This window comes from Equus quagga, chromosome 7, assembly GCF_021613505.1.
Source record: "Equus quagga isolate Etosha38 chromosome 7, UCLA_HA_Equagga_1.0, whole genome shotgun sequence".
In the NCBI taxonomy this organism is placed as follows: domain Eukaryota; kingdom Metazoa; phylum Chordata; class Mammalia; order Perissodactyla; family Equidae; genus Equus; species Equus quagga.
Genome location: NC_060273.1, coordinates 107,712,735 through 108,001,092, shown reverse-complemented (window position 1 = coordinate 108,001,092; position 288,358 = coordinate 107,712,735).

The following is a 288,358-nucleotide window of genomic DNA, read 5'->3' as shown; positions in this document are numbered from 1 at the left end:
CTGTTATTTCTCCAGAGTATAATAGGCAAAGGGTATTTTTCACTTGGCTGCTGTGAAAAACTATTGTTTGAAGATTTATTCTCCACATAGCAAAGCAAAAAGACAAGATTACTTGAAGGACTTCCCAATTCTCCTCGTTGCAGTGTTATTGGGCAAGGTGATGTCGCATGCCCCTAAAGAATCATAATCAGCAGTGTTTACAAAATAAATTAAGAAAAGCTGCCACAGCTTTTATTATAACTGAGACGACCGACTTTCTTCTTTTTGAGAAACTAATAAGCTTATTTACTCCATAGAAAAACATAATGGAAATTTTCACACAAGAATATATCTTGTGAAACATACTGTGCTTTTTAGCATATGGTTCAAAAAGCTCAGAGTGAGGACTTGGCCTTCTTCATTTTAAATCATTGCGGTAAAAGTGAGCAGAGAGACACTGGGGCAGAGGGGTGGCAACCAATGCAGTTTAGAAAAAAAGAATTTTAATTCCCTTGTTTCATGCCGATTTTCGGCGACTGGAAGTCAGGGTCCATGAGAGGGTTGTACTGTATAGCACACAGAAGGATCATGGGAGTTAAAGCTTTTTGTAGGAATATCTACAATGTCCTACAAAAAAGCATTTGTTCTTTGTTTTAAAAGACTAGTTCATAATCACCCAGTTTTGAAGTCCGATTGTTCCTGGTCTCCTGCCATGTGAATTTTGATGGGATTACAGACTACCATTCTGAAATTTTAGGAGCTTTAATCTCTTTATCTATAAACACAAAGGCTATTACCAGACGTAAACTAGGGGCACAACGGAAATTAATTTTCTTTCTTCCTTCTCTTATCTGTTCCTCTTTTCTTTGATTGCTTCCTTTTCACCATTTTGGTGGCCAATCAGCTGATTACTAGATCCAAGAAACCTAGATCATCAAATAAAGTTCTCTTGGAAAGATTTTATAATAGAAAGAAAAGTCCCTGCTGGATCTTTAAACTATATTAACATGCTACAGACATGTAGATGGCAACCATAAACAATCCCCCGGCTACGATTGAATGGCCTCTCAAGCTCTTGGATCTGAGTCAATCATGGTTTTCAAGGAGTCTAAGAAATTCCAGTAGTGTTTTAGATCTGACTGACAGGTTAGCTTGTTTATAAAATAATTTGTAAGCAGTTAGAACTTTTTAAACCTTGCACTTTGAAACATTCTTTTTTAAATCAAAATATAGTAGCAGAAAAAGTAATAAAATTTGATATTGAGTGAATAAAAAATGAAACTAAAGTGGCTCCTGATAACAGTTATTTTCACTATATCTTTGGAAGTTCAATATTATTCAGTACACTGGAACAAGGTTTCCAGGTCAGGACTATTGAGCCTGGTGTCTAACAACATGAATCTGTAACTATTGGAAAGCTTATGAAATAAGTACTATAGATTGAATAAAAAAAGGAAACTTTTATTGTGTATCTATCATAGCCACGTGCTTTACATCTGAATTTTTAGATCTTGACATTGAGGCTCAAGAGATGTATGTGTGTATATGTGCGTGCATATGTATATATGTATCTATATCTATCTCAGGTCACATATTCAGGAGGTGGCCAAAATATGTGAGAATATACTCTTATTCCCTCCCTACGTCAAACCTTTTCTTACTTCTAGTCTGATATTTTTCCAATATTGATTTCTTTATGTCAAGAAAGAGAGAGACTGGGAGAAATGGAAACTAAAAAGCAGCAAAGGTAAATCTTCTGTGGTGGTGTAATCGGAATGATAATGATGTCTAGTCAAGGGGTAAACGGAAATGAGAGCAGTGTAGAAAAAAGTGACTTTCTCCCCTCAGCATGACCATAATCACCAAATCAAAGCCATGAAGGAATTTCAAAGTGAAAACTTTTACCTATTGCCAGAGAAAACAACAAAAAAAGGAAAATAATGAAAACGTTGACTTATTTTTTCTTTTGATTTGTTCTTTGGTATTCTTTGTTGATGACTAAGGTTACTGAAAGAAAGAAGATATATTTTATTGTGCTTAAATTCTGTTCAATGTGAAAATTTAAATATTTTAAAATCAGTGACCTAGGGAGAAAAAAAATACTTGTGACCTTTGTCAGTCAATCTTTCTAGTGCAAAGTATGGACACCAATTTCATATATATATTTGCATTTTGTATATTTGAATTTTCATATAAAACATGAATTTTCAAATGTCTAAGTCAGTCTCTGAAGTAAGTAATGGACTGGCTTTCTCAAAGAATTTATTCTTTTAAAGTATTATGGAAGGTGGTATCCTATGGATACTATTCTACAAATTTTTGTTTAGTGCTCACAAAATGAGGTAGATATATAAAATATTTGTATATATTATATATGTATTTATTTATTATATATGTTTAATTATCTGAAGGAGAATTTCATTTGTAATGCAATGCTTCCATTTCAATTTAATTTTAAACTATTTAGTAAAATACTTAAATAAATTGACACACTTTTACATTAAATCACTTAAATATGTTATTGGAATAATTTAATCTTTTCTAGCATAGGGTTGAGAATCAACAGCGAATTAATGTCTACCTGAACTTCGGTTTTGTACAAGCCAAATTTGCCTAGAGCACATAGTCAGTAGATTGGTATTGAAAATTGTTAGAATATTTAATAACACACGGTGCTGAGGTAGCAGGGGAATGTCCCCGAAGACTGAAAAAACTAGTATAATGTGCAGGGAGAAAATAATGTTTCTCAAAGTACAGAGAGATAAAATAATAGAAAGATTGAATGCATACAAGATGAGAGGACAGATAAATTGACAAATGGGTAGGTAAATATATATATGTCATATATATTCTAAAACTACAATTCTTAAAATACTAAATTACTGTATGTAAATATGCAGTAATTTCCAAAGCCAAAATTTTATCGTTATATAGGAGAATACGTATTGGGATTTTTTTATATTTGAAATGAAATAATGACCTTACTTCTAAAGAATAGACAATAGAAATGTGGACTTGTAGTGATATATATTTAAAACTACAATTACAAAATATTTTCATATTAGTCAAAATATTGTTACCTTCTTTTCCCCAAAGTGAGACAATGTCTATGGCAGTCTTTTAATCTTACCAATTGATTAAAATATTCATTAAGACTCGTAATAGAATACATTCACTACAAATGTGTACTTCACTATGTTAGTCTCCAGTGACTATTTAGAAAGTCTCTTGTTTTGTCATCCTCGGGGGCCTCTGTGCAGCAATCCAAATTGCTGCCCATTTTCTCTTCGCAAAATTTCTCCTTCCTTTGTGTGTGATACACCACCCTTGTGTGCTGTTTTTCTTTTATTCTGACCAATCCCCTTAATTAATTTCCTTCCCCTTTTCCTTTCTTACAAACCCTAAAATATAGATTTCATTTAAGTTTCATCCCTAGGCAACTTCGCATGAAAGTTTTTCCTTGCTCCACCCATCTTTTCATCCATCCATCAATGCCTGATTCATTCAGAACCTACACTTAGTTAGATGTTAGAGATATGGATATAATTTAGATGTAATTCCTTCCTCATTCTAGAGAAGGGGAAAAATTATATACATAAAAAAAGCCAATTAAATGTTCATGATACCTGCTTGATATAAAACCGTATATGCAAAGTGCCAGGCACTAAGAGGGAAGTGATTCTACCAGGAAGGTAAAAGGATACATAGATTAAATATATATATATATATATACACACACACACATACATACATATATTTTATATGCGCTGATTACTGAAGGGCAGTTATTTGTTATCCAAGTGGTCAAGAAGGGCTGGAAATTCCAATGAAAATTGAATGAGGAAGAAATGACAGCATTTGGGAATATCTAACAGTTCAATAAAACTGGAGTGACGAGAAAAGAGTCAGGATGCAAGGAATAGTATGGAAAGGTAGGCAGGGTCCAGGAAGGGAATATAAGATCTTACATAGGATTTGAAAGAGGTTAGCTTTTATCCTATAGCAAACAGGGTGCCAATAATTATTTTAATTATGCAAAAATCACTTTGACAGCATTGAGAAAGAGAAGTCTGTGGAGGGGGTGAGAAGGTGGGAAGGATTTGATAAGTAACTTATAAGACAGCAGGGATGTAGATAAAGGGCATAGTTTGATGAAAATCCAAAGATGTAAAATATACAGAAATTGGTCAAGAAAGCCTCGATTTGGAGGTGGGATGGCTAAGGAAAAGGGAGTATTCTAGAATGATTCTTAGGGTATTTTTGTTGTTTGTGTATAATTATTTTAGTAAAAGGATGGTGTTCTTCAGTAAAATTCTCAAAATTGAGAAAGAAACAGAGGAGTGAGGAAAGAAAGAGAGGAAGTTCTGTTTAGGACACATTGTGCTGAAGAAGCTTAAAGACATAAAGGCAGAGAAGTGAAAATAAATGGAAGTACTCAGAGCCTACTTCAGGTAATAGATGTGCTTAGAATAGATGTACTTATCTGCAACTTTTCAGCATGTTGAAACAGAAAGCAGTGGATTTGCCTAAAGTTCATTAATAGAATGGAATTTATATTGAGAAATAATTGGACAAATGCACAAAATATAAATGTATAAAAGAACTTGATTGATGCATTCATATAATAATGAAGAAAGACAATATTGGAATTATTTGCAAAAGTTAAAAAGTATTAATAAGAGAGGATGAGTATAATGTATTAGATGAAAAAAGCAAGTTCATATATTATGTATGGTATAATACCACTTTTGTAAATATGTGTATTAATAGAAAAAAACCTGGAAAATATCATCATCCATTTAATATTATGATCTTGAATCAGTGGAATTATGAATAATTGTAGTGTTTAATTTATATATTTTGCAATTGGTTTAATACTATAATATGTATGTATTAGAATCAACCATATATAATTGCCATCTTTGTAGGTCAAAAATAGTCAAATATCGGCAAGTTCAACCTAATATTGTCTCTATAATAATAATTTAAAAGTGATAAATGCAGTTCAATTTTTGAAGAGAGAGCATGTGAGTAAGAGAACCACCCCAGCTTAGGATAGAATATTAAGTCATATTAATATTTGAACAAGTAGATCATGGAATAAAAACTTGTACAATTGAGAAGTCAGAGTTATAAACGAAATCTAGTGAGCCCAGTATCATGGAAAGCTAGGAAGGAGAGATGTTAATACCTTTAAGCTGTAATAATTTATATATTCCCAGGACAGACTTTTTTTTCTTATTGTAGATCCATGTATCCACCAGCCTACTAGATATCTCCTTGTGGATGTTTTGCGTGTACCTCAAAATCAACATGTCAAAAAAATTCATTAAGTTTTCATCCTCCACCTAATCTTCAAAATTGTTTCCTTTCCTTAATTTTACATTTCCATTGATGACATGACGTGTATTCCTTTAGCAAATTAGAAATCTTAATGATATTGTTTACTTCTCTAGCTCCCAATGTGCACAGCATATTCAGTTGAGCTTAAGTTCTTTTGACTTCACCTCGTTCATATCTCTCCCATCTGTCTCATCCGTTGTCCATATTCTTCCACTGCCCTTGTTCAGGTCATATTTTTCATGCGGACGGTTGGAATAGCCTCTTGACTCTTCTCTTTGCTTTTCAGCTCCTTCCCTATCAGTTAATTTTCTACACTACAACCAATTCTCTTTCTTTCTCTCTTTCTTTTTCAAGTCAAAACTCTGAAGCAAAATTCTGGCCACGCTGAGCTTTATTTTCTATTGCTATTCTCAAAACAACTCCTGCTTCAGGCACCAGCAAACAACTATGAATTTCTCTTAGAATCCCCCTCTTCCTTCTAAAGACTTGACGCAACACTTTATTCCTACCTCCGTTATGGAATCTATCTCTTTCTATGTTATAAAACTGTAGTGAGAAGGAGTTACATCCTAGTCTTCCTTTTTTATGATTCTTAACACAGACCCTTGCACATAGTAAGCATTTGCCAAAGGAACAAATAAGTAAATTATTTACCTACTAAGGTTGGTTTTCAAGACTGACATCTTCGTATCTAAAACTATGAAGGAATAATTTAGTGTAAAAATCATTAGGTTAAAACAGATATAATATTGCAGAATGTGTGCGCTTATTAAGCCGGAAGAAAGTTTTGCTTCCACTTAAAATTTTTGGAATATATTTTATATAGTCACCTAAGTAAAAAAATCTACAATGTATTAATAACTATTTAGGAAATTGAGACAGTGTTCCTGTCATAGGGAAATTTTATTTAAAGGAAAAAATTAGAAAAAAGGATTTCTTAATGTAGTCTCTTACAAGGTCTTAGAATAACCTAAACTGGCATTAATACAATTCTATGGGAAAATGTTGTTGCAATAAAAAAAAAAAGCAAACCTAGTTATTTATACTTTGTAGACTACTCTCACACAAACCAACCTTGAATTTTAAATAGGCCATTAAGCCCTTAAGCTTGCCCAAGATTTGCTAATCCTGTATACAAATATACTACTATCTTTGCCACTCTCCTTAAGTCCTGCATCCTGGGCAAGTTAGACCAGGTTGTTTTTGGAATAAAGAGGATGAGGTTCAAAGTCTGAGAGAAAGCTGGAGAAAATTCTACTGCTTCAAGAAGGAAAATAAATTTGTTAGTTTTAAGAAAGTATTTTTAGATATTTGGACTGATTAAGAAAATCATTTAGTAAATAAACTAAAATCAAGACTCAAGGAGAGGGGTAGGTTTGGAATAGAGAGATTTTTAAAATGCCATTCTTTATATCCAATTTCTATAGTTTAAATTCTTATTATATTATTCCTGGTCTATTACAATAGCCTCTTGGCTGCTACTTGATCCAAGTGTTTGATCTTCCCCATTAACCTTGAAACATTCATTGATTGTCTTTGTAATAATGGTTCTCCAGGACATAAATTCTAGAAACATAAGTTTAGCAATCAAAATTCTTTCTGATATGACAGTGATTAAGCTTTCCAACATTTCCATAACATACCAACTGTATCAGTTAGAGCTAAGTTTTATTTAGGAAAAACGGAGGCTCAAAATATCAGTGACTGAAAGAAAACTGAATTCTATTTATCTTTCACCTGCAATTCTCAAGGCAAGAAATCAGATGATTACATAGCGGCTTTGCTACATAACGTCATCGGGGACCTGACCTCTTTCCAGCTCTATTGTTTGCCATCCCTAAAGTTTGGCCTTCATCTTCATAATCCAAAATGAAGCTCAAGTGTTGATGTCTGTGTTCTAAGTAGAATTGGGGGAAAGGAGAAAAGAAGAAGAAAAGAGGAGATGCTGTTATACAACATTTCTACTTCTGTCCCTGTAGCTATGTATCAGTCATAAGAACATAGCCAATTTAAAAGAAACTTAGAAACTGAGTCTTCATTCTAAGTGTACATGGACAACACTATAAGTCAATGACTATGTATGGAAGGGAAAATGAGTATTGGGGTGAGAAACAGACAATTCCTTTATACTATCCCATCTCTACTCTGTTCTCTTGACTCCACGTCTATACATATTAACTCTTTTAAGTGGAGACAATTTTCCTGGAGGGCATCAAAGATCAAGCCAAATATGTAGGCAACAAATTGCCAATCTTTCTGTAATACAAACCTTCACAAAAACTTACTTTCCTCCTGGTCCAGGATTTCTTCCAAGTATTGTTGTTGCCTGCTAGAATAGATAAGACTAAATAGTTTATGAAAACTTTTTTTAAGCATATCTACAGGAAATAGAACATAGTTATAGGGCCTAGGATGTTCTTAAGAATTCAGTATCTGTTCATCCTTTTATTCACTATGCAATCATTCCTCACATGATTTCATTGATGTCCTCTACTTAAATCCTTTAGAAATTCCACTTGAGAACTCCTGCTCGGTGGAGTTAGCTGAAATGAATATAGCTCTAGTCTATTCCTAATTAGTAGTTATGTCATTTTCCTGTACTTGTTATTAACATAAAAATCAGACTTGAATTCCAAGTGAGATCTTAGTTCATCTCACTTTTCTTCTCCTTTTTGTTTTTTTTTTTTTTGCTGAGGAAGATTTGCTCTGAGTTAACATCTGTTGCCAACCTTCCTCTTTTTGCTGAGGAAGATTCACCCTGAACTAACATCTGTTACCAATCTTCCTCTTTTTGTATGTGAGTTGACACCACAGCATGGCCACTGAGAAATGAGTAGTGTAGGTCTGCTCCTGGGGACCAAACCTGGGCTGCTGAAGTGTAGCATGCTGAACTTAACCACTGGGCCACTTGGGCCAGCCCTCACCTCACTCTTCTGATCATAAGAATAAAAACAGTCCGGAGCTTCTTCCTGTTGATTGTGCTCAGACCTCCAAAAATGTTCCTGAATGGTCTGGAGTACTCTGATTTGGCATACTGTCTTTCTATCAACATAGTGAATAGCATACAGATCCACATTATTATACAGTAGCAAACTTTCTAAAAAAATGTATTTTATGTACTCAATCATTATTGATATACTATAATAATGTATGTTATTATTATAGATTTTCTTTGTGATCATTATTATCAAATACAGTGCAGTCATTTTGTTCCTGCTGAATGCAAGCATGTTCTGCACTTTCTTATTTGTTTTCATTGTACTAGTGAGGTATTAAAGCTCGTGGCTAGGAGTGAGGCAGTGTAGCAAGCCTTCCTGGACTCCCTCATCCTCTGCACAGTTTAGATAGGCTACCAAAACTTCTCTGTGGTGCAGTTTCCTCATCTGTAAAAGAGACTTTAGTAGTATCTATACCATAGCATTGCTAAGTACATTAACTCAGTTTTTAGAACATGAACACTTGATAAATCTTAGCTATTATTATACCCTCTGCCTACAATTATCTTACCCTAACTAACTAATCACATATATCTCCATTTAGAATTAATTTATTCTATGCTAATCTCACATGGTGCTTTGCCAAAGCTCTATTAAGCGACTTATCAGAGTCCACCATTTATCAAGGTTACTGTGCATGTATCTGTGGTCTTGATGAGGTTGTGAGCTCTTATAAAGCAGGCTTTATTTCTCCATCTATGATTTACCTCTAACACTTTGCATTCATAGTAGTGACTTAATATATGTTTGTTTAATTAATTCAACATTTAGAAGAAAGGGATACAAATGTAACACCCAAAGCATTGTTTGGCTTTTCAAAATTCTTTCTTGATTCAGAAATTTAATTTGTAATATAAGAAGTTACATTTCAGACCGTGGACAATTACTTATATTCTTTTTTGGTGTCCTTTGCCTTCTTCACAATAGCAAACTCTTAACAGATATCTGTTGATTGATCAACTTATGGAGATTTCATTTTAAATTATCCTGTGTGCTCTGCAGACTTTGGAGAATAGTCATCATTTTATGGTCAGCCCAAATGTGTCTTCTCTGTGGAGTCTTCTCTCATCAGTCCTCAAATATTTTGTTGCTTTGTTCTTGAGTCTCTCATAATATTTTTTTATTCATTCTCTGTAAGCATTTGTGTCAAAATACTACATTTTTATTATTTCATGTCCTATAATCCTGCATAATATAACTGAAAGTTTGTTGAGAACATGAATAAGTGTGTGTTCAATATCCTATATTTTCTTTCCAGTGTTTATTGAATTACATAATGAGAATTCATTGTCAGCATAATGATCCCAAAATGCTGCATGATTATCAAGGTAGTTAAATAGAATTAAACAGTTCATTGGCTCACTATAGCAGTAAATAAACAAATACTTGAGAAAGACGCTTAATGAGACTGAAAGGCAATGGGATGTTTGTGTTTGGGGGTCCAACCTCTGCAACCAAATTGCCTGCATTCACATCCTGCCTCTTTTGTTGGATATGACCTTGGCTCAGTTATTAATCTCTCTGTGTCTCAGCTTCTTTATCTGCAAAGTAGAGACAATTGTCCTCAACTCTTAGGGTTGTTGGGAGGATCAAATGAGTTAATAAATGTAAAACTTGACAGTTATGTCTGCCACACGGTAAGCACTATTTAAGTATTTTCCATAGCATACTAACAAGACCATTCAGTAAATTATGGCGCCCCATTTCCTGAGTATTTCAGTTAATGAATATTTAACCATACAGAATTGTTCACCTGCGTTTTCTGTGTTGGCATGTATGTATTGCTGGCATTGGAAAGAGAATTGTAATGGATATTGAAGTCACTAGAAAGGAAAGATGAGGACAGTGAGTGCAAGGAGAGAATAGAAAATGTGGGTCAGCAGAAGAACTGGATCTGCAGAACAAAAACTCTCATACACAACTACCCATATCCAGGAAGGAATCGAAGCCAGGTGGCAGCTGATGTGGCATTTGGAATGTGATAGCACAACTCAGTTGCAGTTGACTAGTCTCTTCCTCTTAAATAACATCATGCATTTTAATGGTTTCATACTGAATGTTTAATGGCACATTTTATAAGTTGAAGCTGCCATCTTCTCAATTTCATTTGTCATTTGGATGCCAGAAGCCCAACGCTTCCTTTCACATAATTCCCCTGAGAAAGCAGCCTTATTGGAAAGTACTTGTTTTCCTCTGTTCACATGAATATATATATTAAATTTAAAAGGAATAGTTTTCCTTGCCACCCTATTGGCAAGTTCCACCCTATGATTTCAACAACAGGATTTTATGTTAGTTTTGGTACTTTACTTTTTCTAGATCTGAATTTGAAAGCCTTCTCACAACTCACTTTCGGATCTTTAAGAAATGTTATATTTTTATGGTATTTTTCTCTTTTATTGCTTTCTCCCCTAAGTAATATGTAATTAAACATAGGTTAAAGAAAAGCATTCTGTTTTCTTGTGATTTTTTTTTCTGCTTTAGATTGGCCTTTTGCAGCAAAGAATATCAATTCTAATTTCAGTGTGCTATTTGCCTTCACATTTTTCCTTGCTACATTTCTAGTACTCTCTTTATATTTTTTTCTTTAAAGATTGATATGTAAAAGGACAATTGACAGAATCAAATTGTTAGGTTATTTTTACAAAGCTAGTTACATTACTCAACTAACAACTAAAAACTTGGAGCATTTAGTTATCCATCTTTCCAAAGAGAACTCAAAGAAGACCTGACAATTTCTTTATCATGTATTTTTTTAACTATGATGAAATTGCACTACACAGTCACTTCTCCACTGTTAAATAAGAACTGTGGACTGGAGCCTTACTTGCAACATACATGATTCCCTGGATTCTCCATTAATCACTACTATTATTTGTAGCATCCTTAATTCTAGCAGTTGAAAAATAAGGCATCTCGTATATTGGAGCCTGTGATTGGGCAATAAAGATAAAGTTAATTTTCCTCTATTTTAATTTGCCAGTTGCCCAATCTCAGGCTTTTTCAGTACTCTTTCACATAAAATTTTAAGGAGACCATTGCTCTTGTTTTGCCTCCCGGTTTCCCATCCCTTAGGAAGCAATTCTCTGTCCCCGTGACAATTTTGCAGTTCTTGTCAATACCTACTTAAGCTGAGTCTAGGTGCCCCATGGTCTACTCTGCTAGCTAAAGTAATGGATATCAGCGGCTGAACATGGCTTAAAGAAAAAAGAGATGCATATGTTACATTAGTTTACCTTCGTTACTCCAAGAAATATAGATCTTCTGCTTTCTGTTCTGAAAAATAGAGTATGTTTTCTAGATTGTTTGGAGGATTTTATGAGACTTTGTAAAAGTGCTTCATATACAGTAAATTTATAAAAAATAAAATTTAACTGCTCTATTTCATAATCTGTACTTGATGGGAAACAAGTAATAAACATCAACCCTTTATTTAATTAGCACTGCTATGCCCTCTTTCAAGGAAATTCCTTGAGTTTCCAGCATTCCAAAGAGGCTCTTTTGTGAGCCACACATTTGAGTAGTTTAGAAGTCCTCAGGCACGTTCTGCTGGAGTTCCAAACCCTCTTTGCCTAAAATCTTGCCTGCTCTGTAGCCCTCTTGGCAGGCTAATGGCAAGCCAGTCTTAGGGGTCATCAACAGTATCCACTGGGTCCACAGGAAATTGCATGGCCTTATTGAGCCAAAGATGGAGAGAATAGGCTGCATCACTACAGACCTTCTCAGTTGAAACACTTTTTTTACTTCTCTTTTATTCAATTTCCTCCTGCCCAAATAGGAGCAAAGGGGAGAACAGCAACATCTAAGTATAAAACGAGACAAACAATGCCAGCCTCCTCTTCCAGCAGGTAGCCCCAATTTCTACGAGTGCTTCCTATGGATTTCCCTTTTCCTCAGGTTTTTCCCCTGTCAGGTGCTTAGCTCCACCCTTTTAGATGCTTCTTCCCCAGCAGATCAGTATTTTCTACAGATCTCAAAAGCAAAAAGCACTTAGTCAGGACTTAGTCAGGATCACTGTCCATGAAGGTCCCATTTCTACATGTTTCCCAGATGTTTGCTCATGCAGACCATGGGGTGGGTGTGTTGACGTCAGTACAGTGTGCTAAATCACTTCTTACCAAACCCTGCAGGAGATGTCTTTCTTCCCTTCCTCTTCCAAATGTGGGGATATACTTGGCATCTGATTTCAGCTTCGGAGGCTATAGCTAAAATTCTGAGATATCAGAAAATGTCCTTTCAAAAATCTTGTTGTTACTATTACTGAAGGAATTTCAGGCAAGAATGTAAACTAGGACAGAGGAGTTTGTGGGTATACTTCAAGCAGGCTTCTCAGACAAGTTGCAACTCTGCCCCTGGATGAGGGTGACCCTGGCTGTGATTTATAAGTGCTAAGACAATCATGTGTTGCTTAATGACAGGGATATGGTCTGAGAAATGTGCCAGTAGGCAGTTTCGTCGTTATATGAACATCATAGAGTGCACTTACACAAACCTGGATGGTATAGCCTCTTACACACCTAGGCTATATAGAACTAATCTTATGGGATCACTGTTGCATATGCAGTCCGTCGTTGACCAAAACATCCTTATATGGCTTGTGACCATAATAATAATAGTAATGAAAAGATGATGATAATGTAATATTTATAGAAGTCTTATTCTTTTCCAGGAACTGTTTTAAATGTTTTGAAGGAATTTGTTTAATCTCCACAGTAACTCTCTGAGGAAGCACTATTAAAATTATTTTACACTTGAATAATGTGAGACAGAGAGAAGTTAAGTAACTTCCTCAAAATCTTACAGCTAAGAAACAGTAGAATCAGTCCTTGAATCCAGGAAGTTTGGTTCCGAAACCTCCTATCTTAACCTCTTACCTCTTACTAAGAGGTAATATATTATTACCTCATACTAAGTAAAATATAATTAAAATAATAACACCTTTATATTGGTCAGTATGTTCACTTTTTAATGAAATCATCTATATTATTTATAATTGATAAAAATGTAATTATACTCACACATATATTTTTGCATCAAATATTTAGATAATATTAGCTGGTTATCTTTGAAAATATATATATATCATAAACTTACAAAACTAAACCTTAATAATGAAAGATATTTGTAAAAAAGCTGCAGCATTTTAGACAAAATTTAGTAATCGTTATTGAATGTATTAATTTAGGTATGCAGATTTAAAAATAAAAAGATTATGAGTACAAATCTTATCTTCTTGTGACATCTGGCATCTGTGTTTTACTTAACTATGTTACAAATGTTGTCCCTCTACTCAGCTAAAACATTTCTCTTCTTTCCGTTCAGTAACTGAAAAAGCTCTAGCATATTTTCACATGGCAAATCCTTAACACAAAAACACTTTTTTGATCTATTCCAGTTTTATTTCTTTCTCTCTAATGTTTTAATCCATTTATAAATACAATAGGTGGGCAATCAGTCAGTGTGGTGGCAAACAGAATTAATATTTGGGCAATCGTTTGAAATAAATACTTCACTGAGCACAAATATTCTAAATTAATAAAACTAATCTGATCTCTATGCCCACAACATCCTTAAAGAAACATATACCCATATTGAAATATACCAGATTATCCCTCCCAAAATAGGGATTATCATTAAATTTAGCCTATTCTATTAAAAAATATAGTTCATTATAAAAGATTAAGCTAAAGAAGAGGAAAATTTTATTGACGTCTTTCCTGAGATATAGACACTTTTTTTTGGCTTGTTTTTTAAAAGCCTGAGCAGGTATATGCAGAGTAATTTTCCTAGCTCGTAAAATTCGTTACGCAGGAGTATTTTACTAGCATAAATTATTGCATGGTTTATTTATTGGAAGCCAAACTCTTTGGGTGACTTTGGTTGTCTTGCTACAATTAGTGATTCTTATTAAAAACACCAAAATAATACATCAATCAGGAGGGATAAAGAAAAGAAAAAAAATAACTTTGATACACTGGTTTTCTTTGTAAAAGTTCAAATTTGTGGAAGTCTGAGGTTTCTCTTGCTAACTTCATGTTTTGGTTATCCATTGCTGTGTAACAAGCTACCCTGAAACCACATGGCTTAAAGCAACCATTTCATTTTGCTAATGACTTTTAGGTCAGAAATTTGGGAAGAATTTGGCTGGGTGCTTAGTCTCTGATGGATGTAGCTTAGTTGAGGCGTCTGGTCCTAGAGAATCTACTTCCAAGTGTGACTCCTCCATGGTCTTTGGTCTTTTTCTCTCAGTTTCTAGAAAGATAAATTGTTCTTTAAGTCTCCTCCTGTGGATTAGTATTCCCAGAGCATGGAAACCTTGGGATATTTGGATTTCTTACAGTCTGGCTCCAGACCCTCAGACACCAACGTGAAATGTGCCAGTCCTCTGAATTCCTAAGCCAGAATATGGCATTGTGCCCCTTCTACTACATTCTATTGGTCAAAGCAGTCTCGATCCAGCACAGACTCAAGGAGAGGGGGGAAAAAACAGATCCCCACCTCTTTATGGGAATAGAGTCAATGGATTTGTGGCAATCTTTAATTTGAGATATATGGTTGTTATAAGGACATTTCTGAAATATTTCTGACTTCGTTTTGCTTCCTGTGTTTCAAACCAGTGCTGCATTGTTTAACATATGGCTTGCCTTGCACTTTCTAGTAAGAAAACTTCGAAGAGCTCAATCCCCAAGTGCCAGTACAAACACTAGCCTGGCAAAAAGTCACCTGAATTCCTCTCTGATGCACAGAACCTAAGCTGCATGGACTTGTTTTCCCAACACACAAAACATTATAGTCAATAAGGGATTTGAATTTAGATATTTACCCAGCTTCTCTGAATCCTGGGCTCTTTTTGGCCTCAATCATCTGCCAGGAATTCTGCTATTTTTCTTACACTTTGGTTCCTCACCTCCCCTAAGCTAATATGTGCTTCCTGGCAAATTAGAAGCATTCTGGACTGGAGCAGAGATTGTGGCTTGAGGGTAAAATTAACTCTACCAACTGAATAGGTTCCCCTGTTCATCAAAATGTGCAGTTGGAGGTTTAAAGCATATATATATATATATATATATATATATATAGGCTTGGCTGTGAGTTAAAAAAAGGAAATAGAAGCTAAGTGAAGAGTTTTCAGGTATGAGGGACCCCAAACACTCTATACTTTTATGTACCACTTAAGTCTGTGGTCATTCCTGCATTGTGCCTTTGTAGCATTATTTGAAATGCATACTGTCTACTCTCATTTTTCAGCTCTTATGTATGTTGAATATTCTTACTGAGGGCTATAGTAAGCTATCATTATTCTTTTTGTATTTAAGTATTCACTCCTTTAGTCTTAACTGCTCAAATATCATTCATGGCCCATGATCCATCTAAGGGCAATAGTAAAATAGCGTGTGCTAGTGAATATCATAGCATACCATCCATCAGATGGTTCTTGAAAGCTACATGAGACAGAATGTGTTTATGGATATGGATATATATATATATAATATTCATTATATTTTTATGTATTGCTACTCTACATTACAATATTCCAAAGAAAATTGCATTCTACATGATTTGCTTGGCCAGTGCACGCTTTTCTCTCCTGTGGCATTGGTGTGTTGTGCCTTTTATGGATGTTGTCAACCTGTGCTAATTGAAATGTTTATAAAATGCTGATTCTGAAATATTACAGCTTAGCAGTTCAATAGCTCTTTAATGGGCCCTCTGTTTTATTAATGAAATGATTTATAGAAATATTTAATCTCACTGATTTACCATTAGCATTAATGAGTCTAGTTATTAAGCACTCTATTTCCAAAGGCTATGAAAACAGGCCTGGCAAGTATGTAGTATTTTGCGATGAGTTATTTCTGCTGAGATAGAATCAATGCTGTGGGAAGCTTATTTCTCAAGTGCAACAGCATTATTTATGAACATGCAACTTGATGACTCTTTCTGTAATTTTCATACCATTGCTTTCTTATTTACAAGAAATTTAATACCAATTATGAAAATCATCCCACAGATCTTTTAAAGACATTTAGATGTTATATAAATATATTTTTCATATTAATAAAACTAAACTCTGACAGTAAGCCATTTAAAAACACTTAAACTGATCCTTGCAGAATACACAGGTTTATTCTTTAGAGAAACCACATTTGTAGTTCCTATTGTCTATAGTAAATATTTGAAATGACTATTACTATTTCCACAGAGAGTCGTCTTCAAATAACAAACCGAACCCCACAAAACACATTTGTACCCACTTAAGACAGGTATTTTTTCTTTTTGTGTGTTTAAATATTTCATATTTTATGGGAAGAATTTAGTTAAATATCTTAAATATATTTATGTGACATCTGTTCAATATGTGACATCACATTTTCAGTCTCTAAAATAGATGGATGTTGAGAATTTTTTCCCTTTTGACAATATTAAACAAAACTATTTAATTGCCTGTCATAGATATTAAAAAAAAAGATTTCTTGGATTTCACCTTAAAGCATTGATACTCTTAGAAATGTTAGCGCCTCTTTAAGACTTCAGTGGCTATTTTGGGTTACAAATCTGTTGAAATAAATGAAATTGGGGAGAGGGGGAGTAAGCATATGTCTTTAGTTATAAGCCATCAAGAATGAGGTCCAAAACTATTCAAAAGCTCAAGATGGCATCAAATGGCTTTGCTACTATTACTCTCTCCTTCCAGCTTGTAATGTTGATGTATGATATGTCGTAATAAGGAACCGGTATGATGCAGTGACATAAAATACTAACATTATGTGGTTTAGCCCACTGAAATGGTATATTTCCTCTTTCCCTGTTCTATTTCCTCCTTGGAGCAGAATTTGCCTTTGTATTATTTGGCAGCATGTGGATATGATTTATGTTAGAGAGTTTGGTGATTAACCATAAACTTGGGGATTTTATGAAAATCCCCCTTTTATCAACTAAGCAAAACGTCCTTAACTTTTTTCTACAAGTAAATTAGTGGTAGCCCATGATTTTATGGCAAAATTTAATTTCAAGGTTTTTATTCATATTTAGAAAGGAATTTAGAAGAGAAAGATCTGATTCTTTGGCCACAGTTCAAAGACATGAGATACAATTCAGGTAATTTATGGAGAAGACAATGTACATCTTCAAATTTGATTTTGCTTTTAGTTATTCTAAGCTACTCAAATTAATGGAGCAGTATAGGTTTACAAAATTGATCTCTTGCTAGCATTGTAAAATGAATTCTTCAAAAGAAAGATGGTTGCATATATAGTTTCAAATTTATCTGAAGCAATCAAAAAGGCTCAAGACTTTTAAATTGCCAATAAGTTATTTTGCAAAGCAATCACAATCTACCCAACATTCTTAGGGGCCTTTTGTGATAAAAGAAAAGAATGAACATAATTCCTTTTCGGAAGACATTTATAAACTTTTAGGAGGACTTTTAAGAAAATTTGAAACCTGAAAAAATATGAATTAGCAAAAAGGCTTTGAGAATCCATAGTGAGGGAAAGATCTGTAAAACAGTAGAAGAATTGACAGAAATTAGACAGACTTTGAATAATGTAAAGTCAGAATTTTTAGACAAAATCCAAATTATAGAAAGTAAGACATTTACTGGTGTAATTATTTTTAAGGAAATTCTTGACTTTTACTTCTCTCTTTTTTGCCTACACAGAATGTCGTTAAGAGTGCACACAGCACTGCATACAAAATAAAGCTAAATTTAAAAAAAAATAACATGAAAATAGAATAAGTAGTAGTAATTTAAGATCACATTGTTGGCTTTTTTTTAAATCAAAGAAAGAAAAGAAGTTTAGATCTATGAATTCTTATCTATGATTCTAAAATTTATAGAGCTTTATAAAGGAAAGCTCTTTCATAACTTATTTTGTTATAAATCTTGACCTGAGCCAATACAAGTCTATTTAAAAGCTTTGTTTATTTCACTTAATGTGAATGTTCATAAATTTTGTTGATGAAACATTAAGATGTTATGTAATAAATAGTAAACATACCTTACTAGGTTTCTGAAATTATAATGAATCCAAATTCTGACATATTTGCCCCAAGAATTTCATTCAGGATAATTTCAATATAGTTCAAATTTAATGCCTTATGTTAAGAAAAATCTCTCCTTTAGAATCTCTGTTCTCAACATCGTTTTTTTATTGTCTATAAGGGGCTGTGATTGTGAACCTGGACATCATGACACAGGTTAAAAGCTGGAGAAGACTGATTAGTCAGCCCATGTCTCCTAAGGTACATGCTTTCTTTTAAAGGAAATAAAATGTAGTGTTTTAGAGCATGGGCCTTAGAGGCTGACTGACTTGGGTTTGGCTATCAATGCCTTACTAGCTATGTGACTTTGGGCAAGTCATTTTGACCTTCTAAATCTCTGTTATCCTTTCTGTGAAATAGGAATGGAAATAAAATTGTATATCTTGTAGAACTGATATAAAAGCAATGAAATATTGCATGGAGAGAATTTAGGCCAGTGCCTTATTCTTATATGCATTTAATAAATAGCTATCATCATAATAAATAAATCTAGTTTAAAATCAAAACATGGAAGAGGGATTAAAAAAAGGGTTATTTGAATCCATTCAGGATGAATAGGACTGTAATGCGGGATAACCTCTAAAACTATTTTCTAAGAGATATTTCTATGATGGTATTCCGAAACAAAAATCTGACCTTTCTTCCACCGTTTAACCTGTTCTAATCATGCTTCAAACTTTAAACACATCTTAAATTAACTCATTTTGGGAGGCACAAAGGGTGATATGATGACCGATCTATACCGGTGAATAGGATTGCTAGTTGCAGAGGATTCGGAACACACACTCATAACGGTTTCCAATCCACATCTCCAAAGACCACAAACTCCCCCAAATTCCTGATGGTGTTTAAACTAAGTTACAGTGAAAGTAGTTGATTCTTGTTACAACTTGTCACAATTCTCAGTGAGAAAAGTCAAGTGAAAACTAAAAGAAACAAATCACTTGCTGAGTAATTTATTCATAGATAATTTGAGCCTAGAAAGACCATATAGAATTAGATAATGTAATACAGCCATCATTTTACTTTATAAGTGAGAGAACAAGAGTCGAATAGGCTAGTTCGTTTGCCTAATATGACGCCGGTAATAAGTAGCAGAAATAAGCCTAGAATTAGTTTTCTAAACTAGTTTTCTACCCTTTCCATAGTAAAACTTGGAAGTGTATTATTACAAAAAAAATGTGTAGATTAGAGACTCTTCCACATGAGCAGAAAGACAATGGGTCATTATGAGAATAAAATAAATAGTATTGTCTGATATTTTGGACAATTTTTTATTGTAGCTCTGTAATGGAATATATCTTTGCGTGTAAGTGTATTCATCATGCTAGAACCCACTAGCAGTGCTTCACGTGGAAACACTTTACATTTGGTCTACTGGCTTTGTGTCTCAGCCTGCTTTTATCAATCAAGAGACAAAAAATATTTTATAGTAGAAAATATACTGCATTAACATCAAAATACAGATTCTTATATTGAATGAAATGGGAAATGTGAAATTTTTAAAGTATAAGACTAATAAATATTGCTAGGCTAAGACACGTAGTATTAGGAATTATGAAAAATGTCAAATCTGTATTTGTTTATTTGATAAGAAGATATATTTATTTGTAATTATTTTATAATTTCATTTATTTGCAGTAAATTTGCATACAAATGTTACTTTTAAAATAGATTTGATGTGTTTTTGTTATGAGTGAATTCCAAGGAAGATTTGACGTACACACACACACACATAATTGTGAAAGTAATTTTAGTTGTATACCTATTTTTTCTATGATGTTAATGTTAGATTATTAAATATATTCATATTGTCTTGTTAGTGGTTCAGAGGACTCTAGAGGAAATTGAGGGTCAGAATGTTTGTGTCACATTTATTCCACTTTCTAGCTGTGGGACTTCAACCAAATTAAATAATATTCTTAAACCACAGTTTTCTCCAAAATGAGAATAATATAATACCTATCTCTTAGGATTGCTGTGGGGATCAAATGCGACAGGGCATAAAAAGATAAGTGCTCAATATGTAGTAAATATTATTCCTGTCAATATCAACTGAAATATGTAAATACTCCAAGTTATATCAGCTGGAATTTAAAATGAATTGAATTTTTGTTTGTGAGTGCAAATTTACCATTTCTGGTGGATAATTTGAGAAAATATATCAAATGCCTTAAAATTTTTTTATATTATTTAACTTCAAGGAATTTACTAAGTTTAAGTTTGTTTATATTAAATTATTTGGTACAGGAAAGGATTTTATAAAAGGCTATTATGAAAGCATTGTTTATAAAATTAAAATGACATATAGAATGTACTGTTTTGAAGCAACTAAAAATTTCTCAAAGTACTTGTGAAAGAACAAACAAAATATTCATATTCACTGGATTATGTCTAATTATAGGAATTTACTCCAAATATTTATCAAAGAACTGCACTAATACTTATAAAAATGTTAATTGGAGCACTTTCATAATTAAAAAGGAGGGGTTATAAAAATGTCCCCAAATAGAGAATTGTTCATTATGTTCATACCATATAGTATTATGGAGTCACTGAGAAGTTTCTATAGAAGAATATTTAAAGATATAGGAAATTTTCACATATTGTTAATTGGGGAAAAGCAAATTATAAAACTATCACAATTCTTGTCATAAATATATGTCTACATAACATATTTTCATAAATTTTATGAATGTTTTTTGTTCCTGACAATATTGAGAACTAATGCTATTGAAAACTCCTGACTGCCTTCCTCATAATCATTTTTAAGGAAAATATAGTAATAGAAAACATCAATTTGAAATAATGAACCAAAGCAAAGCAAACCAAACTGTGGGAAACCCCTGGCAAATCTGAATGCTGTCTTGACCCTGTGTGTGTGTGTACGTGTGTGTGTGTGCATGTGTGTATGCAGGGAAGGAGGTGGTGTCTGAAGCCTGGGGTGGAGTTTGACTAGAGGATCTGGTCGCATAAATGATTTTTAAGGTCTGATTTGTCCTGGTGACACTGATCACTTGCTCCTTCACAAGGTCATTAGGACAGCGTAGGCACCTGTTGTGATAAAACCTCGCTGAGGAATTACCGCCCTGGGCACTCTGTCCTCCACCTCAGCCCTCCAAAAATTTACAGTTGGTAGATTACAACCTAGGCAGGCTGCCTTTTCCAATGGAGCTATGTTTTGAAGATCTAAAGATTCTGAAACCCTGTCTGATGCATTTGCCTGGTAGAGTTGCCCCAAAACGAAAAGAGCAAGGGTGATTTTGTCTCACTGGGGTTCTGCACCCTAGGGCACATGACCACCCCTCTCCTAATATTCTTTGGCACTTTTTTATTGCACATGACCAGATAGAATAGGTGATACTCCGAGTAGAAAATGAGCTTACAGCCTAAAATAAATAAAGGGGGAAGTAGAAGAAAGGAGCATTTTCTCCATATTTAAATAGTGCTTTTCCCTGCTTGCTGCATTATGGGTGATTTTTGTTTTCATGATAATTTTTTCAGTATTTTCTACATTTTCAGCAAAAAGCAAAACATGACTGCCTAGTTCATATTATCAGAATAACAAAGACAAATATTATTTTAAGCAAGATTTAATTTCATCATCTAGAGGATTCAGAGAATTCCACATTTGTGGCAACATGCACAAAGTATTACCAATCAGGGAAGCTCCACTTGTCAACTGAGAACGGTGATGTCCAGGTTTTTTACCCAGCATTGGTCAATAATCATGACTGACCACCCACCTGGTTGACCTTAGTTATTCAAATCTCCAGTCCCTCCAGACATCAAATTGATACTGCATGGCCCGAGGCTCCTGTGATAAATCACATTGTTAGTATAAAAGATCCTGGCATGGCCCAAGGTCCCAGGTAAACAAGGACACTCTTAGTATATAGGATATTCCAAGGGCTACAGTTACCTCCCAGGAGCTGGTCAAGGCCCAGACCTTTCTTTTGAATGTACAGGATTTGGACAACCCAGGTTTACTGACTTAATCTTTTCTTGTGCACATGTAAATCTTGCTTTGCTTGACTTGTGTTGCCAGAAAGGGATGGATAAAAGGATGGATGAAGGGATGGATCAAATTACACTCAATGTTAGTTGAATTGTTTGTACCAATAAACAAAATCCAAAAGGTTTAACTTTCAATACTACCTGAGAGGCAATATGGAAGAAAAAGAGGACAGATCTTCGATACAAAGTGCCTAGGTTTATATACGTGTTCTACTACCCTCCCAGCTGTGTGGTATTTTATATACACCGTAACTAGTTGCCTCGATTTTATTGTGTGTATAAATGAGGATATTATTATAGCTAATTCACAGGCTTATTATAAGGATCAATGGAATTAATACACGTACAAAACTTCAAATTGCATTTGGCAAGTAGCAATAATGTGAAAAATGTCAGCTTGTTTTATTATTAACCAAATGCTGATACATGCTTTTGTCATCTGAAAGAGTCCTATACCTGCTGCCACTGATCATTTTATTTATTTATCATCTTATTCAGTTGACAAAGAAGTGATGTGGATGAATATATGGATTTCTACACTTCTGAGAAATTTTTGCTCTCTAATAAAATTCTATACTTTCTTCATTTAGAGAAATCACCACCCTCTTAGCCCAAGTGGAAAGAACTGATATATATTTCTCCATCACTGGCATCCATTTCAGTTCTGATTTTCCATGTTCTGTCAGATAGAAATAATTTGATCAAATATAGATGAAATGAGTTTATCCTAAGTGTAAAGAAAACCCATTGAGTGAAAGAACTAAGGGGTAAGCTCTTCAGTAGATTATTATCTGGATGGGTCAACTGCAGCTATCTTCAGCCTTTGTTATTTTTCTCTTTAAGATTTATTTTCACAAGGGAGAGGGAGTCTGGTTAATATTGGTCATGTGCCCACTCTTTAGCCAGGAGAAGGCAAGAAAACTTGAAGGACAGCCCACCTATTCTCCATCTATCACGGGAGGGTAGATGCCCTTAAAGAAAATTGAGGCACAGTTAACACAAGAGGAGATGGGATGCTATGCTTGTATACAATGCTCTTCACAGCGGTAAATGATATTATCCAAAAGTAAAGGCCATTAAAAATGTGACGTAGTGGCCAGGTACTCAAGTATCCAATGGCCTAGTTTAAGCCATAGTTAGATTTTAGAGAACCAGAGGAGACAATTTCAAGCTCTTTTGATACTATTTCTCTTTCAGTAAGAGTGTGATACCTAGAGTTGAGGCCTTATCTCAATTTTAAGTGTATTAAAGTTGAAAAAATTTTATGCGTGCATAACTCTACTCATTAGTTTTACATTGCAAATCATGTACAAAATATAAATTAAACAGGATGATATAAAAAAATAGAAATAGAAATTTTAATATTTTCTTTCTATCCTACCACGAGTGCCTCTCCTGTGTTGAAGACCGATTTAAGGACTGAATGTACAATACATCAGATATCTTATGTGAATGCTATTTCTTCCCATCAAAATTGGATAGCATCGAACAGTCACAAACTGGAGATGCACCTGAAGAGCAAGTACTTTTCATTGTAGCTTGATGGCAGGTGAATGTTCGGCGGTAAGGGAGCAACAATCGAGCTACTGCATCTTTGCTGTACAAGGGGGATGCTGCTAGGGCATTTGTCTTTAGTCCTGGGAGCTGCTCCTCAGTACCTTTATGATGATCCCTCTAGTGATCCTCTAAAATGTCACTTAAGGGTGAAAGGACACTTTCTTTCCCAGAATGCAGAATCATTTGGTGTAGCTTCTGCCTCCTCTAAATAGCCTCTTCTCTTGCGTTAAGAGATCTGCAAGTTACCACTGTCAACAGAAACAATGTGCTCTTTCCTTCAGACAGGGGAATTGAACAGCCCCGGTGCATCAGGTACAGTCGCTCTAGTTTTGCAGTTAGCATAAGGGTCGTCCTTTTGAAAAGAATGTACAAATTTGGCACAGCTTCAGTTTCCTGAGGTTCTCAGTAATCTGACCTCTGAATAAGTTTTCTTACATAAAATGCGAAATTCTGTCCTTGCTATTAGAGATTAGTGAGGAGTTAAGTGGATAATCTTAGATTTTGCAGGATTTTGAACTGTTGGCAATAGCTTTGATGTGGTAATCCACAATACAGACAAAATACTTTTTGCTATATTTTTAATATGTCCAGAGATATATGATTTTACAGTTTTAGTAGTTCATGAATAAACATCTGGTAATTACTGTTAATAAACCAAACAAATGCCATGAACTCCACCCCCGTTCTTTTTTTAAGATGTCAATAGAATATTTAGATATTAAAATATTTTAAATTATGTAAAGAATATTCCAAAAGATTAAAACAGCATATGTCTTCATGAAATAAATATACAGTAAATGGATATATGCTTTTTAGTATCCAGTGCAAATAATAGATCGTTTCACCAATATATTTTGGAAAAATCTAGTATTTTTGACTGTCTTTTAAATGACAAAACAATGTTGTCACACGGTTCAATCAAATTCATTAGTAAAATTTTGTCAGTAAAGGCTTTCTGCCAGAACTTCTAAATGGACATATTCTATCCTATCAGGTATTATGAAATTATTCAGGGTTCTTAATTTATGTTGACCAAAGTTTTGAAATCAAAAATTCAAAATGTGTTTTGTGCTTAAAATAACTGTTTAACATGTATAAAATAATACAAACTTACTATTTCTTCAAGAATTGTGAAAGGATAAAATTACAATTCAGATTCTACCTAAATTACCATAAATTCTAATCAGTACAGTTAAGTATAATGGGGAAATAGCCCTGTCTGATGTAATAAAAAGGCGGTCATGCTTTTTTTATGCAATGTGTTAAATCAGCTTTAAGGCGATACATAATTCATCGTTTTTACTTTTTTTAAATCTATAAAATAAAGATATTTGTGATAAAAAAAAAGAAATACAAGCCTACTACTCTGCCTCAGTAAGAATATGCAGTAAGCTTTTGAGATCTGTTGTCACATCACTGACTATCCAAAGTGACAATGGATAAGATCAAATAAAATCGATGTACATGATACTATTCTTGTATTTTTCTGTGTACATTTCATAGCTTCTAATACTCTTTCTTTATAATCCTCAGATAAAAGATTGAGTTGTTATTGAAAGGATTGTTGTTACTTTCCTGAGATGAAATAGGTGGCCTACAGATGCATGACAATTATAGCAGCATGAGCATGAGGGACTTAGCAATGTGGAGTGTATTCCAGTGACAATCTTTTAAGGAATTCCCTGGGAGTAGATGCCTCAAGAAAAAAAATTGCAGTAAGAAAAATGAACAAGAATTTTATAGCTTTTATATGTGACCTTTAAAGAGCAAATAGTGAAGATTTTTTAACCAATTGAAAACACAAAATAAATTGTGACGATTTAAAGCTATTCTCCAAAAGCCTTTCTTGAATTAATTAGATGTCTGATTTTATCATATAATTTCTCACAGTGGTCAGTAATCTCTAGCTCATTTGTCTGTCCTCCCTGCTGGAGTATCAGCGTACACAGGGCAGGTTTCATCGCTAATTCAGCATCACATATTCCCAATCACAATCACAGTGCCTGGCACTCATTACATATTTATAGAATGAACTGAATGGGAAATATATTAGTATTACAGTTGAACAAGGGTATATGTGTGTAAATTTGAGTATGAGTACCTTTTTTGTTTTCTCTACAAATGATTCTTTTGGGAAATTATGCTCAGGCTGTTTTGGTGTGGTTTAACGTTCTTTTACTTAAGAACATATGAAAAGTAGGTTTGAAACTGGCAGCAGTAAAAGTCATTCTTACTTTGTATTATAAATGAAAAGGAAGAGTTTTTGAATATTTTTTGTGATGATGATGTGACTGCTTATTCCTAACAGTTGTAGTGAACTGGAAAAACAGAAACAAACAAAAAACGAAGCATGGGACCATTAAAAAAATTTGACAATTTGATAACTTACATTATCTTAATCACCTAGGAAAAGATTTCTGTTATATATTTGGAAATCTACTGGCCTTTTGTACACTGTGGCTTATACTTTAAATATAAATTTTCTTGCTAGAATTTGAAACTATATTCACAAAAATGTCAGCGAATGAATGTATAAGAATGAGGGGACTTATTATGTAGCGATATTAGGGTACAGAGAAAAATTATTTCTGACTATCTTGCTTAAATGATTTCAGAACATTATCTACAATATTTTAACAATCTTTAAAGATTGTTTAATTTTATAAGTATTTACACATTTTCAATGATTCTATACCCCTGTATCAAACTTTAGTATAAAGTATGCGTACTCTAATATTAATTCAGATATCACTTTGAGAGTAAATGACAACATGAAATTAAATCTATAACCAAATGAAATGTATTTAAATCTGCATTCTGTTTGGATTATCTAAGTCTACTTATTATAGCTTGTTAAATATTGTTGTAAGCTCAAGTGATTTGTTCTTTGTTTTTGAACTTTCATAACTATCAGTAATATAATTTTCTTTAATTAGAAAAAGTTCTACGTAACAAGAAAAAAATCTTCCCTTTAGTAGTGAGATGAGGTACAAATTTATCTTTTATTTTAAGAACGTGAAATTTGGCTTAGTTTCTTAGTCCTAATAATTTCGCTGAAAGCAGCTACGTTTTTATAAGACCCTGGACTCATAACAGATAAATTAATGTGAGTGGAATATTTCCCCCAATTTAATATATCAGTACCTCTCCACTTGAAATACTGAAATTCAAATATTTATTTCCCAAAACTTGTTCCAACCATCTTCTTTCTTTTCCTTAATTAAGTTAATTTTGATGCTCCCTCTACAGACTTTGGTTCAACAATAATAATTTAAACTGAATTCGTGACAAAGAGATTAATTTTTTTGAATATTTGATCCCCCAAGCAATAATTTCATAGATATAATTGCCACGAACCACACCTATGCTTTTATTACATTAAAGTTAATTTTATATCATTAGGGCAAGTAAATTGATTCTCTAAATTAAAGAGCTTACAATTCCCATATAATGTAGAATACTGTTCATACATGGCTGTAAAGATCTATGTGGCCATAGAGTTTTAAAGCTGGAAAAGATCTCAGAGATTGTATAGTCTATACTTTTTAGTTGAAAAAAATTGTGGTTCAAGAATTATAAATGGCTAACGGAACCAGAGCAATGTCTCATTTCTAGTACAGTGTTCATTCTTCCATCCTACAAGTGTTTAATATGCTACCATATTTCTGATACTCTATGTTCAGCTAAGCTTTGATTGTCAATCCCCAGTTGTATCTCAGTAGATTCTACTCAGATGCTCCACTCTTAACATAGACTGAGGACATAAAGAATGAAACCTGTCTTCTTACACTTCCATATCGCTGTTAATGGCACTTACTTGAAATATTGAAATAACCTTTTACTCTCCTCTGCTACACAATTGTTCACCAGGTAATATAGCAGCCTGCAATATGCAGCAGGAATAATTTTAGGTACTTTACATGGATCATCTGATTATTTCTCAAATGAATCTATAAAAAAGGAGTAGTATTCTTCCCACTTGAAAAAGGGGAAGTGATATTAGAAAATGGAACTTGCTCATATCGCTTAGTTTTTGTTAGTGCCTTTGAGTCAATTCTGACTCCTAGTGACCCTGTGTACTGCAGAGCAGAACCCTGTTCGGTCTTTTTGTGCCATCCTCTTACCTTCCAGCACTATACTAGACAATGTTCTGCTGCTATTCATTGGGTTTTCACTGCCAATTTTTTCAGACGTGTGCAGCCAGTTCTTTCTTCCTAGTCTGTCTTAGTTTGGAAGCTCCAGTGAAATCTGTCCACCATGGGTGACCCTACTAGTATTTGAAATACCTGTGGCATAGCTTTCAGCCTCACAGCCATATGCAGCCACCACAGTATGACAAAGGACAGATGGGTGGTGTGGGTTTCTGACCAGGAAAGGAACCCAGGCCAGGGTGGTAAGAGCAACAAATCTTAACCACTAGACCACCAGCGTCACATAGTAAGTTACAAGTTTACCCCAGGTTTCAGTGGAGACCATCTGACCACTATAATAATTGCCCCACTAGAGATTTCACTTAAAATTTCTTGCTTTATCTTCCTTTCATTTCATTCTGCTACAATGCCTTGATTCCACATTTGAGTATTATTAGATGCCTATGGAGGAAGATGGCTGGAAAAGGATATTTAGAGTAAAGAGATTGTAGATATAATGGCAGTTTGTTCAGGTGATAGATGAATAGGGAGCAAAGTGGATTGCATTTTTTAAAAGCTGGCAACCTCAAATTTAAAGTAGGAGTGAAATTAAATCAATGTGCATTTTGTACTCTCTTGAAGATGTACTCTTTTCTGGAGTATCCATTTTACAGCCTCTAAGACTTGGCTGGTTTCCTTTATGATTATTTGTTTTCTTTATATACAAAATACTTGTTGACCTTTTTTTTTCCTGAAATAATCTTCTCAACTAAGATAGTTCATTGACTATTTTATTCAATATTTCTAATAGTCAACTAACTGAACTTTTTACACCCAATTGAAATTCTAGATAAAACCGTAGGGCACATACTTATTCAGGGAACTTGTATATAGATTATTTGACAAGTCTAAAAATAGACAAACCAACATGTTGATTTCAACCATCATCTAGTAATGATGTACAATGCAAGCATTAAAATTTATCTTATAAAAAGTCCTGGCATTAGACCAAAGCTAAAATATAAATGTCCCTGGAATGTTAATGCTTTGCTAATATGGGACTATAACTTACTGTAGAAAGTTCCGTGTGGGGAGTTCTTTGTTTAATAAAGGCCAATTATTATTATTATTATTATTATTATTATTATTAAGCAAATCTCAAAATGGCCCACTCTGATAGGTGCCTTAATTCTAGTCCTTCTTGGGTCCTGCCCATAGCAGGAAACTTGAGGAGACTTCAACATGGCTGAGAATGGGAAAGGAAGGCTCCCAGGGGCAATACCTACCACAGAGAGGACTTTGTTTGGGCAAGGGACAAGTTTATCAACTAGAAACACACAGTTGTTTTTCCCCTAGGAGGTGATATTATAGTATCATTATACCATTTTGTGTTCTATATTTTGCTTCCCTTATGAATTAAGTTGGATTTTATGAATAATCTTGGTAGTTCTAAGTGAGTTGTAAGCCATGTTTTGGATCTGTTCCTGGGTGGGAATTTTTTCATTTTTGGAGTATTACTCATGATAACAATAATTTTATATATAAAATTTGGTCCACTCTCAAGGAATTCCTGAAATTACAATCCAAATTTATCATGAAACTAGATAATCTGCATCTAAAAAGGAATTCCATCTAAAATAACTCCAATTTTTCAAATTCAGAATATTTTTAACTAAATCAATTATTTAAAAATATATATAGGCTGAAGATTAATAAATGAGTGGATGTGATTTTATAGTATAGGTAGTAATCAAAAGATTTTCCATATATGGAGGTTTTCAAATATAATACTATATAGTTGTTAGTAGATTTAAAAAATTCTAATGGGCCTATTGTGTCTACTAAGTATAAGTAATCATTTAATATTTACTTTATATCTTTTAAGATTGTTATAACCACATACTGAATAGTCTTATTCTCTTTTTAATTGAAAGATTTAATAAGATCATCTGTCAAGCTTCCATTCGTATATTCAATTTCAATATGCAATCACCATGACAAATATGTAGCTATTTTCCTTTTCTGTTTCACTAAAAATGTTGTTACGCATATATTTTGATACCTGTTCTCCTTCTCTGGATCACTTCGGTTTCTGCATACAGACAGCACCATTTTCAGGTGAAATGCACACAGGAAGCATGCCAACCAATCTAGAACTTGGACGACTCAGTTTCAAAAATCAAAGATCCAACCACTTGACTTGACAAAGACTCTGTGTTGGCTGTCACTCACAATAAGGCTTTTATCCTTCTACTAGACCAATTCTTAAGGGTTTGAAAATATAAGAAAATGTGGTCCTGCTTTTGGTGGCTTATTAATACCTGTACACTAGTGGACCAAAACCATCATTGTAGGTTGCGAGAATTTTTAAGACACTTAAAATGCAAATGTTTCTTTTATTTTGGTGAGCAATATTCCTCCTAAAATAGTATTTAAACTATAAACCTTACAACTAATGAAGATGGCTTTGAAATCAATGTAAAATATTTCCCTTTTAACATAAAGAAATAAATTAATAGGGTGAAAAAGTAAAGTAGCAGTCTTTGGATACATTTTGCTCTTTTCTTCTGACATGTATTCCTGAGATTCCTGAATTAGGTACGGGGACTGCTATAACATTTTTTAATTCAATATTCCTATTAGTAAAATAGAATGTACTTTTCCTCAGGATACCAGTTTCCCTGGGCTGCAGTAACAAAGTACCACAAACTGGTGGTTTACAACAATAGACATTTTTTCTACCATAGTTCAAGAGGCCAGAAGTCAGAAATCAAGATGTCAGCAGGGTTGCTTCCTTCTGGAGCCTCTGAGTAAGAATCTGTTCCATGACTTTCTCCTAGCTTCCAGTGGTTACTGACAATCCTTGACATTAGTTGGCTTATAATTGCATCACTCCAGTCTCTGCCTCTGTTTGTCACATAGCCTTCCTCTCTGTGTGTCTCTGTGTCTGTCCTCTTTTTATAAGGACATTAGTCCTTAGATTTAGGGCCTACCTTAATCCAGTAGGGCTTCATCTTAACTTGACTACATCTGCTAAGATCTTATTTCCAAATAAGATCACATTCTGAGGTTCTAGGTGGACATAAATTTGGGGAGGACACTATTTCACCCACTACACTCAGGCTTTGTACCAGAGAATTTTGTCACTATTGATGGTATAATCCACATAGAACTTGGTGCTCAATGAATTAAATATGTTATTCTGTATCCTGGGTTGTACCAGTAATTCACCTAATTTTGGAGCATCAATGTTCTCTTTATGAATATGGAATATAGAAATTTCCTTATACATTGCAAGTATTAATTAGATCATGCAAAATAGGAATTTATAAATATTTGAATTAAGGAAGTTAATAACTTAATATCAACAGAATAAGAATAATTCTCATATCTGCTAGTAATCTGTTATATGATCTTGGGCAAGTCACTTGCCCATCTAAAAATTACATTTTACCTGCATGAAGTAAAGAAGTTGAACTAGAATCATAGATCAAAAACTAGAGGCTGGCCCAGTGGCATAGTAGTTAAGTTTGCCTGCTCTGCTTTGGCGGCCTGGGGTTCATGGGTTTGAATCCCAGACCTTGACCTACACACTGCTCATCAAGCCATGCTGGGGCAGCATCCCATGTAAAATAAAGGAAGATATGCATGGACGTTAGCTCAGGGACAATCTTCCTTAAGCAAAAAGGGGAAGATTGGCAACAGATGTTAGCTAAGGGCCAATCTTCCTCAGGAAAAACAAAACAAAATAATAGCTTATGGATCAGTTTGATCTATATACATTTTTTTTTTTTTTTTTGGCTAGCAGAATAATTTAAAACAATTAATTTGATTTCCTTTATGCAAGATTTGCATTCTCCAGTTAATCATAGTCCTTATCATTTCTTAAAGTGTTATATTGGCTACTTCATATTTAGAACCTTCATGACCCTTGAATGCATCTGAGTTTGTGGCCCTGAAGTTTTCTAACTGTATAATCGCATGATTCCTAAATCATAGATTACTTTTAAAATTATAAAGTCACATTCTGTGACTAGTTTATCACATTTGAAAGTGTTATAAATTCGTTTGACTCCTTAAAGCACAGCTGTTTAATAGGTATAAAATACTATTATGCTGCAATCTCTTTCTTACTGCTTGAAGTACCACTGTGTATTAAGTGGACATCTGCATTTAGCTTTTCATTATGACTTCTAGATTATTTCTTTGAGAGGTTAAAACTAATTCAGCTCCTATCAGTGGATAGGAGTAGTCACAATTGCCTCTGCCCAAGGACACTCATGTAAATCAAATGTTAATTTCATCTCGGCAAGGTGCCATTAAAACAGCTATAAGCTGTCTGCCCACATTTCAGCTTTGTGAAGACAACATGCATTTAAATACTCTCTTTTATATCCTTGGCCTTCTGCTCACTAGAGAAATTTCTGTACAGGAACATTTTTACTGCCAATGTCTGTCCATCTTCTCTCTCTTCTAGTAATATCCAGTCCTGGGAAAAGTCTTAATTGGTGCTGACATACAGACCGGTACTTTGATATCTATATTCTAAATGCTAATATAATTGACTGCCTTACTTACAAATGGGTTTTACATATAAAATTAATCTAAGATGTAGAATTCTTCTTTAAGCAGGTAATGAATCCTGCATGCCACAAAAGATGCGTGGGGTTTAGCAGAAGAGACAAATGGTTATAAAACTATTTATTAAATTATAGTTGTAGTAAGTGCTATGACAAAAATTATGTTATTCATGAGAAGACCTTTTCCAGCTAGAAGGTTCAAAAGAAGCCTCTATGAAAAAGAACAATAATTGTTTAAAATTTGATTTAAATAGAGTATACCTGCCGAGTGCAGGGATGAAGAATCTGAGAGTCACTCTCGCTATCCCAGACCTCTCTGCTTCACGGAGCCTCTTGATTGCCTATATCCTTGAAAATGTTGGTAAAGCTTGACACTAGATAAGAAATTAGGTAAGATCATACTGATCACGATGTCTGTCTTCTAACTTCCTGATGGAATAAAACCACCTCCTTTCCGGAAGAAAAGATCATAATCCAGAATCTCGACAATATTTTATATACAATGTCCAATGTTCAAACAAAATTATCAGGTATGATAGGAAGCAGAAAGACATGATGGGAAAAAACCAAAGGAGGAAAAAATAAGGAAAATTTGAAACAGATCCAGAGGAAGTATATGTATGCACATTACACAATAATAACATTCAAATAAAGGTGTTGAATATATTCGAGAAAATATATGACAAATGAAATATTTTACAAGAGAACTAGGAAAATAAAATACTGAAATTCGGTGAGCACCACATGGGCTTTACAACAGAAGAGGAAGAAGAGAAGAGATGATTAGTGACTGGAACATGTATCAGTAAGAGTTACCCAGACTGCAGCAAGGAGGACAAAAAGATAGAAACGAGAGGAAAGAACAGAAAAAATGTAGAATTCATCGACAAAAGTACACACACACATATAACAATCTTGGCAAATGTAAATAAAGGAGGAAGAAAACTGGGCACATCATAATAAAGTGGATGAAAACTGAAGATAAAGAGGAAATCATAAAGGCAGCCAAAGAAAAAACAAAGTAACTTTAAAGATGCAATAGAAAATATGACTGGATTTTTTTGCCACAAAGTAAAAGTAGAGGGAAGTGGGATATCTTTCATACTTCTAGAAAAGAAGGTAAACACTAGCATAGAATTCTGCGGTGAGTGAAAAATTCTTTCAAAATTGAGGCAAAAGAGAAACATTTTCTGACAAATTCTGATAGAATTTGTCGCAACCAACTAGTACTAAATGCAATACTAAAGAATATGCCTCAGGTAGAAGGAAGATGTTCCTAAAAAGAAGCATGAAAATGCAGAATGAGATAAACAGCCTTGCAAAAGGTAAACAGGAAGATTAATTAAACAAAAACATTGGTATCATGAAAGAGTAGTGTTAACATTTTATGAAATTTAAAATATATGTGCAATCAAGTCTGTTTATTTCCTGCAAAAGGACAAATAGTGAATAGATGTAAGAAGTTCTGAGATATTTGTATTGTTTTAGAAATGGTGAAGTTCTAATTCAGACTAGATGCTAATATGTCAAGGATGTAGGTTGTGATCTCTTGGCGAACCACTGAAAGAATAATAAACTATAACTAAAATCTAATAGATTGGAAAGATGAAAAAATATTAATCCAAAAGAAGCCAAGATAGAACACTGAACAAAGAACAGCTGGGATAAACAAAAAACAAATAGTAAACGATAGCGGTAAAATCAGTAATTACAACAACATAAGTGCACTAAATATAATAAAAAACCAAATATTATTAGCTCTCTAAAAACTAACATACTACTTAAAATAAAATAAAAAAATTCACTGAATATGAGCACACAGAAAGTCTAGGTGTGTGGAAAATCCACAAATACTTAGATATTAAGCAATACATTTCCAAATAACCTGAGTCAAAGTAGAAATTATCATTTGAATTAAACATATATATGTATGCATAAGTAGCATATATAATACATATACGTATGTATATGTGTAACTTAGTGTTCACATATTATGACACATCCAAATTAATGAAATGAACTAATACCTTACTTCAAGAAAATTTTTATTATTAAGCAGTTTTGTTGGAAACAACAATGCTGAAAATCAATGATCTAAATTTATTTCTTAATAAGTTACAGAAGAGAGCTAATAAATCACCCCACCAAAACAGAAGGAAACATTAAAGATAAATGTGAAAATGAGTGAAATAGAAAACATATGTACGATGTAGAAAATCAACAATACTAAAGCTGTTTTTTTGAAAAAATTAATAAAACAGATAAACCCATAGAAGAATAAAGGAGATGTCGCTATGAGGCCACAGATACCGAAAAGAAAAAAAAAGTTATATTAATTAACTAGAATTTAGATGAAATGGAAAACTCTTAGACAAAACTTCCCAAAACAGACATAAGCAGGAATAGAAATTTATATGGTCATATACTTATTAAAGCTATGGAATACTTAATAGAAAACGTTCACACAAATAAAAACGAATTTTTCAGTGGAGATTTCCCAACATAAAAACCTAAACTCAGATGACTTTTTCAGTGGATTCATATAAGGAAGAAATAATGCTAATTTAGAAAAAAAAAAACAAAAAAGGAAAAAGAGGGAGCATTTTATAAACATTTTATAAGCATTTTAAGATAGAATACTTGCACTGAATTTATAGCCAACATCCTGCTATATAAGATTTCCTCTAAGATGGAGATTGAGACCAGAATGTTCCTAGACTCCAGTACTGTGGAACATGCTCTAGAGAGCTTGGTAACATTACAGAGCAGGACAAGATTCAAGGCTGAGAAGCCAACTAGAAGTCTCTAAAAGTGATCTTTCTAAAAAAAAAAATGCCAGCTTGATTAAATAATTTGCTTATTTAAAACCTTTCAGTGGATAAAAGTTAAGCTCCTTAGCCTGCTCTACAAACCCCTTCATGATCTGGGAATTATTTACCTCTCTTCACCCTCTAATCAAGCCCTCATTGTCTATGACATAGCCATGCATACTGAGGAGGGAGCTAAAGCAGCTGGAGTGTGATCCACTTCTCCTATGATTATCTGGTACATTGCCAGTGAAAAGTAAAGAAGGCAGACAAACCAGTCTAATCTTCTTGTCAACATGATTACTGGACCTCCAGGTAAATGGTCAAATAATATTTATAAAGAGGAGGGCTTTTATTCATGAAATGTTCTTAACAAGATGTCCTTGTTTAAACATTACTTATAGTAATTAAAACCCAGAATCTATGGCTTTATGACTCATGCTCCCTGGAAAAGGTCATATAAGCTGCAGCATAAAATGACGATTTTTCATAAACTAACCTCTCCCCATGATGTGAGTTAAGAACCTAAGTAATTCACGTAGTGACTTTGTCTACACTGGGTCAGAAAGTACATTTCCAGTGCAGGGATGGAGAATTTGGGGAGCTGTCATCAATCTTCCTGACCTCTCTGCTTGATTGAGTCTCTTGATAGCTTATGTCCTTAAAAGTGTTGATAAACCTTGGTAATGACTAAGATCTCTCATTCACGTAAGAACGATTTTACAAACCAATCCATTATGTTAGTTTACAGCCCTTTACTCCTTCTTTGCAGATGAAGTTCCTAACACTTGGGATATATTATGGACACAGAAGATAAGACCTCTGCTATTCTTTTATTGGATCTTTAAGCTAGAGGAGGTGAATGAAGATAAAAAAGTAAACTAGAAAAGAATCATTAAGATGATTTCAAATAGTGTCAAATATTAGAAGACAGAGTGTCCGTGGCAAGGAATACATTAGATAGGGAGGACAGTGAATGGACATTTTAAATGACGATTTCTGAGCAAAGACATCAATAATTTGTATGTGAGATACTTAAAATGATCTGAGTAAGGGATGGGAGAGGCAAGAATTAAAGGAGAGTTGGCAAAGCTCTCTGATGAATTGAATATGGAGGTGAAAGAGAGAACTCAAGACTAATTCTTTCATTTTGGATTAAGTAATTGAGTAAATGGTAAGATTATTAATTGAAATGAGTAGATTTAAAGAGGAACAAGTTTGGGAGGTGAGATTGAAGGAGAATCACAAGTTATTTGACCTTAAGTTTGAGATTCCTAACCATCCATATGAAAGGAGACCTCGAGTAAGAAGTTGGATATATGTGTCTGGAGCTCAAGGGAGAATTCTAATCTGGAGGTTATTAATTTAATAGTAATCAGGATATAGATACTATTTAAAGCAGTGGGGCTGGATAAAATTAACTGGGCAGAATGTTTAGATGAACAAGAGAAAATGACCATAGACTGAGTACTGGGTCACTCAAATATTTAAAATACGGAAGAAAGAAAAAGCTGGAAAAGGAATCCAGGAAGGATTGTTTTTTGAGATAGGAAAAAAAAACAAGAGTTTAGGGTATGCTAGAAGATAGATAAGAAACATGTTTTGAGAGGGAGGGAGATAAAATATGGCAAGTTGCTGAAAATTTAAAATGTGGACAATGAATCGTTGAACTTGGCAAATTGAATACTAGTGACATTGCAGAGTGGTTTTAAGAGAGTCCTGAGGAAAAATGCTTGGAATGTGATCAAGAGAAAATGGGAGGTGAGACTGAGAAGGTATTAAATATTATATATTTCTTTAGCTGTAAAGGGCTGCAGAGAAGTGAGGTAGCAGCTGGGGAGAGCACTTGCATTATGTGTATATGTTAATAGAAATAACACATCCAAATGGGAATATTGTTAGCGGATTAGAGAAGGTGAACATTAGAAGAACAAAGAACCCTCTATTCAGACTAATTGGAGTGAGATCCAGGATACAAGTTAGAGTTTAGACCTGGAGAGAGAAGGGACTGCTTGTCAATTTTAACCAGAGAAAAATTAAATATAAGGAGAACTATAGATGCACACTTGTTGGTAGGAAAATAATGTAGATATCTTCCTATCACCTTCATTTTCTAAGATAATCAGGAAATAAAGTCATCATTTGAGAGGAACAAGTAGATCAGGGGTATTGAAAGCTTAACAGAAGAAAAGACATTAAAAAAAAGTTTCGTTTAGACAGAATATTTCCTGGAAAAGTCAACTAGTATTGCCACGGAAATGGCAGAGAGTCATTTGGAACTAACTTCCCTCCTTAAGCATGCCGTGCTCTCTTTTGCAACCATATCTATTAACTATTATCCTTAAAATATTAAGGACCAAATCTGGCTCTTCTGTGCCTTGTGTAGCACAATGTCTAGCCCCCAGAAATCAGTGAAGGGTATTTTGAATAAATATATAGACTGAACTATTTGCCCTGCTTCAATTGAAGTTTGGCTGCATATCTGCAAATCGTTTTTCATGAATGATTGTATTTTCCTTTCCTAATGAGGAATTAATAACTGTATGATTTCCTTCTAGAATGCTAAAGAGGAGCTCTTTCCTGTCCTTTCAACCAACATAGGCCTCAAAGTATATTAGTCTTAATCCATACAGTGTTTATAATTTTTTTTTGTAAGTTTGAATGCTTTTGGATGAACATACAGTCTCTTTCACAAATTCTGACCAGTCCTTATTTCTTTATAACAGTCCTGCTTCATTCATTTACGTCACCTCTATGGCCCTTGTAGGTGTTTGAGATTCTTGATATAATTTAGTAATTTCAGTTTAGATGATACTTACATTTAGCCTAACTGAAAAGAGTATCTGAAACATAGTGGGCACAAAATAAATATTAATTGTAAATAGCGTCCATTTGATTTTCTTTATTTTTCTTACAGGTAAAGAAAACTCTGATAGAATATACTACTACTTGAATTCCAGATGCGTAGAGATATGTGTTTAAGTTTAAAATATCTTGTGTCATAGTGCACAATGCTTAAATGCTTGGCATGTTTTATTTTTAAACTACAATTTCTAATTTATGTAACTCCCAGTTAAAGACTTTGACATATTAAATATGCATTAGAGATGCGTTATTAATTCTAGTTTGCTTCTAATAAGAACATATTTTTAAATCCTTTGAATGTACTTAAAATTCCATAAGCTAGAATAACTTGCATTTTCAACATTTGTTGTGTTTAGCTTTTCCCAACTTTATTTTACTCAATTAGGCTTTAACCAGGTTCTATCTTGCTGCTTTCTACTCCGAGTCCAAAATATTACATATGTAAAATAGCGTAGTAGAAAAAAAACCTAGTCTATATAGTTCAATATACACTGCTATACAGTTATGTGTCCTGATAGACTTGTTCAACTAATACAGTAATTTTTCAACACCCATCCCAACAATGTTTCACAAAATACATTAGATAAGGTAAAAGGAGGTGAAAGGTGAAAATGCAGACTGAAAGAAGGCAGTAGGTTTTAATTTGACTTCACACTTGTTTTAATTTGAACTCAGTGCTTTCAAGGTATTATTTTAGCTGCCTTTTATATGGTTAAACATTTCTGTTTTCAAGCTAGCTTTTTAATGTGCGAAATCAAAGGTTTTTTGGTCGTAAAATTATTCTCTAATTAATTGATGGAAAAAATGAATGAAATGATTTAAGCCAATATGAAATTTTATGAAATTTCACTAATTATTGCAATAACTTTGGAGTAAAATAAAATTATCCATGCAGTAGGCAATGAATTTATATTTAGTATCACCATGACTTCACAGGTGTTAAATTAGCCACAAAGGAACTCTTGGGAACAATCCAAACAATAAAAATGGACAGGAATGCTATTTTAAAAGGAACATGAAGCCAAATATCTGGTATGTAACCCTGATTCAGTCCACAATAATGTGTCAGTATTTCGCTGCTATTTTTGTAGATAGGAACTATAGTTTTGCCTCTATTCTTAGTTCTCTTTCTCAAAGAAAGCTGAATTTTAGAAGTGGGCTAGGTCTTTTTTTTTCCTTTCTTTCTTTCTCTCTTATAAAAACCAAACTATTTTTAGGCTTCAGGTATTCGTATCATTAAACTCGTGTGACAAAGCATATTTTGAAAGGGAACATGACTGATAAAATGGTTTTCAAACTGTGAGTATGTGAGTTTTTCTTTAATTCTGGAATAATACAACAATCAGGTCTAAAAAACCTTCTCAAAGTGGCTGCCTGCCAGGCTTCAGCTCACAGCCCCTTAAAGATGTCCCTTGATAGTCAGGGCTCGCTGCCTGCCATAACATCGGGGCTCTTGGCAAAAGACTCTCCCAGTTTATGGGGCTTTGGGTGTCACAGCCTTGGGCTCTGTTGGAATAGTAGTTGAGCATCTGCCATGCCAGAAAGCCCAGGATTTTCACTGGCAACAGTATGTCCCTGCCTAGGCAAGCACTATGGGGTTCAGGAGTGCCAGAAGACTCCCACAAGGCTATAGGCAGGGACGTCAGTTGCCAGGCTGACAGTTGTGACTGCCAGCATCAAGCAGTTGATGTTAAGACATGACTGCAAAGATATCTTGTGAAAATCCATGAGAGCATCTGCGTCTGAAACATCTTCGCGCCATCAAGTAAACTTTACATAACCTCTGGGTCGTCAATAGCCTGAGAGGCCCCAGAGAAATCAAAGTACTAGGGATTAAGGTTGAGGATACACTAGTTCTATACCAGAGCACACCTGAATTTCTGTTATATCATTGCTGTAATATTAGCTACTACTACTGAACATACATCAAATGTCAGACACTGTGTTAAATGCTTTACATACATTACATTTCTTATTGTTTTGCTGAGGAAGATTCATCCTGAGCTAACATCCGTGCCAACCTTCCTCTAATTTTTAGTGTATGGGCTGACAGCACAGCATGACCACTAACAGAGTGGTGCAGGTCCACCTGGAACCGAATTCAGGCCACTGAAGCAGAGTGTGCTGAACTTAACCACTAAGCCACCAGCCTGGCCCACATACATTGCATTTTGTGGTCTTCACAACAGGTTCCTATGCAGGGAAATACAATACTCAATTTAAAAGTTGTGAAATTGACACCGACAGGTTAAGACAGTTGCTCAGGGTCAAGCTTAGTAGGGAGGAGGGCTGGAATTTAAATGCAGATTTTTCTGATACCAGAGCCTCTGTGCCATCCTGCTTTCCTAGTGGCTTTGCCGTTTTTATTTTAATTCTCAGGACTCATAAGAACAGAGAAAATCTAGGCTTATAAGACTTTCTATATTGTTCCAGAATTCAAGATCCAGGTTTATTAAGGGGACTTGGACTAGATTAGTTATGATAAAATCTTTAATAATTCTTTGAACATCAAGGATGTTGGGCTGTATTACACAGGATTATTTTTTAACTCTTTCACTGAATTTCTGCTTAACTTTGGATAAGCCTTTCGATGCCTCTATATCATATGTGTCAGGATTAGACTTTGGAAAAATCAATTACTTAAAAGAGGAATTTAGAAGAACATGGTGCAATCAAATATGTCTGACCACTGGTTTTAAAAATTGATGTGAAAAAAAATTGGAATCAACATTATGTTTGCATAATACTATTTACCCATGAAAAGTATTTACTATATAAAACATGGGTACAGCCTATATCATGAACACATACAGCTAATTTTCACTATTATAGATGTCAACTGGCAGGTATTAAGAGACACATGACTGAGAAGCTCTGTTATAACACAGACACATAGACAGAATCACACCATGGCCCAGGGAAATTTCTTGTTTTCAATCCTGGAATACTCAGTTAAATAAAGTAGATATTTTTGAGAAGTTCATTTTATTCTGGAAGAGATTATTTACAAGGATATGATACTTCATCATTTGTTCATTGGTTGGTCCAAATGTTGTCTATTATACTACATCTTTATTCATTTATCAAATTATAGTAAATGAAATGTAAAAAAGAACATGCAGGTAGCAAACAAAAAGTGCTGTCACCTGTTCACCCAAAAGAGTAAATGCTTCCCTTTTCAGACGTTAATTACATCCACGGTATGATGTTTATGGAGAAGGAAAAACATAGCTATAATAAATATTTGCCTGTTTCAAGACACTAAAAAAATCAGGATTCTATATTCTGATATCCTCCATAATCAGTTGTTAATGGAATGATGGCAGGAAACTATAAAGTAAAGGCAACAAAGGTTTTATTCAGAGGATGATTTGTCTAATCTTTTCATCTTGTGATGAGTAATTAAGAGAGCATGTGCATACCACTAAGAAAGAAAAAAACCTGAGAAAAGATGTAAAATAGCATACAGCCTCTCTTTTCTTTACTCTCCTATACCATGTTATTTCCAATTATTTCTAAGTTCTGTGCCTTTTGCACACATTTCTTATCTGCTTTAAACTCTCCCTCCCCTCCAGTTAACTCTTTCATATCCTTACCTGAAGCATCATATCCTTGGGGAAGTGGTCCCTGCTGCCCCCAGGCCACAAGCTGTGTCTTACATGTTGTCATAGAGCTGTGATAATTTCCTTCAGAACCCTTATGGAGTCTATAACTGGATATTCATTGATGTGGTTGATTGTCTCTCTTACTAGTCTGAGACAATAAGGACCATGACTATTTATTTCTCTCCGTTTTGTTCCTATCTCTAGCACACTGACTGGCACATAGTTGTCAATCAATCATCCTTGACTGAATTAATAAATTAATGATTTAAAGTTTAAATTGGATGTCTATTTTAAAAGTCAAAGAAAAACTATCCAAATACTAGAGACAGGTTGTATACTCATAATTTTAAATATATTTTTTCTCTCTTTCTGGAGTATTATATTTATCTTTAAAGATTCTGATTAAATATCATCAATACTACTCCTTTGTGAAATACTTTTTCACTGTCCAAGAAATTTGAGTCACTCTTTCCCAAGATCTTATGTTTTTGCTCACCCCTGTTATGCTTCTGCCATCTACCTTGAGAAATAGTCACTGGTCTCGGAATGAGAGACATGTAGAAAAGACCTGAACCCAATCTATATCTTGAAGCTGAGCCACCCCAAGCAACACAAGAGCAAGGACAGTAACCACGTGCTTTTATAAAACCACTGACAGTTTAGGGTTGCTTATTAAACATTATTGCAGAAATAGCTGACTATTAGAGCTATGAACACTTTAACCAAATCGCATCACCAATAGGTCAAGGTAATCAGATTTGGTTTGTAGCGATACTAATAGATGTGAATAATTATTTGCCCATATTTCACAGTCATAGAAAATATTTTGCTGTATATGGATATGTTCTAAAGTCATTTTAAAATGGTGAGAACAAATATAAAAGCTGGAAACTTCTTGAACATTGGATGGCTTTCCTTTCTCTCTCAACGTAACTTCAAAAACTATTTACCCAATCCCTTCCCCTAAACCCAAGAGTCAAAAAGAAAGCACTATTTTTACAAGATTCCATAGTTTATTTTAGTAATAAGTTATAGACCATGACAGACATTCAGAATTATTAGTCACTTATTCAAGTCTATTTTATATCACATGTTATCCAAGGTTCTATATGATCTAAGTTTTACATAACAGACGGATTCTTCCTCTGACTAATCCAACTAACCCTTTCTCTGCATAAAAAGTAAATTGAATCTGAGACAAAAGGTGCCATATAAAATAGTTTCAATGGGGTGTAACTAGTAAAAAGATTCTAATGGCCATTGATAGCAAAAATGGTTTTGCTAAGTAAGATCTGGGTTCTTGGTGGGTTTTAAGTAGCCATAATATTATGAAAAAGCATAAGGCCACATTGATGTGGGTGAAATGACAGCGGAGGAATCTCCAAGAAGTGATCACATTACCGCACACTCTGGCTTAATTGGCATGGGGAGTGTTCTTCCACTTCTCTGGTCTTTGGGTTCCTAGCTGGGAGCCTGTAGCCATCAGCACTCACAAAAATATAGGTCGTGCTAAGGATCTTTCACCTCAGATATCTATGACTTGTTTATTCTGCTATAGTTTTTTATTCATTTATTCATTTCTCATAGGCTTGGCACATCAGCAGTTTGATTACTAGCCACTGTATTGTGCCATATATCTGTCACATTAATATTTCTTCTCAACCGTGGGCAGATGTGAAAAGGGATTAGGACTTCTTTCATCACAGTGTGTTTGAGGATGTGACGGTCTGATTCTCCTATTACTATCATCAACCTAAGATGGAGGAAAGATTGAATTGAAGTAAGGGTAGCCATATCCTTCCATAATCAAAGCTCAGTTGCTAGGAAAAGATCTTCAAAATCAAACCACTTTTGTTTTCAATTTTCTTGTTTATTATATGAGGAAGTGGGATTATAAATTTTCCTTAAGCCAATTTTCAGCTCCACCATTCCCCAAAGCCAATCAAATTTTAGCTCAGATTTTTAAAATAGAGACTACATAGCTAAGGAATTTGGATTTTATTGCCTTCTTGTGTCAAATTCTTAGAGGTATCTAAATGATTAGGAGAGTCATCAGTGTAAACAATTTTATAGTAGTAACCAGATTTAAGAAAAATTGTGGTTGAAATGACCAGACTGACTATTAATTGGGTAATTACACACAGAAGTAATGACTGATTTATAGGGCTAAACTATATTTCAAAAAGTAACATAGTACATTCTTATGCTTCTGGAAATGGAGAGACATATACTTAAACCCAAGTAGGCACATATCTATTCAGTATGTGCTACATAAATTCAGTGCTAGACAGAATGATTGTCTTGGAATTTCTGAGATGATATAAAGAAATTGTAATTGATGTGAACATTTTAGTGAAAAGTGGGTTATGCTCCTACAAAGGAATTAGTGACAGAATCATTTTACCAGTTCAGCTCATACCCCTATAATGATTGCAGGAATAGTTAGCCTTAAATCCCTACAATGATTACAAGACTGTCCAGTAGTGAATAGTAGGTAGAATGGGTGAGCTGTTAAAACATTTTCCTCCCTGTTTTGTTTACATCTTACAGACTATGAAAATTTTAAATTTATTCTCAGCATCATTGCATAACATGATGAAATTAGCATGCTTTCTTTGAGAAAACTTGAGCTTTATGCACTCATTACAAGACTTCATCTCTCTGAGGACACATAGTGGACATGATAGAGTACAACCATATGCCTCTTACTATGGAAAAACTAAAATGCTCCTGTGATATTGTGCTTCATAAGAAATATATATATTTGGTCTTTGTCCCCTTTTCTGGTACAGAGCTCCTAAAACCCTTGGAATTTCCTAAGTGATAAGAGCCACAAAGATGTCTTTTGTTATGTTAATTAGATGACCTAGAAAGCACCTAAGGATGAGGGCTGGTTGCCCTGTGATAGAGTATTGGAACTTTCAGTCCCACCCTCCTGACCTCTGGTGAGGGGAAAGGGGCTGGAGGTGCAATCAATTGCCAATGGCCAATGATTTAATCAGTTATGCCTTTGTAATGAGGCCTCCATAAAAACCAAAAAGGACAGCGTTTGGAGAGCTTCCAGGTTGGCATACATGTGGAGATTGGGGGAGAGTGGTATGCCTGGAGAGGGCATGGAAGCTCCTTGCCCCTTCTCACATACCTTGCCCTGTGCATCTCTTCTATATCCTTTTATAATAAACCAGTGATCTAGTAAGTATGTTTCTCTGAGTTCTATGAGCAGCACCAGGAAATTAATCAAACCCAAGGAAAGTGTCATGAGAACCTCCAACCTTTAGACAGCCAGTCAGAATCACAGGTGGCAACCTAGACTTGCCACTGGCATTTGAAGAGGAGGGGAAAGGGACAGTTTTGTAGGACTGAACACTCAACCTGTGGAATCTGATGCTATCTCCAGGTAGATAGGAGGACACCTAGTTGGTGTTTGGAGAACTGCTTCTTGGTGTGGAGAAACCTCCCTGCCTGCCCCAACATCAGAATTTGGTGGGCAGAACGCAAAGAGTCCCCTTACTCATAAAATACCCACTTTCTTCTTGCTGCCAATAGACTACTGTGTCTAAAAGTTGCTTGTAGTTCTTTTTCAATATTTAAGCGTCCTCTCTCTGGTGACGATGAATATGATCCCATATTAAAACTGAGCAAATTTTGAGTCAATTTTGTTTCTGCTCCAGGACTTTGATTTTTACAAATAACATGAAATCCAAATTTAAAGTGCTGAGAACGATTGGTCAAAGGATTTTTGACTACCCCTTAATTTTCTCTCCATTCCTGTGCTCTGCCATGTTTAAATATCACCCACACTCTTTTCATCCCTCTACTGAAGGCAGGATTACTTCCAGCTCTCTCTCTCTCTCCCTCACACTTCTCCTTAGTCTGTTAGAAAATTCTGTTGGCTACTTCTTCAAAATATAACCCATATGATTATTCTTCCTTACTGCTTTTTTCCTGATGCTCTCTCACTGGGACTATGGTAATATCCTCGTAACTAGTTTCCTGCTCTCCCTCTTCTCCTCCACTGTTTAACAGCCACACGGAAACCAGATCATGAACTGTAACGTAAGATAGCTCATGCCTTTTTGTTCAAGACCTTATAGTGGCTCACATTTTTCTCAGATTAAGTGCCAGAGTCCTTCTAATGGCCCATAGAGCCCCCACGATCTGCTCAGAACTCTTGAAAGCAGGCAGTTTTGTCTGTTCCATTCACTGACGTATCCTTAGTGCCTTAAACAGAATGTGCGCAAGGTAAGTGCTAAGGGAATATTGATGTATGAATAATGTCTGAGTAGGTACTGAATCCCTGATTTGTCTTGGATCACCAGGACAAGTGGCTGACATAGAGACTTCCAGTGGGGGGAGTTGTTCAGACTTCCTTTATTACTTCACTTAGAGTGCAAATGATGGGCCTATGGGGATAGACAGTCTGAGCATTCTTGCATCATTGAAGTTGGTGTTAATAGTGATGACTAATTCCTATTTTGTTAGCTCCTTTGGGACACTGAGGCCCAGGTATCTCAATTTTCTAATAGAAGCCTGATAGAGCAGGTAAACACAGTTTCTGGACAAAGAGAAACTTTTTATAGGAATTTGGAAACTTGAAGTATTCTATATTTGCAATATATATTGCAATTGGGAGGGAAACATGGTATTTGATATAATTTGCATAATAGTCACCGGTGATTAAATAACGTCCCCTCCCTTTTTTTTTTTTTCCAAGGAAAAGGACTAAATAATCGACACAAGGTGTCTTCAGGGTCATAAAAGTCTATTTGATGTAGCCATCACATAACACATCCAAAATTTCTCTGCTTCATTTTTCTTCACCTGAAATCTATAAACTGGCCTATTATGAATAATAATATTTCCATGTTTGAACTCTATTCATTATCAAGAACTCTAAAAATGGCACAGGTAACGACTTAAATGATAAGATTTTTATGTTTTAAAAGCTTTCAAGAAATTACTGAAAACATCAATCTGGTAATATGCTTAAATTAAAGCACACTTTCAAAGACTAGGCCAACCAACTTCTTTTTTCATAAATCAACTAAAAGATTAGTTCTAGAGTAAATTGTCCTATAGAAAGGCTTAAGTTCATTAGAATCAAATACTTTGTTCAATCTATCCAAACATCTTCAAAAGTGAATTCACTGATCAAATTTTTTGATAATTTGCTCTTTTTATAATTTTGATTTTCTTATGGCAAGTGTTATCCCTTGATACCAAGCTGAGGAAATAGAATATATGGTAAATAGAGTGTAACATTTAGGAAACAAATTAATGATATTTTAAATACCTCAGCAAGATACTATCTCTAAATTACTCTTAGGGAGTGACTAGACAGTGGGGAAATTAAAAAAAATGAAATTATATGAGAGTCAATTTTACAATGTAAAATTATCTAAAGTGGGAAAATATTTTCCTTAAGAGCAAAAATAAATACACCCTTTGCCTAAATAAAGAACATCCTTTGACTGAACTTATTTTTGCCAATATTTAAGTTGAGTAGTTGAGTTTTAAATTGCATCACACATATCATCTTTTGCATCATAATGGTTATACTCTAGTATATATTAGTTCTCAGCTTAAAACCTCAAATGACGTGCAGACTACATGAGTTACCATTATGCTTTCTCATAACACTGTATACAGTACAATAAAAAGGGTGCTGTGCCTTCATGCTTTAATATTTTCTAGGAATGGATTCCTATGTTCTTCCTTCTCACTCTGTTTCACTTGTGCTTTTCTACTTTGTCTGTAAGAACATAGTCTCTCAGATTTTAAGTGAGCTCCTCGGTGAATTTAAGAGAGAATGCGTCACAAGCTCTCTTCCTTGGAAGTATTTGCAGAGTTATGATCTAAATTATTGGGAGTATATGGTGAAAATCTAACTCTAGTAAATCTAGTCTCATCCTTCGTAAATCTAGTCTCATCCTTCGTATTCATAATGGAGCAAAATCGGAGACATATAAGCCGACAATAGTGTGAAAATATAAATACTTAAAATGAAAGAATCATACACAAAGAACCTCTTTGAATGTTTTTTAGAACATAATTTTCTTCTCTTTCCACAAAGTCAATTTTCTAGTGCCATTTTCACAGCAAAAATTGCCTTTACCAAAACACGAACACTTTATATTTGCGTAGAATTTCATCTCTTAAATTTAAATGTTTCTTTTAACTGCTTGATTGTTCTACCCATTTTCACAGTGTATTTAAGTATATGGATTACTTATTTATAAAGCCTAGATGCTATTTTTATAATCTATGAATATGTGAAACATCTAAACTTATTATTTTTTTATTTGACATGTTAGTTTTAAGCAAACACACACACACAATTCCTTTGCATTTTATTAAGTTCTTCCTTTTTTTTTTTGTGAGGAAGATTGGCCCTGAGCTAACATCTGTTGCCAATCTTCCTCTTTTTGCTTGTGGAAGATTGTTGCTGAGCTAACATCCATGCCAATCTTCCTCCATTTTATGTGGGATGCAGCCACAGCATGACCTGACGAGCGGCGCTAGGTCTGTGCCCAGGATCCGAACCCGAAAACCCAGATCTCCTGATTGGAGTGCATGAACTTAACCACTATGCCACTGGGTCAGCCCCCAGTTCTTCCATTTTTGACTAAGTTTTTCTAATGTATTTTCAATGTTTCTATGACTGTTAGTAACGACAAATGCAATGTCATGGGCAGATCACTTTTAGATGCATCTTGGCATAATTTGTTCAACTGCATCCATATGTTTTTTCATTTCACTATTTTAAAAAATATTTCCCAATCTCAACTATGTGCTAAAAAAATGTGCCAGATGCTGTGTTTACAGTCATAAACAAGACAGCTCAGGTTTCTGCCCTCACAGATTGGCTTCTAATTTGTATGAAAGATGTAGAATAAACAATTACATACATGAAGAATAATAAGTGTTATGATGGAAAAAGTATACAATGTTATCAGAAAACATGAGTAACTCATCTAGACTACAGGACATTTGAAGTTTTAGGCTGAGACCTAAAATACTCTAGAGTATGACTGTTATGAGTTAATAGATGACGTTTATTTTATTCACTTAGCCTGTCCCAGCACCCAGTATACCACATATCTGACAGATAGTAGGCAGTCAAAAAACATGGAGTAAATTACAAATGAGTAAAAGAGTTTGGCGGACGAAGAGGTTTGGCAGTGAGATAGGTGCAAGGTTAGGGAGAGAACAGCAAATATGAAGGATTGAATATGAAAGAATATAGACAAAACTTTCACTGGTACCAGGTGAAGAATGAAGAGGTGAAGTTGGAGAAGTAGATGATGAGAACCCAGATTCTCAAGGGTTTGTGAGACAATTAGAGCACATTGAACACATTGAAATGATCTAAAGATTCACGTCATTACATCATCAAATTGTATTTCAGCAAAATCACTGGCTGCTCAGGGAGGATAGCTTGCAGGGGCCAAATATGGTAGAAGAGATGATTTAAAACACTGTAAAGGTCATCTAGCTGAGATCGAATGGTACCTCAGTCTAGTAAATAAGCAGGAATTTTTGAGAAATATGGGCATATTCCTGAAATACTTAGTTTATAGATATGATTGACTTTAGTTATTGATTAGATGTGATAAATGTGAGAAAAGGTGGCATCAAGGAGGATTCCTAGCTGCTTAGAGAACTAAGATAACAGTGGTAGTTTGGGGAAAAACAGACCCACACATGAAGAATCTGAGACACCTGTGTGGTATCCATGTGAAGGCATCCAGTTGACAAATGGAAGTAAGTGGTACGAAGGTGATATCAGTTTCCTCCTCCATAAAGTGAAAACATATGTCTCCAAGATATGAAGGGTAGAGTTTATCTAGGGATTTGCAACATCTAATTTGTAGGGAAGTAATTGGCTGTTTTAGTTGAGAAGTCATTTCTGAGGATTTTGCTCTCAAAGAGGTTGGGAAGTTTAAGCTGTTGGTACAATAATGGCTGAAAATTTGGATCATGGAATCAAAAATAGATAGCCAAGGAAGTGAAGGCAAGGGGAAATGGAGAAATGAACCGAAATCCACCTGAGTCGAAAATAGCATTTAGGAGTAATTGAACCAATGATTTGGAGGAAGCATTGCTATTATTCTAGGTTAATTAAGAAACAGAGTGTAGGTTTAAAGTTTTTTTTAGAAATTAAGAGTAACGTATGACCCTGTGAAGGTAGCCACGGAGAACTGTACTGGTGCCATGCATGTGACTCAATTTCTTAGAAGTAAACAGGGTGCAAGATAAGTCTTGCTACATTGTTTATCTTTTCTTTCTAAACAGCAAAATAAAGGAGTGGATTAATCAACATTTTGGGCTAACACTGTTCAAAAGTTAAAGTAGGTGAGAAATGACAGATGTCCAACATCTCTTCTTGGACTCATATGACATCTAGGCCAGTTTGAGAGCAAGTGGAGGACTATTTTAATGTAGAAATTGTTCTTTTAGAACAAATACAATTCCTGCATGTTCTATGATGCGCAATAATTATAAATATTTCCACATTTGGCTTAACCCTGAACCAAAAAGAAAAAAAGATTATGGGGCTTTCTTGGCTTGATCAACCACAGACTTATTTTTATTTAGACAATAAGACATTCTACTATATTGTCTATCCAAGAAAAAAAGCAATTGACAAAGGTATTTTGTGATCTACAGATATAAAATGTATCATTGAAATATGAGGGAACCAAAAATACCTATTCTGTGATAAAATTAAATGGGGGCTATTTCACTTCCTATCCAATTTTGCTTTTGACAAATAGGCAGAATCAGTTTAAATAGACACCATTGTCATCTCTATCTGTTTGGTTCTAGACAGATCCCTTGCTGAGATGAATGATTTCTATCTCCTTTAGAAAGATAGGAGTTATAGGACAAATGTTTACATTCAGTAACTTCAGGTGGTTGAATATTATGTAGAAATTTACTTAATTTTCTTCAAAATAAGCAAAAGTTCAGGAATGTAAATGCCTATTTTGCTAGGGAGATAATTGACTATTTTGTTGAGAAACCAATTCCAAGGATTTAGTTACTGTGAGAATGAAGATTCTGAAACAAAGGAGATATGGAAAAAACCTGCTTAGCATTGTCAAAACACGATGAATTATACAAATGCACAGTATATTGGGGAAATAAGGAGTGATTTTTTGGCAACGTCCATGGGGATCTGAGCATACTATGCTAAATTATTCCTCATTATCACTTTCAGTATAGCACATGAGCCTTTCAAATTTTATATGGCATAGACCAAAACAAATGAAGACAGGGAGAGGCCAATATATGATACTTCTAGATAAACTTAGGCAAGAAGAAATCTATTTTATTCCATTTTGAAATATATATAAACATTTATACACATATATATTTACCTGTCTTTGAAACACCGCGTGTTCTCGTAGTCGTAAAGAAAAGGTTGAATTAGCAGTCCAAGCATTGTCTTTACACTATTATGTCTAAAAAATGTGTCTTCAAGCTTCAGATCATCCCTTCTGTAAGACAATAGTCCTCATTGTTAACCTGACACGTGATTTAACAATATTATATACATGCCATTTTCTCCTTTTACTTTTGACTAAATAGAATCATGATGGCAAAACTGTACAACCCAATATGATAACCCCTAACAAGATTTGGCTTTTTAAATTTAGATTAATTAAAATCAGCCATAATTAAAAATTCAGTTCCTCGGGGCCAGCCTGGTGGTGTAGCGATTATGTTTGCACGCTCTCTCGGTGGCCCAGGGATTGTGGGTTTGGATCCTGGGTGCAGACCTATGCACGGCTTGTCAAGCCATGATGTGGCAAGCGTCCCACATATAAAGTAGAGGAAGATGGTCACGAATGTTAGCTCAGGGCCACTCTCCCTCAGCAAAAAGAGGAGGATTGGCGGTGAATGTTAGCTCAGGGCTAATCTTCCTCAAAAAAAAAAAAAAAAATCAGTTCCTCAGTCACACTAGCCAAATTTCAAATGCTCCGTGGCCACATCTGGCTAAAAGCCCTATTTTAGAACATCTTCATCAGTCTGCAAAGTTATGGACAATGTTGTCATAGAAAGAATTAAACTGAAAACACTCCTGTATTAAGCAATATGATCACTCCTAAGCAAATAGATTATTGTATTTTTATGCTGTTTTCCGATAAGGAGGCAACATGAATTAAGAGAAGTTACATTGGTGGTTGGAAATTCAGAATAAATTTTCACAAGGACAAAAACAAAGGTTACAGATGTACATTAGATTCTCAGTCGAATCCACTAAGTCTGTCTAAGTCTAACAGTCACTGAACCATATTAACATCAATAGGAGGACTCTCCTCCTTACAGGCTTTTTGGCAGAAGTTTATAAGGAGCACTGAGACTGAATAGCCTCACTGGCAAATCTCTAAATTTAAAGCTATTTATACAAGGAAGCAGTAAATAATCCAATATATAATTCAGTCTAATTAGATTTATGGATTTATTTACTAAGCTTAAGTATAACTACTAGAAATGAAATTCCCCCAAGGCTCAATGATTACGGTAGATCATATTTCCAAAGATAGGCACCAATATCCACTGTCTCTGCTTTTTTGTACTGTGACCTTTGCTCTCCCTATCAAAGGTGGATTCTGTTTTCCCCACCCTTGAAATTGAGCTGTCTAGGTTGGCCAACCTTCCAGATTTGCCCAGGAATGCCCTGGTTTTATCACTGAAAGTCCTAGGCCCCAGGAACACCTTGGCCCCAGGCAAAGAGGAATGGTTGATGAGCCTAGCTATTCCCATGACTCCTTTTGACCAATAGAATGCAGCGTAAGCAAGTATCTGGAACTTCTGAGGCTGAGTTGTAAGAGATCTATGACTTCTGCCTTCACTGCTTGGAACACTCTTTCTTAGACCTAGTCACCATGCTGTGAGGAAAATAAAGAAGCCGTATTAGGAGGCTCACATGGAGAAGAACAAAGGCTGCAGACCAACAGCTTCAGTTCTCCCAACCAGCAGCAAGTCTAAACTGACAGCCTTGTAAATGAGGCCATTTGGGAAATTTCAGCCATTACTGTGCCCCAGATGACACCACATTTAGTAAAAAGAACAGCTTGGTCCACCCACAGAATTGTGAGAGAGAATTAATGGTGGTGGTTGTTTTAAATCTTCAAATTTTGGGATGATTTATTATGTAGCAATGGATAAATGAAACAATGAGTGACAAAAGGTCAGCGAGTACTCAGAAGTAAGTGTCTAAACATTGAATACTGTTGGTGGTAGGAACAGCACTGGGCTTGCAATCACTGTGCTGATTTTAGCCCCCCATCCCCATTTGCTTGCTGAGGGATTTTGAACAAATCACTTAACTCTTATCTCCTCATCAATAGACTGGAGGTACAATACCTTACACGATTTGGGGAATTGTCAAATAAGATGATGCATATGAAAAAACTTTAAAGCGCAAAATACTACACAAATACAAGACAATGTTGCTATGTCAATTCTAAGTGAACAAATCAGTTATCCTGTTATTAAACTTTAACTATAACAATAGGCTTGTTTAGAATGTGAATCTTATTAAAGAGGGGCAGTTTAGATAGAGGTGAAAATTGCAATTTGTTTCCATAATAGCTTATTAGTAACATCTTTTGACTTCTATCCCAATAGGGAAGAAAAGCAACAAATCCTATTTTTAGCTTAGCCAAGTACACTGAAGTACTTTGTACAATATCAAGAAATATCCTTTCATGTTCACTGAGAATTCATAAAATTATTTTAGACCTCATGAGACTCCTCCACATTACATTTCACTGTGGATCTTTCGTTTTGCTATTTTAAAGTTTCAAAGTTTACTTAGCTCTTACCATTAAATTCTCATTAGTTTTCTGTTTTTTGTTCATCTTCTCTGTGATATGAGTAATGTAAAGAGGATAACTCAGATAAAGTAACCCATAGCTTCTCGCTCCTGTGATACAGAAAAAAAGTGATTCCCTTGGCAGAAGGGTCTTTGAGAGAATAGCAGAAAAGGGAGTGCTGTGTGTTAAAGAGACTTAATGAACATGAGATCTGAAATCAGTTGTTTTTTTCTTCCTTTGGTCATGAAAACTTTTTCTTATGGTTCTATCTGGTTAATATGCAGAAATACTGAATCATAAAAAATTTAATTAAAAATTCAATAAGCCTTTGGGAAAAGATTAACCTTCTAACTTTAGGTCTTCCTATAGAAATGATAAAAACAGATCACAAGAAAGCCATAATATTTTGCATGTCAGAGTGCATTTCAGAGCATGAAGAAATAACGCTGAATTTTTACCAGACAAAACTATTTTTTATCTTTTTTATGGTTAGTGTAATGCTTGAACGTTTTTCAACTTGTTGTAGAAGATCCATTAAATTATACTGCTGAAATTGATGGAGAAAAATTACACACGTGGGGTCTTTAACAGGTTTTGTGTCTAACAGCTTTGACACTATCCCACTGATTTTTGTCCCTATCCTGATGGGTAGCCTTGAGAGTGTCTGTTGTGTGGAGTCTAATGCCGCAGCAATTAAATTCCCACAGGAAGCAGCAGCTTTAGAAGATGTGATTAGATTGCAGACACTGATGCTTGTTTGGATTTTGAGAATGCATCATCGATCAGGGCTACTGATTTCAGCAACTGCTCCAGCTGAGGGAAGGTGTGGGCTCAGCTTCTGGCCTTATATTTAACTTCGGGGGAAATGAAGTCTTCCCCTGCCTGTCAAGCCTTTACTCTGATATGTGGCAATGCCTTTAGCAGATAATCCCCCAAATGTCAAATAACCTTTATTTCCCAGAGGTCATGTTGATCTTTTTCTTCTCATTCTGACCTCAGAACAGACCTATTCATTTTACATCTGACATCAGACCAGGAAAAAACAGAGTAAGTTTTAGCTTTTTTCCAGGGTGTTGCTTTTCTTGTTGTTGTTACTATGCCTCCCCCAATGGAATGTGTTTCTTGTGTGTTATTATCAATAGTTAGTCATGTCAAAGAAATTCTAAGTACTTGATTTAAGTTCACTGATTTTTAGAAACAAAGGAAAACATCATCGATATTAGGTAGTCTCCAAACGAGACTAAATAACTGGCAAGCTTGTAGTTAACAGGCAAGACTTTCTGCAGCCACCATTTTGAAGCAGACTCCTCTCTCCCATAATTACCAGCACCCTAAATCCCATAAAATATTCTTCAATGGCACTGCACATCTGAAAATGAAGTTGAGTCCACTCATAATATTGAATGCATGATGTTTTTATTCACACAAAACTGTCCCCTAATATAAGTGCCTCTATGAATTAGTCACCATATATTGAGATATAATTCGCAGAGTAACATATACAATGACTATGCATACAATTTGAATTGTGGAACCAAGTGATCATCTGACCAATCATATAAGTAAAGTTAATCGGTACTATTGAAAATCTCCTAGCTTTCTTCTAAAAGACTCTCAAAAGTATTCTTTTACTTCAACTGCCAAACTATCTATCCTAAGGTTGATGTGTGTCTCAATATTATTTCAACCTTATTTTGGAAACAGAAACACAAAAAAATTAAAAACTCCTTTTTTTGTTCATTCCATAATAAAGAACGTTGGAGAAAAGTACCAGTTTGATAAGCTAGCTCTTCCTAAAATATTTATATTGCATTGAAATATATATTCTTCCTTACATGAAAATTGCCTCTCAAAAAACAGAAAGGGCAATGTACTTGAAAAATGAGGATAATACAGTGATCAAGTGTATATGTTCTTGACCCATACAGATATGGATCCAATAGCTGGCTCCACTATCAAGTTCTGTGATTTTAGGAAATATACATAATCTTGTTAATCCTCAATTGCCTCAACTGCAAATGGATATTATAATACCTCACAGGGTTGTTGTGAGGATATAATTACATAATGCACATAAATCATATAACTTGAATGAATGGTACATAGTAGGAGGCTAGTAAATATTAGTGACTGCTAAACTAGTTGTTGAAGTATAGTTTATAAGAAATCATATCTTTAAATATTATTGCTTCATTATAAAAACTAGTCCTTGGTCAGCCATTCATAACTGTTTTCTTGGCTGCCAACTATGAGTTGGCAATACACTGGGTGCTTAGATTACAAATTAAATTAAGACAAATTAGGAACAAAGGATTTGAAGTGGGACAAAGAAGAATGATACACACACACAGATATATACACACAGAGCAATGGAGAGCTTCGCTAGGTATTGTGACAACATCAAAGAAAGACACCAAAAGTGACATGGACCCCTAGCCCTTCCTAGATAAGTGATGACAAGGTATGTCACAGAGGATGAGTAGTTATGGATGAAGGAGACAGAGTTGAAAGTATGTTCAAGACAGAGATGCTGTTGGGGTGCAGCTGTGAAGTTCACATATTCTGCTTCAGCAGCCTGGGGTTCGCCAGTTTGGATCCCAGGTGCAGACCTACTCACTGCTTGGCAAGCCATTCTGTGGCAGGTGTCCCACATATAAAGTAGAGGAAGATGGGTACAGATGTTAGCTCAAGGCCAGTCTTCCTCAGCAAAAACAGAGGAGGATTGGTGGCAGATGTTAGCTCAGGGCTAATCTTCCTCAAAAAAGATTAAAAAAAAAAAGACAGAGATGCTGTTAGCATGATCACATGCACAGAGGTGAGATATAGCATAGTGTGGGTCTGTAACTAAAAGCAGGAGACGAAGAGTGCAATGGATTAGAACTGGAGAGGCAGGCAAGGGCCAGCCACTGAGGACCTTGAATGTTCTGTTAAGATGCTCTGATAACATTTTATGGTTGATGGGTAGCTGGTAAGTAGCAGAAAGATGTAGTCAAACTTTGCATTTTAAATAGGTCATTCTAGCAACAATGGAATGGATGCATTTAAAAGGGCCTCTGAGACCAATTTAGTCTGGGTTCTTAATCGTTGTAGTAGAACATGATTTAGGTCAAGAACTTGAGTCAAATAAAGAGGTTAAATTGATATGTCAGGCCCAGTTTTGAAGGGAGCTGATACAGATACTCCCTTCTCTCGCAGCACACATACCATGACTGCTCCACCTACCTCACATGCTCTTACTACTTCACCACAAACCACCTCCATAATTAACTGGTTTCAAAGATGCTGCTGCAAGAAAATTGTCTTTTTTTAAAACAATTTCTCCGACTCTCTTGAAGTGCACTGATATTGCTATATTTAAACCTGAAACATCTGGGCAGGAGGACTGTGCTGCAGTTAGAGAGAACTGCTCTGCTTTCAGAGTGGGGAGGGTTTCCTCTGTATGGTCTCTGTTACAGAAATGGAATCCTTTGCAGCTACAGCTGACTTCAGGGAGGAGATATGAAGAGTAAAAGAAGATGAGAATGTTTCACTTCTGCTGGTTGATAAATAAGGTTTAGAAGATAAAAGGCACATTTCTATAGAACAGGCAACACCCAGAGCCAATCAGTGGAATGTTAACTATGTGGAAACATCTGCTAAAATTCCAGCTAATGCTGACAAGGTATTTTTTTTTTTTTTAATGTGGGAAAGTCAAGCCAGAAAGAAGGGAGACATCTTTTTTTTGGAGGTGGGGGCAGTTGTTGTGAAATAGAATTTATTGTGGCTCCGATGATGTGCATGTGAGATGTGCCTGGCCAGGCTGGCCGGGCTCGCATGGTTTACACAAGAAATATGTCCGAGGGGCCTGCTCTCCATGGCCTGAAGCACCCACACCAGCGGTTCCTTCCAGCTTCCAGGTTCCAGCTTCATGGGGCCCATTGCCACCTTCTTCTCACCGCATTTGGCCTCCATTTCCCACCAACACTCCTTGCTCTTCTTCCCGGTTCACCACCTGGCGCTCAAGTCTCCGGGCCTTCCCAGATAGTATTGTCCACCCATCTACTGTCAGCTGATATTCTGAGAATATTGCTTACTATCATGTCACACATGCGCACAAACATAAAGAAGCATGAAATTTGTAAACAATGAAAGTCCCAACTAGAGAAGAAAGGGGCTAAGGATTCTGTGTAATAAGAGAAAAAAAAGAAAAGAATGAAAGAATTAGGATGAGGTGAGTTGATAATGGAAATCATTAAGGTTGGCCTGATACTGAAAATGAGACTCATTCATCAAAAACACATAGAAAAGTCATTTTAGCATGTGGTCAAGAAGCTTTCATAGGTATAATATCAAATTTTGATCAATGCTGAACATTTATTTTTTCAACCACTCAGTATAGTTTCCAGTGGTATTTGTCATATGTAACAATGAACAGAATGTTTTGAAATGAGACAGAGCTTAACGACCTCAGGATTAATGATCTCAGGATTCTATGAGACCTTTACCTCCTGGATTTAAGAGAAAAGTCAAGGCATAAAATACATGTATAAAATTATATACACAATCCTGAAATAGTGACAAAGTGAACTGTGTGATATTCTGGAATATTTTGTCTGTTATTAAAAGGATATTCAATAATACTATAGGCATCACTTGTGGTGATGATTTGATTATGCCAAACTGAGTAATTTTTTCCAGAGTGTCATTCATCCAATAAACAATAGTTAAAAAGATGCTACAATATCACATACATACAGACACACTCATATACACACATAGCGTTTATATAAACATCTTTATATACATATATACACATTACATATGTACACACATACATATATATGTGTATTCAATATATATATTTATTCATACTCAAATGTTCATTTTATATATATGTACATCCTCATATACATATACATATTCAAGGATATTGGCAGTTTTTTCAAATAGCAAGTATTTTCAAATGAGGGTATTCTGTAAAAAACAACATTTTCAAAGAAATGTTTGGGGACTTTCTAATAGAATGAAAAGGAAACAATGGCACACTCAAACAGCTGGTCTGTATCTCATGAAATGGGAGCACTGATATTATTCAGATACAGTAGTAGATACGGCTCCCTCAAGTTTAGGTGAAGCAATAGAAGGCAGTGAAGAATTTATTAACAAATAAAACTATTAAATAGTATGCGTCTGCAAACCTAGGATGATTTCTTTATGTTGACTACTCTAGTAAATTTTGCAAAAAGCAAAATTAATTTTTCTTTCTGGGCATGTGGAGACAAGTCATTCAAATAAATGATTTGAAACCAAAAAAACAATGACTGATGGAGATCCTACCTCTTATCTTATTGTGACTTTTTCTGTATTGTTTTCTTTTTATTTTACTGACATTTTAGGTGATATTAATTTCCATTTAAATGTAATAATATTTTAAAAATATAGGTCATGGTATGCATCAAAGATGAAAGAAAGAGAGAAAGAAAGAAAGGAGGGAGGAAGGAGAAGCAAGAAAGGAGAGACAGAAATTGAAAAGAAAAGAAAAAAGGAAGAGATTTAAAAAAATATGAAAATGACATTTTCCAATAAATGACATTTAATTGCAATGCACATGTTTTCATGTAAGTACTGTATCACAGAAAAAAATACTGTAAGCTTAAGTACAATCTCAAGATTGTCAGGAGAACTGATTAATTTTGCTCTCATTCCCATTTTCTCAACAATCTTTGTCTTCAGAGTGGATAAATGCAGTGTCACTCTGAGTTCGCTTGGCAATCTTAAAATTGTCACAAGAATGGATTGGGTGCCGTTTTCTCTTCTTGTTACAATCTTTGTCATGAGCTCTCACAGACCTTTTAATGCTTGATATGCTCTCATTCTCATTACATATTCTCATTCCCATAACAAAGATTATAATGAAAGAAGAAAATGTCATAAAATTAATCCATTCTCATAACAGTCTGTAACGAGGGCAGAAAATTGAGCAAAATTAATCCGTTCTCATAACAATCTGAAGATTGTAATGAGAACAGAAAATGGCATGAAATTTATCCTTCTTGTGACAATCTTTAAATTGTACCAGGGCAGGAATGGGATACAAGATTAACAAGCCCTCGGGACAAAGGCTCTAACTAGAACTGAAAATCATACGAAATTAATTTGGAGGTGTGTATGTGTGCGTGTGTGTTTGACAAAGGCCTGAAAGCCTGAAATTATAATGCCTGGTTCCATTGGGATGTCACATTAAAATCAGTAACTATGTTAACGTGCCTTAAAATACTGGAGTCTGACACCTTTGGTAAGATGGTAAATTAAAACAAATATGGATGTTCACTCTTCAAGTAGACCCCGAGGGCAAAACTGTTTCAGAAAGTAGGATAGTAAAGAAAGTGGAATTTGTTACTGAGTTGATGAATTCATGAATAACCCATTTGTTATCCAATAACTTTAATTTTAAAATCTTTAAAAATGAAAATGCAGTACATTTAGTCTAATGCAGAGCAATAGTTGTGTGACCATGAATCTCAATACATTTGTATGCACAATTAACCCATGTATTTGTGTGTGTGTAAACTACAGCTTACCATATTGTGGCTCATTTCCATTAGCAAACATAGGTCAAATCTCAAGGTTTTTGGTTTACACTAAATTTTTTTTATAGTTTTCCCAGTGTATAATTTCTTCACTTTAAACACAATGAATTGAATTTATGATTGCCTTTCAAAATGTTTTAATTTCGAATATCCTCAATTTCTAAAAGGGAACTAAGGCCAGGCAACACTTGCGCAGAGTTGCAAAGCTATTCAAGCAGAACATGAACAGCTTTTTATTTGCCCTTATAATTGAAGTATAAACAATGCAATGAATTAATGTGCTAATTATTCTTACTTATAAGGGCACACATATTTGTTCATAGAATGAATTTTAAAAATACTTGTTTAGCACTTATGTTAAAACATCCACCATAAGTGGATTTATGGATGTATGCACACTTTATAGCAATTATAAACTTTTTTCCATAACTACAGGGCTTATTACAAACAAATAATAATTTCAACTGCTTAAACAATAGCCTATCATTTTAAAGATATATATTAGGAGCTAATAATAAATGGCAATAATATTAAATACCTTAAAAAGTTGTATTTTTATACATCAGAATGAAAAGCCACATTTATATTGTTGTTTTCCCTCTTTTAAGACTCTGTACCTCCAGTGACATTTCAGAAAATTGCAAGTATGTCAGTGAAATTACAATAGATTATTGGGATGCAAACCTATTTTGTGGTATTTTCCTGATACTTTAAAAGGAAATATCTATTTGAAAAACCTCAGTGTTATATATAATTATATTGCTAGTTGAGAATGCATTATTGAACATCAACTGTCTTAAACATAAAAGATTTCAATAAATTGGAGGTATTGTTAGCATGTTTAAAAAATAGTCATATTTTAAGTTATAACTATTAGGTTTTTCATATCTGGAGACTAGGTTTGAATGATTTGCTAAACTGTAGCTTCTACTGTTTCTTTTGACAAAAGCGACATACAACTGTAACTACAATTAAGAGTGGTTTTTGATAAAAATAAAATCAGAGTCTAGGTCAAAATAAGTAAATCTGGACATGGTCATGGCTCCATATTTCGAGAAACACGCAAGGCCTGGAATTAAATTGCCACCCATTTTTCTACATCCAGAGGGAAGATAAATATAGTGATTCATACCACTTATGAAACCTTCAGAAAGTAAACCTTTTGCTTCATGGAAAAATGAGAAATTTGGGAGGTTGCACTTTTCATCATCAACAAAAGCTATTTTTGCAGACCAAAGAAGAAATGAAAAACTTTTCATTTATTTGGCCGTTCCTGGAAAGGTTGTAAAAGGTCCTATCGTGAAAGACGAAAAGGAAGAGCTGTTCATAGAAAGCTTTTAAAGAACAAACATCATAAGCACAGATTCATATGGTAGGTGGAATATTGTAGGAAGGTACAGGGGGCAAAAGCACCAGGATATGGTCCCAGAAAGAGGAGCCTCTTCTCTGTACTTTTTCCATTGTTCCCACCTTTTATATACTTAGCTATAGGTATGTTCCAATTTAATGTACTATTCTGCGTGGAAATCCAAGTTTTCAAAAAAAAATAAATCAGTGGAAGTTCTCTTAAAAATTAGTTTTACTAAATAGTACACTATGGGACAGCTTTACAAAGTATAGTCGTATAATTCCGGTATGATATGTGCCATTATCAAAATGTTTTCATTTTGGAGGTAGGGTCCTCCAAATTGTACTGGTATAGTGCTCCAAAGTCTGAATTTTATTGATAGAATTACCAAACAACAATACATCTTATTAGAAAGTCAAAATAAGCAAAACAGAAGATTTTTCCTAATATTATAGCACAATTATTAAAACATTTGTGTGTGAAATATACGGAGAGTTTTGTGTTTTTACCAGTCATATGAAAATTCCTTTGCAGTGAGAGAAACACCTAGGGACTGTGGTGATCAGAGCGGCAGATGAAAGGGAGCTTTGGAGAGGAAAAAGGGACCTGATAGTACAGGAGGGAGTGGAAGGCAGGGCACTGTGCAAGGAAAGGGTGGACAGAGAATACAAAACCTCCCAATGTCAGGGATGTTAAAGAAGGATTTGTAGACTTGATCAAATTGTTTTGTCTGTATATAGGATAAAAATATTTTCGATTATGTCATTTACAAAATATTAAACAATTTATATATTTCTCACTAATCCACTTGCATAAGTAGAATTTTGTTTTGGAGTTTGAAGGACAGAATAAAGTGATATTGATGGGACTAAGTTATACATAAGGAATGGAAAAGAGTTAATATTCAAAGGAAAAATAAAGTAGTATTCAGTATGCAGCTAGTGGATAGAAATTTTGCTAAAATAGAGACAATTAAACTTGGAATGTAGCTGTATTTCTTTATTAAGGATTATCCCTCCAAACTTGTCAGTTTTGGAGTACAGGTATGATACAAGATAATGAATAGATTGTTTACTAGGTGGTGTTGAGAAATTTCCATCCAGTTTTTGAAGGACCTCTTACCATTGAAGTTGCTCCAGCTTCTACATTTCCTAGGCATAAGAAACCATTGCTCCATCCTAAGAAGACCCTGACAGATGAGTCCATGCTCTCCGACCAGCAATGGAAGAGGTCATTGTCTCCAGCCTTAGATATTCCTTGTACATCACTGGTGTTAATTCTATGCTGTGGAAGCTATGTTCCCCAAGAAACACAGTCTCTGTTCTCTATTCTAGAACTATGAATGAGTTTGTCCATCTGCCTCTCATTTTACTTTTGATGGTGATTTTCTGTCTGTAATTGTCTTCATGTATAACAGTGATGTTTCTCAGGCACCTAATCTACTAAGGGTTGGGCTCTAAGCTGAAAAACTGTCTTCTGATTCCTACGTTATTTCGGCATTTCTCTATGTTTTCCACACCATTTTGCCTACCATTTCAGATTACTTGATGATAGTGGCAGAGGTTTCTGTTGAGTTCCTTTAGTTCATGCTGTTCTGTAACAGATTTTTAAAAATTTTTCCTATTTATCAACCATCTTCCTTGAATTATATTTAGGTTTTATGCTCCTCTGTGAATTTTCAAACTTGGATATATAAACTTTATTATTTATATATTAAATCCCTACACTAAAATTAAATACTGAATATGAATCAAAACCAATTGAAAAGATGTAGTTGTACATTCCCCCGCAATAAAACCCAGCCAGTAAAACGACGGCTGTGTATTTCTTTAGCAATACTGAAATCATAAGGTGTTCTGCTCTGCGTCTTAAATCGTGTAGGTAATTTCACCAGGATTTCACTGAGGATGTGCCGCATTGCACTGATACTTCCTTTTAATAAGAATGAGACAGGTGGCACACTGAGTCCAGCAACATGAATGGAGAGAAAGTGCTTTGTTTAGACATAGCAGAAAAATACCACTGTATATGTAGGCATTTATTTAGCCTTTATTTCAGGCATTTTAGCAATTGTAGCCTGTCACTTCTGACAGCTGTTTCTTACACCCAAAGGTTGTCTTGAAAAGTAGTCCTGAGTCCTAATAGTTCTGAGACTTCGTATAATGCTTTATAAGAGATAAGAAAATAAGCATGGGGACCAAAACTGAAGATAGGGAGGAGAAAGGCTCAGTAGGACAGAGGTGGGTCACACTTTAAAAGAAAAAAGATCAAGAGGGATCACTTTTATTTCAGTCTCCAGATGTTTTCAGTTTCTACCATAAAGCCAAAGGTGTTTTCTTTGTCTCTCTTTTTTTTCTTATTCGTAGAATATAAATTGATTTTTGTGCTGGGTAGTTTTAAAGTAATTGGACTAAATAACATTTTTAAGGATATTTCTACTAATAGTCAATAAAATTTCTTTTTCTTGCAGAACTATGTTGAATATTATGATAAAATCTTTATCTAGAAGTTTATTTTAAAATCTGTTAATTGACAAATTAATTATTAAAACAAATGTGATGTATATAAAGGAAATATGCAAATAATAATATAATATGTTCTTTTATTTACTTTTTAAAATACTTTTGGGGTAATAAAAGGAATTATTTGTTCCATTCAGCTATGATTTCCCTGCAGTCAGTAAGTAATTTGCTCTCCTTTCTTCTTCGTGCAATGGAAGGCTAGTCCATTTCAGAGTCAGCTCCACCAATGAAATTGAGGGGTTGAAGGAGAGAGAGAAGCAGTAATAACTTGCACCTAGAGAGTATAATTTCTATGCTATCTTGCCAAGACATCTGTGATCTCTTCTAAGTGGGGGGCTTAGACATTCCACATTAGACATAAAATAACTAAAATATTTAGGTGAGCACAAATTACCTGAAGTGGTAGTTTATTGTTTTCTATCTTGATTTGTACGATTTGAGAATTGTACAAAAAGGATATGGAACCATGACTAATGTTGGCAATTTATTCAGCTGATCTCATTTATTTTTAATGCATACCCAGAAGGTTTCCAAAGCTTCATAGTTCCAATGTTACCTTTATTATTGTTTCCTTTTGGGTAGTTCAGGGCTCCTCTTCCTCCAAAAATTGTCATTGTATAGCAGAGGAACCATCGTTGGGTTACCTCTTCATTTCCGGCAAGTCCCTCTTATCCCAAAGCTGCCTCTCTGCTACAGTCCATACATGAAAGCGAAAGGCAGTGATGAAGACTGTGTATGTCCAGAATTTGGTCAACACGTGGAGGCAATTTCCCTCTGTTCTGTTTCTGAACAAACAGAGACATTTTATTGAAACATTATATGTTATATTTTAAGAATATTCCTAAAGTATAAATGGTATTGAATCAATGCTAAAACACTTTGGCATTAATGCATTAAATGTGACACTGAATTACATAAATTAATACACTTAGTTTTTATGGAGAAGGATCTTGGGAGCATGCGCTTCAACATATATGTGTATTTTTCCTTTCTACTTTAATATTTCTTCAGTTTGACAGCTGTTGATCATTTTTTAAGAAAATAGAGCTTCACTAATAAACTAATGTTTTAATGTTTAACTCATGTACTTATGAACTGAGGATCAATGAAAGAATTAGAGAAAAAATTATTTGTGATTGCCGAAATTATTGCTTAGCTTAATCATGTAAACTAGTTAATCTATACTGAATATATGATATTCCTGCAAAGGAATATCGTAATGATAAGCTGCAAAATATCTCATTCGTTATTTTACTTCCATTATACAATCAAAAAAACATATCTTTAAGATGGAAATTTTATTTTAGCTTTTCTTGTAAAGTCTTCTCTTTAACTATACATGTTCCTATTTAGCCTTCTTGTTGTAGTTCATACCAACAAATTTTTTTTATTAAAAATGAGTATTTAAAATTATACAAATAATATATGTAAATATATTTGAAATGAAAAGATATATAGATAGAGTAAAAATTATTTGTGTTGGTCAGAGATTCCATCAAAATTTTATTCACTCATGTACATACACATGCATATATATGGTATTATATTAAACATATTTTTCTTAATTTTCTCATTTAATATGGACAAAAATAAGGCTTGAATATGATAGCAATATATGGAAAAATTTCTTTAAGTTTTTTTTTGTATGGGTTACTGTTCTAGTTACTATTGCTGCATAAAATTTGACTCCAAAACTTAAGGGTTTAAAGCAACAACAATCATTTTACTATTTCTCACAGTTTCTGTGGGTCAGGAATTTGGAAATGTACTGGCAGCAGTGTCTGCCTTCAGATCTCTCTTGAAATTCAGTCAGATGGTGGATGGAGCTGGAACAGCAGGTGACTGGAGAAAGTAGGGGCTTTGCTGGACATCTCTTTTTTATGTAGTGTCAAGGTTTGTTCATGGGATCTCTCCAGGTGGATTAATGTGGCCGTCATCCCAGTACGCTCTAGGAAGGCAGTTACACTGCTTACATGACAGCTCAGAGCTCCAGAGCTAGTATTCACGTGAGCAAGGCAGAAGCTGAATCACCTTTTATGATCTAGTGTTGGAAGTCATATAACATCATTTCCATCCTATCCTTCTTGGTGAAACAGTCACAAATATATTTGTCCTGTCTGGGGTTAGGGTAATCATCCATCCTGGTTGGCCTGGAGACTGTCCCAGTATTAGTACTAAAATCCCACATCCTGGGAAACCCCAGGACAGTTCAACACCCTACTCTTAGTTACCAGAAATATTTGTTTAATAAATTCCTTTGGAAAAGTTCATCAATCTTTTATTTTATGGTTATTGATTTTAGGGTTCAGCATAGTAAACCTTTACCTACATTAAACCATGAAATCTCCAATATTATATTCTAGAAGACCGATTGTCTCATTTTTCACAATTTGGCTTTTAATCTATCTTTGATTAATTTTTGTGTTATGGTATGAAGGAGGAGTTAAGATTTTTCTTCCATATAATTTATTGAAAAGATCATTTTCCCCCTAACAAAGTGTAGTGGTGTATTTGCTTCAAATCAAATTTTATTTCTATAGGTTTTTTTTGCTGCATGATTTCCACTCTCATAATTAGTGAGAATGTCTTGAACTATGATAGTGAATATCTTTCAGCTTTGTGCTCTTTTCTTCAATATCGTTTTGATTATTTTAGATCCTTTGCATTTCCATGTAGATTTTATAATGTGCTTGTCAATTAAAAAAAGAAAGGTTCCTAGGATTGTGTTGAAACTATATTTCAATTTAGAGAGAATGGACATTGCATAGGTACCCAGTTTCTCAATCTCCTAACGTGGTTTTGATGTGCATTGATTTAGGTATTGAGTTTCTCTTAGTAATTCTCTGTACTTTTTCAAAGTCTTGCTTACTTTTCTTTATATGATTTTCAGATATTTGATATTTATATTTTTGTGGATAAGTGTGGCTGATTTTTCTTTGCTTTTTGTACATATATTGATTTTTTGTATGCATGTGTGTTATATCTATATGATTTTTTGTATGTTGATCTTCTGTCTTGAAACCTTCCTAAATTTACTTATCATTATCAATATCTTACATTTAGATTTTTTTAATTCTCTATGTAAAATTTTTGTCATGTGAAAAGGAAACTGATTTAGTTTCTTTTTTTCAATCGTAATTATTGTTATTTTTTCTTATCTGATTTAAATAGCTAGAACCTACGGTAAAATTTGAATAGTGGTGCTAGTAGTGGATATAATTTTTGACCTTAGTGAGAAAGCATTCAACACTTCATCTTTCAGTGTAATGTTAGATAGAGATACTTTTGGTAGATTCTCTTAGTCATATTTCAAAAGTTCTCTTCTGTCCCCAGTTTCATGAGAGCGTAATTTTCATGAGAGCGTAATGGTGTCAAATTTTAGCAAGTAATTTTTCTGGCTCTTTTGGTTTTATCCTTTATTCTGTTAATATGATGAATTCCAAGGAATGATTTTCCATAAATAAATCGCCCTTTATTATCAGATATATTTGATATATCACCGAAATTTGCTCACATCTTTTTTTAGAATTTTTGTGACAATGTCTATGGGAATATCTTGTCTCCAATTTTCCTTCCTTCTGATGTTTTCGTCTGGTTTTGATATCAGTGTTATGCTGGTTACATAAAATGAGGTAGAAAGTGTTGCTTGTTTTCTATTCTATGGGAGATTTTCGAGAACATTTGATACTATTTCTTTCTTATACAGTTTGAAGAATGCATCACTGGAACCTTATGACCCAGTTCTTTTCCTTTTGACAAGAATTATATATATGAATTAAATTTCTCTTCCATGTATAGGATTATTAAGATTTTTATATTTATTTTTTATTATTATTGGTAAATTGGATTTGCAAGAAATTTGTCTATTTCATTAAAAATTTTAAATTATTGGTATAAAGTTGTATATAATGGTCTTTATTATATTTTTAGTATTTATAATAAGCATGGAGATGTCCCTATTTCCATTCTTGATACTGGTAATTTGTATATTCTCATTTATTCTTGATTTCTTCTGCTAGGTGTTTATCAATTTTATTATTCTTTCCAAAGATCCTCTATTTGGCTATATTGTTTTTTTCTATTGTAGATGTTTTTGCTGTTTGATATTTCCTGATTTTTAAAAATTATTTCCTCTTTTTTATTTTGACTTTAATTTGCTGGTTCTTTTTTTCTAACTGCTTGAGTTGGAAGCTTAGATAATTTGTTTTTAACTTTCTTCTTTTATAACACATGCTTGTGAAGCTATAAATTTCCATATGAACGTTGCTCTAGGTACATTACACAAGTTTTGATATGTTGTATTTTCATTATCATTCAGTTCAAATTTTTTCTTAATTTCTATTGCTTACCTTTTTTTTTGCTTCATTAGAAGTAGTTTTTTAAATTTCCAAACACCTGCAGAAAGATATAGTAGTTATCAGTCTACTAGTGTGTTCTACATTGTACAATTTTATTTCTTTTTAACTGCTGAGAGTTTCTTTTTGGTTCAAGTTAAGATCTACTTTGGCAAATGTTCTATATGCGCTTTAAAAGAAATTTTTTTCTATAAATGTAGGCATCATATATGATGCTCTATAAGCATCTATCAGAATAAGTTAGTAAATTATATTATTCGCATCTTCCTTAGTGATATTTTTCATCTGCGTCATCTCTGGTCCTGAGCAATAAGTGTTTTTTAAAATCTCCACTCAAGATTATTGATTTCTTTCTCTCTCTTTCTAAATTCTGTTTTCTTTATGCATTTGAAACTGTATGTGTTCACGCGTATCAAAATAAGATTTGTATGTCTTCATATTGAATTAAGCCATTTAGCACTAGAAAATATTTTCTTTATACCCCATGAACTTTTTGCCTTAATGAGTTTATCTGATATTAATGTTAGTAATTCCCACTTTCATTTCCATATTGTTCACATGGTAAATATTTTTTCAACCATTTGCTTTCAACTTAATTATGCCCTCATATTTAGAGTGGGGTGTCGTGAGTGTGTATAGTTTATTTTATCCAATCTGATGATTTTTGTTTTTTTAATAGGAGTTTTTATGCCATTTTATTCACTGTAGTTGCTAACTGAGCTGTGTTTAAGTCTACCATATTGCTACTCTTTTGAATTTGTCCCATCTGTTCTTTCTTTCATCAATCTTTTTTTTTCTTTTACTTAATCATTTTTAAAATTGCTTACTATTTTATCATCTTTTAGCTTTTGGTTGTACCTACTTTTATTGTTCTGTTAATTGTTACTCTGGAGATTACAATACTCATTTTTTCATTTATTAAAAACTACATTAAAACAATATATGAGCCGCTTCCCAAATGATGTTCATTTTTAAAATAGTTTTCTTCTTCTTCTTCTTTTTGCTTTGTTTTTGGTTGCTTTACACTGAGAGAATAAGCCTGGTACCAGCTTCTAGATCATGACTGGAACTGCAAGTTGTGTTGGTAAAAGTTAAGCAGGATTTTCTTCTTCATTCATGTGGAAATGGCAAGATTAGTAGCTTTACCCAGGATGTAGATTGCAATCAGACACGAGGAGTTCCTTTCCATGTGTGGAAGGTATCTGTTGGTTCAGCTGCTTCATTCCCTGTCAAGCAGCAGTAAGTTCAATTCTTCTCCTCACAGAGTTTTAGACTTTGCCTTAAAAGTTTAAACTTTAATTCCCTTCCAAGCATTATAAGAAATGCTGTCAAAGTTTTTCACTGGCTCTGCACCTGCATGTTCTCTTGTGAGCTAAATATTTCAGATACATGAAGGTCAGCCTCCAGTGACCCAACATGATCCCCTCTTCATACCATGTTAGAATAATCCACCTCTTTATTGTTTTAGGTGGGCTTCTCTTTTTAGCTTTACATAATTATGATACAAACATACTGCAAATATGAACACATCAGCTGTGTGTTTTAGAATAGACGATAGAATAAAATCAAACATTCTGTTCAGCTCCTGCATTTTACAGCACTGCAACACAGTTAATTTATCAAGATACAAGAATGAACGTTAGAGACTATTTATGTCGTTTCTGATATAGAAGGATTCTATTATACAGATCCTGTTCATCTAGCATAGAGTTGTGCTTTCATTTGTTTGTTTTAATTTTCAAATAAAATAACTGAGAGGCTACTGTGAAAATTCTATGTCGGTCTAGGCATGAAATCTCTGATTCTCATGAACCTTAAATTAGAGGCTTCAGAATCTCTGAGAGGCAAAAAATCTGTAGAAATTAGAATTTGAACACTAAATACTTAATAGAAAGTATGCCAATAACAGATCAAATAAACATAGAACGTTCTGTTACAATTCACAGTTTAGTGGCTCCATAGAACTTATTTCTGAACTTACGTTTTCTAAACTTATGCTTAAGTTAGTAAGCCAAATCTGCAGCTGTTACTTTTAGAAATGAGGGGATTTGTCTTCTGGTTCATTCAGTTATTGGTAATTATATGACAGTTTTAAAGAATACATTTCATTTTCTTTTCTATGCCTGAACTTTGGGGCATTAATTAATAAGATTTTACACTTGACTTGATTTCCAAGAGGGAAATATGCATAATATAATAATACTTGTTCTAAAATTGTGCAGTTTTCCAAAAACTAATTGTAAATATTAAAAAGGGAAATTACCATATGTGTGATACTTTAATGACATTACTTGCCTAGTCTTCGAAGTCCTCCTACAAGAGATATTTGCATTATTTTAAGCCCCTTTGTAGGCTCTGGAAATACTACAAAGTCTGGTAAGAATGACTAAAATACTATAATAGGGAAATATTACTCCCATTTATAAATTTTGGGGACTGTGACTAAATTCCCTGAGTGCTGGTTTATAAACAATACTAATTAGTATTATACAGATTTTTAAATGTATAACTCCAAATCAGGTAAATTTATCTTTTTAGGGACCAGGCTGACCAAGGACAGACAGATATTGTTCCATGCTTCATATGAAACTTAATATTTACGAGTAAAATATAATGTCTAATTTCCCTTATGTGAAAACTCTCACATGGTATGCTTAGTGCTGGCCTGCTGTTCAAAAAGCGTTGCTTTTGTTTTGTTTTGTTTTTCTATGATCCAGTTGTTCTTAAGCATAGTAAATATAACAGCGACATAAGATACTTTTTCAAAATGTATGTCCCTGATCTTCTATCTCAGAGATTTCAAATACCAAGTCTAGAGTGGGGCTCAGAAACATGCATTGTCATAATGGAACTCTTATTCAAGTGGTTCAAGGATAACCTTTGCTACATACTACTTCAAGTGCCCTTGTAAGTGCTCTGTGGCATTGGGGTTGTAGCCTAATAATTTTGAGACTCATTTCCCACATATTAGTAGATGCTATAATTGATCTAGCTCATCTTTTAGATAGACTTCTAGGTATAAGGTAGTGATAGCAATATTATCTATTTCTGTATTTAACATCAATCAGGAATCAGAGGACCCAGAATGAAATAATAAGCTTACTTGTGTATAATACTTTATACATTTGTGATGTTTTATACATTTTTTTCTTAATTGTTGCTCACATACACTCGCACACACACAGAAAACCAACCAAACCAAAAAACACTGTACACATGAGAACATTGAGTATAAGAAAGAATTAACGACTTTTAAATTGAGAGTACAAAAGGACCCAGGGGGAACCTGAACCCAAGCCCATTGATTCTGGGTTCATTGCTCTTCTGCTTACGCTGCAGTGTATCTCTGTCATCACAGCTGATTAAATCATCAAAGAGTTGACTCACCCATTCAGCTAATATTTGCTGAGTGATAATTATGAAACAGACAATATACTAAATATGATATTACAACAGTTAATGAAGCAAACAAAAAATCCTTGCTTTTATGAAGCTTACATTCTACAGTGGAGAGAAAAGAATGCATGGAAGGTGTGAGCCTTGTGTAAGTTGGTGAGGCCATAAGGTAAAAATATGCCTGGCATATATGAGAAAAACACAGAAAGTCAATGCGATTGTAAGTAATGAGAAAAGAGGAGAGAAATACGACATAAGGTTAAAAATCTTGGGTAGCCTTGTAGCCCATCAGTTGGACTTTGGCTTTAAACATTAGTAAGATAGAAAGTTATTAATATTTTCTGATCAAAGGAGTTCTCCAATCCAACTTACGTTGTACCAGGCTGATTTTGTTGCTTTTTTGAGATTAGTATGAAAGATATAAGTGCATAAGTAGGAAAAAAAACCTAGAAAGTTATTGAAATAAGAGAAATAAGTAACATGAGCCAGCTTGGTAGCTGTGGAGGTGGCAAGAAGATATCAGATTTTCTATTACGGGGGTAGAAACAATATTTGCTAACAGATTGGATATTGGGTTTGAGAGAAAGAGAGATGTGAGGAATGACTCCAAGATCTTTCTCCTGAATATCTAGAAAGATGGATTGACATTTTACTGAGATGAGGACAACTGTGAAGAGCACGTTTTTCTGGAGGAAGACCAATAGGTCAGCTTGGACTTTTAAAGTTCGAGATGCCTAATACACATTCAATTGTGTATACTAATTAAGGAGATGAATTCAAGGGCCTAGAGTTTGGTAAAGATTCAGATTGAAGTAATAAATTTGGGAGTCCTCAGCATATACATGAAATTACATCCATGGGACTGGATGAGGTCATCAATGGAGTAGACACAAAGAAAATGAAGAGATCCCAAGACAGAAATTGAGGATGTCAGAAAGAACCTAAAAGACGATTGAGAAGTATCTAGTAATGTAGGAGTGAAACCAGTTTAATATGTTATCCTGGATACCAAGTGAAGAAAATGCTTTGAGGAAAAGAACATGATCCACTGTCAAATGCTCCATATAGTAGGCAGAATTTACCATTCAATTTATCAATGTGAAAGTCTGTGGTGACCTTGGTAAGAGCAGGTTTCAAAGAGTGAAATAAGATATGGTATAAAAAGTCTGATTGGAGTGGGTTCAAGAAAGAGTGGGAGAGAAAGAATTTTAGACAGTAGATTTAATAAACTTTTTCAAAGAGTTTAGTTTTAGATGGAAGAACAGAAAACGAATAGTGCATTAAGAGGAAAACAATGTTCAGAAAGGGTTTATTTAAGATGGAAGAAATGGAAAATTGGTTGTACGCTAGTGGAAAAGAAGCAACAGAAAGAGAAAAAAGTACGACGAAAGGGTGAGAGGAGAGAATTGCTAGATTATTTTCCTGAGAAGGATGGGGCCTAGCGCACAGAGGGAGGTGATGGCCTTACTTAAAAGGACAGGCAGTTTATTCCTGGTAACAAGGGGGAGAGGAGAGTCTATGGCCTTAGATACAGGTAGGGTAAGGAAGCAATAATGTTCTGGGAGTTTGTGGATTTTCTCTTCTTGTTTTGTCTATTCTTTCAGTGAAATCCGCAGTAAGGTTATAAAGTGATCGCGAAGATGAGGGAGGAGGTGTCGGACATTCAAACTGAGAAGAGAAAGTGAGAGAGTGGGATTGTGAATGGATTACAAAAATTGTAACAAAAGGGAAATGGAAAACAAGAATTGTAGTAGGATTACTCGGATCACTAGGAGCTTTGGTGTGGATAGTGAATTTAAACTGAAACCAGTCAGCATCAGTGAGGTAAGGTGTGGTTCACCTTTTGTATGCAATGGTTCAAATCTTAGTTCCATTCTCTAGGTCTTTACTCTACTTGTATGAGTCTTTCTCATGCATCTATCAGGTCTCATACACATATAGTCTGGGAGTAGTTCAGCCAAGAATTCACAACTCCCAGCTTTTGCTACCTTGCTTTTGGTCTTTCCTGGGCATGTGTGATTAAGGCTTGAGGGTTCATGCATAGACTTAGGGGAATATTATCTTGGGTTATCTCTCCTCTATGTGACATTCTACAGCCTGGAGGGTCCCCCTTACACCTATGTCCAACAGATGGGGTTTTTATCAAAGTTTTATCTGCATGAGCCTCTTTTTCCATGATAGTCTGTGAGTAGGACCACACTCAAGGCAATGCCACAAGAAGGAAAAAAATAGAACCGGAAACTCAGTCCCTCTGTGCTTCACTTCTCTAAGGTTTAACTCTCCTCCATGGGTCTTCCTTACTTTTCAGACTCCTTCATTAGTAATTTTTGTTTTTGTATTTTATCCAGAGTATTACTTTTTTAAAAAATTTAATTTAATTAATTAATTTTTTCATTTTGGAGAAGAAAGAAGATTGGTCCTGACCTAACATCTGTTGCCAATCTTTCTCTTTTTGCTTGAGGAGGATTGTCCCTGAGCTAACATCAGTGCCAATCTTCCTCTACTTTGTATATGGGATGCCACCACAGCATGGCCCAATGAACAGTGTGTAGGTCTGTGCCTGGGATCCGAACCTGTGAAGCCTGGGCCACCGAAGCAGAGTGTGTGAATTTAAGCACTATACCACCGGGCTGGCCCTCAGAGTTTTATTTTTAATCAGGATGAGTTATGGGCTACAGTGTGCTTATATTGCCAAGTTGAACCTGGAATCTCCCAACCTTATCTTTTGAATAGAAATAATATAAAACTTTGTAGACTCTGCTCTAGCTAGTTTTTCTATGATGTGAACAGGTTTGAGGAAAAAAATGTATAGAGCAAAAAAAGATAAATAGAGTGGAGATACAGAAGAGGCCAAATGGACAGAGAAGATACTTGCTTCTTAATTTCTTATAAACTTAAAATAATAGATCCATTCTTCTCTGAGGATCAGCCATATTCCTGCCCTTCTGTTTCATGAAGATTTCTTATATTCTTATAAAATATTACCTTCTTTGTACTTAATTGTGCTCAGAATGGATTCTCTTATTTGTAACCTATAATCAGGTTACAAATTTTGATGTAGGATATAGAGATTTTAAAAATTATTCATTTTAAATTCCAGATTTCAAACACTTCCCAAAGAGAAGAAACTCTGAGATGCATCAAGTACAGACAGAATACTCAAGGACACATTCTTGGACCATAGCTCTAGGGCTTGAAGCCTGATGAGAGAAGAAAAAATCTTGGAAAGCTGATTTTTGTTGAGTAGATTCTCATTTGTATCTCTTTTAAATTGTCTTCCAATGTTCAAGATACTGAGTCATTTTAATTTGAATTTAGCATCTTGCAGTTCAGTTCCTGCATTGTGCAGGTAGAATAAATGAGAGCCGTACAATCAAACTTAACACAAGGTTGAAATTTTTCTCTCTTGTGAGAGCTCTTTTTTTCCAGCAAAATGTCCAGAGAGATTGTAATCTTTCATGCTGTTTCTCTGGATTTCCCAAAAGATATGAAACATTTCAATGGTAAGCACTTTATGAAGGAGGCTTGTGCTTAACATATGCAAACCTAAAACATAACTTTGTTCTCTCATAGATACTAGACTCAAGCTTTAGAGCCAATTTTAAACTTGAAAACTTTGCTAGCCCAAAAGACAGCTTCTCCTAAGCACTCTGGTTTTGCTTTCTCTTCTTTGTTGACATCTGAAAACTTCTCTTTTTCTAACTGAACTGTGTATTTCTTTTCTTTACTTTTTTCTAATTTATCCTGCTCTTTGCTTATTAGTACATAGACTGTCAACATATCAAAATCATTTGGATTCATTTGATACTTTCCTTGAATATTCTATGAAAAATTTACGTGTCTAGTTCCAAAATAAACACAATGTGGAGTAAAACCATGTTATGGGACAAACTCCTATCTTAAAAATCAGCATGCTCCCTTTTTTGAGCTGGGGGTCTTAGATAGTTCCCCTGACTTGGCAGTCTCATCTTGGGAACTAGTTCAGCTAGTAGTCCATGGGAACTCTTTAGCACAATGAGGTCATGAAAATAAATCTTAAAGTTATTTTGCTAAGTCCCCATGGTGCTATAAAAAGTGGTGTGGGTTTCTTTTTTTTTTGTCTTTATCTTTTTGTTCTTGAAAAAAATGGGATTCAATTATCTTAATGTCACCTTTGAAATAAAATTCAAGTGTTGGTTGAGTCTTGATAATATTGATTAATTTTGAACACATCAGAATGAGGAAAAATGACAAATGTGAACCATTATCTGATATTCTTAGCACCTAGATAATGGGCCGATGTGTAACTCTCACTTATTAACTCTACTCCTGTTTTCTGGGACACATAATAGATCGAGGTTCTTCAAATATTTGAAATCAGATATCTCCATTTCTCTCTCCCTTGACTTGCAAGAATGCCAATGAAAACTTTTGTCGGTGACACCAAGATGTTCAATCTTATTTTTTATTAGCATGCAGTCATTACAAGATTTTAAATCACCAAAACCTACTGTAAACAAATTTTAACGATTAGCGCTTTAAAAAGACAATTCAGCTGCTGTTGGTGATACTTCCCTCGTTGAAGAGTCTAATCTCCCTTTATTAATAGTGGATCTCCCCAATTTGGCTGCTCTAGGCAGATTGCACTTTCTGGAGACAAGATGTAAGTTTGGAAAAGTCAAAGGCAAAAGTCACATCTGTTGGGGAATAAAGCCAAGACCTGATATGGGCAGAATAGTGCGAAAGTGATAAATAGCTAAGGACAAGCCTGGGCACTTAGAGAGTGCTCACTCAGTGCATCATAGCTAGGCTTATTATCATTGAATCAAATAGTTCTGCATTACAATAGACAATGCTTTAATATTTATAAAGTGATTTCATATATAGCAGTTAACTTGCTACATGCAACAAAGGCTGAGTCTTCCTACCTTTACTGTACTAGGAAGAGGCCTTGCTGTTTCTTTTCATTTTACCACATGACCTTCAGAACGGAAAAAGACCTGGATAACAAACAGTTTTCCAATTCACAAACTTGTTTTATGACTCCTATCAAGGATGGAACTTATCTTGGTGTAACCAGCCAGGGAGAGCAGCAGGGAGCAGGCAACAGGGAGCCCCCGTTTCAGAAAAAGAACCCGAGAGGGAGGAAGGGGATGGTCGGGGGAGGGGAAGAGAGAGAGAGGAAGTATTGAGAGATTCCTTTGCTGGCAACCAGAGTGGCTTTCTTCTGGTGCATAACATTTTAAAGGGAGAGCAAGAATTGCCATAGCTTCTTCCCAGCATAGGCAGCCTGAGGCCACATTCAGGTATTCATTGAAGTATGATGTTATTAGTAAGTCATTGGTGAATGGAAATTATTGTTGGAATACATGGGATCCTTAATAAACATTCTAGGTGGGCTGAGGGGTACTTCACAGTATATGTGAATTTCCAGGTAAAGTTGCAGTTCTGCTTTCTGGGAAGACTTCAAGTGCCCAAAGCTAAAACCTGTCTATTTGTTCAAGGTGAGGAACTATCTTCGGTGCTGATCCTGGCCTTCCTCCATGTTCATTGGTTTCTTAGATCGATACTGTTTGGGACCAAAACAAAATAAAACAACAAACAAAAAAAACCCCTCAACTTTCTTCTTGTGGTTCTTGCTTCCCCGCTTTGCGCTGCTTACCTCCTCTCTACCCTCCACTGCCCTCAGCTCTGGAAACTTTTAGCAGAGGAAATCTCTAGATTCTGATCTAGGTATCATAGGACCTGCATAAAGGTCTGCGTTCTCTTTGGTTTTACTCTAAAGCAAGTTCATCTGCGTTTCAATTGGCATTTTTCTTAATTTAGAACAGCTGGTATTCTCTATACTTTATTGATTCATTCTGCTTTTACTTATTTATAATTATTAAAACGAATTATTGTTTCTTTATAACATAATACATAGGTTAATACAACTTCTATGTGTACTGATAGCTAATGAACGGAAATGCAACTGCAATAACCAGCTTTTTATAAAATTATAACTACACTCTCAAATGGAATATGATGCACAGTGCTTACTGTTTTGTTTTTACTTATGTAGATCATTGAGAATTTTCCAAAACAAAGCACTTGTAAGTTTAGCTTTTAAAAGACAGCCTTGCATTTCATGGTTTCGATGTACGTAAACAAAAAGGATTCCTATAGTTAGGTACACTGCTTCCAGGATTTTACAATAGTGAATAATGATATAATGATAAGTTTGTACATATATCTCTGCACCGAGTAAAAGCATGTATGTGTGATAAATATTTGAAGAAGAATTACTAGGTCAAAGGTCAGATGCCTTTTAAATTTAATTAATTGCCCAGTTGCCCCGTCAAAGCCAGAGACTTCTCTCACCTGTAGTGGGCGCCAGTGCCTATTTCTTGATGTCCTTATTGTGTGTTACAACTTTGTAGTAGTTAATCTGATAGGGAAAGTTATATTCTAACAGGATTCTAATATGACTTTCATTAATTATGTCTAATACTTTTTCATGAATGTATGTCTTGTGTACAAATCCCCATTCTGTGCTTTTACCCATTTGGGTTTTTGGTGGTTGCTCTTTTTCTCTTATAAATTCATATCATGTTTCTATGGTAAATAAGTAGCTCTATGTCTATCACATTTGCTGCAAATATTTTATATTCTTCCTTTGATCAGAGCATTTTCACTATGGAGGGATTTTTGTGGCATAAAAGTTCTATTTTAATGTTATCATATTTATCATAGGAAGCAGACAAAAACTACTTCCTTGCTCCAGCTTCCACCATGGTGTCTCAATTTAATACATTTTATATTTGAGGGTTCCATATGAGATTTTGTTTGAAAACAGTATTTATCTTTGTAAAACATTAAACAAAACCTGAAACTCTAATGCTTTTTATTAATTTAGTCACACCTTAACCTGATATTAAAGTTTCTCTGCCATATGACCACAGACTATAGAGTCTCTCATTAAGAGAAATCTATATCACAAATCAGAACCATATTTCCTGTTTCTTTTTCATGGTCATTATTTCTTGCTTTTATTCTATTTCTTTCTGCCAGGAATGTCTTCAAGTCTTATTTTTATAAAATCCTACCAGATTCCCTTTTTGAAAGGCATTATAAGAGGAAACAATATGGGAATTCAACAAAGATTTGTTATTCTGAATTGTCTTCGACTGCTGTTGTAGACTTATTGGGTGGACTGGAGTCAAAGAGCTTGGTTTGTATCCTAACTCCATTACCTAAAGCAGTATGAATTTTCGTCAAACTGAGTCACCTTTCTGAGACTGTAATATTTTTTATTTTCAATTTCTTTATCTACAAAACAGATATTTTACAAGAGTACTGCCAGGTTCATGTGAGATTAAGTTAAATAATTTCGAAGTGGATAATCTTAGTTAAAGCCCTTTCATATTACAAATTTCCAACAGTCTCAATTAATATTATTCTCTCTTGAATATAAAATTGGAATGGATAAGTATTCAAATGGGTTAGAGTTTCTATTTTTTTGCATAATTAAACTCATATTTCTTTAACAGTTGGTTAATTGAAATTGACTTGAAATTTTGTAAGCATATGTTGTTCTCAGTCATTAATAAAGTTTAATAGGTCATTCAAGGACAGAATCCTTTCTGTCCCCTAAATGTTCCACTCTATTAAGTTATATTCAGAAACAAAAAGCTGGCACTCAAGTCTGTTAATTAGCTACATAGATCTAGTAACTGTAATCTGAAAATATTTAAAAATTTTCAGGCTATCTAGACTTTAAATCTAAAATTACAAACACTTGTGATTGTCTGTGATATGTCCAATTAATGGGCTTTCTATATTATAGCTCATGGGGCTAAATTTGTGGTAAACATATATTGAGTAAAAAATAAAGGTGATTCTAGAGCTTCACTTCTAGATTCAAAATTTAATATTTATCTTCCTCTCCCATCCACCCAAAATCTCTTTCTAAGGAATCAGAATATGCTCATTCGTGCAAGAGCAAAATTTTATAGTAGTCCCCATCTCCTGTCTCACCCAACCATCACCAAATCCTGTCAATTCTACTTCCTAAGTGAATCTGCCTTCCATTCTCTCTCTATCCAGCTACTATCTTGAGTTTTCATCATCTTTTTCATCTGGATGATTTCAATAACTTCCTAATTGATGTAGTTATCTCTAACTTTTTTCCCTCTTACCTGTTCTTCACATTGCCACTAAAAATACACATTGAATCATGTCTCATTCTTTTCTTATACACCCACATTGACTTCCTATTCCCTATGTTCGTATAACATCCATATTTCTCTGTAAGATCTACAAGGCTACTCATAATCTTGCCACAGCATATCTTTCCAGTTTCACCATTATAAACAGCAAATCCTCCTAGCAATCAGATTATTTGTTATATATTACTTTGGCTGACCTATTTAGTTGGAATTTCCTTTCCCCACTTCTTAGCCTGACAAAACCCTACTCCTCCATTGCAACACACATAATGTCACTTCCTATGTGAACATTTCACTAGCCAACTCCATGGTTACAATGACTTCCTCCTTTCTTTGTGGATCCCCCACATATCATCATTATTGGTATTTCTGTATTTGAGTTGTAGTTGCTTATTATTTATTTTTACATCAAATTTGGGTCTTTCTGAGATCAGACATCATGTGTTTTCCATAGCTGTACCTTTTAGTCCTTGACACATATCTGGCAGTCCATGAATATTTATTGTTGTCTGGATGGAGGAATAATGAAAAAGAGAGCTCAAATGATCTGTGAAGAAAGAGAAGGAGCTAGGGCATGTGAAACGGTATTCTTCACAGTGTAGTATTTTTTATTATTCTCCCACAGCACTCTTGCCATTTGCAATAAGTCTCATCACTCATGGGTTGTTATTACTGAGGTCCTCACAGAAGAAATATTATTCCATTTCTGGCTGCTCTCTGCAGCACTTATACATCGTTATTTCCCCACGGGCTTCATGTCCTTCAGTTTTTTCACACTCCTTTTTCCTTCAGTAGTATCTGTGATGAAGGACTGATGCCAAGTAATCAACTTGACTTCTTTTGGAAAAAAAATCCCAGTCCGAACTGATGGCTTATTTTATAGACAAAAGCATCCCTCCATATTCTCAGCAAAACCTTCGAAACATTTCAGCACAATGTGGTAGGATATGCCAATTGATGAAATGCCAAAGCTCTATAATGGAAAAATAAGAAAAGGATCAAAATTCTTTTCACCTAAGAAATTGCTATTAGTTCAAGTAGCACTTAACTAGTGAAATGAGTATGCCCTGGAGCAGAAATTTCATCTTTGGCAGCTGCAATACCTGAGACCCACTGACTGTCCTTTGTTCCTGCTTATTCAGAGAGACTCATTTTCTAGGAAGGATGATTCAATTTGGATTAAATTCCTCTTCTTTTTTTTTTTTTTACCGTAAAATGAGGCATTGGGTGAATCATATAGGATTCTCTCACTTACAAATTCCTCATTATTTAATGTAATGTCAGTTTAGCTTACTGGCAGCACCTTTTGTGTTCTGCCACCCAGTTTTATTCTATCAGAGTGCATTTTTATGGCATAGAATAGAGAGGAAGTGAAGCTGGGCATGAGGTTGAAGAGGCAAAACCGATGAGGTCGGCAGATGGTAACGATCCTTCTGTTATATTGTCAGGAATAAGATGCAAAAAAAAAAGGTACCTTAATGTGTCAGTATACAAGAAAAAAAAAATGAGATAAGATATCCTGAGTTGAGGAAGGCATTGCAGCACTTAATATTCGACAGCAGAAAGGTTTCTGATAACTCTTTTTGTAAGAAAAATTGGGTAAAATATGTACATCTTCTGTCTACTTCCACTTGAGTAGAACATGATGCGTTCTGAAAGACAGAGAAGAGACTAGTCCCACTTAATACATAGATTTTGTGGCACTGGATCAATGACATCCCCTCGATGTGCCTACCACTGAGAAGGGGTGGTTCTTTTGTTTATTAGCCATCCAGTGGTTGGCTTATTTGTAGGATTGCCAAATTTAGCAAATGAAAATAAAGACACCGAGTTAAATTTGATTTCCTGATGAAAAATAATTTTAAGTACATGTATTCTATGCCATATACTAAAATATTCATTTTTTATTAGAAATTTCAACTTAACTGGACATTCTATATTTTATCTAGCAATCCTTTATTAGGATATTAGATGTTTCTTAAATAGGCATAGATTTTCTCTTGATGTGGAAACATTCTGTAACACAAGATGAGCAAAGAATATCAGACATACCAAGTATAGAGCGTAGTTTCCTCCAAAATGAGAGGTCTTTAACTAGAAGAAAATATTGTCAATTGCGTCTTGGTCTTCTTGAGCCTCAGTATATGGAGATAGAAAAGACTGGTCACTTTTGGATGCATGTGTACCCCCAAACCCCCAAATAACCCACCTGAGCCTCTGCCCTGAAGGATCTCTTGTATGGAAACCAGGAGACATATGCAAGGACATTTATTGCAGTGTTTTGCAAGGGTAAAAAATTGGAAACAGCTGGTTTGTCCATCAATAGGAAAAGAAATACAAACATATGGTCCATTCTTTGATTTTAAGTATAAGGGTAATGTGATAAATGTGTGGGCTCTGGATCCGGACAGCCTGGGTTCAAATTCCAGCTCTATGTTTATTACCTATGTAGCATTGCACAAGTTACTTAACTTCTCTGTGCTCCATTTGGATCATCTGTAAAATAACAATATTGTAAAATTTAAATAAAATATATAACGTAAAATGAATTATAACAAAAAATATAAAAATAATAAAGGTCTCCTCCATAGGTTTGAGTGAGGGTACAGTGAATTAACACACATGAATTATTTAACACAATGATTGACACCTAGCTCACCTAGAAAACCAGGAAATGTTCAGTAAATATTAGCTTCTATCAGAATGAAATACTATATAATAGTAAAATAAATGAACAGAATAATATGGACAATTAAGTAGCATTTATGGACACCAAAACAGACGAAATATTGCTACGAATTATCTGATGCTTATGTATGTAATGAATATGTGAAGGAATATATTGAATGGCAAATACAAAATTGTGATGGTAGATGTCCTTGAGATGAGAAGGAAGAAGAGGTCTAGGGAATAGAATAAAGTTATTTTTAAAGTTGTAATTATTTTACTTAGAAAACATTAGGGAAAATCACAAAATGTTAGTGTTTGCTAACTCTTGGTTTTTGGAGGTTTGTTATTATGTCCTCTGTAGTTTGCTGTATTTATTCAAACAAATTAAAAAGTAGACAGTGGATAGAGACAAAGACGTAGTCTATGGACGTTCTTTGCTAAAATCTTACTTTTTATGTGAAACCTGCTGAATTCATGTGCAGATGTCATACTGATGATCTTTATCAAATAATTTAAGAGGTCTAACATTTATTGAAAGTCTAAAATATGCCAGGTGCATTTTAAACATGACCATGATGTGAAGTGGATTTGACTATTCCAACTTCAGAGATGAGGCTCAGAAGAGTAACTTGATTGTCAAGCTAGGGGTGCTAGAGCTGGGAATCATGTCTCTGTCTGCCTTGCTTTAACACTTGTTCTCTTTTCATTCCTCTTAATGCTACTCAGCTCTACAAATATATCTCTATCCCGGTTATAATAGATTGTTAATATACTTTTAGAAATTTTATTCTCTTATATTTAGAACTGTTGAAATTGTATATGTTCTTCATGATTTAAATGTATATATATTTCAGTTCTCTCTAAGCTATTAGCAAATTTTTCAAATGACCTGTCAGGTAATCAGGGGTAAGACACGTAATTTAAAACATAGAGTGAGTGAGTAATTCAGCTTAGCATTGAATTTGGGATTAGGATCTTTCCAGCATGTGGTATTTGAGTCTAAGAGCAATACCACAGGAAGTCCTATTTTTAAATAGGAAAAAAAAAATTGAACTGTATTCTTTTTTTTTTTTTAAAGATTGGCACCTGGGCTAACAACTGTTGCCAATCTTTTTTTTTTTTTTTAAGGATTGGCACCTGGGCTAAGCGGAGCACGCGAACTTAACCACTCAGCCATGGAGCCGGCCCATGAACTGTATTGTATAGTTATATTTTCTACAAATGTTAAGTTAGTTTTAGTCTTCAGCGTTTGTTTCTGAGCTAGGTGCTTCGGGTATTGCAGAAAAATGTTCTGGTTAATGAAGACTCTGTTTAGTATGTGACACAATCTATATGTGCACTGTATACAACCATAGAATGCAAAAAATGAGGCTTATTCTTGAGGTCTAGGTGCAGAATTTTAAAAATGTTTAAAAATGTTTTATTTAGATATAGGCAGAGTTTCCATTCGTTATCACATACAAAGCACACACCTATAAAATTTAATGTTGACAACAAAATAAATTTATCATATTTCATAAACAGATTCTAAATGCATAATCTTCAGATAGAATAGAATAGGAGATGATGATGAAATGCATCTAAATCTGTAGTGTTTAAGATGGGAAGAACTACTTATATAATTATTTGAGAAAAAGGATAAGAAAAAGACAGCAATGTCTAATCCCTTGGTTGGGTTCGAATGATGGAGATAAATTGAAATTTAATAATGTAATGAGTAATAGATAATGTTTTCTCACATGCATTATTTTGGAGTGCTTTCCAAAAAGTTTGTAACAGTGAGTTAAACTTTTAGAATAGGACAAGTTCCAAGAAGAACTGAAAAGATAAATTTTAGCCTAGTGAATTTGTTTTATATTTTTAAAAGGGTCACATTCTCTCCTCAAATAAAATTCTCAGAGATACCCTTGAGATGTTTCTTTTTCTAGGCTTACTTTTTAGTGAAAAAAATGATGGGATTTCTTTTATAATACAGTGCCTAAAATATTTTCAAGGGACTTGAAGTTGTTAGACAAGTATGATTTACTTTTTAATCTACATTAAAACCTATGTATATACATGAGTAGTGTAAATGTGAGTGAGCCAAATAACATTGTTTGTGTAAAAAGTACAGGCATACCTTGGAGATACTGTGGTTTGGTTCCAGACCACCACAATAAAGTGAATATTGCAATAAAGTGAGGCACAGAATTGTTTTGGTTTCCCAGTTCATATAAAAATTATGTTTACACTATACTGTAGACTAGTAAGTGTGCAATAACATTAAGTTTTTTAAAACAATGTACATATCTTAATTAAGAATACTTTATTGCTAAAAAATGCTAACCATCATCTGAGCCTTCAGCAAGTCATAATCTTTCTGCTGGTGGAGGATCTTGCCTCAATGTTGATGGCTGCTGACTGATCAGGGTGGTGGTTACTGAAGGTTGGGGCAGCTGCGGCAATTTCTAAAAATAAGACAACAATGTAGTTTGCTGCATCAGTTGACGCTTCCTTTCTCAATCGATTTCTGTGTAGTATGTGATGCTGTTTGATAGCATTTTGCCCAGAGTAGAAGTTCTTTTAAAATTAGAGTCAGTCCTCTCAAATCCTGCCTCTGCTTTATCAACTAAGTTTAAGTAATATTCTAAATCCTTTGTTGTCATTTCAACAGTCTTCATGAGGAGAAGATTCTCTCTCAAGAAACCACTTTCTTTGCTCATTCATAAGAAGCAACTCCCTATCTGTTAAGGTTTTATCATGAGATTGCAGCAATTTGGTCACATTTCCAAGCTCCACTTCTAGTTCTCTTAATGTTTCGACCACATCTGCAAGTACTTCATCCACTGAAGTCTTGAACCTCTCAAAATCATCCATGAGGGTTGGAATCAACTTCCAAACTCCTGTTAATATGGCTATTTTGACCTCTTTCCATGAACTGTGAATGTTCTTAATGGTATCTAGAATGGTGAATCCTTTCCAGAGGGTTTTAAATTGACTTGGCCTAGACCCATCAGAAGAATCACTGTCTATGGCAGCTATAGCCTTACAAAATGTATTCCTTAAGTAATGAGCCTTGAAAGTCAAAATTACTCCTTGGCCATGGACTGCAGAATGGATGTTGTGTTAGCAGGCATGAAAATATTAATCTCATTGTACATCTCCATTGAAGCTCTTGGGTTACCAGGTGCATTGTCAATGAGCAGTAATATTTTGAACAGAATCTTTTCTTCTGAGAAGTAGGTCTCAAAAGTGGGCTTAGAATATTCAGTAAACCATGTTGTAAACAGATGTGCTGTCATCCAGGCCTTGTTGTTCCGTTTATAGAGCACACGTAGAGCAGATTTAGTATAATTCTTAAGGGCCCTAGGATTTTTGGAATGGTAAATGAGTATTGGTTTCAATTTAAAGTCACCAGCTTCATTAGTCTTTAACAAGAGAGTCAGCTTGTCCTTTGAAACGTTGAAGCTAGACATTGACTTTCCCTCGCTAGCTATGAAAGTCGTAGATGACATCTTCCAACATAAGACTCTTTCTTCTATGTTGAAAATCTGTTGTTTAGTGTAGCCACCTTCATTAATGATCTTAGCTAGATCTTCTGGATAACTTGCTGCAGCTTGTACATCAGCACTTGCTGCTTCACTTTGCACTTTTAAGTTATGGAGATGGCTTCTTTCTTTAGACCTCATGAACCAACCTCTCCTAGCTGCAAACTTTTCCTCTGCAGCTTCCTCTCCTCTCTCAGCCTTCATAGAACTAAAGAGAATTAGGGCCTTGTTCTGAATTAGGCTTTGGCTTAAGGGAATATTGTGGCTGGTTTGATCTTCTATCCAGATCACTAAAACTTTCTCTTTACCAGCAATAAGGCTGTTTCACTTCTTGTCATTCATGTGTTCATTGGAGTAGCACTTTTAATTTACTTCAAGAACTTTTCTTTTGCATTCACAACTCAGCTGACCTGTTTGGTGCAAGAGGCCCAGCTTTTGGCTTATCTTGGCTTTTGACATGCCTTCCTCACTAAGCTTATCCATTTCTAGGTTTTGATTTAATGTGAGAGACATCTGACTTTTCCTTTCACTTGAACACTGAGAGGCCATTGTGGGGTTATTAATTGGCCTAATTTCAATATTGTATCTCAGGGGAAAGAGAGACCCAAGGAGTGGGAGAGAGATGGGAGAATGGTCAGTCAGTGGAGCAGTCGGAACACACACAACATTTATTGATTAAGTTTTCCATCTTTATATGGGCATGGTTCATGGTGCCCCAAAACAATTACAACGGTAACATCAAAGATCACTGATCGCAGATGACCATGACAAATGTAATAACAGTGAAATTTTGAAATATTGTGAGAACTACCAAAATGTGACACAGAGACATGAAATGAAGAAGTACTGTTGGAAAAATGGTGCTTATAGGTTTTCTCCATGCAGGATTGCTACAAACCTTCAGTTTGTAAAAAATGCAAACATCAGCAAAGCGCAATAAAGTGAAGCATAAATAAAATGAGGTATGCCTCTAAAAGAATGATTATGTGCCACTTGTAAATACTTTAAAAAAATTTTTTTACATGAGTGAAAATCCAGCATCATGCCAGACTCATAGTACATGATAGTTGTAGATTAGCTAAATTAAAGTAAATTACTCGTTGACAGCTTTTTAAGAAAATTATTTAAACTAATGTTTAGTTTATACATCATTATAACTGAAAGAATGGGATTAAACTTAATTCTGATAAATTACTTACATACAACTCACAAAGTTCAATATCAAATTATTAAATAGATTGAATGAAAAGTAAAATAAAATATTAGCACATGTGTATTGTTTGATGTGAAGAAAATTGGCAATTATCTATCAATTTATTTCATTTCTTACAATCTGTCAAAAAATAGTTTCTTATAATTCACTTGAAGTACAAGAAAACTCAGTGATGAAAGTTTTCATTTATCTGAAGTTATTTAGTATAGCTTTAAAAGTGAAATTATGGCTAGTTGCCCTAAAAATAATGAGATGAAAATAAAATTTAAAAAAACACCTGGGTAAGAGTTAACTAATTAGGGACTGTTTAGTCCCCATTTTTCTTTACATTATCCTTATGCATTTCTAAATTTTGATTTGAAAAGTCAGAGATAATATCCTTACACAGTAAAAGTAAGGAAGGAAAAGTAAAATTTTCCATTGTTTATTTGTATAAACTATTTTAAAATACCATTTAAATATAATTTATACTTTATTTCTGTGAGAAATCATTAACCATTAGTTTTCCCTTCTACAATTATCACTTTTTCTTTTGTAAAGTTTATTAATGTTAAAATATAGTGTAGATCATTACATATGAATATTTGTATTATATCTGCTGTTCATCTGCCTTCATATCCATGAATGACTATTAATATACTAAGAGAAAACAATAGAACACTGAAAAATATAATCCTTTTCCATTTGATTCAAATCTATAACTTCAAAATGATAGTAGCTGAAGAAAATGGCCCCTGTCTCTTAATGACCAATACCAAATTAAATTAATGCTAACTAGAAAATATTACACAGACTGTATCCTTATACTTTAAATATACATTATATTAAAACGACAGTTTTTGCATAGAATTTTTGGTACTATGCAAGTTCAATATACAATGTTTTAATATGTTCAATTACAACACAAATAATGATATAATTTCTGTACCAGAGCATAAAGTATGTATGCAAAATTGCATAAAATAAAAATTTTAAAGTAAAATTATGGATGAAAATGCAAGAAACCTAAAGTCAATGAGAAGTAAAAATAAAATTATGTGACCATAACATTTCGCATAATCTTGATTATCTTCACAAATTTTCTACAAAATCCCCAGTAGAAAAATTTATGAGGGCAGGCATTTTATCTGTCTTTTAATTCCTTACTATATCTCAGTGTCTAGTACAGAACTGACCCATAGCAGACACTTAATAAGTGTTTGTTAATGAATAAAAGAAATATACCAATTAGAGCTTTTCTAATCTTATATCTGTTCAAATTCATACATACAAAATGGCTTTAAGTTTAGACAGAGAGCGCACAGGAGAATAGTTTTTAAAATCTTCATATACCTATTGGTAGACTGGTTTTATAAAATTTTGAGAAAGTTTTATGATTCTCTTTGTGTGAAACTATATGTTTTAGATTTATTAATTGTTTTGCTTAAAAACTTCCTGAGCATAGTTAAAAGAAGGATCAATTTTTTTAAACTTGTCCATCTATTTTGACTGTGTGAAACTGTACAATGTATGCCTCAATTGGGAGGGTCCTTTAATAGATGCTTGGTAGTGAAGCATTATCATTTAATTTAATGAAATTATAGTGTGGGCTAGTAAGTAACCTATTTAATTAAAATTCTAAATTAATTCCATTAATGAAATATATCTGTGCACAGTGTCCCTGTACCTATTCTATGATGGTTCGTTATCATTCTTTTACCAGCTTTGTGAATTATTGAATTTGGCTAATTAAATTTCATGTTATGAAGTGTACGTTAGTAAGTATAGAGAACATTGCATCTTCTTTTTTCATAGAGATAATTTCTTGATTATTTGTTTAGAGCCTGCTTAGCAAATACATAAGCATCACAAAATTTTGTTTGCTTTCGGAAACAAACATTCAACACAATCAAAATATAACCTAGAAAATGAATTTCAATCAAAGAGCTTGATTCATATTGCGATAAAATCTAACTGACCTCTAATTCACTGTCTGTTCCTTTTAATGGAATACAAATTTATTACCAGAAGATCAGGGACCACATTAACAACTATACTCATTATTGTGATAATAACCCAAAAGTGTGATTTGCAAGGAAAAGTGGAGTGTAGGTGGAAAATATTCCTGGATAATGTCTCTTCACAGTGATTAGGATTGCAATTTAGTATCTTTATATTAATTTCAGGAATTCTAAATGGAGAACTTTTAACATTTAAACATAGTTTTCTCTTAATTTTGCTCTTTTACAAGTCTCTAAAATATGTACAGCAGATCACAAATTCAGAAGATTTTCAATTCATTCTAAAACAGCCTTTTCAGTATTTTTATTCCTGATATTTTCTCATCAGAGTGTAGGGAAAAATCAGCATAAAGTTAGAATGAGCTGATGCTGATGTGTTATGGGTTCTCTCTCATCAATTAACTCTTATGCATAATGGTTCAAACAGTCACCATTCTCTACTAATTATGGTTTAGGAATAAATTTCCCCTTCCAAGCCTACGTTTGAACTAAGATTCTAATGGTTGTACCTTATAAGTCATGAAAACAATAGAATAAAATAAAATAAATCTAACTGAGGAAATTCAAGTAAATATTGCCATTTAATATCAAAATGATATACAATGGACACTTTTAAACCTTTGCATTAAAGAGGAAGTTGCAGAAAGGATCATTTAGTTCAATTGTACTGATGGTGTTTTTTGAGTTTGCCAGATAACTGTTGGTTTTGAACATTCATTTTATTTCTGTCTTACATCCATTTTGTGCTAAGTGAACAGTATTTTCAACTGCACTAATATATCAAAGTTATTGATTCTTTCAAAGTGAGTTGCATAAATGTTTCACTTCAAAGCATTTTAATACATACATAATACTTCTCAGTCTCCACGTCATGAATAACTAGTGATCTTTATGGTGCTTGTTCCCATATTGCTTTCACTTCACAATTAGGTGCAATTCCAGAGGGGGCTCCTGTGAGAGTGTATGGCCCAATTTTTGGGAAATATACACACAATTAAAGTCAGGGCTACCTCTCTGTCATCCAAGGTATAGAGAGATGCATTAAAACTAACAAAGCGATAAAAGGCGCCTGAAATTGAAGCAGTTTAAGAAATGACAGTTTAATGAAAGCAGTGTAAAAATACTATCACTCTGATGGAAAACATCTGTCCTCCACGAATCTTGAATGATGGAAGGTTGTGCGGCTCTTGAGGCATGTGTTGCCAGCCTATGGTTATATCAACAGCAGGTCAGACGTGGCCTGTCTCCTTTAATATCATAGTTATGACTGTCCAAATATATACCATTCCAGCCAATACTTTGTCTTCAGCATTGCAATACGTTGCTTTCAAGTCTATTTCTTTTCACTGTGTGTTGGGCCTTTTCAATGGAGTGTGGGACTAACGCTGCTGAACTATAAGGAGGAAGAAAACAAATATATCATTGAAAGCAGTTTGTAAAGCAAAAAAAAGTTTATAAATATTATAATCTAGTTATTACAATAATCAAAAAGAGACATGTTCTGCTACTCTGCTTTAAGATTTTATTAAATTATGGTTGGAATCAATAATTCCTGATTTCTTTTTTTTTTATTGTAACAGTCTTCACCCTCCCTACCATCAAATCATTTTCTCTGGATAGCAAAAATTTATATGGGCAGGTAAATGTTTACAACAACAGTGCCTTAAAGATCATCATTGTGTGATGAGAGGGTTAATATGTTTCTCCATGGCACCTGAATTACTACACAGACTTTCACAAGAACGAGAAGAAAAGTTTATTTACATTCCAAATTGGCACTAAACAAGTGGATTAGTCTCATGCCCCAAATCTGGAAGAAAATGGAAGCTAATAACTTTCATTTAAAATTCATTATTCTTTTCCCTGTCTCTCATTCATCAACAAGTAATTTTTGAAATGAAATTTTGCAGGTGAAAAGCCTATAATGTGGAGTAAATAATTTCCCTGGAGATAAGAAAAAAAAAATGAATTGCTTCTCACCTGGAAAAGTAGTTAATCTAGGTGCTATTCAGACATGCTAAATGTTTAAATGGGAGTTTAAAATAAATGTGAAAATTTTAGTTCTTCAAGGAGTTCATCTCTCCATTTATTCCATTGATGGAAATGTTTTTCCATTTATTTTCCCCTAGGATGAATTTATGAGATCTATCATGGAAATTTTAATCATTTATTCAGTCTTATCTACGACATATCCAGAATTACATTCCACTAAGTGTTTCTGAGTTCGGGGGTGGAATGGAGCAGTACAGGAATATACAAGTGTAGTTGCTATGTACAAAATATGACTTCCCTCTTTGTGTGTCTCTTAGTACTTATTTTTTTTAGCAGAGCATAAAAACTGATACTATAATTTGCATGGGTTTAGGGTATTAGTCTCTGTTCTGTGATCCACACTTCAGTGTTAGCACAGCAAAAGCTTCCCTATGCAGGTCCTAGCAAGCCTACAAGGTGCCCGGATAACTGGGCTATCCATAGACTGCACCAAATTTTTTCTAGTTCCCTCAGGAACCCTCATATTGGTGAAAGCTTTATTCCAGAGAGGAGTTCACTGGAGTTTTCTAGATTATATACAATAGTGATTTACACATTGAAATTGTTTGATGAAATAGTTATTTGGAGACTTCTCAATATTCTTATATTGTGTAGTAAAAATGATTTTTGTATAACTCACTATCCTTACAATAAGTGTACTAACCCAAGTGTGAAACTAGGTCAAATTTCTTATCTACACATTTTAATTAACTTCTGTAATCCTTCCCAATCCTATATTTTCCAAACCAAATCTAGCTTAATATTGAGGTACAAATTACCCTTCGTATTTAGGAGAGAAGATTCTATGCAAAGTTTAAATAGAAAAATATATAATAATTTTTTCTGACACATACTATTAAAGTAATTTTTTATCCATTACTCTTCCATTTCCAATGATATTTGAATTTTCATGATGTATCAGGAAGGAAAACTTAACTAGATGCTAAATATCTTTAACAATGCTCTTTAATATCTGACTTTTCGGTCAGGGCGGTTTGTAGTATTTGTCAATTCAAGTAAAACGAATTTTCTGAAAGCATGTCAATCAGTAATAGAATATATTCAGTTTATAAATAAGCTATTAGTTTTATAAAGCTCTATTTAAACATAAATTGTAGTAAAGAAAAATCTAAGAACTGGTCAATAAGTGATATTTTATGGATGCCATTTCAGTATGATAATACTAAATATAAAAAATGATAGTTAAATATGTCCTAAAATCCTATTATTCTATCTCTGCTTCCATTATATTAAGATTTCCATCGAAATTATTCTTATATATTTCATTTCTCTTACGTCTCTGAGTAAAATTTTCGGTTCTTTCTTCTGCTGGTAAAATGTTGTGAGGCGATATGCCACCTGACCTTACCATTTAGCATTCCCTTTTACATAATTAAAGATTCAAAATTTCAAGCAAACTCAATATATCATTTTTCCTTCTAAGAACCTGTAGTTTAGATTTAGACTTTTCACTAATGTTGGTCTCCTCTGTGACAATCTCTCTTTGAGTCTTCTTTCCATAGGCTGGAAAATAGAGAAGTGTTTTACACAAATCCCCTGTCTTCACACAGAGGGAGTATTGGCATAGAGTGTGTAGTTTTAGTTCAATACACCTGGCTTAGAATCCTAGCTCTCGCCATGGTGTGAGGGCAGGGTCTAATATTCAGTAGATTCTCACTAGTTTCAATTCTTTTACTCCACCACATCCACTTTATCCCCTTCCATTATTTGCAGGGTTAAGATAAAGTCTTAGAGAGGTCCACGTATAACAAATAATCCATCATGGCATTGCGATTTCACCACAGTCAGAATAAAAAACTCAAAGGCATGACCAATGCAAATTTAATTTTCACTGTATCACTAATACAAGCAAAAAGAAGTATCGCCTTCCACTTCCTATTTTGTTTTGTAACCCTAAAAGTTGCAATATTTGGTTAATATTTGAAGTTTCAGCCGTACTGCTAACAGTCATAGTAATAGCCTGCTTCTTAAGGTTATTATGGTATTAACTTTCACAGTCCTCTCTGAGACCACTGACTAAGTACACAATTTCCTGTGCATTATTATGCTTCGTTTGCAAGGGCCAGATGCACTATGGGGCATCCTCTGCTTAACCTAAGGAGATTAAGACAGTGAACATCACATTGCATATTGCCAATCTAGAATCACTTAGACCCATCAATTATTTACAGCAAACACACACAGAAACATACCCACGTGAGATTCTAAAGCAGAAGCTCTCATCAACTTGAGTTGCCTTGCAGTATACTCCCTGAAGCAAAGACAGGAGCCCAAATACAGGGAAGGAAAAGCACATTAGGCCCCTGAAAGGCCATAATAACGGTTGCAAGGACATTTGAATTTGTTTAAATCTTTCACGATAATGTTTTAAACTCCAGTTTTTTGTTTGTTTTTTTAAAGATAGGCACCTGAGCTAACAACTGTTGCCAATCTTTTTTCTTTTTTTTCCTGCTTTATCTCCCCAAATCCCCCTGGTATATAGTTGTATATATTAGTTGCACGTCCTTCTAGTTGTGGCATGTGGGACGCTGCCTCAACGTGGCCTGACAAGCAGTGCCACGTCCGCACCCAGAATCCGTACGGGTGAAACCCTAGGCCGCCACAGCAGAGCACGCAGACTTAACCGCTCGGCCACCGGGCCAGCCCCTAAACCCCAGTTTTAAAAGTAACTTCTAAGTCATATTTCACAACAAATAATCATGTTACTAACATTACCAGCCATCCAAAGAAAAGTGTGAATAGAAATTAAATTAAAAATACAGGTTAGAATAATTTCTGTTGCAGTTGGACCTTAAACTAAGGTATTTTACTGCTGAGAAATTATTTTTAATGCTTGTGCTTACTATTGGGGAACAATTACTATGGTTTTAAATTTATGGGACTTTTTTTAAATTTCACTCTCTATATAGATTCTTTAAAAACAAAAATATGACAGCACACAGTTCCTGATATTATATTTTTTCTTTCAATAAATTATTTAACGGCATCCAGTCATGAAACATTATGTTATCCTTTCCAGTTCCTTTAAACAAAGTCAAATAAACCTGGAGATTTTAGTGACTAGAAGGAAATTTTAGTCAATTATTCGAACCAATCCCACATATTATGGCAGGAAAATGTTGCTTATTAAAGATACATTAGATTCCTTCTTAATCTATCTGGTTACATTTTCCTAAATAATTAATAGCCCCACACTGTTTTGGAGGTTTGTAAGTCCCTCTTAATCAATTATCCTCTTTACATGTAGTTATCTATTATTTTTGGAGCTTTTCCTCCACCCTGGAAAATATTATGGCATCTGGTGCATAGCCATTCCATGAACAACCTGGATTAAACTCCACATATCTCGAGCCAATAGCTGTTTGTCTTGTCAAAATTTCAGATTTTCTCTAACCAATATAATTCTATGTAAATGTTAGTACTCTCATTCAAAATCTAATTTTAAGTGCATTTTAAGCCACATGATTTATTTGTTTTCTTGGCCTACTTCTCAGCCTTGGCATTGTGTAAAGGAGTAAAGCACCTCACAAAAGCTACATGATTAAATGCTTGCAACCAATTTGTTGGTGTGGAGTTCATGTGTTTTTCATACTCAGGCTTTACTTTGTAGGACTGTTACGTTTCTGAAAACATAGTGGTTATTTACAGGTGAGATGCACCATTATCAAAATTTGGTTATCTTACCACCTAGTGATTTTACCTAATCATTCGTAGAAATACACTTGAGTCACACTCTTGAATTCATTCTGCCAAAGGAGAAAATTCACTTTCTATATTAGAGAGAGAAAGCAGAGTGTGAAATACAGCTATATCTCCCTCTTCCTATTACTCAACTCCGTAGCACAAGCATTGGACTGAGATCAGAAAAAGATAGAGTTACTGTTCTTTCAGACTGGGTCTGTGTGTGTGTCTGAACACACATGCACCTATAAAACTAGTCTTTCTCTGTAGAAGAATGTATTTGTTTCAGCATTTTTGATAGTATTTCATAAATGTTTGCCAGATATCAAATTTAAGTAGTCAAAAAAAATTTGGTGTTACTCATTTAACTTGGTTTAATAAATCAGTTTGGGCCTGCCTGTTTGATTGAGAGGAAAAGAGAATAAGCACAAGAGTGAGAACTAGAGTGAGAGTCAGAGGGAAAGAGAAAGAGAGAATAAGTAACTGTGCGCAAAACATTTCCACTGAAACTGGGTATAATTTTTTATGTGCAATAGAATGTAAAAATTGTCTCAGTGATATTATTGCATATTCCATCTAGAAATATTTTTAATGAATGATGCAGTTAAAAATATCTTTGGGCAAAAGACCCAGAACACCCAACATAATATTGCAGTAGAAGAACAAAAATGAAGGATTGACTCTATGCAACTTCAAGACTTACTATCAAGCTACAGAAATTAAGACAGTGTGATACTGGTGAAAGAACAGACAAACAGATCAATGGAACAGAATAGAGAGCCCAGAACTAAACTCACATAAATATAGTCAATTGATCTTTGACAAAGATGCAAATGCAAAGATAGTCTCTTCAACAAATGGAGATGGCAGACCTGGACATTCACATGCAAGAAAAGAAATGAATCTAGATGCAGACCTTACACCCTTCACAAAAATTAACTCAAAATGGATTGTAGATCTAAATAGAAAATGCAGAACTATATAACTCCTACAAGGTAACATAGGAGAAAACCTAGATGGCCTTGGGTATGATGATGAGTTTTTGAATACAATCCCAAAGACACAATTCATGAAAAAAGAATTGGTAAGCTGGACTTCATTAAAATTTAAAAAACGTTCTGCTCTGCAAAAGACAATGTTAAGAGAAAAAAGGGAGAAGGGGTGGAGCAAAATGGCGGGGTGAGCTGACCCGGGATTCTCTCCCCTCCAAAATACAACAAAGGATTGGAAAAACTGAATTTCAGAGAATAAATCTAATGCGAGCACGTTAGAGACCTACAATACCAAGAAGGCGGAGAACATAAACCTTGCTGATGGCCTCGCAGGTGCTGGAACGGGTAGGAGAGAACGTCGCTCCCTCCCCTAGAGTCTGCATCCCTGCTGCGCAGTCTGGGAAGGAGCCGGGGAGGGGCTGCAAGACCAGGGGATCATCCAAGACTCCTGCTGCTTGTTCAGTGGAAACCCGCTAATGGGGGAAAGCTTCTGTGCGTGTAGACCCCATAAACCCAGGGCCTCGGGAGACCAGAGAACAGAACTGATCTGAATCCAGATCGGCACCCGAGAATAGCAGCCCCTCCCTGACGGAAAAGTGCACCGGGAACCGCCATCTTGCCCGAAGGCGGAGAGCTCAGAAAATGCGGCTCTCGACCCCCATCTAGTGGCGACAGGCTGTAACTGCAACCGAATTCTACCACCATGCGAAAAAACCACTCCTCTACCATCCAGCAATTTATAAAAGCCCCAGACCAGAAGGAAAACAATAAAAACATAGAATTAAGTCCTGAGGACTTGGAATTAGGTAAACTAAGTGATAATGAGTTCAGAGCAGCTGTAATAAAAAAACTCAATGAGGTAGAGAGAAAGATAGAGAAACAAGCCAATGAGTTCTGGAGTTACTTCACAAAAGAGATTGAAATTATAAAGAAGAATCAAACAGAATTACTAGAGATGAAAAACACAATGGACCAGATAAAACAGAATATGGATTCCCTGAATGCCCGTGTAGACACCATAGAGGAGAAAATTAACATAATTGAAGATAGACAGGCTGAATGCTCCAGACAGAGGAAGAAAGAGAACTAAGAATTAAAAAAAGTGAGGAAAATCTCTGAGAGATAGTGGATTCAAGGAGGAGTAAGAACTTAAGGATCATAGGAATTCCCAAGAACATGGAAAAGGAAAATGGAGCAGAAAGTGTGCTTAACAAAATTATTGAAGAGAACTTCCCAAATCTAGGGATTGACGGAGAAATGTGTGTAGAGGAAGCTTTCAGATCTCCTGGATTTGTCAATGTGGAAAGACCTACTGCAAGGCACATAGTGGTACAATTGGCAAGAAGGAAAGATAAAGAAAGAATACTCAGGGAAGTAAGAAAAAAGAAGAGAATAACCTACAAAGGAGCTCCTATCAGACTTTCAGTGGATTTCTCTACAGAAACCTTAGAAGCTAGGAGAGAATGGAGTGACATATTCAAAGCTTTAAAAGATAAAAATCTTCAGCCAAGAATACTCTATCCAGCAAGAATTTCCTTCAGATATAAGGGAGAAATTAAATCTTTTCCAGACAAACAAAAGTTAAGGTAATTTGTAACTAAAAACCCTCCACTACAAGAAAACCTTAAGAAGGCTCTCATACCTGAAAAAAGAAAAAAGGGAGAAAGGGGTCACAATCCACAGACTAGGGAGACCGATGGATAGAACCAGAACAGGATAGCAAATATTCAACTATAGCATTGGGGTAAAGGTAAGGAAACTACCAAAGCAAGGACTATCTTATCACTCTAACTACAAATTCATAACACGAGTTGGAATAAGAAATGAAAATAATTATTTAGGAGGGGAAGAGCAAAGGGTCTAAATCAGTATTGGCCAAGTAAGTAAGAGACCACCAGAGAATAGACTATATTATACACAAGATTCTAAATACAAACTTCAGGGTAGACACTAAAATAAAATACAGAACAGAGTAACAAATCATAAATAAGGAAAAATCTAAGATACCCAGCATAAGAAATTGCAGTATTATATGGGTAGGCTAAAGCACACAGGAAAAGAAATGCAGGAAAAGAAGATAATGAGTGACAGATTGACAACATTAAGTCCACATGCATCAATAATCACTCTCAATGTAAACGGATTGAACGCTCCAATAAAAAGACACAGAGTGGCAAAATGGATTAAAGAACAAGATCCAACAATTTGTTGCCTCCGGGAAACACACCTCAGCCCCAAGGACAAACACAGGCTCAGAGTGAAGGGGTGGAGGACAATACTTCAAGCTAATAGCAAGCAAAAAAAAAGCAGGTGTTGCAATTCTTATATCAGACAAAATAAGACAGGTAAAGAGAGACACAGAGGGACAATATATGATGATCAAAGGGACACTTCATCAAGAAGAAATAATGCTTATAAATCTCTATGCACCCAACACAGGAGCACCAAGATTCATAAAGCGACTATTAACAGACCTAAAGGAAGATGTTAAAAACAACACAATAATAGTAGGGGACCTCAACACCCCACTCACATCAATTGACAGATCATCCAGACAGAAAATCAACAAGGAAATAGTGGAGCTAAATGAAAAACTAAAACAATTGGACTTAATAGACATATATAGATCACTTCACCCTAAAACAGCTAAATACACATTCTTCTCAAGTGCACATGGAACATTCTCAAGGATAGACCATATGTTGGGAAACAAGGCAAGCCTCTACAAATTTAAAAAAAATTGAAATAATAACAAGCATCTTCTCTGATCATAATGCTATAAGGCTAGAAATTAATTACAATAAAAAAGCTGAGAAAGGCACAAAGATGTGGAGACTAAACAACACACTACTGAACAAGCAATGGATCATTGAAGAAATTAAAGAAGAAATAAAAAAATACCAGGAAACAAATGAAAATGATAGCATGCCATACCAACTCATATGGGATACAGCAAAAGCTGTATTAAGAGGAAAATTCATCGCAATACAGGCACATCTTAACAAACAAGAAAAATCCCGAATAAACAATCTTAAACTACACCTACTGAACTAGAGAAAAAAGAACAAATAAAGCCCAACGTCAGCAGAAGGAGAGATAATAAAAATCAGAGCAGAAATAAATACTACTGAAACGAAAAAAGCAGTAGAAAGGATCAATGAAACAAAGAGCTAGTTCTTTGAGAAGATAAATAAAATTGACAACCCCCTAGCCAGACTTACAAAGAAGAAAAGGGAGAAAGCTCAAATAAACAAAATCAGAAATGAAAGAGGAGAAATAACAACAGACTCTGCAGAAATACAACAGATTATAAGAGAATACTATGAAAAACTATATGCCAACAGAATGGATAACCTAGAGGAAATGGATAAATTCTTGGACTCCTACAATCTCCCAAAGCTCACTCAAGAAGAGGCAGACAATTTGAACAGACCAATCACAAGGAAAGAGATTGAAACAGCAATCAAAAACATCCCAAAGAATAAAACCCCAGGACCAGATGGCTTTCCTGGGGAATTCTACCAAACTTTCAGAGAGGATTTAATACCTATCCTTTTCAAGCTATTCCAAAAAATTAGGGAAGATGGAACACTTCCTAACACATTCTATGAGGCCAACATCACACTGATACCAAAACCTGACAAGGACACCACGAAAAAAGAGAACTACAGGCCAATATCACTGATGAATATAGATGCAAAAATTCTAAACAAAATTTTGGCCACCAGAATTCAGCAATTCATCAAAAGGATCATACATCATGATCAGGTGGGATTCATACCAGGGACACAGGGATGGTTCAACATCCACAAATCAATCAACGTGATACACCACATCAGCGAACTGAGGAATAAACACCACATGATCATCTCAATAGATGCAGAGAAGGCCTTTGACAAGCTCCAACAGCCATTTATGATAAAAACTGTGAACAAAATGGGCATAGAAGGAAACTACCTCAACATAATAAAGGCCGTATATGACAAACCCATAGCCAACATCATACTCAATGGGCAAAAACTGAACGCCATCCCCCTGAAAACAGGAATGAGACAAGGAGGCCCTCTATCACCACTCTGATTGAACATAGTACTGGAGGTCCTGGCCAGAGCAATCAGGCAAGAAAAAGGAATAAAAGGAATCCAAATAGGGAGGGAAGAAATGAAACTCTCGCCGTTTGCAGATGACATGATCTTATATCTATAGAAAACCCCAAAGAATCCATTGGAAAACTCTTAGAAGTAATCAACAACTACAGCAAAGTTGCAGGGTACAAAATCAATTTGCATAAATCAGTAGCATTTCTATACTCTAATAACGAACTAACAGAAAAAGAACTCAAGAACACAATAGCATTCACAATTGCAACAAAAAGAATAAAATACTTTGGGGTAAATTTAACTAAGGAAGTGAAGGACCTATATAATGAAAATTACAAGGCCTTTCTGAGAGAATTGGATGACGACATAAGGAGATGGAAAGACATTCCATGTACATGGATTGGAAGAATAAACATAGTTAGAATGTCCGTTCTACCTAAAGCAATCTACAGATTCAACGCCATCCCAATCAGAATCCCAATGACATTCTTTACAGAATTAGAACAAAGAATCCTAAAATTCATATGGGGCAAAAAAAGACCCCGAATTGCTAAAGCAATCCTGAGAAACAGAACAAAACGGAAGCCATCACAATCCCTGACTTCAAAACTTGCTACAAAGCTACAGTAATCAAAGCAGCATGGTACTGGTACAAAAACAGGTGCACAGATCAATGGAACAGAATTGAAAGCCCAGAAATAAAACCACACATCTATGGACAGCTTATCATCCACAAAGGAGCTAAGGGCATACAATGGAGAAAAGAAAGTCTTTTCAACAAATGGTGCTGGGAAAACTGGAAAGCCACATGTAAAAGAATGAAAATTGACCATTCTTTTTCACCATTCACCAAAATAAACTCAAAATGGATCAAAGACCTAAAGGTGAGACCGGAAACCATAAGGCTTCTGGAAGAAAACATAGGCAGTACACTCTTTGGCATCAGTATTAAAAGGATCTTTTCAGACACCATGCCTTCTCAGAGAAGGGAAACAATAGAAAGAATAAACAAATGGGACTTCATCAGACTAAAGAGCTTCTTCAAGGCAAATGAAAACAGGATTGAAACAAAAAAAACAACCCACTAACAGGGAAAAAATATTTGGAAGTCATATATCTGACAAAGGCTTAATATCCATAATATATAAAGAACTCTAATACTCAACAACAAAAACTCAAACAACCCAATCCAAAAATGGGCTGGAGACATGAACAGACATTTCTCCAAAGAAGATATACTGATGGCCAATAGGCACATGAAAAGATGCTCATCATCGCTGATCATCAGGGAAATGCAAATCAAAACTACACTAAGATATCACCTTACACCCATTAGAATGACAGAAATATCTAAAACTAATAGTAAAAAATGTTGGAGAGGTTGTGGAGAAAACGGAACCCTCATACACTGCTGGTAGGAATGCAAACTGGTGCAGCCACTAGGGAAAACAGTATGGAGATGCCTCAAAAAATTAAAAATAGAACTACCATATGATCCAGCCATCCCACTACTGGGTATTTATCCAAAGAGCTTAAAGTCAGCAATCCCAAAAGTCCTATGTACCCCAATGTTCATTGGAGCATTATTTACAATAGCCAAGACATGGAAGCAACCTAAGTGCCCATCAACAGATGAATGGATAAAGATGTGGTATATATAAACAATGGAATACTACTCAGCTGCAAAACAGAACAAAATCATTCCATTTGCAATAACGTGGGTGGACCTTGAGGCAATTATGTTAAGTGAAATAAGCCAGCTAGAGAAGGACAATCTGTGTATGACTCCACTCATATGAGGAATTTAAAAATGTGGACTAAGAACAGTTTAGTGGATACCAGGGGAAAGGTGGGGTAGGGGGTGGGCACAAAGGGTGAAGTGGTGCACCTACAACACGAATGACAAAAATTAATGTACAACTGAAATTTCACAAGATTGTAAACTATCATTAACTCAATAAAAAAAAAGACAATGTTAAGAGACTGAGAAGACAAGCCACAGAGTGGGAGAAAATATTTGCAAAAGACACATCTGATAAAGGTCTGTGGTCCAAAATATACAAAGAACTCTTAAAAACTCACTAAGAAAACAAACAAGCTGATTAAAAAATGAGCCAAAGACCTTAAAAAACACTGCTGTAGATTGAATGGGTCCCTCAAAATTCATATGTTGAAACCTAATCCCCAGTGTGATGGTATTTGGAGATGGGGCTTTTGGAAGATGATTAGGCCATGATAGCAGAGTCCACATGAGTGGGATTAGTGCCTTTGTAAGAGAGTCCCCAGAGGACACCCTCCTCCATCCTACCATGTGACACAGTGAGAAGACAACTGTCTGTTAACCAGCAAATGGGCCCTCTCTAGACATCAAATCGTCTAGTGCCTTGATCTTGGACTTCCCAGTGTCCAAAATTGTGAGAAATAAATGTTTGTTGTTTAAGCAACCCAGTCTATAGTATTTATCCTGTAACAACTTGACCAGTTTAAGAGAGAAATTCAACAACAAAAGATACAGAGATGGAAAATCAGCATATGAAAAGATGCTGCACATCGTATGTTATCAGGGAAATACAATTTAAAACAACAGTGAAATACTACTGCACACCAATTCGAATGACTCAAAACCAGAACACTGAGAACACTGAATGCGGGGGATGAGGTGGAGAAACAGGAACACTCTTTCATTACTGGTGAGATTGTAAAATGGTGTAGAAGAGAGTTTGGTAGTTTTTAATAAAACTAAGCATACTCTTACCATGCCATCCAGCAATCACATTCCTTTATATTTACCCAAAGGAGTTTAAAACTTATGTTCACATAAAAACCTGCACACAGCTTTATTCATAATTGCCAAAACTTGGAAGCCACCAAAATGTCCTCAAGCAGATGAATAAACAAACTGTGGTACAACCAGACAATGAAATTTTATTCAGCTCTAAAAAGAAATAAGCTTTCAAACCATAAAAAGACATGGTGGAAGTTTAAATGTATATTACTAAGTGAAAGAAGCCAATCTGAAAAGGGTACATACTTTATGATCCCGACTATATGGCATTCTGGAGAAGGCAAAACTATGGAGACAGTGAGAAGACCAGTGGTTGCCACGGATTGGATTAGGGGGATGGATGAACAGGCAGAGCACAGAAGACTTAGGGCCATGAAAATACTCTATATGATACTATAATGATGGATACATGTTATTATACATTTGTCCAAACCCACAGAATGTACAAGACCAAAAGTGAACTGCAATGTAAACTGTGGACATTGGGTGATTATCATGTGTCAGTGTTGGTTCATAAGTTGTAACAAATGAACCCTCTGATGGGGGATGTTGATAATGGGGGGAATATGCATGTGTGAGGTCAGGGGGTACAGCCATCCCTCAGTATCCAAGGGGGATTGGATACTAAAATCTGTAGATGCTCAAGTCTCTTATATAAAATGGCATAGTATTTGCATATAACCTAAACACATCCTCCCATATACTTTATCTCTATATTACTTATAATACCTAATGAAATGTAAATGCTATGTAAACAGTTGTTATACTGTGTTGTTTACAGAAGGAAAAGAAAGTCTGTACTTGTTCAGTATAGCTCCAACCAGTATAGGTCTTTTTATCCACAGTTGGTTGAATCTGTAGAAGTGGAATTCGTGAATATGGAATCCACAGATACAGAACCTACAGATATGGAGGGCTGACTGTATGAGGGAAATCTCCCTCAATTTTGCTGTGAACCTTAAACTGCTCTAAAAAATAGTCTTAATAAAACATTTTTAAAAAATCATGAAGAACAAAACTTGGGATATGCTTATGTTTAAAATATTGTCTTCAATGGCAGATCATATAGGTATGTCACCAAAATTCTAATTTAGTAATACAAGAATTTTAGAAAGTAGAATTATTTTCTGGAAAATGCTGTAATCTTGTTATCCACCAATTTATGCACATAGCTTTATTATAGTGTACGTAGCTCTTAAAGAGCAACAGAAAGTGCTAATTTATTTGGAATCATATCAATTTAGATTTTGCTTTTTAATGATATGTGTCTGCGTACGTGTGTGCATGTGTGAAATGAGGTGCTCTTTTTATTTTATTTATTTATTTATTTATTTTTTTGGAAGATTAGCCCTGAGGTAACATCTACTGCCAGTCCTCGTCTTTTTGTTGAGGAAGACTGGCCCTGAGCTAACATCCTTGCCCATCTTTCTCTACTTTGTATATGGGACGCCTACCACAGCATGGCTTAAGTGATGCCATGTCTGCACCCAGGATCCAAACTGGCGAACCCTGGGCCACCAAAGCAGAACGTGTGAACATAACCACTGCACCACCAGGCTAGCCCCTCTTTTTATTTTTAGAGGACCATAAATTAATAAATTTTGGATTTTTAAAATTCACATGTTTAGGTATTTGAACTTTGGATGTACTACTATATATTACATATAAATATCTTACAGATGGTAATAAGGATGGCTATAGTAGTTAATGTTTATTGCCTGCACAACACACATTCTTTCATGGTGTCCAAAGCATTCTCTTGAAAGCGGTGCTGCATTATTCCCATTTTGAAGATGAAGAAATTGAGACACAGAAAGAATATCACCCAGGTTGCAAGTGGCAAACTTGGATTTGACCCCAAGTATTATGAGCACCCCATGCTCTTCACAAGGAGGCCACCCTGCCACTAGATTTCAAGTGAGTGTTTCACGTGACACACATTTGGAATCATCCCTAAAAGCCAACAGATGTTTACAGTCTCATCATTTTTCCCCTGGGACAAAACCTCTGTGTAGCACAAAACAGCACCCAGCACCACTTTTGTGTTTACATCTGTGATTTCAGTTACCTTAGTTCTCTAAGGAAACACTTTCAACCATCTTAGTCTTACAATAGTGTCCTTCTAATCAGTATTTGATAACAGATGTAACAAGAGAGTTGCAGTAATAAATTTTGAACTAATCATATGTACTAGAGTTGGATATGCTATACACTTTTCACTCAAAGTACTATCAAAATTACCTCAATTTTATGATTACAGTTCTCCTGAGTCTTATCTATTTACACATAGGATATTAATCATATTTTGGTCTAGCAGTTGTTACATATTTTTTCTACATTAGAATTTAAAAGTAGTTAAATTATGTGAACACTTTTTAAAAATGACATCAAGCCCATAAAGGCTATATAACAATATAGAAAAATATATACTAATAGTGGAAACCCAGGACACACACTGCATAAAATTTATGTTATATCTATTGAAAATAGATAAGATTATGAATAACTATTAGAAGTGAAAATCAATAAAATTAGTAAGATCGAATTTAGCAAAAATTTCTATTATGGATTGTGCTTTTGGTGTTATGTCTAAAACTCAACACCAAACCCGAGGTCATATAGACTTTCTCTAGTTTTGTTCTAACATTTTTTTTTTATTTTACATATAAATCTATAATTCGCTTTGATTTAATTTTTGTGGAAGACGTAAAGTCTTTATCCTCTTCTTTTTTTTTTTTGCTGGTGGATGTTCAGTTGTTCCCCCACCATTTGTTGTAAAGTTTCTCCTTGCTCCTTTGCATCTTTTTCAAAAATCACTTGTTTATATTTGTGTGGGTCTATTTCTAGGCTTTCAATGTTGCTCCATTGATCTAGGTGTCTATTCATTGGTCATACCACACCATCTTGATTACTGTACATTTATAGTAAAACTTTAAGTCAGGTCGTGTGAGACCTCTAATATTTTCTTGTTCAATATTGTGTTGGCTATGCTAGGTATTTTGCCCTTCCATATAAACTTTAAAATTAATTTGTCATAGTTACAAAATAGCTAACTGGGGTTTTGTTCAAGAGTGCATTGAATCAATAGATTAAGACTTCGCATCCTAACAGTATTGAGTCTTCCAATTCATGAATTCAAATATCGATCCATTTATTTATATATTCTTTAATTTTCCTTAGCATTAATTTTTAGTAATTAGGCAGACATTAGGTAAAAAATAAGGAAATGCCAATAAAATTTGGACTTTATTTGAAAACAGTATGTCAATATTGGTTCATTAATTGTGACCAATGTAGCATTATAATGGAAGATGTCAATAACAGGGGAAACTGGATGTGGGTTATATCGGAACACGCTATACTAAATTTGCCATTTTTCTGTATCTCTAAAACTATGCTGGAATTAAAAGTTTATAGAAATAAAGAGACGGTTGTCTGAGTAACTGCACTGGGGTAATTTTTTCTATAAGTGTTTAAAGCTATTATCATCATACTTGCATTATTCAAAATGATTTTACAATTATAGTTTGGAAAGTAATTATAAATTGTCCATTTCTTACTCCCTATTCTTAAAAAATATAGCTAATTTATACATAAAGAAATCTGTTATGGCACCTATCTACTATGTGATAATATTAAATGTTAAATGTTTAGACAAATGAATAATAACATGTATCCGTCATTATGGTATCATATAAAGTATTTTCATGGCCCTAAATGTTATATCCTTACCTCATTAGCCTGAAGTTCTAGAAAAACCTACTAAAAAATTACAGAAGTACTAGTAATAATTTATAAACCAGGAAAATTGGGATCAATAATATGTAAGCATCTTCTGAAAGCAAACATAATTATTATTCTATTATTGTTAAATGGTAAATTACTATTAAGCCATCTTTTTCCAATTTTAAGTATAACTTCAGTACTTGTATTACAAATTGTCATCTACAAGTATCCTAAGAGAATAAGTTTGCTAAATATAGTAAAAGTTTGCAGAGCTCTTCTGGGAGGTAGAATAGTTTCCTGTGGCTGCAGTAACAGCAGAACTTATTCTCTCACAGTTCTGAAGGCTAGAGGTTCAACATCAGTTTCAAGGGCGGAAATCAACATATCAGCAGGGCTGCACTCTTTCTCCAAACATATAGCAGACAATTTGTTCCTTACCTCTTCCAGCTTCGAGTGGCTGTCAACATTCCTTTGCTTGTGGTCATATCACTTCAATCTGTGTCTTTGTGATCACGTTGCCTTCTCTTCTGTGTGTCTGTTTCTTTCTTATAAGGACACTCGTAATTGGATTTAGCACCATCCAGATAATCCAGGATGACTTTCCTATGTCAAGATCCTTAAACTCATCTGCAAAGACTTTTTCTCTTTATAAGGTATCATTTAAGGTTCTGGGAGTAAGAGCCTGATATCTTTGGGTGGTCAATATTCAGCCTCTACAGAGGGTGAGGAGGACTGTTTTCATTGTGCACACTTATTTAACAAAATAAAGATGTGCTAGTGGTTCCATAAAGTGTTAAACAGTGAAAATTAAGATTTGCATAATTTCCCAGGGGATATTTAGGAGATCTAGCATTGTGCTTTGATTTTTTTTTTTTTTACTGCTTAAAACAAATGTATGTTTGCTTTGTGTTTCAATGGTATATTTTTAGACTATCCATATGAAATCATTCTAGTTTGCCTTTATGTGTTTCTGTGGGTTTCATTGTTTATTAATATGACTAATTACACTCTGGACAAATTTAGAGACATTGGAGAAACAGGGAGCCCTAGAAAGGAGAACTCTCAAGTACAATTTGATTTAACTTTGTTTGGCCCCCAATTTAAGGGACCACACTTCTAGGATATCCAGCAGCTCAACAAAAACATCTGAGAATCTGCACGATAAATCTGTCTCTGTCTATGGTCCTAAGAAGGCCATGACCTTGGGCAATGGGAAAGCGTGTGAACGTGTATTTTGGTAAGGAGTGGAGAAGGTGAGATGGAGGGATAGGAAGCTCTGCTCCTACTAACAAATGGGGCTTATTTATGTCAGATATATAATTAAATCATAGACTTACTGAATAATAGCACAAAAAGAGACCTTAGAGCTCACCTAATCAAACTCCTTCATTTTATTAATAAAGAAATGACTCTACAGATGTGAATACTTACCTTATATCACCTCAATAATTAATAATAGGGCAAAAATTAAAACCCAGAGTTTATGCCATTTTTTTCTATTTTTATTCCAAAGAAATAAGAAATAATTCTGAGAGATTGCATCATTTTCTTTAGATCACACAACTAGTAAGCTACAAATGGAGAACAATCCAGATTCTTTGTAAAAATCATGCCCAGGCATGTCTAGAAAACTCTGTATCTTTCCCCTGTCCTACTACCCTTAGATATGTTTAGTGATAATTTTACTTTGAATATAATACAATGGCTCATTTTGTATTATATTTGTTTTATTTAATTATCTACTTCCCTTTCAAGACTTGAGTACTTTATTGGATTTTACTCATTCTTAATCCTCAGCACTTGAGTGACATTTAAGTCCTCCCTTCTCACTTTCTTTCTCCATTTACACATGTATGCATTTGTGAATATCACAAAAAAGAATTAAATTTAACGTTCAGTTTTCACTACAACTTTCTCAGTCTCAGAATGGCTGCTGTCTGCTAAATTCAACTTTCCCACAGGCAACCTAAAAGAAGGAAGTACAAATTAACCTTTGAAATACAAACACGGACACTCATACACACACATACACACATATATAACAATATAACAAATATATATATCTGCATATATGTATATATTTCTGCATACATGTACATGTGTGTACATTAACAATGATTAAGAGCCTCAAAAAATATCTTGAGAAATTATGATGTTCATGAGGCATTAATATTAAAAAAAGAAAGAGAGAAAAGGAAAAAGCATGAATTAAGAGACTATTTGTGCTGGTTTATATATAACTACTGTACTAGTTTTCTTTTGTTACTGTAAATTACCAGAAATTTAGTGGCCTAAAATAAAACACATTTATTATCTTATACTTCTATAGGTCAGAAATTTGATACAGGTCTCATTGGTCTGAAATCAAGGTGTAACCAAGTTTATGTTCCTTTCTGGAGGCTCAAGGGGAAAATCCATTTCGTTGTCTTTTCTAGAAGCTACCCATATTCCTTAGCTGCTGGGTCACTTCCATTCTCAAAACCAGCAATCACCAGTTGAGTCCTTTTCACATTACATCCCTCTGACCCTGATTCTTCTTTTGCCTCTACTTTTACTTTTGAAGACCCTTGTGATTACATTGGGCCCAACTTGATATTCTAAAATAACCTTTCTATTTCAAGAGAAATTGATTAGCTACCTTAATTCCCCTTCGCCAGGTAACCTAACATATTCCCAGGTTCCGCGGATTTTGTCATCACATTGTTGAGACTGTTATTCCTCTTAACAAATCTATCATGCTTCAATTTCCTGAAAGTTACTCTCAGTAGCATTAGGTGTCATTTACATTGATGTACAAATCGTCAATAAAATGTTGGAGGTATATTGTGCTAGTGATTATTTCCAAAAGACTATGGCAGTCATTAAAGGCGGACAATATATATCTCTGATAGATTACATAAAACAACTCATTCTCTTATAATGATGAGTTTTAAAATTGTTAACCCAAATTTTTGGATGATAATGGATCCTGTACATTATATCACAATATTTGAGGAAATATTTATAAATCTATATCATCAAATATTTTGTCTACTATAATTTAAAATGGTTTAAATTTAACTTTTACTTATTTGACAGGTGGAGTTTTTTGAAATTTAGACAAAGAGTAAGAATACTAATAAAGTATATATCTTGATCCATAATATATTCCCCAATACTTTATGATTACATTCAGTAAGTATAATTCATAATTTACTCTTCATACTTATTATCTGTCATAATATTGCTCTTTCTACTTTGACTTATAGCTTCTTGTTATCATTATCAATGCCACAAAACACCCAATTGTATTCAAGATCATTTGTATCGTCTAAAATGATTTGATATCTTAAAGAATATATATTTCTCTCAATTTTTATATCAAAATGTGCACATAAGTGGTAAAAATCAACATTGTCAAATAAGAACTTTAAATATACACTAATACTTTCATTTTTTTTAATGTAAGAGCTGGGTAGTTTAAAAGATAAAATTTTATCAAAATTTTCTTTTTTGTTAATTTATTGATCTTAGTATGGTTCTCAAATTGAATTTTTAGAACTTTAAACTATATATTCCTGCCTATTACCCAATAAATATTTAAAAGCTGAAATGAAATTTGTTACAAAGTAAGTGTAGCTAGTTGTAAGATACTGTTTGTGATGGAATATCTCTTTGCAATGTTCTTATAGAAAAAAGACATGAAAATTGATCTATTTCAGCATATCATTGTTATTTTAATCCAGACTTTGCTGATTCAAACCTATTGAATCAAAGTGAGATCATTCAATGAATTACTTCTATTAATAGCATCCATTACATGATTCAGGCAAAAGAAGTGGTTAAAATATTTCCACAAATACCATAATTTTCGTGCAAAATTCTTGCTAAGTGGAGCATGTCAAAATTATTTTTCTCCCATAAATTAAGGAAAGCGTGAGGCATCCTTAGTCTTTAGAAACTAAGGTTACCATAAAAAACTTCTTTCCGTAAAGAATCTCACTTTTCTTAATTCTCCAGGTTATAATCTTAAAAACATAGCTACAAGTTAAAACTTTTTTTTATGATCAGAATATTTCAAAACTCATTTTTAACTTTCTAAAAATCAATCTTAATGATTAGAACTTTGATCAATGATCTTTGAAGACTATAACAGCTCATGAAGTACAATTTATCTTAAATTAAAATGCTCCCTTATTTGACAAGACAATGCAATGCTCTGTCATACCATGAATTATATGGGTATACTTGTCATTATAAATTTTCTGGCAATGGTAATAAAGAAATCTATCATTCATTTCATTGCGGGAGAGAATCATCGTTTCTTATTCATACGAATACAGCATTTCCATTACTTCTTACAAAAACCTTGGCAATGCTTCAAAATGAGTGTTATTACAAATATTCTATTACAGCATGGTAAATATATGACTTCTTTTCCATTATGTTCACAACTCTCCAAAGAGGACTTACTTTGATTATGCTGATCTACTGTCAGTGAGAAAAACCGACTTTCAGCTTTTGCCTTGCTGAAAGAATGAATGGCTTTTTCCTGGAAGTCCTCCCATACACCACATTGCATTGTCACATTGCAGACTTTGTACTGGCTTCTCATTGTTTTCACTTTAGCACTTGAATATAAAGCTTCTTTGGAAAGGCATCAACTGCCTAGACACATGGTGACTTGTTTAGAAGTCAGAGATAATAATTAATATATATTAAATATTTTAGTAAAAATAAAAATCTGAAACTCATTTTTAATTACTCACAAGAAAGAATCATAAAAGTAATTTTACTTAGTGAAGAGTTTATGTTCTCTATTGCTAACGGTAGTAACGATGAGTATTGCTCAGCAAATGCTTGACAGTGTTCACAAACATACAATATCGATGAATGTTGGAATAATATGGTTTAAAGGTTTTTCTAAACCTAATTAAAATTGTTATTAATTATGAAAAACAAAGATCACAAAAAGCTCTCTGCCTATAGCAGCCATTACTGATAACTGATTTAAGTGCATTTATATTGATAGTATAAAAGTTCATTGTATTAATATTATATACACTTAATTTCATTACTGAGTGTTTAATGGATCTATCAAGGTACACAAAATATGTTATAACAAAAAAGGCAATAGTTTTGCTTTCTGTGTGTGTGTTAGAGAGGGAATAGGGTGACAAAATACAAACAGTGATTACGAAAGTATTTGAGTATGTACCCTTTGTGTAAGAATCATAAAATCTCTAAATGTATGATTTCTCAACTATATATTGATCATCTACTTTGTAGTACGCATGGGGATAAAGTGATAACTGAGATATCCAATAGGTTCTTGAAGCTCACCATTTAGTTTTTCTCATCTTGCAGTTTTTATTCTTAAATTCCCTTATTTCCACATCTTCCTCTTTTACACTCTGACTAAACTTTTCTTGATCTTCGAGATAATCTTTAGTAATTGGGTTCCCCTCCCCCATCACTCAATCTTTTAGACATCTATACACTGCAGAATGTCCACATCAATTTTCTGAGCTGGGAGACATAAGTAGCTATTTTTTCTGTTTCACACAAGTAACACCAAAAATTGTACCATACTTTCCAGTTTGATAATCCTCAATCTTGAGTCATTTCCATCATCAACTTGCTCCATTCTCCTAAATTATTAACTCCACATTTCTTTGAGAATGACTTCATCCTCTTGGTTCCTTTTTTAGAAATGGAATTAAACAGTTTATTCTATATACAGAAAAGCAAGACCAGCATTGTGTCAGCTTCCGGCATCCCTAGTCCCACAGAATGACACTGAATCGGATAAGCCAGATGACAAATGAGCAGTGGGTCATTTTATCGTTGAATAGTCAGCTCTAGATTACAGCCAAGCAGTTTTATACTCAAATGAGGGATGTGACAGAAAGGGAAGGGAATTGGAAGGGAAATATCCTGGTGGCATCCTTCCACAAGATAGCCTCTGTGAGACAGGGAGGGGACATATATTGCTGCCACCATGTGCCAAGGATGATCATGAGACATTACATCCAGACTTGGATCAGAAGATGGTTAAGCCCTGACTACGTCTGGCTTATGTAGAGATGTGCAAGGTTGCCTGGCCTCCACCATGGATCTATTCTCCTATACTCACACAACAGTTGCTACTCTTTATTTTCAATTTTCAGGCCAAGGTTAGGCTTTCATTATTTCCTGCCTATTCCTTGTACTGTTTCTCTAGTGATTCCCATAACAAAAAATTCCTTCTGATTTGAAACCACTCTTCCTGTTGACCCTAGGGCTAGCTATGTAGAGATAAAATCTAAGAATAAAATTAGTCTGATCAAAATCTATTTAATGGTATTACATTGCTTTTGGAATAAAATAATACATCCAAAATTTTTTAAGGGTTTCAGAATCTCACCCCAAACAACATTTCTAATCATTTCCAAACAAGTATATTACTCCAGTTAATCTGACTAATTCACCATTTCCTGAAGATTCACTGTAACTTGGTACTTTTATTCAGACCACTTTGCATGCCTACAGCAGTTCTGCATGCCAGTATTCTCTCCAACAACAAATATCTATCACAAATGATTCCTTCTTTGAATATTAAAGCTAAACTTTCCCATTTTTGACCTTCCAAATGTCTAGTTATATTCTTTATATGATATATTACTGCTAGCTTACCTTATTGATATTTTCACATATACGACATAAGTTTTTACCTTATACAATATAGGAAACATGTTACATTTTGTTCTTCTTGTTCGTAGCATATAGCTTATACTCAATAAAAATGTGGTTAGTGAATTCCAAGAGCTTTACCATCAGTTCTAAATTCAGGCAACATTTGCCACCTTTGTTAGTTGAACTCCTTCCATAGATGGTTTTATAATCAAGAAAATGGTTTGTGTTAGATAACCAACTTACAGGGAAATATTATGTATGATCGAATTAACTGTATATTATAACCAACCTTGCTTCGTAATTACTAATTCACCCATAATTTACACCTCTTTTCTTCATTCAAAGTAGATAAGAACAGAAATAGTGCTTTATTGCTTATTGGGATTCCTAAATTGCTATGGTTTGAAGCTAGAGCATTGATGGACCCAGTTCATATACATACAACTAGTATTTTATTGACTCTTCTTTTACCTACGTTCTAATGAGGAATTCTAAACTTCACTGAGGTTCCCCAGAGCCAATAGTGTTTATTGCAAAATGCTCTCTGGAAGTTGGGAGGAGGAAAAAGGAGAAATAGATAAGGAAAAAGCAATAGATAGGGAATAGGATGCATTGTTGATCAGTTGCCCTGCTGGGCAACTAGGAATCTTTTATGATGAGGAACCTCTCAGGAGCCATGTGGAATGCACTTCAGAATGGTTCCTCTGAAAGCTGAGAGGCTAGGACGTTTATCCACTGACTCACATCCTTCCTTGGTTAGAGACTACAGTGGGAGTGTTAGCACTTTCAAAGTTCTGGAGACAGGCTGAGCAAGCTCCCAGGAACTCTAAGGCCCAGAAGCAGAAAGCCAAGAAGTGCTGCAGCTGTAGTGGGAAGGATGTTTACAGTCACAAGAATTATTCATAATAGCTTTGGCTAAAGTCAGAGGTAACATAAGGAGATTTGCTATGGTTACCAATAGTGTGGCAACACCAAAAGGACCTCTAGATAGTTTGAGGAGTTCCTAAAGGATGTTTTATGTGTATTTCCAAGATGCATCAGTTACCTGGTAGTACCCAATTTCTTAAAAATTCTACTTTAGCCTCACAGTATGTTACTAGTCTGATTAATGGGCACTGCTGGGTTCACGAGGCACTGAGTCACTTCAGCTACACCCTGAGGTTAAAATTCCCTTTGTTAGGCACTTATTGTGTTGGCTTATTGTTGAGCTCATGAAGAACTATTGCTTGACATTGCCCATATTTCCACAAGGTGTCATATAATTTCTAACAAATCACCATGGCCAACGGCACTAGTAACCGACTTGTCTTTGGTAGTGTCTACCAAAATACCGAAGTAAATTTGTGTCCCTATAGAATTGGAAAAAAGTCTTTTTTTTTGCCTTCCTTAGTGGTACTCCTCCCCCACATGGCTACTAAAATATGGCTGCTTTTATGATGTTGTGAATGTTAGCTCCAAGAGGGAAAGTATTTTCCTCTTGGTTCACTGCTGTATTCCCAGCATGTAGAAAAGTGCCTGGTATATATTAGACACTATTTTTGAATGAATGAATGAATGTCTTACATAATTTTTAGTGAAATAGCCCCTTTACATTTTTGGTCACAACCCTGTTTCTCCTGTTAGATCTCGATATTAATCCATGTTGGTGGAAGGGGGAGGAGAAATGGGTGTGTCAAGACATTAATGTGAATGATATACATAGTAACATTTAAGCTCTAAAATTTTCTACCCCTTCACTTGCACTAAAATGAAAACAGTTTATCCCTCTTTTCATAAGAAGAAGTGTCTTCCTAGAGATTTCACCTTTGCACAACTAGATTAATCATAGGTGGGCTGTCGCACTAATTGGCAGACATATCACATGTCTGAATTCCAGTGGTGGTGACTAGTGGGTGCAAGCCAAATCCGCTGCATCTCAGTTACATTTGATGTTTATTTATTGCGATGTGGCTCTGCTGTTTTATATTTTTTTAAAAAAAATACTGCCTTTTTAGAGAAAAACTTTCAAATACCTTCTCCATAAATTATTTCATCTTACTACAAATGGAATCACGCATTTTAAGTGCTTTAGGGACCATTGCAACCTTCGAAATTTTCTACATGAGGAAACATAGTCCCAAAGAGAGAGTTCATTTTTCCAAGGACACATCACTGGGAAATAAGATGATCCAGTTTCTAAGTTCCAACTTACTGCTTTTGTACTTCTTCATATTTTCCCTTAAATTCTTGAAATTTAAAGAAAATGTAAACAATAAATCTTATTTAATAAGAAATATCCATTGATAAATCTATATTGATAGATAGTCTAAAAACTACCTTAAAAGAAAAATTTAGGAGAATATGAATTCCACATACTAAGAGTGGGATAATATAAAATACTATTTGCTACTTTAGAAGTTTAGTTTTTCTTTGAAATATTTCTATCTCCATGCTTTTTGTTAAAAATTTAATTTAAAAATTATGGAAATGGAGAACAGAGTAGTGATTGCCAGTGATTAGAGACATGCTGGAGAGGAAGGAGGTGGCTATAGCTATAAAAGGACAATAAAATAAATCTTGGCAGCCATGAAACTGTTCTGTATCTTGACTGTAATGGAGAACTCCTGGCTGTAATAATATGCTGTCATTTTGCAAGACATTGTCATGATTAGAAACTGAGTAAAGGACGCACGGGATTGCTCTTTATCTTGTTATAACTTCATGTGGATCTGCAATTATCTCAAAATAAAATTTTAATTAAAAAATTGTGAATTTATCAAACATGGTAACAATTTAGAGTTTTATCACTTTGAGACTATGCTGTAATAGAAATAACTTAAAATGGTATCCAGAGTATTAAAATTATTATGTGTATAAAATGTTTGGGAAAAATATTGAATTTATTTATGGAGGTAAGGATAGTTTATAGTGAAATACATACTTTGATTTGTTGGGATGGTGTTCTATGTTATAATAGGAGGCCTGATATTCTTAATATAGTTTGAGATTTCCTATTTTCCTTTTCCATTTACCTATAGCATTAACGTAAATCATGTGATCCTCCTTTTAGTCTTTCTGTGTCACTTCTTAGGTCTGTGTATATTTCAGTTGCTTTGGTGTGCATATAAATAGTAATATCACTTCAAATTCTTTTTCTTTTTTCTTTTGCTCTAAATTCAGGCCAAGAAAAACAAAGAAATTAGGTTAATATTTCTGTGCTATATCTGTGTTGTAATTTAGTTCTTAATATTAAAACATCACTCCTGGCATTCATATAATGCTATTGGAACATTAGAACATCCTCCAGGCCTAAATGACCCCTTCTGTAAAATGGGAGTTCAGAGATGGGTGATCTCTATCACCCCTTCTTAATCGAAATGCTATGACTCTCTAAGTTAAGCTCTTGTATAATTTCTCAAACGCATCAGGCTTCCCAAATAGAGTGGAAGCTGCCAAAGTGCACCAAACAGACACGCGTCACACATGAGTGGTAAGAAACCCTCCTGGATGAGGTTTAGTTGGAGAGACGAGGAGGCACATTTAAAAAACCCCTCACATGCCCAAATGATGTAATTATCCAAATTGTAGGCTATCTGTGGCATCCTGGCAGCAATTGCTGTGGGTTATGACATGATATTTATATTTTCATAGAGAATTAGGAAACACATCCCAGAATTGCATAGCTAACCCTTTTACTTGTTTATTTATGTATCTATTTATTATGTCCAAATATAAAAGTGGAAATATTACTTACTATTTGACTATGTTTTGTTTTTAAGACTGAACATTTTCATCATCATATGTGGAGGGAGAAAGAAGCATGTAGAACAATATCTTCATTCAGAAGCTAGAAATAATTATTTTCTGATGGGAAAAAGAGGTTCATTCTGAAGCAAGGAGATGTGCGATAAATTTTGAAAAAGGAGTTCTCATTCATATTCTTAAACTGTAAAATCCCTTTGCCACCTTCTTTATTGAAAATGACTTTGAAAATCCACTCAGGCTCTGGCCACTTCACATCAGGTCTTTTCCATGTCAAGGACTTACCTACTGAAATGACTACTTTTTCTTTCCTTATTATTTTTTTTTTCTCTTTCGTGTGTCTCGTGTCCAAAGTGCTTTGGCTCTTTAGAAAGCTTCATATACTGTAACTACCCAATTTATGCTCTCCCCAGTTCAACCATTTTAAGCATAACAAGACAGAATAAAGCTTCCTCAGGTTTAGATATTTTTTTTTCTGCCAAGAATACTATTTATTCCAGATATATCACCCTTAGAATAACTTCCTCCCTAGGCAGAGATAATCTACAAGGCATAGAGATCAATATCAAGTATCTCAATTCAGAAGTGAATGATGTCAGTAAGCCTTAAAACATAAACAAAATGAGGTAACCTAAAGGTAATGAAAAGACTGAAGAAATTGTTAATGAAAAATTTAAAGAAATTATATATTATTTACTCGGAACAATTTTTTTTACTTAACTAATTATTTTTTGTGTTTGGTTCTGTGGATGATCACAAATGTTTAAAAAGGCAAGATAGCTACAATCACAGAAACACCACAATTTACTGATTGGAGAATGAACAGTTGATTTTTTTAAATAACTTAAACTAGTAAGTATGGCAATATCATTAAGCACTTTTGAAAAAGAGACTGACTTCTTGTTTCATTTTGTCTTTAAACAACCACGTTCTTATAGAAAGCCTGACTCTGTGAGGGTAAGATTGTCCAAAGTGTGAATAATAATTACGTTGTCCAAATATACTTTATTTAAAACTTTTTATTATTTTGCCATTTAAAATATTTCCAAGTGTCTGGCCATCATTTTATTGGTCTGATGAAATTAAATTTCAAACAGCAAAACTTTGTAATAGAAAGGAACAATGTCATGAAAAGTATTCTTGAATCAAAAAAAAAGTTCTTATATTTATAACACTAAAATAGGGAAAGCTGCAAACTCAGCTTGATTTTGTAATTAAATTTAAGTTTTACTGGATGTCAAATATTACAAACTTGGTTTGTCTGGAAAAGTAGCCCTATTTACTAACTGCTTATTTATTGAGTTAAACATGAAAATTTTAAACTCCTTTCTTCCTCTAAGATTATTACCTGTGGTAATGTAATTTGGGAAAGCCTCCTGACAGCATGAACTTTGAGAGCGCCTACTTACAGAGCAGATTAATTACAGAAGAAAAGAGGCAACATTTTCCAGATATGGAGCTGTAGGTAGTCTAACCATATTCACAGCTGAAAATTAATATTATCTAGAACTCACACTGATATAATCACATTGAACTTGCCACTCCAAGTATGGTGTAAAAGATTTGCATACTTTCATGAATAGAAGATACAGGAAATCTTTGTTAGTCATCATAGAATTTAGTAGCTAAAAAAATTTAAAAACATAAATAGGAAATTTTTTAACTCGGCAAATTGTTAAAAAAAATGTTTTGAACATTATGTTTTCTTAGAGCAAAGGTGACATTTAATATAGATTCTTAAGTATTTTGAGCCACTTCCAGAATTCCTCAGTTTGATCAAGTTTTTATCACCTGACAAAATACCATGGTCCCTGATCAAATTAAGCATGTCTGCGATAGACATCCTCAGTGCAAATGAGAGATATTCCCAATGATCAACTCCTGATTTAAGTTTGATTTTTCTTTTTCATATACCTTCCTCCATCTTACTTCCTTCTAATACAACTCTCTGAATAAATATGTTGTTATGACCTGGAATTGCTGTGGCACCCCAGACCCTATATTCTCATTGTTTCCTTGATTGAACCATGAATGGAACTTTACTCTGCAACAACTATCTGACTAGACAACTAACCAGGTGATCCTCAGGCTTATATTCAAGTTATCTGATTTTGAAATAGGAACACTCATACAGTAGTTAATGGAATAATAAGCACGGTGAAGTTGTACTTCCATGCTTCCTGGCCCAATAACTTTTTCTCAGACCCATTATTGAATTTACAGTCTTTCCTGGCTGCCATGAAAGAGAACCTACATATTCAAACAGTCTAAAATAGCAACTATTTGCCCTGAAAATGAAAAAATAATCTTGTATGCTTACTTCTGACTAATCTTAGCTCCTATTCTGCTGAGGCCATGCCTAGATTGAAGGGTGGATGTGTTCCATGAGCTATGCATCCTCATTCATCCTCATTTGATTTTTCGCAGGTGCTCTCTCTCACACCTGAGCATTTTCCTGTGGTTCAGGAACAGTCAGGGAGAATGACTACCAAATGGGAACTTGAAAATAAAATTGGCTTTAAACTATTACCTGTCCTCTTTCATGTCTAATGTCTTCTTTCATGTCCTAATGTTGTCATTGCCACAGAGGAAAAAGCAAAGTACCCATGTGCACGTCTGAAATAAAACTTCAAGGCAAAGAACTAAAAATTAAATAGATCAATGAAAGGAAAGACACCTTGGACAAGGTCATTTAGATTTGACTAAATATATTAAATTGTTTAATACTATTTTGTGGAATTTAACTTATTAAAGTCATTCCTTTGATCATCACATTTAAGAAGTAAAAAATATGCCACGAATACAGTACTTTTAACAAAATAATATTAAATCAGAAGGCAGAAAAACTTTCAAGTCTAATTGGCCACTAGTAAAGCTTGTTCTCTCATTGTAAATGATGTATTTCCTCTAACTTTCTACCTACCTCCTATGTGCAAGACACTTTATTGCTCTTTAAGTGCCATACAAAGGGACAACATTATCTCTATCATACTAGAAAACTAGAAACAGCCATTAACTTCTGCTTGTTTTCCACCCCTACAATTCAAGTCTTATTCATGAATATTTCTTGATTTTTTCCCCCTTTATTTTTGTTCCCTAGTTACTGGCTTAGTTCCCACTCCAATTATTTATCAGTTGAATAACTGATATACCTTTCTAATAAATAACAGTATCCCTATTTCTACTCTCTTGCTTTCAGTTCAGCCACACTTCCATTGTCAGCATGGTCTTTCACATATATAAATGCTATTCAGATTAAAAATCTCACTGGCTTGCAATAGCTTCAAAATAAAACCCTTTATTTTGGCTCCAAAGGTTTCTGTGGTTTGATGTCTGCTTATATCACTCAGTCATGCCTCTCTCAAAGCTTTCCTTTGCAATTCATGGCTCAGTTATATTAAACATTTGAAAATGGCCTAATAATGGGAGCTAATGTGTGGCTCCTTCTTGGTGTTACCCTGAGTATCTAGAACAATGCATTCCTTTTCTTATCCTAGAAAATTCCTACTCATTCTTTATGACTTCAGTTTTGTCAGGAAATGATTCCATCATTCCAGGCTTCAGGTGCTTCTCTGATTAGTTCCACAAGAGCCCTGCACAAACTTTTTCCTGTAATTTAGTCACACTAAAATAGTATTGTCTGTTTACCGTCAGTTGTTTGAAGGTATCTGCTGTGTCTCAGGGCTTAGCATAATCTTTAGCATATAGCAGGCACTCATCAAAGTGTAACAATCAACTAGAAAATAAACTTCTTCAGGGAAGGCACTATACACATCTCAGTCTTGATGAATTTCTTATATATGTATAGTGCCTGGCCTAGACAGGTGCTCATTAATCTTTATTGAGTGAAGGCATGAATGAATGAATGAATGAATGAGCAAACTTTATTTATTCCATTTGTTGTATATTTTTCTGGATCCCTGTGTTAGGATGTCTCTGACCAAACTTTTTCTACAATTTATTTTAAATTTTAATACATATCAGCATAGGATATTTAATTTAACTATCCTGTAGTTTTAAATAGATATCAGGTCTTCATGCACACAAAAATGATATCAATTATAGCAGCAGAAAAACATTTATAACTCATAAAAATTATTATATTAGGACTTTTTCTTCCACAATTGTTACACATTAATACCTTTTGTATGTGTTGCTTTGGTCAGGCTAATACACTCACATAAACAGACATACAGTAGCTGCTGAATTTCCAAATTTTTCTATTTGTCTCTGTTTTGCATGTATTTGAAATAATAAAACTTAACATCACTACATGTCATAATAGAGAAGCCAAACTCTTTAGAGTTGTATTATTTTTATACAATTGAAAGAGTATTTAATATTAATTATTAGATTTGAGGCTTATTTATGCAAAAATTTAATACTAAAGTACAGTTTTCTTGATATCACCTAATTCTATGCTTCCTCGTCCTAGTTGCTAGTTATCATTGAGTTTAGGATTGCAAGGTAATTAAAATATTAAACAGAGCAAAAGTGAGATAGAAAATATCTAATCCTGCCAAAAGTAACAATTAAATATTCTGAAGATAAACTGAACTATTTGAGTTATCCATGTCTTTGCAAAACATTGAGTAGTTGGAAAATCTATAGTAGCCACAAGCTATTGGTCAACTCTCTTAATCATTTTCTTAGATATTACCTGCAAGCAAGGGGAAACTGAGGCAGACCATAATGGGACAGTTGTTTTCACTGTCTTACCTACATTCTTGTCTCTCTTTTCAGGGCACCAGTTCCCTGTTTCTCTCTGTATATGATTTTAAATATAGTTCTCATGCCAGAGATGGCTGTGAGACCCAGGCTTAATGTAATAAGTAATTCTTCATTGATAAGACTGTGAACTCATTTGGTCCAATAAGAAAGAGTTAATCCTAGGACATGTGTTGGCTATATCCTAGAAGGATTTAATTTTTTACTGTCTTAATGTTGTGAGCCTGAGAGCTGAAGCTAAGGATAGATGAAGTGGATAGGATTGGAGTAGACCACACAAAGTGCAGAATGCTGTCTGTATAGAGAAAGCCAGAGCTGAAAGATGGAGACAGACAAATCTGAGACCTGACTCAAGCCATGCTTGAAGCCAGAATTACTCATGAGTTATAATTTATGTTAACCAGTAAGTTACCCTTTTTTGGCTTTAGCCAGTTCAAGTTGGGTTTCATTTCACTTGTCACTGAAAATATCTTGCCCTTTATAACACCTAAATAATAAAAGTCTTTGCTTAGTCAAATTTCCATAAAGAGGTTTATTTATTCTAGCCTATTCTATCTAAGTGTTTAAGTATATATATTTTTATCTAAAGATGTACTTTAACTCAGGATTTATGAAAGCACTGTTGTGGTTATTTTGTCTGTCTCATCTTCCTGATTGGACATCACCGTATCCATTTCACAGATAAGAAAATTGAGGTCAGACAGGTTAAGTAATTTATCCACCACCATGCAGCTGTTAAGTGATGAACTAAGATTCTAAGACAGACTGTGTGAACCCAGAGAGCATGCCTTCTTAACTGTAATGAAATAGTTCTAATACAAGTTCATATATGATAAGTCCAAATGAGTAAGTAGAATAGAGACAGGTGGGTAGAGCAGAAATATAAGGAAGGGAGAAATGACTGTCCATTGAAGCATCTGCCAAGTTGTTTCCATCTTGGACACCCTGAACAGCCAGACCAATTTTGAGTTGGATCTGAAGGCTCAAGTTGGCTTTTAGAGAAATAAGCAGGCTGGTTAGGAAGACAAAGTTTGAAACCACTTTCTTTATCTATCTTAGAATAGAGTTTAACCTGTTGAACCATTCCTGACTGAAGTCCAAACCTTCTCTTTATTCTTAAACCAACCCCAACACTCCATGGCCACTCTGGGCAGAAGGGTTTTCACAGACTGTCTATCACTTCAATCTCCAGAGCTGCAGCCAGCTTGGCCTTAGAGGGCCACACCTCAGTGCGGCTGGGAAATGTGGGTTACCACAATATTTCCCAGAAGAGTGTTTACCAAAGATTGTTCTGTAGAAAAAAACGTCCTTGGAGGAAAAGGTCTGAGGAATTTGGGAGATAGTGCATAGGACATATTCATTTTGGAAAGTATAATATACGTTAATAAATTAAAGGCTCCGAGAAGTACTTCAACCAGATTCATTTAGCACTGTTTTTTTCTAAATAAATTTAGCAATAATATTTTTCCTATGCAACATTGATTAGCATTTTATGCTAAAAAACACTTACATAACCATCAATATGAATTCTTAAATCATAACGCTTTTATCATTTCTTGACATTTATTTCCCAGTAAAATCATAAGCTCACACTCAGATAAGCAAAAGAATAAAAGTACAAATATGAAATTACAACATTTTAACATTGCTATTTAGTGCTATGAAGTGCTTTTGATTGCATTTAACAAAACTTGCACATTCTGTCATTTAAACTCTAATTTGATCAATGCGTACCTATATCAAGTATCTGTATAAATATCTGTAATTGTTTTTAAGGTCACATAGTTGTTCCAAATGTTTATTACAGAGATATCCAGAATTGTTTATCAGGATATGTATATCTGAGGAGTATCCATCTTTCTGACAAAATAGCTTCATTCAGAGTTCTAAGTTTTCCAAGCAGCAAGAACCCTGAATACATATAATTAGAACAGTGTGAAAAGCTAAGCTCAATTATACTCCTCAGTGTGAGTTATATGCAGACCTTCTCAGGTTTCATTTTCACGAGCTCCATTCCGTTCAGCTACTGTATCAAAAGAGGATTAAAACCTGAAAGATACTGAGTGGAACAAACCTGTGCTGAGGGAGCTCTCTGAGCACCAACACTTGAGAATATTTGTCCCTGATAAAAATGATTGTCAGATTTTCTACAAACCTTGAGCCTGGAAGTGATGGAAACTCGAGTTTACTTCTAATTGGAAAAAAAGGCGAGATAAAAATGGGCTTTTCTATTTGAATTTACTTTAACTTTGGGCAATTTAAATTATACTATCCTGTGCTTTGTGGGTCATTACTTTACATATGAAGAAAGGAAATGTTAAAGATGCTACAAGAATCCTATAATTTCTAGTAATTATTGTAAAGTCAATAAATAGGTGCATTTTGATTAACTTTTTGTAAACATAATTCTAAAAATGCAAATATCTCATAATGTGTTGTGATTACAATTATATCATATCTCCCCATTCTTATAGGGTCACTTTTAAACCCTGAGGGTACTCAAGGGCATGCTGCCTCTCTAATAAAATAAAACCTACGTTTTCAGACATTTAACACTGGAAGGAGTATTTCCAGAAATAAAGTAGCAGGAACAAGTGGCACTACCTCTGTCAATCTGGATTTTATCTTCCCTTGAGGTCTTTCATTTGTTTTCCCGGCCATTAACAAGAGACTGCTTGGACCACAGCTCACCCCTTAACTGTCTCCCCCAGTAATACACAAATACTGCTTTGTTTAGTAGGAAACATCTGAAACTTCTGAAAGACTTTATTAAAGACAATAAAGAAAGAAACAGGCATTAGGCAAAAAATCATATATCTATAAAATAGTAGGACTTCCAAAATAGAGTTTTGGAATTTATTACGCTTCCTCCCTAGATATATAAGGGCCACCCACGTTCAAGTTAATCTCTACTAAACATTTCTATGGTAGGCTTCCAGTTGTGATAGGAACTGGAGTTGTCTTGCCCAGATTCTTTCCATCCAATTCTGAGCCTCCCTTCACATCTAGGATGCTATCCTGACATGTGCTAATCGGGAATTACTTTCTAGCTATCTTGACGCATTCATGATTGTGTAAGATTGTATTATTCTATTCTTCTTCTCAAATATTGCTGTTCTCCTTGTGAAAGAAGAACATTTCCCCACCCTGTTGATGTCAGGTTTGGTCATGTGAACCTGTGACTTGTAGTGTCCCTTCCTGTGAGGATAACTGGCCCACTCCAGTTATATCAGTCTTGTCTGTGTGACTTTCTTAGGCCAATGAAATATGAACAGAAGGGATATCTGCCACTTCTGAGTAGGGTATTTAAGAGGCATCAATTCCTTTCATCCTTTTTGTTTCTTTCAACAATAATCCAGATAAGATTATTCCACAGCTCTTGGTCCCAGAGTGAAAAACGTGCAGCTGACTGATAATAAATATGTAACGTGAGAGAGAAAACAAAATCATATATTATTGAATTCCATTAAAATGTTCAGGGTCATTTCTTACCACAGCATAATTTACCATAATCTGACTAATATAATGATCAAGAAAAGGGAGGCAGTTTCCACTCCGGAGGCTATCAGCTTGGACTTTTACAATATATTTTACATTTCCATTTTAAGAAGCTTTTGTGCTGTTTCTTCTTCTTAATATTAAAAGAATGATAATAACTTTCTTTTATGCTAGGTAAGTTTGGTATAATAATAAATGAGAAAGTACATTTTAAAATGCTCTTTACTTTCTACAGTCCTGAATGAGGTTATAATCGTCAGAAGAATAACTGTAGGTCAAAAGAAATACTAGTTTTTACATGATAACACATTGATTTCACAATTGAACCAGTAAGTTTTGTTTATAGAAGGCAAACCACCCACTGAAGGAACTAACGGGTATCAGCTTAGTAACAGAAATGAAAAGCCCACTGTCTGTCCTGAACATCCTGGCGAGGCATTTTAGGAATCACCCTGCTTGAACTGGTCAGCCCATTTAGAGCAAGGTGAGGCTTCCCACTGATGCATCTGATTGCTCTTTGGTAGTTGATGCAGATGCAAAGGGGAATTGATACAGCTTTTCGCTTGCAGTCAAAGCCTGCCTGTGGTTATTGGGCATGCCCAGCTCTGAGAGCGTTTTTAATCCTCTGTACACGATAAGAGAAAGGCAATGGCAGCAGTAAGGAGATAGTGGTTTCACTGCAGGGATTGAACCTAAAAGTCAGAAAACCTAGGACAAATATAATTCAAGTTGGTTTTACTTCCACCATCAACCCCTATCGCCAAAATGAATCAGGCCTGTCCCGGCCTTCTAGCATCTTTCACTTCCGATCCTTTTGATGAATGAAAGGGTCTTCCTTCAGGTTGACATGTTCCACTCTGAGGACTTCCACACTACTCTTTTTCCAGCCTGCTCAGTATTCTAACTCCACAAGACACACACACATATATACGCACACACACATACACAAACACACACAAACACGCCTTTCTAAGTCACTCTGTTTTCGGTATGGAATTATAAAGCAAACTATTTTAAAGACATTTCTACTTGAGAAATAAATACGAATCTCTTATATTTCTTTATTTGTGATAGAATTATTTAGATAATAGAGCAGAAATGACTGAGGAGATGTTTAGTCAGAAATAAGTTGCGATAGCCTTTATGCTTAAATCCTGCAGTTACAATAAAAAAATAATGCATACATTTATACATCTATTTTTCAACATAATGTACTACATATTTCCAATACATATTTTTCAAATTTATTAATATTTACTTTATATACATCATCTAAAATAAAAGTTAAAAAACCCAAAGGAATATTGGTAGCCATTGAATATTATCATTTAGATCAATGGATTAAAATCTTGAAGTTGAAGGAAAAATGAGACTAATGTGGTTTCTGCTTTTATCAGCATGAAAATAACATATTGCAGAGTTTGAAAAATTTCAGTGTCTCTTATTAGTATTTGTGGATTGCCTCACTGCAAAATTGCTTCGTGTTTCTGATAAAGGCCAGGATGCCTTACAGTAATTCAGGCTTGACTTTAACACTTTGCTCAGTGTTTATTGATTAAAATCTGTTGATTTCTTTTAAATAAAACTAAAATATTGCTCTCATTAAGAATTAATGCACTCTAGAGAGAAAATCTAGTTTAAAGGATAAATTGTACTCAGAATTATTCTAATGTCTGTTGTATTAGAAATAAAGCCAATAGCAACATCTCATTATAATCTGTCCCCTTTCAAAATTTATAAGCAGTTAACATAATTGTATTTTTAAATTTAGTGTTTATCATCTCATGCATCATCTTAAATATGATGTTTCTTTTCCTCAAATAATACTTATGAAAACACCTATGGGACATATATTTTCATTTAGATGGCTAAGGCTTATAAATTATATTAGTCTGAAGTTTAATTTTGATAATTAAGGCATAAAAAATGAAAACGTACTATTTTCCTCAAAGATCCACTTCAGGAAAGATCATAAAAATGTATCAGACAAAAATAAGTACTCAAGCTTAGGCTTTACAGAACTTAAAATATACATGATTTTCTCAGACCATTAAACAAAACTAATGTTTTCATTGATTATGGAGCAGAGTCTAATGAAACCGATTTAATTTGCCAATAGCCTGTAACCAATCAATTTCTTCATTCAGGTAGTTCTATGTGTGTGCGTGTGTGTGTGTGCGTATGTGTGTGCGTGTGTGTGTGTGTGCATTTAAGAGATATGGGAACAAGATTTCTAAGAAACTGTTCAGGAAACTGTAGGTTCTTACTAGCTTTTTATTTATGTTTATTTGTCTTAAGGGGGCAGCAAAGGCACACAAAGCCTCTGATAGTATTGCATTCATCTGCTGTGTCCTGAACTAAAATTAAATGCAAGCATTTTTGTGATAATAGAAGTTAAAGACAATGTGGTGACGTTTTTCATTTCAGGTCTTTATGAAAACAAAGTCCAGTGTTTTAGTAGGGTGTTAGAAAGCTAAACAATTATTGACAAAAAGTGTAATGTCTGTTACAATATTGTACATTAATTGAAGTTAAAGATGATGTCGTCTTCTAGAAAAGCTTAAATTATTTTAAAACTACTGTTTAATAAAGCAAGACACCATTTATAATATTTCAAAATTGTAAATAACCTATGTTTTTAATAACAGACAAAAATAAAATAATATTTGGTATTTCCATATGTTAGTATATTATACATCCATTAATTATGTTATTTTTCAATAATAATTAGTTAAAATAAGAATTAGCATTATATGTTAGGAAAAATGCAGAATATAAGAGAACATATTTAATATGATACCTCTTTTGGTAAAATATATTTTATATTTAACAATTCACTAGAAGAAAAATATTTTATTTTGTTGGATACAGAAATATTTGGCCTGAGAATATATACAAATGTTTTAAAGAACATAATTTGAGCTGCAGTTTCATAAAATGGTATTAATTTTTCAAAAAATAAACAGAATTTGAGTCGTTGATTTGTTCCGACTTACCAGATACGTGTTGCTCCTTCATTCTTTTGTGTTTTCAACAAACATCTATGAACATCCACTATGCACTGTATGCTGTTCCAGGTGAGGGGGATATGCCACTGAGAAACGCATCCCTCCAACAGCTCATAGTCACTGATAGAGAGAAACACGCATCCCTCCAACAGCTCATAGTCATTGATAGAGATAAACACACAAACGTAACAGAGTGGGAAAGCATAGAACACTTAGAATAACCTTAGAACAGGAATCACAAGGAGCTCTAGAACCATATAGAAGATCCTGGGAAAGTAGCTTCCCAGAAGTACCAATTGAGAAGATGAGAAAGATTAGCGGGAGTTACAGAGCAGAAGAGAACAGGATAAGGAAGAGGGAACACTTGTGAAGGCCCACAGAGGGAGGACATGGTGTGACTGGAGAACAGGAGCAGGGTGTGTGCGTCTAGGTCAACAGGGTAAGCAGGGGATGGGTAAGAGCAGCTGGACAGGAGGTCCCTGTAAACCTTAACAATACTGTGGGACTTTACCTAAAGGCAAATTGGGGGCTATAAATCTTTAACCAGTCAAATGGCATGATCAGATTTGAAATTCAGATTGGTCATTCTGATTATAGAGTATAAAATGGTTGGGAGGGACACCAGCATGAAACAAGGAGACTTGTTTCAGTGACAAAAGTATTGCAGTAATTTAAGTCAAAGATTATGGGTGTCCAGACTATAGTTATTACAGTGCAGGAATTCGAAATGGAAGACCCACACATAATCAAGGAATTGAGACATTGAATCATCCTTGAGTGAACTGACTAAACTGAGTTTCATTACCTGTAAAGCCAGGAACAGGCTCTGGGATTCAGTGACCCCACATAGGTCCTCTCACTCTGTTTGAGGCTAGCTGAACAGACTGCTAGATTTCTTTTCTTCTTTTCTTTTTAAAATCCAACACTGACTCTTTTTAATGCTACAGAGCAGAGGTTAGGTCAGGGATTCTTTTTTCTCGCTGATGTTACTTTCACAGGGTGATTCAGTGAAGCCGGCTGGCCTGATGCAGGCCTCTTTAGACGCCTTCACCTGCTAATAACAGAGAGCTGCAAAAATCTCAGTTGAGCCCATAAAGAGTGAACTTGCTCAAAAGGTGTCACTGGTCACTTGCACGTGCTGTTGCCATTTACCCCTTCTTCAGCTAGAACTGATGGATAGTCTTCCTCAACTGGCTTCATATAGATGACAGCAACCTGGGATGAAGATCTTCTGAGGAAGGGCACATACAGTGTTAGCACTTCCTGAGTTTCAGTTTTGAACTTTATAAAATGTGCTAACTGACCCTAGACCAATTGCATTGGAGAAACGTGGGAGCTAGAAGGAATCATACATTGCAAATATTGCAGCATGTCCATTAAATTGACTTAGCTGCACATTGGTGGTCTGTGTATATCTGCTGCAGTAGAGGACCACTTAACTGGAGATGAGTTGTTTCATTCTGTTATTGCTGTGACATGAAATAGTTTTCTAAGATGTTTGACGTCTTTTAGACCTGCACTGAGAACGGGTTAAAATTCAAAGAAATATCATCCTACTTTCCACCAAATAAAAGAAATAGGAATAATAGGAATAAAGAATTCTCAGTAAAGACAAAGAATTAATAGAGAAATAGATCAATTTTAAAATGCACTTTACGGTCGCCACCAACAGAGTAGTTTCTTATGTGTTTTTATTCAGCAATATATAAATATTGCCTTTCACATTGTGCTGTACATAACTGGTGGTGCCGGGATAATAACAGAGCGTTACTTCAGTTGTTAATCCTCCAACAAAGAGAATGTGACTTAGTGATCAATGGCAATTACATTAGAATTGCAACATATGGTAAATTGAATCTTTTTGTACAGTGGCATTTAGTTGTTTGGGACCATGTACCAAATTAATGGGAACATCAGGTAAATTTAACATCTTTACTGCTTTAATTGATCCTAAAGTAGGTAATTATGTTATCTATAAAGTCAATTTGTCCTTTTTCCATTATTTATGATGTGCAGTTGTACACCAGGCATACACTGATCACAGTGCGAATGCAACATATATGGTTGGAGCCTGCTCCTAATGCAGTGCAAAACATGAAGAAGGAATACGCTGGAAGTCGCTCTGTAGCACGTTTTAGTATTTCACTGAAAGGATTTTTTTACTACTTCTGGTTTAGTTTCAACATGGGTGGAGTAAATATATAGCATTAGATTAATCTTTTAAAATTTATAATAACTGGAGAATAACGTAAAGAGTTTTTCTTTTGGATTGTTTTGTTTTAAAGTCATCCAGACTCTTCTGAGTCTTTAATACCCCAAGATCCATGTTGGTAAACTCAAAGCTTTTGCATAGTTAATAGTTGCTGAAATCTTTTGACTTCCCCCTTGGAAGGAGAGGCAATCTTCTCAACTGTCCCTTCGGCAGCAGTTCTCAACTCCAGCAGCACATCTGGATTACCTGTGGAGAGAAAAACAAGCCCCAATTTCCAGACTGTACCCCTAAAGATTCTGATTTCATTGGTCTGGGAGTGGGTCAGGGCTGAGGTATTTTTACAGTCTCCCCAAATTATTCTAATACACAATGAGAGATGGCAACCAGAACTCTAAATATGGGTCCTACTACAACAGGAAAAGATAAAACATTCAATTTATTGTATGTGACAGTAAAATTAGGATTTATTGGGGAAAAAAGGTGTAAGACTTGCTGACGTTTGGAAACAGATTCAAATTGAGCAAGATGTGCAGTTAGCAAAATACTGAGGAATAACATTACTTAAAATCTTATAAAAGTTTTGACAAAGTTTCCATTTTGCAACTGAAAAAATAAAACAAAAGGATAAAATTTGGATCACTGAAAAGGCAACTATGACAAGGTAGTGAATGACAATCATCTCCATTCCAGTACTTGGTGTTTACATATTCAGATGCCTAAGAGAAGCATTCTCTGCTTGCAACTGGCAAATAATACTGACATTCACTGAGTACTTTCTATAGGAGGTATATTTCACAGATTAACTTCTTTACCTCTCAGAGCAATGCTAAGAAGTGGGTATTATTACTGTTTCAATGCTGCAGAGCAGAAACTGAAGCACAGAGAGGTTCAATGACATGGACAAGTCCATGAAGCTACTAAGTGTCACTGAGTCTATCTGGCCCAGTTGGACTCCAGAGTACACATTCCTGATTCCTCTACCAGCCTCTGCATTATAGATGAATGATCTAGGTAAGTTACACAATGGTCAGATAGCCAAGGCCTGGATCTAACATGAAGGAGGAGGAATTTACTCTGCTCTCTGTCTTGCAAGTCTGCCTCTTCTTTTCTGTGTGCATCTTGCAATGATCTTGCCATATATCTAACCCAGAGAACAGAGCGCCTCCCTGGCTGCCTGCCCTTGCAGAAGCCTATGGTGGTCCCTGGAAGAAACAGAGATGAAAAGATAGCCATTGAAAAACCCATAGTCTATTTTTCCATCTTAGTGGGAAATATAAAATATTCTTTGATATTTGCCTATCTGTTAGTGCCGTCAAGTTGATTCCAACTCCTAGTGACCCTGATGTAAAGCGGAGCCGAGCCCTGCCTGGTCTTTTTGCACCATCTTTTCATAGTATATCAGGCAGGCCCCATTGCTACTCATAGGGTTTTCATGATCAATTTTTTCAGAAGTAGGAGGCCAGGTCCTTTTTCCTAGTCTGTCTAGTCTGGAAGCTCGGCTGAAAACTGTCCACCACGGGGGACTCTGCTGGTATTTGAAATGCCTTTGGCATAGCTTTCAGCATCACAGCTACACGCAGCTGCCATGGTATGACAATCGACAGGTAGCGTAGTTCCCTGACCGGAAGATGAACCTGCAGGCCATGGCGATGAAAGTGTTGAACCTTAACCTCTAGACCACCGGCTGGCTCATTTGCCTACCTCGATGATAATATATCTTCCTACGAGAATTCTTGACATTACAAGAATTCATAGTCATGGTAAAATTAATTCTCGGTTTACAAAGTTGTAGATACGGAAGGTGAACTAGCAGTCACAAGAAAACAAAAGTTTTACTAAAATTTTTAACATTGTTTTTATCTACCCTTTGGTTTCTACATAAGAAAAGTAGAAGAGATTTAATCTCTGAATTCCAGCCATTTAAAATTAGGAACAGAGGTCAAATTCACACACATGCAGGCCACAAGTAAAATCTAAGAATATGTAAAGCATGCGTTATACTCTAGTGTTTATAGCAAAAGTTATAATGCAAATAGAAAAGTTAGTCATGGAAAAAGGAAGATGGTAGAGGCATTCTTTCTATTTTGTGTAAAAAACAAAAAGACAATAAGAGAAGTGTGGACTTAGATACCGAGTGAAGATGAATTTGGATAAGGACATCTAGTTTGAGTGTTACATGGGTCTAAAATACTTTGAACTTAAGAGATGGATGGACGGAAACACCAAGGAAGATATTTTCACCTGGGACCCAAATAAAACAAACAAGAGAGACACAGACAGAACAAAGACAGACAGAGAAAGATAAGGAAACAAAGAGTGAAAGATAGAGATAAATAAATCAGAGTCTGCCCATGTAGCTGAATCCGAAAGGAACTGCTGTGAAGACAGTGCAGGAATAACTAGATTAGGGAAACTGGCTGAGCCTGTGACTTCTAACACTGGAGAAAGTATCAGTGATGTCGTAATTGCTGCCAGTTCTCCTAACCTGTGCAGGAGGATTAGAGGAACCCATGGGAAAAGGCAAGAGAGTGCTTTCACTGAACTTTGAGATTCTTGGATGAACGGTGCAATAACTTCAAATGGAAGAGTTTGAGTTTCTCAGGATATCGGATGGTGTTATAATCAAGGAAAGCTATTTAAAGCAGATGTACACACTTCAGGGGGGATATCAGATGCAGTTCCTACGGATGCAGTAAATACAAACAGGCCGAACTGATTCCCTTTCCTTTCTGTATTTTCTGAAGTAATCATGCTATTTTCCATTCACAGAACTTTTGTTTTTTATCTCTAAGCTCTTTACCACATAATATCAAAAGAGGATTGTATATTTATAATGAAAAGTAAATTTCCTAAGTGCTTGTGAGATTGTCTTTTTTTTTTTCATATTTGTTCAATCAACCACCATAATATGTTTAGGAAAAAGTTAGGAAACAACAGTATTTATTAAAATCTGACTGCTTCACTTTTTATCATTGCTTACAACATCATCTTGTGGATTTAATTTACAGGCAGTAAGTTGTATTCAAAAGTTGAAATAAAGTTAAATGACCAGTTAAAGCTGCTTTACAAAGTACATTAAAATCTTCAATCAAAATTGTCGTAAAATAATATCTAATATCTGATAACATGGAAAAATATTCATGATATATTTTATATAAAAATTGTAAGTTAAAAACATACAATAATGTTCTTTAAAAAAGGATTATACATTATATGTATAAATGATGAGAGAGAGATCTGAAAAACTACACCATAATGTTAATGTTATTCATCTTTGGATGGTGAAGTTAGGAGTTTATGGGAGATTTTTACTTCTTTTTATGTATCAGTGATTTCAAATTATATACAATAAACGTTTAATATGATAAAAAGTTTAGCTTTTAAATGACATCAGATGAATGATTGAATTCCCTTTAGGAAAGGAATAGGAAGTTGCTGATGGATATAAGAAACTTTGTAAAAGATGTGGGTTTGCGTGTTTATCTCCTTTGAGGATTAAATTACCACATTACTCAAACTTTATATATTTGTAAATGACTGCATAAAAATATATATAAAATATGCTGTTAAAAGCAGAACTATTTTTTTAATAGTCACACTTTAATCTCTTCACTGTAATTTTCTGCCAGCATGATGAAAGCCGATCATGTCCTTGGGTACATACACAATAGAGCAGTTTCCAGACTATAGAGATGGATTTCAAGCTACCTCTGACCAGTAGTTTTCTTAAATGTGAGTTGCATTATTCTTAGCTCCAAAAATCCTTTGATCTTTTTTATGATGGGATGAGAAGGAAACTAACAATGTTTCTATTCAAGAACTTTTCGGAAAAAGTACCTTGACTAATATTTCCCTTTTCATTTACCTGCAAAAGTCTAAACCTAAAAGTATTTTGGTAAGCAGAAGTCTTTTTAATCATTTAACTTATATTTATCACAAAGTGAAATTTTTGAAAGGGGTTATATATGTATTTCCTTTTTATTAAGCAAAGTAAAAAATATTGGTTAAATAAAAATTTGGTTTGTTGCCATGGAAGCATTACAGTAGCTGTGAATAAAACTTGCCTTACGAAAAAGTGACAAAAGCAATAAAAAACCAGTTGCAAAATGTGAAACTAGATTGATGCTTTCTGGCAATGTCTACAGAGTATTTAAAAAAAAAAAGCAGTGATTTTAGCCAACCTCGTCTGTCCAGCAGAGACTCAACTAAGTTTTAAAAAAATCGGGGCAAAACATCACCAATTTAGTCAAAACAGTCAATCTTCTAGCCCCAAGAGGACACAACCTAAATGTGCCTATTTAAAGATCAAACATATACTAAGACAGTTTGGAACTTTGATCTTCACATGACTGTGGAGTTTCAAGTAGCACTATAGGGCCCTGTGTTTTCATCACCACTCTACTTTTCTACCAACCTGTGTTGTCTGTTGAACTGTGAATGCGGGGATGCGTGCTTGAGAAGACTACAGCAATTATGTGGGAAGCCCAGGGCAAGGACAGCTCTGGGGGAAACACATGTTCTATTTTATATACAAGTGATTTTCCAACATAGAGATGGATGTTTTAAAATGCTCGTGCTCAGTTGAAGAACATTCGAAGTACAGATTTTTGTTTTTAAAGGAATCTTTTTAGAGGCATCAAATCAAATGAATGTAGTAAGATATCATTAACTAGAATGTTTAGGATTTTATTTTTTCTGCATTAATTGTAGTCATAAGATTAGATATTGATCATAAAGTCTTTTTCAGCACATAATATACACAAATTAGCTCTTTAAATAATTGTTAGCCCACAGATACAGAGAAAATAATAACATTAATCCCACAGTATATTAAAGTACAGAATAGTACAGTATAAAGTATAGGTAGTCCTTTTAAAATAATTTTCTGGTCTATTTGACCTCAATTTATACTCTCATATCAATAATGACCTACTCAATTTATATTTGTTAATGTTAAACCTTTTACATTTTGGTCATATCTATTTAGTATTTCCTTCTACTGTCAAGGTGATTTTCAGACTGAAACAGCAAAACTAGTGAGGGTGATAGGGAAATGATGCTTACGACAAGCAAGCAAGTTTTTAAGTTAGCTTTTAACTGCTTCAAATAAACATTGGATTAGTCCCGTCTCATTTTTATGGTGCAATCTTATAGAGGCAGCTGATTAATCACTCAGTCAAATTTACTAAGTCTTGGAAAAATGCAGAAGATAACTAAATTCATGGAAGGAAAAGGTGATACACTACAGATTTATTAAAATATAGACCATTAGCTTGGCCTCATTGATAGAGAGCATTCAGGGATGTATTATTTTGGGAACACTTAAAACAAAAACAATCACTCTTCAGTGGGAGCCATCATGGATTCAATATGAATACGTTTTTCAGGCTCTCCTCATAAAAAGCATATTCAGAACTCAATAAGTCATTTGGGAAAGTCTTCCGTAATCCTCTTGTAAGATGGAAAAATGAGTTGAATGACATTCATAATAATTTGAAGTAGTTTACTAGTGATCTGACTATTAGTTTCATTTCACTCTGAAAGTGAGTTTTGAGGGAAACATATCTCCTGATTGTGTACATCACTTGATCTATTCAAATTTTCATTAATTTTTTCAGAGAGAAGTGAGGTAGGTTTTATGTTATTGAATTTGTACAGGATATATTAAAAAAGGAATCTTCATTGATAATTTGGGTAATTGAACCAGAATCAAAGGAATTTGATCAGCTGAAGTTATACGCTTATCATCTCTCAAGATAAGGTTTAATTGAGATAAGTAGAAAACCCTAAGCTTCAACAAACAAGCAGTTAAAAAGTCAACGCAGGTAAAAGACAGGTGATTATGGTTAATAGCGGGTGTGCAGAAGTCTGTGGTCTATCTGCCAAAATTTGTTTTGAAACAATCGATACCTATCCCAAATACAGCTGGGTCAACTTGTGGTCAGATCAAGCATGATTTCACATTCAAAAGAAACAAGACTCAAATCTAATAAAAACATTACAATGCAATATGCATCCTTACTGAAGTCTCTCAAAGGTATTAAACATAGTAAATTTTTATTCACCCCCAAATCATTTATCATAGCAGCTCTTTTCTAAATACATCTCTTCTCGTCTCCCTCACGATTAACTCCCCTAATACATTGTTATTGAACTTTGACCTTCTCCTTGAGAATCTCACCTCTTTTGTGTCTTAGCTTGAACATCACCATGCTAGAGGACATTTCCTAACACCTGTCTAAACCCAGTGCAGTCCCATCTCCCCTGCCCCCACAAAAGCAAACAACTTGTCCTTTTCTATTTATTCATGGCATTGATCACTTCTAACATATTTTTCACCTACCCACCCTAGAATATAACCTCCATAAATATTGGTTGAAAGACTGTTTGTTAACTCTTCTGCTCCAAAATCCTTATATGCATTCTTTGAAGAATTCATTTTACCCCTGTAATGTAAGACCTGAACTTCAATACGTACTAGACTACTCAGCAGCCTTCATTTTCCATACGTGCACACTGATTGTACTCGGCCTTCAAAGTCATGGCCTCTTACAAATGGGAGAGAAGAAAGAGAGTTTCATGGAAGGAAATGATTTTACCTCCTTTGCTTCCCCAATAAGGTCACCTCTTCCCTCCTCTGCTGCTTAAATTTCCTAAAATGACCTTAAAACTTTTTAATCAAAATCTCCATTTTTCCCTTGACACTTACTTGAAAGAGTTCCCTTGAGTTTTCACTTAAGCAAAAAGAGGAGTTTAGGACCAACACATTGCAATATGTTAGGGAATTGGTTAAATTTTATGTATTCAAAACTTATTTAGAATTGCTTTCTGTGCAGGGCACCATGCTGGAAGAGTTATATCTACACTGTTAGTTATTATAATAATTACTCTTGTAATTCTGATTGTAATAATGTATTGGGCAAGAGACGTCTTCATGAGCATTTCTGAGTATGCATTGGGCCCATATCTTTGAAATTTAAGTAACGAATCAAACATGTTCATGAATTATAAAACACATATTGATTTAAGATAAACCTGAAATGTTTTCATAGTCATGTAGGAATTTTACCTTCTTTCTCATAAAGTAGTGATGCTTTGGAATATTAAACAAAAAATATTTCAGGTTTATGTCCTTTTAATTAGGTATAACATTTCTATTTGGTTCAAGAGTTATCTGACAAAATCTAAGAGCAGAATTGAAAGCCAGCTCCACAGAGAATGAGAAACAGAAGAATTATCTCTCTATATTTTGTCTCCTTTTTATCCCTATTGGATTTCATCAGTTTTCTCTCTTATTGGATTAGGTTTCTCTAGTACTTGGCCCACATGGACACACAGAAGTTGACCAACCACTTCTCGTTTCATGTATTATAGATGCAGCAACACTGAGAAAATAATCAATGTTCTTGCAATTCCAAATTTCAGTGAAGAAACTGACCAGTTCACTTGGGCTTAACTAATGATTGTGAGGACTACAGAGAACCACTAAATAAATGAGGCTATCATTAAAGGGTTTATTCCAAACTAGGTAGGTACCGCAAATTGCCCAAATCCTAGACTTTTGACTTCTAAGACATAGCAATAATAGTGTCTTTAAAGTAGTATCTTAAAAGGAATTCCATTATTTTCTTCATTTCTCCTATTTCTCTGAAAAATGAAGAAATCTGTTCTTAGATGACCGCATTGATAATAGGGTGAAAATCAAGAAAAATGGTGAAGATCAAATATGGCAGAATAATCTCTTCACCTATCCTAATCCTTTTTGGCCAGCTTTAGGGACAAGAAAGTACAAAGACAGCAATAGAATCAGCAAGCTTCAATGCCAAGTCATGGTACCAATTCACAAAAGCTGCCTCTCCACCTTATCCTCCAGGGTATGTTTTATTCAATGATACCACCTGGCAGCAATGGTGAGCTAACGTATTTTCATGAACTACAGCAATGAGGAAAATGACAGGTTTGTGCAGTGCCCAGATCTATGTGAACTTTCTGAAATAACACACTTCTGTTCTCCAAAACTCAAATCCTTTTCACGATGGATTTGGTTCCTATTCTTTGCTCAACTCATCTCAAAAATCACTCCAGTTAGACCCTCTCTTATGTAATGCAACCAACATGAAGGGGAGATGCATGGTAGCGACCACGATTGAATTTTCTGGCAGTTGTGATGGGTCAAGGGTAAGGCAGATTTAATTTGATTGTACAAAATAAATCTAACTGCTTTAGTAAATAAGTTTAGTAAATAAGTTGGACTCAGTTGGGTGCACACTGAGCTTGTTCTTTTGGTGTGTTCTTCTAGGCACTCTGGATGATCTCAGGCAAAGCCCAGGGTTTTCCTAGTCACTCTCAGGTATTATGCAGACCACCAGACACTACAGTCCCTCACTTTTCAAACTACTGTGGACACATGCTGAAGTATGCTGGAATCAACTCATGCTGGCTTTAGAGTCATTTGTTAAATGTTTAGGAATTCTGTGAGCCAGTTGTTAAACTGTTGGTCTCCTGAAATTGTTCATGGTGGGTATTTTTATATCACAGATACCATCAAACACTACAAATCTGTGCATATCTATTTATTTATTTTATAGAGACCTGGTTTACCAGAAGTACAAAACTACATGTAAAGCTTCCAAAAGCTAACTTGAAGCAGCTTGACTGAGTTTAAGGAGAAACAGTGACTCTCTACTCCCCTCCTCCCTGAGGGAGGTACACAGAACACTGATCACTTTCCTTAGAGTAGTTCCTTATCTTTTTTTTTTTTTTTTTTGGGTGAGGAAGATTGGCCCTGAACTAACCTAACATCTGTTGCCAATCTTCCTCTTTCTTTTCCACTTGAGGAAGATTGTCACTGAGCTAACATCTTGCCATTCTTCCTCTATTTTGTATGGGACACTGCCACAGCATGGCTTGATGAGCTGTGCATAGTTCTGTGCCCAGGATCCAAACCCATGAACCCTGGGCTCCTGAAGCAGAGTGCGTGAACTTAACCACCATGCCCCTGGGCTGGCCCCGCTTTCGCTGGTCTTAGAACAATAGAAAGTGTCACATTTAGCATCCTTAGATATAAAAAATATTGAGACTACTTGCATTTTAGCTGCTTGTATATTCCATGTACTCATCACAGCAGATCCACACTACAAGAAATTTCTAAGTCATCAAATTTACCCAGGCACCCCAATACTTCCCAGATATCTTAGTAAAATATCTTAATTGTCTTGATCCTCTACTCTCTGCCACAAGGATTTTAGATCTTTCCCAATTTTCTCAAACTTTTTATTATATTATTATACCAGTTACACCATTATATTATTATATGTCAGAGAAAACAGGAGTTATAAAGTAGTAATTTCTTTTCTCATCCATGCTCTGACCCCCAACACATACTAACATTGAAATATATTCTCTCCTCCAACCCTCCTGTTAGGATAGAGAAAGTATATCTTTTTACCTAAAGCCAATTCTTTTGTCTATATTCTTACAGATCCCTCTGTTATAATCTTCCAAACTCTTGCAAATTCTGCAGAGTGAGCTCCTCCTTCTCTCTCCCCATATTAGGGATCCTTTTAGTCCTCATTTTGTAACCACATTGGCCTTCTCCAAATATACCATAATGCTATATTTCATCAATAGTGTTCTTTTTTCACATGAATTTTTTCAGATTCTGAAATCAGAGTATATTTTACAATAAGGGCATATCGCAATAGAATCATAGTATTTTATCTTTTTTAATCTTTCCTAAAATAGTGGGATATCTTAACATCTAAGTCACCATAGAATTGATGAAAATGTTATTTCTAGCAAAAGCCTTTGCTCATGTTCCTTTTCCCCTCATTCTCATTTCTCGTCTAGCTCTTATCATCCTTCATGATTCAGTTTAAGTATGTTTCTCCCAATCATTTCAAATACCTATATCGTAAATATGAGTTAAATTAAAGTAATTAAATTAAATACATAGATTGTATCATATAAATAAGCACATGGTGTGCTGGAGAGAACCCAGGAGCACAAAGCAGGGGAACTAGATTTAGTCTGAACTCTAAGACCTGCACATTGTGCAAACTTGAATGACTTACATCACCTTAGAGAACCTGGCTAGTTCAATCTTCTCTTTTTTTTTGTTTTTTTCGCTTGAGGAAGATTAACCCTGAGCTAACATTGGTGCCAATCTTCCTCTGTTTTATATGTTGGATGTCTCCACAGCATGGCTGACAAGTGGAGTGGGTCCACACCTGGGATCTGAATGTGCAAAGCTGGGCCACTGAAGCGGAGAACGCTTAACCCAAACATTATGCCATAGGGTCAGCCCCTAAATCTGATTTTTTAAAGGGCAAGAAGGACTAGGTGGCTCACCAAGGACACCAGGTACTTTGTGACAGAGAGCAGAACCTTAGATCAGAGATTGGCAAACTTTTTCTGTGAAGGACCAGACAGTAAATATTTTAGGCTTTGTGGGTCATATAGTCTCTGTTGCATCTACTCAACAGATTAAAAGAATCTGTAGAATTAAGGCAATGGAAGACACTATACATGAATGAACCTGGCTCTATTCCAACAACAGTTTCTTTACATGAATCAGTGGCACGTTCAATTTGAACCACAGAATGTAGTTTGCCAACCCCTGCTGTACCAAATAAGACAGAGAGCCAGTATCCTCTGTGTTATGCCCACAATAGCTTGTTTTGTAGATGAGACTAAAAGGACTGGGGATATAGTCACTCAAGGCAAGAAAGGAGGAAAGTAAGAGGGGGAAATGCGGCACATGTGGTTTTGTGTTGGCTTCTTGGGTGGTTATCTTAAAATACATGCAAATTAAATGGATTTTCAACAAGAATTTGCAGAAAGACAGATTAAAGTTATATATATAAATTCACACACTTATATGTCAGCAATAAAAAGCTATTAGCATTTTGAAATTCAATACCTTGCATACTGAAACCTTCTGAAATGAATAGAACCTCCTGTGATTTTAAAAGAAAAGAAATGTTGTTCCAAACCATTTCAAAGAGCAGAAAGCCAGGCAAAAAAAAAAAAAGGGAAAAAAAAGCGCTTCAAAGATAGTAGGTTTGTTTCATGGGGAAAAACTAAGATAAATTCTTATTTACAGAGGCTAACTTTTACGCATCAACTTCCCACAGCGTGATTCGCCTTCTTTCTTTCTGCATGTCAGTTGCTGATACTTGAACAGGATAGATGGGATTAGGTTATTCTAACTGAATAACAAACAGTCGTGGTAATGGAATCAGGAGCAGTTCCACTGGATATGAAGATAGGAAATACAATGAGAAGTCTTAGTCATCTTTTTTCAGAAACTGGGTCCTAGGCCGTGACCCACTAGAGATGTAAAGTGACAGAATAAGATTAAGCCAGTGAAGACTCACGGATGAAGTTTTCATGCATACATGACTACCGAGAAAAGAATAAAGTGTAAGAAATAATCTTGAAGGATGTGAGGCACCTGAGCTCCACACTGAGAAGAGGTTGTTTCACAGCAAAACGAATACAGCTCCCACTTGCTAGGCGGGTGTTGACATTCTATGTGATAGGTTGTGTCAAAGACAATCTACGGGGGAGGCTGTCTACCTGCAGAAGGTCATGGAGTTAAACTGTCCACCACGCTGACTCGGCACAGTGGCATTTATCACAACACACAGGTTTCTTCTACCGCGAACAGAACCTTCTCAGGCGTGAGAAGAAACCTGGCATTTTCTGCTACCTGCAGGCTTATGCTTTTTGAAGCCAGGAAGGGCATCTGTAAAAGTTGGCTGCCTGCATGGCAGACCATGCAAAATGCCAAGGAGAGTGATTTATGTCCCATTTGCTGAGACTAAAGAGGAAATCACCCAGATTTTAGTAATGAAAGGTCAGGACAGTGAAACATTGTCATTATAATACTTTCAAAAAACCTAGGGCAAAAGACACACAGTTATTTCCACAATTTACAAATTTTCACTTGGTGTGGCACTCGTATCTCTAAGTCCTAAATTGTAATAGCTATTTAAGTGTAATATCCCTTTTTTTCTTTAAAACATTAATCTCAGTGCTTCAATTTGTTTCTCAAGGGTAAAACGGTAGACTGCTTTTCTTTCCTTTAACCCATCCCTATTTTGTTAAGTAAAATCATTAATTACATAAAGTATTTTTTAATGAGATGATTAGAATGCAGTCAGACACAGCATGGATAATCACAGGACTTAAGAATCATAAAGTTTTAAAGTTGGAAAAAATATGAAGATAATTCAGCCGTCAAACTTTTTTGTTTACGAAAGTGTGAACGCGTGCCTTGAAAGTTAGACTAATTGTTGAAATAAAAAGCAAATAATAGAAATGATTGACTTTTTCTATATTGCTTCTAATTTTCATAACATTTACCAACACAGATGTGGGAAATATATAGTGAAAGGCTGGTGATGAGTCCATTTTTATCTAGTTTGAGTTTGAAGGGCAATCTGGTTCTTTACTTGTCCATGTATTCTGGGATTATTTCTTGACACCTGCTTGAACGGCACCATGCTCGGCCCCATGAAAGACTAAAACAAATAAGACGTAGACCCTGTCCTTTTAAGAAAAGAGCTTCTGAAGCTTTGGTAATTCTCGCAAAAGTCACCCATCAAGTATGGTCATTTGAATAATGTATGTGTTTATCATTATTCTATTTTTGCAGTTTCTGAACACATTTACAAGAGAAAAGGATAAAGGGAGCGTCTCTCATTGTGCCGTACAGTCTAATGGACAAGAGAACACATATAATCATACACATGAATGCATTTTAATTCTTAAGTGGATGCTCTTCTCTAGCTGGAAGAACAGAAGAAGAAAGGAAACAAAATGATATCTAAATTTATATTCACTTATTCACTGATTCAAGTAGACCCACACAAGATTTGTGGGGGTTTTTTCCCTGAATAGGTAGAATGAAAACAACAGAATTGTCATGATTTAGCCTAAATAAAAACAGGGGAATGATCAGAACCTAATTTCATTTCGTTTCAGTTTAGGCATAACATAGCCGTTTAAAATTGTTAAATAAAAATAGAAGTCATTTTCACATGAATTAGTTTTGATTATTAAGCATGCTACATGTCTCATTACTTCAGTTAACAAAGTATATCCAAAACGCATATCCTTTTAGCAGCTCCTTTTTTTTTCCAGGAAAAAAAATGCAAAGGACACAAATATTGAAGTGAAAATAACAACAAAATAGCTCACACGTCCTTCACATTGCGATCTAGCTCACCTTATTTGACAACAATTTTATATTTAAATTGCAGTGACCAGAACTACAAAAGCAGTTTGTTTTTCTGATTCTTTCAAACCATTCTGCAAGCAGGACACTTTCAAAGCTGTTAGATGGTATATGTTTCTTATTCTGGATGCTGAAAACCTACTTTTTTCTCACTGAAAAACTACTCTATATATTTTTGACAGAGATGCAAATTCACAGGAAAAAGAATGAGTATCAAGTTATAAATCAAGAAAGTAGTTTTAATATAATGGTAGGAAGAGTGAGTCATTTATTCTTTCCAGCCTCCAGTTTTCTTGTATTTAAACTGAGAGGATCAGACTGTCTCTAAGGTTTAAATGCAGTTCTAACTTGGGTTTTAGGATTTACTATACTAGCTTTCATTGCTATTGCTCTGTGTTTTCCTGTAATTCATTCAACATTTACCCAAATTGAAGTTGTACCCCAGGACTAAAAACACTTCCATTGTTAATAACAACAGTGCGTCTGTGAATGCCCATAGATTTCTGTCAGGACTTTAAGCTAAAAATTGGAAAGACACAATTACAAGTTGGAGAAAAATACATAAATACGTAAGAGAAGAGGAAATGTTAGGAAAGCCACAATGAATTATTTTATGATCCTCAAGTGACATCCTATAGAAGGAAAATGAGGAAGATAGAGGGGAGAGAAAGACAGAAGGAGAGAGAATTTACATCTTAACCCCCAAAATCTCTTTAAGGATTTTTTCAAAATTGGAAAAGGAAAGAAAAAATAAAATGATTTTTAAAATCTCCAAATTAATATAGCATTCATATTTATGTGTTTTTCTAGCACACTTGACCATATAAATATCCACCTGACTTACAAAGAAAAACATTTAAGTTTTGTGGTGGAACCCTAAACTAATTCATGGAAGAAAAGAAAAAGTAAAGGGGCTTCCCATTTCAGCTCCAGGGGAGGGTGGCGCTCCCATCCTTAAAACGAGAAAAGCTGGACAAACTGAAAGTCGATGACTTTTCTTGTACCCATCAGAGAACTGAGGTCATAAGTCAGACTATCACCCTGAATTCTAGAGGGACAAGTGCAACCAGGCACTCAGAGCTGAGATACGCTTACCTGGAGCAGAAGCTGAATGAACCATAAACCGGTAGGAACACACAAATGGTAATGTTGATGAATTGCTGGAGGTTTAATGGGGATAGCCTGAGAGTGAAAAACTTCAAGTTGTCAATTCAGACGCCAAAGTACATTTAATTGGATTTCAATAGTTAAGTAAATGGATGGCAGATGGTGGGAGGCAGTGTTTTCACGTTGGAATGGGAAATTGCAGACAAGCTGAGGAAGAAGACTACAGTGATGCACACGGGACCCTCACATAAGGGTTGCATCAGCTTTTGCTTAGATCAATATTTAGAGTTTATATTTTGAAGGATTGAAATAGTGGTTTTCTTAAATAAGCCAAAGGCATTATTTGGTTATTCTTTTTCTCCTTTCCTTTGTTCATTTTACTTTCTCCTTCCCTTCTTTTTGATTGCGTGATATTTTTAACTTTTTTTCTTCTATTAGCTTTGAAATTATCCATTCTTCTTATTAGTCCTTTTCTCCTCCTTCCCCTTTGATCTGCCTCCCCTTTCTTACTTTTCCTCCTCTTTCTTCTCCTCCTCCTCCTGTGCATCCTCCTTCTTCTTAATATTTTTACAATAAATGTTCTCTTGAATTTTCCACATATTTACCTTTTTACTTTTATTTGGTGAGGAAGATTGGCCCTTAGCTAACACTGTTGCCATCTTCCTCTATTTTATATGCGGGATGCCTGCCACAGCATGGATTGATGAGCAGTGTGTAGGTCTGTGCCTGGGATCCAAACTTGCGAAGCCTGGCCTGCTGAAGTGGAGCACGCAAACTTAACCACTATGCCACCAAGTGGGCCCCTTTACTCTTTTTTTCTTTTTAAATTAAGACTTTATTTTTTGGAGCAGTTTTAAGTTCACAGCAAAATTAAAAGGAAGGTACAAATATTTCCCATATACTCTCTACCCCCACACATGCATAGCCTGACCCATTATCAACATCACCCACTAGAGTGTTATTTTGCTACAAATGATGAACCTGCGGGGACACATCATAATCATCCAAAGCCCATAGTTTACACTGAGGTCCACGTTTGATGTTCATTCTATCGTTTGAACAAATGAATAGATGTGTATTCATCATGACGGTATCATACGGAGTATTTTTACCACCCTAAAAATCCTCTGTGCTCCACCTATTCACCCCTTCCTCCCCAACAAACCCTGGCAACTGCTGCTGATCTTTTTACTGTCTCCATAGCGAGGCTTTTTCCAAAATGTCATATAGTTGGAATCATGCAGTATGCAGCCTTTTCAGATTGGCTTCTTTCACCTAGTAATATGCATTTAAGCTTCTTTTGTGTCTTCTCATGGCTTGATAGCTCATTCCTTTTTAGCACTGAATAATATTCCTTATCTGGATGTACCAGTTTATTTATCCATTCACCTACTGAAGGACATCTTGGTCACTCCAAGTTTTGGCAATTATGAATAAAGCTGCTATAAACATCCATATGTAGGTTTTTATGTGGATATAAGTTTTCAACTCCCTTGGGTAAATATTAAGGAGCCCAATTGCTGCATCATATGGTAAGAGTATGTTTAGTTTTATAGGAAACCACCAAACCCTCCTCCAATGTGTTTGTACTATTTTGCATTTTCACAAGCCATGAGGGAGAGTTCCTGTTGCTCCGTATCTTCTCCAGCATTTGGTGGTGTCAGTGTTCTGGTCTCTTGTCATTTTAATTGGTATTTAGTAGTATTTTATTGTTGTTTTAATTTGTATTTCCCTGATGACATATGATGTGGAGCATCTTTTCATATGCTTGTTTGCCATCTGTGTATCTTCTTTGTTGAGGTGTCTGTTAAGGTCTTCAGCCCATGTTTTAGTGGGTTGTTTGTTTTCTTGTTCCCATGGAGAGCTCTTTCCTTGTGAGTTCTAAACCTCCAAATGCTCTGCCTTCTTTTCTCTGGTTTCATACATAATTTTAGTTTTTTCAACATTTACAGTATCTAAAATATGGGGAGGAGTTTTTTAACTGTTATCAAATGGCCATCAAGAATCAATCATTAGGGTTTGTCAGACAGTAAAGTTAAAAACCTGAAACACTCCACCTATAGAGTATAAAAAAAAGTGATGATTAAACTTAAATTGATAATGTTTGCAACCTCAGGGTACGCTTTAAATTAAAATGGGGAATAAAGGAGACGTGAGTTGCAGTAAAGTAAATGAGGGAAAGAATGGAAAGGGCAAAATTGTGAGGTAAAAAAGGATAGTCAGGGAGGAACAGATGATAAATCAAACACTTGGAAGATGCTTATTTGGGAAAATTATTCTTGCGACACCTTGGTGTCCACTAGGCTGTGGGCTGAGTGCCGTCACTTAACTTTGAAATTATAATTATTTGAATATTCTGTATTTATAGTTATTAAACACCTCTTCATCTTTAAACTTTCAAAATTTTGTTCTGAAGAGTATGATCTACTGTGTCTAGCCAGAGGAAAATTTTTGAAAAGTGTAGCATGAAAAGATTAGAGCAATATTGCCCTTAATGTAGGAAAATTGAAATTATAACAATATTTGAGTCTGGTAGTAGGGATTCCTTCTTCCTGCAATAAATACTTCATTAATACCAATGAGACAACGTTGTTATTATTCAAGAAAAGAAAATAATTAGTTTATGTGTACCTTTCATGTTCTTCATGTTCTTCAAATGCAAGTCCCTTGTAGATTTCCATATAAAACTATTGGTCAACTTTTTAGGGAAGTAATTTTATTTCAGTGGGAAGCCATCTAATACCATGTTAAGTATTAAAGTCAAATCTCATTTTACTCTTTATGTCCATGGCCACAACTCCTCACTTAATTATATATAAACTGATTAAATAATTTATGCTGTGTAATCCTTTTTGCATGTAAAAGATTGCTTATGCCTTTCTTTCTTCGTTCCCTTCATCTCTGATAGGAATACAGTCTTTTTGGAACATTTACTGTGGAGCAGGTGGGGCAATTGAGATGAATTATTATGTCTGAATTATCCCTTCACCTTGATGGAAACCTGGTTGCCTCTATCCTATTGGCTAAGTTCATTTTTTCTTAATAACAACTACTTCATGTAGAGTGTTTTTATTTTGATAATGTGTTTTAACATGGGATTCCAATACTGCTTAGTAGAATAAATTTAAACTTTGGCCCCAAACCAAAATTTCAGGAAGTATTGTTTATATTTTTGAAAGTAGATATTGGAAGAGTACCAGGAAAGGAAAACTTTTTCATGTATTCCTTAATCATGTGGATAACTTCTTTCAGAGATGCCAGAACATCTTTAAATTTTGAAGTTGAACATGTAAAACAACTTGACAGGCATTTTAGACAAACAGTAATTTGAATGCCAGACTTAATTAGTCATCTGTTAGTTATGTAATCCTGAGCGTGTTACCAGTGCTCTCTGTGTCTCAATTTTTCAACCTGTAATGTGGGCATAGTAAAGACTACTTGATGGAGCTCTCTGAAGTTGTTGCAGGGTAATGTAGGCAAAGTGCTTCTAGCTCCTGATATAATCAATAAATGTAGTAGTTCTCTCTGCACATGATTGAAATACAAAAGCTTCTTGTAAGGCAATATGAAAAGCCTAAAGTAGTCTAATGAATCAGAGGCTATTCCAATCTGTTCTCTGACCAAATCATTATTTTAATGATTAAAGTTATACAAATATAACCAATTTTGAGCAGTTTCAGTACAGTGCACAATAAAAAAGAAACAATTGCCCCAATCGTTGTATTTCACTGTGCATTGTGGAATCCCAATTTTTCATAGATTCCATGTTTCCATGTTCAGTTATAATAGTCAATATGGTTTAAAATCCTAAACTCAAAGTTGATTTATCTCATCTCCTCCCCTCACCTGTGTACAGACTTGAACCTTGGTTCAAGGAACCTGCACGGTAATGCCATAATCTACTCTTCCCTCTTTTTCCTATTGCAGAATTTTGGTATGAAAAAATATGTGTGGTACGGTGGTTGGGAGTCGGCCTCTGGGATGAACATGTGCCTCACCATATAGGCTCCAGCTCAGCCATTCTCAAAGGGCAGGAGACACCATCTAGTAACCGTTATAGAATTACAGGCACTTTTTATCAGTTATCCCAGTGACTGTAGGGCACCTCTGGAAGTTGTCAGAGAGATTGTAGATATCCTGCCTTTCATGGAATACTCTTTCACAATAAAAAAATTATCCTGTGTGACTGTTGATTTGGCCTAATACCACTACAGATATATTATCAGTAGTACTTTAGCACAAAATAACATTGAATAGTTTTTACAAGTGGTGAATTAAAGTTCTAATGATTTAGAAGAAGGTTGTTGCAGAATGGAAAATTTAAATACTAGAAAAATATTCATCATATTATTGATAAATTATTTATTTTGTACATGCTGCCTCCTCAATGTGTAATTGCATATACTGGAATATTGGTACTGAGTCAATAATTTCACCTTTGTTTAATATTTTTTCACTATTATTAGTGATACATCATAGGTATACTACAGTGTCCCTTGAAGTTTTATTGATAATATTCATAAAGAAAATTATGACCTGCAAAGTAGTTTTGAAAATCTAACAACTATAGTGGCAATGTCTGAATATTATTTACTACTTATTTTCAAGATATTATTAAAATTCTTTCATGTTGAATATTTAATTTTCTTGACATTTTTCTTCATTTAAGTAGAATTCCAATTCACAATAGCACAATAAAGTATTATAAAGTATTCTCAGAGGTGCCCAGTTAACCAATGGAAAACTCAAGCACTCTTCCCATAGCAAATTGTGAGGTATATCAGTTTAAGAGCTGCTCTCTCATTCCCTCTCTCTCTCTAATCTGCCTTATGTCTAGTTTTCTCCTCCCTCTCCAACCAGTACCCACCCCAGCTGGACCCAAAGGCAAAACAAATATTCTACTTAAACCCACATTTAATCTTTAGGAATGATTCTCATAAAACTATTCTCATTTGGCTTCCATTAAAGCACTCTTCTACTTTTCCCATTTAGAAGGAAAGGAATTTTCATTCATAAAGAATATTGTACTTTCCAGCAGCCTGGAGACAACCTCTCATCTTATCGTCCTCCTTCTCTTCATTCTTCTGTTTTCAATATTTTAGCCAAGAGCTGTGAGTAGGAGGAGGTTATTTATTATGGTTATGGTAGGGCCCACTCTTCGGTCTCTTAATAAGGCTTGAATGAGAATATCTGGCCCCAGTTATGGGTAGCTTTCTTTAAAATGTAGATACCACGTCCTTGGTTTTCTTTTACCTTAATACTCTAATACAAATCCCAGGGAAACAGAAATTCCCAATCAATATCATATTATTCAAACAATATGACATCTTGTTACATGTTCCTGATTTACGAAAATCTTCTGATTGACTGGAGTTTCATTCTTGGAAAAGGTGTTCCAAATTTCTTCCAACTATATGATTACATAGATAGAGAGAATGGTACAAATCAATTTTGAAGAAATAACAACAATAAACATATGTATTTAGGTAAAATGACATGCTGATGGCAAATTGCTAGGAGCTGAGGACTTAGTGTATAGGGCTCCAGCAAATATTTTCTCCTTAAAGAACAAGTTATATAAGTAATTTGAACATACAAGGTGAAACTACTATAAAGAAAAACAAAACAAAATGATGATTGTTTCCATTTTACTTTCTTTAGATAAATATAATATCTTGTGCTTCTTATTTTAACTTTTCATTTTATTTAATATGCAAGTCTTGTGTTAAAACAGAGTCATCTCATTTCATGTGAAAGAATTTTTGAAGGGCTGTCTTCCATTCTACTGAGACACAAGCTTCCCGTATTAACACGGGAAGCTTCAGTTGATATCAGCAGATATCATTGTGCAGAGAATAAAGACACTCCATTCAATGCACTCAAGTTCAGTTTATAGCTGACGGACCACAATGCATCACTACTGTCAGAAGCCATCAGTTGTAGAATGGGTCAATTTGAATGAAATAATGAACTTTGGCTTAAGTAAAATGGCAAATATTAAGTAACAGATGGCAAAGATATTAGTCATTTCTATCACATCCATTTAGATGACAAGTGGAAACAAAAGGAATTTGTGATTATAAACGAATAAGATGATATATTAGTTATAAATCTTTTGTTTCCAAGTGACAGAAAACCGATGTATTATTGGTTAAGCGTAAGATTGTCTGCGAGATAGGGAAAATGCAAAATAACAATTGCCTAATAAGATAAAAGCTTATTTATCTTTCATGGAAACATAAGTTGTCCAGAGGTAGGGTAGTGGCCCCAGAGTTATCAGAGAAACAGACTCTTTTTAACGTTTTGCATTATCACACTCAGTGCGTGACGTCCACTTTGTGTGTCTAGATGACCATTTGAAGCCCCACTTATTGTGCCCACCTTGTCTCCAGCAAAAGAGAGAAAGAAGGAGTGATAGGAAACTCCATTTTTAAAATGTGCAATTTCTGAAGTTGCATATCTTATATTGCCTTGCAGTCGATTGGTTAGAACTTGATTACGTGGTTACATCCAGCTTCAAGGAAACCTGGGAAATTTGTCCTTTTGTCTAGTAACAATTCTATATACTTCTTCTACTACTGAGGAAGGGAGGGAAAATAACTGTTGGGGAGTTATTTGACACTCCCAACCTACATTAGCTTAAGTAACAATGGAAATGTTACAGAAATGAGATATTTACAAGATCTAAGAACTGAGTGGAAGTAGATATTCCAAAGCCATCCAGACTTTCTTTCTCTTGTCTCTTTCTCTCCCTGTGTGTATGCTTCATGCTTTCTCTGGCTTTCCAGTCTATATTATACCAAACATTACTGCTGTCAGCACTGAGGCTTTACGACTTTCCAGTTTATTCCCTGTAATATTTGACTCTGTTTCTCACCTCCAATTTCAAAATTCCCTGAAGCCGTTTTTATTAGTTCAGCTTGGGTCAGCCACCAATTCTTGGACCAATCAACTGGTGATCAGTGAAGCAAATTATATCAAACAGACATTCTCTTGTTAATCATTAGTGGGGAAGGGAGCAGCTCTCAGAATAAAGAAGTGATTGGCTAAAATAAACAATGAATTCTGGTCATATGTAATTTACTTATATATGTAATAATAATGATAATCATACTTTAAAAGAAAATCTCCTGGTAGGCAAGCTCTCAGAACTATTGTGGTCTCCAATAGAAAAGATCTCTTGTTTTCTTTCTAATTCATAACTCACGATGGCAGTTGGTTTTTCAATTTTAGTCCTAGTCATTTATGATTTCAAATGGTGCAATATTTTGAAGTGTCTTGCATTGGACCATCTGAATATGAAACATCTGGTCTTCACTTTGATGTGAAAAAAAGTCACCTGAATCTATGTGATATAAACTAATTTGATAAATTCTAAGTTACTCCTAATTAGCTAAATAGTTTATTTTGTCACAATGGACTTTTTTTGCATGATTTATCCTCTTGAATCAGCAGGTAGAGAGTGCTATTACCAATAGCCTGAGCAGGTTTTGTATATCAAACCTATCCCCAAGTGTCTGAAACCTGAAACCTATATTTCTTGTGTTCTGTTGACCTTATAGCCAAGAGTTTTGCTCATTACATTCCTGGGACAAAAGTGAATTAGCCTCACAAAGTAGGCCATTTTCTCAAGACTTTATCAATAGCAAATTGATTTAAGTAAACTAAAGCTACTAGCTTTGGACTTCATTCTGAAGTTCATGGAAAACAGAAAAAGAATACCTTTTTTCCTATATCAAACAGGAATTTTGAGTCGTCTTATTTAATGCACTGTCTAGTGCATAATAAGAACTCCAGTGGACAGGATAGAATAAGAATCCCAGTGAGCAGTATGAATACCAGGAATTTATTCCTATTGCTCACTGTGGTCTGCCTTTCAGTATTCTATCCTACTTAGAAGAAGATATTATGTTCTGTAGCTACAAATACGTGGGGCAAGAGGGGCTTCAAAACACTTTTAAATCACTGAAGCGTACAACTACAATCACTCAGACATAAAAGTATATCATATAATACTTACATTGATGGTATATAGATGATCTTTTTGCTCTTCACCATGTGCCAGGATTCCAACAAGTATTTTACCAATGTTGCCACATTAACCCATTAGGAGGTAGTGCTCACCATCGTTTGTGGAAAAGAATGGAATGAATTAACTTAATTAACGTGTCCAAAGTCACAAACAGATAAATAACAGTAGAGCCACAATTGGGACCATATATAAGTAGTTTAAAATCTTGTGCTCCAAATTACATGGTTTTATCAGCTAACAATGCCTCTAAGCTGTGTAAATTTATTAATAATACTATTCTATTTTCTCTGTAAAGTGACCATATTATTGGAGGTTTGTGACAATCCTGAATTCTGGCCCAGTTTCCCATTGCGCTTATGTAATAGATTTATTTTCATAGGTCAATTTATTCAACAAACATTTATTAAGTGACTTTTATATTCAAGAACTACCCGAGGTGGTGTGAATATAGTGATGAACAAAACAAAACACGTTGAGTCACTTTTAGACCTTGTCTTAATAGAACTTATATGAGATAACGGAAGACTAATACTGCCTTAATTGAATACATACTTTATTAGGCATTAGAAATAGTGGTAAATAAGACATACAAAATTCTTGACCTCATGGGGCTTGTAATCTATGAGATTATATTAATATTTTAATAGACATCTGTGACCAAGTGAATTTTAACACATGACTTCACAGTTAGGTGAAAAGTGTGGGCCTGTGCAAGAATAGTACTCCGTTTAGAAGGGTGTGAGCAAGAGTGGGGACTGTTGGGTGACAATGTCAGAAAGACAGGGAGGGACAAATCATATAGGCCTTGTCGAGGAAGAGAGTTTGGTTATTCTGGGTGACATGTGAAACACTCGGAAGGTTTTGAGCAGGAAAGGGGCATAAGTTGACTTATGTTCTTAAAAGATTACTTTGGGCAGCTGGGTGAATATGCTAGAGGAGGACAAGAATGGGGCGGGAGATGCAAGGAGCAGACTTTTGTAATGCTATATGCAATTTACAGAGTGAATTGTGAAGACGTTTCATAAAAGCCAGCTACTAATTGGTATTTTTAATACTAAAAACAGAAACCAAACTATAAAAATAAAACTGTGGGAATATAAGCATCCAAAAATGTTACTAACTTAAACATGTAATTGTTTTTCTTTCTTCTTGCTTTCTTGCTTTTTTTCTTGCTTTCGTCTTTCTTTCCAATAAGGAAGTCAGGAGCATTTTGCAGCCTTCATAGATTCAGGGTCCATTTATTATAACTCACCAATAATGCAATTCTTTTTAAATGTAAAACAGGTAGGCTGTGTAATGAACTTCAAACAATTAAGTATAAATCGATCATTTTCCTAGAGAACCAACTTGAGAAATATTAATCTTTGTAGGAACATTAATCAGCTTTGCTAATAAAAATATTATACCACTAATATAAGAATTTTCTTCAAAGATGAAGTGTAGGGAGTTTCATAAAATAGCCAAATTAATATTTCCCTCTACTGAAATGTCTGATCTGTTCAAGACTTTAACTAAAGGGGCTTAACACAAAATATGGTGCCCGATGCAGAGAATCATGCCCTTTCATTTGCTTACAACTCACTATTTAATCCCAAAGAGGCAAGAGCTCTTAATTAAAGACAAAGATGGATACGCTGTGGTGCAAAGTTGTTTTCATTTCTGAATGAGCTCACTCGTGAAACTGATTTCCTCAATAGCAGGGCCAGGTGGAGAGATGGAGGTCACCTCTGTGTAGCAGCATGCTCCTCCCAGATCGATAGGAAGCCAGCAATGCTGTCTTCCTTAGTGACCAGATGGGCCAAGTCCTGCAGAATAGTCCACAGCCATTATTCTGTGCATCAGGCTGTGCAATTGATTTCAAGATAACAGGCAAGAGGGAAAGGGCTGTCAGGCTTGACTGCCTCTTGTCAATGCGGGAGCCCTGAAACAGTGTAATTCAGAAAATTTTTGTCAATTTGGGTGAGCCAGGGTGGAATTCTGACAGGGCGATTCTTTATTTGTCATGCAGTTTGAAGGTGCAGTGGGAGTCTGTTCTGTGGTGCCTGAGCAGGGACTGGCCTGGCTGGAACAGTACGTCATGATGCATGGCTCAATTTCACAGGCAAGCCCCATGGAGGATTTCGTTTCCTGGGCAGGAGAGAATAAAAAAGGTGGAAATGAAGGGTAGAGTTTATTTTTCAAAGCCTATTTAAGATATTCCATTTCTCTCAATTCCTGCCTTGTCTTTATGTTGTAAACGTATTTTCCTGTCAGTTTCTAAATTTCAATTATCTACAGAATATGAAATTCCCTCTCTGCTTGTAATCAAATCAGTAATGTGGGAAATGGAGAAAGTAATGTCTCAGGAACAAGGAAACATGCTCTAAGTGTCGCTACAGTTATATTTTGACTTAGATTGGGCAAATCGGGTTACAATAATTGTGTCATGTATGGATGGATTTAAAATCGTGCATCAGGCTGTGCTAAATCATGTGAAAAGCGTTTGAATGAAAACATTAATTACATCTCATAGGTAAACATCAAAGAGACTAGACAAGTCATGCTTTTGTTTTGTTTAATACTAGAGATGTCAGAGCTACTTGACTACAAATTCCCTGGGGCCCTTTTGTTTTGTCATATTTCATCTGTCGTACAATTTCATGAACATTTAGATTGTTGCTCTATGGTTTAGAAACAATGATAATGTCAAAATGGCTTTTTCCCAAGCTCTTACTAAAACTTTAAAATAGGAACTTAGGGGCCCACTGGAATGAAAGGTAACATTCTGTTCAATAAATACTGAGAGCTCGGGTGCCTACAGAATAGAAGTAAATTCCAATAATAAAAGATAAGCCAGGCAAAAGTCACAGTCTCTTCAGCAATAGAAGAATTAAGAGAGGTTTCTGAAATGAAATGGATTTTCTATTTGGAATAGCAAAAAAATGAAATGAAACTAAACCAAACCAAAAACAAACAAAACATGTAAGTGTAATGGAGTTTTATGGTTTTAGTTTAAGGTATAGTTTTTAAATAGCTCTGTGCAATGTTGTTATAGCGCTAAAAATAAAAAAAAGGAATGTAAAAGACGCGATCTTGTCTTCAAGGAGCTCACATTCTAGTGGAAGTTTTCATTTAGCAAATATCTTGAGCACCTACTAGAGAGAGACGTTAAGCTACCCTGGCAATTTATTGGTATTTCTGAAAATTATTTTGAATCTGAGACATTAGGAAGATGTTTGGTGATATGTCATAAGAAACTTAATTTTCTCTTTTGGTTTTAAAAAACATATGTTCGTAATTTATTTGGTTACAGTATTTACCCTTCTTTTCCATAAATGGTTGAAAAATAATTATAAATGATTCACAACTTGTAGTATATTTTAAATCATAATTATTAATGATTCATATTTTATAATGTATAAGTACATGTTACAGCCCCAAGAGAACTTTCATTTGGGATTCACTAAGAGGATAAAGTCAATTTTGAAAATAATGTCTAAAGGTCAGCTATAATAAAATCTTAGTAAACTGATGTGCTAAGTAAAATAACCAGATTACACCTGCTTATTTGCAGATAGGCCAATAAGATCCACAGATCCCTTTCCTGTTCGTTTGTTAAATTTGGTCTTATCAAGGTAGAGTGTTAAATTTGGTGAAATGCTTTTCTGCATTTGATGGAATAGTCATATGACTTTGTCGAGATGTATTATCTACTTATTTATTGTTGGATTAGATTTTCTAATATTTGATTAAAGATTTTTGAGTCTATTTCCATGAGAGATGTTGACCAGTAGCTATCTTTTCTTGTAACGTCTACATCTAGTTAGGGTATCAAGTTAATGTTGGTCTCATAAAATAAGTTGGAAAGTGGTTCCTACTCTATGTTCTGGAAGGTTTTGTGTAGGTTTGGCATTATTTCCTCTTTCATGTTGATAGACTTCAATAGAAAAGCCATTCGGACTCAGAATCTCCTTTGCGAGAATATTCTAACTTGCAAACTCAATTTTTGTAAACCATATAGGGCAATTCAGCTTTTCTATTTTCTTCTTGTGACAATTTTTGACAATTTGTGTTTTCCAAGAAATTTGTGCTTTTCATGTAAGGAGTTGAATTTATCACCAAATTGTTCACAATATGGTCTTTTTACACTATAACAGCTGAAGGATTTGTAGTGATTGCTTCTCTTAAATTTTTGACAATGTCCTTTGTTTTTATCAGTCTAGCTAAAATGTTATAAATTTTGTTGCTTTTTACAATGAACCAGATTTTGGTTTCATTTTTTCTCCCTATCGCTTTTCAGTTTTCCATTTTATTGATTTATGCTCTTAGCTTTATTATTTCCTTCATTCTACTTTCTTTGGGTTTTTCATTTGATCCTTTTATTCTAGAGTCTCGCGGTGAAAGCTTAGGCCATTGATTTTAGACCTTTCTTCTTTTCAAACATAGACATTGAAAGCTGTAAATTATCCTCTAAGTACTATTTAAGCTGTAACACACAAATGTGATATCTTATGACTTCATTTCGTTTAGTGCAAAATGTTTTCTAATGTTTCAGAATTTTCCTCTGTGAAATGTATTATTCTGAAAAATGTTGGTTAATTCCCAAATATTTATGGATAATTCACATGTGATTTTGTTTCTGATTTCTAATTTGTATTCATTTTGATAAGGCAACATGCTGTATTATTTCGGATTTATAAAATATGTTATCTGACCCAACACATAGTATACTTTGGTAAATGTTGCTTATGCACTTGAATAGAATGTGATTCTGCTGTTGTTGCATGTGATGGTTTTCAAATGTCAAGTAGATCAAACTGTTGATATTGTTGTTTGGGTCTTTTATGCGTTTACTGATTATCGGTCAACTTGTTCCAGTGATGAGAGATTTTGGGTTGTCCAAAAATAATAGTAAATTTGTCAATTTCTCCTTTCAGTTCTCTCAATTTTTTCTTCGCACATTGTGTAGCTCTATTATTTGGTGTATACATATTTAGTATTTTTACTTAATTTTATGAATTTATCCTTTTATCATTAATTAATAATCTTTTGAATCCTGATATTATTTCTCGACCTCTACTTCTCTGATATAAGTATAGCCAATTTGAATTTCTCATGATTAGGGTGTGCACAGAATTTTTTTTCCCATTGTTAAAATTCAACCTTTCCACTTTTTATCTTAAAATGCATTTAGATAGATACCATATGGTTGGCTTTTTTATTATTTAAAAGAATTATGACAAAAATCTCCTTTGTTTCCCTTCCCTCAGGCATCACAATCCTGCAGCCAGTAGTCAATGTCCAATGTTATTTTATAAATTTTGCCCATTTATCTATTTTTTTTATGATGAGAGGGCAAGTCTCCTACTAGTTACTTCAGCATGTGATTTTATTTTTGAAATAAGTTCTTAAAGTGTATGATATATTTTTGTTTTTTCATCTGTAATAAAATTATAATAGTTACATAATAATATTCAAAAAGATTTCCTCTCTGTTCTCAGGAAACTTATAGCTTCAAATTATATGCATATTTTTGTTTCAAAGAATTATGACATAGTCATCAATAAAAACTTTCAAGTGAAAAATATTAGGGAAAATATTTTGTGGGTCAGGTGGACCAGAAATATGAACTCACGGATTAAAAAAAGAATGAAGAAAAATTCTAATTGTTAAGGAGAAACATTTTAAGAAGTGTGAGAGTGAATTTAAAATCACTAGGCATTTCGATTTTAGTGGATATGCATCAAAGTCTTACATAACCATTTTATTTGGTGATAGTAATATGTACAACATCCTGAAAATTGCATCATTTTCATGTATTTAGATTTAGGATGACTTTTTAAAACATCACTTTAAATGTGCTGGGATTGCATTGATTTTCATCATTCTTTTAAGGATCTATGAACAAAAGAAAGTTGAAGACCACTGTGTATCGCAAATGTTTTTAACAATTAGCATTAAGGTATCTTGGTGAAGAATATTTCAGGTAACAAGTGAGATGTAATCAAAGGCAAAAATAAAGAATGTGTCTCATATGTTCAGGGAACTGGGAGAAGCCCCAGGGTTCTGGAATGAAATCATTTATTGTGGGGCAATAGAAGTAAAAACAAATAGATATTGATTACACATACATATATATCACACAAGCATATATATATATAGCCATTTATAGAGGATTTTAGACTTTACTATGTGATAAAGTGGGTGCTACCATGGGTCTTTGAGCAACCAAAATGACAGGATAGAGTATTATCTGCATGAAGTCTAATCTAGTAGCAATATGCAAAAATGAATGGTGGTGGGAAGAAGGGTGGGTAGGAGACTATCGCTATTATATAAGCATAAGGCACTAAGGAACTGGGTGGATGGCCAGATGGTAAATGAAATGAGGGTTTTGAGTTTAAAAATAGCGATTATACAAAAGTAGCAACTATATATTTAAAACCAAGATTTTGGATTCCTCCTTAGAAAGTGTTTTTATGAATGACAATATCTAGCAGAATTCTATAACCAAATAACTTTTGAATATTTAGAGGAGAAAAACAAATTGATTTTACTAGTTCAGCTGTCACTGAAATTAAATTTTACTGTTTATTTACTTTTGTCCCTTCATATATTATGCTGAAAATATTTTGTTAGCCTAACTCAGGACACACTCATTTTTCTCAGGTGGTCCTGGTTTGTCTGGCCCTTGTAATGCTTGAGGGATCAAGAACAGGTTTGGTAGGCCCATAGCTTTCTGAACGTGTGTATTTAATCACTCAGGCTCCATTTTTCCCTCATGTTTCAGCAGTTGTCCATAGTAGAGTTGACATTAAAATAAGGTTTCTCTGCGTGGGGTACTTAAATGTTTCAACTAAAATGAATTAAAGCAAAATCTGAACTAATATGGTGATCACAGCAGCATTGATCCTCTAAGACAATTGTTAAACTTATCTCAACACAAAATTTACTCTCTTAAAATGATAATAAAATATTATTTATGACAATTCTTTGGGTTGATTTGTCAGTTCTGCTGCTTTACTCCTTCATTTCTGCTGGTGCTCTGGCATGATAGTAAGTTCTAAAACATACTCACTTACATGGCTGAAAGCTGATCCCCCTTACTAGCTGAGAGCTCAGTTGGTGTTGACAGCAAAGGGCTTGAGTGCTCCAACATTTGCATACCTCTGGGTAGCTGCTTGGACTTCCTCACAACATAGTGATATCAGGGAAATTGAACTTATTACAAGGTAGCTGGCTTTCAAGACTCCAAAAGCAGAAACTGCTCAGCCTTCCTAAGTTTTAGTCCTCGAACTGGAAGAGTGTTGGTACTGCTGCATTGTATTGGTAAAAGCATATCATAGGACCAGCCCAAAGTCAAGAAGGGTCTATACAAGCGTGAATACCAGGATATGATTCAGTGATGGTAACAATAGATGCAATCTGATACAATAATGTTCTATCAAAAATGGCTCATCGCTGTTTTCTTTTTTCAATGAGTTTTCTAGCTTTATTTTTAACCCTAAAAGATCATACTTTATTTTGCCGTCGATACTATTATTATAAGTTGGCTAAGAAGGCCAGCCCATGGCACAGTGGTTAAGTTTGGCGTGCTCCACTTTGGCGGCCTGGGTTCATGGGTTCAGATCCCATCCGTGGACCTATGCCACTCATCAGCCATGCTGAGGCAGTGACTCACATACAAACTAGAGAAAGATTGGCACAGATATTAGTTCAGGGCTGATCTTCCTCAAGCAAAAAAGGAGGAAGAATTGCAACAGATGTTATCTCAGGGTGTAACTTCCTCACCAAAAAATAAAAAAATAAAAAGAATAATAATTTGGCTAAGCCTGATTTTCTAGAAATGCCTAAACTGCAAAGCTTTTCCTAGAAATTTCTATTGCATAGAATATCATAAATACAACAGACTCTAAATATAAATAAATTAATGTTTTTATGCGATTTACATACAAATCCTTTAAAAATAATATTGATGTCAGGGCCAACCCGGTGGCACAGTGGTTCAATTCTGCTTTGGTGGCCCAGGGTTCACCAGTTTGGATCCCAGGTACAGACCTATGCACTGCTTGTCAAGCCATGCTGTGGCAGGCATCCCCCATATAAAATAGAGGAAGATGGGCCCAGATGTTAGCTCAGGGCCAATCTTTCTCAGCAAAAGGAGGAGGATTGGCGGGATGTTAGCTCAGGGCTAGTCTTCCTCAAAAAAAACATTAATAATAATAATATTGATATCACTTTCCATTAAACATGTCATTTTCATAAAAAACGTTATAAATCATATGCTAGTATACGTTTCATTGTAGAGAGAAACTCATTCATCACATTGTGATATGTGTGTGTATTTGTGTATACATATATATATCTCTATATCATTGTGATATCACAGAATTATATAAATAAAAGTGAAAATCTAATTAATACTGTTTAAAATAAACATTCTCATTTTCCTTCAATTCATGGAAAGAATGTTATAAGAAATTCCTTAAAAAAAAAAAAGAAAACTCGTAGTCCTTTATAAGGGCTCACAGAATTATTATTTAGATTTTGTTATTTTTTTGTATTTATTTTACCTCTTTGTGAAAGGAAAAGTAATTAATATGGATAATAAATCAAGACACAAACACTCTAAAATTATCAGTTCAAGTGTCTATATTTTTCTATTTATTAATCTCTACTATCATAAAAGCAAATAAGCTATCTTCACCGAACAACAAAGGCTAGAGAGTACAGACATGGCAGTCAGTCTTTTATTTTTGTATTCAATGCAGTCATATCCAAGGGACCTGGATTTTTGTATCTGCATAATATCACATACAGACAGTGAATGCAAATACTGCCAACAAATAGTTTACAAAGTTAAGTATATCTTGAGAGTTTTTCTTTGTTTGATTGAGGGTTTTTCAGTTTACTAAGACAAAAATTGCTTCCAGCACTTGAAATGTGATCGCATTGTTTAGATACAGATCCTCAAGTGTCCTGAATCACAGATATGTATCTTAAATGTCAATGGGGACTGTCTGTGTTAATCCATCCTTTTTCAGACAAACATGCCCTTGGCAGTTCTACTCAGGATTCAGTGATGCTGTTTAATTGACAATTTAAAATTTGCAACATGCAATGCCTCTATTCCTAATCCCCAAACCATATTTATGTCTCTTGTAAGTCATAAGCAGGCCAAGGACACTGAGGTCTTTAAGTTTCAAGAGCCTGTGGGATCTGGAATGTATATCAGCCTGTACATATGTAACCTGCTGAGAAATAGCAGTGGTGCAGAAAAATATGGTTCTATTTCTTGATCAGTATAAGTTAAATAGTTCTTTATTTCCTCCCTTTCATTATGTATTTCTAGCTCAGTGCTGTGAAACCCACTGACAGTAAATCCCTGGAAACTAGGGTGTGAGAGAAGAATTTGTTTACTTGTAGGGAAATTGCAATTACCCCCTACAGTTTTTTGGGATACAATTTGCAGACCACTCGTATCAAGTGTATTTTTTACCAAGGACAAATTTTTGTATTTGTTTGTGATGAAATTTAACAGTTTTTCTTAATATGCAAGGGGAGACAGTTTCTGACTGGGGGAGGTTGCTGTTATGTTAGTGAATAAAAAAGATAAAATAACTATAACCATTCATAGTGTCTTATGTTGCTAAGACTTAGTAAGATTAAATGAAGAAAGGGGCAATTCACAAAGATAGTGAATAATTAAAAATAAGCAAAGGCATGGTTATGGTCCCAGGTTTCATACATAAGCATTACTAAAGGTTAGTCTTTCCGAAGATTTCACGACACTTTTATGGTAACACTGGGATAAAGGGTTTTTTTAATTTTCGTTTTTTATTTCTTTGTAAGAATTATGTAAAAGAGATACGGGTACCTACTTGCATTGTGTGGTCCATTTTTGTTTCTATCTGTCAGACACATAAAAATGGAAATCTCAAACAAATGATAGCAAGGAAATTGATTTTTAAGGAAGTATTCATTATCTAAAAATTTAGAAGAAAAAAGAAGTAAAATTTTAGAAGGAAAAAGTAGTGGAAATTTTAGCAATTGAGTGTTTAAAATCATTTTTCATATAATTTTTAATCGTTATGATTTGTAGATAACACAATATTGCACAAGCAGAAAACTCTATAGTGTAATAGATAAAGCAAAGTAATACATGATGAGAGTCATATATTATAAACTGAGAACTTTAAGAAATTTTAAGAACTTTGAGTATTTAAATATAACTAAAATGACTCCAATAACTTTTTAGTCTGAAAAATGGATATATAATAGGGAAGGAGACTTGCCTTAACAGTTTTGAAGGTTTTTGGGAAGAGCAAGTGAGATATTTAATTAGAGAAAAATTTTAAAAAGTTAAAAACAGAATGACAGTCCATTTCTGGGATGACAGAGTAGCTGGTACTAGATATGACCTTCTAAAATTTAACAAAATCTTGTAAAAGTAGACAAAATATATGAGGCATCTCTTTTTGGGCATCGCACAAAAGGCATCATAGGACTTTAGTCGTCTGAAGTGAAACATGTGAGATAAGCCCCAAGTTCACTCAGCTTTTTGCCTGGGAGCACTTTCCTGACTGTGGCACAGGCAAGTGGAGCCTAACAGAATGTGATGATCTCTCTGAGGTGAGGAGGCATAGAGAGAATCTCTGGGATACAAAGCAGCTGGAATTCATGGGCAGGATCCTGAAGAGAAAAAAGCTGCTGAGGAAGTGAGATTAGCTAGAAATTTGTGAAGGGCTCAGCATTGATTTCTGGGCTGTACATTCACGGGGGAGAGTCTGCAAAGTTGAGAAGAGAATAACTGCTACTGGGATAAAAAATGAATCAAGATCCCTAAAGTATACTACTGCTAGAAGTCATTGGAGTTTTAGCCTACCCAGAATGAGGACACCTTTTGAACAAAGGGACATTCAGTTGAGATCACATCTTAAAAATAAAAAGCGTGTCCTAGGGGCCTGCCCAGTGGCATAGTGGTTAAGTTCACATGCTCCGCTTTGGTGGCCCAGGGTTTGCAGGTTCAGATCCTGGGTGCAGACCTAGCACTGCTGTCAAGCCATGCTGTGGTGGCATCACACATAAAATGAGGAAGATTAGCAGACATTAGCTCAGTGACAATTTTCCTCAAGCAAAAAAAGGAAGATTGGCAACAGATGCTAGCTTAGGGTCAATCTTCCTCACAAAACACAAAAAATCAAACATGCCCTAGGCTAAGGCCATACTATAGAATTAGATAAAGACTGCAGCATACTTTCTCTAGAAAAAAAATAATATCAAGACTAACAGGGTAAAGAAAATCTACCAATAATTCAAATGCCTGTCAGTGCAAAAGTCAACACTTTTCAGAGAAAGGTAACAGAAGCTAAAGTCTCTATGATGTATCGACAATGCCCAGCATGCAATCAAAATCTACTTGACTTATAAAATAGGATACTGATATTATTTGAAGTTGGACAACTTGAGAGATGCCATTTTAGGGAGAATTACCTCACATTTCTTTATGTTCAATTTCAGTTCTTTTCAGTCCTATGAAACAGGAAATACGTATTCTGGTTGAAGCTGGATTATGCTACTTTAAAGGATTGTTAGGCAACAAGAAAACAGGTTCTTCTATATTCTGTAATCTGGAGGGGGTCTTGCCAGCCCCTCCTAGTGGAAGTAAGAATTACTTAAGAATTATGATAATTTCATTGTGATCTTTTAGATATTTTCTATAATATAAAGGAGAAACTTTCCTTTAAGAAATTTTTACCTATAGAACATGAGGTGAAAGATGCTTTGTTACTGATATCATCAGCATCAACACATCAACAGTTATCAACTATGGCAAAACCTTAGAATCATATCAAGTCAAAACACATCAAAAGTGATTACTTTTAGTAATTCTGCTTAGTTATTATATTTACTATAAAGAAAGTAGAAACGTGTGTGATGGTTAATTTTATATGTCAACTTGGTGAGTCCATGGAGCCCAGATATTTAGTAAAACGTTATTCTGGATGTTTCTGTGAGGGTGGTTTTGGATGAGATTTACATTTCAATCTGTGGACTTTGAGTGAAACAGATCACCTCTCATCATGTGGATGGATTTCAACCAATCAACTGAAGGCCTGAATACAACAAAAGACCGACCTCTCCCAAGCAAGAGAGAATTCTCGAGCAAACCATCTTTGGACTTCATCTGTAACGTTGGCTCTTCCTGGTTTACCAGCAGACTGCCTTTGGGCTCGTACTGCAACTTTCTTGAGGCTCCAGTCAGCTAGCCTCCTCCATCAGATTTTTAACTAATCATAATCACGTGAGCCAATTCCTTGAAATAAATCTTTTTCTATATATGTACACGTCCTCTCTTTTCTGTTTCTCTGGAGAACCCTGACTAATACAATATGTAATTATGAAATTCAATAACATAATATGTGCATTGAAAGAATTTACATAAACATAATTACTTTCAGTAGAATTAAAATCATGAGCCTTAAAATTAAGACAGTTGACACACTCACTTGAATGAAAGATAAAGTAGAAAGCTGCAATATATTTTTAATTCTGATAACCAATTTTAAAATTAAATTTAGGTATAAGCTGTAATTTAGCAAAGTTACTTATATATGAATTATATAATAAATTTTGTATTTAAAAAAAATTATATATTACTTGATTTTCTCTCCTTGTTAGGTACTTTAAGCATTTGTACTCTGTGTTTTCTTCTCTCTGGCATCACAATTACATATTAGAAAAATAGATATTCTTTAAAATTCTCCTAATGTCTTAATAGAGAGATGTTGAAATTGTGAATAGGTAAGATTGTATATAAGAATTATCTTTTGATATTTTAATATATTGGCTTTGAAAACCTATTGATTTGAGAGAAACAACTTCTACATAATTGGGTAGATATTTTAGTGCTTTTACATAGCTCATTTATCCTAGTGTATATCAGAATAATGCTTCCATAGAAACTAAAATGAATAAATATCACTTGATTTGTGTATTTTTAAGAACTGTGTCTTAAAATCATATTCTTATGAATACATTTATTCATGGAATATTAATAACTGGTTCTACAGGACTTCAATTTCTATGAAGACGTGTGCTCAGATGGTCTGATTTTGATATATAGCAAAAATAATCATTTCCTAATGATTATAGCCTATGTGAATAATATAAAAATACAAGAAAATGTATGTGGTTTAGAAATATAAGTTAAAAAATAGAATGAATTGCTGAAATGTGAAGGGAAATTAAAATTATTCAGTTAAAGCCAATGGCAATGTGTCCTTCAAATAGCATAAAAATTTGAAAAGTGCCTCAAAACAGCAATAAATTTTTCTACCCAAAGGAAAGAGAAGGCTAGATTTGAGTTTGAGTAAACTTAAAATACAGACCATAGCAGATAAAATGGCTTGCGCTCATTTGCGAATTTGGGAACTTCTCAAGGGCACAGGGACGATTCTTGACAAGCTTGTTTTATGTGTTTCTTGAGACGTTTGGAATTCTTTTAACAACATGGCAGGCATTTTAAGGCTTCAAAATGCTGTCCTGTGTAATAGGCTCAGGAGGTAGGAGGTAGGAATGACTTATATAACGCTTCTGGTTCATATTTCATCCAAATTTATCAAGTATCCCATTTTGGTCACTGAAGATTCATCAAGCACCTATTTATTTCAAGCTGAGGGGTTTTTTTAGTTTTACTTTTTAAAATACTTTGTGCCTAGATATTCCTTAATATGAGTTAATGATTAAAACCTTAATACTGCTAATAACTATAAATTATTAAGTCCTTACTACATGCTATGAGCTTCACTAAATGCTTTATATACATTATTCATTTAATACTTATAACTCCCGAGGTAGTTACTATCATCGTCTGTATATAAGAACACAAAGGCTTAGATAAGGCACTTGACTTGCCTAATATTATGTTGCAAATTAAAGAATGTAAGCATTCTATTTATAAGTCAGCCTCTTATCATTCTCAAAATGTAAACTTTTTTTAAAATTAAGAATTAAAAAACCTACCTAATAGTATTTATTATACATATCACTTGTGTTTTCTATTCCATTTTTAGACTATTGTCATGATTACATTACCAAACTGTGGTCACCAGCATAATTTTGAAATGGTATAAAAATAAAATCATTACCTTTATAATTTTTAATTTTTCATACAATTTTTATAGATATGTTCAATTCATCATAGATACTCAGAAGTCAGAAATTTACCACAGTTCCTCATTGCAGACAGTTACATCAGAAAGAGACATCTGGTGAAAGATTAGAAGGGTGGTACATACAGTTTGAAAATCAAATGTAAAGCTTAAATTCAAGATGTCTTAGTTTGATGAAATAGAGATCATGCTCAGAGTGAGAGATACTGAGGATATAATTTATTTTACTTAAAGAATAGGCAATTTTCCTTCCTGTAAGTTTTCTGAATATATTAACTGTACTTAATTCTATATACAGTCTATAGCCAGTGATGTCTGTTACATAAATATTTTATAAGATTAAAAAGATTCTTTTGATGGCAGGACACAACACAATGACATTCGTACAGATGAAAGACAGAACTCATTGTTCTTACGGATCCAAACTAGAAGACTTCCAGGCAAGGTCACACAGTGGGTTGCACCCAGGGACAAGGTGAATTGTAGGGGCAGCTTATGGACAGCAAGGGAGGTAAAGTCAGCTAGCTTTCGCAGTTCCCTGTGGATTGGCCAATGTGAATAGTTTCTCAGGCTCCAGGGCATGGGGACTGTCCCTGGTTGTCTGGAACATGACCGCTGGGAAATGAGGGCTAGTGCATAGTGTCTCTGGAGTGTGGGAGCCAGATAAGAGAAGTGTTAGGTTTAGACTCAATCAGCTGCTCAAGAAGAGGAACTGACCAGTCTCAAACCAGGACCATAAAACTGGGTCAAGACACTATTGGAAAAGAACAAAACCAAACCAAAACTATACTATAATTGGCCCTTTTATCTCTTAACATTAGTTTTGAGCTTGATTATTTGGGGTTTTGAGTGGCCCGAATAGTAGAGGAGACACTTAGAGAGTATGGCATCATAATTTGCCCTAAACAGCATAGAAAATATTTTATTATGAGAGTAGATGGAGGAAAACAAGTCAAAGTCTAAGAAGCCCTTGTAGGCCCATAACCAAGTTTCCCGTTACATTGCATTAGGCAAGAAAACAGATCAGGAATTTCAAAGTTTCTAACAATATCTTGGTATAATTGTAAAGTGTGCTAAACGTATGAGTTATATTTGTTACTACAGTAATCTTGGTGTATTCCTCGGGTCAAGGTCCAGCAGTTATGTTGTTGGAGAGTCTGAGCTGATAGTTTAATAAGGTACGTTAGTAGTATTTGTTCATAACCAAGGGGAAGGGGTGGTTGTGGTGGGCATAGTGGGAGACAAATGGCAGGAGTTCATGGTAGAAATCTGGGTAGGGGCAGTAGGAGAAGATGCTGAAGAGTGAGAGTCTTCTTCCCAGAGAGTCAAAGGGTGGCCAATACTAAACAGGTTCCCCTGGGGAAAGCAATAATCTCCATTAAGTTTTTGAATGGTACGGATAGTACTGACTTCTATCAGATTTCCTTTCAGGCTTGAGAGTGTAGGGGTATACGTTTTGGCAGAGACCGAGGAGTATAAGAGGATCAAGGCCTAAGTAAATAGCGAGTTCATGACATAATAGAATCTCTAATATCAAAGGAAGAAAAGCAATAAATGTTCCATGTCCGACTTGTCCTAGGAGTGCCATAGGAGAGGCAATTTGTAGGCGTTGCTGGGGCAGTGGTCTCAGTGTCTGGGGTGAAATTGACTCTGGTGCAAGGGGTGAAGTCATGTCTAATAGGGAGGTCTTGGGCTGGGTCAATGTCCTCTGAAGAGATGTTATCTCCTGGATGATGAAGAGGTGAGCTCCTGGGCCAGGGCAATGCCATTTGGGACGTGGGACTGGAGAATCTTTCTCCAATGGATATCCACTTGGGTTGATGTGGGTCGTGTTTTTGTGTTTCTACAGAATTATAATAAGGCTGAGCCATTTGTGGAAATTGAAGGCAACTTTGGGCCTGGGAACTTGACTTACAAATATCTTGTAAGTCAAAGGGCTTTGTGGTGCCTGGCTCATCTGGGGCAGATGGCCATGGGATGATCTATGGTTAACTGGTGCCAGGAGAGAATGTGCCCTCCATCTGGCTTCCAGTCTTTGTGAGATTGGAACAGGAGCAACAAAAATGATAGGGCGGTGCATTATTAAAGGACCTCATATATAATGAGTACTTATATACAGAGACAAGACATCCCCCTCTTTAAATATAGGAAAGGGTAATGGGAAGGCTTTGTTAAAGTTGATGTCAGCTAGCTACCTGAAGCCAGGGTTTTTGGTTTCTGTCTCTGATAACTCACAGCATGGTCCTTTTAGAGATTAGAGAAGAAAGAGGAAGCAGGGCTGGGGGCGAGGTGGCGTGACTCATAGATAGCTATTTCCTCCCTGTCCAACTCCCCAAGATTGGGGTTTGCACTTAGAGAGCTACAAGGCTTGTATTATTTAAGCAACTGGAAACTTCCACAGATGTTCTTGAGTACAGGGATAAGATACTTCTCCCTTGCCCCAGAGGCCCCTTTTTGATTAAGCATTGGGCTCCTGGCCTCCAAGGGTGCAAACCACCTCCCCGTGAGGGTCAAGGTACATGAAGTTTGCTGATGATAATAGCAATGTATGCAGCAGCAAGAAGACAGGGAGGCTGCTACTCCCACCAGAGCAACACTGACAAGCTGATCAGGATACCATTTCTCTACTGTTGGGCATCCCATCCAACACTTGCCTTCAACCCGAAACACACAGACAAACCAGAGTTCTGCCTCTAAATAATTATAGAGAAATACCAAAGCCGAAGAAGCACTGGTGCCCTGGAATAGGCCTCTGCCAAACACAGGCTGTGACCTGAAACACACCAGAATGTCCATTTTAAGGTGTAACTCAAGTGGTCTACCACTTCTATTGCTTTAAGGTGGGCTTCACTTAAGCCAGTATCCAGCCCAGGAAGTTTAGCTAATTAACACGATTCATTTTGAGCATTCCCGCACCCAAGAAATTTGGATAAGGAGAAGCATGGCACCCATCTGTAGACACAGCAGCAAGCAACAAGGCTTTATTAAGTTTGCTGGAGTTCCGTCTCGAGCTGTTCATGTGGTGATTTGGAACCAATCAGTAAGGCAAGAGCAGTCCTCCCGTGAAGCTATCCAAGAGTCAGTGGTCATGGCCATGCCATCCTGCTCACAAATCCAGTCGTTTTATAAGATTTAAAGATTTTTTTGATGGTGGGACACAACACAATGAATGAGACTCAAATGGATCAAAGGCAAAACTCTGTTACTTATAGCTCCAAATGAGAGAAGACTGCCAGGCAAGGCCACATGGGGGTCTCCACACAGGACAGGATAACAGCAAGCTGGAGCTGTAGGGGGCAACTTATGTACAGCAAGGGGGATGGGGCTAGCTAGATTTCCCAGGATCTCTCAGATTGGCTAACTTTAATAATTTCTTTTGGTCTCTGGGGTATAGGGGCTCACCCTAGTTGTCTGGACCTAGTTCACATGGCCCCAGGGTAATTAAGGCTTGTGCATGGTGGCCCAAGAGTGTGAGAGCCCGATATAAGGTTGGATGGGGTTTTAACTGCTCAAGAAGAGAAACTGGCCAGATTCTAGTCAGGTCTCAAAATTGGGTCAAGACAGCATTAAAACAAACAAACAAACAAAAATCTATATTACAATATGTTACATTACTTGATAAATTTTAAGTGATTTTATTCTAGGAAAGGCTGACTGATGAAGCACGCCCCAAAGTAAGTATCATTAATAAAGCGCATGATTTGGTAAAAATATATATAGGTGAACTTGCTCCTTCAGTCTACTGAATCTTCAAAGTCCACATGGCCCTTATCTATATGTTCATTCACTCCAAGAAAAAACAAATTGGCAGTTGATTTTCAATGCAGAACTAATGTATGTGAAACTCAGATAAGACATGTTAACAAGTGGATACTGGGCATAGAAAATGTTGCAACAGGAAGTGGCTTAGAGATAACTTAGCCATATATTCTTATTTTCACAAAAAAAGAAAATATGGCACAGGTAGTTATTATGAAACTTATACAAAGTCACAGGGTTTATAAATGTCATAGTCAGGATTTGAAACTGGCTCCCTTGGTCTCCAGACTTGTCCTCATTTATACTCTATTAGACACTATTCTTCAAGCTTTGTAAGCCAAGATTCTTTAATCAAACTAGTTAATTTTAAGCAAATTTATAATTTCTGGAAATTGGATATTATTCATCTTCATCAAAGTGCAATTTCCTGACCTTATTCTCAGATTTTGTTTTTTCACCTGGGGAAGATTTGCCTTGAGCTAACATCTGTTGCTAGTCTTTCTCCTTTTTGCTTGAGGAAGATTCACCTTGAGCTAACATCTGTGCCAATCTTCCACAAGTTTGTATATGAGTCACCACCACAGGATGGCCACCAACGAGTGGGTATATGTTCATGCCCAGGAACTGAACCCAGGCTGCTGAAGCAGAGTGCACTGAACTTAGCCACTAGATTTTTATTAAAGACATTAAAAGCCTTGAGAAGTGTCAAATAATAAAATCATGTCATCAAACTGCTATTTTTGGACGTAAATATAATACAATCCTATACATACAGATTGCACTTAATTTTATTGAGGAAAACTAAGAAAATAGAAGCATCTTTCTGGGTTTTATGACTTAGCTTTGCAGAGTCAGTTTATCAACATTAAGCAATTTCAATCAGTTTAAGGTTATACTTATATATCCTATGCACATCATTTTATACTACACTTTATCTGTCCAAATAGATGCTTTTAAAAACATGTTTTTTACTTTAAAGTTATTAGGCCATGAGTGTGTGTTTAAAATATTTTATAAAAGCCAGTATAACTTCTACTCAAGCCACTTTCAATATCTATCTTCCCTCTTAATATCTTTAGTATCAGAAATAATAGCATTTCAATGACCTCTTTCCTTTTCCTTCTATCCTGTCCAATTGATCTGTGTGTTACTGATTGCTTTGTAGTAGACCAGCGTGAGTTACTACTCCTAAACAATATGATTCCACTCAAAATGATGCCTTTGGGCTACCAATCACAGGCAAAGCACAGCATGAGGGTTGTAATACAAGATTGTGAACTCTACCCATGATCCACAAGGACGTGCTTTTTCTGTGTATCTTAGTAATTTCCCATAAAAATTGGCTTCAAAGAATATTCTCATATTTTAAAACTCCAAAAATTTTAAATGGAAACTTCTATAACAACTTTTCTTAAATTCTCTGTTGAACTGCTGAAGAGCTGCCATTGGCTATTTAATTAGCAAAACAAAGAAGGATTCTCCATAGGTTTTCTTTTTGTATATATTTTAGTTCAATAACATATCTCTGAATATAAAAGAGCTGAATAGATAGTTGTACTGCTTATTTGTTTTGTTTATTTGATTTTTACCTCAAGAGTAAAGCTTTCTGAGTAAATTAACTTTGATAAAAATTAGAATTCTAAGGTCATTTTGTTAACCTTCAATTCATTGGTAGCTATCTAAAGTTTGACTCTGATTATAACAAAATATAGGGATACTGTAACAATGAAGGAGACTGAAGAGACAGGGTAAGATCAAAGAAATTTTCATCTCTTCAACAGTATTTACTATTTTCTTAAGAACAAAATAAATTGTCATATTCTGTGTTTTCTGTTTGGTGATAGGCAGTCTTTGGTTAATTTTTAAAATATTGCTTACTCAAATCAATGGAACAGAATAGAGCCCAGAAATAAACCATGCATATACAGTCAACTAATCTTCCACAAAGGTGCCAAGAAAATAGAATGGGGAAAGAATAATCCCTTCAATTAATGGAGTTGGGAAAATTGGATTTCACATGCAAAAGAATGAAATTGAACCCTTATCTTAAACTATATACAAAAACCAACTCAAACTAGATTATAGGCTTAAACATAAGACCTGAAACCATAAAACTCCTAGAAGAAAACATAAGGAAAATTTCCTTGACGTTGATCTTGACAAAGATTTTTTGGACCTGCCACCAAAGCACAGGTAGCAAGCAAAAATAAGTAAGTGGAACTACCTCAAACCAAGAGCAAAAGAAGCAACCAACAGAGTGAAAAGACAAACTAAAGAACGGGAGAAAACATTTGAAAACCATATATCTGATAAAAAGTTAATAACCAAAATATATAATGGACTCATATAACTCAATAGCAAAAAAATAACCTGACTAAAAAGTAAGCAAGGGACCTGAAGAGACATTTCTCTAAAGAAGACATACAAATGGCCAATAGGCATATGAAAACAGGTTCAACATCACTAATCACCAGGGAAATGCAAATCAAAACCACAGTGACATATCATCACACATCTGTTAGGATGGCTATTATTAAAAAGTCAAAAGATAACAAGTGTTGGTGATGGTGTCGAGAAAAAGGGACCCTTATACACAATTGGGGGAAATATAAATTGATACAGCTGTTATTAAAAACAGTATAGAGGCTTCTCAAAAGATTAAAAATAGAACTACTATAAGATCCAGTGATCCGCTTCTGGATATATATCCAAAGGATATAAAATGACTTTCTCAAAGAGCTACCTGCACCCCCATGTTCATTACAGCGTCATTCACAGAACAAAGATATGAAACAACTTAAGTGTTTGTCAATGGAAAAATGGACAAAGAAAATGTGATATGTATGTATACATATGTGTGTATATATATATATATATATATGTATGCATATACATAGAGAGAGAGAGAAACAGAGAATGGAACATTATTCAGCCTTAGAAAGGAAATCCTGCCATTTGTGACACTTGTAGATGAACCTGTAGAACATTTTGCTGAGGGAAATAAGCTGGACACAGAAAGACGTATACTACATGATCTCACTTATCTGGGGAATCTAAAAGTTTCAAACTCAAGTAACAGAGTAAAATGGTAGTTACTAGTGGCTGGGGAGTTGGGGAAATGGGGAGATGGTCAAAAGGAACAAACTTTCAATTATAAGATGAATAAATTCTCGGGACCTAATGTACAGCATGGTGATTATAGTTAATAATAACGTATTGTATACTTGAAAATTGCTAAGATAGTAGATCTCAAGTGTTCTCACCACACATACAGAAAGTGGTAACTAGATGAGACGACGGATATGGTAATTAGTTTGATTGTGGTAATCATTTCACAATGTGTATGTATATCAAAACATCACATTGTACACCTTAAATATAATAATTTCTATTTGTCAATCATACTGCAATAAAGCTAGAAAAATATTGTTCATTGGAAATACGCTTTATTTAATATAAAATTCCTAGGTGAGGATTTTCAAGTTCATAATTGGAGACAGCAACTTTATTCAAATTCATTTTTCTCTCTCCTGCAGTATAAGGTACCCCTTCTAATATAAGAATATTGAAATATTATTCAGCCTCTTTTCTCAATGAAGAAATACGACAGCAAAAGTCTTGATGAACAAACACATGTTCAGTTTGGGCTACAGTGTCTAGTCTGGAAAACGCCCAGGGTCAGAGAAGCTGGATGGCAATAGCACGATCAGTACCTAATTCTTTTCAGGGCATTGGCTGTTGAATGGAAAAACAAGAAAAGACATTTTACAAGTACTTCTTCATGATTTTAGCAGTTCTGGTGCAGCTGGAACTCCAGAATGACAAAAAGAATATGGAGCGACATTGAAGCCAGATCTACTCAGCCAAATTAACCATAGAACTCCTTTGGATACTTTATCCAGTGAATATTTATGGCATAGGGAGAGGAATACAGCAACCAAGCGCTTCAGGTTTAAAAGTATATATTCTCAGCAAGCTTTTTAGTTATTACATTTTCCGGGTTGACAAACCTTATCTCTAATTACTTGGCTAATTCAACACAATTCTTTTTTGTTTTATTGTGTGGTCTGCTATTATAAACACATGTAAAAGCAGTTTACCATGAATTCACTTGGTGGGAGCCAGCAGGAGTGAGGGGGGAAATTACACAAGGTTAAAGCGTGAAGCCTGGAGCACTGTTTTCCTAAAACTAATTTATCAACTTCCAAGGGTTTTCGCCTGGCTATACCTAAGCAAAGCTCTAAAGACGTGCCTGGTATAGTACCTTTTTATGTGGTTTTGTTCTATTTGCATGAAAGTACAGCTATCACTCATTAAATTGTAATTTTTCCAGCAATTTTATATTTGTTATTATAATTGTGTTTATTTTTATAATTTTTTTGAGTCATTAAGTATCATATCACCTGTGAAATAGACTCCTGTGTAATTTTGTCCTGAACCAGAAGCAGATGATAAGGGAGGATGATATAGTATGAAGAACACTAAATTAAGAGTTGAAAAACTGGGTATTATCCCTAATTTTTTCAGTAGATACTTTTGGCTTTGTGATTTAGGTCTTGAGGATTTAATTTGCACTTATATAAAGTGAGGCTGCATGACTAAAGTATTTCTAAATTTTTTTTCAGCATTAATATGTTATGAAGCAATGAACCCACTCTTGTTTCCATATGTCACTCTTGGAGCTCAACTGGGAAACTTTATCAAGAATATATTCCGTCTGCACCTTTCAGTTCTGGTGACTGGGCAGTGTGGGAGGTAGAATAAGACGTCCATGTCCCAATCCCAAAACCTGTGCCTAGGTTTTGTTACAGGAGAAATGCAATGAAGTTTGTAGACGGAATTAAGATTGCTAATCAACTGACTAATAAAATAGGGAAATTATCCTGGATTATCTGGGAGGGCCCCGTCTAATCGCATTAAAAGTAGAGAGCTCTTAAAAGTAGAAAAGGAAGACAGGAGAGTATATCACAGAGATGAAACTAAAAAAGGAGGAGTGAGTCTAAGCATGAGAGGTACTCAAATAAAGTAGAGACTCTTGTGTTAACCTCCGCTTAACTCGTTTACTTGATTAACTAAAGTTCTGTGCTTCCTCTTCTTTTAGCATCTGCATTGTTTATTTATCAACAGATCTGTTTTAGTCTGCAGATCCTGAACTCTACAGTCAAAGAATATGCTTTGGCCCTCATATGAAAAAATTAAGACATTCATGTATATTGATATGTTTTAGATTAAAACAAAATTAACCTATGTTTTCAATTAACAGACTGGGATGCAATTTATTATGATCACATGAGTATATAAATGTAAATGGTGTAATGACATGTATTGGCAGATATTGGGGTATACGGAAGAGTGGTCTAATCTAGACTGAGTTGTAAGGAACCTATTCTCTGAAAAAACTATGTAAAATGTAATATCTAAAGGATAAGTTCATGATGCAAAGGGCTTGAGGATTATAAAATGTATTGCACTATTGCAATAGTGTTATCATATTATTTGCTTTTATTTATTTAAAACCACTTCATTTCTACCATGTTCAAATACTATGGTAGGCCCTGAAAATGTAAAAATGAGTAAGACGCAATCTCTAACACTTTGGGAATTCATCCTCTCATGAGCCATTTGCCACAGAATAGCAGTAATCAAATTTGTGTCTATCACCCTCACAATTCTATCCCTCATTTTATGTTCTTTCTCTTGGATGGGGGAAAATTGCAAATACTTGTTTCATTATCAAATGATACAGTGATTTCCTGAGTATTTTATTATTTACAGTTTTCTAGTCTTCTCTGGTGCTCAGAGGGCATTGAACATTTTTGGCAAGGTTTTAGCACTGTTTTAGCCAGGTCACTCATCATTGGTACCATAATGGCTGAACAGAAGTAGAGCACTCTCTTTGCAGCTGATTTTTTTCAGGTGTGCTCTTTAAAGCAGCCCTAATGGGCAGACAGTTCACTGCATCTCTAGCTGTTGGCATATGGCATCCAGGAGGACACGGCAGCCCAGACAGCCCATCAGATTAACCATGTAATAGACCCAGAAGCTGCTTTAAAGCTGTAAAACAAAATTGCTTATGGAGTCTGCCAGCACGCCAGATGCTGCTATTGGAAGAAATATCTTCCAGTGCTTAGCATCTGGGTCTCATGGTTGCCAGAAAAAAAGAGAAAAAGAATTGGCAATTCACTACCAATGAGATTGCTTTTGCAAGATAAGAATTTTTATATTTTTTAAAATGTCAAATGCATTATGTTGCAGCAAAGGTTAAAATTAGGCATCGCCTATGTAGGCCACTGTTAACCTACATTCTCCATACAATCCTTAGGCAGCTGGATGAATATTGTCTAAATAAATAAGAACACTCAGAATCTGGAATTTGAATGTGAATTTTCAGTCTGTTTCCAATCTGCTTATTTTATTGATATTTTGCATAATAACATTCTTGCCAACTGAATATAAATTTTATATTTAAACAAGGTACGAAATAATGTTTTCACATTAGCACATGCTAGTTTGTTTTCTGACTGCCAATTATATAATTGAATATTATAACTAAAAATATAACTCCCAAATATCAATCAACTGTTTTTCAGTAGAATTGCTTTTCTAAGCCAAATAAACTATGGATTTGACTAATTTAATTTAAAGCCAATTAGATTTAGTCTTTAAGCCCAAACACAAGGTGAGTCATTTCTTGTCAGTTATATAATTTATCAGTACTGCCTACACTCTGAAGAAAAACACCCAATATATTTCGGCTTCTTAAAATCGATATTTGATGTCCAAAAAAGAAAAAAAAAACTTGTGTTAACTCTCTGATGATAAACACTAGCATGTTTTACTTGACTCAGATGACTCTTTCTATATACCACTCAAAACAAAGTCATTGAACATAGATATTGAATATGAGAGACCACCTGAAACTACGATTTTTCATGCTCCAACATTTAACACCTTAATATATAGTGACGCCAAAAGCCCATTAATTCTCTAATTTGGCCATAATGGCTAATTATACAGTCTAACTTTGTCAGAGAGCTACCAGTGTAAAATGTTTTTAAATCCAAACACCTGATTTAATACCGCCAATACATTCAATAGCCAACTCCAGTAAATACGAATATATTGTAACATTTAGTTGATAATATAACATAGAACAGTAATAATTAAGCTATGCTGATTTGGATATTTTACTATGCAGACTTAGATTATTTTGGAGATTGAAAATACTACTTACCTCTGAAAAATAGTGGTGAAAATCTTTTGTCAATTTTCTGGGGGAAAAATAAATAACAAGGGAGAATTTTATTGAGAATTTTATCAGATATTTTTCCACTAAAATTTTCTTAAGTGCTTTAACTGTAACAATTAGACATTTATTGTTGAAAATTTTGGAGAACCATGTGGCAGTATGTATCCAATTTAAAAGTGAATTAGATGCCCTTAGATGCAAGAATTATATTCAAGCCATCTAAACTCTGCATATGTTTTCATGTGGGCAAATTATATATATATACACACACACATATACATATACATATATATGTGTGTGTGTGTGTATATATGTGAATGTGTGTGTGTGTGTGTAAGGATAAGCATTTGTTATAGTAAAAAAAGATCTAAATATTTATCGATGGAGGACAGGTTAATAAATTAAATTAATTACATGATATGGGACATTGTATTCTGGATAAAAAGAATAAGATAGATTTCTTTGTAATGGCACAAGAAAAGCATTAAGTTAAAGTACTGAGCAGAAAATGCAATGTTCACAAATTTTCTAGAGTATAATCTGACTTGATTAACTACTAAAAATCTAAACCTAAATATCCAGGTTTATATAATTATTTGTATGACAATGTCTCTAGGGAAGGCAGTACCATAAGGAGAGATGCTGAGAGCCTATATCCTTCATTCAATGTATTTCTATATTACTCCATTATTCAGAATAAGCATATATTCACATGCTATTAGTGTAACTACGATAGGTGGTTTTTAAACATGAATTTTAAAGTATAAGCCTACGTATCAATTTCCTTCTTTTGCCCATTTACTTATTGGCTAAACATTTCCTCTATCCCTGCCACCTCAGAAACTCCATGCTAGACGTGCATACACATGGCCTGCAGCATCATGAAGTCTGGATAGAATGACAACGAGGAAGTCCATCACCAAAAAAATAGCCAAAAAATGCTACAGAGGAAGGCATTAGAACCTGCTGGCACAATGGGAAAATGATTAATGCTGCTTAAATGAATTAGGAAGGCTTTCCAGAAGAATAGATTGTGAGATAAGTCTTAGGGATATATAGAAATTATGCCAGGCAGTTAGAAGGGATAATTAATATAGAAGGTCAACCAAGTAGAGAGGAAAATCAGCTAAATGACTGTAAGGGGAAAAACACCAAAGCACCACTCAGGGTTTGAATAATGAGATTAGTGATGATGCCCAGGGATTAACCTGAAGAGGCCAGTTACGAGGATCTTGTAGGTCATGCCAAGGACTTATCTCAGTCATCCTATAAATAATAGAGTTTCGTTAGAAGTTTTAGAATTAAAAAGAAACAAATATGTGTTTTTAGAAAGCTGACTGTCTTGACAGTTTTAAAAATAGAGTAGATTAGAATAGATAGGAATAGATAAGAAGGCTGACGTCAAGGATATCATTTGGGAGGATATTACAATATTCATGTCATTATATGTGTGTGCCTGTCTGTGTTTGTGTGTACGTGTTTGTGTCAATTTCATGTCTTGTTTATGAATAAATATATATATGAATAATACTTTAATTTATGTATTTATTAAACTTTATGTGCTAACTTTACATATATACATGATTCATATATATACATATATAACAAAGGTGAAATGGATACCAAATTTTGAATGTTGGAATTAAAATTGAAATGACCTTGCTTGACTCTTCCAATGCATAACATCAGAAAAAGACTATCTGATCTGAAAAATGAAAGATGTCTAGAAAAAGAAGAATCAGAGCAACCTATGCAAATGATATGATAAAATAAAAAAAAAAAGATAAAACCTAAATATTGAATTCCTTGTAATGAATGCAAAAGTAGACTGGTACCTGGCAAACAAAGTACGAGTACATTTAAAAACTGAACCTGATGTCTCTATAAAGATAAAATTGTATATTGTTAGAAATTTCCCTAGTACCTAGTATCTGATTGCTAAGATAGGGTTCTTTCTCAGCTTAATATGTAATGAAGAATGTCTCTCTCTATCTTGATTTTTTATTTTTATTTTCCCATTGTTTATACTCATGACTTAATGACTTATTGTAAGATTTGTTCTTTTCTTTCTACTATTACAGGTGATTGTGATAAAACTTGCTATCATTTACTTAGAATCCCTTTGTGTCAGGCAGCCACTGTAGTAAGAACTATGGGGGTAAATATTATTATTTCCATTGTACAGATGAGGGCGTCAAAACTTAGAGAGCTGAAGAGATGAGCCAAAAGTCACAGTTTACTGGGCAACCAAGACAGAGTGTAAGCCAATATCAACATGATTCTAGACCATTGTTGTTTCCACTACACAGTGTGAAGTGGTTTAAAGCAAATTGAATTGTGTGTCATCATAAGTTTTCATGACAAAAGTTGGTCTATTAACTACATGCACATTCTGTCAAAAAAAGTTTGGTGTGGCTGTTTAAATTGTTAGGTTTTAGGATTGAAAGCTTTCATTCTGACACAGATTTAATCTGCTAGATTAGAGTAATGGGCCTGATATATATAGGTGAAATGATTAATGTAGTATTTCTTGGCTGTAGCAAGACTTTTGTACTACACTACTTACATATCAATAAATTTGTTAAAATACAGCTTGGATCACCAAACTGTTAGCCAAAAGCATTACTAAATACTGTCTATGTTAAGAATAGTATATGAGAGCATAATTGGGTGAATTTAAAAATAAAAAAGAGCTTTGTTATATCAGGAAATAAATGAACTGCTCAGGAATCTTCAAAGTACCCTTTTTGCATAAAAGCTTGAAAATGTATGAAACATAAGGATAAGTGCATCAATCATCTCATTGTACCACATATCTAGTTATTCATTTGTGTGTTAACATGTATTATTTAGGCAATATATATAATATTATAGCTGTGAATCATTATATATGTACATGTATACTCACAAATATAATTAGCTCTTTTAAAAAATTACTATAACCTTTATATTTTAAAAAGTTATAAAATGTATGTTGTATAGTTTAAATGTCCATACTACCTAAAGCCATTTACAGATTCAATATAATCCCAATGACATTCTTCATGGAGATAGAACAAAGAATCCTAAAATTCATATGGGATAACAAAAGACCCCAAATAGCTAAAGCAATCCTGAGAAAAAGGAATAAAGCTGGAGGTATCACAATCCTTGACTTCAAAATATGCTACAAACCTATAGTAATCAAAACAGCATGGTACTTGTACAAAAACAGGCACAGAGATCAATGGAACAGAATTGAAAGCCCAGAAATAAAACCACACATCTATGGACAGCTAATCTTCAACAAAGGAGCTAAGAATATACAATGAAGAAAGGAAATTCTCTTCAATAAATGGTATTGGGAAAATTGGACAGCCACATGTAAAAGAATGAAAGTAGACTGTTATCTTACACCATACACAAAAATTAACTCAAAATGGATTAAAGACTTGAAGATAAGACATGAAACCATAAAACTCCTAGAAGAAAATACAGGTAGTACACACTTCGACATTGATCTTAGAACGATGTTTTTGAATCCCGTGTCTACTCAGGCAAGGGAAACAGACAGACAACATAAACAATTGAGACTTCACCAGACTAAAGAGCTTCTGCAAGGCAAAGGAAACCAGGAATAAAACAAAAAGATAGGAGCTGGCCTGATGGCACAGCAGTTAAGTTAGCACGTTCCGCTTCAGTGGCCGGGCGTTCACCGGTTCGGATCCAGGGTGTGGACATGGCACTGCTTGGCAAGCCATGCTGTGGCAGGCATCCCACATATAAAGTGGAGAAAGATGGGCACGGATAGTAGCTCAGGGCCAGGTTTCCTCAGCAAAAAGCGGAGGATTGGCGGCAGGTGTTAGCTCAGGGCTAATCTTCCTCAAAAAAAAGAAAAAAATCCTATAAATAAGAAAAAAAAAGATAACCCATCAGCTGGGAGAAAATATTTGCAAATCATATATCCAACAAGGAGTTAATCTCCAAAATATATAAAGAACTCACACAACTCAACAACAAAAAAACAAACAACTAATGAAAAATGGGCAGAGGATATGAACAGACATTTTTCCAAAGAAGTTATACAGATGGCCAACAGGCGCATGAAAAGGTGTTCAACATCGCTAATCATCAGGGAAATGCAAATTCAAACTACAATGAGATATCACCTTACACCTGTTAGAATGGCTATAACTACGAAGACAAAAAACAACAAATGTTGGAGAAGATGTGGATAAAAAGGAACCCTCATACACTGGTAGGAATGCAAAAGGGTGCAGCCACTATATAGAGATTTCTCAAAAAATTAAAAATAGCAATACCATACAACCCAGCTATTCCACTACTCGATATTTATCCAAAGAACTTGAAATCAACAATTCAAAGAGATTTATGCATTCCTATGTTCATTGCATCATTACTCACAATAACCAAGACATGGAAGCAACCCAAATGTCCATCAACTGATGAATGAATAAAGAAGATGTGGTATATATATGCAATGGGATACTACTCAGCCATAAAAAAGAGAAAATCATCCCATTTGCAACAACAGGGATGGACCTTGTGGGTATTATGTTAAGCCAAATAAGCCAGACAGAGAAAGAGAAACACCATATGATTTCACTCATCTGTGGAAGATAAACAAATACTTGGATAAGGAGAACAGATTAGTGGCCACCAGAGGGCGAGGGAGTTAGGTGGTGGGCATAAGGGGTAAAGGGGCAAGTATGTACGGTGACTGACAAATAATAATGTACAACTGAAATTTCACAATGTTATAAACTATTATGACCTCAATAAAGTAAAAAGAAACAAAAGTATGTAGTAGTAGACAGAATAATAATTCCCCCAAAGATGTATGCCCAGAATCTTTGACTATGTTACCTTCTTGGCAAAAGAGACTTGGCAAATGTGATTGAGAATTTTGAAATGAAAAGATGATCTTGAATTATCCAGCTTGTCTAATGTATTCACAATGGTCCAGATAAGGGGAAAAGCAAGAAAATAGTCAGAGAGGTAGATGCAACAAGGGTAGCAGAGGAGAGAGAGAGAGAGATTAAGATTTGAGGATGCTACCCTGTGGCTTTAAAATAGAAGAAGAAGCCGTGAACCAAAGAATGCAGGTAGACTCTAGAAGCTGGAAAAGGCAAGGAAATGTCTCCCTTAGAGGCTCCAGAAGGAAAGCAGCCTTGCTGCCACCTTGTCGTTAGGACTTCTGAACTCCAGAACTGCAAGATAATGAATATGTGTTGTTTTAAGGCATTAAGTGTGTGTTAATTTGTTACAACAGCAATAGGAAATGAAAACACATGTATATCACTGTGCACATAGTGGACATTACTAAGGTCTTGGAGAAAACAAGAAAAAAAAGAAAGGTAGGAAGTAGGGGGAAAGGAAGATGGAAGGAAGAAAAGTAGAAATTGAATTAGAAAGTTAGACAAAGATGGGTTACCAGTGAATCAATATCATCTGGCAGATTAAAAAAACAAGTGGTTGTTTAACAGTAAACTCTAACCTAGGGAATTAGAGGAAAAAAATTTCTATTATACTACAGATGACACTTAGGTATATATGCTGAAAAATATAGCTATTTATAGGAATTTGAGTTTTAACAATATTGTGGCTAATTAGACAACTGAGAAGAAAAAAATTGAAAACAATTACTACAACACTGTAAAGACAATAAATTATGGAAATACAAGACAATAAACAGTTGTAGTTTTTATGAACATATCACACATATGATCATGATATCACAATGGCTATCAAAGTATTAATTTTAAGTGAAATTTTCAAAGTTGGTTTAGCTCACTAAGTAAATTATTTTTGGTGTGTGTGGGGAGGTATATGAAATATCTTTATTCCTTTCTGACACTGTCTCTACCAACTACTCTACAAGGTAATAATGAAAACCATACATTTTGATTAGGTGTTAAATGTATAGGGAATAAGCCACTTAAAATCTATTAGACATACATAAACCTCATTTCAATTATAAAGATAAATCATACACAGAAAAGAGACACCTCTCTCAAAGAGTGAGATATTTAAAAACAAAATAACAATGAATTTAGCTGGTAAGTGAGATACATTTATTTAAATGATTAATGAAAACATTTTTGGATTAAAGAAAGTAAATGTAACATAAAAACATATGAAAATACTCAGAATTATAGTAAAATATAATTTTACCCAGCAATGGTATGCTCACTACCCAAAATTGTTTGAAGTTAGATTGCATTTGTCTGAATGAAGGGTGGGGGTATAAATGGCCTCTTAAAGACCTACACCTGTTTGTAAGAAAAGATCAAGAAGACTCTTCTCCAACATATGTTTGTGTGTGTGTGTGTGTGTGTGCGTGTGTGTGAGTGTGTGTGTGTGTATTTGCATGCAAGGCAACGTGGAAAATCCAAAAGCATAAAGAATGTTCTAGAGCAAAGAGGAATAGCCTACATTTTGATTAACACATTAAAAAAATACACTGTTTCTCTTCAAGTGTATCCACTTAAGTTGAAGCTACCTTTCTGAAAGAAGAAACAATTAAATGATGAGAAGACAGCCTTATTTCAGTACATTCGTGTGAAGGAAAACTGCTGTGTAGTTTGATTTCAGTGCTTAAAAGTCCTTCTTCCTTCTTACCGCATCCAAATAAATCGTACTAACAGTTTCACTGAACCCTTAAACAGAAGAAAATATACGCATTTATCCTATATGGTTGCCTTAGTTATATTAGTTTTGGTGAATTAATGTACTGGTTAATTATTATACTGGTATCTTAAATGCACACAGTGATATAAGTGACTTATATTATCTGTTTTCCCAAAAGTCGATTTTGAAAGTAAAGGATAGGGACGAAAGCATCAAGAAAACCAAGTTCCTGAAAGGATAAGATGACTCAGAGAAAACATTAAGAATGACAAAGTTTATAAGAAGGCACTGACATTTGAGGATATGAAACAACAACAAAAACCACAAACGATTTTTCTTTCTGGAAAGATCAAGGTCAATAAGGTAAATGAAAGAAATATCTCAAGACACGAAGGGTATACATTCTGTTATTTAATCTTGGAATTCGAAGGCACTTCTCGAAACTTGAAAAAGATTGCTTTAATTTCCAACAACGAAGTAGTATCTACTACAAAAACAGTCAACTAAAACAACTAATACGTGTTCACCTACAGAATACAGAATACATTCAAACCACCTTTCCTCCCAACCTAATAAATCCAAAAGAAACAATAAATTATAAAAATACTTCATCTGCTTTTTTATGCTTCTTTGCTAACCAGATTTTTTTCTTCGTTTCCAGAATAATTTTGGTCTTTACAAATTGAAAAAGCTTTGTTGGGTGATTCCTGGTGGATCAGCTTTAGCCTCTGCCACAGTTGACTTGGCATCTCTGTCAGACACACTCCACTTTGTTAGGAATTTCATGGGTTTGCTATACCTCTTGTACATTTTACAGATACTCTTGCATCTCAGAAATATTTATCACACACCTACTATGTGCCAGACATCTGTCTTTGTCTCTTAATACAGAGGTGGTTCTTTTATTCATCTCATGAGTAGTAGTATAAAATATCGTGTGTGCCCTCATATCATGTTTTATTAATTTATTGTTGATGCTCTTTTTGTGAAAAGTGTATTTAATGAAAAGCTGTCAGACATAACTTGTTTATCCTGCTGACACCAAACTTCCTGTGTCATTTAGCAAATTTCCTACTGACCCTTCCATAGGATTAGTTTGGATGCCTAGAAGGTGACCAGTCACTTTATTGGACTTCATTTGGGTTCTTTTCTACTTTTATTCTCTACATTTTCCTCAGATAACTATATCCATCCTATGGGTCTCATGTCCATCCATATGTTGATGACTCTCAAATCAATGTCTCCCACCCAGAACTACCTTCCAAATTTCACATCCGAGCACTTACTAGACATTTCCACTTGAATATTGTCCTGGAACCGCAAGTTCAACATCTGATGCACTGGACCCAAAGTATTCATTTTATACCAAGCTGTATTCCCAAAGTTACTTTATGTTGAAATTAATATGGCAAGCCAAAACCTTAAAAAGTGTCATTTTCTACTCTTCAATGACTCTCACGTCTCATAGATGATTTTTTCAAACTACTGTCACTCATCTTCCTATTTATCCCTAAATTCATTCCTTTCACTCCATTCTCACTGCTGAATCCTTGGTTTGGACAATGGTAATTTACTGTAGGTTTCATTCCTAAATAAAGTCTGTCTGACTTTTCGGTCTCCAGTGCCACTTCACTCCAACATGCTTTCTAAATTCTCTTGTAATTTTTGTAAAAAATATCACGTATCTCATTATTATATTCCTTTGTTAAAAAAAAACTCAATGACTCTCCAATTATCTAGAATGTAATCTATTCTCCTGAGTATGATATACAAGGATTCCATGTTATTTGACTGTGTCTGAATATGTCATACAAAGGAGACTATTTCTCACGTCATTTGAGGTGATTTCTGTCTCACTCTCCAGCATTATTCTACACAGTGTTAAGCATCATATACTCTAACCACACTATATTTCTCATCTATGCTTTTGTGCATATATCTTCTATCCTCTGGAAATACCACATTCTTCCATCATCTTATATTCTTGGCAAACACACTCAAAGCCCTAGTCCCTGTGTTCCTCTTCTGTCAACCTTCCACATCCACCTAAAGTAGAGGTGATGACTTTCTCCTTGTACCATTTCAGAACCAAATAATTATAACGTTTATTGTAGTCCTTCATGATCCTTCTAACTCAAGATTTCTCAATCTCAGCACTGTTGACATTTGGGCCAGACTATTTTTTGTTTTAGGTGGCCTTCCCTGTCCTTTGTGAGATGTTTAGCAGCACCTGGCCTCTAACCAATAGCACCCTGTCTCAATTATGACAAAAGAAAATCTCTCCTGAGAACTACTGTTCCAAATATATATGTTTTTCTGACTTATGCCTTGCCACATCTGTTGGAACTTAATACTGTGCCTGGCACAAAACAACATAGATACTTGCATTTTGAATAAATGAAAATAAATAAATATCTTAATATGTCCTTGAACAAATTTGCCAATGGAAACTTCAGGATGCATATTGTTTGCCTACTATTTTTTTTTAATTGTAGAATGATTAGAACTTACACTTGCCTTGGTTGTGTTAGGACAGAGTCAAGAAGCGAAGTTTCACTGACCATCAAACAGTCCTTGCATTGATTCGTATGTTCATTCATCTATGAATTCATTCAGTGGGTAAGCGAGTATCTATGAGAGTTGTATACTTGAGCTTGGTGCTGGCGGCCCAGAAATGAAAAATATTCAAGTAGAGCTCAAGCTCCAAAGCAGGGTATAGACATATGGAGAAATAATTGCAATGTAATGTGATCAGTGCTCTGCTACATACATGTACAGAGTTCAAGTTGATTTTCAGCACAACCTTCCCTGGTCTTCAGGGCAGTCTATTCAGCCCTAACCCCTACAAGTTTGATCTAGCCAGCTGTTCTTGCATATTATATATTTCAAACTGAAATATCCCACTTGGAAGCACAATATTCTTTGCCTTTATTTTCCCACTTTGATGAGAAGATGCCTTCCTGACTGAAGTTGCTTCACCTTGCCAGTTGCTTGAGGTCCTTAGTCGTAAAGGGTTATAGATGCACACTCTGGTGGAAAGAGGATGAATTTGAGAATGACATTGACCTAGTTTTGGACAAGACAAACCATAAAATGAGAGTCAATTCTAAAGTATGTTAACCACTTTGTACAGTGTATATTCCATGTGAATAATATTCCTGAAATTCCTTTGAATAATTAATGGTACCATGTGGATAAGCGTATTTTAGTCATCCAATTGTTTAATGATCAGGTCATGCAGGGTTGGTGTATGCATGTGTGTATGTATGTGTGTGTGTATTTACATATATGCATACTAACATACAGATATTTTTATTTATTTCATCTATTACACAGAACTTTTGATTAATTGGACCACTTCTTTCTCTGATTAGGTAATATCAAAGAAGGTGGCATTGTGTTAAGGTAGAATTAACAGGTATATGTGTAAGCAGAAGGGTTCTAAGCTATGTATGTTACATGGATAACTCATTACAACCTGAAAAACCACAAAACTACTTTATTAGGGAAGATTTTTGAGTCTTATCCAAGTAATTAGTCCAATTTCATAATTATTTTTCTAAGTGTATAATAGCAGAATGATATAAATGAGGAGAGTGGTATAAATTAAAGCAGGATTTAAAAAGTGAATAATAAAAAAAGATGGAACACAGAAAGGAAAAAAATATGTTAATTCTCTTCAGAGGAAATCAGAAAAGGCTTCATGGAACTCATAGCATTTTAAATAGGCCTTGAAAGATGAGGATAATTTAGGAGGTTATTAAGTATATATTTCTTGAAAGAAGGGGATTTGTGAGGGAAGAAAAACATTGTGAGAAAAAGCATGGAGATGAGCAATTATGGAACATATAAAGTTCATGCTAATCAGTAAGTCATTATTTAGTAAATATTTCTCAACCCAAGAAATTAAACCCAAATACCAAAGCATAATGGGCAGATTTTTCAGACTGAGGAAACTCTTACAGATTTGAACTGAGGTCACAAGTTGGTAACCAAAAACAAAATAATATATTATGTGTATATACCTTTGAAGTGTTTAAAAATATTAGCCAATTTGAGTGTCAAATCTCTCATAAAAATCCAAAATTCTAACTAATCAGAACATCTGGAAACACTAGGCTTTATAAACTTAAAACCTGCTACAGCATTTGTCATCTTGGAAGCAGTCTGCCTTTCTCTTCCTTCACTAAACGACAGGACTTTGTGACTGTCAGGGGAAAACCCTCTGTACCTTTACCCCACACTCTGCCCTGGAGCTTCTAAGTCCAGGGATGGGAGGCAGACCCTGGGGTCTGAACACTCAGCCGTGTTTTTCTTCCTTCCAAGCCTCTCTGTTTTCTACTCTTTCCTCTGAGAAGTATGATGGAATGAAACATCCCCTTGGGGCAAAATCTATCTCTGCTTTCTCTCAGATAAGGGTGAGAGAGCTCTATCCCAAGAAACATTGCCTCTCCCCTCGAAACTTCTAGATTCTTCAGGAACCCAAATGGTATTTTTCTTCTTGCTCCTAGTCTTGCAGCAAACATATTTTGCTTTAAATACATTTAAGTATCAATAATGCATTTATCAAATGCTAGAATGATGAAATTTTAAAAGGTGAAAAAATCAGTAAGGCTTTTAAAGAGCTTTAGGTTAGGATATAGTAACTTGGTCTCAAATGAAATCAAGTTAAACAATCTTATCAGATATATTTTACTATTCATTTATATTAATTGTTCCAATCACAAGATTTCCCTTATATTTAATTCATATTTGTTACGGTATATCATGGTTTTTCTGTATACCAGAGACCACCATCAACAATGCAAGGAATATATCTCTGTACAAAATGTGCATATGTTAAATGGCACTCAAGTCAGGAATATTGAATATGAGATTCCTTTGTCTTTATGCTTTGCATTTTAGAATGCCACAAATCTTGCTAAAATTTAGTAATAAAAAAACCCCTAGAATATGGATATTTATGGAGAAAAGGACTAAAGTTGAAAGAGCAATATATTATTTGGGATAACTAATATGACATTGGCTGTTGGGAGCATTATGAATTATATTTTAATTATTGAATATTAGTCAACAACATGGGACTCTCTTATATGCATGTCCAAACATACTCTAAGAATTGTGATTAACTCCCTGTTACATCTCCAAGACATCTTGCTTGAAAAGATGCTGTGATTGATTACAAGTCTGCAAACCAATATCCTCCTGCATCAAAATTCAAGTGCATTATCGTAGCACAGAGGGTGTTATGGCAGATGTCATCCAACTGCTTCGTAGCTGCATGATCGATGATGCGAATGGTGATTGATGCTATTGACATGCCATGGCACCTAAAACAGAGTGTGTCTGTGCATGTCTCGGGGGAGGGGGGTGTTCATATTTGGATTAGAAAATGAAGGTGAAATTATAAGACTTGGAAAATAGTTGGCCATAGAAAAGGGGTGAAGTACATAGTGAATGTAACAGCTGTTTTTGCAAAGGAAGAATATAGTAGCAGCAAAAACAATACAGAAGAGTGCTGGGAGAATAAAAAAAGAGGGAGAGTGTTTGTTTCATGAAGCAGAAAATGTATGTGGCTTTCCCTTTCCAATTGTGTTTATATTTTACTTAGTTTCATTACAAGTTTAAGAGTGGGAGTGAAAAGCAGTGTTGAGTGTAAATGTTCTTTTGTTTAACAGAAATGACATTTTTATCTGTCACACTTCACCAGCGGAGGAATGAGGAAAAGAGCAGGGAGATATTGAAGGACTTAAGGTTAAAAGGTAAATTGCATCTTGTGTAACAATTTTGAAACAAATCTTAGGTAAAATATCTGATTTTCAGCTGTAAAATGTACAGGTAGAGAAAGAAAGAAATCAGAAGTCCGTTGATAGTAATTTTCTATATGCAGTTTTAAAAAGCTTATTTTGAAACATTTTTAAAATGGGAACAAATTAGCTCCTGCAAAAAAAGGCCTTTTTGGAAAGATTCATTAAACAGTGAATATATATATAAATGTAAGTAATTTTATGCCAGACTCATGAGGAGGGAAACCTGATACACATTATTGAAAAGAGATGAGGGAAGAGGAACATGATCCCAAGACATATTATGCGGAGAAGGATGCTAACTGCAAATGAAGTTACTACTTAGACATGAAGTATTATTGATTATATTCCTCCCAGTGCTTTTTTCAATTGGGAAGCAGCCACTCACTCTATTCCTATGGTGATATAAAAATATTCATCCTTCTTTTTGCATTCATCTAGAAACCTTAAACATAAGAGCACAAATATTGTACAAAATGTCATATTGCAAATTAGATAATGTAGCTAATTTTTGCATATAAAAACCAAGCTCATGAAATTTTGAAAAAACATCATGTATTTTTTAGTTTATTTTTATGAACGTTTATAGAGTTTTTTAAAATTACACAAGTAATATCTAAGATAAATAGGCAAGTGTTCACTTGTCATGTTCCAGGCCCTGTTCTAAGCATGGTATACATAAATTCCAAGCCCAGATTACACACATACACACCCCCACTAATTTAATACCTACAATGACCATATGAGATCAATATAAATGTTATCTCTGATTTACCAATGAGGAAAACGAAGAAAAGAAAAGGTGAGCAAATTGTCTAATGTGACACAAGAAGTTTGTGGCTGAATGGAGATTGCTACTGTTAAGAGAGAAACTGAGGCACATCAAAATTTTTAAAAGTTTATTCGAACAAACGTTGATTTGAATTGGGCAGCGCCAAACCAAAAGCGGTTAGGAGCCCTCCACTAACAGGAGGTAGGAGAAAGGTCTTTGTAGAGAAGATATGGAAGCAAAGCAAGGAAATTGGTGATAACTTCACTGGTTACCTTATTTAGGAAAGCCTAGTTGGCTGTTTGTGATTGGTTGTTCTTAAGTTTCATTTTTCTTAGATTCCAGGCATTGATTCTGGCTTAGGTTTTGCTTTGTTTATGTAGGCTACCAAGACACTGGAGCCGCCTCATCTAATAGCCTCCTCCTTTAATTATTTTAACCTTCCTGAGGTGGTCTAGCTTGTGAGCCAGCCCTCTGAAGTGCATGTTCAATGCAGATGGTTTGTGATTACAGGAAAACCCAAAGAAAATTATTAGTATTATTCTAAAGACCACCACTCGTGCTTATTATGAAATCATGTATAATATTTTTTAAACATTCTAGATTCTTAACTTGGAGGCTATAGACAGGCTTAAAAACTCTAAAATGCTGTGTTTGTGTGATTTTTTTCTTTTCTTTTGTGGAGTTTCCAAATCTTTCCTCTAATTCTCAAAGGGAAATTTGACCAAAAAATGTATCAAATAATTGATCTAATCCAAAGTCCTAATTTTACCTGTGAGAACAATGAGATCTGGAACTGTTGCTAGATCTATGAAAGAGTGGTCCACTTCTGCTGACCTTGGCCAGTATGCAGCCCTCTGCTGGACGGAAGAGTCAGTGCTGCCTGAGAAAAGAGCAGAGGGCTCCGAGGAAGCAAGAACAACGAACAGATGCCTGAGGAAGAAACCACCAGGAACTCAGACTTTCACTGGCTGCCTAGGTATCTGCTTTGCTATCATTTCACTCCTCCTGTTGTATTATTCCAGCCCTCACTCCAGAAATTTATTTTACTTTTTGATATTCATGATTTTGAAACTGGACCTGTCAAATACGCACTGCCAAAAATTATTTTGCAAAATTCTGCTCTAATAGTTTTATATACTTGCATAGTCATCTCCTCTCATTTTTCGTTAACAATGAAAGCAAACTTGTAACAAATATACATATATTTTTGTATTGGAAGAAGGATAGTGATGAGACCCTAATTTGTAAATAAATTTATAAAATGCTAAGATGCTAAATATACTGCCTTAAGTTTGGGAGACGGCCTTGAAAATTTTAATTGTGAGAAGCTGAATTTCTTATTGACTAAATTTAACAGCCTGAAGTCCTTGTAGAAAGGTAGATTTTGGTGCAGAATATAGACAACCTTAATCCAGACAAGGATCTAATACTTCAGCAGCCAATCCTGAAAAGATTATTCAGGATGCAATCCAGTGCTGTTGGGAACAGTGTACATCACTGAAGATAAACCCAGAATAAATAACATGCTTGATGCTTCTAATTCCTTAAAATCAACATAAAAACCTTGCAAGCTATTTCATGCCAGGTTTGACAGGTGGCGATAATGTTTGAGGAGTCATAGGATATACTGCAGAGATAGCAATGAATGGTGGGGCATTTGAGGCGTGCTTGGGTAGACAGCGAAACAAACCCGAAGAAGTTAAATCGAACTGTTTCATAACACACCGCTTTGCTGAGCTGCCTTTAAACTGCCTTGAAATATTTTCCACTTTCGGAAAGTTTCAGAGATCAGCAATGCATAAAATGGCATTCAGATGAAAAGATGGATGGTAATTGTACAAAATTAAAGGAGTTTGAAGAGAATAAAAATCTCTGCATCTCAAAGTGAAGATTTCATCTTTATCTGTGACCTTACTACCTTTGTGTTATTACCGTAATACTTCAAACTTGTAATTTCTACTAATTACAGGTTTTCACTTTGTGTCTTTGTACATTTAGAGTCTTCATCTGTCAATACTCATATCAAAGAGTTTTTTTATGCTGATTCTTTTTGGCATATAAAGTCTGATAAGAAGTGTCATTTTAGGGTTGGCCTGGTGGCGCAGCGGTTAGGTTTGCACTTTCCATTTCAGTGCCCGGGTTAGCCGGTTTGGATCCCGGGTAAGGATATGGCACAACTTGGCAAGCCATGCTGTGGCAGGCGTCCCACATGTAAAAGAGAGGAAGATGGGCACGAGCGTTAGCTCAGGTCCAGTCTTCCCCAACAAAACAGAGAAGGATTGGCAGCAGATGTTAGCTCAGGACCAGTCTTTCTTAAAAAAGAAGTGTCATTTTAGTGTTACACTAAACTGTGCAGTGGATAGAATTGTGACGATCAGAATAAAGATACCACTTTATGAAGTAGTTTGTGTGTTAGCTATTAAGCAGAGGAACATCCTCAGTGCTCAGAATGTGCTTCCTAAATTGAGTTCGAAAATTTGACAGAAAAAATATTTCCAGTGAATTCTCTCTAAAAAAGAGAAAGAAAGCCATAAATCAGAAGGATAATCTGTACCAATCACAAAATAGGAGGTCATATAAAACTTTCTTACTTTTCAGAGCAAGGAAAACTTATTTTTAACTAACGTCCTCAGCTTATTTGAGAGTAAAATTGATAAAGGTGCTTCTATCCTTGCTCCTAGGAATAATTTTAAAGTCAAGTAAGATGTACTTGTCTGCTTCCTTGTCGAATACTACCTACGACTTTTGGAAAAATTCCTGTATCACTTTATTTCTTCAATTCAATATAAAATTGATATACATTTGTTGAGTTTCTACTAAAAGTCAGAACTGATGCTCAATGCAAGGTTTTCCCAACCACGGGTAAGTCATGGCCCAGTCCTAGGACCCTTAGGCAATTTGTAGTTCAGTTAAGAAAGGTTTAAACGGAAGTTTTTTTTTTAATGTACACCAAAATTAGAACATAAAATTGAGGCAATTCAGTCTTTTCTAGATATCTAAACTTGTAGATAAGTTGACTATGGTTTAGACAAGGGACACCTTGTTCTTTAGAGAAGGTGGAAAAGTCCAGAGTCACAGACTAAAGACACAGGTGAAAACTGGATGAAGGATTTGGTGATTTAGCTTATCATCACATTCAAAAGGAGAACATGCTACAATAATATTATTTGAAAGGTCTTCTCTTATTATATAATAGAGACTGTAAACATTGATATTCATTGTGACGCTTCTTTTAAGTAGTTTTATGAACATAATTTTCCTCATTTGAAAGTGAGATATTTTGAAATTCCTTGTCTCTCAAATTATATAAATATGTGTAATTTTCTCCTTATGGAACAGCAATAATGTCAAAACTTTAAGCCAATACATAGAACTTTATTTTAGTTTTAATTTTACACAACAATTTCTGTGGGAACGTTCAATCTTGTGTCCTTAAAAATTATATTTTTAGGCAAGAATAAAGGATACAAAACAATATAAAATGAATGAAAGCATTATGGAAAACAATTATGTGTTTCTGCATTTAAAAAGATAGTGCAATCAACAAACGTGTACATTTCACATTTCATATTCAAAATACTTTACCATTTCATTTTTATTGAATATTTTAAACATTTCTTGTTGAAAGTTTACAATAAACAAAGGTCTTAATTCTACAAATTAAGAAGTTATTGGGGAAAATATGAATGATTTATAGTTTTAGTTCTATCCTGAAAGTTCTCATATTTATTCTTTTTGTATGACTCTTCTATCTGGAATAAGACCCGTTATAAATATAGATGTTTGTGAATTGTTCTTTTATTTTTATTTTCTATGTAATGAATATAAATGCACTTTAAACGCATTTTTCTTGTTATGCAGGCAATTTGCTCTTTCTGTCTTATGAATTGAAAGGCCAATGAAAATGTAGTATAATAATTATTGGGAATGCAGTCAAGTCCATTGCCCCTTCACTCCTCAAGAAATACTCTAAAACAACTGTCATTGAAACATTGTGCTAAGTCATATAAATGGAGCTAATTGTTTCCTATTATCACCACAGTAAATATCTTTTCAAAGTGAGAGCAGTCAAGTATAAATACTGCACAGTGGAATGTTTATAAAATATTTTTAAATCTATAAATGCAGCTTTGTGCAAAAGATGAATGTTGAGACTAGTTTATCCAGTAAGTGAAGGTTTTAAATATTTCTGTTGCAAATGAATTGGTCTGAATATTTCTTATTTCTATGTAACTAGATTTCATGGTTAAAGCAGAAAATATGGAAGATGACATGTTAGCAAGCATGGCAAAACAAATTCTCCTTCCATTGAGTAGCATCCAATATTACAATCAAACAACACGGAGTAAAGCTGTGGATTTCACCCTGTAAATCATGATTAAGTTTGAGTGTGATCCTTTAATGATGTTAAGTAATGAATTTTCTTCTGATGTTCAAGCAGTAAGACAGGTCCCTGTGGTGGGAACATATGTCTGTCTTTAAAACTGCTTATTTGAAATGGTACCTCTTCAAATGTTCTCATTATAAACAACCTTTGATAATGACTCCATGTTTTCCTTCCAACAATATTATTTTCTAAAATGAATTTACTCTCTGTTTATGAAGTCGGTGACAGTCCCTAGAGATGGCTTCTTAGGCACTAAATTCATTTTAGAAATTAATAATGTTAGAAGGAAAACATAGAGCTATTATAAAAGGCTGAACGGAAGCTCCCACGCAGTCCTGAAGACAGAAGAGAAAGCAATCTTAGATCTTGGCTTCTCTCCTCACACTGGTGATAAGGGTGCCAATAAGTGCTGATTATGATGGTGGTTTTTATGAGGCAGACACCTGTTAAGTAGGAACTGGACTGTGACCATCAACTCATTTCCCACACATCACTAAACAGCTATCCGTTCATAACAACTTTTGGCCAATGTTCATTTCTAAGCCAGTAGTTCTAATATGGCCCAGGTTGGTATTGCACTATTTAAGTTCCCCACGTATGAGAATGAAATGAAATTAAAATGTTCTCTTTTGAGCAGAAATACAATATAATGTGACACATTATGTTAAAATTAAAAATAATTTTGACTAAAATATTACTCTCATCTATAAGTACAAGAAATATATATGTATATAACACTTATATTAAATACACACGTACTTGATGTTGTAGCTATGTTTATGTGTAATTTTATGATGAGCCTTACATGAATACATCACAGCATTGCTGCAGACTACCTTAATATTGAGTAGTGCTGCTATGCAAATACACACTCCATAGAGTTTCTATGTAGTATTTCTAAGGCACACCTCCAGACATATTAATACTTTAGTAAAATATCTTCGCTGGCATCTTATTTCTTAGCATGGCAATCAAAGCCCTCACTAGTCTGGCCAGTCTGTTTTTCTAGGCTTATCTTCTGATATCGCCATCCTTCCCCACACCTTTTGTTCCAGTTATATCACATTGATCCTTACTTCATCACAGGCCCTGCACTTTCCCAAACTCTGTAACTTTTCTCACAATATTCTCATCAGCTAAAAGTTTTCCACCCATAAGCTGGCTTAGAAAAATTCTATTAATTTCCCCAAGTCCTATTCAAGTGTTGTCTTCTCCAGATGTTCTTCCTCTGTCCTTTTATTGAGAATTGATATCTCCGTTAGCATTCACATAGTAATTTATACCTCTCTCATATCACTGGTCAACGGTGTGAATGTTTTACTCTCAAATGATTATATTTGTTCGAATGTTTATATTGCTAACTAGACTATAAATTCCATGAATTCTGGGGCTATACCCTTAACAGTTGGTTGACTAGAGACATCGCCATGTTCTGACATCTTGGGAGCAAATGTGGGGTGAGAGTGACATGGAAGCAGAACAGTAAATAGAACCTAGACAGTCAGTTGGTAAGAGAGAAAGCTCTCAAGAAATACTTTTTATTATATTCTCTACTTTCCTGATGGTTTGCCCTGCTTCCTTGAAAATATTTTTCATCTCTCTTTTAACTCAATACTTATGTCAAGTATTACACTTTAAAAAATGTTGTTGAAAAGGTGTCACTTTTGAAGACTTTCCTCAGGTGGAAAGTCCACTATCTCCTCTCCCACTCTATGTACATTTGATGCCCGTACCATACAAATATGATAATAGAGACTCAGAGATGCTTGATGATGTGCTGTGTTTCAATAAGTAAGTCTAACATCTTGATGAAAATAAAATCTGCTGTGAGTTTCACATTTATGAACTGAGACACCATCTGACAACTGGACAGCAATATGCAAATAGACTTGCTGTGATTTTAAGCAGCTTTCCCAGTAATTCAGATGTGCACAGTGCAGAAAGCCTCCTGTGCTTTCCACACATGTCCAATGTAATTGTTCTAAATCTGATATGAACCTGTCCCCTTGTCCCAATGCTAAAAATAGTACTGTGGGAACTAAATTAGGCTGGGAGGAAGAGACTGAGCCTATCAAGTTTTTCAGGACATTTTCAGAACATCCCAAATGGTTTTTCTCTATCCTTCTAATTTGGAACTGACATTGGTGTTAAGACCCTAGTGGATCAGATCCAGACCAGACAACCCTGGTTTTGTGTATGTAGAAATGAAATGAGCTTTGGGTGATAGCTAATCAGCTTAATAACAATTTCAGCATCTGCTCAGTCTTACTGCTCTTACTAACCTTGGTGGGGTTCCTACTTTGCATCCCAGTCTCCCAGCATGTAGATCCTTATCATATAACCCAACTCCCTGTATTGTACCAACTAGGTGGTTTCCAATGTTGAACCCCATTTCTTCCTTTTACACTACTAAATTCACTCTACCCATGTGGATATTCTCTTTTGCCTACTCTATGACGTTTACGGAGTTTAGCAATCTTACCATCCGTTGCTTGGCTGTTCAACCTGAATTGTTTACCTCTGCACCTCACATAGTGGTTTGATTCTTAATTGTTGTTCTCCAGCACTTTACTTGCTTTAATTATATATATATATGTGTGTATATATATATATATATATATAATTAAACAGGCCATTCATCATTTACTCATTTCATGAGTCTCTGTCTTAATGCTTATCTTCCTCCTTGTTCACCCTCTATTGCCTGTCTTAAATGTTATCAGTATCTGCTAGAAGACAACTGATAACTAATATGCCCACTATTAAGAGGTATGCTTCCTTTTCAAATATAATTAAGCTTAATAGGACCTGGAAAAATGTGTAAATGGGGAGTATCTCAGGTCTCACCCCCTCCTTTTAATTTTCAGATCCCAAGTTGAATTAGCAAGAGAGTAACAGACTTTAGTAAGGGACTACACTTACTCTGCTAACTAGACTGCCTGAAGTGCCTACAGGCCCTTCGTGGGAAGAGGTTCTGCGAGAGGCCGTGTTTTGTAGCACCACACTTTCTATCTTAAGTCACAGATGTTTGGATCTGCATTGTGCACCTTACCCAAGGTCAGCAAATCTATAGACTCAGAAGTCACCTGTAGCTTGCCCTAGTTTGAAAAGATGAAGAGAACCAATCAGATTCTCTCACATGCAATTTGAAGCTGGAGAACAAGTCAGTCGGCAGTAGAAACTGAGCATGAAAGGATGGCATGAGATAGAATTACATCTGAAGAAAGGTTGAATTTATGAGGAAGCAGAAACCATGAGGGAAATTAGACAAAATTATGAAGTAGGAAAAATTTATACAGTAAAGAAAATGAGAATAAGGGACTGGAGAATGGAAGAGACCCAGGGTCAAAGTGTGACATTAATGGGCAGAGCATTAGCGGGGAGGCCTCAAACTTCTTGCTGTTGAAGTTTCTGGAACTATAATGAATCCTTCCAGTTTTAAAAAAGAATCTTCTCCTCATGAGACCTGGTGTGTTTCTTTCTCATGGCTTTGCACTGGACCCCTACTTTTCTCTTTCCCACATGTACATTGACAATATGAACATTTTTATAAGTATTTTTTAATTTAATTTCCCAATGCTTGAAATAGCTTCAGTGAGTCTCTGTTCTTTGCAACCAGAAGTGCCAAAATACAAGAGGAAGTTCATTTTTTTCCCACTGTCTGTATGTGTCCCATCAAAAGTAAAAAATATCAAGGGTTGAATCACTTAAAACATGAGTGTTTTCTTCTTGTTCGAATGCTTTTCTAATTTTAATTTATTGACCTCAACTCATATAAACATACAATTTTGAAAGTAATTATTATGATAGAGTTACATATAAATATCTATATAGGAGTAAATGATATTCTTTACTTAGATTAGCTAAAAAAGATAAATAAAACCTTGTATTGTCGAAGAATAACATCCCATTCTTATAAATATAAATTTTATGCAATAGTATTTTTTAATTTGTTCTCTAACTTGAACTAAACGTCACACAATTTAGTGAGACGTGATTAGGAGACCTCATTCATTTTTTGTGAACCATTGTGTTAGGCAGTCACTAGGCTGGTGTCAGTGCTCACCACCTCCTGGTATTCCTGCTCTTTTGCAATGTCCTCCCCTTCAGTCGGGTCTAGGATTATTGACTTGCTTCTAACAAATAGGAATGACAGCAGTGATGGAATGTTACATCTTAGATTAGGTTACTAGGAGACTGTGGCTTCCATTTTGTATGTCCACTCTTGCTCTCTTATGTACTAGCTCAGGAAGAAGGTACTTGCCATCTTGTAAGCTGACCTAGAAAGGCCACAACAACAGCCACAAGTTGAGGCCCTCAATTCACCAGCTCACAAGGGATTGAATCCCGCCAACAACTATGTGAGTTTGGGAGCAGATCCCACCCCTTACCCTGACCCCCATCAAGCCTTCCTTTGAGAACCAGCCTGGCTGGTACCTTGACCACAGCCTTATGAAGAATCTTGAAGCAGAGGCCCCCAACTAGGCCATGCTGGGATTCATAACCCATAGAAACTGTAAAATCATAAATGTGTGTTGATTTATGCCACTAAACGTTGGGACTGTTTTTTTTAATCAGCAATAGATGAGTAATACTGCCGTCCAAAATAGTTAGTTTTTATTGTTGAAAATTATGAAGATGAACACACGTTTCCAGTTGTCAAAAAAAATTAAATGCCATTCTGTCATTTCTAGGCAAATAATAAAGGAGAAGTTCTCTCTTGTCTCATCTGTCATTGCTATATACCCTGACAATCATCAAATTTAAAATCTATAGATAAATTTTTTGTTATAATTCTTTGCTGGATTAATAATGTTTATTGTAACATATTATGATTGATTAATAGCAATCCACTGTATCTATACTGGTTTTCCTAATTTTATTTTTTGTATTTACTATTATGACTCAAACTTTTAGTGGAAAACATCAACATACCTTTTTGTCTGTTACACTTTAGCTTCACCGATTTTCTACAGAGCATCTTTTTATATGCTTATCATCTTTGAAGTCAGATCAATGCAAAGGTTCTTCTCTAAGTTTGTAAAATTTTAAATATGGTAGCTCTCTTCTGTGATACACATTCTTCCACATTTTCTTCTTTTGTGGGTTCTTTATTCATGCCTGCTTTACTTATCTATGGTTCTTAAACAAGTCACCTCAAAACTTAGTGGCAAAAATAAGAACCATTTATTTGCCCATGATTCTGAAATATGGGCAGGGCTCATTTTTCTTCCAGATGGTTGGCTGGGGTCACTCATGCAGTGCATTTATTTGGAAGTTTGACTAGAGCTGAAATATCCAACATGCCTTAGTTCACATGAAAGGTACTTCAGCTGCCATGCCTGGAACAGCTATGGGCTGTCCAGGCAATTCTTTTTTTTCTCCACATAGTTTCTACAACAGAATAGCCTGACCTTTTTACATGGTACCCCAAGAGATTGAAAGGCAAAGCTGCCAGGCCTTTTTAGGGCAAGGCGTGAAACTAATTCAGTGCCAATTTCACTACATTCTGCTGATAAAAATAAACCTCCAGGCAAACTCAGAATTTGACAGGGAAACAGACAAGATCTCTTGATGGGAGAAGTGGCATCTTCGTACAGGAATGGAAAAGTTGATGGTAGTCATCTTTGAGAATTATATGTCACGATGCCCAGGAGATTTCAGCTTTAGCTACGTCGTGCCTGTTTCTGGTTGTAATTTCCAGGAAGAAAGAAGATTTGGTAATGAGCAAAGCTTGCTGAACTTAAAAAATATATATACAGTCAGGCATTGCTTAACAACAGGTATGTGTTCTGAGAGATGTGGCATTAGGCAATTTCATCATTGTACAAACATCATAGAGTATACTGAAGGAGAACAAAATTAGCCGTCCCAAAACGTGTCTCTTTAACACGAAGATTATTTTAGGCTGATTATTTTTAAGAAACAAAAGACTCAAAGTTTTTCTTGTTACCTCCTCCTTAACTGCCTAAAAGAATTCAGATAAAAAATCTGTCTCAAGAAGTGAGCTATCACCTTAGCCTGATTGTTGGGCTCCCCTCTGTGTTCTTCTGTTTCTGTGGCCAAACAAACTCTTGTTTTCCAAATGTTTTCTCCTTTTCACCTACCTGTGAACTGCCTTTCTTTCCTTTGAAGTCCCTGACTCTGCCTATCCTCAACATCTTTTGTCTTTAGTTGAGGATGGTATTTAAGTGACAACTTTGGCCATTTTGGTGAGTTACTCGGTTTTCCTGGGTTTCTCCCATGTGTTCATGTTATTAAACTTTTGTTTTTCTCCTATTAATCTGTCTCATGTCAATTTAATTCTTAAACCAGACAGAAGAATCTAGAAGGACAGAGAAAAATTTCTTCCTCCCCTATAGTACTTACATAAACCCTGCCACATACCTAGGCTATATGGTACTAATCTTATGGGACCACTGTTGCATATGTGGCTTGTCGTTGACCAAAACGTCGTTATGCAGCACATGACTGTATATTAACAAAATCAACTGAAAATCAACATTTCCAAGCTCTGCAGATTTGAAATTATAACTTTAAGACCATAAATTCTAGGAAAGGTGGAAGAGACTGAAACATTTTTAGAAGGAACAAGGGATGTTAAAGTCCCAAAATAAACACTATCTGAGCGGCAGAGGAGTCAGCAGAAACTTTAAAGTTTTGTGGAAAAAAACGATGAAAGGAAAGTATTGGGAAAAAAAAAGTCGGTAAAGATAATCTTTAAAGAGTTAGAACAGTGCCTGGCTCTATAGTTTAAACAACTGAGAAGAGAGGCAGTTTCCCTGTCAAAAGACATTAATAAAAGAAATAGCCACATGATACGTTCTAGAGATTTATGGTCCACATTGTGATTTTTTTGAGCCCCTGTTGCTTCCAGAAGTATGGTATTCGCATTGTTAAAAATACAGGGGAAGTGAGATAAACTGTGTTTGTAATCTTAAAATTTTAGCTTGCTTTAAAATATGAAATCTTATCTTATTTTTGGAGGAGGATTGAGGAGGTTGCTATCAGTGAGTAAAGTAAATGGAAGGACTTACATAAGGTATTTGAAATAGGATCTAACGTGCACATTGAAGTTCAGGGAATTTGTGGACTCCTGGTATCAAACAAATAACAAACAACACTGTCCAGAAACTGAATTAAGGGGACACTCCTAAATAATTAGAATGGTATCCAAAACCTATACTATTTTTTTCAGTATTTATTTTATAAATTAATTGCAATTACACTATCTTTAATCAACTAGTACACAATTCAATTCCAGAATGATTTATATTAAACAATTTTCTAAGGAATGATACTAAAATGTTGGATTGATTTGTATACTTTTTAACGTTTTAATTGAGGTATAGTTACATACCTTAAAATTCACACATTTAAAGTGTATAATCCAATGGTTTTTAGTGTATTCACAAAGTTGTGGCAACCATTACTACAATTTAATTATAGAACATTTACATCACCCCCGAAATAATTCTGGGACGCATTAGCAGTCATTCTCCATTGCTACCCACCACTCACACTCAAGTCTAGGCAGCTACTAATTTTCTGTCTCTATAAATTTGCTTTCTAGACATTTCCAAAAATGTTATCATACATTATATTGTCTTTGTGAGTAGATTCTTAAACCTAATATAATGTTTTCAAAATTCATCCATACTTTAAGATGTATGAATACTTTGTTCTTCTTTATTCTTCTATTGTATGGATATATCACATTCGTTTTATCCATTCAACAGATGATAGATATTTAAATTGTTTCTGCTTTTTGGCTATTATGAATAATGCTGCCATGACAACTCATGTACAACTTTATATATAGACATATATTTTCGCTTCTATTGCCTATACATAGGAATGAAATTGCTGGGTCATATGGTAACTCTATGTTTAACATTTGTGAGGAGCTGCCAAAACTGTTTTCCAAAGTGGCTTCACTATTTTATATTTCGCCAGCAATGAATGAAGATTCTAAGTTTTCTACATCCTCTTGCTATTGTCTGTCTTTTTTATTATAACCATTCTCTCATGGAACTTAAAGGATATCTCATTGTGGTTTTGATTTTAATTTCCCTAATGACAAATAATCTTGAGCATCTTTTCTTGTACTTATTGGCCATTTGTATATCTTCTTTGGAGAAATGAAATGTCTTTTCAGATTCTCTGCCCAGTTATTAATTGGGTTATTTGTCTTCTTACCATTGCCTTGTAAGTGGTCTTTAGATATTCTGGAGACAAATCTCTTCAGATGTATGATTTGAAATACTAGCATTCTGTGGGTTATCTTCTAACTTTCCTGATGGGATTGTTTTCAACATAAACATTTTAAAATTAGAGCTTGCCAATTTTGTTGATATTTTTAAGCAATGTTACTTTGTTTTATTGATATTCTTTATTTTTTTTCTATTCTCTAGTTTATATCCACCACTCTGTATTATCGCCTTTCTTACGCTTGCTTTGAGTTTAGTTTTCTCATCTTTTTCTAATTCCTTAAGGTCTAACTTCTTTGGCTGCATTGAGTACATTTTGATACGTTGTGTTTTTATTTTCATTCATCTCAAAATATTTTCTAATTCATTCAACTTCAAGTGTTTTCTGATTTCCCATGTAATTTTTTTGTTCAGCATTAGTTATTTAGGAGTTTGTGTTGATGAATTTTCACCTGTTTGTAAATGTTCTAAATTTCCTTCTGCTGTTGAATTATAATTCAATTACATTGCATTTGGAAATATACTTTGTATGATCTCAAATTTTTTAAATGTATTGAAGCTTGTTTTATGGCCTAGCATATAATCCTTGCTGTAGAATGTTCTTTGTGCACCTAAGAAGAATGTGTATTCTACTTCTATTGAGTGAAGTGTTCTATACATACTTATTGCTGGTTGATTTATAGTGTTTTCAAGTCTTATATTTCTTTGTTGATCTTCTGCCTATTTTTTCTTTTTCGTTATTGAAAGTGGGTGTATTGAAGTCTCTAACAATTACTGTTCAATTTTCCATTTCTCTCTTTAATTATTAGTTTTTGTTTCATATATTTTGGGATTCTGTGTTTATATGCATAATTCAAAATTAATTAAAATAAAAACACAAAATACCTAAAGGTACGCAATACAGTTAAAGAAGTGCTCAGAAAGAACTTTATAAATAAAAATATCAAGCCTATTATACTGATAAAAATGTAGTGACCATTTGGTTTGATTTAGGATGTTTGTTCAAAATATGTTAGCTGAATACACTACAGTTTTGTTATTTTTTTTCACTGCGTCTAAATAATATACACCAGATTCGGGTTTTAAAATTATCTCAACTGGTAAGTTTTCAAATTCCACCAGTTGAGTTACCTTTTCTAAAACAAATTGTTCAAACATTATTTACACTGAACAGATTTTTTATTAATTTTTAATCTCTTATCTGTTTTAAGGTGCTTGTTTGAACTTGTTTGAACATAGTCCACAACTGTGTCTATCATACTTGAACAAATGGATCAACACATCCCTATGCGACTGAGTCACTGTATTAACACTACAAGTTTCTACCATGGCTAAAGTACACCTGCCTCTGTTTAAGGGGTAGTCATCTACCCCTTAAACTATGAAAAATAATCATAGTATTTTAATAAATATTTAAGAACTATTAAAAGAAAGCCATAAATGTCTAATAAAAACCACTTTGACAAGATAATTTATATCAGTGAATGTACGCTTAAAAATAAATTATTTTGAAAATCTAATAAAACCAAGAGAAAGTCAATCATTAAAATAGAGGCTGCATACTAGATAGCATAAACAGAAAGCAATGATGAAGTAAGCTCAGAGGGGATTTATACTGAGCTAAACTCTGAGAGGGTGATAAGATAGATCAAAACAGTGAGCCTAGAATGAGTTTTTGCATGTGTGAGAGGAAAAAAAATAAGTATAGATTCTAGCCACATAAAACTGTCAGCTTGAAAATATACTGCTTGCATGGTCAATCACTTGGATAGCATTACTCTATGATATATTAAATTTAGAAGCTATCTCTTATGGCTTTTGAAGTATGACAAACAAAACATTGCAATAATCTTCCTTTTTGTGATATGTTCAGTGGAAGAAAACCACAACAAAATTCATCCAGACTTAATACTGGTTTTATATAGATATATAATTTTTTTCTTCTTTTGATAATTTTTTATACACTGTAAAGTCTTCCTAAATAATAGAATCTTATGTTATTTATGGTTTGAGACTACACATAGCTCTCCGAGTCTATATAAAATTAGGAGCAGTAGAAATGAATTCAACTCCTGGTCCAAAATCCTACAGTTTAAGTTTTTATTTTAGAGATAACCAGTTAAGAAAACACAGTTGAAATAACAAGGCAATATGAATCATATTTTCACATTTCTTTTTGTTTCTCAAGTTCTGTTTGCATGAGCAAACTGTATAGGAAATATTAGTATGTCAATTTTGTCAAGTGATATTTCCTTTCATATTCCTTAAATGATAGGACTTTATACTAGCTTTTGAAGCAGTCAAATCTTAAAAATTTTAATTAACTAGTGGAGAAAATATTAGACACATTATTTTGTTTTCATAGTATGTCTCTTAGTTCGGTTAGAAATTTTGAAAATGAACAGCCTGAATATTTGAAATGGACAGAAGGGAAGTGAATAGGAAAACCTGTGAAGGAAAATAGTAAATACTGTGGTCTACCAAATACGTGAATTATACTTGAACAGTTTACCAGAGATGCGGCAAAGATTCATGTGGTGCTGAAATTTCATTTTTATCTTCATTGTATGAACTGAAATGCTCTCTGCATATAAATAGCTCTGTAGTTTCTTTTTGATAGCCACAGTCACTTTGTGACTCTAAAAATTAACTCTATGTACAATGAGAAAATACCAATTCCTAACCAGGAATAGAGAAATACTGTTTCTTTTATTCCTTTCCTTTTTCCTCCACACATTGGCGAAACCTGTGAAGTACAGGTAATGGATAGAGAGTAGCTTTGCGATTGCCATATATATGATCTTGATCTGAAATTGAGAGACAAGGATCACACTCAGACTGATATTCCACAATTTGAGATGCTCATTTTAGTTTTGATTATGAATTTTGTAACCAGTACTATTTGGCATGCATGCTTTATTGCAAGTTTCCTCAGCAAATAATCTCCTTTTTTCCCAATGATTTTCAGTGTTGAGGGGAACCACTTTCAGAGAACAATTTGCGGTTAATGCCTTTCCGTGGGTAAAACCCCACTGAGAAGTGCTCTAGCTAACTCGCTCTGGGTTGTGTTCCAACTTAGTTTAAGGGACTTTAGGGGACACACTCCTGCTGATTCTACTGTTCCTTCCTGTCTTCCTTTTTTTTGTAATCTTGACCCAAAAACTATTTTAAGTGATGTCTGATTTGGCTTCCTGTGGTTCTCAAATGTTCACTGACAAAGGATTATTGAAAGAATATGTGACTCTCCCTTTCTTTTCTTGAATTCAGAGTTTCTGATGTTGATATTAATGTGAAAGGGTCATCCACAAAGAGACAAAGAACACTAATGTTGTAAGGCTTCTCAGCTCTTCTCCTTTATCTCAGCTGGGGGACTCGAAACCATTGGGATCAAATATCTTCTATCACCTCCTTAAAAACATCAGCATCTGTGTCATCATTGGCCTGCAGGCTATGAGGATTATTCCTAAAGTATTTCTCTCTCTGTATATAGTCCATCAATTGAAAGCTATAGAACCATGGGATTTTAGGTCTAAAGGGCACTTTGAAGGTCAAATAGTCCAACCCCTTTACTTTATAGAGTGAGGAAATTGAAACCTACAGCGAGCAGGTTATTCGTCCACGGGCATGGACAAAGATACAGAAATGGACGGGGAAGTAGAATCTCCGTCTACAGCAAGGTAACTTCATACTGCGCGTGTATTAGTGCTATGTTTTCTCTTGTTTCTTTAATGCCTACCTTATCAAACCTTGCTCACATCCTAGGGAATCTTCTGATATGATAACTGAGTTGAAGAGATAAGAGATTTTAACATTAAGGACTCACAACATAGAGTTTTAAATTACAGAAAACCTAAATATGTCAAAATTGTTTGTTTTTTCTAAACATGTCATATTACCAATCTAATTTCCATATTAAGCAAAAAATAGTAGTGGCTTTTATCCAAAAGAATAACAAACCGTCTTTAGTGAAAATAAAGGACAGCCTTAGGTAGATCACAGTAGGAATGATGAATATGGACTCTCAATGAAGAATATCTCACAGTTGGATTCATAACCAATCTAGTTTACCAAAGAAGCTTAGACTGAAAAATCATCCTGAGGACTGCTGGAAAAAAAAAAAAAAATCAACATCTTCAATTACATAGTTCTTTAAGGTCTAGATTAACTTGAAAGCTAAATGACTCAACATGAATTGTATAAGTAATGCCTTTTGGCAAATTATACTTTAATGAGGACTTCTATGTTACTTTTGTAAAAGTAGCTCAATAAATTCTTCCCACTGGAGTAATAGCTCATTTCAAATCAAGAGAGATCAGAAGTTAAGGGAGAATGTGGTTTACTTGTGGTGATATGACACAAATATGTCTATTCTAAAGAAGAGGGAAGGATAAAAATCTTCTTTTTTATTTTGAGATAGAATAGAAAAGATTAAAAAAACTAAAGATGAAGACTGGGCAGTAAACTGTTTTCCTAAATGTGTTCAAAGGGATGCAAAGGCCCTTAGAAACACCTTGTCCAAACGTCCTCCAAATGAAGATGGAAGGAACAGTCATTTAGTCTTGGCTTAAATGCTTCCCATTAGGGTGAGTCTACTTCTTTATCAAGTAGTCTCTACAATTCTTTGCTAGGCTTTTATATCTTCTTCCATAGATTGAGTGAAAATCGGCATCCATGTATCTCCTTCAAACATATACCTTGCCCTTTTCTATAAATTTTAGGTTAAATTTCCAAAAGAATGTCTTTAGTGTTAAGTCCAAGTTCCATTTGTCTATGATAATGAATGAATTGATAATATTCAGTATTCATAGCCAAAAAGAAAGAAATTTTTCATCCTTACTGAACAATACACATCTGTATCACCACTTTTATTTATTTCCTCTATTCATTTCAAAAGCTTTATGATTTTTATAGCTTTATGAGACTAAGTTCTAAAAGAGAAGCAAGTCAAAATAGCATATTCACATATAATCAAATTATGTCTTTATTTTAATTGATATATTCATAGAGAAAAGAGTATTCTCATTGATTGCCTTGGCTTATATAAAGAATCCTGAAGAGCTGTATTTTTTAAACTACAAAATTATTGCTTGCCAGCAATTGTTTAGTGTGAAATAAACCAATTTTTAAAATTTCATATTGAAAAATGTTTGGTTGGGTGTATTTGGTTTTCTAATTTACTTACTATACAATAATTAAGTATTCTAAACATTTAAAATTTTATGTTGTTTCAAAAGTTGTTCAAAATGATACGATGCAAGGGCAGTTTACCGAATATTCTAGATCACATGCATTTCTATGAAACCCCATGTTCGAATTTTCAAATGTGTGTGAAGGGGCAGAAAGTCATATGGATGATGTTAATGCTTTGATCAGTTTGGAACTTTTCTGTGAAAAGTGATGGCCAGTTCAAGTCTCCAAGCTTTTCTACCAATCACTGCCACTGTCTGAAATTATAGAAGGTCAAAAACTTGAATACTAAAACCTGGATATTTGGGGTCAGGATGCATGCAAATGGTGCCAAGATCAGAAGCAATGTTCTCAAGTATACTAGTTCAAGTCCGTTTGAGTCTTTTCCTAGCCAGGGAGAAGAGAACTCTCTTAACTCTGAAATCCACTAGCCATTATGGTTGTTAAAATTTGGACTACATAAAACTCCCCTGGGGTGCTTGTTTAAAAAGCAAAATCCATGACCCTTCTTAGGGCTGACATCTTGGGTATGAGATCTGTGCAGTAGTACAGTAATCTTTTTTACTGCTACTTGGTTAGACTATTCTCAGATGTCTCTTTGTCATTTTATTAATAAACAAATATTTTCTAAAAAGATACCATATGGAAGATATTCAAACACTGTAAGAGGCCTAAAGTATTTCACATGTCTTACCTTGATGAACTTTGCAATCTTATATGATCAGCGCTATATCCATGTAAACACAATAATACAAGGGTACAGTATATTTCACAGGAATCAAATGAGTACAATAAGATTAAACTTAGACAAAATATATTGTAGTCCAATGCAACTGTCATGACCTATTTTTGTGTAGTATCTATGAAAGTTACAGCACTAAAGCTAAGTCATAACTGTGAACATAAAACATTTCTCCCAATTATTCATAATTAAAGAACTATTGGGTGCATATATACAGATTCATGTTTGTAAAACAAGGTTTTCTGGGAGACTTTTAGTGGCACAAATGTTTTTCTAAGTGAAATCTTATGTGTAAACTCACTATATTAAACAGTTATTGGCAGCATTATTCTCTTGAAAAAAAGAGCAGAAGAGCTGGGCTCCAATCACCAGGCTTCAACCCACCTTCCTGTCTACAGCCTGGAGGGGACAATTTGAGAAGGAGAAGACGTTGGGTTGCCAAATAATATAATCATTAGATGGTCATTCTCCCCAAAAATCCTTCTTACGAGGTTTAAAATACACATACTATCTGTCGATTTAAGTTAAATTAAATTATATTAATAGTCAGTGTTACAGTCAGTTATGTTAAAATCCCTGTTTAGATATCGGCCTACATATGGTTAGTCAAGGAAGATGAAAACAAGTTTTTGTGTAAAGGCATGCTGTCAATGAATAGCCCAAACCAAGGACCTCAGTCAGTTTCTACAGTCCTGAGAAAACTGTGCTATTTTATTTGGGACTATATTCATGGAAACAGAATGTGGAGCAAATGTAGCTTACCTTTCATAAATCTTTAGTTTCACAGGTTTTCTCTCTTGAACCAAGACTGCGATTGCCATGAGCATAATTTGATCAGTATAACCAACTAGTCCTAAAGTTGTGATGTGATTTTGTGAGGTTTCCTGACATCCTGTGGCAGTATTTTCTCTTTCTGTATGTGGAATGTAACTAAATTACACCACAGAGGGTTTTTGAGTAACGGTTTATGCAAATGAGCATGTTTCTTATATATTACGCTCCATAATAATAGCAATCATTGGAGCTTAAAATTAAGAAATTGTGATAAGGAGAAGTTTTACCTTCTGATAATTTAATGTAACATTTTTCATATTGTATGTCAACATAGAGGTTTACTGCAAAATGTATATATATCTCTCTCTATATTTTTTTTAATTTACTGCCTCTATTGTATATACATCCCTTGTTTGTGCTAAAAATCTAAAAAGGATTTTAGAGCCAATTTGCTGAAAAAGCTTAACATGGCATTTTGTGAAGAGGATGGAAGATAAAGTTCATGGGGGGGAAAATTGGTCATGAATATCTGAGATGATCTGAGGTAATAAAAACATTGACGAATCCATTATTGTGCTCCCCGTCCTGTGAAGGAGAGCTGGATGGTCATATAGAAGGCTGTCCTGCACCCGCAATTCCATTACTAGTATTGAAAACGAAGGTACTGACCTTGTCAACAGTGGACATACACATTTTTCCTTGCTCAACAGGAATCAAATATTTAGACTGTGATGTCCAGGACTATTTCAGAGAGAATAAGACTTTAGTAGTTCTCATTAATCATTCTCTTACCTCCTAGATCACGAACTGTGTCCACGCATGTAATCATGATTACATGAGCTTACATATTGCTTACTAGAGCCTACCCAGATATGTGCATATACAAGGTATCCACCTCAAATACATCACTAAAGGAAAACTATTATTAAAAAAATAAATGCTTTCACTGCTGTTCTTGTAAAAGAAAAAAGCCTATAATGACAATCGTCAAAATAAACTAATAATGAAAATGATCTAATTATAGTTCAAGTTGATATGATCCTCTTGCAACTTTAATATCCCCAAACACATCTTTGATGGTTATTTTCAAAATCAGCAAAGAATTCCTATGTAAGAAATGTTTTACACACTCCCAATTCCTCATCTTAACCTCTGTTTTTCTCTTTGTCTTCTACAACACATTCAATCATTCTAAAATTCTAAAAAACAATTCTAATTCTAAAAACAATTTTTGACCAAAGATGAGCTGTTTCAAAAATTCATATCCTTTAAATTTTTGTCGTGCTCCTTCCCTATGTTCCATGGAACAAATGCATGAGAGAGGAAATCTTAAAGAGGTGCTGTTCACTGTTAACTGGCACACAAGTATATTCAGTAAATAAAAATCCAGAAATGCCTGTGAGGCACTAAAGAGACGTATTGCTTTGAGCAAAAATGACATGCCAGATTTTTCTTATAATATGAAACAGCTTGACAGCATTCAACTCTCTCCCCTCTTTCATGACCCTGATAATTTTTCCTGGCACCGTTTGACTCTGCTAAGTATGTATTTACTCTGTAACTATCCACAGCAAAGGAATATGGGTAGCAATATTGTTGATACATGATGAAGTACAAGACATTCTCACTTGCCCTTTCCCAGTTGTGCTGGCACTTGCTGACAGTTGTAAAAACTTGTTGTTGTCATAAGCAGAGACAACTTCAAAGGCACACAGGGAACAGATGTATGCTATAATAATAACAAGGTGCCACTTTAAAAAAAATACTTTTCAGCTTAGGGCTACATTTAAACCTTCAGGTACAGTTCATGAAACTCATAATGTGGGAGAGTGAGTACTGGTGGTGTCTTTGAGAGTCTCTAGGGAAAAAGACTCTGAGATATTGTTATCATTATCACCATCTTGCTAACTGAATCACAGTTAGTGCCTTGGTTATTACACCTAAGGGAGTGACTTACTACCCTCTAGGTTGAAATAAAGGGCAAAATGAGATCCTTCCATTGTGGGAAGGTGGAACAAATTCAGGACACACAAAGGAAAAGCCATTCTATTCAATCTCAATCTTTTAAAAGTAGAGAACGAAATTAATCTGAATATGCAATCCTCAGTTTGGCCATATAAATTAACTGAGCATACGTTTTAACTAAACTGAATACAGATGGAAATCTTTGTACAGTTAGATACAGTCTTCCTTCTAAAATATACACGTCTTGTTTTTACAGAAATGCAAAAACAAAAAGAAAATAAAACAGGCAAGAAGATTTCATACAAAAGCAAAACTGCACTTGAAAATGGAAGAATGTTAACATAGAACAGACTGCATCATTTTTTATCTCTCAGTCAGTTATGTTGTAAAATTGTAAGATGCTGTTGAAGTAATTCAATCAAATAAAGTAAAAGTAATATTGATGAAAACCGCTTTCATTTTTATGGACTCATAAACAGTAAAGTGTAAATGTGTAGACTTCTTTCCAAACCCTGTGGATAGAACTGAGTGTGCTAACTTTAAATATCTGGAAAGGAAATATAAATTGTATGTTATACCTGAACCGGCAATATAAAATGGCCGCTGTGTTTTGATGATGAGAAGTCAAGCCCTTTGACAAGGCCCGATTTTGCTCAGGGGTTGTCTTTTTTATTCCTTTCATTGATGTGAGTAATGTTTTTTTTATTTGTTTCCTATTGTGATCCCACTTTATTTTAAAAGAGTTAAGTGCCTTGTTTGTTTGCCAAAGTTCACTGTGGAATAGGCAGATGAAACCAATGACTCCTCCAAGTCAATTCTGGCCTTGGGATTCTGTATTATTTGCCAAATTTCCATGGTCTGAGAAATGGATAAAAGATGAAAATGCCACTGGGGCAGTTTTCTTAATCACTTTCCAAATAAGTCTTAATGATTAGGACTTTTAAAACACTTGAAATATGTTTAAAAATAATTAAACTGGGATACTTTATAAGAAAGAGTAGAGGGTATTGGGATGAGCGCTTTTGACTGGAGCGGTGCCCATTGGACTCTTACGTGTGACCCCCCGGAAACAAAAGCAGCTGTGCTTGATCATTTGCTCAGCACTGGAGGCAATAATCAAGTTGCTCAAATCAATTACACCATCGAAGAGTGATGGCAGGGAGCAGACACTTTATCAGCAAACCTGCGTATTTTGTATCAGTTTGCCTTTTTTTATTTTTAGACATAAATCTTTAACATGGAGTTTGTGTTCAGACAGCATTCTCTCTTCCTTCCAGGTGTTGACAACACAATAGGATTTGTGGGTTTTGGGCACCTGAGGGAAAAGTTGTAATATGAGTAAAAATTGATATTATTACATTATAAAAAGACGTACTTTAAAAAAAATATCTCTTCACTTCAGAGTAACAGAGTACTCAGGAGGACAGTTTAGGAGAAAAGTATCTCAATTTTATCAAATCATATTTCATATTATATATGGATACTAATATATGATAGGAAAGTTGATGAATTTCATAATGCATAATTCTGTAAATATGTATTTTCTATATTAGTATAGATGTTATTAGCAGGCAATAGTAGTTCTATTTTTTTATTGTTAGGGCCTGTCAAGTTGATTTCAACTCCCAGCAACCCTTCCTACAGCAGAGCGGAACCCTGCCCCGTCTTTCTGCGCCATCCTCTCACCTTCCAGTGCTCTATCAGCCCATGCTCTGCTGCTATTCGTAGGGTTTTCGTGACCAATTTTTTCAGAAGTGGGTGGCCAAGTCCTTCTTCCTAATGTTAGGCTGGAAGACTCTGCTGAAGCTTGTTCACCATAGGTGACCGTGCTGGTATTTGAAATACCAGTGGCATAGCTTTCAGCATCACAGAGATATGCAGCCGCCACAGTATGACAACCGACAGATGAGTGGTGCGGTTCCTCGACTGGGAGATGAACCTGGCTGCAGCAGTGAGAGCGCTAATTCTTGACCACCAGACCACCAGGGCTGGCTAATTCTGTTTTACAACTCTTCATATCAGATCAAGAATGCTGGATTTTGACTCATGTCAGATGAGAAACAGAGCAGTTTTTTCTGTTGATTTTCTCAGTAAACACTCATACTTTCTGTTTTGAAAGCTGTCAAACTGAACTTGACACCAAATTGTTTAGATAACCTATTTCCCAATATCAATTCAGACTAATATTTTTACTGTATTTTGTTTAATACTGACTAAATACAAACTTCTGAATGATATGGATAAAGCATAAAGGAGATGTGAAATTTACTGATTGCAATATGAATTTAGCTCTCAATGAGCATGTCCTCAAGAAATACAAAACTTAGTGTTGGAACACAGACTATCTCTATTTTCTCATCTCTAACTTATTTCAAATTGATAGACAATGATGCCAAAATCATAAATAGTTTGTGTAGTGAAATATAGTTGAATTGCATAGTGAATAGAAGCATGATTGATGGATTTTATTATATAAAATGTGGTACAGTTTTGCTCTTATAGTTGTTTCACTTGAAGGCCATCATAAAATAGTAAATATTGGAAGACCTGAAACAATACTAAATGTTTGTCTCTAGTTGATAATTATACATTTAGCTGAACTTGATGCAAATTATCTTTCCTCTGAGTAACCAAGTATACGGCATAGAGGATCACTTACGTTTAAAAAAGTGACAAATTGGAATGATCGTTTAAGTTTGATAAATTTATAACATGTTGAGGTCAAAGGCCATCTGACTGAATATGAATCTACTAACCATGGCAGATTCACTGCACCCACTTAAAAACCTTATAATATAGTAGATTTTGTCATTTGCTTAAAAATTTAGTAGTAAAATGTGTATTTTGTGTGTGTATGTATATGTATATAAATAACCATAATAGGCTATTTGAAATGTCTATGCAATTTCAAAACTTATTACCATTTGTAATATTTATTTTTATATCATTTTACTTGATTTCAGTATATTGTGCTATTGTGCGTTTTTTATAGGTATTAAAGGCCTAATCCTTGCTTTGTCTTCTGCTTTGTACATGAAATAGCTATATTGGGTAATTTGTATATATTTGTTCTTCTGATGCCACGTAGTTGCTTGCTAAAATTACACATTTAATGTTTGCTTGAGCCATTAAGTTTTGTGAATGCTATCTTGTTGAAAGTCATTATTACAATAAGTGGATATTATCCTATCATTTCCATCCCTGAATGGAGGATATCATTATGAGAATTTTCCAATGGATGCTCTAAAGAAAAAGTTTGATTATTTTTGTTTGAAGGAAGTGCAAAGGGATTTGCATTGCCAAGTGACGGATATCACTGATGTATAAAATTGTGTCTTGCTTTTGCTTTATTTGAGATCTTATTTTTGTCTCAAAACAAAAGCAATTTTCAAAAGTAAAGTAAGAAATATATCTACATTAATAGATATGTGTTGTGATTAGTAAACCATTCAAAAGCCAATGACTTTATTTCCTAATGCCCAAGGATAAAGAAAGCAACAAAGTATATGCTGGTAATTTCAATGATCTTGCATTCAAAAGGCTGGAAGCTTGAAAGCCAGAATCTAACATGATTCTACACATTATCAAGAGACATTGCACATTTATCTTTAGTTCAAAAGTAATGTTAATGCTCTTTGTTTTGAAAGTCTTAAGTTTACCTGGGTATTTATGTGCTATATTCTACAATATAGTCAAATGTTTAAATTGTGAGATGTCAATTAGCAGTGTCCTCTTAAACAGAAAATTCAGGTTTAACTGAACTGACATTTTCAAACGTCACTTTTCTTGGATGATCTCACAAGTATTTAAGGTGAAAGCTCTATGCACAACCCTTGTGCCCGGGTGGGTCAAAAACTAAGTGAAATACCTACCATATGTTTTAATTTGGGTTGTGGGCAGAGCAAAAACAGCCTCCTGGATCAATATTTCCCGGAATTTAATCATTGGGACAATTTCTCTGCAGAATTTCAATAAGTATTTACACACACATACACACACACGCGTGCGCACACAGTTTTATGGTCAAATACATTGGCAAACTCTTGGTTAAACAATGGCAAATGAGTCTCTTTACAGCAAGAATTCTCAGATACTCTTGTGAAATAATTTAAACTGTCTGAATCCGAGAGATATATATATTAGGTAAGGGATTTCGAAATGAATTGGCCATAGAAACCATTTTTCATGGAATATCACACAGGAATATAATTCTCTGGAATTCTTTAAAGAAATAATATAAAGATTTTTTTTTATTGTCACTAAATCTAACTGGTATTTTGAAATTATGTTTTACTTAAACACTCACTAATATTGATCACTTTTTTCCACTTCAGTATCAGCTTCTAGGACATTGTACTTCCCTTGCCATTTGTATTCCTCCATTTACAGGAGAAAACAAATATGACCATTTTTTTTAGACAATCCACCAAAAAGCTAACTCGTTATCAGGTTTTCTTCCTGTTACCATAACTCTGCCTCATGATATGAGGTGAAGCTCTTTTCTCTTTCTCTTTCAAAATGGAAGAAAATGAGCTTTTTTCAAGTGTGATGTCTAGCATAATGTGAGGAGAGGCACTTTGTTGGGCCATGGAGTCCAATTTGGGATTACAAAGGTCCCGCAGAGTGCACATGCTCCTGGCGAAACTCCCTCTTCCCAGCTCTGATATTACTCACGTGATTGAAGGTGGGGGATCTGAGAACCCCCCACGCATATGGAGAAGCCACTACTTCTTCTGATCCCCAACCTTCCCTGTCCCAGAAGTACAAACTTTCTGAAAGATCGCTCCATAGAAGACTCTATCTAGAATTGATGATCACATCCCCATAAGAAATCATCAAAATTAATCCACATACTCTCTGTGGCCTCATTTATGTCAGCACCCTAAGTAGTTCATGCCGCTCTGTCCTTCCTTAATCATCTGGATCCTTACAGACACAAGACTGAAGATCCACTGAAGAGACACAGTCTTTCCCAATGGAAACTCAGTGTGACCACTGAATAGAGAAAATCTCCATGTGTCTCAACGTTCCTTACACTTCTTGTTCTAATGGAAATCTAGATATTACCTAAGGATACCAATTCATCAGCAGCATTCTCTAGTAGTCTTTCACTTACACCCCAAGTAGCAAATGGTCCTGGAGTTAGGATAAGTTTTCATCCCACCTCAAAATAAACAAACAAATGAATAACACCCTGTTTAAAATGTATCAGGAGGATACGTGAATGTTTTCCCTAATAGGTGTAAACACCTACTGAACATATCATGGATGTTTTATCATCTTTCTTCTCCGAGTACTCATAACATGCAAAAACACACAATTAATCTGTCTGATCTCACTCTCAATATGACCACAAGGCTTAAGAGTTCTCAAGACACAAACTACACTTCCCTAGAGAGTGTACCTTCTCCGTCTCTTCCCTTTGCCAACCATCCTTTCCCTGCCCCACCCCAACCAATGCTCTCAGCAGAAGGCAGAATTACATTTGGTTTCAGGTTACAGAAAAAGTTAGATACAGTGGACTGATTTTCTCAATATCTTTCCTCTCTTGACGACCACTCAATTTGACTCTACTGAAACCACTCTTGTCAATGTCACCAATGACCTCCACATTGAGGTATTCAGTGGCCAATTCTCACTATCTTATCTCAGTTTATCTTATCTTATCTGACATTTGATGCAGAAACATAGGATAAAATTGATGACTCTTTCTTGAAGCCCTTTGTTCACCCAGCTATACTGTGACACACATTTGTCTGTGTTTTTCTACCTCAGTGGCCATTCCTTCTCTATTAGATAATCCTTCTTTTCCCAGTTCTAAAAGTTGTAATACCCCAACTTTAAGTTAAAAATCTTTTATCTTCTATATCACAACTATATCAACATGACTTTAGTTATGATATATAAAATGATGACACACAAATTTATGATTCCAGTTTCAACATTGTCCCTAAAATACAGACTTCCATATTCAATTAACATTGGTATTTCTCCTTGGATCTTACTAGGAACCTCAAACACAAAATAACCTAAACTAAACTTTTGATTATCCAAACCCACTCCTCCTGTGGTGTACTGCATTGCAGTAAATGATACAGTCATTCACCCAGCTGTTGAAGCCAAAAACCTCAGAGTTATCCTTTACCTCTCTTTTATACTCATCCTCTATGTTGATCATTAGAAAATACTTTGGTTCTACCTTCAAAACATATCCAGAATCTGACCACTTCTCATCTCATCTCCCTCCACTGTCAGTCTCATCCAGGTTGCATTATTTCTTGCTGTTATTTTACAATAAAGTCTTTGCTTGTGTCCATGCTTCTATTCTTACTCTTTTCATTATATTTGTTATATAGTCTTTTAAAACATGAGTCAGATCATGTTTCTTCCCAGCTCTAATATCCTTCATTGGCTTCTTGCTGGGTGACTATATCAACAAGTGCGAATAATAGGTATATGTTGATAGGCACACCAGACACAGACATAATTTAGCCAAGTTAAACAAGATTTGCTTACCTAAATGCTTCGTAGAGAAGTCAGTAGAGTCAGGATTCACAGTAGAGAGATTAGAATCATAGTACAAGAGATCTAACTGTGAGCTTTAGGGTCAGAGAAATCTTCACCAAGTTGAAAGTTTAAAATCTTAGTGAATGAGTTACAGTCATAACACACCTCCTGGAAGTTTAACAATCTCCCATCAAGCTCACATCTACAAGAAGTTGGAGCAGTCCAACATATAATCTTGTATAATCTCTGTTTATTCACCTGGGCCAGAGTTGTCATTCAATCTTAGAGATAGAAATGTATTTGCTAAGGGACAGTATATAATCCTCCAGGATAAACAAAATTGTCATGTCTCATCTTCATGCTTTTTATCTAACATCCTAGTCTATCTTTCCTTAATTAAGGGTTGAGGAATTGAACTTGATTGTTATTCCAAACCTTTCTGCCACCATACTCTAGAACTTATCTAGCACTTACCATCACACTTAAAATAGACTCTAAATTCTTTTCTAGTGCCTATAAAATCCCATTAAATCTAGCCCCTGGCTCCCTCTCCAAACACATTTATTACCGTCTTCGTCTTCACATTTTCTCAGTGCATATCAGGCGCCCTGTCTGACTTCCTTACCCTCAAACACACTGTGAACTCCCTGGTTTCAGAACTTTGTACATTGTAGTCTCTCTACTATAATGCTCTTCCTCCAGAAATCCACATAGCTTGCCCCTTTGGAACTCACTTCATTGAGTTTTGGCTCAATGTCAGTTCCTCAGAGAGACCTTCTCTTACCACCTATCTGAAAGGTCATCCCACTTCCCTCTATGTTATACTGCTTTCATTTTTCTTCATCGGACTTATCAGTCTCTGAGATTTTTTTCTTGTTTATTTGTTTGTTGTTTTTGTTGGATGAATTAAAAATGATTTATGTAATTAAATGTGTGTATGTATTTACCTGAAATGTCAATATATGAAAAACATTTAATAACAAATCTCTATTAAGCTTTTAGTTTAATTGGGAAAGCTGATAGGTTTTCTATTGTTTCACTTCATGTTCTAACGAGTATCACAATTAAGTATTGCTTTAATTAAAAAGTAGTTTTAACGTATGTAACCAAAGTTATTTACCCTGCCAGCTTATTCTGACATGTTAGTAATTTCAAATTCATTCATCTAAAATGAAAATCGGCATTATATTTAATGAAATCAAAAGGTTATTGGGCTTGAAAAGCTCAAAATAAATGAAAGCATTCCTAAGTACTAAGAGAATAAGGACTCTTAAGAAGGAAATGTATGTTTTTTCCTGATACCTGTGTTTTCAACTGAAGTGCAATTCTTCCTCTTTCTCACCTTTAGGGAATCAAAAATGAGAACTCAACAGGAAAGAAAAGTGTGATAATGTAGGTTGTTTGCTCTTGAAAACTTATTAAATTCTGAGAGAAAACAAGATTCAAAATAATTGAAAATGCTCATTTTCAATTTGTCTTGTTTCTACTAGCGGATGTTATTGTTGACAAAGTAAAATGTGAAATTAACAAATAATATGTACTTTTTACCTATAAATCACTGTCTTATACAAGTAGTATCCTCTTTCTCTCTCTCTCTCTACACACACAGATGTGTGTTTAACAAATATAATGTGTATACAAAATAACAGTTTTCTGAATTTCCAAAAAATGTACCATGGTAGAATTACAAATAAATTCCATGAGCATGGAGCATAGTTTTTGAAAGCCTTTGTTCCAAGGAACAAGGTTATGTTTTGGACTGACTAAAGAGCCTGCTGTTGATGACCTCAGTGAATGACTAGGTAGTACTGTGTATTTGATGTTATGACAGATCACTGGCGTGTTAAACATCAAATGGGGATAATCTTTCTTTTTTTTCTTTTTGGTGTTTTTCTCCCTGAGAATAATTGTGTGCATCTACTGTTACTTCTCTTTCTAACTGGAACACTGACAATTCTCAGACGAGACTAATTCTACTGTGTATATGAGGCTGGTTTCACCTTTTCCAATTGGTTAAGACTGTCCCTACTTCATTAAAAAAATACCATATCTTCAGTTCTAATACTTGACAAGTCAAAGCCATTTTATTAATCTTCTTCATCCCACTGCAATTCCACTAGATTTGTTTTCCTATCCTAATGTAGGTAATGGCCTTACAAAACAAAAACATACTTCTTTATGCACCATAACTCGTGGATGTGGACAAAATTTACTTTTACTTTCTCTGGTTAAATAAACTATAAAAGTTGTTCCCAAGTAGAGCATTCTTTCTTTCTTGCTCTGAAAGTATCTAATTCAATATGGAGAAAAATTTGAATTAAGTGCTAAAGTAAATTTTCTTTGGTTAATATGCTTTAAAGAAACTGTCAGAACAAAGTAAATTAGGAATAGAAATATTAAATATACTTAGCCATATAGATTCATATTTATTTATTAAAACACCATTATTTTCTTATCTAAGATGAGAGAATTTATAAGAACCATATAAGCTGTCTGGCAAAAATGTGTTTTATTTAATAGATAAACTGTTAAAGTAGTACTATTTGCTTCCTTCTTCTTATCCAATTATTTGCATGATTTCCTGGCATATTCTTCCCAAATGCAAATAAAAGAACATGATTGCTTTAGTTTGAAGATGCGCAGAGGCATTAGTGTCACTTCAGGCTGTCTCAGGTCCCACAGGCACGGCTTCCCTCTCAACATTAGCCCAAGAATGGGAGCAACGTATCCTTGAGTTTTCCCTTCACTTGTAAAGATAGAAAACCAATTTTGTTATTGAGCTAAAGAAATTCACAAGAGATTGCTGTAAAACACATTATGCTAATAAATTCTTTAAATAATGCATCTTTTTGTTGTATATATTCTCTTTGGAGAGATGAATATTAGGCCTTCTCGTTTCATCCTCCATGTCTCTTGAGTTCTTTATTTTTAATCTCTTGTGTTGTATTCTGGGTAATTTCTTTAGATAGTTCTCCATTTCCTCAAATCTCTATCTTTAATATTGTCTAATATACCATTTAGCATGTCTACCACTCATCCTAATAAGCAAAGGCATTTGTAAACCCATTTTCACATGCATTACGCATCTTTCCGCCTCCCCCGTTCAGTTACGCACTATCTTTAAAAGTATATATATATATATATACCCTTTTTAATACACTTTTTACTGATTTGTTTACTAACATTTTGTTTAGGGTTTTGACATCTATGTAGAAAATGAGATTGGCCAGTAACTGTCCTTCTTCATGCCGTCATTGCATAGATTTGGTATCAAGAGTGGGAAATCTTCCCTCATTTGGAATACTGGCATGCCATGTTTCTTGAGTACGTACTCAGATGCTTTTATAAGTATATGATTGCTTGAATTTTCACCAAGTGAACAAATCCAAATTGCCACCATCAAAGAAATAGAATGTTACCAGCATCTAGAACTACTCATATTCCGTTCCTAGATCTTACGTGCCCTCTTCCTCAGGGATAACCACTATTCTGACCTACAACAACATAGGCTAGTTGTGGCAGCTGTGGTTTTGGTTTCTTTCTTTAACTTCATAGGAATTAACTCTTCAGTATCTGATGCGTTTAACTCAACATTAGGTTTGTAATATTCATTCTTGTTGAGTTTAAAAATAGTTTCTTTTCATAGCTCAGTAAGAATGTATCCTATGAGTATGTCACAACTTTATTCTGCTGTTGATAGGCACTTGAATTTTTCCATTTCTGACTAATATGAATAATCCTGATATAAATAATCTTTCACATACCTTTTGTGTGCACATATATTTCTGTTGGATATATATGAGGAAGGAATTGCTGGATCATAGATTCTGCCAAATAATTTTCCAAAGTAGTTGAACCAATTTAAAATCCAATAGATAGATTCTAGGTACTAATTCAATGTATTCAACCTTAAGTATTCTACTCATATTTACATTTCTTCTTTTTCTAAATAAACAACAGTTTTGGAAAACTACTGTTTTGTCTAAGCTTTCATACTATTAGCATCAAGTTTTCCCTTATTTTATATTTCTTCATTCATTCTTCCTTTTGTCCCCCTTAATCCATCATTCCGGAGTCCTGCTTGTTTTGTTAGTCTTTTCAAATAACCAGCATTTGGTTTTGTTGATTCTATTTTAACTTTGAGCCCTATTTCTTTCACGTCTGCTCATATTTTTTATTGTTTCTTCCCTGCTGCTTTCTTTAATTTAAGTCGATTGTTTTGACTTTGTTGGATACATTTTATTAGCTTTCTTATGGCGTAAATCACCTCCAATAAATTGCACATATTAAAATTATACAATTTTATACTTTTTAGAAATAATAAATATTTCAATTTAGCATATGTTTAGATTTACAGAAAAGCTTCAAATATATCATAGAGAACTCCCATACACCCCATATCCAGGTTCCTCTTTTTACATCCTACATTAGTATGGCACATTTGTCACAATTAATGAGCTGATATTGGTACATTAGTATTAATAAAAATCTATGCTTTATTAAGATTTCCATATCTTTACCCAACGTCCTTTTTCTATTTCAGGACTCCATTCAGGATACCAAGTTACATTTAAACTTCATATTTATCTCCTTAAACTCCTCTTGTCTGTGATAATTTCTCACACTTTCTTGTCATTAATGACCTTGAGAATTTTGAGGCGTGCTGGTCGGGTATTTTGTATAATGTCCATCAATTGCAATTTCTCTGATGGTTTGATCATGATTATACCGAGGTTGTGTGTTTCAGGGAGCAAGATCACAGAGATGAATTGTCATTTCCATCACATCATTTCAAGGTACATATTATCAACATGACTGAATTACTGTTTCTTTTTCATTGTATTTTTGGTTTTTTGTTTCCTTTTTTATTGTGGTAAAATATGCATAACAAAATTTACTATTATTATAATTTTTCCAGCTTTATTGAGGTAAGATTGACAAATAAAAATTCTATATATTTAGCTTATACAATGTGATTTTTTTTAAGGTCTACAAATGTGGTGATTTAATATATTGTCAAGTGCTTACCACAATCAATTTAATTAACACATCCATTACTTCACATAAATTGTGAGTATATAATATAGTATTATTAACTATAATCACCACACTGTACGTTAGATCCCCAGGACCTATTCATTTTATAGCGGAAAATTTGTATACTTTGAACAACATCTTTCTATTGCTCCAACACCCCAGCCCTCTGGCAACAAATGTTCTACAGTCTGGTTCTGTCAGTTTGACTTTAGATTTCACATATAAGTGAGATCATTTAGTATTGTCTTTCTGTGTCTGGCTTATTTTACTTAGCATAATATCTTTCAGGTTCATCCATGGTGTCACGAACAGCAGAATTTCCTTCTTTTTAAAACTGAATAATACTCCATTGTATATAACATTTTCTTTATCCCTTCATCCATCAATGGACAGTTCATTTGTTTCCATATCTTTGCTACTGTAAATAATGCTGCAATGAACATGGGAGTGCGAATATTGTTTCAAGATAGTGATTTCAATTCTTTTAGATATGTACTTAGAAGTGGAATTGCTAGATCATCTGATAGTTTTATTTTTAATTTTTTAGGAAACTCCATCCTGTTTTCCGTAATAGCTGTATAAATTTACCATTCTCACCAACAGTGTACAAGGTTTCCCTTTTCTCTACACTCTTGGCAACACTTGTTATTGCTTGTCTTTTTGATAATAACTATCCTAACAGGTGTGAAGTGACATCTCACTGTAGTTTTGATTTGCATTTCACTAAAAATTATTGATGTCGACCACCTTTTCATATACTTGTTGACCTTTTGTATCTTCGTTGGTGAAATGTCTATTCAAGACCTTTGCCCAGCTTTTCATTGGGTTATTTGTTCTTTTTGCTATTGAGTTTTATGGGTTCTTTATATATGTTGGATATTAACCTCTTATCAGATAATACGGTTTACAAATATTATCTCCCATTCTGTTGGCTGCCTTTTCATTTTGTTGATTGTTTCTTTTGCTGTACAGAAGCTTTTTAGTTTTAGTCCTACTTGTTTGTTTTTGCTTTTGTTGCTTGTGCTTTTGGTGTCATAGCCAAAAAATCATTGCCAAGGCCACTGTCAAGGTACTTTTTCTGTATGTTTTCTTCTAGGAGTTTTATGGTTTCAGGTTTTACAAGTCTTTAATCCATTTTGAGTTAATTTTGTGAGTAGTGTAAGTAGGTGTCTAGTTTCATTCTTTTGCATGAGAATATCCAGTTTTCCCAACATCGCTTATTGAAGATCCTTTGCCCATTGTGGGTTCTTGTCAAAAATTAGTTGAATATATACACATAGGTTTATTTCTGGACTCTCTATTCTGTTCCATTGATCTATATGTCTGTTTTTATTTTTATTTTTATTTTTATTTCTTAAAGATTGGCACCTGGGCTAACAGCTGTTGCCAATCTTCTTTTTTTTTTCCCCAAAGATTGGCACCTGGGCTAACAACTGTTGCCAATCTTTTTTTTTTTTTTTTTCTGCTTTATCTCCTCAAACCCCCCCTGTACACGGTTGTATATCTTAGTTGCATGTCCTTCTAGTTGTGGGATGTGGGACGCTGCCTCAACACGGCCTGACGAGCGGTGCCACGTCCGTGCCCAGGATCCAAACCCTGGGCCACCGCAGTGGAGCGTGCGAACTTAACCACTCGGCCATGGAGCCAGCCCCTATATGTCTGTTTTTATGCCAATACCATATTATTTTGATTACTATTGTTTTATAATATAGTTTGAAATCATGACGTGTGATGCCTCTAGCTTTATTCTTTCTCAAGATTGCTTTAGCTATTCAGGTTTTTTGTGGTTCCACATGAATTTAAAGACAATTGTTTCTATTTTTGTGAAAAAAGCCATTGGAATTTTGATAAGTATTTCACTGAATCTGTAGATTGCTTTGGGTAGTATTGGCATTTTAACAACATTATTTCTTCCATCCCATAAATGTGGAATACTTCCCACTTATTTATGTCATCTTCAATTTCTTTCATCAGTGTTATAGAGTTTTCAGTGTACAGAACTTTCATCTCCTTGGTTAAATTTTTTCCTAGGTATTTTATTCTTTTTGATGCTATTGTATATAGAACTATTTTCTTAATTTCTTTTTGGGATAGTTCATCATCAGTGTATAGAAATACAACTGATTTTTGTATATTGATTTTGGATCCTGCAATTTACTGAATTTGTTTGTTAGTTCTAACAACTTTTTGTGGAGTCTTTAGGTTTTCTTCATAAAAGATCATGTTATCTACAAAGAGAGACAATTTAACTTCTTCTTTTTGGATTTGGATGCCTTTTATTTCTTTTTCTTGCCTAACTGCTCTGGCTAGGACTTTCAATAATATGTCGAATAGAAGTGGTAAGCACAAGCATCCTTGACTTCTTCCTGATCTTAGGGGAAAAGCTTTCAACTTTTCACCTTTAAGTATGATGTTAACTGTGGGCTTGTCATATACGACCTTGTCATATACAGCCTTTATGATATGTTATATATGGTTGAGGTACATTCCTTCTATTCCTAATTTGTTGAGAGTTTTTATCATAAATGGATGTTGTATTTTGTCAAGTGCTTCTTCTGCATCTATAGACATGATCATATGGTTTTTATCCTTTATTCTATTAATGTGGTGTATCACACTTATTGATTTGTGTGTTGAACTATCCTTATATTCTAGGAATAATCCCCCTTTTTTAAGAGGTATAATCCATTTGATAACACTGTTGAATTCAGTTTCCTCATATTTTATTGCAGATTTTTGCATCAATATTTATAAGAGATACTGGTTTTTAGTTTTCTTTTCTTGTAGTGTCTTTGGCTAGCTTTGATATCAGGGTGATACTGACCTCATAGAATGAGTTGGAAGTGTTCCCTCCTCATTAATTTTCTTTGGCAGAATTTGAAGAGGATTGGCTTCTTTAAATGTTTAGTAGAATTCTTCCAGTAAAGTACTAGAATTTTGTTCCCGTTAATTTCACAAACTAAAGTTTTATAGATTTGTTTAGTTAGTTATATTCTAGATGTAGTCTGTGCAATCACATAGACATTAGCCAATTATGACTATTTAAATTTAAATTAGTTAAAATTAAATAAGATTTGAAATTTGGTTCCTTAGTCCAACTAGTCATATTTCAAGTCTCAATTGCTGCACTGGGCTTGTGGGTATTATTATGGAGAGTGCAAATACAGAACTTTTCCATCATCTCATAAACTTCTATTGGACAATATTATTCTAGACCTTAATGGTTAATTAGATAAGCTTTCTTTTTACTCACAGTATCTCGATAAGACTTTTTTCGAAGATTCCACTGGCCACATAAGATCAGTCTGTATGTTGGATGCATTACCTGTAAAAGTGCATTTCTGTTTTTTATACCCTTTTAGGCTCTCTTCCCCCAAGCAACTCAGGAACTTTGACTTTAGGCGTCTTCGCTGGCTACATCCTTATCACTTTCTAAGGCAGAACAGTGTTGTAGCTATGGATTCAGTATGTGGGACAAAGTAAGACTCTTTGGTATTCCGTGACTTTGAAGGGAACTATGAAACTCAATAGAATTATCTGTTAACATAAAAAAGATACCATTCATATACATTTCTTTGCCATTGTCCCTCAATTTGCTCCTTCTATACATGAGCTTTCTTTAGACTGCTTATGATAAAAGTTTAAAAGCTTTGATTCTGGAGGTACAGTCCTGTTTTAGTGATAAAAATAAGCCTTAATATTTTTTTTCCTTTGCTTTATCTGTTTTTATGTGGGCGGCAGATAAATTCCAGAATTCCTACGAGATGTTCTAATGGAATAGCAGGTTGAACTGCCAGCAGTGTCAGTATTGAAAGATAAAAACATAATGCCATAAATCTATATATCAAATGTTGTGTTGCAAATGAAACACTATCTACTACATGTAAAATCAGCTTCTCAGCCCTATCTTTGAGCTGTTTTTCTTTGATTCCACAATGTCAGCAAATGGCTTAGGTAATCCACTCCTTTCCCCCTTGAGCCTGTATGGACAAATTATTTCAGCCTTGTCTTATGAAAAAGATATTGAGTCATTGGTTGTAAAGAGAAAAATTCTAATTAAAACTTGAAAAAGTGTTTGTCACTCTGACTCATAGAAGACAGCCTTGTGTCTGAGTTGTCTTGAATCGACCAGAATGAGCTAAGGATTGGTGATTTTAGAGGTCAAAAGGGATATAAATGCATAGGACCTGAGCGCTTTCAAATCACTAAAGGCGTTTCAGATAATTTCAAATTTATTATGGATTACGAAGCCATAACCATTGGCTCTGAAATCTGATTGTTTAAGGAGTCACTTACAGTATCATAACATGTTAATATCATAGGAGAATTCTAATGCAGTAGCCTTTGGAGAAATGGACAACTGGGTCTGCCTGATTTAGTATATCCCACTGTGATTTGGATTTATAGCTTGCTTTTTTATCCCTTTAAATTAAATGAATAAAATAAAAAGAAAAAATAAAGGTCCATGCCTACAAAGTTAAGATACCACTTGCAGATGAAAGAGTCACCGTTTGGTCCCCTAACCTTGCTTTGTGTTTCAAAATCTTTCTTTTTCCCTAAACAGACTTTGACTAACAGATAAGGTTCATGACTTAACAATGCCAGACCTGAAAAAATATCTATTACAAAAGAATGACAACAAAAGTAAAACCTGTCACTGAAAGCAATAAAAAGAGTAGTGGAAAAAAGTGTTCAGGTGCAGGGGCGTAGGAGGTTGGGAGAAAGCTTCAGAAGGGAGGCTTTTGGTCCTTCGAGTCTAAAAGCTTTGTGAAGTTAAAAAGGCAGGAGATAAATGTTAAACCTCACAAAATAAAGATGCTAAAGGATAGCTCAATGGACCAGGATGGAAATTAAAATATAAGAACTGAAATAAGCAAACACAGCAACACGTATCAAAGTAAAAAGAGAGACGACCACCAGAATGAGGAATTAAGAAAATCAGGTTATGCCATGACAAAATCAGTTGTCATGCCAACGTCGCTACATTTAGGTATTTCTCTAGGAACACTAACTAGCCATGGAGACCTTAGAAATCCCCTTGAGGCATCTAAGTCCAAAATTATATTTCTGTAGGTCTTAATCTTTTCTGAGCTATGGATTCTTTCTAGAGTCCGATGAAATCATGTACCCCCTTTCCTGAAAAATGAACTAGGCTCACATACACACATCGACTCCTAATTCCTATTCTGTATTAATACCTCCTGCAGCATCTGTGGTTTGTCTTCCACTCTTTGCTATTCTAATTCCAGTGAGCAACATTTCATTGTTATGTGTAGCAGCCTTTTCTCTTGACAGATATCCATTTGCAGTAAATAATTTATTACTCTGTGTGTAAGTATGCTGCATGTACACCAAACTGGTAGCTCTAGGTTGGCTATCTTGAACAGCACAGAACAAATCTCTTGCACATGGAAGTCCTTTTCATATTACAGAGTGAAACTTGTGTTCCTTGTCCTTGTTTCTCTAGACTAAATTCTTCACATCTTTCAACTAGTTAAAATGACATTTTTCTAGAAAAGAAAAATCCGGATTGTTAAACTGACAAATTTAGCACCTTTCAAATCCCAGATAAAAACAATAATTCTAATCTCGCTTACTATTATTGTTCTTCCTAAAAATTCTACTTTATACAAATTGGTCTCTCTCTATGCTGTAGACATTCCTACCTTAATGCTTATGTGCTTAGCCCTGCCTGGAACGAATGTTAACTTCCTGCCTCTTCAAATCCTACCCATTCTTCATAATAGTGGTAACCTGTATTTAGTGCTTTGTGTGTGAAATGTTTCATTTTACATGTGATATAATATTTAACTTGACAATACAATTTTTCAATAATATTATTATTACCAATTTCACAGACAGGGAGTGTGATGTACAGTATGTTTAAGGCACTTAAAGTGATAGATCCACTTAATTTCACTTTAACTATCTCATTGGCCTCAAAACCTCATTCATATGCTACCTCAGAAAATAAAATGTTTTGTAGTCATCTGATATTTCTTTGGGGGCAATAACCAAGGACAGAAGATCTCTAACTAAGCTAAATCTATGGGACACCACCGGAAAATTCATCTAGGGTGTTGCTATATTAAAATGGAGCACTCATAGATGGAATGCGGAAAAAACAGCCAAGACTTTAGAACTTGGGGTTTTATAATCCTATGTTAGAAATAGGAAAACTAGGTGTAGAATGAATTAAGAAATGAGCAAGATTCACAACTACAAGGATGTTGGAATAAAACAAATGAGTAAAGAAAGGCCTCTCAGATCAAAAGCACATATACAAAACCAGCTGCACTTTCATTTTTGAGTCAGCATGCTCAAAAGATAAATGCCAAGTTGTGCAGAATAATAAAACTAAATTATCTGCTTGTGTTATTGACTAGCATCTATTCGTAGGTTGGGCATTTATTAAAAGTGCTTCTAATAAATTATAATGAAGCTCATATGACCAAACTTAGAGTCAATATGGAAGTGGACATCAGAAAGGCAGGATACCCAGGGGCATGATTTTTTGGGAAACAATAATGTAGTAATCTTCCACAACCTGTTCTCTGGATCCAAGGATTAAAGACTTTTCCATATGCAAAATACACTCACACTCTCCCAAGTCCCCCAGAATGTCTTATTTCCTCAGGATGTTCAATGAAATGGGATTTTTCTGTGAATTTGGTGGTGTCAAGAAGTAGGAATTGCTTAAAATTGAATATCCTAATGTTATCCAGACAAATAGAAGGCTAGCATGAAAGAGAATGAGAGAAGACTAGAGAAGAAAGAAAATCAACCTTGATATCTAGGGACCGACCTGAGACTAACATTGAAGCCATGTTATTGTCAGGAGCTGGCCTAGTATTCTCAGCTAGGTTGTGGTATTCTTTGGTGAAAATAACCTCACAGGACACCAACACAAGATAAAGCCACTTTGAAACTATGATGAAATGAGACCCCAAAAAAATAGCGTTACAGGACTTTGTCTAAGCACAGACAAAAGCAGGATCATTGTGGAAAACACAAAAAATAGTGAATAGCCCTTCTGACTAAAATTAACATGCACTAATTACTTACCAATTACAGCTTTAGCCTCCCTCTAGTATTTCCTCCTTCTGGATAATATTAAGATAGCCAGTCTTAAAATTATTCTTACTTCCTGAAAGAATCAAATTCAGAGCAAAACACCATTTCCTGGAATCCTCCCCCAAATCACAGAATGCAAGCCCAAATCAGACAGTAAGTCCTTTCTAACATCTTTTTATTGAGATGCCCAATGGTTCCCTATAGTGTGCACTCTCCCTCAATGCAATGAGTCATAAACCCAACTGGTTCCATCAAAGGTGTATCCTGGTGGTCTTTGATTGGAGAACATTGGCAGTATATCATGCCTGAATTCTATGATCTGCTCATCTTCATCAAGTCCGGATAAAGATGAGGCTTCTCAACTGCAAGTACTCTTGATCTTGAGATCTCAAAACCAAAAATAAACAAACAGACAAGCACCCACTCTATCATGTTTAGGCAAAGGTAGGATAACCACCGTTGCTTGCGTTCTTTCAAAAAAGAAAAGAGTTGTGGGCCGCCCCACGGTGTAGCAGTTAAGTTCCTGCACTCTGCTTGGGCAGCCTAAGGATCATTGGTTTGGATCCTGGGCACCAACCTACCCACTGCTTATAGAGCCATGTTGTGGCAGGCATCCCACATATAAAATAAAGGAAGATGGGCACAGATGTTAGCTCAGGGCCAGTTTTCCTCAGCAAAAAGAGGAGGATTGATGGCAAATGTTAGCTCAGGGGTAATTGTCCTCAAAAAAGAAAAAAAGGAAAGGAGTGGGAGACCTTAGTAAACACTTGTGATTCTGAAATCTAACCACACATACACTGTCAGGGCCTCTTATTCTAGGGTCAGAGAATGTTACTTGGCTAGTATCTATTTCTGCTTCCTGGGAGTGGTTCCTAATCCCTTACTCTCTCCTGTAACTGATTCCACCCTCTGCACTCTAAGATGTATTTCCTTTTCCTTAAGAAATGAGTATATTTGAAGCTGAATAGATTTTTTAGTCTAATCTCTGTAAATAGTTCTAGGTCCAGAAGCTTCTTTTCATTTTGACTTGTTTTTGATTCTTTTTGTCCAAGCTCATACAACTATCTTAAAAAGTTCTCAGTTTCCTATGAATCTAATCATGGCTTATTCCATGCTCCAAAAACCATATCCCTAGTTCTCTTTGGGCTTGTTAGACTTTCACAGAGCAATATCTACAAAATTATTAGTTGTTTTTTGTTTCCTTGCTTAAAGTTCATATATTCAGATGTTAATTTCAAATTTCTAAGGTCTTAACAAAGTTATCTTGCAGCAACACGCTTGAATAATCCTTACTCTAAAGCCATTTCTTTGAGAATCTTTTGTTTTTGTCAGGTGGAATGGGTTTGAGAAAAAGTTTTATTTTTTTGACTCAATAATTCTTATATGTTCTATATTTCTTCTAAACTCTATTTGAAAACTAAACAGTTCTTTCTTCACTTTCTCTCTCTCTTCCTGTACCTCTCTCTCTCCCTTCCTGTGCAGCTAAAAGAAGCCAACTGACTCTTTACATATTCTCCTATTACTTTACCACTATAAAACAGCTTCCCATCCTTCTAGCCTCCGATGGTAGTTTCCTCACTATCTTTTCAATTTTCGTTAACAGTTTGTTTACCATTCCTCCCCCCTCCACCCAATGCCCACTCACAAATTCAATGCCATATATTTAATGTTTTTGTTTGTGAAGGGTTGTATCCCATTCTATAAATCTATAAATTCTAAAAGAATTTAGATTCCAATTTTTTTTCAGCTACCTATGCTTAAACCAACCATTTATTTGCTCACTTTTCTGCCCTTTGGGCTGAGCTCAATTGGAGAGTTTATTTGCTGATTTAATCTGAGGTCACTTTGAACAGGTTCAGTCATCTAGACACATTCCTAGACCTGAGTGATCTAAGGAGGTCAGAGCCTCGTGGCTGGAGGTTAGTTGGGGCTATGGGTCAGATTACCTTAGTTCTCCTCCGTGTGGTCTTTTCTGAAGAATAGCGCATGTTTTTTACACAGTGGTGGCAATGTTTGGAGTAAACAGCCACCAGTGCAGAAGTGCTTATCAAGTCTCAGCTGGTATCATTTTTGCTGAGGTCCATTGGCCAAAGCAAATCACAGGGCCAAGCCCATGTGAGAAGCAGATACCAAGAGATATGATACATTAACAGACACTAATGTGATAATCTACAAATTCTTATCTGTAGATATTTGGACAATAGGTAGTAATATTTTTTGTGAATTTTAAATCTTACCCACAAGGAGATTATATTAGCTCTATGATAAAAAAAGTCAGGTAATAATGAAAAATGAATTGTCTTTCCTATGCAATCATGTTGTTCTAGGACAGAAGCAATCCTTTATACTACAAAACATTTAAAATTGTACTTTACAATATATATTGTTAAAAAGTACAATTTGATTTATAGCTTATAATAACAATAAAGGCAAATTTCCAATATTGTGCTGGTAACATTTAATAATGTTCTTATTTATTTTTGCTCTCTTTACCTAAGGCTGTAGTAGTGTACTAACATATCACAAGAATGTTTATAAATAGAAAATGCATTTTAATTTCAATTTTGCTTAAATGGTGTACTTATGGAGAAGAGTTAACACAGATATTTAGGAAAATTCTTGCTTGATCATTTTATTCAGTACTTATATGATACTTAGCTGATATGTTTCAAAATATAATTCACATCTTCATTTAAGTTTACTTTATTTTCTGTCTCTCAAGAACATGATTTCTCCATTAAACACTCTCCAAGAAATCCACGATGCATAACAATTTTAAGAGAACACATTGCCAATGTACTATAACTGTCTAATATTTTTACAACAACTCGGTTGGCTTCAACTAGAAAGATGTCATTTTTTAATGGAATAACAAATAACACGAAATCTTTATGCTTTCAGGTGCTTAGCAGAAGAGTAGGGAGCAGAAAATCTATGTACTCTCCTGTATCTTCGCATAATACAAATATTTCTAGCCATATAAAAATCTGGTAAATTACCAAATCCCTTTTGTAAGCATGGCAAATGAAATATTTTAATGGTTCCCCTCTTGCGCCTCCATTCAATAGAGAGATAACTTTTGAAGTCAGACTTTTTTATGTTTATTTCACCATTCCTGTTGACATTAATAAAGTCACTCTGTTCAAGCTAACCATCTCCATCTCTTTCTACAGGCTCTTGTTCAGACAAAGTGAACATGGATAATAGTTTTCAGAGAAAAAACATACAAGCCTATGAATAAAAAGAGAATGAAATAGATTGTTTCTTGATGTCTGATACACAGGCTCACTTATCAATTATAATTATAAATCCTCCACAATTTTATTTGGCTTATTTGTTGCTGACAGAGATAGCCACTGGTAGGAAATCAGAAAACAGGTAAGAAAAGGAGATAAGACAAAATTAGTGATTTATCCTTTTTCTTGTTGTGTGCACATGATCATTGATGAGGAAATATATCATTGTCTGGTGCATGGATATGAGGGGAATGTGGTACTATATTCCTTATTTACTTATTTCTAAATATGTGAATGTATACAGATATATAGTTTCAGAAAAGGGGAAAGAAGTGGGCAGAATATAAATACCTTACAGCAATATCCTTTTGTGAGTTAACGAAGAACGTATGAACATACAATCAGTTCTAGGAACTGAAATGTCATGTGGAAGTTTCTCTAGCTATTATATGCGGACACTTGTTTTGTTTTTTGTTGTATCCTTTGTAAAGAAAACAATAGGACCTAAGGGAGAATAGTGGTGATTGACAATAAAAAAGGACACAAGACATATGGCTTACACAAAGAATAGTGTCCACTTGAAAAATAGGCCCATGCCATGGAGACAGTATACTGAGCGTGATGTGGTGAAACAGTAAACCCTGAACTCTTGCCACCAAACAGGAATGGGGATTATATTACATAAGATGTATCATGGATTTATATTATTGTTCCTAAGAGAAATTTATTCTCAGGATGATCACATTTAGGGACTTAACCTTCCTGAAAATATAAAACAGACAATTACTCTTCACAATACTGCCACAGAAGAAAACACAGGGGTAGAATCGCATGCTCAGATTTAATGGCAAGAGAGCTTGAAAGAGGAATCAAGTAGGGTAGAATGCAGCCATCTGCAGGGTAGAAGGAAAAGTAGGCAGAGAGCAATGCGCCAAAATCTCCCTTTCACAGTTTTTTAGGGACTTGCATCAACTTTACGAACTGTGTATGAAATCAAATGAATACATAAAATATTACCAAAGGATTCCAGCTCAAGATGTTGGAAAGAGCACAGATTATTTCCCTCCCCCTCGTCCTGATCCCACTTAGCTCAGAAAAAAAAAAAAAAAAACCCACTTTACCAGTAAAAAACTACCATAATGAAGGAGGAGAAAAAAAAGGAGGAGGAATAGAAGGAAGAGGAGGCCATTGCAAGGCTGATAAAGCACTAAGAAAAGGAAGATTTTCATGGATCTCTGAAAGACCCAAAGCAGATGGGATAACATCAATAAGCCAGAGCAGGGAAAACTCATACAAAAACACTCAAGGAAAACAACTACAGCAGAGATGGAAACTAGAGTACTTGACAGAACCCAACAGAACCCAGCATCAAATTTAGGATTGGAGGAAGCAGATAGAGGAGAGGACGGTGAAGCAGAAATCATGGACAGAAATTGTCAGACTACCGTAAGAACTGCTGGATCAGTCAAAACTTCCCCTTCTTCCGTGAATGCAAGGCTGCTGGCTGCAACATTTGCCTTCCACTAGAGTTCAAAGAAAGGATGAGTAGGAGTGGGAGATTTGCCTGGAAAGGACACATAGTATGGCTTTTGGACTTGGGTGAAAGAAAGGACAGATTCCAACATTACTGTGGAATACCACAGGAAGTCCAGGAGTGAATAAACTGAACATCTATCCACAGAAAAAAAGGAAAAAAAAAAAACACATCATTTTTGGCTAAAACTAAGTAATTAAGAAATCATTATTTTCTCTATCTTTACATTAGGATTCCAAGTATCAAGCTAAAGGAGGATGACTCTATTTTGAAAGTAATTCTTTTTCCTTTTGGCAAGCAAAACAGTCTCGTTTACACAATGATCCCTGAGTAACTTCTTGACCGAGAGGCATTGGTATTAGGTCTGGAGCTGTCTAATTATTTATTCTTCCAAGACCAGCGATAAGACAAAGATAATAAAATAAAGTGGATAAAAGAATCATGAATTGAAATAAATTTTCTGGCTTATAAATTGAGCTTCTTTACTTTAAATAATCTATTTCATATTTGTTAATCCTCCCGCTTAATTCCGTCTAGAGTGGGAAATAGTGGGTGTGGGTGAGTTAAGCTAAAGTGCAGGCAGGAGAATCTGAGCAGGAAGGTTTTGGAAGTTTCAACAGCTTGTTCATAATACTGGAAATTCTTAGAACAGAAGTTACATCATTTTTAAAGGCTAACATGAATGATTCTGCCTCCCTCTTCTACTTGCTCCTACTCAAAGCCATAGATAATCACAAACGGAATAAACAAGAATATATGTTTATAACGCAATCTAGAATCTGTTATTACAATGGCACAAACAGTGCTAATCAGATGAAATCATATGACCTAAAAAAATAAAGAAAATCACACAGACTTTTCCTTTCTCCATCCTTCTCCTACACAAACAACTACAGCAATATGTAGAAAAGGATAAAAATAGAGACTGGTGTCCAGAGACTTCAAGTTGACTCTACCCTGTCCAAATTTACAAGTAAATTGTAAACTTTCAACTTTCCTTTAAACTGGGTTGACTTTGCAAGATTATGTTATGATTTTGCCATCCATTTTTTATTTTTAATTATGTTTAACATATTTAATTAGATTAACTCATATACTACAAAATCGATTCTTTTAAAGTATACAATTCAATGTTTTTAGTATACTCACAGAGTTGTACAACCATTGGCAAAATCTGTTTAGAAAGTTTTTATCAGCCCAAAAAGAAACCCCATAGCCAATAGCAGTCTTTCCCCATTCCAACTCATTTCCTAGCCCTACATTTACCTTCTGTCTCTATGGATTTGTTTATTTTTGACATGTCATATAAATTGAGTCAATTAACATGTCATCTTCTTGGGCTGGCTGCTTTTATTTAGCATAATGTTTTCAAGGTTCATCCACACTGTAGTCTGTACCAGAACTTCATTCCCTTTTGCTGCTGAATAATGCACCATTTTGTTTATCCACTCATCAGTTGATGGACATTGGGGTTGTTTCTCTTTTTGACTGTTATAAATAATGCAGCTCTGAACATTAGAGTACAAGTTTTTGTGTAGACACGTGTTTTCAATTTTCTTGGGTATATACGTAAGAGTGGAATTTTGGGTCATATGGTAATTCTGTTTAACATCTTGTGGGACTGCCAACTTGATGGACTGCAAAGTGACTGCACCATTTTTCATTCCAATTTCTCCACATCCTCACCAATGCGTGTTATCTCTTTTTGATTATAGCCATCCTAAAGCCAATGATGTTGAGCATCTTTTCATGCGCTTATTGGCTATTTGCATATCTTTTTGGAAAAAATGTCCTTTTACATCCTTTGCCCATTGTTTACTTGGATGGTTTGTCTTTTTAATATGAGTTGTAAGAGTTCTTTATCTATTTTGGATCCCAGTCCCTTATCAGATATATGATTTGTAAATATTTTCTCCCACTCTGTGGGTTGTCTTTCTACTTTCTTGATTTGTAGCATGAAAGTTTTAAATTTTATGTAGTCCAATTTATCTGATTTTTCTTTTGTCTCTTGTGCTTTTGATGTCCTTAGTTTTTAAATTCCTTTTGTGTACCAGACACTGTGCTGTGAGGCATTGTATCTAAAGATGACTCAGAATAGCATTTGGCATCAAGGATTTCATAGACTAGTGAGGATGATGTTTAAAGAAATTGATGATATATGGTACATGTGTATATTATATAAACTCTCCCAGACAGAAAATAAAAAATAACAGAAAAGGAAAATACATCATTTTCCTTAATTTATTATTTTTATTTTTATTGCCTCTTCTTTTTTTTACTAACTTGAAATTTTAAAAATATACTCTGAAGTCTTCATTTACTTATTCCTTCAACAAATATTTGTTGAGTGCTACCAGTGTGATAGGTGTTATTATATTACATTTGGGATGTGTCAGTGAATACAATAGAAAACTTTCCTTTTCTTTATGAAGCTTGCATTTTAGTAGAGAGAGAGGTGAAGGCAAACCAACAAAAAAATATAAAAACTAAGTAAATCATATACTACTTTAGGAAGTGCTATGGGGAAAAACACAGAGAGAGAGAGGTTAAAGGAATTAAGAGTTCCTGGGATTAAAGGGAAGGAAGATGGGCAGGTCCAGTATGAAAAGGATTGATGTCATAAATATCTTTGAGAGGGAGGAATTTAAGCAAAGATTTAGAAGAGATGGAGGAGTTGGCCAGAAAGCGTATCTGAGAGAGAGACAGAAGGAAAACCTGAAGCAAAGGCCTTAAGATGAGAACCTTTGGGGAGTTTTTAAGAAACAGAAAAAAAAAAAAGACCAGAGAGAATGGAGTGAAATGAGCAAGGAGAAATATAGAAGGAGAAACAGTCGCAGAGTTAATGGAGACAAATCATAAAGAGCCTTGTAGCTCATTGAAAGATGTAGCTTCTTTGAGTGACATGCATAGCCACTGCGGACTTCTGAACAGAGAAGTGACAGGAATTGACTTGTGTTCTAAAAGGATCACTTTCACTGATTTGTTGATCACAAACGGGAGGTAACGAAGGCGGCAGGTCAAATAAGAGCGTGATGGGAAGCAAGGAGACATGTTAGAAGAAATCTATCAAAGAGAAGGAATTAACCAACTCAGGCAAATGATTCAATGCTGAGAAGTTATGAGGACTAAAAATTGATCATTGATTTTAGCAAACTAACGGCCATTAAGGACCTTGTCAAGAGCAGCTGCCATGGAATGGTAGGGAGGGAAAGCCTGATTGGAGTGGGTTTCAGAGATAGTGAAGGAGAGAAACTGGAAAGCTGTAAGTATAGAAAACTCTTTCAATAAGTTGTTTGTAAAGGAAAGCAAGAAGTGGAACAATAAGTAGAATCATAAATGGGGTCAAAGGAAGGTTTATTTATGACTTGAAAAACTAAGCATTTATAGAAGTTCATGGATTGACACAAAAGTGTTATAAATGAGACTAGAAATTATTTTTTTTCTTTTAACCAAAAATACTGAGAGACTTATTGGATATTTAATTTTTGTTTGTTTTATTCCATGCAACATCCTTTTTTCCATTTCTTGATAATGTCAACCTTTTACTGTGATGTTTTCATCTTCTCATGTCTTACTTACTAAGGCAGTGAAAATATTCTTTTCCTCTCTCAAGGAGGAATGCTGATTTTTTTTTTCCTGAAAAACTGTCTAGATTTTAATTCACAATATCGTGTCCCTGCTGAGTCTTAAAGAAAGAAAGAAAGAAAAAATTCTAAATGAAATTCTAAGAATCAGTAATCAGGCGATTGAAATCAATTTTTCAGAATGCATAAAAGGGAAGCCATCAATGTACTTTGCAACTCTTGCAGACTCCAGACTGATATTGATTTCTTTATTGATTTTCTTAATATTTTCTGGGGAATATTATGTGTGCATAGTAAGGTATTGGCGTTTTAATACCTTTCTTTGGGGGAAAAAATGCATGAAAGTTTTTGTTAAAAAGAAATGCTAAATAATTGCACATCACCTTCAATATAAACAGATAAAGGAAAAGTTGGCTGCTTTTCTTTATTGCATCTGACGTGTCTCCTGAGGCTTAGTTTCCCAGCATCATTTTAAAAAGGCAAGTGTCTCCAAATTATTTACCTCTTTCCAAGACTTTACAATGAGAACTTCCAGGCACCTGCCCCTTCTATTGAAATCTGATCATGGTATGCTAAAATGTCAACAAAGTCATTTAATCATGCAAGACCATGCATTTTTTAAATAACGATTCTTTTTAGGGCCGTTAGCATAATGTTTAGACTCATCTCAGAACTGTTTTGAAGTATATTAGACTAGAAACAGAAAAGCGACAGTGGATCCTACTCTTCACAGCTCTATTCTCTGTGTCTTCTTCTTGGGCTTAAAGATCATTAATAATGACAAATAAAAACCAAGAACTAGGCTGTCATGCTCTATTTATGAAAAATCTCCTTAGCACTAACATATTTTCAAACTCTTAAAAAAATTTTTTTCTCATATTGCCATTGTTTCCAGATGGTAAATAGTAATAACATTTGTGAATATAAATAATAACAAAGACTTTTTCAAAGACCAGTGGATTGAATGTGGTTAATTCACTATATTATCATAAATTTTCAGGAAAACTATGATTGAAGGTGTCATTTTAGTGATCAAAACATAATGTTTAGGTAAAGTAACTTTTCCCAAACATTGCAAACAATGTTTATAGAGTGTCATTTTACAAGTCAACATATAAAAGCTTATATAAAAATCAATGTATCTTAACTAAACTAGAAAAATTATCAGATAGCTATTAGACATTGACCTAAAATGAGCACTTCCTCATTTTTAAAAATACAACTTTAACAGAAATAGGGTATAGGTATATAATTAAATGTTAAGAAAAGTCCTCTTCATAGATCTATTTCAAATTTCAACCAAATAATGCTTGCAGATGACAAGGTAGATATATCATAAAGCAGTTTATCAGTAATTTCTCATATAGAAAACAATTTTTAAAAATCGTGAAGTAAATGTGATGTTTTTAAAGTAGGTAGAAATGTGTAATTGTCATTTATTCTTTAAAATAGAAGGCTACCCTATTATTCCAGACAAGACAGAAAATGCTGGAACGATAATCACCCTGGCTTCAGAGGGATCCTTCATCAAATGTGAAGGTGAACATGACTTGTCCCTAATAGAAATAAAAATATAAGACTTCTCAAAAACAAAATCAAAGAAAACAACAACAAACCTCAGTCAGGGTCATTTCCTCAAGCAGTCATTTAGAAAATAGACCTTATTTTTATCTGTTGTCATTAAAGAACATACTGAAGTAATGATAGAATATTGTTCAACTAAAACATGTCGTAATTGCTATGTTACATTCTTTGTAAAATCTATTTCTAAATTGAGAAGAAAAGTGAATGATATTGCTGGGCATTTTACTTTCTCATTCCTAATATGTTCACACACAAAAAATATGTTGTGCAAATAATGAGAAATAGTGGCTTAGAAATAGGAGAGGTTTCATATGTCCCAAAATAGTACTTACATTTCTCACTCCTATAACTCTTCAGTTATAAATGTTTTCTAAAATGTTTTTTGTTAACTTTTGGCATTATACATAAATATTAACTTATTTTATATTTAAATATTGAGACAATTCATTCAGTTCAAGTTGAATGTTCAGATTATTGTAATGCCAGAGTTCATATATGACTACTAAATTAAAAGACTTCTTACTCTATATAAGAAATGAGAACCCATCCGAACATTGTGTTACTCCCACAGAGAAAATAAATGATGGAATAGTACCTGAACTTGCACCAAACAATACTTACATAATTAAAATGATGTATTTTGGTTTAGTTTTCAACATGTAAAATCAGCTAATTAGAAAACAGAACATGCAATTACCATTACAGAGAAAAAAGTAAATATGGAAACCTCAACAAGATTTTATTTTCACTTTTGTAAAATGTTCGTGGAAAAACCTTGGAATGTAGAAGAAAAGCAAAAAGAAGAACAAGAAATGGAAGGGGGAATGTCTTCATCTTCAGTACAGCAGAGGCACGTACTAACTGACCAATCATGAAGAGATGTGAAAACATAGCGTTTAGAGTTATAGAGGGGAGTAACAGAAGGCCTAAAAGAAAAGTTGGTAAAAGAGGCTGCCTCTGGGGATTTGGATGAGTGTTCAAAAAAGATAGGAGTTTTAATTTCAAGCTTTTGGGTATTATTTTAACTACAGAAAGGAGTGGATTAGACTAAGTCATAAACTGTGTGAGGGTAGGCATTTTCACGTGGATTCTCTGTGTCCACACAATTCTTAGCACAAGTAGGCCCTCAATACATAAGTCTTGAGCAAAATAATTTTGGAAAAATTTCCATCATTTAATATTAGCTGTAGGTTCTAAATCTGTCTCAGTCACTTGCTGTTTGTAAGGTTTTGAACAAGTTGCTGGAATCTCTATTTAGATATTGTCTATGGGTGATTTTGTGCAACAACAGTAAAGTTGAGAACTTGTGGGAGACAACTGGCTTACAAAACCTAAAATATTTACTACCTGATTACTTACAGAAAAAGTTTGCTGACCTCCGCCCTAGAGCAAGGTGAAAAATGAGACAAAGTTCAGTTCATATCTCTGCAGGCACATGTGAATAGGGCAGCTGTGCACCTTTGCACAGATGCTAATTTGTCACAGACCTGGTTCAGGCCTCAGGGTGGACCACAGGATCCCAGGCTACATGGCATCCGTAATTAGCACACTCGAGTCTCCCTGCAGATAGACCAAAATTTCAGGTCACATGAAAATATGCTTTCATGGGACCAGTGGGAGTGAGGAGGATCCTACCTCCCTGTGATTTGCAGGTGACTCAGATGGAAAGAGGCATAGTGAAGAGTTTGGGGGGGTGCTCTCCTGATCCTGGGAACTTTAACTATCGCTGGGCTTAGAATCTGGGATGCTTCAAACAGTCACGTGGAGGGTAGAGGTAGTCATTGACAAAGACTTAAGATTGTGTGGTGTATGGAAATAGCTTCATGGTTTTGGATAAATCATGTAGAAGCAATGAAATACCGTAAGTAAAATAAACAGAAAAATAGTGTCAGGTGATTAAATGGTAAACGAATCCAAAAATTAAAAGGAAAAGACAATGAGATTTACCTCCTAAATGTCACATAGACAAAAGACTTGGAAATTTTGGTGTAAATTAAATGTCCATGTGGACTTGCAGATTTTCTGTAGCAGACGGGAAGGAGTTATAGTGACCACACCAATGCTTTAGCTCTACCGGAAGTAGGATATGTAGATCTATTTTTAATCACTTGAGAAAAACAATAAAACTTTTATTTCAGTTGGACTAATAAGAAAGCAATATATGTAACCAAACAATGGTACTCACGATGTAAAACAAGGAATTCCAAATTTTGAAGACATTAGTATGTTAAAGATGTCTTCCAACAAACTAGCTTGTGTCACACTAGCTCGTTGATTTTCAGCGGATGCATTAAATAAAATATATTACAGTGCCCCCGAAGGGCATTATAGTCATTGGTGAACACAGAAGAGAATGATGTTTCAAATACTTCTACATTCTAAAACTCAGCATATAAAATTGATTAAAACAGTAGAGAGTTTTATAACTCTCTGATCCTGGACCTGATTGCTTCTCCAGTCTCATCATCCTTCACTCTCTTCTCCTCCCATTTTTTCAGTCCAAATCACTTAAAGTTTCAGCTATCTCCTGTGCAATCCTGTGCACCCCTCTGTTATACCACATAGTAAATGCACTGAGCAGGCATTGTTAACTTATTTATTTCTGGGACCTCTTGCCTTCTCCAAGTCCAAAGTCATAGCAATAACCCAGCAGCTGCTTGAAAGTTGATGGTTAAATATATAGTTTAATTAATCAACCAACAACAACAGCGAAACTCACCCTCAAATTATCCCTTCACATATTCATTCATTATATATCCTACAATTTAACTGTGCTTTGAGACTAAAGGAGATAGGGAAGTAACAGAAACCATACTTCCTTTTTGTATGGAAGCTAATCATTTCCAAAGTATTTAAACACAGATATTATATTTAATCCTCACACCAGCGATAATGATAGGATAGATAGGGAATTATCATCTTCTGTTTTAAAAATGTGGAAACCGTAAACCAGTGAGGCCAAATAACTTGTCCAAGATCACAAAACTAGAAAGTGCTAGCACTGGGACTAAAGCCAAGGTCTCTGGTTTTTCTTCCGACACTTTCTATTATGTGTGGATATGCACCAAGCTGAACTGAATACTGTGGAAGAGAATGCTTGTAGCTGGATAATTTGTATTTGTGATTTGAGATTCGCTTCTCGTTTAATAACAGCATGATTGCTGGAGAGAAAGACATGGTGAAGTGGGTAGGTGCTACAGGAGAAGGGCTGACTTAATGACTGTGATTCCAGGGGGCACAGTCCTTGTGCTGAAACTCTCGTTTCCCTGGATGATATTACAAGTTTATTCAGCTGAGAAAGCAATGGCCTTGGGAAACTCCTCTAAAGGGATATGTTGAGTTTCATTCACTTCACCACATAATTAATACTCTATTATGAAATCAAGTATGAAGTTTCTGAAATCAAGTCTGAAGTTGCTGAAACTTTGCAAAGCAATCCGATTAGTGTTAATTCTGTTTCTGCTTGGTGCATTTCTTATTCATTTTCCTATTTCTACAATTCCTAGAAGGATGATTTTTTTTTCTGTGAACTGAAAGTGTTTACAGAAAATCTTATTTTAAAAAAGTCACAGATGCAGCTATGTGCAAGTGAAAAATGTATCACACTATCAACTTTTGTCAGCAAGAAGACATAAGCCATTTAAAAAAAAAAAAAAGGCAGAGGAATAAGGATCAGGCAGACAGAACCTGGAAGTGATCAGCATAAAATTCTGTGAACATTCTGAATGGATTTTAAAACAGTGATAAAACAACGTGGCCTATAGGAACTCAGCTAGACTGAGACAAAGAATACCTATATTTTGTTTCCAAGGCTATCGCTTTCCTCACTTTATGACTCTTAAGTACTTTGTCTTCATTATCTGTATTAGAGCATTGTTGAGCAAATGAGAAGCCAATTGGGCATATATACAAAAATGTGACTAACCTAACAAGGGATTGGGGTGGGTGACGTTAGTCTGTTACTCTGGAATTACATAATGGAGATGTCTGCTGCAAAGCTCTGATCAATGCTTGGAACTTATCTACTTTGCTTTTCAGATGCCTGCAGTCACTCCACTTATATAATATCTAACAAGATGGAGCCAACTAGCTATGAGCTTGTCATCCATGGAGAGAGGCCAGTGGTCCTCCACAAAGAAGCAGGTTATAATCGAAAAGTCCAGACTCTGGGGACAGATAAACTGAGCATGATTCCACCTTGCTCCCTTTTTAGTCCCCTTTACCTCAGTTTAGTGACTACTCCCTCAGAGCCTTGGTTTTCCCACTGTAATAATAATATTAACAATAATAATAATAATGACAATGTTAATCTTTAACATATTTTGAGCACTTAACTGTGTGTCAGGCATTATTCTAATTTTTTGGACTGTTGTTCAATTTAAGTATAACAGCAACTCTTTGAGGCAGGTCCTATTATGATCATATTGTATAGATGAGGAAACTGATGCAGTTAGCTTACGTAAATCATCTGAGTCACAGTACTAGTAAGTGGTAGGGACAGGATTTATACTCAAGTAGTCACCCTCAAGGACCTATATGCTCAAATACTACACTATGCTGCATTTTGTTAATCTCTGACTTTCTTTATCTGCAAAATAGGTATAATAAAATCTCCACCTCTTTTATGAAGATTAAATGATTCAATAACTGGAAAGTATTTAGAACAATGCCTGGCCCATAGTGAGACCTTATAAATGTTTGTTAAATAAAATAAATGAAATAAACTTGCCCAAGCACAGAGTTGGCAATTGGAAAAGGAATTCTCACCCACTTAGTGTAAATCTAGAACCCTCACTCTCCACCACTACAACATTCTCCCTCCTGGCATTGCCTTTACTTATAACAGCCTTGCACAGATGAATGAGATTATAAATAGTATCTGTAAATTTCTGGTTCTTAGGAAGTAGTTAATAAATAATAGCATTTATTGTTCATCATCACAATTGTCATATTAGACTTGAGAGAGGATTGTTTTGATTACTTACAATAACAGTATTAATTGAGTCTTTACTGAACACCAGAGACACCACTAAGACTCTTCATATGTATGAACTTATGTGATCCTCACCGACCGCACAAAGAAGTTACTGACTATCATAATAAACTAAGGAAGCCACAGAGAATTTAATAAACTTGCCTAAGTTTCCTAAGTTTGTGAGTATGAGAGCAAGGATATGAATCCAGAAACTCTGGACACAAGTTTTACTCTTTTATCCACTTCTCTACAGCAGTATTTCACTCTTGCAGGATGCATTCAGACAACAAAATTTGGTAGAAAAACTCTAAACTATGAACTTGAAATTTGATTCTGCCATCATATGACTCTGTAACTTTAAACATGACAGCCTTTTTTCATCACTCTTGTTTATAAAATAAAGTCACTGAATGAGATCACAAAGTTGTCACTTATTTATTTTTCATTTATTCATGCAACAAATACAGACTGAATATCTGCCATGTGCTAGGCACGATGCTCAGTGCTAAATTTCACCTCACCAAGACATCTACTCAGAGAATCCTCACTTTTGTTAGACCAATGGGTCAAAAACCCTCCTTTTAAGAATGCATGTTGATAGTAAAACTGCCTTTGGATCTGATAGGTGGCTGCTATGTCTTCAAAACATTATTATCAGTGGACGCTGCTGTTGCCATCATTATTGCTACCACTGGGAGTAGACTGGAGACTCCAGACTATCCACATAGAATTAAAACGAAGAAAAAAACTCTCCTTCTTTCTTCTCCATGTACTGTTCCTGAGAACATGATTCTTTAGCACATTCTGGGAAAAAAAATTAGATGGATATGGTTATAGACTCACAATTCAATGACTTCTTGTTTGTGCTAGTCTGATAATACTTGCCTTTCTATTCATTTACAACGTACTCCTGTAAGCATGGAGTCAATGACATCTGTGAGTTCTCCTAAAATTGAGACATTTTTGGCTTTATGTTATGGCATCTTTCTATCTCAGATTTGCTTATAATTTGTTTTAGATATGGGCCTTCAGTAGTTCAGTGATAAAATAAGGAGTGTATGTGCATGCTGGAATGTTTGAACTAGAGCAGACTTAAAAAGTGTGATAAGGATTGTGCTACCTCTCATTGACAAAACTTTTGTGGCATTCTTTCTCATCAGATTAAGAATTATTTAATATGCATTAAAGAAAGGATAGAGAAAATATCTGACTAAATGTTGTGATGATGTGACAAATTCCGAAGTGATTAGATGTAGACATTAATTGCTTTATTAAATTTCTATTTGATTTATTTTTAACAAAGATTTAGCATGTCAGCCAGATGGTATTCTAGACCCTGGTATTTAATTGTGACCAAAAAAACAACACGATCCAGACTTTTATAAAGCTTACAATATAGTAAAGAATAAATATATTCAATAATAGCACTAATAAATATGTAGTCACACGTATAATATGTAGTATGAGGAAAGACACACGGAGCAATGAGAGCAAATGCAAATGTAAGATTGACCTGTGTACTGGGATGTTGGAGCATGAATCAGGGGTGGCTTCTCTGAAAACATTTGAGGAGTTATAGAGAGGCAACCAAATTCTTTCTCCATTTGACAACCTTTTAAATATTTTAAAATCATTATAGTACCTATCATGCCTATTATTCTCAACTTCAAATTAAATAAATCTAGGTCTTTGAACTTGTCTCTCTGGAAGCACGGAAAATAAAGTCTAGAGCCCAATCTACATTCTAGTGTAGTCTGACATATGCATCTTTGGACTCTCACTGATATTCTTCCATCAACAATCCAAGATTGTATTCACTCTTGGGATAACCACATCACATTGTTGACACACTGAACTAATCATCAACTGATATTTATCAGTCAGGTTCAATCAGTGAAAGAGAACCAGTAGGAGACATATATTAAGAGATTTATTGCAAAATATTGGCTTACTTGGTTGTGGGGGCTGCTAGGCAAGTCCAAAATTCATAGGGCAGATCTTCAGGAAGGGCAATCTGGAACTCTAGGGCACTGGCTGATGCTGTTGTCCACAGGCAGACTTCTTTTCTCAGGGAAGCTTCTGCCTTGATTTTAACACCTCTCAATTGACTGAATTAAGCCCACAAAAATTGTTTAGCATAATCTCTCTTACTTAAGTTGAACTGATTATGGACTTTCATCCATATCTAAAAAATACTTTTCCAGCAACATCTACATTAGTGTTTCATTGAATAATTGTGGACTGTAGCCCAGCCAAGTTGACACATTTCATCACATCATGTTGGCAATTTTTTTTCCCCTGGGGAAGATTCACCCTTAGGTAACATCCATTGTTAATCCTATTCTTTTTTTTCGCTTGAGGAAGATTAGCCCTGAGCTAACATCTGTGCCAGTCTTCCTCTACTTTGTATGTGGGATGCCTCCACAGCATGGCTGATGAGTGGAGTAGGTCTGCACCCAGGATCCAAGCCTGCAAACCCAGGCTACCAAAGCAGAGCGTGCGGAACTTTAAACATTCGGACACCAGGCCAGCCCCTGGTGTCAGCAATTTTTACCAGGAAGTGCTAGTAACTTTTTCTCAGTCTTGTACTTGTTACATTAGCTCTTTAAAGTCAAACAAAAACTACATTGTAGAGTCTTATTTAGAGGCAGATGCAGGTTTTTCAGAAGCTTACATAATTTTAGAGTCTCCTTTACAAAAAAATACAAAATTGCAAGTACAAAAGTAGATAGAGGGTTTTATAAAGTGCCAATGTAACTGAGAGGCCCCAAGGCTCAAGGTTCACTAACTTCATACCATAGCTGCCTCTACTTTATATTTACCCTGTAGCATTTCATAATAAAATTATCTCAGCCTAAGACTGTTGGCATCCTGGTTCTGTCACTCAACAGTTTTACTATTCTTTCAGCTCTATATTGTTATCTGATAACTTGATATTTTTTTCTTCATCTTTAACCAAATCAGTGAAAAAAATGAATAGGATTAAGCTAAGGGAGAGATGCTAGAGGAAAGCACTGGAACCCTCCTTCTTAAAAGACCCTGCACTCTTTGAACATCTGTGTGCAAACAGTTGTAAATTCACTAGATTTTACTAAAATTCTGCAAATATTTCACCACTTTTCTTTCTTTCATGTATATTTCTATTTATGCAAATACTAAGCTCTGATTTATCCTTCTTTCTTTTCCATCCTAGATGAATCAGACAGCAATGAATGGGGAAATAGTTGTTCAGAGTTGGGAGGATTATAGTTGATTTTCTTTAATTTTTTTTCCCATTATATAGATTTTTAAGCAAACTCAGATCTCTAAGTGCAAAGTATAATAATTGCATATAATAGGGCAATGATATGGAATACTTTGGAAAGGTTGGCCTTCAGACTTAGCTGCTGAAATTAATGAGTCAGTCAGTGACAATGTGCATGTTTTGGTAAGGAGTCATATTTTCACTAAATTCTTTGTTTATAATTCTTTTCTATGTGAAACCTACTTATTCTAAGATCACATTATCACATACTCTTGAATTTCCTTTGTTCAAAATCCCATGGAATATAGTCTATAAATAAATGCTTTAAAGAGAATTGTGGGGCTCGCCCAGTGGCACAGCCGTTAAGTGTGCCTGTTCTGCTTCGGCAGCCCGGGGTTTGCCAGTTCGCATCCGGGTGTGGACATGGCACCACTTGGCAAGCCATGCTGTGGTAGGCATCCCACATATAAAGTAGAGGAAATGGGCACGGATGTTAGCTCAGGGCCAGTCTTCCTCAGCAAAAAGAGGAGGTTTGGTGGCAGATGTTAGCTCAGGACTAATCTTCCTCAAAAAAAAAAAGAGAAGTATGAATCAAAATGTTAGAATTTGGTAGCCAGAACAGTCTAATATTGATGTAAAATATTGGATTAATTCAAGAAAAGATGACTTCCAGTTAATGAGTCATATTTATTCCTCCAAGGAAACAAAGATTTATTCATTGTCCTCTACCTTTCTGACCATGAGACAATAGAAACAACAATAATCTCCTGGGATCAAAGTCATGTGGCATAGTCTTAAGACTACAACCCAACCAAATAATATAAAACATAAAGAAACACACAAACACTTTCCTGCTGGTTCAAACAAGGCCTAGATGAACAAAGTTGATGTGTATCCAAGCAACGATCAATCCCGCCATCAGAGCATTTAATGATGAGGGACAAGACATTTCTGAATGATTTTTTCCTTACAGGAAAGGTTAAAGGTCAAGTCAGACCACACCTTATGAAGCTTGAAGACAGGTTCTCATTTGTTTCTTTTTTAAAAGAAATGCGCTCACAAATGAAAATGTTGTCATAGGCTTTTAAATGATTGCAAATTTAAAAATCTAATTTCCTACAGTAAGCTGATGGAGGTCCTTCATAAAGTATAACATGTGCTCATATTCTTTCTTAAGACATGTTTAGACAAATTAAATCAGGTTGAAGTGAAAGTGAAGGCCAGTTCTTTAGAAGGGAAGAGACCAGAAAAGAGAAGCTTAAGGATCTGATATACAAAGGAGAGTATCTCTCATGGTGATAATTTGTGTTTGGTCATCTATTTCTTACTTATTCCAAGAAGATATGAGATGGTCTATCTCATATCTTTATGTGTTTAACATTGTTTCACACGTTTTATCAGGAAAAGAAAAAAAATGCTGGTTCCAAAGTTGATGTGTATGTTGGAATATGAACAGAGTTTTTTTCCACACAATACTAGCCCTCCAACAACCAGAGTGGATGACCTTCAAAAATCTTCCCAAGAGATATTGATATGGAACATTTCCACCTCCATCACTAACAAGGGACTAGAGTTAATGGATGTTACCCTCTGGCACCCTAACCCTTATTTAGTTTTGTGATACTTGTAGCCAAAAGGAAAACATGTTGCATCTGCAAACTGATTTCAAAGACATACGTTTACTAAATTTAAGTGTTAAATGAGTTTGTATCTAAGGGATATTATATAAAATAATGGATCTTATGTTTAACTATGGTTTTGTCACAGATACAAACACACTTTCATAGAAAGCACATACAATGTGTAAAAAATTTTAGGCTAAAATCTCAGTTGTATGAGGCATATAACTTTTTTTTGCGATAACTAAACTAATATCTATTTTGGGGCTGCCCTTATACTATGACAAAATTAAATCTCAGCTAATTCAATTCTAATTTCATTTCTGGGTAGTTCTGCTTAATATTCTTTGGAGTTATGTAATGACAACTTTCTTGGGTTATGGGGTATAAATAACCATTGTCATCATATATGAAAACTAACATTCTCAGAGCTGGCCCAGTGGCATAGTGGTTAATTTCACATGCTCCACTTTGGCAGCTCGGGGTTCGCAGGTTCAGATCCTGGGTACTAACCTACACACTGCTCATCAAGCCATGCTGTGGTGGTGTCCCACATACAAAATAGAGGAAGATTGGCACAGATGTTAGCTCAGTGGCAATCTTCCTCCAGCAAAAAGAGGAAGATTGGCAACAGATGTTAGCTCAGGACCAATCTTCCTCACCAAAAAACAATCAAAAAACTAACATTCTCTGGGATGTATATCCTCCCTTCTTGCTCCCCATTGTCAATTCGTTCTGGAAACTTTGATGTTGTTTCCTGGTTGACTTCAAGGCAGACTGAAGTCTGGCTGTCTCCACTACTTCGGAGCCCCTTTTGGTAGTCCTTTATGGCTGTGAAAAACTCAGTATGGCTGTCTCTAAGGCATTTTACCCCTTTTGTGCTAGTCCAGGAAAAGGCAAAGGCTTTCTACTCCTCAAGAGGTTTCACTTTTCTCACTCCCAGGTCAGAGTGAGTGGAAGCTCTGGGATGCTAATTCAGGCTTATAGGCCATTTCTGTAGGACTCAAGAAGGTGCTGTAAGGTTGAATTCATTTTTTAGGCATTATGTGGGAAGTGGGGCACAATTTTTCTCTGCTTTTCAATTCTTTAATCTATCTTGGATGTCCATTGTATCTTTTCTACAATATCTACACATTTCTACCTTTCTATTAAACCTTACTTTTTCTGGTATGAGTTTCAAAATTCAAAAGTCAAAAATTGACCCTTTTGTATCTCGCTGCCTTTCTTTTATGATATTCCTACCATAAAGCAAAGGATATCATAAGTGTTATATCTTCAAATAGGAAAGGGCACTGATGAATAGGAAATACCAGCAGAAAACATCAGTGAACAGCTTCAAATAAAATCTCCCATTTGTGTACTGGATCTTCAATGAAGACAGTAAGCATGCCATTAGATAATAGCTGGGATTGTGTAGACTCTTCTTGGACCTTCCCACATCAGATTCTCCTCCATGGACCTTTTGGGGAGTCACTACTGCTCATAAGCAGACCGGGACCTAAGATGACTGAAATGCAACCTCTTCACACAATATGCACAAACGAAAGAAACCTTCAGGAAAATTGCCTTTCAACTGGCAGAAGGGACTCTCGGAATATTGACATATAAAAAAAAAGTCAACTTATTGTCAAGAAGAGGGGTTTATTGATTTCTATATGAAAGCTATCAACCATTCTATCAATCTCTATATATTTATTTCCAAAACTATTGCTCTATCACAAATAAATTGGCATTGATCTCATGCAAATTTTAAACTTCTAAGTAAGGTTCCCATATTAGGCAAATTTATCCCCTCTAGCTTTAGGCCACATACTTTATGTTGAGGAAGCTGTGCTTAATTTAGAAGTAAGAATTCTTTGAACATGCAAAGTAAGGTATTCCCCAACTCCTCCCAGCAGAATTTGACCCACTATTTGACAAATCATTTCTTTTAGGGCACTATAAGCTAAGCTCCTATTAGAATTATAGGAGTTTTAGAATTGGAAAGGGGACCTAAAAATTATCTTCTCCTATGTTCTCTTAGTCTGTTTGGGCTGCTAACAAAATACCACAGACTGTGTAATTTATAAACAGAAGAAATTGATTGCTCACAATTCTGGAGGTGGAAGGTCCAGGATTAGGATGCCAGCAACGTCCAGTGAGGGCCCTTTTCTGGGTTGCAGATGTTGCCTTGTGTCCTCACATGATGGGAGGGTGTAGGGAGCTCTGTGGGGTATCTTTTGTAAGAACACTAATCCCATTCATAAGGGCTCCACCCTCACAATCTAGTCACCTCCCAAAGGCCCCATCTGCTAGTACCATGGCCTTTGAGGGTTAGGATTTCAACATATGAATTTTGGGGGGGACACAGACATTTAGCCCATAGCTTTCTCTTTTTATAAATCAGGAAGCCATGGCTCAAAGTGGTGACTTTTCCAAGAAAATTTATTTAGATATTCTTTCATTCAACACGTATTTATTAAGTATTAGTGACAAACCAGGTACTGTGCCAAGCCCGAGGCCAGATCCCCAGGTCTTCTCACTGTAGAGTGTGATACAGTTTGGTGTGTGGCAAAGGAGATTATAGGAAGAACCCAGTCATTTTCACCTTAAGTGTTCATTTTACAAAGAATAATTCATTTTTTAAAAATACAGATCAAATAGAGAGAGATACAAAAACTTGGGCTAAATGTCTTTCAGTAAGACAATCCTCCTTAGAGAAAGGAAAGGGCAAAAGGGGGAAAAATAGGCTCAGGAAAAAGATTTCTTTCTGTGACACAGAAACAAGGACTTGAAAATTATTCTTAATTAGAGATGTTGCTTAGGTAACAGAAAGATAAGTGACCACTTCTTTTGCTTTCAGGTTGTTTTTTTCTACTCTGAACACACAGGCTATGCTGTGCAGCTGGCTAAAATTTTAGGACCTGATTAGAAGTCACATTTTAAAATGTCTTATCTAGTTGAAATGAATAAATTCATTTGTTTTGGGGGGAAAAAAGCAAGTTTAGGGGCCTTTGCCTCACTTCTACTGACCTGAGTGACTGACACATGGAAATGTTCTCCATAGAGGATATGGAAAAGAAAATTCCAGAATAATGACTTTATTATACTTGTTTAATTGTATTTTTCTGACTCTAAAAATAACATCAATCCAAAAGTAGATTTTTTAAAAGTTAGATAAACAAAAATAAGGAAATATAATAGAAATTGCTCTTAATTCTATCACTGAGTAATAAACCACATTAATATTATATTGTATCATATATATACTGTTAATATTTTTCTACAACCCACTCATTTTAAAATCTCTGAGGTTATACTATAAATACGTTTAGTAAATTGTTTCACATTACTTTATATTATCAATATTTATGTTATTAAGTACTTTTCTACAATACTTTAATGTCTAAATAATATTCCATTATATTCACCTACTAAGTTTCATTTAATTTATTCCTTTAGTTGCATTTTCAGGTTATATCAAACTTTTCTATTTTATTTGTTAAGGACAAAATCATTGAGATAATTTTAGAAAGACAGGATCATAACTTTTTTTAGTCTTTTTGGCAAAGCATTTTTCACTTTATTTTTCTCTATTCTCTAAAATTATCTTTACTATCAATTTACAGAATATCATTTATTCATTAAAAGGAATAATGGTAGTATCTCTTTCTCTTTTAAATTAGTAGCAACTAATAGGAAAATTTCCTCAAGAAAATTGCCTGGATTATTTTCCTTTTCTTTAGAAGCAGAAGTGTAATTTTGGTTTTAGTCTCTGCCTCTAACTAGCAATTATTAAGAATTACTGAAAGCATTTGTATTTCATGGAAACATTTGCTAAGCTGACCCTAAAGTGGATATATGGAAATTTATGGCATTCCTCTTTAGTGCTCCTAGAATACTAGTGTTTTGCTTCCAACATAACATATTAACTTTAGCAATTTATTCCTTACACTCCAAAATACTTACATTTTTGTGTGTAAAGGGACAATGATTGCATCAAAAATAAATTCTGATTCAATCACCTGAAAAAAAATACCTGTCTAGCGAAGCAAAGAGTTCATTTTGTAAACGAAAATGAAAAACACATCAATCATGACATGTCAGTAAGAGCAGAGAGAGAAACAAAGGAAAGAGAAGAAAGAAACATGGAGACCTCTAGCATCAGCTCTGTGCCGTTTTATCCAAGTTCTCCATATGAAACCACATAGGTCACTATGCAGACCATGGACAGGGTAAGTGCAGAGGGTGGGACTTGTTGAATGTTCAGATTGGAATACTGAATGCTTTGAGTTATGTGTTAAACTCCAGAACTATTTTTTTTATGAAAAAGATTCACTGTTAGCCTTCAAGTTTTGCTTAAGTTTGTCAAACTAAATAAAATAAAAATAAAGGTAAATTATTTCATTTAGAACCTTAGAGGTATATATATTTGTTAAGTGTTTGGAAATAGTTATTTATGACAATCATAAGACATTTTAATATATTATCAAGAGATAAGATGAGAAAAGAATTAGTTCTAGAAATTTAGATGTGGGAGAAACATAATGATAAATTCTTTTGGTAAGCAGAAAATTAAACCAACTTTATATAATTGCCTGACAAATTTACTTATTGGGAATTAAGCTGGAGGATTAACAAATATGAAATGGATTACCTAAAGCAAAGAAGCTCAATATTTAATCCAGTAAATGTATTTCAGTTCATGGATATGTATTTTGGTTCATGGGTCTTTTGGTCTGTTTATTTAATTCTTTCCTTCTTATATTTGGCCTTCAGTTTTGTGTGGAAGGACAAATGACTGTCATCTTTACAACCAACAATGATGCTTTTCAGACAAAAAAAGTAATCCAAGTGTCCTATTTAAATTACTGGATGTTAACAACTTATTCTAATTAGGCGATCAGAGTAAATCTTCACGTGGTTTATTGCACCAAAGAAATGTAGTGTCCGATCAGCGTTTTCAAGTCATTTTACTCTGCAGAAATGTGGGTTGCAAACACATCAAGAGACTATATAGTCCGACATTGTCAAAAGCAATGGAAGCCCATATTCATTTTAGTTATAAGTGTTCGAAATTTTAGTATTTCAATAGTCATTCCAATTTTCACCTCAGTTACCTGAAGGATAAGAAATTAAAAGCTCCCAAAATATAAGGTGGAATCAGTGATAAAAACTTAGTCTTTTATACACAAACAGAAATCACACACTAAGTGCATTGTGTTGGATTTCATTGTGTGAGATTCAGGTTGTTTGAGTATGATGCTGTAAATTCAGTGTGTTTGATTTTTTCCCCCAAAATAAAATCCGTTTCTAAAAGGAGGGAGGGACGATAACTATGTTCTGAGGCCACTAGGCAACCTTTCCCTCTGCACAGCAGCCTGGGACTCTGCAGAGCACTCTTGGAGCAGAGAAGAGCACTTGATGAAGGAAGCTGAGCAGAGGCAAGGGCGTGTGGTGCAGAAAAGGCGATGTTCCGTATAATAAAATAAAGGAAAGCTCTCCAAGAGAGGCAGCCACTCAGTGACCCATTTGGAGGGAAATTTTAGTTACAGTAATTGAAAAGTTCATACAGAAAGAGAGAGATTTGATTTTAGGAAGTTGAACCTCCCAAACTGCTAAAGCAAAATGAAAAGCATCTCTCAGATGAGACGCGCTATTATTATCAAACCACAGATACTGACTAAAATTATGTTGTTAGAATCAGTGCTAAGATGGTGATGCTAAGTGATATTCTCAAGTATTTTAATAAAGCAAACATGTCTTCTAAAAGTTCTGGCCCTGAACTTATCCTTGAGAGGAACATGCACAGGGTGTAGAACCTCTTTCAGTCTAATCATGTTTCTGCATTAACAGCAAGTGGCTTTATTTTCTGTTACTATATACACTCACAGTTCATTATTAGCTTTTAGGCAGGCATGAAAGGAAAAAAGATCATTTTCATTTTGTTAATGTCTATTAAAAGAAATAATAAAAAATCCACTTTTTTTTTCTTCCCATAAACACTTGATTTTTGAAATAGTAAAAATATATAAATCTCCATTTATATATTCTGGTTTGTAATCATTTTGATTTCTTTCTTTCTTTTTTTTTTTCAGTGACGAAGATTGGCCTTGAGCTAACATCTGTTGCCAATCATCTTCTCTTTGCTTGAGGAAGATTGTCACTGAGATAACATCTGTGCCAATCCTCCTCTGTTTTGTATGTGGGATGCCACCACAGCATGGCTTGATGAGTGGTATGTAGGTCTGCACTTGGGATCTGAACATGTGAACCCCAGACCACCGAAGCAGAGTGCGAGAACTTAACCACTATGCCACCAGGCTGGCCCCTGATTGTTTTTGAACTAGTAGAAGCTGGAATTGTGAAAAGTAATGCATTTTAGAACTACAGTTCTACTGTTTTGGCTATAGTTCAGTAAAATTAATGTGCAAAATGATTTGAAACATTGAAATATCCATGTTGCTTTTTGCTAGTTAGAATGTCCCTTGCTCCATCTCCAGGTGAACGTATCTTTTATTTTTGTTGGTGTGGATGGTCTGAAACCCTCCACATAAAATAAATACTTGTCTTTGTCAGTTTGAGCTACTGTAACAAATGACCATAGACTGGGTGACTTAAACAATAATCATTAATTTCTCACAGCTCTGGAGGCTGGATTAAATAATGTGATATTAGGATTCATAATAAGAATACATATACTTGGGCCTTAGTCCACAGTTCTTGGCATACAGCTCCTAAAATCCTTGTAATTTCTTAAATGATAAGATCCATGGGAATATCTTTTGTTATAATATTTGGTCTTTTGTCCTCAGTTCCTGAAATAGCTCTATAGCAATAAAGGTGAAAAGAATGTCTTTTGTTATTCATAACAAAGCCCCTTTCAACCACACCCGAGTTTATGTTAATGCGTTGATCTTTTGAAAGCCCCAGATAACTACAGGATGGGGGCTGGTTGTCAGGGGAAGCAATGATGTGATTAGAGCGTTGGAACTTTCAGCTCCCCTCATTTTCCCCTCCCACTCTGGAGCAGGGAAGGGCTGAAGATGGAGCTAATCACTAATGGTCAATCATTTCATCAATTATGGCTACAAAACGAAGGCTCCATAAAAATCCCTGAAGTACAGGGTTCAAAGAGCTTCCAGATTGGTGAACACGTGGAGGTACCAGAGAGAGCAGGAAGTTCTGCATCACTTCCCCCATACCTTGCCGGGTACATCTCTTCCATCCGGCTTTTGTTGAATTGTATCTTTTTATAATAAATCAGCAATCTAGTAAGCAGACTGTTTTCCTGACTCCTGTGAGCTATTCTAGCAAATTATGGAATCAGAAGAGGGGTTTGTGGTAACTTCCAATTTCTAATTGGTCGGTGAAAAGCACAGGTAACAACCTGGTCTTGCAATTGGCATCTGAAGTGGGGGAGGAAGTCTTGTTGGATTGAGCTCTTAACCTTTGGGATCTGATGCTGACTCCCCATAGACAGTATCAGAATTGAATTGAATTCCAGGACACCCAGCTGGTGTTGGAAAATTGCTTGGTGTGGGGGAAAAACCCACAAATTTGATGTCAAAAAGGAAGTGTCAGGAGAGTTGTGAGTGAGAATGTAGCACAGTAGAGCAAAAGAAGCATTTTTTCCTTTCAAATAAATAAATGTATAAAGCTAAAATTTACAAATTCTAAAGGGAAATGTAAGAAAATTTCTTTATGGCCTTTGAATGAGAAATAATTTCTTAGAAAAGACAGGAAAAAAACCTAGAAATAGTAAAATCTGTGTTCCATACTTTCATTATTACTGTTTTAAAATGCTACTTGATTGTTACTTGACTTAGAATGATTTTGAAAGGTCAGCTACTGGAAATTTTTTTGTTTGTGAGTCATTTGAAATTTTTGTCTGGTTGCCTTGAGTATTTAATTTTTAACTTGGAAATCTAATTTTTTTTTCTAAGATATATTTCTCATTCATCATTCTGAGTTAATTTTTCCAGGTATCCAATAAGTTTGTTCAATGTGTAGATTCAGGACTTTGTCTATCTCTGAAATATTTTCTTGGATTATAGTTTTAGATAGTCTCTTTCATTGCTTTGTTTTTCAGCTTCAGGGACTCTAATAATACAAATATTGTTCCTTTTTTGTCTGTCTTCCATTTCTACTACTTTCTCTCCTACCGTGTTTATTCTTTCTTTATGCCATTTACATGTTTTTGGTTGATTTCTTACCATTCTTCAAAGTTCCTTAGTAAATTTTCATCTGTATCTATTCTCTCTTGGGCACCTTGTAATTTTTTTCTTTATTTCTGAGTAAATTTGTTTTCTTCTTCCATTATTTTTCAGAGTTCAATCAACTCTTTTAATTACTCCCGGTTTTCTTGTACATTACTATTCATAGTTTCTAAAATTATGATTCAAGGCAGATTTAACATATCCTTAAATGCTTGTTTCAGTATATTTAATTCTTTTTGGAGTATAGAATTACAGTTTACTTCTGCTTTAGTCTTACTTTTTAGAGAGAAATTTTCCCCAGTTGATTTTGTGAAATTTTGTCTCCTGATTTACTGTAATGGTTGTCAACAGACTCTTCCTTTGTTTACTTTTATGGTATTGGGCTATTTTCCAGATTTCTAGTTTAATGGCATCCTTTTCTGCTAGTCTATCAAAGTCCAAGCGTATAAGAAGGTTTTTGTTTCTATGTTTTGCTGGTAGCAAAGTAGTGGTGAGTCTCAAGATTCTTGCAGTTCTCTTTTATCTTTCAGGATCCTAAAATTTCCACTTTTTCTTTTGCTCTTTACCACTCAGTTGCCAAAATGTGCTTATTCCTTCTTTTTTTGCCTTTTGTCTCCATCAGGAGCTATGTCTTTGGAATTGTGTCCATTTAAATCAGGCTTGCCCTTTTAACCAAGTCTATACCTTTAAGTAGCCTGCCTGGCCTCTTATATGGTGTCTGGTCCACTAAATTCTCCTTAATTTGAAGCCCCTTCCCTTAGTCCATTCTCTTGTCACCTCAATTCCTTATTTTGCATTTTCAGATTTATGATGGATTTAATCTTTCTTTATATTTCCCCAATTCGCCCTCAGTCCTTTTGACTGGCATCCTTTCGCTGTCTTCCGTGTATATTTTTCCTGGCGTGACTTTGTTTACCACAAAGCATAGTTGTATAGTAGGGGTGTGGTGGGGGCATGCAGAACCAGAGACAGATTTTTTTTTTTGCTCTCTTTTAGTCACAGCAATTTTTTCAGTTTTAGCATTCTCTATCTTCAAGTAATGCTATTGGTATGGTTCGTCATAGAATTTTCATAGCTGTGAAATATTTTGTATCTTTGAGGAAAGAAATTTGGGGAAGTTGATTACTAGAGGTCTGTCACTGTCTTCTTCTAGTATAAGGTTCACATTTTCTCAAGTGGTTACATACTAAAATTGTATAGATAATTTGGATGCTTTCCTTCCTCCCCCTCTTGACCTCATTAAAAATTTAAATGCCACTCAACTACAACAACCTATCAACATATTTTAATATCTTTCATGACACTCACAATAGTTTGGAAGTAATTATTTTGGCTTCAAATAAGATCATAATTGTAATCCATCATCCCACACTTCAATAATTATTGAATCTGCATAGAAGATTGTCTCATGTGCACACTAATTGTCTCTAAGTATGAGAAGTTTATAATTCAATAGCTAGACATATTCCAAGTTCTTAATAATAGATCTTTGTACATATGTACTTTAAATGAAAAAAAAATCAAATGATGAATTGTTAAGATTTTTCCCTTATGTAACTTTCAAATTGTTCTTAGGATAATTACTTAATAGAGCAAAAGTGCAACTCATTATTCTTATCGTGTAGTTCTTCCTTCCATAAACTTCCTCAGGTGGTATGAATGACAATCACACTTCTACTTGCTTTGAACTCTGAGTCAATATAATTACCTTACGAGAAGTTCTGCTCTTTTAAGTTCTTCCCCATGTTCTCACTTATCTGAGTTGTTGTTGCAGAGGCTCTGAATGTTCACCAGTGCCCAACTTGTCCTGTTTTTCTTGGAGCCCTGCCAAGCTCCATTTTACAGTCTCCATTGCAGTTCAGTGTAGATCTGTGACTGAGCTATGGTCAATGAATGTGAGTAAAATGATTAGCATGGCTTTCAGACCTGGTCTTTTGAAACATCCTAGTCACTATCCTTTCCTTTCCCCTAGATACTGGCCTAATGTAATGAACTCAAACAACATAGAGGAAGAAATGTGGGCTCCTGAATGAGTCCAAAAAGCATGGCATGCTCCCCCATCCTAGTATGGATAAAAGATAACCTTTTACAATGAAACCTTCTGGAATTTTAATTATTATGGCATTATGTAAGCTATTGCCAGCTAATTCAAGGGCAATTATCATCTGGGATTGAAACTTGCTATGCTTCTACCACCGCCTCTGTCACCAGCATCACCTCTAAGATAGTAATTAGCATGCATAAATTCTTGTTGAATGGATAAGCATTTTTCCTACCAATGAAGTTACTATTGCTAGTGTTCTGTTTCTACTGAAATGAAAGTTCATTTTTTTTCCTAGGAATACTTGAGTCTACTGAGATATTCTGCCCTTGAAGCCATTACAATTTATTTTAGGTCTTCAAAATTAACTTTCACTTTGTTTCACAGCTTCCTTCATCACGAAACTTGGAACAACATCCTGGGACTGAGCCAGAGAGTATATCACTGTAACATCTGTCTATGATATATTCCAAATTACTCCATTGTAGACACAGTGAGACTCCACCCAGGTCCCTGTTTAAGGAAGGATTTATTTCCATCTGTGGGAATCCTATCACCAGAAAACCTCTAGGTATTAGCTCCTTCAGGGGTTGCCTCAGCTTCAGAGAGCTGCCTTGCCCAAGGTCACGCCCTCCTTGGAGTAGTCTGAATTTGGTTGATGAGTGAAGTGGAGTGTAAAGATCTGAGCATTTCAACCAGATGCAGAACACTCTGAAGAGCAATATCCCCTTCAGAGCTTTCCATTGTTTTGGGTGAGGTTTTGTTAGACCTGTATCATCATAGAATTATTCTACTTACTTCTGATCCCACCTTAGTTTTCCACAGATGTTGATTCAAATAAACATCTTATACTTCAAACTCCATTATAATGTATCTTTCCAGAGTACCCAACTCACTATACCTGACCACATATTATGATTTTTCTTCAAAGTTAAGCAGGTTTAAGAATTCTCTCCTATATTCAAAGCCTCATGGAGGTCTTCTCTGCTATCCCTAATTGCCTGTGGCAAGATTTCTTACTAGGTTCTGAATGTGATATCTACTATGATTTAATTGACAAAAAATGATTGGATAGCTGAACAAAGCAAACCAACCAGATAAGTAATAATGACAACAATAACAAAATAGAAGAGTAGCCAGGCTGATAAAGGAAATTAAAAAAAAATAAAATAGAGAAAGAGGGCAATAGAAAAATCAGAAGGAACAGGCAGAGTTGGCCTAAGCAAGTGTTATTTATAACTTTATAATTATATATATATTATAAGCAAGTGTTGGTTATATTGTAATGACATCTATAAAAAAACAAAATAACCTTGAGTCCTATATAAAACAATATGCAAAAACATAGATTTTGTGAGAGCAACTGCATTCCACAATGGCTGCTTTTAAAAAAATTGTTTTATTAAAAATGAGACCCGCTTCCCCCTCCCAAGGACTCCCAAACAAAATAAAACCCAATAACATCAAGGCAAATGAATACAAGAACCAATGAGTAAATACATTTAAAACAAATCAACCTACAAACGAATAAACCCACTCATGTCCTGTTGTCATAACAATTCTACAACGTCCCGGGGGTCTCAATCAATATTGAGATTGAATGTTCCTGGAAGTAGTGCATTTGTACCCACTACTGTTGCTCTGCAGTGGCACTTGAAGGATCACTTGTTGTGGGCACAGGAATAACAACTGGAGTGCAACAACAATATTAAGGCAATATATCCTATAGCACTCAGCAGCTGAACTGATAATAATTGGTTAAGTAAACTAGATACTAAATCAAAAAGAATGGAAACAAGACAAAATAATATGTGAAAATCGGAAGTCTGAGAGAGCAAAGTGCAAATCCGAAAGCAGGTTTAGGGTTGCATTTTATGAAATGGGGAGTATTCACTGCTAGTTTTAAAAATACTCACACTATTTTGAAAGTAACTTAAAGACATCGATTCGAAACAAGTGCCTGGATATGTCATAATGATTATGTATTCAGTTGAGGAAGATTTTGATTCAGTGACCAAAAATATAACATTAAAATAGTCAATCTGCAAGTTTGATATTACACACACAACTAAGGTTTTTTTCTGAAAAATGTCCCATTATGCATAGAAATTCCAAAGTATCTGCAGATTTCTGAAATGGATGTGTTAAGACTCAATTTCAGTTCCTAAAGAAAGTCTTGTTGACAGAGCAGAAAAGACATGAGATGTGCTTAAGAAAGTGGAAACGGTTGTTCTGCGAACAATTGAAACATCTACTGCCCTAATTGTTGATCTTTTTCTTAAAACAGTTGTTTGTAGTAGAATTGAAATTTATTTCATTTAGTTAAAGGATGGAAACTCCTTTCTATTTCCCACAATATCCAACTGAGGAAAATAATGTCCAGAGATTTCACATGCTTTTTCAGTGGCAATTAATGGGTGACAGAGTTGTTAGCAACAGGATGTATGTTGTCTAGCTTTCTACACCAGCTAGTTCCCTTCCAATTCTCTGTGAATACAAATTCACTTACTGAACAAGTATTATATTACTCATAAAATGGATATATTGGTAAATCTCTGACAGGCTGTAGTACCCTATATTAGGGGCTAAATGAAAGAAGGGGGAGCGTCTTATCACAGTAAAGAGCAAGAAATGAAAAAGATTTCCACTCTCTTGTTGAGTGCTACAAGTAAGAAAGACTTGAAAGTAGAAATTAGCAGTCCCCTGCCTTCCAGTGACAACTATCCATTGTCTGGAAGTGACCACCAACTCATATACCCCACTACTGTGTGACAGAATCTATGGCAAATTGCTTGCAATGGGATCATGGAGAAAGGACATGAGTCCTTTTCTCATATCTGGACAAAATTTGATACTATTATCAGGCTGTAAATATTTACTACACATTATAAATCTTAATTATGCAGCCATAAATATTATGGCACAAAAAGCTTTAGCATATTTCAGTATTTATTTGCTTTTAAGAAAATTTCAGTACACATTTTGTTTAGATTAAATTCAATCTAATTAAGAAATAAGAGTAATTGTATATTTTACATAATATATTATGTTATCTGTAATACAACATGTAAAATATAGATCACATTTGGTAATGAAAATAAATTAAGTCCAAAGCACTTTAAAGACACTCCCCAAATGTCATTTTTAGAAAAATAGCAGGGGTATGAGGCCAGTCAGTGGTGTACTTGAAATTTATCAGTTTAATTAAGTTTAACCACATGTTACTTTTTGCCAAATGGAATGAATTAAATTCTTTTGTATGTTTTATGGAAAAAAATTTATGCCTCACCTAAACCTTTGTCTTTCATCTTAAACTATCCTATTTTTTGTAACTGATTCAGCAAATATATTTACACATGAGATGTTCCTCATACAGCTCTCCAAACTTTGTTCTTCAGTGAAATATTTTTTTTTTCTCTTGCTCAACAGTATGATGAAATGATCATATGGGAACTGCCATATTTTGCATATCCCAGTCCTCTCCCAGCATTGATTAAACCAAAAATGGAACAATGGTACCATTTCCATCCCCATTAGTCCAGGTAATTTATTTAAGGATAGGTTCTCAGGATTAGTCAATATTCTTGAAAGAAACAGAACCAATAGGGTATAGGCTAGAGATGGAGGGAGGAACCAAGGTTGCAATTCAAGTCAAAAGGCCATCTGCTGGCAGAATTCCTTCTTTTTCCAGATAGGTCAGTCTTTGTTTTATTAAGGCCTTCAAATGATTGGATGAGGCCCATTCACATTACGGAGGGCAATCTGTTCTACTCAAAGTCCACCAATTTAAGTGTTAATCTCATCCAAAGACACAGAAACATCCAGAACAATGTTTGACCAAATACTAAGCACAGAGGCCCAGCTAAGTTACACATAAAATTAACCATCATAGGTACTTTTGTGAGGCTAGACTTGTCATTGGACATAGGTCTTAGAGTAGTACTCTCAATGCATCTTACATGTCCAGAATGAGAGATGTTAGTCTGAAAATTTCCAGCTGCTACACTATCCAGTTGCTTGGATAAAGGTATTCAGAGACCCCCTCCTCCCAAAAGAAATGATAGGCTAAAAAAGTAAAGATCAAAACTGGAAAAGGATCAAAAGTTCAGTGCTATAAAACCCTATCTGAGTCTGAAAGCCCATGAACCAGGAGCACTGATGTCCTAGGGTAGGAAAAGGTGGATGTCATGTCTTGGTTCAAAGAGAGAGAGCAAATTCACCCTTCCTCCACTTTTTTGTTCTATACAGGCCCTCCAGGAATTGGATGATGCCCACTCACACTGATGAGGGCAACAGTCTTTACTCAGTCTATTGACTCAAATGCAAATCTCTTCTGGAAACACCCTCACAGACACACCCAGAAATAATGTTTTATCAGCTATCTAGGAATCCCTTAGCCCAGTCAAGTTGACACATAAAACCAAAAATCACATCAGTCAAATCATGCTAATAAGAAAAGTATGGCAATAGTTAAAGCAGGAATTCTCAGTTCCTTTTAAATGGAGCCCATTTAAAAGAAAATATTCTCAGTTAATGAGCGTCATTGATTTAAGTTATTTTAATTAAAATATTAACTTTATTTAAATTATAAATTTTAACATAAGTACAGATTCCTTATGCTTATAGCTATACATCATAACAAAAATACAAAAATAAATACAAATAAAGCTATAAAATAATAAAAACTGAAATTAACATTAACCCAATGGGATGAACAATGATTAACTGAGTATTCTAGTCACACTATGATCACTTTGCCTGCTGTGACAGAGGTTTTATGTTACTTTGGTAGGTGTATTAGTTTGCTAGGGCCTCCACAACAAAGAACCACAAACTGGGTGTTTTAAACAATAGAAAGTTATCTTGCACTTCTGGAGGCCAGAAGTCCAAGATCAATGTGTCGATAGGGTTGGTTCCTTCTCAGAGCTGTGAAGAAGAATGTGCTCCATGCCTGTCCCCTAGCTTCTGTTAGTTTGCTGGCAATCTTGGGCGTTCCTTGGGTTGTAGCTCTCTGCCTTCATTTTCATGTGGTGTTTTCATTATGTGTGTCTCTGTCTGAATTTCCCCCTTTTGGAAGGATATTAGTCATAGTAAAGTAGGGCCCACCCAAATGACTTCATCTTCATTAATTACATCTTCAATGAATCTATTTCCAAATAAGGTCACATTCTGAGATACTGAGAGTTAGGACTTCAACGTATAAATTTTGGGAGGACTCAATTCAACTCGTAAAAGCATGTCTCTATTAGTTTGGGCCACGTGAATAAAAGCTCCCACTTTTCTCTATTTGAATTTCTCTGAAACCTCCATTCACACAATATACCATGACTTTTTTCTTATTTACTTTTTAAAATTTGTACTTCTTGGTGTGATTTATCACTTAGTCACCAAAACCATGAGGAAGCAAACAAGTTCAAAGTCACCATCCAGATTCAAAATAAGCTTAAGCTATGTTTAAGTAAGATGATAAAAGATGTTTTTTCAAAAACATTAAAATTTGTGGAAGTTCACAAGTAAACTCTCAGTTGAGAAATACAGGTTTAATGTGTGTAGCAGATGCTTTGAGTTCCCACCCAAATCTCCTTGGCACTCACAATCCTGACAGCTTCTTACTGCAAACACCTGTGACTCTGTCTGGAGGCATTCTTTGGCTATAAAAATATTCTCAGTCTGTGGGCAAGGGTCAAGGCGGAGGGCAAAGAATTTAATGCCCCCATGAGTAGTATACAGCCAGTTGATGGATGGGGTTGATGGCTGGGAATCGCACTTTGGGTAGAATAACTTGGAAGCATTTCCCAGTGGGATTGAGCTTCAGTAACTCACAGTGGTCTCCTGCTCATTTATGCACCTGTATTGACTTCCTTTCCTTCTCTGTCTCAGATTCCTGCTCTGCTACTAGTGCTTCTTGAGAAGACCTACCTAGCAAACTGGTTAGACCCATAGCTAGGTTTGCTTCTGTGGGAAACCAGCATAAAATATGTTAGCTATAGCTAGATGTATACATTTTAATAAAGACAATGTTGAACGATCTCAGCTAAAGGAACGATTTTGCTGTAGAGGAGCTACACCTTTTCAGTGAAAGTCCTGTGAGTCCTGATTCTAAAATATCTCTCATATTCCAAAGTAGCTCTCGCATCCAGTCCTCCTCCCATCCCCATGCCTCTTTTAGTATTGCAACATCTTGCACTTAGATTATTTGCATAGCTTCAAGAAATATCACTCTAACTCCACTCTCCCCTTTTCCATACATACTCCAAAATAGCATCCCAATTAGCTCTATTAAAGATCTCATTCCCCAGCATGGTTCACCATATACCATTTGTTCTAATCGCAAAGAACCACTGGAACTTCCTCCAAAATGAGTGATCCTTTCATGTGTCTCTACCTCTACCATGCTTTTCCTTCTGCCTGGAATGATCTAGAAATTCTCTGGGGGAATTTCTGCCAGCATTTCTAGCCTCTGTAAAGGACACTTCCCTTATTCTCTGGCATCTTTCTATCCTGACTCACATAGATAGGATTCTTATTGGTGGTATAATTTGTACCATTATTAATGTACATCAGAATATTGTAATTATTTTCACATGCTTTTTTATTTCATCTGTTAAACCCTCAACACCTTGAGGAAAATCATAGTCATCTCGATGTTTCCTGTGCCAGGTTAATAGGTGTTCAGTAAAATATTATTCAATAAATGAATATACATTATAGTAATGTTCAAGACTCCATGTTTGGCCTAGAATTTGGGTCAATATGGTGAAGTACTTTACTGAAGATTCGCTGGCAAAACACGATATTAGGGTCAGAAGTCAACTAAAAATGCATCCCCCATTCCTGACCTCGAATTACACATTTCTGCTGTAGTCTCTGACTTGTATGCAACAAGAGGAGCTAGGCTTCTTTGTCATTTAAAAGAAAGTGTGATTCTTAGTCTGAGAAGTAATGATGAAACGATGGGGAATGGCATTAGAGCATTACCTGGAGGAGAGAAGGTGGGTGTAGGGGAACAGAAAGAAAACTACAATGTAGCTAGACATACACACTCAGACTCAGGAAGAGAAGGGAGACACACACTACTTCCAGCCATATTGCTTCACCCAGCCTATTTCACCATCTGCTGGAGTAGCTCTCCCCGTTTCTAGAGAGGGAATCAGAACAGACAGCTGCTGTAAAGAGCCTTTCATCCTGGACACAGCCTCCTTGAAGCCAATCCAAAACTGACAGCTTTGACTCAGGTTTGCTACTGCTAAATTGCAAACAAGCACATCAGTTATTACAGGCTCCTGGAGGTAGAGCAGTGTACTCTGGTTACTTCATAGCAGTGATGGTTTGTGGTTTGTATTCAAAGAAAATTAGGGAAGAGAGGAAGCTACCTTAGCAGACGCAGCAGCCCTCATGAAGAACTAAACCTTTTTCACTTTGCTGGAGATGCAATAGCTGACCCAATCTTTTTCACTCTGTATTTTCATAATAATCAGGCTAATTGAAAGTTCTCATCCTTTGCCTCTTCCTTAAATATCAATATTTTCCAAAGATCTTCCTCTTTCATTTTCCCAGCGTTCTTTGCTTATTTCTATACTAACCCACCTATGACTTTCTTTAGTGTCAGGCATATGTAAATAACACACATATGTTCCAGACTTTATTCTTGGCTCTAAAAATGATTTTATTTTTTAAATATATTTAAAAATAATTCAGTGTTGAAATCATTCCATCATTCCTCTGTCCTAACAAAATTTTTGTCAATGTTTGAAAGTTCCTTATAATCTTTTTACATATGCCTGTACATTTTACATAGCTTTAAATAATAATGTGTTTACAATTTGTAACACAATTTTCATTTGACAATATATTATATAGATATACTGTTTAAAAACTTCATAAATTATTTTATAACAACATGGTATTCCATTAAGAGAACAATCATAATCTAATTGACTATTCCTTTATTGTTGGGTACATTGACTGCATGAGAAGTTTCATGTAACATTTTAAGAAACTATTTTCATAGTTAGGGTTTATATCTTGCTTTTATTTTTGCATAGGAAAACATCTCATAATCAGGATTAAAAGTAAGGAGGAATAGCATCAAAATGTGTGAATTTTTAGCTTCTGATAAATATTCCATAAGAGTTGTGAGATACATATCCTTTTTTGGTTGTAATTTTGATCTTGTGATGTATAATTATATACATATTTTTTAATTATTAAGGGAAATAAAATTTCGTTAGTGTTTTCAATTAGGTTTACTTGATTCATTTGAACAAGTTAGGATATTTGCATGTTTTGTTTACCAGGTAGCTTTCTATGTTTGCGAATTGGTCTTTCATATGATTTGACTATACTTGTTGGCAGACTTATATTTTTAATTCAGTATTAAATGTGCTCACCTAGATGCACTTTAATTCATTTTGATGTGCTTTTTTTAACTCTTCACATAATTGTGATCATATTATATATATTTTCATTTAATACTTTTTCAATGTTGACATGAACAAATTCATGTTATTATAAAGTCATAAATACAATAAAATAACTATAATAATAATAACAAATAGCTATAAAATGCATAGCCGTATAATTATCTTTGTCCACTGGCTGTATTAAAATATTGCCATACTACACTGGTGAACTAAGTCTTACAATGTCTCACCATTTCACTGTGTTAAATTTGTCTTAAGTACAGAGATAAGGGAAGGATGAAAAAGACAGTGAGAGGTATTTACTACTCACATCAGTCCTTTTAGGAGGATGTAGATGCAGTTTCCTTGGCATGACACCCTCCTTCATGCATATGTATTACACTATCATATTGACAAATAGCAATATATGTTCCTATAATATTAAGTAAAACACTGCATGATATTAAGGGATCAGAAGCACCACAGATGCTAACAAAGATCATCTGAATATTACATAGCTTCTTCCCCAATTGTACCAACTTTTGTGTAAGCAATTGTACCTGGAAAATCACAGCCGTATTCAAATTACAGTTCATAATTCGTCTCGTTTAAAAATTGAGAACACCACCTGTTTTCATTCTGCTTTTTTAAAAAAAAGGTTTGATAGGATTAGGAAACACATCTCGTCTTTGTTTTTAGCTGGCCCATTTTGAAAATTGGGGTCATGGATGATGGCTTCCTGAGTGGGGCAGCAAAAGCAATGGTAATGGAGAAACATTAAAAAGATTCAGATGTGTGGTTCTGAGCAGCATTTGCAAATGTGTGAGTGCATTGACATGCTTGATTATGCAAAAGCTGAGCTGTGCAAATCATAATAATAAGCTTTCTCATTAGATTTCCTGCATTTCTGCTTCTTGATCAGCCAGAAATATGGCCAAGTGTTCCCGTTCTTTTGAAATTTCCCATTTACACTTGTTTCAACTGCTCAGAGAAAAATAGGGAAAATAGAGCAATGAAATAAGATTTTAATTAAAGGAGAAAATGGAAAATGTTCAAATTTCATAAAACTCAAAAGACTTGTGTGCTTTGGTTATAGTCAGCTTGCAAACAAAATTTTACTTGGCACTCATAAAAGTTAAATCAGTTCATAAGTCAATAACTAAAGTAAAGAATGTAGTCCAATGATGTTAAAAGTAAACCTAAAAATGATAATTTAAGAAGGCTAATTGAATCATTTATTTCAGAAAGAAAGGTTTTGTTCACAAAGTCAGTGCCATCCAGAATAAAGTATAATAATAGTAATAATAGAGAATTATTTGAAAGGAATGACAAAACTAAAAACATTTTGCAGTTTTCAAAGATATGTCCAGATATTCAAAACTGTTTTACCAGTTCAAAATGTTTTATTTCCATTTTTAATGGAAATACATACATGTAATTAGTAGTTACTTATGGGGATACTAAAAATAAAATTAGGAACTCATTTAACACGACCAATGACTAGTTTTTACCCTTGTGATACATCAGGATCCTCCTTGTAGACCAAAGCGCATTAAAATGATTTTGTGTTAACAATAATGTGGTTTGTGTGGCTTCCCAATTTAATATCACCTAAGACAGTGACCAGAAGAAGCTGCAAAGATTCTTGGTCTAAGTTATAGGCACTGGCACTACATATTCTACAAATGAAACCATTTTTGCTTGCTGTAGATAAAAGCAGAGGTATGTTTCCCATCAGGTATGTGGAGGTAAATGCTAATTTGCTTGATTGTCTTATTACATTGGAAATTATGTTGTATATAGTATTTATTCCAGTGTTATAGTGACAGAGAATCAGAATAGGAGTCATGGGCAGGAAGTAATTTAAAGATCAGTTTTGAACCCTAAAATTCCACTCCACTATGGTTACAACAACCTCTGAACTTTCCAGGCTCAAGCAAACAGCAATTCCTAAGGTCTTGTCCTCACTACTCATCCGAGATCAAGACCAAATACATACCATAGGGAGATGGGGACCTCCAGTTGGAAAAATATGATTGGACTCTAGGTTGCCAGCCCAATGATCTCCTTTAACCTACTTCTGTACCCCAAGTTAGTTCACCCCAGCCACTCACATATTTCAAACTTAGTTGTGTAAATATGGAGACAATTAGGACATTCTGTTATTTTGTAAATCTGAGTCCATGGTGTCATGTAGTTTGTATCTTCCATGACCTAAATATATATTCCACTTTTCTGTATACTCTGCTCACTGCATTTTATTGTTATTCACTGAACTCTTACAATGGGCATATGTGGAACCCACACAGGAATCTACTCAGGAAAAGACCACACAACCCATTTTTTGGAGTTCAGTATATCTCAGCACTACACTTCCCATACTGCCCACTTGTCCTTCATAATGCTCTTAATTTCACACACTTTTAGATAGAAAGACTGATAGTCTCACTTTGTTATCAGTCAGGCATATGGTTAAAAAAGGACTTTAGTCCAAGCACCTTACATCTTAACTTTACAGAAGCATTCCACTGGAGTCTTTCTACTTCCTTCCCTCCATGATCTATACTGTTTCCGAATTCTCCAGAGTGTAGACAAGTTTTCCTTACAACCAATATACTTCCCCCGGCCCCACCACTTCAATCCCTCTGAACCTTGCTGTCCCCTCCTCAACACACAAGTGTATTATTAATCCTCCCTGTGACTTCCAGCTTGCTCTTTCTTGGTCTGCATTTACTAAGTGTTCACTATGAGAATCTAACCAAAATCCCCATAAGGGCTCAGTGACATTTAGCTTCAAAATAAGTCAAATGATCAAAATTATATGATTAAGATTTTAAGAGCTTAGACCTCAGCACTTTTGGATATCTCACTAAATTAATAACCCACATTATGATTTTTTCAACAGTAAGAGTCAAGAAGAAATTAACTTATTTCAATAGTTAAAAGTAATATACAATTTATACTTGGCATTTTATAGAGAAAAACATTTAGATTTGAATAATTTATGTCATAGATATGCAGAGAGCACTCTACACAAAGTAAATAATGAGGAATTATTGAATTATACTAGGAGTTATCTACCCCTGACCACTGCCCGCTTTGTACCTACTTTCCTCTCCCCAGAAGGTCAATACCTGGATCATGTTCCTTGTCCAGCCCTATGACCAGACACACTCACCACCTCATTTCTCTAGCAATATTCTGCAAATTCCTTTCTTATCTTATAAGCTTTATTGAGATTCCAATGACTAGCTATGGTGTTATTTGTGGATCTGTTTTCATAGAGTGTTCAAGCTATACAGTTCTTTAAGCCAAAGTTGCGATTTAATGAGAAGTTGCTTACCCAACAATCAACCAAGGTTTTGTTTTTTTTCTTTCTCCCCAGACTTGATCCACTCAAAATTATAAGCACCATGAAAGCAGATACTTAGTTAACAATACTGTATTATATATTTGGAAATAGCTAAGAGAATAGATTTTAAAAGTTTGCACCACAAAAATAATTGTAACTCTGTGAGGTAATATGTATGTTAATGAACCTTATTTTGGTAATGATTTCACAATATGTACATACATCAAATCTTTGTGTTGTACACCTTAAACTAACACAATATTATATGTCAATTATACCTTAATAAAGCTGGGAAAAAAGCAGATTTTTTTGGGGTGGGGTATTTTGCCCACTATTATACACTCAAGGCTGACTACTACAGAGTGTGGCAAATAGAAGGCAGTCAGTATTTTCAGAAAAAGTTAGTAAGTTAATGAATGAATATCAGAGTCTCTACTCCATCATGCACATAACTTTTTATGCAAAAAGCAACATTGTCCAATGAATATATTTTATATAAATTTATAAATTGATAATGCTAAACACTATATATAGAAAGTGGCTTACAAATCCATATTTATTTAAAAATCAAAGAAAAAACTTATTTCATTTTGTTTTTAGGTGAGGTTATGTAATTCATTGCTTTAATAAAGTGTTAGTAAACTATTGCAAATCTATAAGACTTTTCCAAAGCACCCCTCTTAACTCTATATCATCTTCTCTTAGCTCTTAACATATCTTCTTTCATCAGGCAATCTAGTTACATAATTTTTACTCAGTTCCAGATAATTCTTTGGTGGGGAAAGACATTTTTTCTCTTTGTTAAATTGTAGGAAATCGTTTCCATGTGGTATCTCTTACTAGAGGCTTTGGTCAAAGAGGGAGTTATTCAACAACACTCTGACCTTTGACTCCTCCGAAAGATGCATCAGAAATATTCATAAATCCTGGAAATAAATATTTACAGGCACTCTCTCTCAAGTCTTAAAACTGATGCTAGTCACTCCCAATTAGGTCTTAAGGATCTCATGAATGAAAAATTCTAATCTCTTACAGTTGCTTATTTCTTATTTTCAAAAATTTTAAAAATTTTGATATTCTATTAAAAACAGAGGGTTGTCCGGGAACAACATCTGGTACTGCTTAACTAATCTAATTTTCTTAAGTTATTTTACTAATATTCAGTCGATTAAGAAATGGTGGTGCTCTTCACACTGCAAGTCAATGTGATCATTTGCAAGCTGCTATATTTTCTTGATTTAATATTTTTTAAAATGAGAGACCAATGAGGCCAATTAATATTAGCTCTACAAACAATTAATTTTACATTAAAAATAAATGGCTTCAATTGATCACAGTTCTCATCTGCTAGAACGCAGTGCTAATTTGCGAATGACAGGGAGCATAGCCATGTGAAGAAGATCACAAACGAGATTTGAGTTGTACTTTAAAGAAAACTCTTTGGATTAGTGAAGAATGTTGATAAAATGTCGCAGTGAGCAATGAAAAAAATGTCTTCATAAATGCTTGGATGCTAAGATTAACCTGTGCCATAATGTACACAAAGAATAAATGATCAATGATACCTTGAATCACATGAGAAACACATTTATGAAGGAAAGGTGACTACTCTCTGTTGTTGAGAGAGAGCACTCGGAAATTTTCAAATTGTGACACAATCCTACAAGTTATTAGAAGCTCAAATTTACTTTTAACAAGTTACGGTATTTCCTAAGTTCTATTTTAATAATAAATAATTTGTACTTACAAAAGCAATAGTTCAATTTGAAATAAGCAGCATGAAGAGAATCTATAAAGCATTTCAAGATATGGTGCTGGCACAATTGGATATACATAAACAAAAAAATTAACATAAAATGCGTCATAGACTTAAATGGAAAATGGAAAAATTTTGAAGAAAACACAGGAGAAATTCTATGTGAGCTTGGCTTTGGTGATAAGTTTTTGACACAATACCAAAAGCAAAACTTTTTATGAAAGAAAAAATTGATAAATTGGACTTTATTAAAACTAAAAACTTCTGGTTCACAAAAGATACCATTAAGAGTGTAAAAGATAAGACACAGACTAAGAGAAAATATTTGCAAAACATATATCTGATAAAGTCCTTTCATCCAATATGTTTAAAGAAATGCTAAAACTGAACAATAATAAAATAGCAACTCAATTTCAAAAATGGACAAAAGATCTGAACAGATAACGCACCAAAGGAGATAAACAGATGGCAAATAAGCTTACGAAAAGATGCTCAATGGCATGTTATTGGGAAAATGCCAGTTAAAACAATGAATTAACACCACATACCAATTAAAATGGCTGAAATCTAAAAAACTGACAATACCAACTTTTGTTGATAATTCAGGGACAGGAATTTTCATTTATTGTTGATGGGAATGCAAAATGGAACAGCCACTTTGGAAGGAAGTTCAGTGGTTTCTTACAAAATGAAACATAGTCTTTACCATATCATTCCACAATCGTACACCTCGGTATTGATTTGAAAATTTATGTCCAAACAGAAATCTGCACACAAATGTTTATAGCAGCTTTATTTAAACTCACCATAAACTGGAAATAATCAAGATGTATTTCAATTGGTGAACGGATAAAGAACTCTGTTACAACCGTAACGTAGACTACTATTCAACATTAACAAGAAATGAGCTATTAAGCATGGAAAAATTTTGACGAATCTTAAGTATATATTGGTAAGCTAAAAAAAAAAAGTCTGAAAAGGCTGCATACTGTATGAGGCCATTTATATGACATTCTGGAAAAGGCAGAGATATACAGATGATAAATGGATCTGTGGTTGCCAGGAATTCGGGGTAGGGGGTTTGTATAAGTCAAGTACAGGGTTTTATAGGCCGATGAAACTACTCTGTATGATAATGTAATGTTGAATATATGAAACTATGAATTTGTCAAAACCCATTTGTTTTCTTTACAACAGAAAGAATGAATATTACTATGTGCAAATTAAAAATAAATCTTGTAGGAATTGAGAGGATCCAGCATGGAAGGTAGAATGTGACCAAGCAGTCTTAACTGTATTATAAATGTAGCAGACAGCCTCGCTGAAGGAGAATGGGGACAGGGCACTAGCCTAAGTAACTTGGGAAATGAGTGGAGTCCATAGGACTAGGGCGAAAGTAACTTTACATAAGTATTGGACTCTAGTTGATAAAGTTATTTCCTAAGGGAATATTGTTTAAAAGTCTGAAACTACTATGCAGGTATACTGTAATTGTATAATTAAATAAACAGGCAGAGGTAGTGAGAGTCAGGTTTCCCTTTGCTGGAATGGGAGGTTGCAGATAAGCAAGGGGAGAAGAAAAGATAATCCATGTGGCAATGGAATAGATTTGCAGAAATAAGTACAGACTCATTTTTAGTTGTGTATATCTTACTCATATCTCATATGAAAGAAGACTATACCAGGAGAAAACAATTTTTCTTGCCTCAAGGTTATAGAGAGCTACTAAAGAATTTTGAAAAGAAGAGTGAGATAACATATTTTAAAGAACTTAGAATAATGTCTGACACAGAGTAAGCATTAACTAATATAAATATTTGCTATTATTAGAAAGGTCAATTTTGCAGTAGAGTTTTGAAAAGGAGAGAGATGGTACATCTCTTTATCTTTTAATGCAAATTAAATTAATTTAAGCAAGGTGTATTTCAGTCCATATTCTTATCATTAGAAAAGTGCATAGAGAGGTCACGTGAGGTTAAGCCAAGTACGTGATAGAGCCAGAATGAGACATATGAATGTCTTATTTTCCTTTCTAAGTGCAAATCACACATCTCCTATTTTCAGTAGCATATCACAAAATCAGGAAATGAAGGGTTGATGAGAGTTTGCCTAGTTATTTTTGTTTTTTTAGATTATGCCAAATTTATTCCTGTTTAATATCAAGAAGAAAGAATAAACATTGAGTGTCTAATGTGTAAAGGAAATTATTCTGGTAGCTGAGGTTGCAAAAGCTCTGCAATATTCTTCCCATCGTGGAGAAGTTCATCATCTCTTTGGGAATATAAGCAGAGACATATTATCATGATGATGAAGATACTCAGAAGTTCTCTGGAATTCAAATCTTTTATTTTACTGACTAAGGAACTATGACTCTGAGAGCAAAATCACGAGCACAATGCCCAACATCTTGGTGCTGGACCTGGATCAAATCAGGTCTTCTGATTCTTGGTTTTTTACTGTTTCTTCTACTTTATTTCATTCTTTCTCTAGTAGATTGTCATATACAAATTGTTTCATTTTAAAAATAAGTATATGTTATATATTGTTGAAGGAAATAATTCCTCAGATTTCTGTGAAGATGAATTTCTTTTGCTCTTCCCCATGAAGTTGAGATAAACTACCTGATAGCCAAACATAAAAGAGAAATGGATACATGTGGCTCAGTGTCAGCTTCCCTTCCTTTCTCAAGCTGTGGATGTCCACGGGAAGCATACCCTCTCTGACCACTATTCGATGATGTTTAGAGGCAGCTGCCTTACCGAGGCCAAGAGACTGATTATTCAGGGTTGCTGGTAACTGCTGGGTTATGCAATTCATAGGATTTTTGGAATGTTTTGCATTTGGCCACAAATAGACAATGTGTAGCATTTGAAGAGCAAATAAAACTAATCATTAAAATCAATGAGATAGATGAAAAAGCTAGAGCATGCTAGGATGAAAATATATCCATATGCTGCATAATGGGTTTTTTCCCCCCTAGTATTTTCAATAACCCAGCCCTCTCAATGGAGAGAGTCAGTTACCAGGGGGCAGTCATCTTTAGTCTACAGTCCATGATGGGATCTTAGTTGGGAGAGTTAGTCTAATTTTTCTTTCCAGACTTATCAGCTGTGAAGCAGTGAACTTGGTAAGTTTGTCTGCATGGCCGACTAAAATTTTCCTTTGGTGGGTTGTTCCTGCAGAAACCAAGCAGATCCGTTTAGATCTCACATTATGATATCCCATTCAAATTAAACTTTTATCAGTAATAAAAGTGATATTTTGATTTCTTAATGTCTTTTTGTCTTGAGCAGAGATGTAGCTGCTGTTTACCGGGCATTTTAAAACTCCCAAAATCTTTGTCATGGATACCTGGAGAAATGTGTATAAAATATAATTTACCCTGTGCTTGATTACAAAGTATACAAAATAATAGAATGTAGAAAATAGTAAAGTAAGAAGAAATGATTGCCTTTAAAATCATCACATAATCCTTTGAATGTATGTGTACATTAAACAAGAAATAAAATTGACTAAACAATATATTCGTATTATTTTCAAAATCGTCAATTTTAAAATCTGCTTAATTTTGAATACAGATGCATCAGAATATATAGTAAGTCTTTAAAATTTTTAACACATTTTAATATTAAAAAGTCTGTTACAGACAACATAGAAATACCTAAATCCTTATCAGATATTTCTGACAATTTTCATAGAATAGATATTTAAAAGTTAAGTATCTTGAAAAAAATCACATTTTTTGTCACAAATGTACTATTTATCGGCAAAAATGAGAGTAGAATTTGTTTTTTAGGGATTGGTTGATTGTTTATTTGTGCCAGGGACTGGAAGGGAGCACACTTAGGGTGGGGAGATCGTGCAGACCTGAGCTGTCCAACACATTAGTCACTAGCCACATATGGCAATTTAAACTTAAATTCAAAATTTGGTTCTTCAGTTGCACTAGCCACATTTTAAGTTCTCAAAAGCCCCACACATGGTTAGTGGCTACCATATTGGACAGCGCAGATATAGAAATTTCCGTCATCACTGAAGGTTCTATTGGACAGAGGTGATTTAGAAGACTCTTGAGGTACACTATCTATGGTGGAGATGAGGAGGATCTAAGCTGAAACAATGGCGATGACATGGAGAGGAGGAATCTCTCTGAGACACTTGATGTAATGCAGAGTGATGAGAAGGGGGATGCATTTAGGGTGTCTTCTAGGTTTCTCCCTGAGGTAAATGGGTAGATGGTAGAACCATTCACCAAAAAACTAACTAAAGGAGAAGGAGCAGGATTTGAGAAAAGAGTATGAAATCAGATTTGTACCCAGTGAGCGAGAGGCAACCCTGGAATAGATAGTGGTCTGAGAGGCTGCTGGATCTCAGAACATGATCTGTGGGTAGTCTGGTAAAGACAGAATTCCAAGGAAGGAGCAGGAGCCATGGATAGGGCCTGGAGCCTTGCACTTGGGTGAGTGTTCTGCATGAGATGATCAGAGACTAGCATCAGGGCCTGGGGAGACCTGGCAGTTTGGGCAGGATTTTCAAACTGTGAGTCTTGAAATAAACAGAATAAGTCTCCACCAGCATTAAAAAATAATATAGAAAACATTAATATGCTTTTCATATAATTTGAGTAAAGATATTTTCCTGAAGCTTTTGTTATGAATACATTTACTCACATGTGTGTATACTGGGTTTCAAGGTAAAACACATTTCTGGGTTGTGGTCTAATTAGTTTGAATGTCACTGATTTATAAAATGAGCACCACGGACTATAGCTATGCATGAACTGGGACAGTGTCCTTTTTCTCATCACCCTGAATCCTAGCACATAGTAGACACTCAGTAAAGACATACTTCGTGAAGGATGAATCAATGGGCCAGAGAAGTAAGAGGAACCCAGGCTAAGAGTGACTCAGAAACTAAAGAAGGATAAGAGAGAAGAGAGAAATAACTCAGTGTCAGATGTCAGTGATTTGGTAATACTGAGAGCATGGATGACCTTATCTCTGCAATTTCTGTGGATTTGCAGGAGCAGAAGTCAGACTGCAGAAGTAAATGGGAGGTGAGGAAGTGGAGATGAGACAAATGACAGCAGAGCTTGAGAGACATTTGTTTTGTATTGAAAACATGACAGTTCAATATTTGCCCAGAAGAGACTGTACAGGAAAAGCATACTCTAGAACTGTGCTGTCCAATATCAAAACCACTAGCCACATATGACTATTTAAATTAGAATTAATTAAAGTAAAAGTGTACTTCCTTAATAATACTCGCTCCATTTCAAATACTCAATGGCTACATGTGGCTAGTGGCTATATGGTATTACCCAGAGCTGGTACAGAACATTCCCATCATTGCAGAAGAGTCTACTGGACAGTGATGCTCTAGAAAATAGTTTTAATTTGTATGTCTGTGCTGGCTTTAATAAAACACGCTTCCATAAAACAGTGCCCCCCAACATCCTCCTACCCAAAATGTTATCTAAATCCAGCAGAAAAACTGTTGGGGGATTATATTATAGTCTATACATATGAGATCACATTTGGTTCAGTGAGTGAGAGTCAACCCTGGGAGAGGCCAGTAGAAGCATCGGGAAGCTTGGGATGTGACCTAGGGGCAGCTTGGGCATTACAGAGTGCCTGGCGTATTTTAAATACTCTACAATATTTGATATTAAAAAACCATATAAATCAATACACTCAAGGAGGATGAGACCATTGGAATTAGTGATCAGGAGATGATGTGTGGCTTTGCAGAGAGCAATTGCAGTGCAAGGGCAAGAGCTGAAGCCCCGCTGCTATGCGCTTGAGGAGTGAGTGTAACTGAGAACAACTAAGGCAGCCAATACAGATGCTATGAAAAAAAAGTGTTAATCCAAAGGAATAGACAACAACATCAAATATGTTCATTTAGCAATTATTTAGAACATGTGAAGGAAAAAAATGAAACTTTTAATATTTTTTGAATTCTTTGCTGTATGCTCATCAATTACTCTTAGATCATTTAAACTCCAGGTCTATTGTGCATTAATTGCTCGTCACATAAACCATCTTCTGGGGTAATGCTTATACACCAAGAAAATAAAAAAAAAAAACTAAATCATAACTGTAAAATGTCGGTAGCATATAAATTATTTATATTTGGTATTACTAAAAATAAAGGTCATCTAGACCCCATTTTATAAACCATAAGGAAATAAAGAAAATAGATATTTCCTCTCTTATTCCTGGCCTATCTATTTTAAATGCTTCAGTTAATAATTATTTAATAGAAACTGTATAATTCACAGGGTTAGATAATAAAAGAAACTGGAATTACAGCAATTTTGCATCGCAAAACCACAGGCTGACACTTAAAGCCCTGAAAATCAGGAAACCAGAACCATTACTGGGAAAACAGGTAAAATGCACTGCTTGTGTTTGCTTAATGAGAGGATAAAGCTCTCACCATTATAAAGGTGAGGGTTTTTTAATTTAATTGAGGGTTTCCTTTTCTGGCTTTCCAGAAAGTCAAGCATTTTCTTCTTCTGCAACAACTGGAATTTGTTATCTTCTTGTCACCATTTCGTTCATCATTTCACTTTGACTGCATAGAACTATTTTACATTGTGTCATTTGCCTAAGACTTTCCCCTTCCCATAGGAATAATAATTGGAACTGAGATTATTTTTAAAGTTAAAGAGAAAACTGGAGGCAAAGATAGGGTATGACTCCTAGGACATCATACTCTTCTTTCTTCCTCCCTTCCATGGGTGCTTAATGAACTGTAAAGAACCACCGTCTTGTGGAAGAGAAGCGATGAACAACCTCAGTAGTCTCAAAACTAATGACTACAGAAAAGACAACGTGCTCTGCCATATTGTAACCATGTCATTCTCACAATGAATGAATTGCTGTTGATACACTGTAAAATTTTGCTGTATACAAATTATTTTTGGCCTCAAAGGATATATATTTTTCTCCATTTTCCTGGAAAATCAGCATCTAATTATTTTTCCATGAAACCATACCTTCTGTTTCTTTGGTTTAAAATCTCTACCTACCAAAGTCAAAATTTACCATTCTGTACAGTAATCACAACAACAAACATTTTCCTCAATGTTTACACAGTGATTTACAAATTTTGCATATGCATTTAAAACTTGGGTTTTTAAAAAAATTCTTCTTTGCTTCCTTATAGATTTCCGCTAGTTGGTGGAAAATATCTCAAAAGGGTATTTTAAAATAAGTTAATGAGAAATTTAAAAGTTCTTTTATTGTTGTTTTTTTTTGCCATCAGCACATAAGTTGTTCTCGTGTGTCATCTGCAGATATGAGAAATCATCCCTTACCCTTATTATTACTATCTTCCAATATTTCATCATTGCTCTAACTTAATCATTGTTAAACTGCTGGGCCTTACATATTTACATCTTTTAAACTTCTCCTCAGCAGGTTTTTCAACCCTTTTATCATCCCCTTTTTGGAGCCAGGCTCCCTTGATTATCAGATAATGCCAGGATTGAAGCTGAACATACATATTTACAGTTAATTCTGACAGTAATGTATTTAGGAAAAATATTTTTTCTTTAATAAATATAATCTTGCTGCCTTCCATAGTTAACTTAAAGAAAGACATTTATTTTATTTTATTATTATTTTGGACTTTTATTCAATGTTAGTAGTTTCTTTTTTTGAATTTCTCAGTTTGTGACAAGATGTATGCCTTTTGGTTGCTTGTATTTTTAATACACCTAGCTCTCTTTTGTTAGTTGATATGGTAGGAGAGGAAGAACTATTCCTCTAGCCCCTAGGCTCTTCTCTCTGGCCTAAGATTTAAACTGACCTGAGACAGAATAATAGGAGAAAATCAAACAAATTTAATAATATGTATACATGGGAGAAACTCAAGAAAACTGAGTAACTCATCAAAACGGCTGAAGCCACCACCTTAAATACCATCTTCAGCTAAAGACAAAGGAAGATGTTGGGGATAGTGGTTTGAGCCTTCAAAAGGGAGGAAGGCAATTCAAATGAAGATAAAAAAGCAAATGTTTGGTAAACAAATGTTTGCCATGACATTCAGAAACAATGAGACATGGAGAGGACTTTGATGAAATGGGCCTTGCTAGGTTCCTCCCTGTCTACTACACCTAGTTTATATTATTATCTATGGTGATAGCTCCTTTCTTTTTTTTTTTTTACACACAAAGATAAATTTAATAGCAGATAATCTAATTTTGCTTAATTGGAACTGCTTCTGAAGGAGGCCTTCTATCTTAAATTCTTATAGGTAGATGGGGGAAGGCCGAAGTTTCTTCCTGAGTCTTTTGTTCTTAAAAATAATCAAGCCAAAGAGACACATTTTGGGGTGACAAATTATGATCCCCCACTATATGTATACTTTTTTAATTTTAAAGTGTATTGGATGGATGAGACTAGTGTTCAATAGGAATGCAGGCAGCATGGGATCATTTGTTGATGCTGTTGGTTGAGGCAATTGTTTGAAGAGAGCACTTGGTTGTGAAATTCACTTATTTAGTTAGTTTTACTTCCTGCCTGATTACTGACTTTGACCAAATACATGACTCAGTTGGAAATTGTATTTCTTTTAGAATCAAAGTTGGATGAGAGCTGGTGCTGGCCTGGTGGTGTAGCAGTTAAGTTCCCAGGCTCTACTTTGGCAGCCCAGGGTTCGCCAGGTTGGATTCTGGGTCTGGACCTATGCACTGCTTATCAAGCCACACTGTGGCAGGCACCCCACATATAAAATAGAGGAAGATGGGCACAGATGTTAGGTCAGGGCCAATCTTCTGCAGCAAAAAGAGGAGGATTGGCAGCAGATGTTAGCTCAGGGCTAAACCTCCTCAAAAAAAAAAGTTGGGTAAAAGCTTAATATCAAACTTTCTGTTACTTCACAAATTCATTACAATGTATGACTTGAAGTTTACTCCACTATATACCAGAAATTAAAAAAAAAAAATGCCTTTTATCTTAACAGAATACATGAGGAAATTTTTTTCTGTTCTCAGTGCCAGGAAAAGATGTGGTATTTCTTTTCAACTTTTCTTTTTTAACGGAAATCAAATAATATAAATAAACTTATCCCACACTTCGGTTTGACTGCTCAGCAGCTCATAGCCAAATTTTCAGTTCAACTACACAATAATATGAATTCTTATTTATGCATTATTTATCACCAGCATTACCCAAAATATTACTCTATGTGAACCATTTATTTTATCTTCACTTTTATCTTAATTTATTTACTTTGTTTCTGTCTTTTAATATGCATTAGTAAAAAGCCACTTCAAAATCTTGGAATGAGGCAAGGATTAAGTAAATTAATAGACTAAAATCTCATGGCATACATAGTGTAGATTACATGACTTAAATTATATAAAGTACTAAACACAGTGCCTTATACAGATGAAGACTCCATTAATATTTTTCCCTTTCTTCTTCCTTGTATTCCCCACTGAAAGGGCAGTCTTGTTCTTTTTATTTATTCAATTGTCTCAAAAACAATTATGCACCTCAATATCATTGTGATTTCTATTCTGCTTGGAGCTTTGATAATTTGGCTCAAAGACTCTCTTATAAAACCTGGGTGAATTCATTACCCTCCTTATAAGCTCTACCATTATCTTCTTGTAGACACCTAAATTTAACCAGCACAATTCTTGGTTAAGACACTGATCTCCATATTGTGAGGAAGATGTCTCAGAAGAGTGAGGCAGGGAGAGAGTAGGGAGCCATCTATGAGATAATAGAAAGAGTATGAGCTGGTATGGATAAAACGCATATGCAAAATGAGAGATGTTCTTTGTTAAGACACCAGCCTTTACTACATGACTCCAAACCCAGTTTAGTAGCACTAGGGAATTCTGTTTATTAGGAAGACTGGTGTTAAAGTTTGAAGCCATCAGCAAGTGAGGTCTCGATATTTTTGGTCATGAGTTCTTTTCCATTTGTGAAACATAGGAATTAGAACGATAAAAATTTTTTTAAAAAATCACCTTGTCTTTAGTGATAAAGTTAATATTGAAGAATAGATTTAGCATGAGAAGCAACTATTCTACTAGTTCTTCCTGGCTCCCGGGTCTAGGCCTTAAAACAGCTCATCTGAGGATTAATTTGAGTATTAGCACAGTCACACTTACTCAGCCTTGGTGCAAACATCACAGTTGTCCAATGTGGAGAGAGGAAAGTGAGAGGCTAAGTCCCTCACACTTATTGTCTTCTAATATATATTAAATACATCTAATTCAGAAATGAAATTTAACCCCCATTCAGGTACTCCATAATGAGGGAGAATAAGTAAATAGGCAACAGGATAAGAGTATTTAGGCCAGAACCTTACTTTATTAAAATCAGAAGAATGGGGAAATAGAGGGTCGTGTGTGATGATTGTAAGGTACATATTGCCGAAAAATCAGAGTACAGGGGAAAAAGCAGATGGGGAGATTAAGAAACTCATCCATGCATGAGAGGCTGACCCTTAGGATGGGTAATCCAGACTTGGGTGATCATACTCCACAATGGAGTCAACACAAGTTTTAGGCAGGGTATCCCAATAACGAGCATCATCATCTCCACCATCTGCCCAGAGCTGCTCAAAAATTACACACCTTTTTCCTTAGTCAATGATACATAAGCCCGGTAGAGTATGAGTCTGTTGGTTTAACCTATTTATAGCTGAAGTTTAGGGGATCTACAAGCTACCAACATTTTTACTAACCAGTCTTGAATTAAACTGTCAGAGACCTGAATCAATATTGTTGTCTCTAATGGCGTGTTCTAGATAACGAGCTCGTTTACTCACATAAGTACCTTCAGTGAGTAACTGGTGTTATGTAGAAGAAAGGCTCTTCTGATTCTCCATTTCCTTTGTACTTGTTGCTGTTGCCCTAACCCAGACTCCCACTACAAAATGCTCTGAACTGGCACCTCTATATCAAGTCCCTCAAGACCTCATGATTTCTTCTACCTTCATCAGTGATCTTTCTAAAACCACAATTGAATTCTCCTTCATGAAAGCGAAAGTTCATGTCCTACTAAGGACTGTGCCAGTCCTTTTCATTTTAGTGTGCTTGGTGCTGAACACATGGCTTGGCACATAATTAGCACTCAATAAATATTTGTTGATTAAATGAATGAATGGCCATGTTATCATCTATTTTTTTAAAATCTAAACTTCTAAACCGCTCCAATGTATGCACCTGCGCAAATTTTTTACAAGGTACTCAATGTGCTTGATGATTTGATCCCAACTTATTGTTCCATGCGTTTGTTCATTCTTTTACTCATGTGCTGGGTTATGTTTTTTGCGCAGGGATATGGCAGTGAGCAAAAGAGACACATTCTCTGCCCTTGAAGAGCTTATATTCTTGTGAAGAGTAGACAAGAAAAAAATAAAACTATAACATGCTAGGAGGTGACGCATGAAAGTCAATAGACCTGAGTAAGAATATCGCTGGTCAGATAAGACCTCTTAAATAACGAGGCATTTGAGAAAAGACATGAAGGAAATGAAGAAGTAAATCGTGTGAATATCACAGGGGAAATTGTTCCAGACAATAAGTCTGAGGAGGGTGTGTGCTGGACCTTCTGTGACACTCTAGATATTTTCGCTTTAACTGTGGGTAAAATAGAACCAATGGAGAGTTTCCTTGAGAGGACAGATGTGGTCTGGCCTTTTTTGAGGAATTACTCTGGTTGGCTGCTGAGTTGAGAAATATTGAAAATGATCAGCACAGGGTGACAGGTGGGGAGATATTTTTAAGAATCTATCTTAGGAAAATTCTTAAAATTTGACAAGTGGAAAAAGATGTACATATAAGATTATACATCATATTCATTGTTTTACTGTTTATCATAGCCCAAATTAGAAAAATAAAACTAAATGTCCAACAATAGAGAAATACATGTAATTGAATACAAATCAGTCAATAAAAACAAGATGAAACTTTTTGTGTGTTGATATACAAAGATGTTGTGACTTAATGTAACTAAATAAGAAAAATTATAAAGAAAACTGTAAACATGATCCTAGAGAAAAAAACAACTGGGCAGCCTGTAAATTAAGTTACCAAAGTACTTTTGCTCTGGCAGAATGAAATTAAAGAATATTTTACTTACTTTTAAAACATTCTTCCACATAATCTGAGGTTTATTATATGCATTTAATTATAATAATTAATGTTATTCTATATGTATTGAATGCCAGATATACATTGCATCTTTTGATAAGTAGTTGTGATGATGCAAAAATGAAGAAGATGTGTTCCCCATTTTCAAGGAGCTTAGAAATGAATGATTCTTTTACTATAAATGATTTACCAACAAACGTAATGAATCTAAATCAGATTCTATCACCTCCTCACTTACAATTTCCTTAATGTTAATATGGCCCCCAAATATTGTTCTTCAAAATTACTGTACGCTTTTGACAGTTCTTCAGTATCATTTAATCAATAAGTCTTATTTAGGGGCCACCTGGTGGTGCAGTGGTTAAGTTCTCACGTTCCGCTTTCAGTGGCCTGGGGTTCGCCGGTTCAGATCCCGGGTGAGGACATGGCATCGCCTGGCAAAAGCCATGCTGTGGTAGGCATCCCACGTATAAAATAGAGGAAGATGGACATGGATGTTAGCTCAGGGCCAGTCTTCCTCAGCAAAAAGAGGAGGATTGGCAGCAGTTAGCTCAGGGCTAATCTTCCTCAAAAAAATAAAAATAAATAGATAAATAAATCTTATTTATACTTCCTTCACAGTCCTTCTATAGTGACCTCCTCTATCTTTATGCAGGCCAAGTTTATTCTTCATCCCATCACCGAAACTTTTAGTATTATTATTTCAATTTCATTATTTTCTGTAATCATGTTCAAATAGGGTTCAACAGTTGGTGATTTCCACTTCCTCTTGTTCAGTATGTGTTGATGTTTGTTAATGTCGTGTCTACAGTCATCAGTGGCTCACTTTCATCCATTTTGCATCAATAAATATTTGTTGCCTGAATTTTCTAGTGACTGAATGAGGAGAGTGTTCTGCAGTCTTTTGATTTATGCTTTCAGGCTCTATCTACACCTCCAGGTTTTGTTTCTCGCACTTCTGACAAACATTATGAATACATTAAACTCAATTGTTTTGCACACTCTACAGCCACAATTATGCTGCATTTGAGGCTTAAGACACTGTAATTGTTTTTGGTCCCCAGTCTCATTACCTTCTTACCCTTCTCAACCTCCGAATGTATGCACCATCTGTCAATTCGTAAGTACTTTCCAACAGAATCCAAAGCAGCATCTCAATATTCTCTTTCATCCGTCTCAGCAATTACATTTGTCAATTTGGGGAACTGTAATAATTTTAAGTCGTATACAATCATCGTGAATTTAACAAGTAGATCAAGGAGCCAAAGGCTACTAGGTTTGCCCCTCTTCCTAATTTGTATTATTCACTTGCAAAATTCAATTTAATTTGTTGTATTTCCCACACATTTAAAATGAAATC